Consider the following 288,358-nt stretch of genomic DNA (forward strand, 5'->3'; position numbering starts at 1 on the left):
CACTGCTTGGATCCAAATCTTCCTTCATGCTTTTTTGTTTGTTGGTGTGTGTCCATACATCAATTAAAATTATAAAACCTAAATGCAAAGGTACAAAAAAGGCACATTCTCCTAACCGCAAACTGGTCCGGCAAAAATAAAGAGCACAGAAGATATGACGCTGAGAGAAGGTGGAGCTACTGGTTACTGGCTCTTCGGTCTTTGGTGAAGTTACCTTTAAAAGTGCCAAGTAATTTTGATTTCTCAAATTTATGTAATAGAGAGAGCTAGTAGCCAATTGTTTTGCTTCTATTCCTACCTCAGCTTATGTTTAAAGATAAAATCCTTACTTTTAGCTTTTGCCATTTAGTTGCAATAGCAACGTTTTTCGGTTTGCCAGATCTCAGGCGTAATTCTCAGTCTAAAGCACTATCATTAGTATAAAGGAAGGACAAAACATTCGGTGACTCCCCGCCCCCACCCCCCTCCCCACCCCCAACCCCAACGCTACCTACACTAAATCTAGAACATCGAGTTAGTTTTTTTTTTTCCTGAAAAAAGGCAAAAAAGACTTTACATTGCATCATACAGCAGATACCCTAAATCAGTCAAACTATCAGAGGAAACTGTTGGCGAACAGCCTTACAAACAAGTTACCCTATTAAAAGTTCCCCAGTCAGAAAATGTGTTTCACACAAAACATTTTTCCCTTCTTGCATTTCACTACCTTACACATTATGTGAAAAATCATTAAAAACACCCACTACATATTTAAAAAAGCCAAATTTTCAGCAACTTTTATTGACTACCTTTTAAAAGCCCTATGCTGCTGTTTTACAAGGCATAATAGACCAGCTCATTTGGTCAAAGCGTTCTACATCATTAGTTTGAACTAACTTTTACTGAAACAGCTACAGCATCAAAGGAGTTAAGGCAAATTGGAATTCATAGAAAAGGAGAAGACACTTCACACTACGTTGAAAGAAAAACGGAAAAGCTAAGAAGAGAGACGTGGAGGGCAACACTGGATACAGCGACACTCACACTCGCAAGCATGGAACACCATGGGGGAAGTCGGACTACTTAAACGTCAGAGCCCACTGCATACAGCTGAAGAAAACGCAAATTAAACACAAAATGGACAAAAACCACAAAAATCCGGTCATGCACTTGGATAAGTCTTCATGGTCTTTGTGCATACCCAGAAAATTGAAGTTTTCTTTTTTTTTTCTTTTTTTCTTATTTTTTTTTCTCTTTTTTCCTTTTTTTTTTTTTTTTTGCATCGTAACATTTGATAAAAATCTTTTGTTTTGTTTTTGTTTTTTTGTTTTTTTTTGTTTTTTTTTTTTTACTAAAATAAACCTGTTCAGGGGAACAGCTACTAGATGAATTTAAGGGTTTTATGCACCTTATAGAACTTATAGCAAAAATAGTTTTAGTTGATTTCATTATAAATAACGTTTTCAAGAACCTGTGCAAAACTGTCAATAATTTCCTAAAGCACAATTGATCAGAAAAATCCATGATTGTTCAGCCTTCACACCCTTCTTCATGTAAGAACGCCGTTCTGTACATCTGGAAGAGAAAAATAAAAGACAAATGCTTTTGTACATCTGGTATAATCTACCACAGAATTCTGTAACCTCCTTCTCGTTTCAGTGGTATACAGGTTTGAGAAAGGCAAGATGGTGCTGGTCACTGGTGGCAGGCCAACAAACGCTGGGACAGATGGTAGTTTCTAGAACCTGACTCCACCTTTCAAACCTGGGGCCTGCAGCGTACTTTAGACCAGAGCAACCAGAGCTCTGGATCGAAGGATATGGACATTAAATTCATAGTCAAGATATTGCTCCTCTTTAATACCAGATGAAGCAAAATCTTTCGCAGTATTTCCTTCAACTTGTGAGCATGAAAGCAATATAAATCTGGATGCATGCACTGCAGGACAAATTTGACACCTGGTGTACTGACTTGTTACAAATTTCTAAGGTGGGAGGGGTACGGATAATGAGAAAGTAGCTATACACATTTGACTTCAATACAAGGCACTGTTCTTTTGAGCTAATCTGCAAATCCACAAGATATTAATATTTCAATAATACTGGATTTTTTGGCCATACTAAGGCAGTGTGACCAAACCTGAGCTATTCTAAGTACCATTATGATAACAGAATCATAGACTTTCCTTGAACTGAGCCCTATGGTTACAAAGATGTTTCCCTCATACCTCACAGTTACTTATTAGGTTGAAAGGAATATGGTGAATGGTCATTAGACGTCTCGACAGCCACCTGCTGCTGTCCACTTGCTTCCTACAACAAAGCAGGGCAGATAAAACATGAGCAATGACATCCAAACTCTGCTCCTCTCATCTAAGTTTTACATCTGAAAACACAAGTGCTCCTTAAAAGTGATTTTCTTAATATTATGTGGGATTTTCAAGGTCAGTGATTTCCCTGAGGAGTTAAGATGTCTTACAGACCCAAAGAACCTCCCACCTGAACATTTTATGAGTTGTCTCTTCAGGTCAAACTACAATTTATCAAACAAATATCTGATCTCTTGGAGCCAGATGTAACTTGGAATTCAATACATTCAGATTTTAGAATCTGAAAAATGGTAGGCATATGCCCTTCATCACAGAATATACCCTGTGGGGCCTAGAGCTACAACTCATCACCAAACACGCAGGCAGGTCTACACAGGAAGATATAAATATGCACAGAAAGTGGGCTAAGATTTTGTCTTGTATTAGTTCCCACTGGGTTTTGCCACAGGTCAGGTTTTTGCTAAAACAGTTATAAAGAGAATTTTTATTTTCAGATTTTGCTGTGTGTTTCAGAACTGCAGATAAGGGATTATGGGTTCTGATAATGGTGGTTGTCAGTAAGTACACAAATTTAAATCAATCAGTACAACACAAAACATAACAAGAATGCCCCAAAATAAACCAACCACAGTCCTAGGGATGTTTCTGCAATTGGAAGCTACGGGATCTGTCTAGTGAGTAGGATTGACTGCGATGATGAATTTCCTTGGAATTTTAAGGGTACTTTGCAGACAAATGCTATGCTTTTTGTTCAATCTTTTTTAAAAAATTATTTTAATTTCAATTCAATTTAGTTAACATATATTGTACTATTAGTTTTAGGGGTAGAATTTAGTGATTCATCAGTTGCATAGAACACCCTGTGCTCATTATATCGAGTGCCTGCCTTCATGTCCATCACCCAATTATCCTACCCCCCACCCACCTTCCCTCCAACAACCCTCAGTTTGTTTCCCATAGTTAAAAGTCTCTTACGGTTTGTCTGCCTCTCTGTTCTTATCTTATTTTTCCTTCCCTTCCCCTATGTTCATCTGTTTTGTTTCTTAAATTCCACACATGACTGAAATCACATGATCTTTGTCTTTCTCTGCTTTCTGTCCAATCTTAATTCAAGTGTCAGTGTTCTTCCATTAGCTATCCTAGCAGCCTCTATAAAAAAAAAAGGTATGGTTTGGTCCTCATTCCTGTTAACAATTCTGAAACATCAGTATTTTTTCAACTATTTTAATTACAATTAATTTCTTCTTATAGTTATTATTATTAACATAATCTTTGGTACTAGGATTGCAAACTCCAGCTTTATTTTAATTTGTGTGTAAGTATCCCTTTGCAGGAGACAAGATAGATTCTTGAAGGGTGTGAAACATGCTACAAGCTTGGAAAATAGTTCTGGGAGTCTGGGGGGTATGGCCAGGACACCGCTACACTAAACTGTATGCAGAGAATGATATTCCATGGTTGAAAATAACCCGAGCTCTAGATGCCCTCTAAACTCAATTCTTTATGCAAATATTTGACTTCTGATTGATTTTTCTTTCTGTTCTATCTAATCTACCCACTTCTGAAGCTACTCGTTGCCAGAACGGCCATCGCGTGGGTCTGTACCAACCTCAACGGGAACGGCTGTCGTCTGCACGTGTGTGTACTGCGGCAAATAAGCCCCTTGCATAGCTGATGTCGCAGGCATGTACTGAAAAGAAGAACATGGTCAGCATGGGAAATGATAAGCCATGCAAACATTCTGAGTGCTTGGAGAATTTTGAGATGGGAATGTCAAATTTTTGGAGCTCTCAAAGAAGAAATGTAAACAAGCTATCTCAAAGTTTAATTATCACGTGGAAAGCAAAGTAACTATTTCTACTTTTTGAATGTCGAACTAAAACTCCCACCTTTCTTTGGATTTCCCAACAAACAAATACATGCGTGAAGATCTTTAAGACTTCTCATTCTCAATACTCAGTATCACTAATGTGCTACTTTAGAAGATCTCATTTCAAAGCACCTCATTATTTTCCAGCAGCCCCCTGAACTAGTATTTAGGATTATTTTCACAGGTGGAGACCTAAGGAGTAAAGGACTTGTTGGATCTTTATCAGGTGACCGCAGAATAGGAAATGAACCCTTGCTTTCCTGATGCGGACGGCTATCCTTTCCCAAAGGCGGCAAAGCCTCCTTGCTGATCTCAAGGACCTGCCTGAGCCATCACAAGAAGCTGCTGCTGGGGTTTTGAACATAAGAGAGAAAAACACACTTCCCTTAGTTCTTTTTAGCACAAAGGATACGGTCTGAATTACAAGCCTTCGGCCATCTTACCATCTAAATGTTACGCTGATATATATCAACGCTGGAAGTTCCTCTGGTGTAGGCTCAACCTCAATCCCCAACCGAGTCTCCTGAACGCTAGAGAAGGAAGTCATCCTAAGACTGTGAGACAGCGCCCCCACCCAGTTCCGTAAAAGAAGTGAGGTGAGGAAAAATTCCCTGCCTTTACCACCATGTATCACTTTCAGTCTTTTGTTTCCTGACACCAAGTCTGCAGTGTGAATGAACGGCACTCGTTACTGGGGCTAGATGTGGTCATGTGGCTGCTAGATTCTGGGAGAGAGATACCCGAAGGACAGACATTTAGTTCATCAGTTAATCCCGTGGAAGGCGATGTGGGGGGTGAGAGGGGCTCGGACATAATCTTTGACATCATGGAGCCTGTAATTGATGGGGAAGACGCAGGCTGCATTAATTCACCCTCCTCTATTCGCTCAGACACAAGGTATGAATTGGCCACCTACTGTTCCGGTGCTGCCTAGTGACAGATGACTCATCTGCTGGGCCAGAGGGCTGATCATAGACGCGGGCTGTAGTGACATGGTGTGCTCCATCGAGGGAGTTAACACGGCCCCCTGCGGAGTTGGGAGACAAGCACAGTGTAAGATAAACTCACGGAGGGAGTTCAGAGTCTGTCATTCCTTCTGCAAAGGAAAATGCCTTAGTTGAGAAATGTGAAACCAAGATAACCTCCTCTCAAACTTGATTATGGTATCATAAACAATTTCCCAAAAACCTTCTAGGTAATGCTTCCTAAAACCTTTTTAAGAGCATTCATTTCAGGGCAATGACTGCATTAAACATCCTGCCTTTCCTTTCACTCACGTGTAAAGCAAGCTAGTCCAGCAGGAGGAGCTGCAGGAGGAAATGCAAACCATTTTCGGCTGGCTGCGGTTACCAAAATGCTTTCTTGATTTTTAAAAAAATAAATGACGGTTGATGTTTTATGCAGCCACAAAACAACAGGCCATCTTGAATATTTATAAATATCGTGTCTCATTTAAACATGTTCTGTACAGACAGTCATTTGACTCAAGATCAGGCTCTTAGGATCAAGATCCCATTCTCCATTCACTGTTTCTCAGAACCTCCAGGTATCATTTGGTGCCAAGGGAGGGAAGGAGATATGATTAATAATCCGACTTCAGATTCTTTGATTTCGTCTGAAAAAACCTCTGGTCATTAAAAATAAAATTAAATATAATTGAACAAAATGGGGTCAGGGGGAGATGAAAAAACAACAACAAAAAATCACCCACAACCCAGCCTAGCCTCTCCCTGATACAGGGCTGCTACTGGCACCATCAGGGTACGATCTCCCAGACTCTAGCCTTGGCACGTCTGCAGAGTCGCAACCAGGGTATGTAAACAATTTCATATCCTGGGTTTTTTGCTCTGAACATTCTGTTACAAATATTTACCTCGCTTGGTGCACAGCCATCATTATCATCATTTTTAATGACTGCATAATGGTACATTGACTGTCTCAACCGAAATTAAATTAATTCTATTTCCGTATTTTTGCATTTCCTCTAATTTATCCTATATAATATTCTTACGGACTGAATTATTCCTCTCACTTTTGCAATCACCCCATTACCTGAGAGTGCAATTATTCTGATACATCCTATCAATATTAATGTTACGTTTTTGATATTACTGCAACTGATCTATCTCTTCCACACACTGTCTTATTGCTAATCAGAACACAGCTGAGGTCTGAGACTGGAGCGCAGGCACTTTAATTCTGGGGGAGGGCAGTCTAAACTGGGTGGGGAAGGGGACCGAGTCCTCAGCTAGGAACGGTCTGCACATACTACCAGTCTCCTCAAAGATGTGAAACTGGGATATGCACAGGCTTTGTCTCTAGAAGTTGCCAAAAAAGACAGAGATATGTGTCAGAAACTGTTTGTTGTTCATGCAGTTCATAGAAAATTTGTTCCTTTTAAATTTTTAGTGTGCATCATCAGAAACTGTGTGGTAACATGGAAATGATTCAGAAGCCCAGAATATGCTGAAGGAATTTCCTGCTTCTTTTTTTCATTCATATATAGGAGCTACTGTCCAAGACTGTGCGTATGGAGACAGATAATGTGCACGTGTTTACAGAGACACACTCATCTGTCATCCGAGAGCTCGTCTCCTGTGTTATCAACTAAATGTGTTTTATCTGCTGCTTCAAAGTCATCTCAGCAACTTCCTGCTCAGAACTTGTCCCTGGAGTAGTTTCAGACATATGGTCTTATACTGCATGGTATCCTCCTTGGAGGTGTCCTGAGAGAAACTCCTGTCTCAACTTCAGGCCAACAGTGGTGTGCTTTCTCCCCTAAGCAACTGACCTGTTTTTCTCTTAAAAGCACCGGGAACTATTTTGCTTACTAGAATTCCCATTTTGCCTTAGTTATTAGAAAGCTTAGGGCCAAATCTGTGGCCTTCTCATGCCAATCATATAGGTCATTGTGTTGGGCACTGCTAGCTTTTTTTGTGACTTTGTACTCCGCCTTTATTTTTCACCTTTTAAAATGCATACTTTAACAAACTAGATTTTATGTATCTCTGAAAAACACATTAAATACACTATTAATGTGAAGTGTAACTCAATTAAAAAATATAATATGTACATATAAATACAACAAATGCTCAAGTCACTAAAGAAATCACAGTTACCAAAGAAAGTGTTACTGATTTAGTATTTATAATTTAGTATTTATAATTACCACAGAGGTTAAGTAAACTGATAAAAATCTCTAGCTTCCTTTTGAACACTTCATATTTGCATTAAACAGAATACAATTAAAATATGTCAGCTGTTTCATACCAACTACTGTTAAAAATACAGCAATTTAAAAACTTTAAAACTTCAAAAACTCAATTGAATGGCCTTCTACAAAACCGGTATGAAGAAGAAAATGGCACCCGGCTTCAAATATGAGAAATTTTCAGTTCTGACAACTGCACATTTGATTTAATGTCAACTACCAATATGTTTTATGACAAGTGTAGGAGGAAGTTTTATAACTAACTTATACATTCTTATATTCCATGCTTAAAATTTCCCAAAGCCTATACCACCTTTGGCAAAAGGTTTTAATCCAGAAAACTGGCTTCCAAATGTATACACAGCTTAGCTGCAAACCACAAAGCCATTAAGTTGAAAAACTTACGGGGTGCTGTAGGATATAGGGTTGAGGTTGCATCCAAGAAGGACTTTGCACCTGGAAAAGGGAGGATTTTGAAAAAAACATTGATTTCCACTGGAACATGCTACCTTTCTCTAGAGCTCTTTTAATCATGTTAAAATCTACAGAAGGAAAATAAGGAAGCAATACTATCAATGATTAAAAAGATTAAGGCAGTTAGAGTTCTTGGCAAGCTGGTCACTCTGAATAAGGATGAAACGATTATTTAAAACCAAGTTCCACTTGCCCATTCAAGAAGTATGTACTGAGTACCAGGCATCAAAGAGAAAAAGGCAAGTAAGACATGGGCCCCACCCTCAAGAAATTTACTAAGAATGGAGATAAACGAGCTAACAACGCAAATAGTGGAGTATAATCAAGGTATGAACTAGGCACTTTAGGAATACAGATGAATGAGAATTAATTCCAGCACATCTTATCACAAACTAATCCTTAAAGTATGTGCTTATTTAGAAAGAATAGCAAAATTCAATCCCTCTTTGATACCAGGATATTAGGTTTCAGAAATCTTGTTTGGTGGTCAACGATTTCTAGAGTGTGGAAAATACAAATCTAAATCAGATTTAGAAAATGAAAAACTTTCAAAATTTGGTACTGACATGTACAGTCAAAACGGCACCTGCACAGAAGACCCTCCACATCAAGGAGTAAGACGTGAGAGTCAGGGTCCACGGCAGGAAAGCAAGCCTGTGCAGCCTGCCACTCAAGAGAAAAAGTATCAGTCCATTTCTTGAGGCCCAGAGCTCTCCCAAGACTACGTAATTTTTAAAAAATTAGAATCCGTCTCTAACTCTTTAACCACAAAACCCTCCTGTAGCTTATCCCCTATGGTTAACTTCAGAGGTTCTATAGAAAGGATATGGGGAAAAGTCATGGGGGAAGAATGTATTGTGATTTACCTTGATAGCAGAGCCCCGATACTTGTTTTCTCTGGTTTCCTTTGCCACCTAAGGCAGACCAAAGTTAAGTGCTTCTGCCTTGTTAACATTTCAGTTATCTGGACTGCAGCCTTTCCCCGTTGGGGCACTGGTGGTTTCTCGCAGATGCCAATTTCTCAGATCCCATTGTATAAGCATATGGTGCTTTAGTGGAGAAAGGCCCACTCCAACGCGAGTGCAAGGCCTTCACTGAATAAATCATAGGGAGGAGAGCAGCTCCCTGGAGACCCCAACTGGGGCCAGATGCTCTCATTTTTGTTTGCTTTCAGTGGTCTTAATAATCTAATAGCTTATAGCATTTTGGGGTTAGGGAGCTAGAACACCTAATCCAATTTTCTTTCTTATGCAGCAAATCAGCTGCTCTCAATCTCTATTCCTCAATTTTCCCTAAGTGTAAAATGGGAATAATAATCTCTGTTCTTTGAGTTCTTTACCACTGGTTCTCTACCCAACTTTGGGTCATGGATCCGTTTGAAAACCTGATGAAAGAAATAGAATTTACTGCCAGCCCCCCGCCCCCACTGCAACAGCTAACTGCATATACACGAGTAACATTTTGCAGACGATGTAAGAGAATCTCAACTACTTAAAGCTCATCTGCTGACCCTGCTGTGTCCCTGGACTTAGGGGGTTAAGAACCTCAGTCACGGTGAGGGTCGGGCAAATGGAATAAAATTCTATATGGATCTTATCAGGGACACACAGAATGCCAGGAGAAGAAATGAGGACTTTGAAATGAAATGTTGTTCCCAGTTAGGTGTATCAACTCTACTGTGAATACTGGCCTCCGAATTTTTCTTAACGCTATGAAACAATTCTATGGCCCAAATGCTTACTGACAGTAAAGAGGGGAAACAGAGGTGGTGGGGAGAGGCACTGACCGCTCTAAGAGCCACAGTGGCACACATCTGACTTAGTCTGCACAACTGTCCGCCTAAGAATGAGCTCACTACGTGTCCCTCTTTCCAGTGATCTACATAAATGGCAGAGGTTTCGAAGGTCAGAGAGTTAAACAAGACTACCTTTCTCTGGGGTATTGTTGGGGAAAGCGAACCAGCACAGAGCTCATGGGGTCTTATATAGTCAGGGAAGACAGAGAAATTTTAAGTCCAAAACAACGAAAGAGGCATTAAATGAGTGAATACTGTGGCCGGCTGACTGAAGTGCCAGCCCAAGTAACACTTAGTAAAGCCCTGAGAGACTGAAGAAAACACAATGGAGGGACAACTCGGGGGGAGACAGAGAAAAGACCCAAAAAGCGAGGGAGCTGGGAAGGCTCCCGTACAGCTTCAGTTTTCGCGCGTTGAACCATGAAGCTACATTATGACTTCGTATTCGAAGCTACTTTTAAGTTTTCGGACAGAACCACCTCCATGGTATTGCTTGTGTTGACCAATTCCTCATTTTAAAAAGGATGATGAGTATCCTCTCACCAGCCCGCTAGTCCTGCATAGATACTGATGATGACCGCGATCACAGCTAACATTTATTGACTGCTACTGCTAAGCTGGGGGCTGTGCTGAGCTCTACATAAACAGTCTCAGTTAGTTTTTATAACAAGCCTTTGAGAAAGATACTATTATTATCCCCATTTTAAAGATGAGGAAACTGAGGCTTACAGAAGTCACATAACACAGTTATTAGATATTGTAGTCCCCTAACCCCAGAAATCAGGGCTACAACATCTAATTCAAATGTTTTAAAAACAAGAATATACAAGAGTTTATTTTCATCACACAGGATCTCAACAGTCAACCAAAGAGAACTCTATTCCCACATGTCTGTGACTGAACTCTGTTGTCATGCTTCCGTGTGGGCCAAGGCAGCAGCCCTGTTACAGGTACTCAGACACAGGAGGTGAGATGCGTCTGTGCACACATTGCATACCACTGTGTTCGTTGTATGTGCACAAATTGTACACCACTGGGTTCGTGGAGAATAGGAGCTAAATCTATAGTAAAAACAAATTCATCTTATAACAAGGTGCTTAAGGAGATCTTGGTTCTAAGTTGGAAATTTATTTGAACATAAAAAGCCTCCTCAAAATAACTTGTTTAAACAGGGAGTTACCCCCCCACCACACACACTTTTTGCCTCAAATCTCACTGTATTGCTCATTTAATGTTACCTGAGAGAGACATGTCTTTATTTATTAGCATCTTCACTTGCTCTTTTCTTAGTTTCTGCTGATGAATAAACAATGGCAACAGTGCACACTCTTCTGTATTTTACCTAACGTCACTTCTTTTTAAGTTTCAGCTTCTGGGACATGTGATGTCCAACAGCAGAGCCTGCTGTGGAGGAAGCATTCTGGGTTCACCCCAGTTCTAGAATGCTATGACTTCAAGGACTGACAACCAATAACCATTTTCCCTTGTTTTATATTGTCCTATATATAAAAGCAAGGCACTCTGTCAAATAAAAAGCGGCTTCTTCTAAAGTAGGCATCGAAGCTGCATAACGTTTGACTTAGGTTTCCTTATAAATGTTCAAAATGTTGAGACACATAAAAACGCAGCAGCGATTCACGGCCGACAAGTTGTCATACTCTTGAATCCTAAAGGTACAAACCTGGTAGGCAGATACAGGAGATGCAATATAGGGTGTAAGAGAAGTTTGAGTGATCATTCGGTTTGTAGCAATACTGTATGGTGAAGGATAAAATCTAGAACAAACACAAAAGCCTTTATTAAGTCATCCTTTAAAAAGAATAATTCCCGGGACAAATGTCTGATATTTTCCACCTTCACATTTTCCCTCAAGCCACCATGCATTTATCTTAATGACATACCCGTTCTGTATAGCAGCTGTGGTTGGGTCATAAGTAAGTGTCATTCCAGCCTATGGGAAAGCAAAAGAAACAGAATCACTTATCCACAAGGGCACGGTTTAAAAATTCCATTTCTTAGAGTCATGGCAACACAAAATAGAGATAGTTCAGTAGCATTTGATGAAATCTGACGTTTCTTTTAGACAAACATACCCTCAATGTAAGAATTAAGCTCTTTGCACTGATCCATTCGGTAGTCATTAGCTGTGTGCAGCTATTTAAAATTAAAGGAAAAATGGAGTCCCCCCAGCTCACTGGCTATATCCCAAGTGGTCAAAGAACCACATGTGGCTCGTGGTTATCACCGGACAGCGCAGACTCTAGAACGTTTCCACTGGATGGCACTTCCCTAGACATTCTTGAACCAGTAAGAATTTTACTTTAAAAAAAATTCATTGAAAATACAGAGAAATGGCCATCCAATATTTTTAAGCAATTGTTTTTTTTAAGAACCTTATTCAAAAGAATTAGACAAAACAAAAACTCAACAGCAAATACGTTATTTGTTTTAATAACATTTCAGGATAATTTCCGAGTAATTATAAATGTAAACCTTTAAGAAACCATGACATTAGGAAAATACAAAACAGTTGTGCATTTCTTACAGCAATTCAAAATGCTCTTTCACTTTACATGCAGCTAACTGGTAAACCTCACTCTACCTACCACCTATCTGCCCGTCTGGAAGGTCATCCCCCTCTTAGCACTGTATCTGTTGGGAAGAGTTTTAAAGTGACAATATCTGGACTCTAAAGTCCTATTTCAGAAGTCTGGCAGCCAGGACGCGGCTGGAGTAACTATTCACGTAGGCTCTCATCATCATACACCCGCACGGAAGTCTCAAGAAGGGACTTACAAGTCTCACCTCTCCTTCTCGATGCCACGGTCTTCCGTTAGGGATGTATTTGTTTGGGTTCTGCCTCTTCTTCTGTCCTCCGTCCGCAAACTTACACAACAAAGGTTCTGTAGGAGCTGAATAAATGGGGACAAATTATAAAAAACCAGAATTATATGTGTATGTAGGACAAAATGTAATGGACTCTTTTTCAACAGGAGCAGTGTCCGTGCTGGAAGGGAATGGATAGAACACGTCAAAGCCAAAGTTTTCTCTTTCTTATCTACTGTTTTTTTCTAAAGTTTTTTTCTTTCTTATCTACTGGTGAAGAAGATGGTGCAGAAAATATATTAGTTACTATTTTCAAACAGGAGTCTAATGAACACATTTGAAGAGCTATTCAGAGGAATCAAAAGAATCCCTCGATTCATTTTTGTACTTCCTTCTTTAAGAAAGATTTTATTTATGTATGTACTTGAGAGAGCGTGCATGAGTACGAGCAGCGGAGTGAGGCAGAGGAGGAAGCAGACTTCCTGCTGAACAGGCAACTTGAGCCCTGGACCCTGGGGTCACAACCCCAGCAGGAGGCAGACGCCCAACCAACTGAACCACCCAGACCCTCGCCTCTGTACTTCTTTATGTGCAGACACACTTGTTTTCAGTTCTGCTGATTCATCTCCAAATGTAAATAAGATTTTGTTACCCTTCCCTCCTCCAACTTTAAAATGCTCCCTTAGCCTCCCATCATCATTCTTCAAAGAGGTCTTCACTTACCCCAGGACAAAACAATTTCCCCTTTACACTGATCACACCATATTTCAAAAAAATTTTTTTTAATTTTTATTTGTATTTTTATTCAGAGCCACGAGAGCCTGGAGTGTGGTGATTTGTTTGGAGTCTGTCTCCCCTCTGGTGTGTAAGCTCCATGGGGGCAGTGACATTTGCTTCGTCTGTCACTTGTGTCCCCAGTGCATGTTGTAGGTGCTCATTGATCTAGGCTGAATGAATGAATACCAATAGGTCTCATTTCCTTATCTGTGGGGAACAGCCTTGAAGACAGCTGTTGTAAGAAAGGCAAAACACCTGTCCACGCTATTTAAAGTTTTTTTCTGTGCCGTTAATCATTCCTCTTGGGGCTGCTTTACTATATACCCACATTATAAAATGATCTGAAGAACAACTCAAGAAACTCACACGGAAAAGCAAAAGATGCAGAGACTCTCACAGAGGGATACACACTCATTAGTTAAGAAGAAAAAAAGGTGGGGAGGGGGGAGGGGGGAGAGGGGATGGTATGGTAGTTCACCCCGGACTTTTCATTTTCTTTGCTTTTCCATAATGGAAATAGCAGTATATTTCTGAAGGTGGTGCGGATTTCTGTAGGTTTCCAGTTAATGTAATAAAGGCAATCACACCTTCCTGTCTGGTTCTCACATTCTGTCCTTTGTCTTCTGCTGGAACTGTGATTACTACTTTCAAGCTCTGTTTCAAAGTTAAATAACCAGGAAGAGAAAAATATTACTTGTGGAAAATTTACTCCTTTCTCCTTTGCCTCTTATTATCCTAATTCATCTCTTATTTTATATCACTGTTACCCACCCACTAATGACAGGGTGGAAGCAACAGTGCCTCTCAACACTTCTCTGCCAAAAAACAAAACACAACAAAAAACCCAACTGTAATTCCTTCTCTGCGAGCTGTCTAGGCTGTTGCTTTGGCATGCCTTCCTCCTGTCCCCAGTGTGAACCAGGCCAGAGGGATGGGCTGGAATGTGAGCTCACTTCCGAAAGGCAGCTATACTATTGGAACCAGGAGGTGAGAGCAGAAATGTCAGGCGTCTGGTGTGAATACCAGGGAGCCTTGGCCCCTACCTCTGTTTACCTTCTGACTCCCACCACCCCCAGCCCCCAGGCCTTCCTGAACAGGGAATTTCCATTTAAGGCAAATGGGTGGGAAGGAAGATACATTGGGGCCGAGTCCTAGCCTGAAGACGAATTACTCCGTCTTTTCAGAGTAATTCAGAGTAATACCTTTTTCCGAGTAACAAGGTACCAACTTTTGGAAATCCCTGCATCCACCAACAATGTCCAAGGTAAAGGAAGTGGATGCAATGAAGCAAGAGGGCTTTCTCATCAGTGAACGATGCTTTTAATTCTACGACTGGGCTGTCTGGAAACAGGTGGAAATGAGGGCCAGGAGAACACAGCTTTCAGGTAGAAGGGAGGGATAACGGGCAAACCGCCGGAGCGTTGGGAGCATTCTTCTGCCAGGCTTGAGGATGTCCCACCTTGGTATCTAAGGACAAACAGAGAACTCAGAGAGAAGCCAAGAGCTCACTCTTCACGGATCCATAGGTGCTTAGGGTACTGAATATTTTCTCCAGTGACACGTTTTATAATTTGTAGCCCCCACAATCTTGGAGGGCAAGAGAATATAGTAAATTCTTCAGCATTAGCACTTCACGGGACTTCACTTTAAGGAGACAGCTTTATCTAGAGGCATTGTGAAGACCCGCTCGTCGACGGAAATTAAACACTTTTCAAAGAGTCTCCTTGACAAGTGAGTAATGCAAATGCAAACCACTTTCCTCCCTTAGCATCATTTCTTCCAGAGAAAGAAGGCAACCAGGTTGGACAAATTCTGTGAGTTCACTACAGGCTGCTGAAACGCCCCATTCGCTCAAAGGCCACGTGTCCCCATCTGTGGTAAGGAGCTACCACAACACTGTCATTTTTCTAGACCATGCTCTGTCCAAAAAAAAAGAAAAAAGCCATCTTATGAAACCATAAAGCCTGCTAAAAACATGCAATGATGAGGTAAACAGTGAGGAGGCAAATCAAGTGAACGATGACACATTTGCAGACACATCACTCAAATCCAACAAATGGAGCAGGATGTAGGTGAATCAATCAAAAACGAATTATATTTACTACATGATTTTGTGCTATCGTTAAGATAGTTTCCTCCCTCTAAGAGCAAAAAGGTACCGAGTTAAAACAGTAGGATATTGCAGCTTAGGAAAGCAAATTTCTCTTTTTAAAGAATTACTGCCAGGGGCACCTGGGTGATGCAGTAGGTTGGGTGTCCGACTCTTGGTTTCAGCTCAGGTCATCATCTCAGGGTCATGGGGTCGAGCCCCACATCAGGATCCATGCTCAGCAGGGAGTCTGTTTGTGATTTTTTTCTCCCTCTCCCTCTGCCCCGCCCACTGGTACATTTTTCTCTTTCTAAAATAAATCTCAAAAAATTTTTTTAAAAAAAGGATTATAAACAATTGAAATTAGAGGGTTTTTTTTTTAAGATTTTGTTTTATTTGTCAGAGAGAGAGAGAGACAGAGTATGTGCACAAGCAGAGGGAGAGCAGCAGGCAGAGGGAGAAGCAGGCTCCCTGCTGAGAAAGGAGCCCAACACAGACTCAATCCCAGGACTCTGGATCATGACCTGAGCCAAGGCAGACATTTAACTGACTGAGCCACCCAGGCGTCCTGAAATGAGAGATTTTTTACATAGTTGTTGGCTCCCCGTTTTAGGGAAATAGTAGTGCCCCAGTATTCCATGCGAGGCAAAACAAAATTCAAATAGCTTCTTCCCTCCGTTAAAATTCTCTTTGGTCTACTTAGCAGCTGAAACTTGTATTGAGTGCCTACTATGTGCAAGGTATAGTGTTAAGAACTAGGGTTATAGTTGTGGATAAAATATGGTCTTATTTCGTAGGAGCTTCTGCAATATAATGAGGAGAGTGTACAAAATCTTATGAAACCACATTTAGCCATTTATGGGATAGAGCACTGTTTTGAGACATGCCTGTTGTTAATAAAAATGCCTTCCAGAACCAAAATACTTTTGATACTGAGACAGCTGTTTCTTTTACAGTTTACCTGGTACTTCATGTACCTGAAAGGCATTATGAGAAACATTTTATCCTTGTAAATTCTTGATACCTGATTTACTACATGAATTGTACCACCATGTGCTCTAGGGAAACAACTATGTCAAGATTTCTTTAAGATACTTATATTACCATTAAGCTGAGCAAGGGTTAGAAGATTTCAGTTAGATTTCTGAATTGAAGGGCGCCTGGGTGGTTCAGTCAGTTAAGCATCTGCCTTCAGCTTGGGCTGTGATCCCAGGATGCTTGGATCAGCGGAGACCCTGCTTCTCCCTCTCCCTGACTCCTGCTCATGCTCTCTCTTGCTCTCCCCCTCTCTCAAATGAATAAACAGAATCTTAAAAAAAAAAAATTTTTTTTTCTGAATTGAAAACAAACAAATACACCCAGATCTGTGTCATGGCTCACCTATTTTTAAGTATGTGGGAGATGGTTAGAAAATAAGACTTGCTTATTTGATTACCATATTCTGTGGCTTACTTCAAAGCAGACCAAAAGTCTCTAGAGTTTATGTTTTGAAGCCTAACACACAGGTTCCAGGTTTTAGACGGAGATGCATGGGATGCCATTTTGTTCTACATATTAGATCCTTTAGGTGCCCTCCTTGCTGTTCTTTTTAGAAGGAACATACCAAAGAGGACTGACGTACAGAAAAGGAAGCGCTGTGAATATTAGTAATACGACTATGATCAATAGGTAAATCTGGGCATATTAACTTCAAAAAATTAACATACAACAGACAACCCTTATCTTCCATAGGGTCAGTTTTCTAGATTAGCAATTCTTCATCTTATTGTGCAAACAGTAATTGCTAAGAGTCCTAACAAGTGATCTGTGACTCAAGATATATTCCTGGATTAAAGGGTTATAAAAATTTTTATCAAACTACGCATAATCAATTGATTTTGTCAAATGTACAGAATATTCGAAGTTGAAATCCCCCTTAATTAATCACCATCTTCTGGGCTTGTAAAGGGTAGGCCTCAGATGTCTTGTGACATCTTTCAGGTCAAATTCTCTTCTTTATTACCCAAGACAGAAAAGTTCCCTTCTTGTTCATCACAACCAACAGGAACGTGAAATTCTGAAAGCTTAAGCGCTTAGTATAACCTTCAGCAGACAGTGCCACAAATGCAAACGCTGATCTGGTATTTGTTGGCACCTCTTGAGAGCCAACTAACATGATGGCATTGTAGGATTCTCCAACACGCCCTCAATAGGGCTTCGTGAGGTGGGTGATCTTTTACTAATGCCTGACTTTGTGGCCCTAACAATCCCTTGTAAGGGACTGGGAGCTTATATGGGTGATGCCCATGCTGAGTCACTTCCCATCTCTGCCATCAAGTTGGCTTCTCATCTTCTGAAGCTCCAACTCTGTAATTATTTAGGCTCAAATGTCTTCCCTTGATACCCACACTAGAACTTCTAGCCTGCTTTGACTACCCACCGTAGCTCGTAATTTGCCCTTGTGGAAGCCTTCCTCACCATCTAATCAAACAGCTCAGAGGATGACAGTTCTCTGTAGCTTGTAACCAAGTGGACCTTTTCCTTCCTGTATTCTAACAGCTGGAGAAATTGCTACTTCCAAACTCCCATTTTTCTAGTTAAGCAGTGTTTATCCTAATCAACGTTCTGTAAAACGTGAACTGCCCTCGATAGAAGCTTTCCCGTCAGTTGTGGAAAACCAGCCACTCAGCAACTGTAATTAGCTTTCTTTCTGATAATGCTGCCTACTTTCAAAATTCTTCAACTAACAACATGCAAGGGACTATATGGGGCTCTTTAAAAATTTTGATGTAGGGATCCAATACATTCTATCCGTTTTTTGCGTGCACGACATCACTTCCTTTTTAGCCTCCTTTGTTTTTAACCCAATCTCGCACCAGCGAGAGCTACAGCTTCTCTCCATGGATGCCTGTGCCCTCCTCCTTCCTCTCTGGATCCTTACAGAGCGGTTCCATCTCCCGCTCAGCTATACCTCCCAGTAAAATAATGATTTAACAACCATAAAATCAGGTTAAATAAAAAACAAAAATATAATCCTTCCCCATCACTCCAACTTAAATATTTTAATGTTCTCTATTTACTGCTTTTCTCAGTCTTTATTTTTCATATTTGCAACAATAGGTCTTCTTCTCCCAGTTTACATTGTGGACTTTCCCTAGGTTATAGAATCTTTTTTTTTTTTTTAAGTGGTTACATAAGGTTCTGTTTGAACTGGGATTATGGATAGTTTCTTTGTTATTATAAACAACACTGTATGAACATATGTGTGTATATCTTATTTATCTCTTTAATCCCAGTGCCAACTGCTAAATTGGTGGTCAGACTGTATGGTAATTAGAACAGTGGCTCTGGACTAGTCTCCCTGGTTTGAAATTTGGCTTTGCCCTTTATTACTTCATGACTCCAGGCGAATTATTTAATGTCTGAGGTTTCATATCTGTGGGATGGGGATAGTAATTGTACTTATTTCAGAGGTTGTTACAATTAACATGTAAAGTATTTGGAACAGCCGAATGCACATTAGCTGTTGCTACTATCCTATGACAGCAGAAAAAACCCTCAAATTTTTGATTTATGGTTCTTCCTCTTGTCTTTGAATTATTAAGATAAATTCTCAGGAGAGGGACCTCTGGTTTATAAGAGTTATAGACATTTTTAGAGCCTGGCCTGTTTTTCATGGAATTTGATTTTGTGAGATTTTAACAAGCTGGCTAGGGTTACCGCCCTGGCTTCACACACAATGAAGAAATGTTCAAGCTGTAGTTAGGATGAAGTTACTGGCAAACGCCTTTGAGAAAACGGTTTCATAGTATGCTTACAACTCCCACCCAAGGTCCTCATGCTTTCATAAAATTTTATTCTGCTCGTTACTGTTCCTCCCTGGCAGAACCCGATAGTGACAAGGTGTCAAACCGATCTGAGGAACCTGCCGCAGGCTGGGTGTGATGGGTGGGGACAAGAACTGCCCCAGGGCGGCCCCAGCACAGGGCTGGCTGGGCACTCCAAGTGTCTGAGGCTGAAACACTGGCACATTTCCAGTTGCGATTCCCTTGTGACTTTTTTAAAAAAGTAGACTTACCCTCCTTGGTAGATAATGAGTTTGTGTTTGAGATCTACAGGACAGCCCTCCCCCACTGGCCACACGCTAGCGCTTTCCACCGCAGCCATTGCTCCTAGGAGTGCAGCCCCTGGAGTGTCTGTCTCAACACGATGCATGTTTAGACTCTGCTCCATGTACACACTGGGTAAGGGAGACAGGACCACACTGTAGTCCCAAAGGTGTGAATCATATCGTCCTAAAGGTACCAGGAGCATCACACATGTCTTCAAGCGTTTCTTTTATCCTAGAGCTGCCATTTTTTTTTTTTTTTTTAAAAACAGAGGAACCATGCTTTAAGAGAAATGTTCAAGGAACAACATGGCCAATAAACACCCTTGAAAGATTTCCAGTTTTTTTGCTAGAGTCAATTTTTCCTCTAAACATGACCTTTTCTGCTTCCTGGCTTTGGACAATGCCCTAATAATATCACCTATGGACAGAGAGTTAGAAAACAGGGGCAAGAGTAGTTTTCAAGCCTTGCTGGGCATATACCCAGTCTGCAAAGTCCGAGTAACACAGAAAACAGATGTCAAACAAGCGGAGGTCTTTGGCCAGAGCTTGCTAGCAGTTACGTGCTTCACTGGTGGTCCTCCACGACAGACGAAGCTTTGGGCTCTGGCAGAATGGTACCAGCGCAATACTGAGAATCTAACGACTCACAGATCGCTGATGAGACACATTTTCTTTTAAAAATTGTCTGTCCTTAGCACATAGGAACTTATTCGAGCTCTACGAATGTCAGAGGTATAGAAAGATGGGTAATCCCACTGCCTCCTGTAACACTGAACACACATGTGCACTTTGTCTACGTGTATGTGTGTGTGCGTGCGCGTGCATGCACACGCGTGTGTCCACCCATGCCTGTCTCCTGCATAGGCAAAAACAGCAGGCACAGGGCAAGCAGCTCTAGGACAGTTCCAGCTAACATGCCAATGTGATTAACTAGTCTTCTCAGAGATTGTTCTCTCTTTCAGGCAGGTATAGGAAGAGTCATTTTTTTAGAAGAAACCCTGAATCATGACCATGAGTTAGAACATCTGTTCTAACGAACTATAACTTCCCATCCCTTGTTACTATCATTCACTGTGTGGGAAACCACCACTCTACTATTTCTCCATAACAGAATTTCTATCAAGCAAATATTAAGTTATTTTAAACCTCTATGGAATTCACCTAGATTGTCTTACGGAGTAGTCACTGGTTCTTTTACCCTGACTGGGGACCTTCCAAGCAAATCTGATTTACTGCAAACCAGCTGGCACTCAAAACCAAGACAAAAGGGGTGCCTGGGTGGCTCAGTTGTTAAATGTCTGCCTTCAGGTCAGGTCATGATCCTGGGGTCCTGGGATCAAGCCCCACGTTGGGCTCTGTGCTCAGGAAAAAGCCTGCTTCTACCTCTCCTACTCCTCCTGCTTGTGTTCCCTCTCTCGCTCTCTGTAAAATAAATAAATAAAATCTTAAAAAAAAAAAAAGCAAGATAAAGACCCAGATAAATCCAAATAAAGGACAATACATCCACATTTTCATGGAAAAAAATGAGAGGTTAGATGGGAAAAGATACAAGGAATGGCCTCATGGGTAGTTTTTTTCCCAACACAACCCATTATGTATATTTAAGGAAGATCCTGCTTAGAAGAACAGCCTCTTTGAAGACATGGTAACATCAGGCACAAAAGCACAAGATTTTTTAAAAAAGCAATTTCAGAAAACAGATTCGATGAGAAACTGATGTGGATTTTCAGAGAGCTTTTATAAGCACCTATGACATTACGTACTGGGCCCCAGGACACGATGGGTGTGTTTGGCAGCGGGGGAAACCCAGCTGCTCTGCTCTGGAATGAAAAGAGCATGTTGGCAAGAGGGTGGGTGGCCCACGAGATGTGACATCTCCTGCTCAGCCACTGAGAGGCTTTCTTAAGATTATTCCAGTGAAGATGAGTTCACCGTTCAGTATGTTAAATTTCATAAAGTATCTTTTTGGGGAGTTGTTTCTAATGTGGGTTTCTCTTCTGTTCTCGGCTTCAATGTCACAGGCAAATTGCCAGTCCTGCAAGAATCTGAGCACTCTGACGGAAACCATCCTGGATGATTCTGATTAGGCCAGCTACACAGCGCACCTTGTTGACAAGACCATCCTCTGACTGCATTTATGAAACGTTACGTCTGCTTGGAAACGAACCTACATATTTAAAGTGGAGGTTCATTCAAGTGACCCTGGCCTGACGGTACTTTTTTCATCTGGTTCTACTGAAAATACTATTATACACATTCCATGAAGAAACCTATGGTGTGGAGTCACCAGTCAGGTAATTGGAGAGCGCGGCATCTCATCAGCAGGCTGGTTAAAGAAAATTATCCTATTAGGTGTACACAAAAAGGGGAGGGGGACATCCAGAGAAGCTGAAGACCATTTCAAATTCTGTTTTGGTTCCCAAATCCGCTTGGGACTTATCCTGGGGAAAAGTGGAGTTCTCTGCAACAGCGTGCTTCCAAGGCCTGCATTATACATTTCAAACCCCGGCCGAAAGGTGGTCCAAACTTGCTTATATGCAAGGAAGTATCCAGAAAAACTCTCAAAATAGCCATGATTATTGTGACGAGCCTCCATGAAAAATGCTCTTTGGTAACCTCTGTTGTTCTGGGGTGAAGCACGAGCTTTCTGTGCCTAGCACAAAATGAAAAATCAAACAGTCTGCACTGCCAAAGAACTTGCAGTCTAGCTGGGAACAAGACTAATACACAGACGAAATCATGAAACATTAGAAAACGGCACAAAATTAAGTTCTGGTTCAGAACAAAGAGAACGGCCCGACTGCACGGCCCCAAGCAGAGATTCTCGAGGCAGAAGGACTCTTTCTTATAGCCGTCACTTGGCACAACTTGGAAGAAACTGTTCTCTACTAGTTGCAAAGGTACAGAGAATCCTACAGTCCTTTACGTGGGGTTTGGAAACCAACGTCTTCTTTCCCTTGAATAGGTATGACCAACAGTCTTTCCACCTACTTCAAAGCAAACAGTTACATGAATCAACCATGAAAGCCTTTGGAGAAAAAAGGAAACTGTTCGACTCGATCTGTGACACCCTGAGATCTACTTCATTCAGGAAACGGGCAGATCTTATTGCATCTCAGACTGACACAATCAAAACGACTGTGTGTGGGGATGTTTCTCCTCCTTGAACTTTCCCCGCTGTCCACAAAAATGAGCTGAGAAAGCCAAGGGACAAAAGTTCTCTAAACACATAAATATTTCCTTTCAGGTGACAGTTTTTCACTTGGGCTGCGGTGGCCGAGCAGCCCTTCTGAGGGACTAACACCACGGGGTCCCGACACGGATGACACGGGGAAGTGAGGAGGACACCAGGAGTCAGGTGTGCACATGTGTTAACTGCAGAAGGCCCCACAGTGTCGGTCTGACAGAAAGCTCCCACGTAGTAAATTTCTCTCTTGTCTTTACTTGGTTGGAGAGTAAAGACATCGCTATTTTCCTTCAACTCAAGTGCTGTTGACAGGAAAACAAAACCAACTTAAGAAACAAAAAGAAAGCTCTCGCACAAGGTTGGCTTCCATGGAACAGTGCACTTCCCGGTCTTGGATGGGATGATCCAGACTCACGCCTGCAGGCAGTTCATGGTCACATGCAGCCTGGCAAATCCTGCGTGGGCTTAGCAGTCCGAGATGAAGCGTGGGCTGTGGAGTTGGATATACTTACAAACGGGTTCCTCTATGCCATGAGTCTCAGCTGGGTACAGAGAATTACAGTAAGTCTCCGATCATAACCCCCAGCCATCCAGTGAAGGATGAAACCCTGGAACTACAGTAGAACAAATACCGAACACCAGTCACCCACGCGCAGCCTGGCGCATGGGGGAAAACGGAAATGTCTTCTGGTCTGTGGTCAGCCGCTAGCCTGCTAGCGTGTGAACATGTAGTACTGTCTGGGGGAATAGTGGAGTAAAGTTTATACAAAACCCAAAAACGTTTATCATTGCTTAGTACGGCTGACGTATTGCACTAGGATGAAAACAGCAAGATGGGAAACAATTTCTGCCTTTAAGGAGCCCCCGGTTGAGTTAAGTGACCCACGTGGCCATAGGTGCTGGGACACAGGCTAGAGTCCTCAGGGTGCTGTGCGCACAGACCGACTGGGCCAGGGGAGGCTCTGGCAGGGGAGCAAGCCTGGAACCCAGTCTTGGAGGTCGAGGACTGGAGAGCTGGGTTAAAGGGAACTGAAGGGCACTAAGCTGGAAACCAAAGGAGAGAAATCAGGGAGGAATGGAGAGCACGGTGTGCTTGGAATATATTTGTAGTTTGATCCTGGAGGAGGACACACCATGAGGCAGAGAACAGAAGGAAACAGGACTGAAGAAGGAGGCAAGAGGCCTTTCGCTTCTGGCCTTCAATATCATTTCCAGGAGCCTGGGCTTTTTCCTTTATGGGAGGAGGGGACTTGGAGCAGGAAAGTGACACAGACGTCTACATTTCATCAAACTCTCTGGCCACAGTCAGGGCAAGTATCTGGAGAGGAAAGGCTAGTGATCAGGCAGGCAATTATGAGCCGGCCGTAATGGCCTCAGTGAGAGATCTGGGGCTAAGCTAGGCTGTGGTAGGAGGAATGGTGGGGAGACGGGTTGGTCTACAAATTATCAAGAGGAAAAAATGTAAGGACTTGCATGATGGAGGGAGGGAGGGGAAGAGGGAGCCCAGGGTGATCTGGCCTGCACTTCCAGTTTGAGTGCTTGGTTGGGTACTGGTCCCACTAACTAAGAAAAGGACAACTGGAAGAGGAGCAGGATTAGATGCGGTGGAGCGGGGGGGCGCTAGTTTTGCTTTGGAGACGATGGACGTATGGTGACTGAGACCAGGCAGCCTGATGCTCAGGGCAAAACCAGGTTGGGAGACGGTATCTCTGAGTTGTACATACTACTGGAAACCTTAGAATATACATCTATACTAGAACTGTGAGCCAGAAGTGGGATTCAGGGAAATAGCAACAGTTAAGGAGTAGATAGAAGAAACAAGCCAATAGAGGAGAAGAAATTAACGCAGGACGGGAAGAAAACAGGTGACGCAGAGGTCAAAGGAGGACATGTTTCAGAGATGGGTAAGGGGCCGGCAGTATCTAGTACACCAGACAGTATCCGAAAGAAAGGGAAGCCTCCAAATTGGGATAACCAGGAGGTAAGTGTTAGTTGAATTGTGTCCCCACTATCCCCACACCTCCCCAAAACAGCTGAGATCCTAACTCTCAGTAACTCATAATGACAGAAGAGGACCTTATTTACAAATAGGGTCTTTAAAGTTAAAAAGAGGTCATTAGTGTGGGCCCCAATCAAACAATGGGTGTCCTTGTAAAAAAAGGGAAAGATGGATATGGAGACAGACATGTGCAGACGGAAGATGGCGTGAAGAAACACAGGGAGATGATGCTCATCTACAAGCCAAGGACGGAGGGAGGCCTGGAACAGTCTCTCTCCATCCTGCCAACACCATAATCTTAGACTTCGAGTGTCCAGAACTGAGACAACGGTATTTCCATGGTCTAAGCCCCCCAGTTTGATACTTTGTCACAACAGCTCAGCAGACTAATACGGTTTACCACGTGAGACACAACGAGGAGAAGTCATGCAGGGGAGGGTGAGGTGTGAACGGAAAACAGAAATGGGGATAACGCTTTTAAAAGGGTTACATGAGAAGGGGCTAGAGAGGAACACAGGGTTTTAGTTTTAGTTTCAAGATCAAAGAGACCTGAATGGTCTCAAACACAAATGGATAGATTTTTCTAGTAAATTATTGAAATTTAAAATGTACTGGCATAAAGTAGTTCATAGTTTTGTTCACTGTGTTCTGTGACTTAAAAAAAAAAGTCTATTATAGTCACAGTCACAATTTTTGTTCCTAGTATTGTTTATTTGTGCATTTTCTTGCATTTGTCTACCAATTAGTAATGCCAGAGATCTGTTATTGCTGAAAATAAAGGTTTTCAGCTTTGTTGGGGGAAAAAAATAATAAAAGCAAAAGACATCTGAAATTGTAGGAGAGGGAGGGGATACCTGGCAGAGCAAGGTCCTGAGGGTATGTGATCAAGACCACAGCTTGGGACCCCTTGACCTTGAGACTTTAGGGAAGGAGGACGGCAAGAATGGGGTTGGGTTGATCTCTCTCCTTGTTGGAAGGAAACAGGAAATTGATGGTGTTTCCACCTGGTGATCTCAATTTTATTCATCAAGTGAGAAGTGAAGTCATTTGCTTAGAGTTGAGAGGGGGTTAAGGGTAAACTGAGCAGGCTGAGAGGGGAGACTGCAGCTGGGGAAGGATGAGAAAGCTGAGTGAGGACCAGTGATGTTGGGTCTGGTCAAGCTGGAAACATTTACAGCCTGGATGTAACAGGAGCTGAGAAGGTGGCCTGCTGCAGAATTAATCCAGGCTTAGCATTCTGTGAGGCAGGTGTGACCAAGGGTTGGGGTATAAGACAAGTGAGGATACTGCTAAAATGGAGACCAGATTTGGTGGGGATAGAAAGTAAAGAAGTACCCCCTTTGAATTTCGGATCAGGTTTAGTAGGAGCCAGTGTGATCTGGGAATGAAAAGCTCCTGAGGTGTGGTATTCTTGGGCATGAGAACACAGGCAGGGCCATGGCAGGAAGTGGTTACCATGGCGGGGGAGAGAAGGGCCGTAGGGACTGAGGTTCAGGTTCTGTAAGGGGTGCAGGGTAACACATGCTGAACTCTTCCACAAGAAAGGCAGGAGCCAGGGGGCGCCTGGGTGGCTCAGTGGGTTAGGGCCTCTGCTTTAGGCTTGGGACATGGTCTCAGGGTCCTGGGATCCGGCCCGCATCCAGCGCTCTGCGCAGCAGGGAGCCTGCTTCCTCCTCTCTCTCTGCCTGCCTCTCTGCCTACTTCTGATCTCTGTCTAACAAATAAATAAATAAAATCTTAAAAAAAAAAAAAAGAAAAAAAAGAAAGGCAGGAGCTGGGGTGGAGAGGAGCATGGCCCTCAAGGGACAAGACTGCAGGCCAGATTCATTGAGGCTGGTGGGTGGTGGGAGAAGCAGGTCTGGGGATGGGCCCCTGCATCAGAGAAGGAAGGGCTTCCAAGTGCCTGAGAGGACACACCCTCCCTCCCACTGGCATGGCTCCCATTCATATTTAAACACTCGATGTCTGGGAGAAGTGCATCTTGAAGTCTTATTTGTAGAACCAAGGAAATAAATTTTAAGAGCTAGATGAAGGGTTTTTGGCTCTTGATACATCACAAGGGCTAAAATATATTACATAAAAGATTACTGATAAAATTTTAAACAACATACCAGAAACTCCAGGTGGTGTCTTAATGAATTTTCCATTAAAATGACCAATAACGGCTTCACACTTCTCTGTTGATTCCATCCTATTCATCCATCAAAATAAAACACATATTTAGAGATCTCTTAATTTCAGATTTTGTTTTGTGCATGTGAATACATTCTTATAGGCTACGGGAGACAAATGAAACCTAGCAAAAACGTGAATCAGAAAAAGTGGGCTTATCCTATCTTTTCTCTGTTTTATGTGTACTTCTATAATGAAATGAAAACTGATATTCTGAATCATACAAGAAATAAATCATATCCAGAGTGTTTAATATCAAGCATATCAAATGTGTAACTTTTTTCTCCTTGTTGGAGAACTGGCGATCCATACACAATAGCTCTGCTGGTCGTGATACGGAATTGAAACAGAAATGCCAGTTCAAAATACAAGTGGATTTACCGTTGCCAGAATATTTTAAAGATGGCCTTTCCTTTCACACATTCACAAAAGGAGAGACTCAGAAGTCATGGTAAGAAGGAATGAGAATCTCAGGATACTCCTTATATGGTTTTTACATTAGCTCTAGGTATAAAATTGAATTAGGGAAGTTGGCTATGTACTACTCTCTTTGTCTTCTTGGCTTCAGAGGAGTACTTAAAGGATTGAGCCTAACTTTACAATTTATTCTACACCTGCAGGTGGCTAAAAACCCTTGAGAATCATTTCAAGGGAATTACATTATTTTGACTTGTTATTATTATTTTTTTTAATGGAAGAAACACTGAATAATCTTTTCAAAATGCACCTCACTCCTGGACAACCTGGAGAGTTACATCTTGGTTTTAATGGGTAGTAATAGTTTTAAAAAGCAACAGAATATAATTGGGTTCCATCTTTGGATACAAAACTGAAACTACTTGATCTGCTTCAGAACACCCACAGAGGCGATGACTTTTAGTGGGTGCTGAGCTTTCATTGTTTCCCTGGATCCTTTTAAACAATTAAGTGTACACTGGAAATGCAAGTTGTGGGGGACTTTCCACTTGTAGAAATTTTAGTTTTGTCTTAAAATTATCTGGGCTAACAAGAAAGAGCGATCAACTAAAAGCCAGAAGAACCCAAGTACTAGACCTTGCTTCATTACTTGGCAGTCTGGTGACAACGGAAACATCTCTTCTTTGACTTGACTTTCTTATGCATAAAATAGTGAACAAAGCTGCCTTTGTTGATCTCCCAGGTCTCTGGGAGATGTGCTTGTCATCATATCAGATGTTGTATATGAAAGTAAAATACCAGCAATTTTTCTTCCAAAATCAAAGTCAACATATAGACATTATCTGTTCCTGCACAGTCCAAACAGGTCCCTGAATAATGGTAAGTCAGTTTTTATATATGGGCTTATAGATTAGAACTATGTCAAAACTCAAAGCACTTGGTGTTTGAGATTTTTCTTTTAGAAACAAAATTAACCATTATATTGAAGTATCCTTTCCAGAGAGGAAGGGATAAAATTAAGTTGGAAGAAGTGAGGACACTCTAGATAGATCTGTCACATTCTGCTTCTTAACAAAGAAAAAAAAAGTCTGAAGCAAATTATAAAATGTTACAACTGGTGTAGCAATTGGTGGTTAGAGAGGTGTCCTATCATTGTCTTACTTTCTGAATGTTTGATATAATCTAACTCATTGACTTTATGATGAATCAAATTTCCATCAAATGAGAAAAGCCATACTGATTTATTTATGAAATTCAGGAGCCTGTGATGGTTATTTTTAGGAAGTTACAGGCATCCTGATTTAATTCATCAAAACATTAAGGACACATATTTTCAAAACTATTGCTCATATGATATTTTCTTGCCCTGAGTCACCAAATATTTAGTGTATTCAGGTTCAAGAAGCCTAATGAACTTCCAAAAGATCTGGAAAAAAAAAAATACAAACCAATATTTACACATTTAAATTCATGGTGCAACTGGTTCCCATAACCCTGGCTTAAATTCTCTCTTCTTGCTCAACTTTAGTTTTACAGGAAACTTGGCCAAGCTCTCATCATTGCCATAGTAAAGCTAAAGCAGCATGCTTACCTAGCAAAGCCAACACCTCGACTTGTGCCACTGGAATCCCGTAGTATCCTTGTAGAAATAACTTGTCCAAATGGTTTGAGCATATTTTCAAGTTCTTGCTCATCCATGGACAGTGGCAGATTAGAAATATATAGGTTAGTAGGATCTTGTTCCTGTTGCTAAAACAGAACAGAGAATTAGCCATTAATTTCCAACTAAGTTGAAATACGGATGTTAACACACCTACTTTGAGCCACTCTCTTGGCTCAGGTCCCTTCAGAGTGCTACCAGAGCAAGCGTGGCAGCTACAGAACACCCAAGTCACCTTGCACACTTGAAAACAGCGTCCGAAGCTTGGGCAATCTGTGCAGGTCGGGCATGATTCTGCCAAGCCCTTCTCAGCCGATTTGGAGGTGCCACTGCTGGCCCGTGCCGGGGAGCTGGAGAGAGTGCCCTCATGAAGCCACACTCTCAGCTGTTTGCAGCACTCCCAAAATAACCAATCTCTCCTCTGCGACTATTTTTAGGAGTCCATTTCAGGCACACGATTACACAGAAGGCTATTACTGTCAATAGTTCAATCCAGAGACACACAACGGATTCTGGACCAAGTCATCTCAAGTCCAGCGGGGCTCTGTCCCAGTTCCCCTCTGCTCCATGGCAGGTCCTTACTACTCACTTCAGAGCTCTGATCACCCATGCGGAGAGGAGAACCCCGAAATGAACAAAAACAAGTGAACTCAAAGCCATATAAAATGATAAACTCTAGGCAGAGCAAACTTTAGAATCAGCAGAAGGGTGAACTCAGGAGTAGGTGGGGGAGGGTAGTAAATCCTTGCTACTCAAAGAATGATCCAGGGCCAGCAGTGCCAGACCAACCGACCCAGTCAGAAGCTGCATTTTAATCAGATTTCCAGGTAAGTCATACGCATATAAAAGTTCCAGAAGCAATAATTAATTAGATCACTCCCAGTCACCTTTCCTTTGGGGAGACAGAATCAGCTGAAACCAAAGATATGCAACTGAATTCTCTGAGAACCAGTAACTGCTATGCACATTTACTGAGAGTACAGTGTTAAAGCATCAGAGAAAAAACATATATGACAAGTGGAATATTTTCTGACCAAGTCAAAATTCACTTCTGCAATTGTGAAGATTAGAATAGTCTTAAATCAGGCTTTCTTTTCATCTTATTAACCATCTATACCTTTACATATTGAGCTACGCAGGCTTATGATTTTTAATAAGCACTATTAGTAAAGTCATTAACTGAGGTTTCAGCATTAGGCAACAGAACAGCACACTCATTATATTTTAGATTTTCAAAATGCACAGTACTTTAAAAATATATGAGAGGCATATGCGTATTTGAATTGTACAAAGTCTCTACTTTCAAATTTATCCTGTTGTTAATTAAACCTGAGATGAAATCTGTCCTTTTATATAATCTGCAAGTAAAAGTGCATATTGACCTTTCATACTATACTTACCTGGTAAGATTTAAAATAACAGCCTGGTATCCTAGGAAATGACAAATGCCTTGGTATTTCCAAGCATTCGAGATATCAAACCCAGAGAAACTATGGGCAAAAAGTACTGTCCCTCTGACCTCCTGCTTCTGACTTCTGACAGAGGGCAGCAGCACATCACCAGGCCAATACCAAAGGGGTACAGCAGAGGCTCCAGGCCCAGGTGTCCTGGGTGTGGCAGGGGAGGGGGATACCCAAGAAAATAATTTTTCAAATGTTCAATAGTAAGCCAGATACTTAACCTCATTAACCCTTCACAGACTAAACAAAATGGTAACCATCTTTGCTTTTAGCTGAAATGAGATCTGTTCAATGTGGAACAGCTGATTACCTTATGCTGAACAAAACCCATCTTTATACCTTTAATGTATAAAAATTGGAAACTGATTTAATAAATCAAAACAGTAACAGATAACGTGTTTGAAAATATAAAGAAAAGCAAAATGGTCTGAGGTATTAAAGTTTTCAAGTGCTCCTGATGTAGGGTGAGAGATAAAATCTCTCCTTATCTCCATTTCACTCACTACCTCTACCAAATTAGCCTGATTAATGGCACAGCTCCTTGATTAGTCATCTCATGTCAGCTCTACCCTCCCAAGTCCCCAACGATTTCCTACAGTACGGAAGACTCTATTTGTTCCTGTGGAAGTCTGGTCCTTGACTGGCCAGTACACACGGAGTCCTTTCCCTCTGAGAGTAGGCGTGGAGGAGCCCTGTAGCCTCATAAGGTCAAATGAGATTTACAGGGCATCTCACACATCCCAGACTCGCATAAAATCCCCTGGACTCCAGTACGTCCTGCAGCGGCTTAGTTAAATAGGGGAGATAGAAACACATGCAGTAAGTGCTTAGGACAGAGGAGGGTACAAGTCACAATGGGAGGAGAGATGGGGGAGCTTGTCTTGAGAAGGGCAGGGAAGAGTTTTCAGAGGGCATGGCATGGAGTTCAGACTTTAGAAACAAACAGAAGTCATGAGGCTGAAACCAGATTGTGAAAGGGTATCTCTCAGGAGTTGGATTCTATTTTGTCAGTCCCTGCTGCTAAACTTTTCCACTGAAGCCTTGCTAACAGCAAGTAGGACCATGAATACTGAGGAGTTGGCAGGCAAAGGCCAAAGTAGCTTTACAGAGTGCAGTTTTTTTGGGAAGTCTTGTGCTTTATCTTAAAAAAAAGAAAAAAAGAAAAAGAAAAAAAAATCATGTAAATTTTGCAATGTACTTGCTATTTAGGTTTGTTTTAATATGGAAGCGCTGTTTCTGACCACAGACTTCCAAGTAATAATGATAACTTGAGGGAGAGAAGCCAGGCATATCCTGTGATTTCATGTACTCTGGTGGGTGAGGGGGAGCTGGAGGAAGAACTGTTGTCCACCGACTGTAGTTAGAAAGCCACAGCCTGGCGAACGAGGGGAGCTTTCAGAGGCATGGAAGCAAGGAAATGATATCATCAAGCCTATCTTATGAGAAAAATCTCTGAATCATGCTTAGTCAGATTCAGAATAAAGCTGGGAACCCCCTAATTAAAAAGTGTTAAAACCCTCCTTGGACAAAGATACGGCATAAAAAATGTCACGGAAGAAACATATACCATAAATATTGTGGGGTTTTAAGTTACAACTATAACCATTAAATGACTAATATTCAAGAACGTTCAGAGGAAATTTGTCATATGTGAAGTATTTTTACAAGGGTTAACAATGTAGGTACAAACTACTTTTTAAATCTGTGTTTTAGTTGCTTGTATAATTAAAATATTAATAAAATGTTACATTCTTTAAAGTCCCGATTCAGCTTGAAAGTTTACTGATGAAGAAAAAAATAAGTACTAAAATCAGAATCCAGAAAGAAATTGAGATCTTAACCCATTCTTTGATAGCCAAAGTGGACTAAACATGAGTAAATATTTCCTGTGACTTTCATGCATTTTTTTTCAACAGCAACAACTCAGTCAATGAGGGTTTTTCACTTGGGATGACCTTTAAAGTTAATGCTATTTATTCTTCTTATCAAATGGTCAACTTATCCTGCAAACATCGACCACAAAGCTGTAATAATTAAAAAAGAAAAAAGAAAGAAAGGAGAAGAAACTCCAAGCTGGCAGCACTGGCCACAAAAATATCTCATCCCCAAAGTGTCTGTGTCATCTAATTGCCATACATTCATAGAGAATGGATTATATAATAGTTGTAGTAAGTGGGGGGTGGTTCTCGAAGGAGGGTAATTTAGTTTCTTTAAAATCAGTGACAACCATAACTCTGTTTTATTACACACAATGTTATGTCTCAAAAAACAATTATTCTGTAAATTATAGGTGGCCAAACATAAAATGGGGCCAACAGCCCTCTTTATATCCATCCTTAGGCATGGAAAAGGTTCAATGGCTTCTCTAACAAGTGGAAAACTAGCTCCCACATTGGCCGTGAGATGGATAAATGGCCACTAACGTTCACTTGAGTAGAAAAGCAGGGCTCAGAGGTCCCGCGTGGTGTAAAGCACTCAGTCATCATCTGAAAGAAATTAACAAAAACCTCCCTGTGCATGTGGAATGGTTCCTAAAATGCAAGAAAGGGACTTGGCAGGAAGACCAGACATCTGTTTTCTCTTGTACTGAATAGGTTCACCACGCAGCCGATAGCTGCTTACAGGCATGTGAATGCAAACGGCCTAAATCGCGGCAGACTCTGTGTGGAAGGGGGATTAAAGTCCTGCTCGTCTGACTGCCTATTTACCGGAAAGAAATGTGTGGGGCTTACCACCAGGCAAATAGCATACGACGATCCGCTGACTCCCAGCAGGCCTTAAGAGGCACTGCTGAAAGGCCTATAGAAGTCATTCTATTAACAGGTATTACCAGTGTTGACTTGTGTTTTAAGTCCTTTTAGCTTAATATCTGAGTTTTGCTCTTTTTATAGATTCTGAGTCTTGTGCTCTAAAAACAAACAATGTGAAACGAGGCCAAGTTAACATCAAGAGGCATGGCCTTGAGCCTTTAGGAAAACATTTTGGTAAGTATCTTCAGGGTATTCTACGGACAGAGCTCAATAAATACAACTTCTAAATGTCCCATTCTTAATTCTCACTATCTGCTCAAGCTGGGAAGAAAGTTTTTCTCTCGCTGAGTTGGGCTTCTCTGGTCATTCACAAAATAAAGATTTAGTAACTACCCTATGCCAGGTACCAAGAAAGGTACTGAAAGTGAAAACATAAATAAGAAACAATCACTGTTGCTGAATGCAAGTGAGAACACTTGCAAATTCTCAGTTTAGAGTATCTGTGGATCCTTTTCCAACCCAGGACAGCCAATGTGTCACACAATATTGTATTCTCCTTCACCCAAACCCCAATCCACCCCCCCACCCTGCTGACTTCCTTAGTAGAATACCCGTTCATTTTTTTTTCTAATTCACAAGAAAGCAGGCCTTTAATGTGTGGCAGTGTGAATGCTCAGACCTGTATGCAGTATCCTGTTTAATTCACTAAGCAAAAAAGTGGATAGCAATGGATCCCTTATCACTCAACATGGGGGCCAGACCTGAACTTCTTTTAAAAACTGTCTCCACAGGGGCGCCTGGGTGGCTCAGTGGGTTGAGGCCTCTGCCTTCAGCTCAGGTCATGATCCTGGGGTCCTGGGGTCGAGCCCCGCATAGGGCTCTCTGCTCAGCAGGGAGCCTGCTTCCCTACCTCTCTCTCTGCCTGCCTCTCTGTCTGCTTGTGATCTCTGTCAAATGGATAAATAAGGTCTTTAAAAAAAAAAAAAAGATAATTAAAAACCGTCTCCACAGAAAGTACGGGCCAGGCACTCCTTTATCTGGATAGTATGAAGAGGTTAAGTCCATTCCAGAGCCTCAAACCCACGGTGTCATGGTATAGAACAACGGACCCTCTAGCATTTAAAATAGCTTTTGTAACTTTAATGATATAATAAAAAAGAAATCACACCCGGGAAACTCAGTTGTTCTACAGCGACCTAAAGAAATTCACCGAGTGCAGGACATTGGCACACTGCCAGCATCTCTGAACATGGGCACCGCTCCTGCCCTACTGACCATGTAGAAAGGGGATCGTTTTTCCTAGCCAATTTACCGTCCCAAGTCTCCTCAGGAAGTCTCTGCACAGTGCTCGTGGTCAGGCCACAGGAAGGTGGCTTTCAGAGCACACGCGGACACGTCGGGGAGGGCCCGAGTCCACCCAGTCTAGCACTGACCAAACGCTGTGTAAAGGGTTCTTCAGAACGGGGGACGTTTACTAGACTGAGCTGCACGTGGAGGATGCCTCGGTAAGTGCTCTCACGACCGCTTTAAGTAAGACCTCTGCATTTGTAACAGGTTGTTAAACAGCCCTCTTTCTAACCTTGTTTCAGCAGAGGCCACAAAACAATGGCTGACACACCCCCATTCCAGACCACCTCAAGAGAGGCGGCTGAGACCTGGTTTGGGACGCTATGCTGACCACCCATCTCCCGCTGTCTACGAGAGCCTGGAGAGGCTGCGAATGGACATGCATGTGGAGAGGAATGCCGGTGTGTTCTGCGTCTCTCCCTATGGGCTGCTTCCCTATCACCACCAGGCAAGCGAGAAGGGCTTGAACAGACCACTCAGGAGGCTTGCACTGGGTCCCGAGCAGCTGGGTGGGTACAATGACCGATGTCTGACTTCAGCCTGAGAAGTCTAACAGGGGAAAGGCTGGTTGAAGGGGCCTCTAAGTGTGGCCGGTAAGTACCTACTTCTCCCAGACATTTGCCAAATGTAGATTGTAGGTGGGCCATGCAAGGGGGAACTGGCCAGGGCTGTGTTGTATCCTTCCAGAGAGGCTGCCTTGAAGGGCAACGAGGTCCCAGCAGAAAGGGCCTGAGGACAGACCCTCAGACTATGTGGAGCTGAGGCATATGCTCACTAGTTTCAAGGAAACACAGGAAAAAGATCAATTGGGGTGGTGGTATAACAGATCTCTGAAAAGAGGAAGAGCATCACCTCTGTGGCCAGAGAAATCAATATCAGATTATGTCACTGTCAGGTCAACAAACTTTCCCATCCCCCCATACCGTTTCCAGGGGGGAGTGTAAGAAATCATAGCTACCCAGCGGACAGCAGAGCAAGAAAAACATAACTTTGGGAAGTAGGAAAGAAACTAATGAAGCTCCCATCCTCCTACAGGCTCATTATGACTGACAGCAGACCTGAGCTGGAAGAAAGGGGAAGCTTCAACGTGATACTCAAAACTTTAGCAAAAATACAGGTGTCTGGGTGGCTCAGTCAGTTAAAGTGGTTGACTCTCGACTGCAGCTCAGGTCATGATCTCTGGGTCCTGGGATGGAGCCCTGCACTGGGCTTCGTATTCAGCAGGGAGTCTGCTTGAGATTCTCTAGCTCCCTCTGCCCCCCACCCTAAAGATAAACCTATCAAGCCTGGACATTTAAATTACAGGCATCACGCATTTAACATCAGTGATGTGTTCTTAAAAAGGAGACATCCAGCATCCAAATGTTAACCCGGATCCTATTCTAGCTTATTTCAAATACAAAAACACCATAACGTATTACACATGAATCACCACCCCCAATTTCCTAAAATGTAATTAAATCCTTCTTTTCCTATTTTTCTACAATTTCCTAAAACGTGACTTGTTATACTGGGATCTAAACCTTGAAAACATTGCTTCCTGATCACCAAGTAATCAATACAATTGCTAGCAGATAACTGCTGTGTAAGCTGATTTCTTTCAGCACCAGTGACATCCAAGACACATATCTCTTCTGCTGACTCTCAGCAGTTTTCAAAACCTCTACATGTGATTCTGACATTTTACAAACTTATTTAGACTGTAACTTGAGATTCCCTATACAACATCTTGTTTAAAATCCTGTATTTGGGTTGGGATGAATACATATAGAAACAGCTAAAAATGTATTGAAAGATAATTACATTCTGTGAAGTCTGGATATGAAAAATGAAGAAGGATTCTATTGGGAAAAAAAAAATTAATCAGAAAGATAGGAAGAGAAGGGACTTTTTAAGATAATGAGAGTGGCCAGAAAAGTCATGGGACCCACCCTGGAGTTTATCCATGAGAGGAAGAAGCAGCAACTTCAGAGAATAGAGGAAATGGACAAAGTAGGGGGGAAATAGGGCTGTTTTTTGATTGTGCCTTGAAAGTCCTGCTTATAAAATGGATGGGGACCCACTGTTTACAGAGGCAGGTTAAACACCCTGCAAATCATTATGCAACACCAGTACTGCACAGTTACAATTAAATATATTTAAAACTCTCATGATCATAACAATGCCACAGGGAATTACTCTATATTATGGACAGATAATCAGAAAATCATGGTGCTTAATATTTACATAGTTTTTATTTGTCTTAACTTCTTACTCTGGAGTTCAAGAAAATCTAAAATATGTCCAGCTCAATTCAAAGCTTTAAAAACAGTTAAAATCAAAGACTACTTTTAGAAAGGTGATCCTTTCACTAATTCCTAAAATCATTATTTGTGTTGATTTGAGTCAAGGTAAATCTCTGGTGTGGTAGCTACATACGCATCCTTCAGCAGACTCAAGGTCTTAGCAGGTAGCAAGTAACCTATCTCTTCACCAGAGCCCTTGAACTTCCATAAAGTCTCCTTCCTTATGGAACTGTGAATGCTCCTGAGGGAATGATCACATGTTACTATTCAGAAGCAGCAGAAGTAACAAAATTACTTTCCTCTGTGCTTCAAGAAGACAGAGAATATAAAACTATTGATCTTTTGAAAAGAATACACAAAATATCAAGCTGCTGAGTTTCAGGCTTAAAAATATTTTCCATAGCAATTCAAGGACCACAAATGGAAAAAAAAATGCACAGAATTATATGAGTCTCTTTAGAAGTGCACTATTGGTACTAGGTGTGACATAACCCAAGTTCACATTTGAGCAGTAAGAAGACGAAGGGCATAAACCCCGCTTCAACAACATTCCTCTTCCAGAATCCTAAAAGTTCATCAGAAACAAGCCTTGAAGAAAGCCATTATAGAACTACTAAAGGGTAGATTCATATCCCATAATAACCAGTGTCTAAACATGTCTGACTTCCTGTACAGATTCGAAATGGCATCTGTAGCTTCCTCTGCCCTAAACTATGACTGAGGATGTGGAGGCCAGGACAGGCGTCCAAAAGCACACAAGGTTAGTGGGGACGCAGGGAGAATGCCAACGCCGGCGGGCGGAGCACTGTGCCAGGCTTCAGGACCAAAGCTAGGGCCCAGAGAAGTAGGTGACTACTGGATCTCGACTCACCTTTGCCATTTGAGCTTGAACCCCACTAGCCTTCAGGGCAGACACAGCTTTCTGGGCTGCTGCAGGACTGTCAAAGTCGACAAAACCATAACCTGAAATGCAAAACATACTTGCTATTAAGCCATTATTTTGTGACAATGAAAAGAGCAAAAGAAGGACTCTCTGGTTCCCGATGTGGGGGCAGCAGAAACGGAACCCCTGACGTCCTGACACACCACTGGCATTACCAGCTGCCATGCTGTCTCCTTTGCAGGCTGTCTGTCCCTGGCTCTCTCATGAGCTAGGCGGATTTCCTTCCACGTCAAAAACAAACCAACCAAAACAAAACCGCCAAAACCCCAGTTTTCCCCTTTCTTCAGGTGTCCTGCTTACTGAAGCAAATGACATCTAAGTTAACCAACCAAAGTTGAAAAAAGAAAAAAACAACTTCAGAGAAATAGCATTTTTATGGAACTTAACAAGTAACAGGAAAAAAAAAAAATTATGTTTATTCCAAGGACTAAATTTATTTTTCAAAGAAGTATAACCATGAAATACCCTAAACATAAAATAATTGAAAGTTTAGTATGTCATTAAAAATGATTACTTATTTACTTAAAATATACCTCATGATCCCCCTTCATATAGAGAAAGGAGTAAAAATGCCTCCAGATAGCCAAAAAAGCTGTTTCAGCAGTTCATGCCCTAATGGCTAAAAACAAAACATAATACAAACAAACAAATAACCTTCTAAAAGAGGCTCTGGCTCAAAGCTTATTTATTCATAGCATTATAAACATTTTTAACAAGCTGGTCAGGTAATCCCCAGCCACACTAAATCAAAAGTAGGGGAAAAGGGTGTCAGGGTAAGGGCAGGGCAGCTACAAAATGAGCGTATGGATGGTACCTAGCAGCAAAAACTAGCAACAAGCAATGAAGGAGGAAAACTATAAAATGAAGAGGACTTAAGCAGTCTAAAAGCAACAGCCCCATGAATTTTACACAATCCAGTGAGCCACTGGTCATTTTTTGCTGTGATCACTCTTAAGTTATTGAGAAAAGGTTAAATCATACTTAACACACTGTTTAAAAGATCAGAGTAGCAGGCAAAAATACTGACAGAGATTTTATTGGAACACAAGCCTATTACTATGAAATAAAGTTTAAATGAGTAGGAATATTTTGAAAAACAAAAGCACTGTTTGGAGACTGTAGGGAAGGGCCAGTCCTATCACTGATTTCTTGACAGGGTAAAGATAGAGTATCTTTCATGGAAAAGTACTAGTGTCCATTCAAACGGACAAACATACCTATCAACAAGGCCAAACACAGAGCTTGGCAAGGGTTCAAAGGTCAGTTGGCAATATTAGTACCAAAAGTAACTGTCTGGTAACTAAACGGGTTGTAACGAAACAGAGTAAACCATCAATTACAGAAATAGAGGTTTCAGCAGAGATGCGTTAAAGCTGAAATAAGCAGCAGCTTCCTTCTATTACTTGGAATTGGACGGAAATAAAGCCTGATTTGATTTTGACAGTAGAGAAACAGCCAGGTTGGAATGAAAAAGAAGAGCTGGCTCAGGTAAAAACAGAGAATGGTGCTCAATAGCCACATCAGCAATTAGAGTCAACGCAGTTGGAGCGTTTTTAGAAACCTGTAAGTTAATGCTAATACGCATCCTCTGTGGGGACACACACACACTCTGTCACCCTCGCACCTACTTTATCACCCACAACTTGAGCAGGCCCTAAACGACAAGCCAGCTTCAATGAAATGGTGTCACTCCCACTGATGGATATTTGAGTGTGGTTACCCCCTGGAACACAATGTTCCTGTTGTCAGTAAATCACAAGAAACAGAAAGATCTCAACTTTGATGTAACTGGGGTTGAACTTATTATCAGTCAAGTACGATTAGTATTATTTTACCTGTTATTTTATTAGGAAAAATCTATAATGGTTGCATTTTAGTTGTTTATGTTCTTTTCTGGCCTTCTCTAAGCACATAAATATTTCAGTAAATATTTTCAATAAATATCTTTGCTGTAAACAAATCTAATGGGTAGGCATGCAACCGTGTGCTCTTTCATTTTGTCTGCTGCATTACTTTCAAGTAAATACAAGAGTGTATCAACTTGAGTTATAGGTTCTGTGGGTTTCATTGCATAAATGGGTATAAAGATACTTCTAAAGGTGGGATTTGCTAAATAACACAGCAGCCTCTCACGAACCCTAGAAAGACTCTCCTTGGGTCTCAGGACCAGGAATAGTTATGGTACTCCTGCTTCTTGAATTTTCCTCCACATTATAGTCACTAAGCCACGGGAAAAGATATGTTTTTTTTTTAATTTTTGTTTTGGCCATTAGCAAACTCAGGCCATTTTTGTAGTAAGCTGAGAATTCCTGCTCTTACCTCTATCTTCCCATTAGTCAGATTTATTCCCACCCATTTTTAACTTCGTGTATGTGTGTGTGTGTGGCATTTGCGTGCATGTGTTCTAGTTTTGTATGTAACTCTGTAAGCATTAATAAATTATTCAATGAGTGCCACAACTGATACTCTGTAAACTTTTTTTGGCTTGGAACTGCCATCTATACTGGTGTTGGAAAGTGTTTAAACACCTTCAGTTGGGTAAAACCTGACAAAAATTGAAATGCAGAAGAGCAACTGTCTCAAAAATTTTCAGATTTAATAGCTAAGGTACATGTTATTCAGAGCAATGTTTCCTTCAGTGTAATTTTCTTTCTTGGATAGAGACTCCAAAATATGCTTTGTGGGGGAAAAAAAAAATGTTCTGTGACCTCTAAGGTCTCGAACTTTCAGGTATAAAATTCTTTGGTATGGTCAACCTCAAAAAATTAGTATGTAACATGTGAATTTTCTATTTATGTGAATACTCTGTAATCCCTTATGCATTATCTATATTTATACATCTATTCATCCATTCACTTACCTGCCTTCTCATGTTATCAATGGCTACCATGCTGTCTTTTTTATGAGGTACGCTGTGTTATTTCGTCTCATTTGTCCTTTTTTTTTTTTTTTTTTTTTTTTTCCCCCCCCGGGAGCTCTCTCATTCTGCTTCTAGGATTTTATAAACCCATTTTGCTCCCTTGGTCCCCTCACTCACCCGCCCACCGCATGTGCCGACATGTCTATTCCTGAGAGCCTGGGTGTTACAAAGAGCCCTAAAAGGTTCCTACCATTGCCCTCACGGAAGGCACTATCTCCTGAGACTCACTTTAATAGAAGGTCTCCAAGAGATGTGCTGTTTGGACAATCTGAATTATTCTTTCCCTTATTTTAAAAGCCCCACAAATCTCTCCACTTCTCTTGGAATATTTTCCAACCGTGAAGGCTTCGTATCATAAAATGTCCGATTTCACATGAGTCTATTTTACTTACACCTTTTCTACATTGTGTTGAGCATTTTATGGAATTTTGGTGTCTAAGGAACAAGCTCTCATTGGAGAAAAGTGTACTACAGGTAGGCGTGTTCAGTGCAGGGGAGTGGGAAGAATTCAGCTGGGGAGTCCTCTGAGTCCTCTCCCTCACCTAACTGGGCAGCTGTGCTAATTTTTAAAACACACTGATCTGCCATGTAAGATTCTTCTCTGCTGGGGGCGGGGTGGGAGGAAAGGTAGGGTCAAGCCATAAAACCATTTGTCTACTGTGATTTTCTCTCTCAGTTTGAAACAAATGTTTGAGATCAGCCTCCTGTTTTATGCCTGCAAGAGTCCACTTTTCTTTATAAAACTGAAAGTTTTTTTTCCCCATGTCCCTGTTTTCTCAAATCGTTTACAAATACGTGAAATAACACTAACCTTGGCAACTAAATAGAAACATTTCAGTCTACAATTTGACTCTCTAGTTTAATTCATTTAAAATATTTATTGAGTACCTCTCTACATAAAGCACTGCTTTATTCACTGTCCCTAGGCAAAACTGTCTTCATGTGCCATGTGGCTTAAACAGGGGCTTAGATATTGGCCACAAAAGCTCCTTTAAATGCAGGAACTTTGAAGAAGACACAAATACAATGAACCACTTCAAGTCTAGATTAAAGGAAATGGCTGGCTTCGATGGCGAGGCTTCCCATTCGGTTCATTTCCATTCTTTGACTTTCTCAGACAGCGCTAAGCCAAAGCTATCGCCACTCCTTTAAAAAACTGGGGTCTAATTAATGAGGAGATTTGCCTTCTCTGCCTATTCCTGTCAACCTTATTTCAATTCATGGGGTCAGTGGTCGGACTCAAAGTCAGCTGACTCTATTCTTCCCCTTTCCTCAAAATCACATGCCCATTGTTAAGATGCTGGATCATTACAAGTCAGAACCGCCGGGCATCAGCGCTGCCTACTGTAGACGCCTCCTCTTCCAGCTCACGGAGCCGGATGAGCTCATCCTAATTACATGGAAAACTGAAGGTCAGTGCATCAAATTAATGCAGCAGCATATTTCAAAGGGGCGTATGACCTCCCCTCCCTATTACAATTTGGTCAGTGAAAATGGTTCTCTCCTCCCCGCTGCCAATATTGTCAACAGGCATTCAGCACAGAACAATTGGGAGTATTGAAACATGTAATTAAGTACTGCTTAAAACTACTCTATTCTAATTAATAGAGCCAATTTGCACAATATGTAATCTTTTCAGTTCTTTAGTACAGTCCAATGGTCTTCAGTAAGCAGCTCTAATCTCCTCAGGCTCAGGAAAGAAAAGCTATTTTCTAACTCTACTTCCCTTTTAAAGTAGGGGCTAAATGCCAACCAGTATCCTGCCTGTTAGCTCCACTGGAGTCAGATCTGCGACTCTGGCAAAGTGTAGCTGCTGGAGGGTTTCCAGCCAACCTCAGCCAGGGACAAACGTAAAGGAATATGCTGACACGGCGCAAGGCCGGAACTGGGGGGCACAGAAGACTCGGTTTATAATAAAATGGAGGTAGTAGTTTTGAAACCAAAGATCAGGTTTACAATGGCGTCAGTTTCCTAGAGCTAGGATGTAGTAAATTATCATCCAAGCGAATATACCTTTGCATTTGTTTGTTGTCTTATCCAAAATTGCCTTCGTGGAGACTATCTTCCCATATCTGAAAGATAAAAAGGAAAAAAAAAAAAAAAAAAGAACAGGAGAAGTTAAAATCAAGGAACCCTTAGGAATGTCAAAGTCCAGAGAACACGGATACTTTTCAAGCACCTGCAAAATTTAAAGGACAAAACGTCCTATACTTAGGGGACAGACAATGAGAATTTTAGACTCAAAACTAAACTAAAAGAAGGGACTGGCTAGGCCTCCTATTTGAATCCTCAGATTACGGTCTGATGTTGGCCGTTGAGGAAATCAGGTACTTACCTGACACTCTTCAGACCAAAAAAAGAAAAATGTCGGGGGGGCCGGGGAGGGAATGAACTCCATAAGAAGTTACTTCTAGCAACACTACGTGAATATAAAGCCAAACGCAAGGCTATAAAATTTACCTAACACTTTGATAACTATTAATGTTTATATAAATCTATAAAGACATATAACTAATATATTATTAACACCTCTTTCAACTCAGTAATAATAGCTCCACATATATTTGTGAAATGATAGGAACAATCAAGAATATAAAGCCATGAACCAGGGATTAAGCATTAATTCGATGAGGGTCTGTATAAATGTGATGGAATTCTTTAAGGTACAACAGATGTTGGGGGAAGAAGGAAAAAATCCAGAATATTAACCTCTTAATGATCCGCTGCTGAAGATGAAGTAGAAGTGTAGCTTAATAAGTCCATGTCCCAACCCGAACCCTTTCAGAGTGGCCACACCACAAGGTAAAGCACAGCCATGTGTGCTTGTCTTCAAAAAGCAAAGGAAAAACCTTTGAAATTAATTCTTAAAAATTGTGGGGACTTTGAGAAATGCATGTAACTCATCACGGATCTGTGACCTGTGCCCTCATTTATACATGTTTAATTTTACTTTCCTGTGTATTACTTCTAAAATTTCCTATTTTCTCTAATAATACTTTCTCATGATTGACCCCAAGGTCTAAAAAGTCTTGAAAGCTTAGTAAATGAAGCATCTGTGTAGCACTTTAAAGCATTTCTGAATACTGTAGGTTTCTGGTTTATGCATTGAACAAGCTGAAATATATTTATCTAGAAGAAACAAATGGCTTGAACCACCTCTTTTCCCCGGTTCATTTTCACTCTGTGTAATCACATAATCAAATGATTACTAACCAGGCATGAAAGTAAAGATAATTTAAGGTTCAAATGACAATTACATCCAAGAGGCATAATATTGCACAAACACCTTCAATTCCCTGTAGAGATTCTGAGTATTTACAATATTAACACAGGTCACCATGCTTAGCAAAAAAGGGTACTAATTTTTGAAAAACCTGAAAACCAGAGAAAATAAGTGATTTTAAAACCACCTTTTCAGCAACCATTTCTCTGTAGGTTACTTTCATGCTGGATTCATTTATCAGCACGCTCCTTTGCAAAAGTTTTGGCTGGAAATGCTTTTAGACTGCATTCCAGCCTCAAACCTTTCCAACAGTATGGAAGAGAGTTAAGTATGACTCCAGTTCAGGAAAAGGGGATTGACAGTCACAGAGATTAAGAGACTGTGCTTGAGGTCACAGAGTTCAGAGTCTTTTGTAAACCAAAAAGAAGAAAGGAAATTTAGGGAAGGTCAGGGGCTGGCCTTCTACCTTTCTGGTCCTGCTCACCCCACTAACGATGGGAGAGAAAGGGAAATGTGGGAGGTAGGAAAAGAGAAAAGTCTCCTGAGAGTACTGGCACTCAGTCCATGCCAGTTTTTCTGGGTTTCTGTTTTCTTTGATCTCTCTGCTGTTGTGACATTACTCCTCACCGCCACATCTAAGTACCCCACTCCTCCCCTGCTCTGAACTTGCTCCCCAGATCTCATCCTACCTTTCTGGGTGCTCTTTCCAGGCTTCTTCGCCCATTCAGCCTCCTTTTCTCCCTCCTTAGCCAAGTACTCTCATCTCAACCCTTCCTTTTCCTAGGAAATCCATCCAATGCTATGGCGTTATTTAAAGCATGTTCTCTGACTGGTGCTTGTTTCTCCTTCCTGAGTTGGTTTCTATTTTTTTTTAAGAGGTTATTTATTTATATGAGAGAGAGAGAGACAGAGAGAGAGCAAGCACGTGCTATGTGACTTGTGGTGGGGGGCAGGGAGAGGCAGACTCCCTGCTGAGTGGGAAGCCCAATTTAGGGCTCAATCCCAGGACTGTAGGATCATGACCTGATCGAAAGGCAGCTGCTTAACCAATTGAGCCACCCAGGTGCCCCCTGAGTTGATTTTTTGTTATTTCCCCAATGTCAGTTTTTTTGTCTCTCTTTCAACTCAAATATCTTTTTATGTTAAGATACTTTAATATCTCATTCAATGTCACCTCATGCCCACTATTTTCTAAATCCCATCCTTAAGGAGCCCAAACCCATCTTCTCTCTTTTCCTTCAGTAGCAGTGTCCCACTCTGATCTCCCACCAGGCTCGAGGTCCTCAAGACACCATGGACTCAGCCATCCTGAGTCCAGGCAGTCAGGAACCCTTCTGAGTTGTCTCTGACATGTTTCTAATATTCACCCCTCCCCTTCACTACCTCTAGACCCAAGCAAAAAACACACAATACTTCTTGCCTTGCTTTCAGCTTCTGGTGCTTCCAACCATGTCTGCTGCTTTAATTTACTTTAAACATCACTTTAAACATGTCTCTCTCATCCCATCATTATCCCATTCTAGCCCTGTTTGAACTTGAAGAACCTGTTCAAACATTATCTCTTCCATGAAACCATCCCTAATCTCCTCATCCAAATCCATTGTGATTTTATAAGAAACCAAAAAAGGGATTACATTTACTCAGTTCCTACTTATGTTCTAGGCGCTGTGCCAGGGGCTTTGTATGCCTGATCTTATTTAATTAACTTTGCAACATTCTTACGAGGTAGGTGCTATTATTCCCATTTTTTACAAATGGGAAAGTAAAAGCTCATATAGATTTTAAGCCAAAATCTCTCCTAAAACCCCAAAGCTTAAACAAATTTTGTTTAAATTCTCACTGCAATTTATTCATGAAATAATTCCGAGAAATAATGTTTCCTTTATACACTGAAGGTACGAAAGCGAAAGAAATCAATTGGGAGACCTCTTCTTATCAAGGTATGGGAGATTTACTTTTCAAGCCAAAGTAAAGCTTTTGTTTGTGTTAAACATAAGAAATAAACATGTGGTTCATGGTTGAAAGAGGGATGTGGAGGAGGTGTGTGGGAGAAGAGATTTCTGAAATTTATTCAGTTTTACTTTCTACTGCGGTTTTCACCATGATTTGTGGGTTAAGCCTAAAAGACCGTGACTTCTCAGAAAGGTACTGTCTCTGGAGCTATTCCATACCAGCCTCCCTGTAACTCCCTACCTGGAGTTACCTGAGGGGTACAGAAGGGTTTACCTCTGGTGACTTATCTTCTTTCTTGGGCTGTCCACTCAGTGACACCTCCCGTGGCACCAGAGGTATCTTATTCAAATAACTGAAATGGAAGATGCCCCACGTTCAGTCGCTCAGGCCCTGGCTCTGGTAGCTTCTCCGTGATGATGTGGTCACCATATGTGGGACTGGAGGGCAGAACAAGTAGTTCTAATCACGGGAGACAGGATCTAGGAACACGGGCCGGGCCGTCTATCAAATGGTGCCTCAAAGAACAGGAAAAGGCACAGCGGGGTTCAGAGCACGCACCCTTTCCCACTTACTAGTTCTCTCTGCAGTAAGATTTAATGATGTGGGGCAAGGGGTGCGGGGGTGGGGGATAAAGATGGTTCGCATTTAGTCTGATTCTATTGTTGATCATCCATGTCTACGAGAGTAACAGACATTTGAGTAAAACATCATAAATCAACCAGATATTCACTGGCCCTCAGTGTAGTTTGTTTTAAAAAATCATTAAGTAAGAGAGACAGGTTTGGGAGAAAAAGGCCTCTTGACTGACAGGATTCACACTCTGACAACACCAGAGAGGAGAGCAAGCCGTAGAATTTTAAAGGAAAAAAAATGTGACTAGGAAGATTCTGAGGGTTTTCCCTATCTTCAAAGTAATGAGGCTCAGATCTTAGCCCTGGCTACCAGAAAATAATATTCTTTGCTAAAAGCAGATAATCCACTCCAGAGGAAGCAAAAGGATAAAGAGTAATTAAGAGATGTGACTACAGAATCATTAGAATTTCAAAGGGAGCGGATAACAAGTCAAGTCTCATATTTAAACCTATTGGCCCAAGTGAACCTGGCTGACAAAACCTTCTGCTTAGAATCTACCAGAATTTCTTCTGTTTTTATCACAGCTTGTCATTTCTGCCCCATTTGCATTGAGATTTCTTTCATCTGCTGAACTATAAAGTCAAAGTAAAGTTTAGTCTGTCCTAAGTAAATAAAACTTAATTTTCTTCTCCGGCCCCTTCACGTACTCCCTCCTAAACTCTATCTTTTTATTAATTTGCCTTAATTACAAAAGAAATGCACCCTTGTAATTGGAAGACACAGAAAAGTAAGTTGAGATATTTTTTAAAAGATTTTTATTTATTTATTTGAGAGTGAGTGAGTGAGAGAAAGAGAGAGAATGAGTGGTAGGGGCAGAGGGAGAGAGAGAAGCAGGCTCCCCACTGAGCCTGATGCAGGGCTCGATGCCAGGACCCTGGGATCATGACCTGAGCTGAAGGCAGACGCTTAACCAATGAGCCACGCAGGCACCCCAAACAAAGTTGGAATATTAAAATCACCACAAGTCCCGGATAGGAATGTTAAGACACAGTGGTGCCAATCCTTAAGACTTTGTCCAGTGGGCATGTACACAAGGAACACACATGTGTACAACCTGTGTATGTGTACACACACACACACACACACACACTCCTGTACTAGGGAACTGGCAGCTTTGGAAGACTCCCAGTTCTGCGCCCACGCTCTGGAAGGTGAAGTCCAATCCACCCACCACCAACAGATGGCGACAATGGTAGCTCTGTTATTTTAACATTGGTCATTCCAGTTGTAAATTCATTTAAGGCACCATGGGGTAATTTGCAGTGTCGGTGTTAGTTTTGAAAGGTTTTATGAACATCATTAAACCTGAAAAAGCAAGGAGAGTGTAGAAAACAAAAATAAGAAAAAGTATATACTTATGACGTAAACAAAAAAAAGAGATTTTCTGTTTGACAAAGGGCGGGATATTGCTCATGCCTAGAGGATGACTGGTTTTGTTTTAATAGCTGAGGTGCCTGTGAAGGACAAGTAGGGACTCAGGAATCCTTTGAGATTCTGTGCCTGTGCAGAGGACCATCATCAGCAAGAAAGACGGACAGAGAACTGAAATGACTTCTGAGTATTTGGCTATCAGTTCAGCATCAATACGGGACAATATGACCCAGAGAGTTAATGCAGGAGAATAATGAAAGGAATAGCTTACATCTCTACAGCTTTCACTTTATGCCTGGCACAATTTTAAGTGATTTAAGTCAATTATTTTAATCCCAACCACCTTTGCAGTAGGTTAGGTATTATTCCCATTTTACAGATGTGAAACCAGGGAGCGCAGCCTGGGCCCTTGTCAAGTTGCACAGACAGTAAGTGGCAGAGATGGGAGGCAGGTATTTTGATCTGGACACCATGCTGACAGCTGCAGAAACTGGTCCCCAACCACAGGCTGTTCCGTAAGTTCAAAGCAATTCCTATCTTGACTCTTCACAGGTCCAAATGAGTGAGGGGATGAGGGCAGACTCAAACTGCAAAGGTTTCCAGGACTGATGCTGAGAACATTCCAAAGGGAGTTTCCCGGACTTCCTGGGTAGAGACAACATGGGTCTATTTGGAATAAAGTGCCCAACAGAGCATGTATATTAGTGGGGAGGAGGTACAACCTGCTCTAAAGCTTAAAAGGATCTACTGGGTGGGAATGGATTCAGGGATGATAAGCCAAAACTTCTCTTGTTATTTTGGATTTGGTGGGGGAAAAGGAAAAAATAAAAATAAAAAAGGCACACACAAACACACGCACACAGAGACAATACTGTGTATGTTGTTTTCCCCCTAGCTCTTTTTGCTGTTTTATCTTTTTCAGTGGCCTCCCAGGAAATAAGGATTTCCTAAAATTTGCTTTAGCTCTCCCAACAATGGGCTGAAGAGGGGAAGGTAAAAGAAAGCATTAAATTACACCCATTTTGCTAATAGAAAAGTTTGTCGGAGAATACAGTAAAAAAGTAGGAGTTGCCTGTCCATGTTATTGTGTACCCTCACCACGTTGAGTAATTCACCCGGCTGGTTTTCTTTATTTACTTGGTATAGAAAGTGGTCAGCATTTGAAGATGAGACACGAGACACGGGACATTTTAAAATGAGGCAATCAATACCAAACAAATTTTTTATGACTTTGCCTGGTTAGTACTGAAGATTTTAAATGTTACTGTAAGACTCTTCTAAGATATACAAATATTAGAGGTATAGAAAGTCACTCCACTTTTCCTTACAGCTGTTTCGGCTTAACTCTTAACATTCGTTAGCAGTCTGTCCCTCCCAACTGTGTGGTAGAGTGAGGGGTGCCCTTGTGAGTACAGTGATTCCTGGTACATGCGACAGAACAGAAAGCTTCATCTAATGCAGCTGAAACTGGAGCCAGGCTCTGAGGGTTAAATGCTTGGCAGGAAAAGTTGCTACAGCCCTAAAGGTCAGGAACAAACCTGGTGCTGAAGGTGAATGGAGCACAGGAAAGACAAAGACAGTCGAGAAAGAGATCAGACCAAGAAATCAACCCACAAATATTTACAGCATGTCTCTGGCATGCCCTTCACCAGACAGGGCCTACAAAAAATACACATGATGTCATTCTTGTTATCAAAGGTTGGCGGGGGAGATAATCTTTGAAGCAATGTAAGGAATTTTTAATACTAAAAAAATAAGAATACTGACAAATACTGACTTCTCTGATGAATGCTAAATAAAGGAGGCATAAACACAGGAGGAAGGTCAAGTCCACCAGGAAAGACTTTGGGGAAAGCAGAAATTTAGGTGGGCTACGGAAGACAAAAAACAGAGGAACCCATCTAATTAGCAACCCATGTTGGGGGAGTAAAGGAAGCTAAGTTTGAAAAGGTCTGATAGGGCCTTGAGTCCCAGGAAAAGGAGTCAAGGAACAGAATGTGGCTGGAAGTTTTTTAACAGCATAGTGATATGATGAAAGCAAGACTTTAGTAAGACTAATGAAAATCTTATGGCTAGGATTAGCAGAGCGAGAGGTGCCACATTTTATTTTACTAAATTTATTTTGCTCCTGGTACTCAAGCAGTACCTGTCAAGTTCAAGAAATTACGACAGAGGGATGAGGACAGGTAGGAGGTGACTAGAAAGGTTCTAAGGGACAGAAACGTTTGAAGACAGAGGACATCTCTGAACCAGCCTTAAATGCTTAACCTGACATCTGAGAAAGAGAGTCCATGGTGTCCAGGCTATGGAAAGCCAGTGGCTTACGTATGTCTGTGAGTGCACAGAAGCTGGAGAGAAGGAGCCACCGCAGCTCCCTTTCCCACACAGTCCTGGAAGGCACGAGGAGTTTCAGACCCAGTCCTAGAGCCTGAGGATGAGAAACGATTTAGCAGAAGCTCAGAACATCCTCAAGGAGTCTATCCCTCCACTGGACTGGTTCTCCCACAGCACCTGAGCTGCTGGAGAACCAATTAGAGAAGCTTTGGGACAAGGTATCACATTCTTCAAGAGAAAAGAGATGCATCTACATATCTGAATTTTAAGACAAACGCACCCCTTCAGACTACAAATAACATTGATAATTCGCACCCAGATTTCAAGATTTTTATCCTCTTCTGACTAAATTTAGAGCCATGCCTGCTCGTCTGCCTGTTCAACATTCCTGGGTGGCTTAACTAATCTATTCTAACTGCTACAAAAGTAACAACTGATGCTATTTATGGCATATATGGCTTGAACTAAATAATTCACACAGAATGAACATTAAAACTACCTCATTAGAAATGGCTAAAACGCTTTTTTGCCATATTTGATGAAAACATTATACCTCTCTTTTAAATAAAAAGTGCACTATAAAGCATCTGATTTATTACACAGATTTGCTATTACAGTCGAGTATCAAATCTATTATGATCTGCAATCAAGGTAAAGTAGCTTTACACTATTTTATGGTCTTTTAAGAACACACAGCACAGAGTCACTTACATGACTGTATGACAATATTTTTGCCACAAGTCACGGTACCACAGCACTTAGGGATGCAGTCACAGATGGCCAGGCCCCAGTGAGTGCTCCCAAGTACTAACACATCAGAGGAAAATAATACTCGCTGAAAAGGGAACCCAGAATTTTGCAAGTGAAATGTAGATTATTTATCATAAAAAAGAATCCTTCAAAGTCTCGAGCTGTGATTAATGTCTAACTTTTAAAACAAAGGCACCTTGATTACAGAAAGTGGTCTTTATTTCTGAATTGAATTTATGAACTGACAAGGAGAGAACATTTTAAAAATTTTCTTCCTCTCCCACCCAAACCTGCAATATATTTGCTTTGCTTTGACAACTCACCTTCATGTCTACATTGAGTTTCACTTTACTGTATCACAAGGAAGACAATGTTATAGTAGAAAGAACCCCGAGTGGCAGCCAGCAAGGCCTATGCTCAAGCGCTCCTTCGGCCAATGACCAGCTCTGCGATCCTGGTGTAGCTGTCTGGCCTCAGTATCCCCACTCACACAGTGTCATGGTAACACCTAAGCTCACAGGACCACTGGTAAGGGGCTGACACAGTGTTTAACACATGACAGCTACTCAAAAATTAATACCTGTCATCCTTTCTCTCCCAACCCCCTCCAAATAATGGCACTTCTAATTCTTACCATTTGAAGGCACTAAGCTAGACTGCCTTCTTATTTAACTTCGACATGGTCCTAAGGTTGCAAAGGATTGAGAAAATGTAGACCTACCATTTTTATGGTTACTGTTCAGCATGGTTATTGGCATAATGTAATCACTCGATATATACTGGCTGAATAAATGAAATATAAACATGTAACAATAACAAGAATTTTTTTCACCTTGAAGTGTTTGGTGTGGGAAATGGAGGGAAGTTGGCAGGAGTGGGGAGAAGGGAAATACTACATTTTGCCTTGGAAATGAACATGGCCTTATAGTTTATCCCAATTTAGCTTATAAAAACACCAAGGAGGGAACCGAGGCAATTTAACAGTTTAACATGGAAGTAAATATTAGTACCAGAAAGAAAACTATAAAATGTTAGGGGGGAGACCCAAAAAGCTAATAGAGTTTTGTTACTAGACTGTTTTTCATGTATCTTTAAATTTGTTGGTTTAAAAAAACAAAAAAACAAAAAACAAACTAGAAATCTTTTAGACACACACACAATGTACCAAAAAACTATGTCAGAGTCTACAGAAACTGAGTTGTATTAAACTCCAACATTGCAAACCATTAATGACTGCTTCATTCAAAACAAGAACAGCGTGACAGAGAGTAAACATGCTCTCTGAAGCAAAACAGAGTTATCTGAAACTATTAAAACAGAGTGTGCAAATTACCTAGAAATTTCTTCTGATTCTGACACAAGCAAAAACAGGCCAGAGTCAAACTGGATATTTCCTAGAATGAACACTAATGTTGGCTTTGATCCAAAACACAGCACCCATGTATTGATTTCCAAATGCAGTCAGTCCCTCCTTTTCTAAAGTAATAAATCCTGACTGCCCCATGACCTTGAAAAGCCAGTCTGAAGAATAGACTGAAAAGGAAAATGACATCTCTTTTACTCATTTTACCTCTCAGAAATCTGGGGGTACAATATAAGTGCATCACTAATTAAAAAAACAAAACAAAACAAAAAACACTTGGACCATATAAGCAAGAGAATGTTAACATAGCCTGCCAGCCCAGCCCATGCTTCTAAACTTAGATATTTCATTCAAAGGTCACTTGTGACCATGGTCACAGCTCTGAGAGTGGAGCTGATGGAAAGGCACAATGGTTTCTCCTATATTGGTCTTCCTACTGGTTTGCTTCTGAAAGACTCTCCTTGGACTGTAGATGAAGATAAGCAATCATTCCAGAGACAGACTAGTATGGCACCGAAAGTTTTTAATCTTAAAATTTAAGAAAATCAGAGAGGAATCCTCTGTCTGTGAAAGAATGGAACTAAAGAGAACTTTGGTATCAGTTTCACAAAATTGCCAAATCCCCAACGAATATACCTCACTCTCAAGACTGCTAGAATTCATGCATTTTCCCGAAGACATTCTTTTTCATTCTCCTTTGCAAGTAAGGGGGCTGTGAATGAAGACGGGGACTGTTCACATGACTTAGTAAGAATTTTCCAGTCTTGGTTGCTTTGAGAAATCTTGCACAATAGGAGAGGTGCTAATGGAAAGGGAAAATATTATTCAGATTCTCTAAAAGAACAAAAAACCAGGCTCAAGAAATGTAAGCTACTGCTGATCTGAAGCAAAATTCCAGAGTGGATTAGTAAATAGAAGGTTAGAGAGACTTGTGAAAAGAACAAGTACCAGAATCAAGTCCTTAAGAGAAAGTCATGCACATTCAAGCTTTGCTCTTTCTTTTTGCGGGGGTGGGGGGGTGGTACTAGGAAGACAGGGCTACTTGGGATGCTACAAAATGTATTTTGATTTGAGCTAAATAAAAACCATTATTTGCTCATGGACTGGATGAGGACATCTGGGAAGAGAAATTCGGTTGGGATGCGTGGGTAACTGGTTAAACGCGTGTGAGCTGACGTCTGTTGGTCAGTGCTCACGGCATGGAGGGAAGACTCTAGAGTTGTGCCACAAAGCCCTGTTCTTGGCAGCCTTTTTTCAGTACTTAAACAATTGCATAAATCACACATATTACACATACACATGTTCCAAAGCTGGAGAGTGGGGGTGGGGGGGTTGATGTAAGATGTCAAAATTAGTACTAGGAAACTATTTCAATAGTCTAGAATGAATTCTTGACCAAAGCCAACACTATAATATTTAACAGGGAAAAATAAGGCATATATAAATTCGGGGGGAGGGGGAATCATCTATAAATTTAGGTAAAGCTTCAGCTTTTTCACATGAAAATCTGTGGGTTTAGGAACACATTCAAGTTCTTGGAATAAAACAGACCTTAGGTTGTACTAAGAAAAATAAATGAAAATAAAACAAAACAAATAAAACAAAATAAAATAAAACAACCTTAGGTTGTACTAAGAAAAATAAATGATCTGATCCTAGTAAGAATTATGCTTTGGGGCCCCTTTGGTTACCATTCCCCAACACCCACCATTCTGGGTTGAATGGTGTCCCCCAGAAGATGTCAAAGTCCTAAGCTCCAGTACCTGTGAATGTGATCTTATTTGGAAATAGGGTCTTTGCAGATATAATTAAGTCAAGAGGAGGTCATTATTAGGGCAGGCCCCGTCCAATGTGACAGGTGTGTTTATAAGAGGGAAATCTGGATAGAGACACAGAGGATGCTGTATGATGACCTGAGGGACAAAGCTACAAGTCAGGAACACTAAGGACTGGTGGCAAAGCACCAGAAGCTAGGAAGAGGCAAGGAGGGGCTCCCCCCTACAGGTTTCAGAGGGAGCATGGCTCTGCTGACACCTTAATTTTGGACTTTTAGCCTCTAAAACTAGCTATCCAGGGTGGGGGTACCTGGGTGGCTCAGTCAGTTGAGCATCTCAGTTTCGTCCCAGGTCATTATCTCAGGGATGGGGCACCGAGTCCCCGCTGACTGACTCTCCCTCTTGCTCTACCCCTCCTCTCCTGCCTGGGCTCCTGCTCTCTCTCAAATAAAGAAATCTTTAAAAAAAAGAGAGAGAGAGAGAAGAGAAAAGCTGCCCCGTGTGAGGTCTTTGTAACAACAGCCTAAGCCAACTCCTACAACTCAAGCTTGCCTGACCCTATACAAGTCTCTGTGCCTGCCCTGCTCCATCATAAGTTCTTGACCTCTCCCAACCTTCGCTTGGGAAGTTCAGTGTCATTCTGCAAGAATGACCCCACCCCCCAAACCCCCAGCTGAGTGCTGCGTCTGCGCTACCTGGACTCTGGGCGGCCGGGAGGATGCTGTGGCATCGCCTGCACTGCTGCGTCCCTGTCTGATGCGCACCTCTGCATGGCTTTCCTTTGCCCATCAGGCCCCAGGACTGTTAACAGTTCAAATTCAGAAGAAAGCAATAGAGGAATAAATAGATGAATAACAGTGGCCTGCTTTCGTTGAGTGCTTTCTCCACTGACCATACCATACCATTGGACACATCTCCTCTGAGCACTTCCAGAAGACAGTGAGAATGCTGCAGACAACCATCCAGAAACCACACACCCCCCACCCCCGCCGGGGGCAGGAAGAGCAGAGGGCCTTACAGATGCTTACCTGGAAAAGGAAGCTATACATAAACACCCGCAGTGTTTAAGCAGAGCTAGGGGACAGCCTGGCTTAGGGATGTTGTCGCAAGAAGGATTTCACAAAGACGGACCTAGGAGGATGTGATCACCGGCAGGAAACATAAAAGAAAGTGCCACTGAGTTTTTGCACAAGTTTAATTTATTCTAAGATTATGGACTTGTCATATTTTTAGTTTTAAAATGGCCCTTCTTTTTATGAAATAGCAGTGAAAGTGGTGGTTGTTTCAATTCGTGTCCTTTTTGACAAAATACAGTCTTAACTCTATACTGGATCTCTCACCCCAGTGATTTTTGTTTACTGTACTGGTTCTTAAAACCCCAAAATCTGGAGAACCACTAAAACATGGCAGGTTGGTGATGGAAGGTTAGCATCCCTGCTTTGAAAAGGGGACCACTCTGGATGATTAAGAAGATTAATGTCGATAAGGGGAGCCTGGGTGGCTCTGTCCTGGGTGGCTCTGTCCTTAAGCATCTGCCTTCAGCTCAGGTCATGATTCTGGAATCTCAGGATCAAGAGCCTCCCCCATTGTGTGGGGATCCCTGCTCAGCTGGGAGCCTGCTTCTCCCTCTGCTCCGCCCCTCTGGTCCAATTGACCATGCCCCCAATAAAATATACCTGAGGAAAAAATGAGACAATAGGGAGAAAGGCTGTAGTTAGCTTCCCTGCCTCCAGTTTTCTCCAGGAAAGTGGGTGCCATTACCAGCAATGATACCTCCTGAATTATGCTGCTGAATCAGCAGAGCACAGCCCTCAGCTCCCCAGACTTCCTGACTTCCTGCTCAGGGCTTATTTAACCCTGAATGCTTAAACTTAGTCAAGGTAAAACAGGTCCTAAATGTAAATGTTGTATTTCATACTTTATCTTTAGAAAGGTCTTGTAGACTCTGCCAAGGAGAGGATCCTCAAAAGATAGCCCAGATCCTAGTGATACTAGAAAATCACTGAAGATAGGATGTCCAAGGAAGTAACTACAAAGTCTCACTACATAACACAGTTTTATATATCTAAACACACACATACATACACACACACACACACACACACACACACACACAGAGTTCTTTTCAGCTGACTGTAAAGTTCATTTTTCCCAGATGCCATCCCAGACACTAGTGGGTGGAGATGGGGGTGGGGAAGGATTGGTGAGCTTTCTTTGAGCTTGAGTTCAAAGTAAAAAGTAGGGATATGACATGATTACCTCTCCTGTGCTTATTTGAAAAATACATATTATATATAATCTATATGATCCTAATAATATTAATTCCCACTCTCATGTAAGGTGATAACTGTCCCCTTAACACCCAGGCCAGCACCAGGCACACTAACTGCTCCATGCCTCTGACTGTTTCCACTACAAACATCCTAACTCCTGAAGAAATCAGGGAATTGGCTTTAAGCTGCAGCGCACTTCCTAGACCTGACTCCAAGCCCTTCCCAACTGTGCACTTCATTTTCAGAAGCAACAAGAGAGGAATGAAGGGCAAGTGTAATAGGGGATGTGTGATCGAAAGGAAGTAAGTGCTCCTCGGTCCAGTAAATGTAAAATTACATTTTCCTTCTTGCGGCTGGCCGTATAACACAAGAGGTACCCAAATACAGAACAATTAGAGAAAAGCTGCAATGGAAATTCAGAAGATAGTAACAAGCCAGGATCTTTTAAAACCAACAAATACTTTGGGACGTGGGAAACCATGCAACTCTTAGGCATGAACCTGGAATAGCGAACCTTCAGGGAAACAGAGACACAGACAGCATTCATTTTCAACAGGTGAAAACGTGAATGATACAGCACGTACTCCAGCACCAGGGGTCATGAGATACCCACATCTGCCAATCCATTCTGGCCATGATGAGAATTCCGAGCATTCAGTTCTAGAAATATGTTCCTCCTCTTCAATGAGAACTACTTCTTTGAATCACTACTCATAGAGTATTTATCTATAGTACCTGAAGATTTCCATTTCTCTGATATCGTATTACCTAGGAAGATTCTGCAGAAAAGGAGAATAAGATGTGGCAAGGCCCTTTAGAGGCTCGACAAGTTACTCTTGAGTAAACAAATGAGCTAATAAATTGGGAATCTGTAGGTCTACCAAGTGTATGATGAACAAGTGGGCAGTTAAGAACTAGGAGAGAAGCAGGAACAGGAGTTTGATTTCTGTGATAAACTTTGCAAAGAACTGCCACATTTGATATGCTATAAAGGCTTTCACACGCATGTCTTGTCCAAGCCTCATGACAAACTGGCAAAGGAGATCAGTCCCGTCCTACAGAGGAAAGGCACAAAGACTGGGGAGGAAAGGTGGTCATCTTTCCACCGCACTGCAGCAGAAACTTGAAAAGAGGTCAGGTGATTTGGTAGGTACTCAGCAAAACAATGAGTGAATCAGGTTCTTCCTGAAGCTCACTGAATAGCCACTTCCAGTGACAATGTGCTTTACGGAAACTGTTGGCTAAATGGAGGAGATCGTCACTACAGCCAAGATTGGGCCTGTGCCACGAAGAGTGTGTTGGGCCAAGGAGAAAACGCAACACAACCCTCTTCTTTAGGAAAATGAAACCAAAACATTCAAAGCCAAGAGTCCATCTCTTTAAAAGTCACCATTTTAGGCTAAATTTAAAGCACAAGTTTTAAGTTTATACTACTAAAAGTAGACACTAGAGACAACTTGGGGAAAACAAAAAAAGCTCTTGTGTACACTTAAGACTTTATCCTGAAATGGGGGAACAAAGGGGAAAAAAGGCCAAAGCCCTTCAGCGAATCACATAACAAAAAAAGCAAAATGATGAGAATTAAAATCCATCCTAACCCACCGTGCAGAAGACAGAAAGAAAAAGATGTTTAGAACTTAAGAGTATGTTTTACAGGTATGTGTTTATTCTTAGCAAAGAGAACTAAACAGTTTCTGGAGAAATGGCATCTGACCTATCCATCACCCGAAAAGGGAATGAAAGAATGCAGAGGACATTATTTTTGGGGGGGAAATGTTTTTTTAAACTATCTTTCCTTAATAAATGATCAAACCAATCAATATGTGAAAACTTGCAAAGGCATAAGGATTTGCAGAACCCTCAAGCTCTGTTCAGATTACGGAGGAGCAAGGAGAATGTTGGTGGCACTGATGCCTAGAAGCATCCAGTCCCTCACTGGCTGTCTCTTACTGTTACGACTGCGGAGCAAACCTGAGACGTGACAATTTCAGGACAGCAACCTCCTCTGGAACAGATAAAACTGTTGTGTGTGAGAAATGTTAATGACAACAGTGACCATCAATGTCTTGATATAAACCAGCTCCTACTCTCACTCAACAAAGAGAAGGAAAGCGAGAGGCTGTTCAGTGTTTCCTGTGTTCTCCCCCACTGCAGAGGGCACAGAAGGGATTTTCATCAACTGTTGGCTAATTGGACTTGCAATCCTGATGTAACCGCATCCCACGTAGTCATGCCAATTAAAAACTTCCCACTCGACAAGTACTCTTCTCTCCAGGATCTTCATTATGTACTTCTAAACCTACAAGCAATGTTAACTGTTCTTGGTTTCTTTTCATTCATAGGGCACATGTATGGATTGGTTCCCGTAAGACTCATCCCGCAGGTATTCCATGCATTTTAAATTAGTTATTTCTTAGGGTCTTTGTTGCTGGCAAAGAGGACCAGACATTCATTAAAAATATAATTTGGAATGGTCACTGAGTCTGATGTACTTCTGCATAGACAACCAATTAATTCAAACCTCTATCCCAAGTGGTTTAGATAAGCTGTCCATCACTCTTCCCTCTTAGTTTACACTGAGCAGCTTGGGTCAGAGTACAAAATGTTGTTGTCTTCCCTTTTCTGATAGAGAGAACACACGCACTCTATCAAACCGGGAAGATGATGACAACAACAAAGTGAAAGATTCCCAGATTGCAGAGAAAATGGCAAAAGAGGCGCATGCCTCCTACGAAGAGCAAACCTACTCAAGCCCTACTCAGAGGCAACCCGTAATTTGGAGCAGAAGTTTAAAACCACTCCTCCTAAGATTAACATTGTGCATGAGGAGTCTGTGATGAAGATTATATAGCAGTATTGTAAACAGTCCAAATATTAAGCAAACTGCAGAACAGCCACAGGATCGATAGCCACTGATCATATAACCAATGACACTGGATAACCTTGTTAGAATGGGGAGACAGCCCAAGCCCCAGCAAAACGGGAACAAGACACTGTATTTTGTGCAGTACAGACGATAAAGGAAATCATATACACATCTCCCTCCCTCGTTTTTTCTTGAAATAGCTAAACTGGCTCTGTCCCATAGGGACAGAATTCAAACCACGAATGTGACCTACAAATGTAATTTCAAATTTTGTAGTAACCCCATTAAAAAGTAAAGAGAAACATGAAAATAATATTAATATTTCATTTAACTTAACATTTCCAAATATGATTTCAACATGTAGTCTATATTAAAAACCAGAAGGAGATACCCGACCCATTTCTCCTCCATCCAAAATCCAGGGTGTGTCACACCTCCAGCCCATCTCAGTGCGGACCAGCCACACGGCAAGCACTCGACAGCAGCGCGTGGCTGATGGCTCTCCCGCTGTCTGCGCAGCTCGGGATGTTTATGGGTTGTTGCTTCTTCTGCAGTTCAGCATTTCCCCTGCCATGGGAAATAACAGCCTGACACCGTTTAGATCATGGCTACAGCTGCCAGCGGCTACTACTTCAGGTTGCTTATGGCAGTTGCTTAGAGTAGGCACAAATTAGGGCAATAATCCCATTTTTGCACTTTGAAGTGATTTTTCTAGTCTTGGCTGTAAGGACGATACTAATCATTTACTTTTGGGGGCCAATCTTTGAGAATGTCTGAACAAGGCATACTTGAAAAGTCCTGACAGAATTTTTCTTTTAACTTATTTTGAAGGCGCCTGAGTGGTTCAGATGATTAAGCCTCTGCCTTCAGCTCAAGTTATGATCCCAGGGTTCCTGGACCACGCCCCCCAGGCTCTCTGCTCATCGAGGAGTCTTCTCTCTCTCCCTCTGCCTCTCCCTCCCCCTGGCTCATTCTCTGTCATATAAATAAATAAAATCTTAAAAAAATTAAAAAAAATAACTTATTTGGCAAGAGCTTATGGTTACTCTCACAGTATAAATCATGTCTTGTGGCATATAATGGCAGAACATTCTGCAATTCTTCCCTCATCGTCCCCAACTCTTGGGGCTTTGGATGAGCATTAATCATATACTTTAAATGGAATGAATAACACATATGAAACAGGACTGCAGGTCAGAATGATACATTTGTTTGAGGAGCCTCATTTAAAAAAACTGGGGGGGCGGCAACCACAGGTTTAATCACGGTTTAAAAACGAGGAACTGACTCAATCAGAAACCAGCTGGCCCTGCAGATCCGAAACCTGTACTTGTCTCAGGTGTCCTATTTTAACTCTATGCTACCACGTGATGTTCGAGGACTAACCAGGGCAGGTAGAGTCTCTAAAGCACCTTCCTTGCAAATCATACAAAAAAAAAAAAAAAAAGAAAAGTGTCCTCTCTTGGAGGAGGAAATCTGTCAGGACAGGACCTGGTGCACTGAGTGTAAGGCACAGCTCAGCCCCACACACCCCCCGGCCAGGCATTTCTTGCATAGGTAACAATGTTCCCAGTTGTACACTAGGTCCTGGGAACCACATCCCACCTGGCACACCACAGCAGACACGGGTAGCAAGCTCTGGAGAGAGCAATGAACTCAACATGTAGCTTACAGATTTCCTCCAGGCACATCAAAACCAAGAACGCTGTCCTTATTACATACTGCAAAATGGTGGTAACCCCTCCTTAAATATAGGTGAGGCAGAAGATGCATAGAGATCCAGATTTTTCAAGAAGGAAATTTGCTGATAAACATATATGCTAGAAATTAAAGTTTCCGAAGCCAAGGGAATTCTTCGTATGGATAACTACACGATGAACTTCATAAAAATGTTTTCCATAAATCTTTATAAGGTACATAACAGATGTTCTGAAATAGTCCATCTAATGCTATAACTGGGAAAACTGGAGCTTGTTGATCACACACTTTTTCAGTCTTCCTTTGCTATAGTAATTTGTAACAGAATACGGAACATTCAATTTAATTTTACCTATGTGCTAGGGAAAAAATGTTACTGTACACTCTATAGTCTATCTAAATAGGGTTTAAATGAAAATGTGCTGTAACTACAAGCCAAACTCGTCTCCCAACCAGACCCATCATTCCACCTACATTGGAAAAGCAGGCATCACATCTTGCTGTCTGTCTACTGACTGACCTTTTTCCCCTCCTATGTACTGTGATCTTTTTAAAGACAGAAACCGGGCCTTATTCATTCCTGTATCTACCACAGTGCCTGTCACATAACAGGTGCTCAATAAATGGTGGTTGAATTAATGTGAACAACATTAAGCTATGAAAAGGTAAGGTAGTGGCCATAGGGCATAGGGCAACAGGATGAGCACAGAGAACTAGCCAGTAAACACACGCAACAGTGAGAAGAGGGCAGGTGGGGGAAGGAAAGAAAGAAGCCTACTTATTCCCCGTCCTATCCACAGGTGGAGGAACTTGACACAATGTCACGCACTCAATCCCCCCACTTTACGGCAGAGACCACTGAGGCCAGAAAGGAAAAACAATCTGCCCAGAATCAGCCACCGATTACACACGGAGCCAGGGCTGAACTAGGCCTGTTGTGCCAAATCGTATCCCTTTCCCCCATGCCCTCAGCTCCAGGGGAGGAGCAGGGAAAGAAAAAGCCAAGGCGCCAGCCGAACAGACTCTGGAGAAAAATTCCGTGCTGCATGATCCAAGGAGCTATCTTTCTCCTCTTTCCTCTCCTTCTCACACATCTCATTCTGTTCTACTAAATCAAGTTTATTTTCATTACGAATAACGTTACAATCTGAGCATAAATTCTCAGTTAACGATCAAGTTACTCTAATAATACTCAACATAAAATTCCAGGAAAACAAATTACTTAGAGCCTTTATTTTATTTTTTAATGATTTTATTTATTCGACAAAGAGAGAAAGAGTGTGCACAGAGAGGGAGAGGCAGAGGGGGAGGAGGAAACAGGATCCCTGCTGAGCAAGGAGCCTGATGCCGGGCTCTCCATCCCAGGACCTTGAGATCATGACCTGAGCTGAGGCGTATGCTTAACCCACTGAGCCACCCAGGCATCATTACTCTGAGCCTTTAAAGTTCACGGTAACAATGGTTTTGTTCCCTGTTATTTTTCTTGTTCCTGATGTAGTCGAAAACAAACAGATGTCAAAGCTATGCTGATGCTCTAAAATCATTTGTGAGGATTGAAAAGTTCTGGGAATAGCATTCAAAAATTAATTTTTCCCACAGGGCTGGGAACTGAAACACAAGGATATATTTATTATACACTGCAGACTGTCCTAAAATAAGATTCTCAGCAAAATGTCCAAAATAGTAAAATGACTATAGGTATATGAAATAGCCTATGTCACTACAGTAAACTCTAATAAGGTATAATTAGTAAAAGACTAGTTCTTAGTTGATGGGTTTTATCTTATTACACAGAAATATATTTTAAAGGTTATATCACTGGTTTTATCCTTGATTTGGTGCTGTTTGGACCATGATTAGTGCTCAAGTGTTCACAATATTCAGAATGCTCTATAACTCCGCGTCCCTGCCCTTCAGAAGCCTATACTGCTTAGGCTCCCGTGACTCAAACCATATTCCTCTGCCTCGCCCCCCCCCACATAAATTTGGTGTTCTGTTGTGTAGACCTTAATGAATCAGTTTAGGTGAACGAAATATACGTATTTTAAATATTAATCAGTAAACTGTGGAGAGAGGTTCTTTGGCAATGAGATTACTTTGGATTCTTAGGTTCTTCAAACTTGTGTATATGTGTTTTTCATTTTTTACAAACGTATTATTTTTGAGAGAAAATATTAAAACATTTTTACCTTTGCTATAATTTATTAATAGGCCAACATCAAAGAATATTAGGCAAATATTAAAATAGTCATGAGACAACTGGTTAGAAACATCTTTAATTCTGCTGGACCCTACTGATGAAGTTAAAAAGAAACATCTTTGGTATCATGTCCTTAGGTGAATGTGAGACTCTGGAACATACTGGAAGCAAGAATTTCTAAAAACATACTTGCAAGAAGATGGACACTGGCTTCTGGGTCCCCAAGGAGTAATCTAGTAACAGAAGAAACACACCAGCTGACCTGGGGTACTTCGGGAATAAGGAAGAAAGAAAGGTAATCTCAAAGGAAACAATGAGAAATTATAGGGATCTGGAGACTGTGAAGAACCAACAACTCTTGGAAAAGATGTAAAGCAGGTACAAATTCAACAATGAAGAAATGTAGATAACCAGAATTTTCCAACACACAAGTTACAAAAGATGATGAAACTATTCACCACTATCTAGGAAAAAAACAAAAACAGAAACACAACAAACTTTAAAGTCAGTACAATAGAAATCACTAGTATGTGTCTATCCCTTGATGAACCGGTAAAACTTCCAATTTAATCTTTTAGAAAGCTGGGATACTCATGTCAGTGGATACGTAGGATGTTTAGATCTTTAAAAAAAAAATTGCTATGTTAAAACCACATGTACGTCTTGGAGGAGGAATCAAGACCCTGAGGCTGACTTAAACACCCAACTATTATAGAGTGTGAAATCCCAAATCATGACCCTTAATCGAACTGACTGAGAACATAAGAACATTTTCACAGCCACTCTCATTTTTCCTATTATTTCTCCCTGTTTGTGAAATGTTCATTTTTGAAGATTATAACTTTGGCAGATGCTCTTAAAAGTAAGAAAAATTAATTTTCTTAGAGTTAAGAAGAACATGTATTTGAGTGAGTAGACAGACAACTAAAAATTTTTAACAAAATTGGGATCATGTTGAACACATTATTAAATCTTTCCCACTTAATATAGAGACATTTTTGCATATCATTAAGTATTTTTCAAAAACAAGATCTGTAATGATAATAACATGTTTTCATGGACACACTATGAATTCATTATTTCTGAACTTTTAGTTTGTTTCCAGTTTTTTGATGTTATTAATAGCACTGTGATAAACATCTTTTTTACTGATTTCTTCAGCCCCATGATTACTGACCTCTTTCCAGCACAGAGCCCTGAGAATAGTTCTCTGACAAGGAAGCTCAGAATCTGGTACCACTGTCAAGAACAGAACATCTCCCTTCTGACACCTACAAAGTGGCAGGGAAATCCCACATTCACCATGAGGTGAGGAGGGTTAAGAGTCTAGAAAGAAATCGGATCACAAACCACAAGTCAACTTATACTGCCACAAAAAGAGACATAGTAATTAGATAACACCTGAGAACACTCTTCCTGGTCTTGGGGATACCTACCAATGGCTATCCCTAAATGAAGAGGGGATAGGACAACTGAACTAGATAGAGCACCACCTGTTTTAAAATGAATCAGCAGAGTGCATTAAATTGTTCAAATAATTTTATCTCACACCTCAATTTCCCTTCCATTCCAAATCTCACAATAAATATGAGTGGATAAATGAATGTGAGCAAGACCTAAAGTTTAAATTTTACCTCTAATATAGTTTTATCTTTTCCAAACATTTACAACCTAATTAAAATACTTAATGTGGTCCCCTCATAATACTGAGAAAACGCAATAAAAAAACTATTCTCTAAGAAAAAAGTTTACTAAAGCTGGTAGGAACTTTCTTTCTTTCTTCCTTTCTTTCTTTTTAAGATTTTATTTATTTATTTGACAGACAGAGATCACAAGTAGGCAGAGACACAGGCAGAGGGAGAGGGGGAAGCAGGCTTCCTGCTGAGCAGAGAGCCTGATGGGGGGCTAGATCCCAGGACTCTGGGATTATGACCTGAGCCAAAGGCAAAGGCTTTAACCCACTGAGCCTCCCAGGCGCCCCTGGTAGGAACTTTCTTAAACCATTTGTTCTACTTAGCAATGATACAGAAGTTTCATTTCACAGGTCTTGTGTTTCATCTCAAAACCTGGTAAAATTACCTGTGAAATCAAGTGATAGCAACATGTTGATCAAAGGGCTAATTAAGATGCCCTGAGTTCTGGGCAGTTATGTTATTGCTGTCATTTACAGAAATTTGTCTAAAGTATCTAACCCCTTTCTCCTTGAAGAAGATGACTTCTATTCAAGTTTGGCATGGTATCCTACCTTGGTTTTCTGTGGGAGGCAAAATCGTCTTCTGAGAGTGGTTGAAATGTATGAACTTCCAGTTTTAAGGTAAATAAGTCCCGGGGGTATAAGGTACAGTGGGGTGATTCTCATTAATAACATTGTATTCTAGGGGCACCTGGGTGGCTCAGTGGGTTAAAGCCCCTGCCTTCGGCTCAGGTCATGATCTCAGGGTCCTGGGATCGAGCCCCGCATCGGGCTCTCTGCTCAGTGGGGAGCCTGCTTCCTCCTCTCTCTGCCTGCCTTTCTGCCTACTGGTGATCTCTGTCAAATAAATAAATAAAATCTTTTTAAAAAAAAATAACATTGTATTATATATTTGGAAGTTGCTAAGAAAGTAGATCTTAAAAATTCCCATCACAAGGGGAAAAATGAACTATGTGTGGTGATAGAGGTTCGCTAGACTGATTGTGATCAGTGAGTGTAACTGTGATGTGACTATTCCCCCATATATACATATATTGAATCACTACGTTATACACCTGAAACTAACAATTATCCCTCAATTAAAAAAATCATCCAAGAGGTATGTTCCTAGATATGTTTCAACATCTGAATAGACATTGCTAGTGTCCCTTACTGCTACTAAAAGATGCAAAACGTGTAAGTATGATGCGAAATGTGTAAATGCAAAGAAAACCCAACCAGAGATTATTTTTAAAGCTGTCAAACTCATTTCTTAATGATGCCGGCTGCCTATTTATTTAAATGTCCACACAGTAGTAAAGTCTCCTCTTGAGACTGTTAAGTCAGCATTACATGAGAAATAGAGCATATATCTGGGGCTCAGACCCTCCTTGCACCCTGCAGCCTCCACATCATTTGTTTGTATCAGAAACCTAAAGAGGCATTTATCAAGTCAGCAGTAAAGAAGGGATTTTTTTTTTCTTTAGGAAAAATTTTACATTGTCATCACCCCATTACAAGACCAACCAGGGCTCTTAAAGTCATTTATGAAAAAGTGATTATGTCCTAAGAACTGGAAAAAGGAGCCTAAAAAGCCATCAAGGCATGAAACACATGTCATAGAAACTTACTGATGAAACCAAATTATGGTCATGACTTTGTCATTACGGCCCAGATCAGGAGGAGGGCTATTGCTTGGGTTAAAAATGCTCACTTCAGTCAAATGCTATATCCAAGGAAGGACTGCAATTCCCCTTTCTGTGCAACCCAGGCAAGATGGACCCTGATTGCCAATGAATACTTTTTTTTTTTTTTAAGATTTTATGTATTTATTTGAGAGACAGAGAGAGAATGTGTACATGAGTAGGGGGAGGGGCAGAGGGAGAAGGAGAAGCCATGAGCAGGGAGCCCAGCGATGCAGGACTGGATCCCAGGACCTTGGGATCATGACCTGAGTCAAACACAGACGCTTAACTGACTAAGCCACCCAGGACATCCCTGCAGTGACTATTCCTAAAGTAAAATCAAAAGTGTCCATTACTCATATCTTCAAAAATGGCTGTTTAGCATTTCAGAAATTCTCCTTGAGTGTCATAAAATTAAGAAAAACAAAACATAAAATCCACAAGAAAACGACAAACCGACATTAGTTGGCAGTGTAACATCAGCCACATTTTGTTGTCGTGCTGTAGCTGAATCATAGCAGGGTCTGTCCCAAGCTGCATGCGGAACTGGAATGAGTTCTGTGGGGCCTCCTGTCTCATTATTAAACCTATCGGATTACTGGTTCTAATTACGGGCTGTGTTACTGGCTATCACACAGTGATATTAATGTGTATTATTACCATTTATAGCAAATTGTGACCTCTGCTATGAGTCACCTGCAGTAAAATTTAATAATCAACCAGAGAAAACTGGTGGATGATAAAAGACGGGCTCCTGGGAAGCATCTGTGATGGTAAAATACGATCTTATAGGTTTTGCTTTGACATTAGGAGAATAATGACAACTCACCTCCTTTCTGGAAACTAAAAATAACACATCCTAAAGATGAGACCACAGCATAGCTATTCTAATTTTCCTGTGTGTTATTAATTCAACAAATTCTTTAGATAGTATCTTTTCAAAGTTCAAGAACACAAGAAAGTGGATTTACTGACTGAAATTAGACTGATGTTAAAAACAATACTGTAGAACCTGCCAGTATATGTTTTATTTCATAGCCTATCTTTTGTTGGTCAAATGCTACGAACAACTTGAATGGACATTTTCTTCTTCTTTTTTAACTTGTTACATTTTTAAAAAGTCAATACTGGAAATCAGTAAAACTGACCTATTTCTGTTATTTTTAATAACTAATTGCTCACGTGGTCCTCACAACAGCTAGTAAAGTAGGTAAAATAGGTAACCAGTAAGCAGTAATACTCAGTGGGCCAACAGGTATTATTAAAAAGGCAACAGTTCCTCCTCTATGAATTTTAAACTATGATCACTTACCTTTCTGAAATACTTTCAAAGTCCTACTCAGAGAGAGAACATGGACAAATACAGTTTTCTACTACTTTCCACATCTATGATGTTTTGCCTGCCTTAGTGAGCGTTTTATTTTTAAAAGATTTTATATATTTTGAGAGAGAGGGAGTGCAGAGTGCATACATGTGAGCCAGGGGAGGGGCAAAGGGAGAAAAAGAAGGAGAGAAGCAGACTCCCTCCCCTGAGCAGAGAGCCTAGTGTGGGGCTCTCAGGACCATGAGATCATGACCTGAGCTGAAATCAGGGGCCAGATGCTTAAAGGAATAAGCCACCCAGGTGCCCTTTGATGAGCATTTTAATTCGGGACTCTAACAATATACGGAAACACCAATGTGTTCTATGAAAATACTAGTATATGCTACTCAAAACGAAGAGATTAGAATTTAATTTTCAAAAGGCATGGGCACGGGGATGGCAAACAACTTCACAACAATGACATCTCGTTTACCTGAGTACTTACTACTTGCTAGCACTCAGGCTAGATGCCAGACTAGAGAGGAGAGAAAGGAAAACCCAGTGTGTAATACAGACAGGTGTCAGGTACAGTGGGCTCCAAGCGTGTCCACTTGTTCTACTTACCATCATCTTAGTGACACCAGTTAGCACAGTGCCTGACCCATAGTAGATGTTCAAATAAGAGTTTATTAAACTGAGTCTAGTGTACAATGGCTCCCCAGACTGAACTGGTGATGCACCATTAATCCTTAACTTAAAATATGATGACAAGAGTCATATGATAGAAGCCTCTTTCGGGGGGTGCCCCTGGGTTAGGGGGTTTATACGACAACTAGGCTATCTCTCTCTCTCTCTCTCTCCTAAAAGTAACACTGGGATTTTTGCATTCTACCCCTATATTACAAAAAAGGAGACTAAGTTTCAGGCAAATTTGTCCAAGATTACACAATAATTTTAGTAGAATACCACAGAAAGTAGAGCCCTTTCTCTTCCCATTGAAAAACCCACAATGCTAAGGTGAGTAACCTGTAGGGCATTCAGGTTCTACTGACTAGCAGACAAAAACATCAGACAGCTTGCTACTCAGCAGAGAACTATACCAGACACTGTCACACCAGAAATAATCCGTTTATAAAGAGCACCTGAAAATATGGGAGAGGGAAGAAAGAGTGAGTTTATTATCATTTTCAAGCAGGAAGAAGCAGCCTTATGGAGACACCAACAGTAAGGGGGTATGGGGAAGTTCTCAATGGAGACCTGAGACAGCTCGCTCCTGAGACAGCCTACAGCACAGGTTAGAAAGCCACAGTCCATACAACATGATTTCCATATTAACAATGAAGAAAATGAAACTTAAATATTTAGTACATTCCTGGGGTGGGCTTGTAACCAACCTTTGTTTGTAACTGGTAGGTCCAGGGCCTGAGATCAGGTCTTCTGTTTCTAAAATGTTACACATTTCTAAACTCCAAATCATATGTTTTTTCTCTTATTTTTTGAGAAGACAGACCAGGTAAACTGCATTCCTTTATATCCCACCACAAAATGAGGGAAATGCCCAGTGGGTGGGCAGAATGGGAATAAATCAGGTGGCCAGTGTTTGTTTGACTGGTTAGAGTCTGTTCCAATTGTTAAATAATTGTTAAATATAATTCAATCAATTATGGCTGTCAGTCTAGAAGGGGATGCTGAGTGGTAGAAATTCTTTTCCCTCATGATGCCATGGGTGAAAGTTTCAGAAGGGTGGACGTCACTTTAGCATTCATTCCAGGCTAGGGCACGCGTGGTGTCATAATTAGTACCCTAAGCAGATAGTGACTGTTCAGAGTGAAGGTCTGTAGTATTAACTTCACCCTGGATTTCCCGGAACACAGCATAGTAAGCACTCTCAATACATATTTGCTGAATTACTTGAGAAACACATTTTCTCTCAATCTGAGAAGCCTTCTCTAGTCTCCAGGGTCTTAACACCTCCCATGCCTGCCCATTTAAAAACAACAGCAACAGGGGGCGCCTGGGTGGCTCAGTGGATTAAGCCTTGGCTCAGGTCATGATCCAGGATCCAGCCCGCATAGCACTGGACTCTCTGCTCAATGGGGAGCCTGCTTCCCCCTCTCTCTCTGCCTGCCTCTCTGCCGACTTGTGATCTCTCTCTGTCAAATAAATAAAATCTTGACAAAAAAGAAAAACAACAACAACAACAACATTTAGTTAGAGCTTCAGCTCTTTGACCTCTTTTGGTACGGGTCTTTACAATTCTTATCGGAGAGGGGCTACAACATTATTCACCATCAGAATGTACTTTGTAACTGAGATATGCCAGCCCAGATGTGAATAAAAATATTTAAATAACATTTTTAAATGAAATTTTAAATAAACACTTTAAATAAAATTTAATGAAAATATTTAACTGCTGATACGACACAGTCACCAACCAATCAAAACGTGTAGCAGCCAGGGGACTTTCCCAGTGGTGAATGTGGCACTGAGCCAATCTCCTTCCTTCAGACTAGTAACCCACTTTCCTGTTTTCCTAAATGGAGATTCTGTGTAGCAAAATTATATGAAATACGAATCATCATATCCTTAAGACACAGAAAAGTCACAGGAAATATCCAAATCTCCTTTGTATCTATTTCTAAATTTAATCTAAATTGACCCGAGTTATCAGATCTGACTTGAGCTTGAGGTGATAAGTTACCATGTCATAAACAGACTTAAGCTTCCATTCTCTAACCTGGACTCCTAACTAAAGACATATAAACCAACAAAGAAATGGGGTTTAAGTGAGACAGCCAGCAAGCCAGAGATGTTACACATTAACTCTCTCAAAAAGTAAGGCTCCAACTGAGCCTTTCATTTGTTTTAAGCCATTCTTAAAAGCTAAGACTTCAAAGGCAATACAATCCAATGGAAGAACCAAAAACAGAGCCTACTGGTCTCGGGTCCAATAACAAAAGCCTCTGAACACTGCAGAATTCTGAACATTTCTTAAAGCTTCCAAAATAACACCATAGAGAACTTTTATTTTTCATTTGGGTTCCTTAATCTATTTAAACTACATGTAATTATTATGCAAACATTCCTTTTCAGAAAAACAGCTAACTTTGCAAAGGAATGACTACAAAAGAAAACTCAATGCTTGCTTTTCCAGAAGTACTATGAAAAAAGAGATCCTTTCTTATTACCAGTGGAAGAAAAAGAAGTGCAAAACCATTGTCAAAGAACGAGTCTTTGTACTTTAACTTAAATCATGTAAGAAATGATTATCAGAGAAAGAATGAATGACTTTTAGCTAAAAACATAAATCACCGTTAGTATTAACGCAGAGGTAGAACCATGGATGTCTTTTCCTTTCTAAGTAAGGGCCAGCAAATGCTTAAAAGACTAAGCAATATTCTACCCTCTGTAGCTATAATAATTCAAACAGTTTCGTTTCAATAAAAAAAAAAAAACAGCATATTGCTCACAAGACATTTCAAACCATATAACCACGAAAGTGAACACAACCCTACAAAAACACATTCTTGAACAATAATTTTTCATGTAATGGTTCTAATAATATGCTGTGCTTGCTGAAACATCATTTTTTACCTTATTTTTAATCCCACTGATAGTAACCAAGTAATATCCAGTGACACAGAGGACAGTCACAGAATGGATTTCACTGATGTAAGAAACCAAGTAGGACTGGAGTACTGGACAATTATTTGATGTGGAATGGTGGTGAACACAAGGCAGGAGGGAGACTAATGAGTTTCCTCACTGGAGGTCATCAAGTATGGGTATAAACAACCAAATCTGAATACGACGGCTGAAACCAACTCAAAGGTCTGCCTGGCCACCACCTTCAACCATGGAATGTGCAATTTTTGAGAGTTACAGTTATACCAATCTCTAATACCATGTAAGATTATCACAGGAATCACAACATTTCTCAATTGAGGAATTTTGCTGCATTTCATGGGTAATATCTCCAATCTAGCCTAGCAGCAAACCAAGAGAGGCTCTGATAGCCGTGATTTTCTATTTGAATAGACTGTTTATACTTACAAAGTGCTTTCCCATGATCTCAGTCTTAATTTAGTGTTCATGCTTGAGAAAGGAGGCTAAAATAAAGGGTAACAAATTAGACACTGTCCATTGCATGGCAAATGGTCAGGGGCAATATTTCTGAACTTTGACCACTCTAGAATAGAACAATGGCCTGCACGGTCATTATCTCGAATTTTATTACCTGAAGCAAGTTTTTCTTATTTTGATCCAACTAAAGAATGCTAACTACTGCCCTTCAAACACAAAGTGAAAGGAAATTATTAAATAAATCCACCCAAAAAGAATATTGGATATTTCTTTAAGTGGGGGGGAGTGTATGCATCTGACACTTCAAACGGTCCCTACAGACATTCTGTAAGGTAACTCATTCAAAATATCCTCTTTACCAGAGGAATGAAAAGATTATCTAGTTGATGTTTTTTCATTGTTTACTTATAAAAGTAAATACAACATTATCCATCTACTTATGCATTCAAACACAGAAGTTGTATGCATGTATGTGTACGTACATATGTTTGTGTATCTGTGCATGTATGGACAACCTGTCCTGCTATAGAAAGGACATAACGTGGGTCATAAAAAGACATAACCTATCGGATAAAATAAAGGTAAAAATCAATGGCAAGGAAGACAAGACAAAGGGAAAGTGAGGCAGGAAGGAAATGGCTTATTGACAAAGGTCAATTGTTTCAAGTGCCCCACTTGTCATCAGTGGCTGAGCCCGAAGAGCCTCTCTAATGACTGTCACCAGGGCTGATCAAACACAGTGAATGACCTGGAGATCAAGCACCTGATTGGCAAGAAATCCATCGTAAGCAGCTCTTCAGCTCAAGCACAGTTCGATGATAATCGGCCCTGATGACGACTCTGAAACGTAAGTGTTAAGTGTAACCTGAATCATGACAGAAAAATGTATTTCCTTGCATCCTATTTTTTGAAAATTGACAATTCATATAAAACATAGAAGGTAAAACTCCACATGGTCAGAAAATCTGATACATTAACCTATTTCTTGACTAAACGGAAGACAGCCCAGTTACTGATTACTTGAGAGATACAAATCCCTGGCCTGTTAATGCATTTTTATGCAGAGATATTAAGTATCAAAAAACACAGAAGCAAGCAAAGTTCTAGGTCCCCAATAAGACAAAAAGGAACCCTATAATTCTCCCTCTTCTACACCACAGGGCTGAAAGGAACGCGCCAAGGGTTTTAAATAGCCTTCATTTCACATGCCAACTCTGACGGTTATGTTGTGTAGGGAAGGATTCTGAAGCCCAGCCAGGCCTAGCAGGAATGAATGTTCTCATCAATTTATTAGCAATTCTGACAGGAAAGAGGAAATGAGGCGGTTTGTTGCCACTTACTTGTTTGTTCCTTATCTCAGTTCAATTTGCTGATGTTACCAATGACCACCTGGAGGCTTACAGTGGAGGGTGATTTATTTACCATTTCTTTTTAGATTTATTAATTTGTAGCCTGCCTTATTACAAAAACTATCTGGTATGTTACAGAAACATACACATAATAAGATAATAATAAATAGATAAGAAAAACAGGGTAAGAGAGAAAAAAATACATATCCTGGGGGAAAACAAACTTTGTCCCCATGGCAAATTCTAAATCCTTCATTTTCACTATGGGCTTTTCTGGCGTGGAGTAATCCACTTTCACTGACAGATTAGTTGCTCATGTCAGTGAGTGTTTGTGCACATGCGTGTGTTGTGTGTGACATATGTGCCTCAGAAACAGGTCCCAGGTTTGGCTATCAAGGAAAGAATGCTTCTCCAGTTAGAGATTTACACTCATATTTTGGACTTTGTGCCACATAAAGAAGCATCTTATTCATACATTTATGGTATTTGCTTATAATAATAAAAGCAAAAATAAGCAAATCACACAGTATGTTAGAGGGCAGTATTATGACGAATAACACAAGGGAAAAAAGGGGATTGAGATTAACAATGTCAAGGTCAAGTGGCCATAGATTAGTTTTTAAAAAGGTAGCCAAGGTGTCGGCTGGCTGAGAAGGTGACATGTGAACAAACTCTTGAAAGAGGGGAGGGAGTGAGGCAGGAGAGGACTGGGGAGGAGCAAAGCAGGGAGGGGAGGAAAAAGCAACACAGGGCTGGAAGGCAAAGCAGGCCTGGTGGGCTGGAGAAATCCTCAGGAGTCCTCCACAGCTGGAGTGAAGAAATAGAGAGTGAGGGGAGACAAGGTCAGAAAAATACGGGGGAGCAACAGCAGATGATATAGGATTTTGCAGCCATCCTCATGTAAACTAGTTACATGACATGTAAACAAACCGTTTGGGGTCAATGAGCTAGGGCATGTGAGTTTACCTGTCTTTGGAGACAGGGCCTACCTGTACATTTTGTGCAGATGAAGGCAGCATCAGGGTACACAGATGTTAGGCACACATCCAAAGATGTTTATCTTTATGGCTCATATTGGCCCACAACATGAAAGGACAGGCTCAGATTGTGACACATCCTGGCAACTGTGTCCATGGGACAGCAATACTCCTAAGATCTTGCTACTGGGGAGGTTTAGAAGTTAACAGCAATATGAGGGGAGAATGAGGGTTGCCTAATTTGCTGCCATCTGAGATCATTTATAAAGTGTCACCTCCTCATTTCTCTTCAATGTGTTATTAAAATTCTTCCTCCTGGACATTTGTGAGCGTTGGACACGCTGGAGGGGACACTGCTCTATAGTGTAACTGTCTGCACAAGCTCCGGAAAGGCTGGTACTGTGAGAACAGACAGCCAAAAGGAAAGGAAAGCAGAGGACAGTAGGAGAGGAAACGCACAGAAACTCTACTATGGTGACCTACTTCCAGAAGAATGTTCCTTCAAGCTCGAATCTGGAAACTTATCAGTCACTCATAGTAGATAGAGAATGAAACAGATGCATAGCCCACAGGGGGTTTAGAAGCTAGAACCAAATATTTTAAATTGTGAATTATAAGGCCACCAAAAAGCAAATGAAATAAACTCCTACGGCTAAAACACATATCCAGGCAACTTACTGAATGTTTTCAGTCTTCAAACATTAAAAAGAGGGACAATAAATTCAAGGCAATTGATTCAAGTCAATTCCAAGTGAGAATGAGTATCAGGAAAGCACATTAAAAAAATAAACAACTTCCTTTTACAAAAGACGTCAATCTAGCTAAGAGTTGCTGGAAATCATGATTTTGCGTATTTGCTGATTTTTGTTGTTCAATGACAGTCAAGGAACAGTTGTGCATTCACTTGTGTCTTTATAGGGGCATGAAGAGAAGAGAGCCGATTTTCCTTTACAATGGAAATGCCATTAGATATTTTAAAATACCAGCAACCTCCAGCAGGTCACTTTGACAAGAAGGATTGCCTTACAAACTGACAAAAGTGGACCAAGCAACGTTCCACCTGCTGTGATTTTTAAAAGGGGTAGTCGAAGACAGAGCATGGGAAGCATTAATTTCTGCCTCTTTCCAAAAAAGTTTGAGACTGCTGGCAAAAAATATACGCCAACACCCCAAGACAGAAATGGATATGGAGAGTTCAAGGTGAAGGGAAAAATAAACCCAGGAGTAGAGCGTTACAAAGAGAGGCGAATTAGAAAGGGAGTTCCTGCCAACAGCCAACAGGGGATGCAAATTTGGCTCACAACATCCTAGTTGTCAAAATTAAGAAGGAAATTATGAAACTGAATGTTCAGTAGAACAAAAGCAAGCCCAGAGCTTAGGGGAAGTTCATCTGGCCCAGCTTGAAGGCCAGAAGGAACTTCCTCCTGGGGGTCTCCCTAAGAGCCACCCCCAAGGTACAATATGTCAGATGACCACCTGGGGCCCGAGATTCCCCGGTGCCAAGGTCGGGGGGAGATTCCACAAGGGCAAACAGCTATGTGGTTCTCGTACTCTGTTCCTTGAGAACTGTGCTGCATCCAGGGATAAAATCCATATTCCCCAGGACAGCAGTTATCAAGTTAGGTTCTTGAAGAGATGCCTTAGGAGTTTCACCATTTTCTGTTTGAATTTTATTTCTTAGTCTTGAAATAAAATACCAACAGGAAATGCAAGCAAACCTTCGGCACAACATTAACACACTGACAAACCATCCCATTAAGTCACTTCAAATGCCGACGCCGGGCAAATGTGTCCTCTGCCATCTCTCTGTGTACATTTCAACTTCTTAAAAATGAGTCACAGATTAGGAAAGTTAGAACTCTGCGTCGGCATTTTGGAGATTCAAGTTTGCGCGTGCCCATTCCTATAAAACCGTACAAACGGCCTACACACGCATCACGCTCAAACAAATGACAGGAGCAGGTACAACGAGTTGGCGTCCACCCTCAACCACGGTCCTACAGCTGGTTGGTACGACAATAAGCTGCCTACCATGGTGACTCATGATAGCATGACTTCACGAAGACTGGTAGTGACTGGAAGGGTTAGGTGCTCCTGGTCGGACTTCAGTAGTTCTCCCTAGCTTCTGGATCTGATTACTTCAGGAAGGTACTGAGAGAGATCAGACCCTGAGCCGAAACCAAGAGCCAGCAGCTTAACAGAATGCACCACGCAGAAGATGTCTCCCTGGTTAGTTTTAAAATGTTCTTTGTATTTATAAAATACATACTAAAAAAAAAAAAAACCCAAAAAACAAAAAAAACACATTCATTCGAAACATTTTTACTATGAAAGATTCCGTTAACGATTTCATTTTGCTAAGGGCTTTCCTACTAAAACAGTGTCTATACCGCCCTGCTGGGGTAGCTCTATCATGGATGTGGGGATATGGACCCAGCAGCCGCTGCAGACTGGAGGGGTTGAGGGAGGCTCTCATTCCAACACTGAGCAGCCTCACCACGGGTGGACATACGAATCGAATCTAATACTAATCTCATCGAATATAAACATTCCCCTTTTCTGTGTTGCCATGACAAGGCTAGGAAGCTCGGTGATAAAAAAAAAGAACTACAAATCCTTTAGGCCATTTTTCATAAACCTAATTTCTTCCAACAGCTTTTGACCAGAGGTGGCAGTGGAGAGGTTAAAGTTACGTTCTTTGGCAGGAAACTGAAGTACAGATATTTCCCACTCCTGAGTAAGGAAGGGCAGAGTTTATGATTACTATGAAAGAGGCAAATCAGGGTGGGGTAGGGGGGGTGTTGCCAGAGACAATGGGATTTATTCCTAGGACTGCCACCTCCTAATTTTGACTCAAAGAAGGTCATTTAATCCTCTCTGAGCCTTCTCTGAGTTTTATCAATTTTAATATGAAGGGACTGAATCAGAACCTCTTAACTGGGATGGAACACCAGAAACTTCTGGGAGGCTTAAACAATGCATAATGGTAGCAGTAACATTAATACATACCAGGAAGTGCGGTGAGCACTCCACACCCATTGGCCCTTTAGTCCCCCCACAAGAACCTTGTCTTGTAGGTACTCTTAGTACCTTGATCCTACAGGTGAGGAAACTATAGCACAAAGAGGTTGAGAAATTTGCCTCAGGAAGTGGCAGAGCCAGATGAAAGGCTCCACGGACTGTGCTCGTTAGTACAACTCTATGTCAACACCACCACTCTCCGTAGCTGGCTCTCCGAATCTTCTGACTCAGAAACCGAAGGGCCCAGACCGCCATGCAATTTTTAATTCTGGTGAGCACTCCTCGTCAACAGCCATTTGACTAGAAGAGATGTAAAATTCTGTGATTCAGACTGGAGAGGGGAAAAAAAAATACAATAAACTTTTTAATTAAATAAATGCTCAAATTCTTTTGTCTCAAAAACCTGAATCAAAATTAAATGGCTTTTTATCAGCTAACTGCATGGTATCAAACAAAAAAAGATAGTGAATAAAGGGACAGTAGGAAAAATTGAAGAAATGAAATGTTATCTAGCCAGCTAAGTAAAACGACTACACAGGGCCATTTAAGTAGAGTAAGTACTGGAGCAAAAGCTATGCCTATAAAGAGGGAATAACAATAATATTTTCATAATTCATGGCTTAGATTTAAGGGTGACAATGCAACATTTCGGAAAAAACCTGGAAAGGATCTGTGCTCCTGTCCAAACGGGCTGGCAGCCTAATTTGTTTCTAGGATCACAAACGACTGCATCTTTGTTTCATCGTTAAAGAAACAGGCCTGATGCTGTCAGAAACCGGCCTTTGCAAAGCTGAAACTCTCAAACTATGCATGTAAGCGTGGATATTCAAAAAAGGCTGGTTTTTCATAAAGGTTCCCTCTTGACATTTGACACTTAACAGAGGCAGGAGGCAGGAAAAAGCCATGGGACAAAGAGAAGAATAAAGAAGACAAGTGACCCTGGCCCCACAGACAATGTGCACAAGCTTAAACCTGGGACAGCCAAGTCAACAAGGAAGAAAGAGCCCACATCCCCGGGGAAAGCCATGAACTTGGTCAGGTTTGTCTGTGTTATGAGTGTACTTCCTCACTAATTCTAGATCTCCATTTAGGGAAACTCATCCTCCTCTCCTCCCACTCCGTCCCACATCTCTGTTACAAAATCTCTTCTTAAAAGTCTCCCAATATGAAACCACGTGATCCTATCAAGGGAGTTGCAAAGCACTTTATCAAACAAAAAGCAACCTTTAAAAAGTTTTAAGCCCCAAATACTGAACTATAAAAATTTAAGAAGATAATTACATGTTGGAGGAATATATAGATATTATTGTTGACCATGAGGACTGTATTGACTGCAAGTTTCTAATATACACGATTCCACTGGTGAATAAACATGGGTAATCACTAGTCTCTCTCCTACACTGAAGATTCCCTAGTCTGGAACTGATGCACTTTTTCCATTTAATCAGCACACCAACTCATAAAGCAAATAGGTACTCAATTTGAAAAGTTTCCTGAGTGGATGAGAATTTCCAGGCAAGAAGAAAAATAAGCTCTTCCTCCTGATCCCCTTCATCTGTAATGGTATCAAATTCTTGGTTTCCTAGACTCAAAATCTTACACTCATGTTTGAATCATCTTCGTCCTTGGACCCACTCCCTTCTTCCCATTCCATCAAGGGCAAACCCCGAGGCAGTAAGCATCATCTACTGTCCTACTCCCAGTGTAGTACAAGCCTTCCTCTGGCATTAAAATCCCTCATGGTATGGTCTTAGTGAAAACGGCAGGTGGCCAGACTAGTCCTGGCTTTACAGGGAGCTGAAGCTACTCATCCCACTCTGAAGACTTAGTCAAAGGCCAAGCTTTTCCTGATGCCCCTCAATCACATGCAATTACTCCCCATTTTGTAACTTCTGTAGCATCTTCTGCACTCTCCTATGACCCATCACATTCTGGCCTATGTGATGTGTGACGTTTATTTTCTATGTAAGACAAGAACCTCCTTGGGAGCCAGAAATGTGTCTGGGGCAACATCTAGCCCGATCAAAGGCAGGGTACTTAATAAAGAATGGAATTTCCCCACTCACTTCTGTTCAATTTCTCCTCAAAAGGGGCTTGACCTTATTTATGCTAATAGCAAACTATAATGCTCTTTTGAGTCCATTATTATCTAAAGCAGTGCTGTCTGATTTTGTCAGACAGTGATCCCTGCAAGATGTTTCTTTCCGTAGAGGCACTAACCCCAGGCACCAAGCAGATGCCACATTAGGTCCCCTCTGTGTGCTGTGTGATCTGGGGGCGCTGTACATGCTTCAGCTAACCAGGAGTTGAGTTTCATAGAGCCAGCTACATGGAAACAGATTACTTGGTTAGATGTCGAGAGAAACGAGTTCCTCCTCTGTCCTCCTGCCTTTACTCTGAAATTTGATCCTATTGGCTATTTAAGCGCACTTAAGGAAAGCTGATTTTTCTAACAAAATCTTACCGTGACTATCACAGCTGTGTGTCTCCTCTAGGGTTCTGGAGAAATGAGTCTTCTTGTATCTTGTGGTCAACAGAGGAGCATGGATGCTGGCAAGGGGAGGATGGAGGTGGTGAGCTGGCATTTGGGGTGTACTTAGGAGGGAGAACACACAGGGGTTCAGGGGATGGTCTCTGGAGTCAGACCGTCCGAGTACAAGTCCCAGCCCCACCATTATCAGCTGTATTTTCCTGAGTCATCAGAGAAAGAACCCTCTCTCCACTTCATCTTTAAAACAAGGATAATACCATGGCTCAGAAAGTTGTTCTTGGAATTAAATAATAAATTGACAGAGATATTGGCACACAGTAAACATGTGACAAAGCTTAGCTGCTGGCACTACACGGGTATTTACACATTATACAGGTTTTTTCTCTCACATGCATTCATTTTGAAATGAAGATGAGGAAAGGTGAAGAAAGAGACTGCAAATTTCTAAGGTACGTGATCACCCAATAAAGAAATTCTAAGTCTAACCAAGCACAAAGGCCAAATCAAGATTTTAAAGGCTTTTATTCCTGATGACACGACCTTTACTCTCATATAAGGGTTAAATAGCCCCAGCCATTGCTACAGAAATCTAAGGCTCCTCTTAAGGAAAATGGAATGAGCATAAAGTAAATTCCAACTGCTCACAGAGAGAAAGAGTGGTTGCTCTTTTAAAAATTCTTGTGGATATGGCCATTACCTTCAGTGCTGGCCTCCAATGAGATCCTGCTAAAGCTAGTATGAACACTGGTGTGCCAAAAGCTTGTGCAGTATTTGGGCGAGACGGGGGAGAATGGCTCTAATCACATACAAGAATAACAAAAAGGAATCCTAAAGAAAAATGCCAACTCACAATAAGGAGGATGGGTTAAATTTCTAAATATGCATGCTTACCAGCCAATTTTACACTGAGGATAAATCAGACAACAGACATCACTGAAATTTCAAAATATCAAATATTGGCAATAATTAATATCTGCAGTTTCATATACTTATGACAAAGACACTGGAAATCTCTTAACTATAATTAGTTTTAATTTGGCTGCAATATATATTTGACTTGTGGAGGGATTAGGCAGAGGGAAGTGAGTCATGCAGCCCATCACCTACAGTCAGTATTTCAAGAAGGTTTTTGTTTTAATTGTATAGCAGTAACTCTCAAGGAGGGTTTAAGTATTGGGTTAATTTTTGAAAACAGTCCACCATTTAATAAAAACCAACTGGTAGTTCAGATGATCAAAGTGAAGGAAGAGCTGAGAGAGGTCTAAGAAAGAGATGGTTCTCTACTGGAAAGGAGTATTTGTGTGGCTTTTTTTTTTTTTTTTTTTTCTAAATGCTAAAATTACTTTTCTGAAATTCTGGGATTTCCAAAGTCTTTAGACTGTATCTTGGCATGTCAAAGATCTACCGTACAGGCCAGAATTCATTCTTACCATGAATGGAAATGAAACAACATGAACAAGAAAATGGTTCTTTATGGCACAGTCAAGAGATGAATGAGTAAGAAAAAGATGAAGTTAAATATACTGTTGGTCTTAAAATCCACAAATGTTTTGACTCTTTTTTTTTAAAGATTTTATTTATTTATTTGACAGAGATCACAAGCAGGCAGAGAAGCAGGTAGAGAGAGAGAGAGAGAGAGAGAAGCAGGCTCCCCGCTGAGCAGAGAGCCCCATGCGGGGCTCGATCCCAGGACCCTGAGATCATGACCTGAGCTGAAGGCAGAGGCTTTAACCCACTGAGCTACCCAGGCGCCCCTTGACTTGTTTTCAGAAAAAAATCACAAATATGAATTCTGGCTTAGTCTCCAATACATCATGTTTTGATCTTTGAGTATAGAACTTTACTGGAATGTTGTCCATTAAGAGAGACTTAATTACAATTAGTAATACAATATTTGTACTCAGAAGATTAGGCTGCCTTTTTAAATGAAAGAGACAAAGTCTGAAAACTTCACATCTTAGACCACACTTTTCACCAAAATGCCCAAGTTCCTTTGCCTAAACCCCCAGTGAGTTATTTATTATGTGATATCCTACTACACTAGCAATAACAGGAAAAAAAACAAGTCCCAGAAACTATTCATATTAGTATTTTAAGAATCTTCTAGATCAAGAAAGAACTCTCAAGAAGCTAAAAATTAGCTGCTTTATGGAACAAAAACATTTAAAACTTTATTAAAAGAAATCCTGTTATTCATAAGATAAATGGTATCTGTACATGGGCAAGAAGCTATAAATAGTAATAAAAACAAAAGTGGCATGAATTTTCCATGATTAACTCTATAAAACTCATTATAACTCAATTTCACTTATTGAGAAGATTTTTTTTTAAGTACATCAGTCAACAAAGAAAAGTACCATTTTTTAAGAGACACACTTAGTGAGAGAACAACTATCTTTCTGCACTCTGTTTCTGTCGACTTAACTTTCTCTTTCCCTGACTTTCAAAGGAATCTAAGAGATGAAAATTTGCTAGATACAGTTTTCAGTAGTCTTATAAAATACAATTTTTAAAAAACCTAAAATTTCAGATGGGTTTGGAATACAACAGAGCTCAACATGTACACGGTTCAATTATCTGAGATAGTCAATGCCAAAGAAAAAAATGGTCTGTCGGTCTTTCATTATTTGGTGTGTCTGAGTAAAATAAAACACAATCAACCACCAACACCATCAGTAAGACACGACTACAACTTGCCTGGAAAACAACGCTTGAAGAGTGAATTATAACTTAAGGAGAGATCACTTCCTTGTATCAGCTTCTAATTTAACCCTACACCAAGAGCGTCAGGTCAGTAAAACTCATACTCCTGACTTTGGAATGATGCCTCATGTAGGCAATAAAACCTTTGGTTTGTGTCTTTCATGTCTGTATAGCTATCTGAATACACGGTATAGAATTCATGGAGAGAGAAAGAGAGTGTGTGTGTGTGTGTGTGTGTGTGTGTGTATGTGTGTTTCTTTTCTTAAAAAATGCAATATCTCAGGGTATGTTCAGACTTCTGGGACTGAGTCATCTGGAAATACGTGAATGACCTTGGATCACCTAGCTCTACAATTTCTCTTCAATATGGAAGTTAGAACCAGTTCTCTCTTGGGTGGAATGATTTTTCTTCACCACAGTATCACTGTTTTGAACTTTTATCCTTCTCATGTTATATAATTTCCATAAATTGCAAAGATTTACCTAGGATTTCAGGATATTGGATCAAGCAGGCTCACTGTTACTTTCAGAGTAAACACTGAAGGTAACCTCATAATTGGGTAAACGTTTTTAATATTCATCTTACTAGAACCTTTTATCTTGCTGAAAGTAGTCTAATCATTTTGGATTACAGGGATGATCATTTTATTTCATTTGTAGAGGAAAAACAACTTTTAAGATTTTATTTTTTATATTATTATTATTTATTTGAGAGAGAAGATAAGAGAGCACAAGAGAGGGGAGGGTCAGAGTAGAAGCGGACTCACCACTGAGTGGGGAGCCTGATACAGGACTCCATCCTGGGACTCCCGGATCATGACCTGAGTGCCAAAGGCAATCACTTAATCAACTGATCCACCCCGACACCTGAGGAAAAACAACTTCCGGCAAATAGATTTCTAAAAGAAATTTTAGAGTTAGAGAGATAAATAAAGATATATAGAGAAAGAATATAATCATTTCAAATTATCCATTTTCCTGATAGTTGCCCTAATTTCTTTTCCTGTGCTTTCTCTCTCAGTTAATGCAACTCAAGTTTTCCCTTTATTTAGAGCTAAAACCTTACAGTCATTTTTAATCATGCTCAAGTCCCGATGTTCTATCTCCAAAACACCCTCGTGCAGCCCCAGCACCTTCTCCTCTTCCTACTTCCTATCACTGTCCTAGCTCAGGGCTCCATCTCCTCTCACCTATGAGAGTCTCCTCCAACCCAATCTTCCTACTTGGGGTAAAATTATCATTCTGAAAGAGGAAGAAAAACAAACAAACATTGGATTATGCTTCTCTTCCACTATAAGCGCTAACTCCTCTGCAACTGAAGAAAAAACTCTGAACATTTCAGCTTATTATGCAAGGTGCTAATGCTATGCCTCCAACCTCTACCTCCAGCCCCATTTTGCCCCATAACCACATTCTTCACTCTGGTCACCAGAAGCCTTCCTAATTAATAATTGCTGAATGACAGCTATCCACCAAGAACTGTTCGGTGCGCTTTCTTAAACAGCCAAGCACTGTCCCACCACATGGGCACTTTCTGAGGCCTGGAGGACACTATTATTTTCACCCTGCGAGAAATCGTCCCTGCCCTTCAAAGTCGAGATGCCCTCTCCTACTGAGAGTGACCCCAGTGCCTTGGAGTCAAGGTTAACAAAGTCTTCCTCTGACTTCTCACAGAACACTGCACTGATTAGGTTTGGTTGTTTAAGTCTACCTCTGCTGACCATATTGTTTTTCTGTTCTGCCTTTTTTAAAGAGTTGTATTATATTCAAAAGAATAAGGCAGACTTGCAGAAAACAGAAAACAAAAGACAGGAAATGAAATGTATTGGGTATTACAACCAGGGAAATGAATGACATTCAAAAAACATTTCCTTTTAATTAGTACCAGGCTAAAATACTGTTAAGCTAGATTTAATTTCACATTTACACTGAAATCATGTTTTATTGCGCTTTGAAATGAATTAGATATCTATTTGAATGAAAGAACAAAAAATGGTTGACCACGATTGGTTTGGGAATGAGAGAAAGGATATAGAAGGTAGGAGGAGCAGAAACACCTTCTTTTGTTTTAATATCAATAGACTCTCTCTGCTTCAAAATAAGTTGTTGATAAATGGAGTAATCTAGACTTTTCCATGAGATTTCAATACCATAGTAACCTCTAAGCTACTTCGCCATAGCCAACAGAGACACATAATCTGCTCCTACTGCAAACCAGGAAAAACGATGAACCAAACCTTACATACAGATATTGCTTTTAAATCTTCAGAAAGGACAATTTGGACACAATGGAAAACTTACATGCTATAGTCATTATTATGACAAAAAAAATAAATCATGAAGCTAAAACCAGTCTTTTCCAAGTGCAAGAAAAAAGCCTCAAGAAGACGGTGGACAGTTATGTAGCTATGTTAACATAACCCACTTCCCTGGCTGTCCCAGCTTTCAGAATCAGAATCTGGTCCCCCCACCCTTCCCATAGTTTTAAATGTAGGATTACATATAATTTAAGTTTACTGTAGTAGTTAGGGTTTTGAGAAGCAAAGACACGGGCACAAAGGAGACTAATATTTGTTCAATGACGACTGTGTTCTAGGCAGCAGACCAGCTCCATTCCTCAAATAACTTGATTTAATCCTAATCACAACTTCATGATTTAAACCTTCTTTGACCCATTTCACAGGCTCCTGAGAATTAGTACACAAGGAGCCTTAACTACCACCGTGGTTGGTAAGTCTAGGGTACCAAACATTTACCATGCTGACCACCGTGATCTCATAAAGTAGGTAAGAAATCTATGAAAACGAAACATGGTGGCGCCTGGCTGGCTCAGTCGGTAAAGCATGGGACTCTGGATCTCAGCATCATGAGTTCGAGTCCCACATTGGCTGCAGAGTTCACTTAAAGAAATAGCCTTAAAACAAAAAAGATGATGCACTGCCAGCATTATATACCATCACAGACACACCATGGGACAGTGGAACAAGCACCTGGAGAGCAGAACTGTATGAAAATAAGATGCTGACTGTGAGGTGGTGACACAGAAAAGGAAACTAGGAGAATTTAGTGTGGTCCAAGCATGGAGGAGGCAGGATGAGTTTGGCCTTGGCACTGGCCTTGAAGAATCGAGAGGGAAATGGGGAGGCGCCTGGGTGAGGCAGCTGCGGGAGCAAATCGTTCTCACTTCTCACAATGTGGGGAGGAATGGAGAAAACATCCAATTCTTCTGGCAGTGAGAAGGAAGAAGAAAGGCCACAGAATCTGCAGGACTTGGGGACTAAGAGGGTGACAGGAAATACTCAACCACTGCTCCAAAGCTTCAAGGTGAGGTGAGAGTTAAATTTAGAAACACCATCTTTTGGAGAGGAAGGTGGCAATGTTGAATTTGAGGTGATAAAAGGAGACTAGGAAATGTGTAGAAAATGGGGGACAGTAGAGAAGAGTCTTACAGGAAAATGAGGCTATAGAAGAAGGAGCCCAGTACTGGAATCCAAAGAGCAAAGAGTTGAGGAGAATGGGTAAGAGTAGGAAAGAGCCAGAGAAAAGACTGCTGTATGTCCCACTTTCGCATAACACGTCAGAAACATTATCATCAACGTTAAGGACCAAATAAGGTAAGATGGATGGAAGATGCCAGCGCAGTTTCAGGTGAGAACTTGAAGGCAAAATGCCAAGGGTTAAGGTGGCAAAGGAAGTGGAAACAACAAGAGCCCTCGGCTCATCTGTCCAGCAAATTTACCTGAGAAGTTTGAAAGAGAGAAATAAAATGGTACCAAAGTCAAGCAAAGTCATCTGTTTGGCTGGAGATTAGAGAAGGGAGAAAATTCAAACTGTCTGAGGTCCTGGGGTAATAGATCAATCCTTCCTGTTACCCAGATCATTCCATTCCCTAAACTTGCTAGTAACTGTGCTGATGGACTTTCTGAGCAGGAAACTCCTCAGAAACAGAAGCCAAGGTACAGCAGCCTCCAACAGTCATGAGGCTCCAACCTCATTTCCTACACACACCCACCACAGTTTAGAAGTTTCCCAGAGCTCGTCCGCTTCTCTCATTAAATCCTCCTAGAGAATGCATCTACTTTCAACCCCTATCAGCTTACCATTGCGGCCACTATCCCATCTCCACCTGGTTCTTGACCAGCCTAGACTCTGTGGGTAGCCAGGAACGCAACTGGTCCCTCCAACCGGAGCCTTGTCCTGGGACCTTAACCACGGTGATCTGTACTTCCAGGGTCAGGAGTCTCTATCTGACTTGGGGTGAGGATGCTTTCTCACTCACCACCATTTCTTCTAACACAGCATGTGAATATTCAACTCCAAACATAGCTTTTTAAAAATATTTTTTGCTTTCCTCTCCAGTTTTCACAACCCTTTTATCATTCTTGCCTTAGACTCATGCACTGTTTGTATGGAAGTAGGTCACTACTACGAACATTCTTAGGAATCTTTTCCCATCTTTCTTTTGGACAAGCCTCTGAAATAACCAAGACCCCCCCAGGGTGGGGGGTACCCAAGTTATCTGTTTCCATTGTTGCTCCTCCTGCCATTCATCCCACTGGGTCGATTTGAAATTATAGCGCTAAATTTGTAATTCAAAAACATTTTTTTTCTTTTTCAGATTTCTGAATTTACACCTATCTTTTCTGAGCAGTTTTGATACCGATTTTTCTAAAAAATCTCTAATTATGTCCACTGGGTTTTTTAGGCTGTAGGATGAGTCATTTTTCCCATAGGATGAGTCACGTACATATCACCAACTAGTAGTCTTTATTGGAAACAATTAAGCCCAGAACAGGAATGCCCTTTTTTCCTCTCCCTCTCTCTATATTCTAAGACACAGAATTCCAGCAAGTCAAAACTGGTCCTTACTAGAGGCTCTGTGGTAAATGGAATGAAGCTTTCAACAGATATGGCTGCGGTCCCCTCTCTACATAACGCAGATCAGGAGCACCACCTTCAGAGTTATCAAACCCGGGGTTTTGCCGATACTGGGAAAGTGATAGTGCCAAACGTTTATCGCTGCTATTGATAACAGCAACACACGGAGACATAGTAAGATAATCCACATACGTTCAAGAGACTGAGAACCAAAAAAGCGGTAAATTTTCTAGGAAAAGTGATGAAATGCTCTTCGACTTCCTTTGGAATATGATTTCACTCAATAATGAAAATTATCAGTTTCACTTTTCAAGTACACATTTACTAAACCTGGAACATGGCATTACTCTTATTATTTTATGGTTACTGAACTCTGTTCTCCTTGATGTTCAAACTCACCTTACATGCTTCAAAACCAGCTGAGGAACTCTTTGTCTTTTGAAATCCTCTCTCCTTTCTCTTACACCTCAAGAACTTGAGGGTTAGCTTCACTCTTTTGTGTCCTACAGTTTTATTTTTAGCTCCTTAGACTTTATGGCGTTCTATCTACCTGTAATTATGCTGCAAAGGCATAAGAAGACACCAGTCAAGACCAGCAGCAGACAAGATAGCAGAAGGCCTATTTGTGGTCTTGAACAGCTGCAAGAGGGCAGGGCACGGCTGGCCCAGTTCCCTCTGCCTCTGGTCATGCATGACAAACCCCGAGGGCTAGACTTGCTTTCAGCTATAGTCCCTAGCACCCGACTGCCTGATGGCAAAGGGCTTCGGTCAAAGTCTGAGAAGGCTGGGGCACCTGGGTGGCTCAGTGGGTTAAAGCCTCTGCCTTCGGCTCAGGTCATGATCCCAGAGTCCTGGGATCGAGCCCTACATCGGGCTCTCTGCTCAGCGGGGAGCCTGCTTCCTCCTCTCTCTCTGCCTGCTTCTCTGCCTACTTGTGATCTCCATCTGTCAAATAAATAAATTAAAAAATCTTAAAAAAAAAAAAAAAAGTCTGAGAAGGCTGATCAAAAGGGGAACCCAGGAAAGGCACAGGGAGAGTGCTAAGAGCAGCGGCCTTAGAAGAACTCTCCGGACCCTAAAGAACACCACCCACCACCCCACCCTTCCCTCTACAAACAAAACAAAGGAAAACCACCGCCACCTCCTTATGGAAGGCCAGATGTTCCTTTTAGTTCCAATTTGGAAATACCGCCCAAGTTCTCAAACATTCTTTTTCCTAAAATATAAGTAACAAATCTGTATTTTTACCCAGGACAACAGAAAGGAGATGCCATTCATCAGATGTTGGCAAAGGGGAATATTTTTCAGGGACTAGGAAACATTCTTGAGTGGACATCTTCTTCCACGGTTATGTAAAACTTTTTTTTTTTTTTTGTAGGGGCCATTACTGTCTTTGGATGCATAAAAGCTGTTGTTAGATGTGGAGGCCTTTAGGGCTCAGAGTGATTAATCTTTACACAATGGTCCCTGCCATGTACAGTTAGTGCTTCTGGCGCCTTGATTTACATTAGTGCTTTTTTACTTGGTGAGTTAACGTCATTTGCCAAGTAACATATTTATAGCCCGTTCTTCAACAACATTAGCATATAATGCATATTTACTTTGGAACCTTATGCACATGCACACACTTCTTCACAAGACTCAGAGAGGGTGGAGGTGAGAAAAGAAAGAGGAATTTTGGAAATTAGAATTCCCCAACAGAGGGGGGTTAACAAACCAGACCACAAAGCTGTTGGCGCTAGTGAAGACAATATTACTTCCCGGCTAACATTAAGAGGCTTACACACGTCTGAGATTCAGTCGGATGGTAACTACCTTTCAGACAAATGGTAACAGCCAAAGTTTCTCTTATTATGGGACAGACTGGCCCCCAGAGGCACTACCACAGAAAAAAAAAATGAGCAGTCCTAAAAAGGATCCAGCCGTTAAGTTCTGCAAAAATTCTCGTTTTACCTCTTCTATGCCAATACAGTCAAATTCTGCCAAGATGTTCCCATATTTATTTTGTCATACAAGCATTCTGTTGATGCTAATGCTGGGTCCGAGGACTGAAAACGTGGACCGTCATCCTCATCCTGTCGGCAATGAGAGTTCACACTTGCACTAACTGCCTGTTGTACGACAACTGATATCCCTTTAGACTACGACAGAGGATAAAAGAACTATATGTTGACTGAAAACAACCAAGGAGAATAGCTACTTACGGCTGACACAGCTTCACCAGGTCCTGGTCTGTGGTGTTGGGAGGCAGCCCTCGGATATAGAGGTTCGTTTTGCTCAGCTGGTCCCATCCTGAGTTGCTACTGCTGCTGCTGTTGTTATTACTGCTGGTGGTGCTGGGGCTGGGAGGGGCCATGGGGTGGGCTGGGACCAGAGACTGCTGAGAGACAAAGACGGGGAGCATTAGAACACCAGCTGCAAGAAGCGTGGCACCATTCACAGACCGTATGACCTCCACCACAGAACAGAAACACAGATCCCCCTCAGCGACTTTCATAGACACATTTTCATTTAAACCTAAAAGGGCGCCTGGGTGGCTCAGTCGGTTGAGTGACTTTCTTCAGCTCAGGCTGTGATCCCGGAGTCCCCGGATGGAGCCCCGTGTAGGGCTGACTCCCTGCTCGGCGGGAAGCCTGCTTCCCCCACTCCCACTCGACTTGCTTGTACTCCCTCTCTTGCTGTCACTCTCTCTGTCAAATAAATAAAATCTTAAAAAAAAAAAAAAAGACTTGCTCATTCTACAGAAAAAGCCCTCTCCTTCAACATGCAATTAATAATGGGATTTTATTCAGTAAAGTATTCTCTCCATGCAACCTTAAATCGGGCTAATTTATGTGAGATTAACGTATTCACACCTTTTAAGGAACACATCTACTGAGACTCAAAATTAACTTGCATGAAGTTAGGTGATAATATCATTTTACGATACAGTCATTTAGAAATCACTAGACTTTTGAAAAGGTTTTCAAATTCTGAATAACATTTGATTGAAAGTTGCTGATAATTTTATTGAGACTCCTGAGGAAGGAAAGAAGATTACTCTTCGAGTGTAACAAAGTTTGAGTTCCATCACAATGCTCAAATAAGGCAGACTTCACCTCGTTCTAAGTCTGGCCCATGGCTCCATTGAGACTTCTGGATAAGATTCACAGGCTTGCTGCCTTTTGCGCTGGCCAACCTTGTGAAATTTAACCCCTGTGAGAATAGTGTGGGAGTTGGAGAGCTTCCCGGGCCTTGCAGCAAGGAACATAACTTTTCTAAAGCTTGAACCTAGGGCTCTGTGTGGTTTCACCGTCAGCAGCCACCTAGGAAGAATGTCTGAAATTGTACTCACACCAGATAATTCCCTGTTAACCGATCGAAAGAAACCACAGTCCTGTGCCCTTCGCCACACACATGACTTTTGAGGAAGTTAAATGGTTCGGTCTGAGATGGAAGTGAGTACACCCTGAACTGCTCTCAAAGCAAATGCTCAGCAGTTTCATACCGGGAGAGAAATCTTTTTCACCTCGCATCTAAATAATAAATACACTAACCTAAGGACTTCACTTATATTAAGTAACAGTTTGAAAATATGAGAGTATAAAATTTGTCCCTTAACATTAAAAAAAATTTTTGCAAGCCTAACAGCTTGATTTTAACAACCACAAATAAAACTCTTAGACACATTTAAGGGGCAGTTCAATTCCACTCTGGAAAGTTCAAAAAGCAGAAGACTCCTTACAATAAATGTAACCCTGCCTACATCGCCAGCAAGCTCAGCTACTCACTGTGGAGACCTGACTCTGTGCCCAGGCTCTGCCGCGACCATCCCAGCTCCACAGGATCCCCGACTACACTGGGATCCTCACTAATCTACATGCGTAACCATTACTTCTTTTCTGTACTATGTATTTTTTATTTAATGTAGCACTGTTCACAGGCCATATGATCTCTACCACAGAACAGAAATACAGATCCTCTGAAGGGCCCAGTGTGCGGCTTGAACTCATAACCCTGAGATCAAGACCTGAGCTGAGACCCAAGAGCAGACCGTTCAACCTACTGAGCCACAGAGGGGCCCCTACTACGTATTTTATTCTTCTCACCGCCCATGATCCTTGCTAAGCTTACTGAGCCCAAACATCACTTTATCTCAAGTGATTCTCTCTTAGAAGGAGAGTAGCAAAAAGAGTTAACAATAATCAATGTATAAATGAAGACTGAACTGAACTGGGAATAACCGTATTGCTTAATCCAAGAAAAAACTTAGCTGAGATCATATCCTATCAAATCTATTTGAGTTATGCCCTTAATAAGCTTTTGAACTCATATCCTTTGGTCTCATCACCAGTTTTTCTCTAGGGGATAAAGACTCTGCTTTCTAGAAGTAAAAGGAAGAGTAAGCATTGTTCCTTCCTCCGCCACAGGTAGCCCCTCAGATCCCCCAGCCATACCACACAAAGGCCTGTGTTCCTTCTCCAGAATCACTCCACACCAACTGTGCTAGCTGCTCCTTGCAATTAAGCCAGGCATCCCATTTGTCACTTCAGCTTAGAACAGAGGTGCTGGAAAGTAACACACACATCTGATCCCCCATCCCAAGCCTTTGATTTACACAAAGAACTTATATCTAGGCAAGGATGAATTTTTTCTTAAATAAATCTTTGATTAATGTTAGAGAACCTGTCTTTGCTACAAACCACAGTTCCTCAAAGTAGGACCCCATATGTTCAGTGCAGCTGTTGGGGGATGGAACAGGGTCACCTCCAGGGATAAGCCCTGGAGAAGCCTGAAAGAAGCCGGGGACCCCCTCCATCCCCTCCTCTAAGTAGCATTAGACCAACAATGTGAAGCAAATGAACCATCAGATGGTTTAAAGACTGCATTCCAAGTTTGCACAGCTCTCTAACCTCTTCTCTGGAGTAAAAAGTGGATGCCAGGTGTGGACTTGTAGGATTAAAAGAAACATTTGGGGGTATGATTTATTGAGAGATTATTTGGACATGAAAGGAGTAGGTTTTTATTTATGTATTTATTTTTGGCAAAAGCAGAACCATGATTTACATCTCAGAATTTACATAGCTGATTTAATATATCTTTGACAGGCCTCTATATTTATTACAGTAATATTTTCTCACTCTGGGAAGTAGGTGTGGGGCATATACAGCCTTTCCCTGCTTCCCCTCTATTCTGCCCTATGGTGGAAAAAAGTCTCCCAACGTTCTAATCCCAGGTGGGAAATGAGGAGGGGCGCTGAATGTGCCCTGAGGAGGAAGACTGGCCTCTGCTGAATTCTATACAGAATAAATTCAAATAAAAATGTTATCCAAGCATCAACTATTTCTCAGAGCTAGCTAAAGACAGCTTATTCTAGGTTGCCTAGTTCCTGCTGTAGAAAATTTTAGATCAAACACTAGGTTTGTAAAACTCATTGAAATAAACAATTTAATTCCTAATAAAAGAATGAACACGTGTTTAAAGAAGAAAACTCAAACATAATTAAGCTGTTTATTTCTACATGTTCAGAGTGGATGAATGATAATCACAATGATTTGAGTATTATTACTGCCATATACTCCATGTTTACTATATGCCACGGGGCTAAGTGCGTTACGTGCGTTATCCTTCCTAATCCAATGAGGTAGATAGATCATTGTTTTCCCATTCTGCAGAGGAAGAAACTGAATCTCAAAAGAGGCTCAGTAATATGCCACGGTCACACATTCAAGAGGACAGAGCTGGAATCAAACCCAGGTCTGTTGGACACCAAAGCCAGAGCCCTCAGACAGTACTCCACATCGTACGCCTGAACTATCCATGTCCTAAATGTGTTATTTGTATTATTTCATTTAGCTGTGCTCATCCTTCCCACAATCTCAATATTAAATTCGATTTCTCTGAAATGGGACACTTAATACCATTGGTGACTATATATATATATATATATATATATATATATATTTTTTTTTTTTTTTAGAAAGACAAAGGTGCCCTTAATTTAAAGAGCACACAGTCAGCTTGTGTGTGTATTTAACAAAGTCAGCTTTTAAAAGGTTAGTTTGAAATTCCACCTTATATTTTTACTAAAAAAAGAATTCTGAGGCAAAAAAAATTTTTGAAAGCAACAGCACATTACAGCTGAACACCAGAGTCAGCATTTTAAACTTTTTTTTTTAAGATTCTATTTATTTATTTGACAGACAGAGATCACAAGCAGGCAGAGATGAGGAAGCAGGCTCCCTGCTGAGCAGAGAGCCTGATGCAGGGCTGGATCCCAGGACCCTGAGACCATGACCTGAGCCAAAGGCAGAGGCTTTAACCCACTGAGCCATCCAGGCGCCCCAGAGTCAGTCAGCATTTTAGAACAGCTAGATTTAACCAGTGAAGACTTAAACTCTTATTCCCAGATTAAAATGCAACTGAAATGTAAACACTGACAAGACTTTAACTCCAACTTCACAGCACTGACCAATTCAAAACAGTAACACTTTGTAGCTATGTACTCAAGAGCACAAAAGGTAAACTTTAAAAAATTAAAAAAAATTAAAAAAAAAAAAAGCTTACCAGCAGAAAATATTTCACCAAACTCCATTTTCATCACTGGTTGTCTTTTTGTATCTCCCCTCTCAAAATCCCTAAAGCTTCCCTGGAGTTTGAAAAGGACCCCTATCCCCTTTCCCATCCCTTGTCCCCTTGGATGAAGTATGTAGCTCATTTACACCAATTCAACCTAATTAAGGACCTTGGTGGCCGGCTGACCTCACGTGAGTGCTGACCCATCCCACAAGAGCCTAACAGTCCACCTCAGCCTTCTCTGGCCTAATTTCACCACTTCAGACCAGGTAAGCAAGCTACCCATCAAGCTCTCTATCCACGGGCAGGGCAAACAAGCTAATTGCTTTCACAATTAACAGTACCTGGGCTTAATTTGCACAAAAGTGATAGAAATTGATAGAAAAACAAGGTTGGTGGCAATTGAATGGAATGGCCATACTTGCAGACCCTCTCTGCACCCCCTGCAGGAGTGGGTGTGGGCACCAGCAGGAAGTGTGCTTGTCAGCAATCAGGGAGAACTTCCTGTGTGGACGGCCCTGAGGCCTCAATCCCGCCAGGAAGGCCCACGGGCCTCCTACACTCAGACAGGATGATCAACAACAGGCACGCGGCAACTACACACGCAGCAGACCTATTCCCCTCTCCATCACATCACCCCCCACTCCGACACCACACTAAGTAGACTCTTGTATATAAATACAAGTCTAAACGTTCACAAAAAAGGCAAAACTAAGCACTGGTGAACTAAAATATATTAGTAATCATGCATTGTTGTAGATTTCTTTTCAGCAAAGACAAAGAATAAAAATGAAATCTGACGTTATAAATTCTATGGTCTCATTTCCTCCCTCCTACTAACAGGCTACAAGAACTGGGCTCCAACCAGTCTTAGAGCTGCAGCTCTCCTCCTTTCCCCCTTAGTCATCAACGTCCCTGGGGACTCCAAAACATTTTGAAGGGAAACCTAGAATCTGCCTTTTAATCACCCTCAAGTCCTCTTTAAGGCTATCAACCTTATAGTTTAAGAAGGTTATGATCCAAAATCCATAATCTCCATCTACATCTTGCCCCATGGCAGGTGTGTACATGTACGCGCATACACACACACACACACACACACACACACACCCACCGCCACCATACCACCCCTGCCCCAACAACAGAGAGGTTTAACGCATTCCTTAATCCAGAAACAAAATAACCACTCTATTTGCTCAGAAGTTATGGAACATTGTCATCTTTCACCAGAAAATATTACATTATCAAACCTAACATGAACTGAGTACTGCGTAAAGATACTACATACCAAAAAAAAACCCAAAACAAAACAAAACAAAACAAAAAAAGATACTACATACCACACTTATTCCACACACTGGTTCCTCTCCATGAAGCCTTAAGATGTAAAAGGAATTTAACAATTTAAGGGAATTATTGAACGGAGAGGGGGATCATCCAAATGGGCCAGTTTAACCAGTTAGGATATTTTCTTTGTTTTCTTTTAGACATCTGAATGGCTCAAAGAGGGTCAGGAACAGCAGGTATGAAAGATAAAAGTTCCTGGCACAGGGAACTGGGAAAGTACGCACAGCTGAGAAGTGGGAGGTGAATTAGTGAGCGATGAGAAACTGGCCAGGAAGCAGATGCTCTTCCGGGTAGGCCAGGATGGAAGAGATCACATATATTAATGAAGAACAACAGTGCCCCTTCGCACATGCAGACACTTACTTATCCATCATGTGGGAGAGAGGCCCAAAGGGCAAATATCAATCAGTCCCATTGGATGCTAGGATATCAGAGCTTAAAATCACATGGCTCATTAGTTTGCAAAACCGGTTTTCATAGAGCCACTATCCCTTCTTTGAAAATAAGACTATGGAACTGAGTAACAGATTATTCAATATTTTTTCTTGGGTTATGTTTATCAAAGGAGAGGGCCATGTTGTTATGTTAGCTATTCAAATAAAACAAGAATAAAAATTTCCAATATACCTCACAATTAGGATTCTTCAAGATACTTATCAAGCTGATCCTTGCATGTAAAGCTATATTCTCTACATAGAAACCTCTTTACCTAAGCCCATGAATAAAGCATCATTTTCTTAGGCATCAGATAAAAGAAATTTAAAACTCACATTGAATAAGATAAATATCTGTTGTATACAACATGACTGAATGAATGGACAGAGACCATGTTGCAGAAGTAAAAATAAACAACAAGGAAAAGTCCTTAGAAATGAAAACAGCTTAGGAAAGCTTTTTGGGGCGGACGGAGTGGTTGCAGGTGTTGAAAATCCACAGTAGAAAACATACCTTAGACACAGTATGAGATTTCTGAGGTCAAATTCTCTTTCAAGGCCCCATAAAAGTAGTAGATGCCTTGTCATCCAAATCTCTTTTAAAGATCTGGTTTGTGCTCAGGCATGGAAATCAGCTCCACTGTTTGGTTCTCTCCAAAGTTTCCGCCAAGAATCCCACAGATGCCCCAAGTTGCCTGCTGAGAACTCCAGGCCAAGGCACACACCAGAGTTCTTGTGCTATTTGTTCCTTCTAGTATTTGTAACAGTATTTATGAAGGGGGAGAAAGGTAAAAACCAACAGGAAAACCCAATAAATATAGTCAACTCCTCTTTGACAAGGGAACAAAAGCAATACAATGGGGCAAGGCCAGTCTCTTCAACAAACGGTGCTGGAACAACTGGACATCGGCTTGTAAAAACGGGAATCTAGACATAGACCTTATACCCTCCTCCAAAATTAATTCAAAGAGAATCACAGACCTAAATTTAAAATGCACACCTGTAAAACTCCTAGAAAATAACACAGGAAAAAACTCAGATGACCTCAAGTACAGTGATTACTCTCCAGGTACAATACCAAAGACCTACTCTGTAAGTAATTGCTAGGGTAGACTTTATTAAAATCAAAAACTTCTGTGCTGCAGAAGAAAAATCCAAGAAAATGAGAAGACAAGCCACAGAATGGGAGAAAATGTTTGCAAAAGACAGATCTGATAAAGGGCCATTATCCAAAATATACAAAGAACTCTTAAAATTCAACAATAAGAAAACAACCCAATTTAAAAATGGGCTGAAAGCCTTAACAGAAACCTTACCAAGGAAATTTCATATACCAAGCATATGAAAAGATGCTCCACATCATAGGTCAACAGGGAACTGCAAATTAAAACACTATAAAGATATGATTGTACACCTATTAGGATGGCAAAAATCTGGAACACTGACAATAGCAAATGCTGGAAAGCACATGGAGCAACAGGAATCCTCGCACACTGCTGGCAAAATGGTAGAGCCACTTTGGAGACAGACTGGCGTTTCTTACAAGACAGAACATACTCTCATTATACCACCTAGCAATTGTGCTCTTTGCTATTTACCTAAAGGAGTTGAAAACTTAGGCCCACACGAAAACCTGTACCAGACAAATACAGCAGCCTTATTCATAACTGTCAAAACTTGGAAGCAACAAAGATGCCCTTGAAAGAATCAATAACCTATGATACATTCAGGCGATGGAATATCATGCAGTGCTAGAGAGATGTGAGTTACCAATCCACGAAAGACATGGAGGAACCTTAAATGCATATTACTAAGTGAAAGGAGCCAATCTGAAAGGCTGTATGTTATGTGGTTCCCACTTACATGAGATTCTGGAAAAGGGAAAACTATGGAGACAGTAAAAAGACCAGTGGTTGGTAGCCAGGGGCTAGGGGGAGGAAGAAGGGATAAACAGGCAGAGGTGATTTTTTGGTTAATGAAACGATGCTACACACTACCGTAAGAGTGGATACATATCATTATATACTTGTCTAAACGCAGAGTATGTACAACACCAAGAATGAACCATAAGGTGAACTTCGAACACTCCGGGTCATTTTGACGTGTCTATGTACAATCAGCTTTGGGGTGGGGGGGATGTGCCATTCTGTGAGTGATAGTGATAACAGGAGAGGCTGGACATGTTGGGGTGAGGGCAGGGGTATGTGGGAAAGCTATGTACCTCCCTCTCAATTTCACTGTAAACCTAAAACTGCTCTAAAAAATAGTTTTTTAAAAAATGACATGAAGAGGGGCGCCTGGGTGGCTCAGTCAGTTAAGAGTCTGCCTTGGCTCCGGCCATGATCCTGGGGTCCTGGGATGGAGCTCCCCATGGGGCTTCCTACTCAGTGGGGCGTCTCCTCTCTCTCCCTCTGCTCGTGCTCTCTCTCCCTCTCTCTCAAATAAATAAATAAATAAAATCTTTAAAAAAGGGACAGAAGAAAATAACATAAAGACAGACTGGAGACATTAGCTGTAATTTATTCACTGAAAACTGTAGGGCCAAGAAAGTAAGGGAGGAGCTTAAGGCAATGGGCTCCAAACTTTCTTACACCAGAAAGAATATTCCTTAGGGAGGGAAAACATTATTTTTGATAATATATATTTTTAAATTTTATTATTGAAGTGTAGTTGACATACAATGTTGTATCAGTTTCAGATATACAACACAGTGATTTGACAATTCTACACACTATGCAATGCTCACCATGACAAGTGGAGTTATTACGGTATTATTGGCTATATTCCCTATGCCGTATTTGTCATCACCATGATCTATTTATTTTATAACGGAAAGTCTGTACTTAAATCCCCGTCACCTATTCAACCCATCCCCCACCTGCCTCTGCTCTGACAACTACCACTTAGTTCTCTGTATTTATGAGCCTCCTTCCTTCTGTTTTTTTGTCTGTCTGTTCATTTGTTTTGTTTTTTAGATTCCACATATAAGTGAAATCATATGGTATTTGTCTCTCTGTCTGACTTATTTCACTTAGCGTAATACTAAGTCCATCGATACTGTCACAAATGCCAAAGTTTTGTTCTCTTTTATGGCTAACTAATATTCCATTGTGTATGTGTATCACATCTTCTTCCATTCATTTATTGATGGACACTTAGGTCACTACCATATCTTGGCTACTGTAAAAATTGGAACAATAAACACAGACACGCATCTATCTTGTCAAATTAGCAGTTTTGTTTTCTTCAGGTAAATATCCAGAAGTAAGTAACATTACTGGATCCTATGGTAGTTCTATTTTTAGTATTTTGAGAAGCCTCCATACCGTTGTCCCCAGTGGTTGTAGCAAGTTATATCCCCACCAACAGTGCACGAGGGTTCCCTTTTCTCCACATCCTCACCAACACTTGTTGTTTCTTATCTTTTTGATACTAGTCATTCCCACTGATACAAGGTGCTGTCTCGTGGTTTTTTTTTTTTTATTATTATTTTATTTATTTATTTGACAGAGAGAGAGATCACAAGTAGGCAGAGAGGCAGACGGGGGTGGGGGGAAGCAGGCTTCTTGCTGAGCAGAGAGCCCGATGTGGGGCTCGATCCCAGAACCCCGAGATCATAACCCTGGCCAAAGGCAGAGGCTTAACCTACTGAGCCACCCAGGTGCCCCTGTCTCATGGTTTTGATTGGTACTGCTCTGATGACTAGTGATATTGAGCATCTTTTAGTGTGTCGAGGAAGAAAATGCCTCTAACAGTGACCTTCAGGCCTTATATCCTGCATCACATATAATGGTGTGGTATGGCACGATTTCTAAAAAAAGGAAGAGTTCAAAAAAGGGACGATCACGGATGAAAGGGCCTTGGACAGGAAGGATGAGGTAGGTTCACAGAGGGGTATATATGGCTGAGTGAACTGAATATTGACGGCGAGTCCTTAAGTGTTAGATAAATGGCAGTCTTGAAAGTGGTGGGTATGTGGGGAGAGGGGACAAGAGCCAACAAAGACACACACAGGAAGAATCATTGCTCATGAATGTCAGTGGAAAGACCGATCGTCTTCACTTGGGACAAGCTGATGTTCGAGGAAGGGGAGGGACGGGAGGACGGGACTAGAAAGGTTGGAGGATAACCTAGAAATCAAGCGAGAATATGGGTATGATGGCACAGATTATTATACAGATGTCTCCCTGGTAGAAAATAAAATTTAAAGATGGTGAATGATAGAGGATAATCTGTGGGGAAGTAAAATGAGGGAAATTCTTCCCTCTCTTCTCTATAAAAAGGTATACAGAAGGGGCGCCTGGGTGGCTCAGTGGGCTAAAGCCTCTGCCTTCATCTCAGGTCATGATCCCAGGGTCCTGGGATCAAGCCCTGCATTGGGCTCTCTGCTCAGCAGGGAGCCTGCTTTTCCCCTCTCTCTGCCTACTTGTGATCTCTGTCAAATAAATAAAAAAAATTAAAAAAAAAAAAGTATACAGGAAAGAAAATTTAGGGGATGGAGTAATCGGAGTATCTGGATGCAAATCCTGCCTTGGCCAGTAACTGGAACATCATCGGCGGGCAGCTCAGTTCCTCATCTGGGAAACAAGCAGGTCAGACTACATGATTTCTCCGTTCCCTTCCAGTCTTCAAATTCTAAGGCCGGAGCATGTTTCTCCAGCTAAGACATATCAAAACAGAACACAGCCAGGCCCTCGGGTCCTCTTACCTGCCTGCCAAATAGGCAGGGAAATGGAGTAGGAGGCTAAACGGGGAGCCCCAAGAAAGAAACTCCCACTTTGCATCATGCAGCCGGAAGACACGGTCATCACACTGCTGTCACGTTTCCCTACCCCTCGGAGGCCACGCACAGACTCCCTATTTAGTCACAGATGATTATGAGAAAGTATTATAAATGTATAAGCTATACTAATATTACAACTAAAGCTCAAAGGAACAAACTGTTTGAATCACATAATATTCAGAGTTCCCCAAACCAGGATCTTCTTAAGGTAAAAATACTATAGCTGAAATCACTCGAATAACAGATCTGCCAAGACTTCATGTTGGTTAACAGTCCAGCATCTTTTTGTTTCAACATGTGATCTGTACAAAAAGTTGCATTTCACATTCTGTCTAATCTCTTATATAGAAAAGGACCAGGTAATAGCTTCCAAGATCATCTTAAAAGAAAATTCAGAACAATAAGCAAATTACACCCCAAACCACCAGCGACCAGAACTCGGTAAACATAAAATTCTCCCCAACTTCAGGTGTGACATTAATTACTCTTCTGGATCCTGAGCGCAGGTGGGCGGAGTGTGTTTTTTTCCTCCTCCTGAGCTCCCAGTGAGGCATTTTCAGAGCTATATCAATTTTCTTCCTTACCACAGAGCCTTGTGAAAGACAGCAGAACAAACTTTTCTTTTCCTTTTTACTCAAAATAACTTGAAAAAGGAAAACTTCCTGAGGGAAGTGTGGCATTGCCTTTATCGTGACAGTTCAGCACACCTCGGCAATGTTCTGATTTCCTGCCTCACCCCGATGCACTTAGGATGCCAGCGCTGACAACTTCCTTCCAGCTGTTTTTTAAAGTCTATGTACAGTACAATTTGTATATCTTGTAAGTAAAGAATTACTGCTGAGATTGCAAAGTCCTCAGGGTGGAAATTACCTATTTTAAAATATTTTTTCTGCACATTAAACAATACTTATTGAAAGTACTGTCAAGTGGCTAACTAAACGTTAAACGGAGAAAAATTATACGAGTCAGCTTACCCCTAAAACCCCAAATGAATTTATTCACTTTTTTTTCTTTTAAAGACATAAAGGGCCATGTGAATGAGCCTGTAGTATCATGGGTTTCATAAACTAACCCCTAGAGGAAAAAAAGCATTATCTGTACTTTCAGGAAACTAAATAATTACTTAAAATCTCCCCATAAGAATTTAAAAAATGAAATCTTATCTAACACTGTTGTGATCTGCACATAGCCAAAGTAAAACATCATCACAGGAAAATTTCCTGAGTTTATACAACTCAAAAAAATTAATGAATATATTCATTTCTTTCTCATGAAAAAATCCAACAGTTTACACCTGATATATGGCAGAGAATTAGTATAGAACAGCTCTTTATTATGTTTCTCTGTGTATCTCTATGTAAATGTGTGTGTGTGTGACACACACACACACACACACACACACACCCCAATGTGTGGGGGTAAAAAGAAGGGAGGAGATGACTGCCTCTAAGATACATTGTCTCTGATGTATCTGAGATACATTGTCTCACTGTGTCTGAGATACACTGTCTCTAATACAAAGCATAGTGGCTTTTTATTTTAATTTTTTTTCCCCGAAATCCACCTCAAAAATTAAGTTTTTCCCTCAGCTCAGAACCCTGTATACACTTGCAGGCAAAACTATATAAAACTGAAACAAAAGTTTTGTGAAACAGTTATTTTCCTTAACTATATTCAATGGACCATAATATTATCTTTTCTCCTCTATTTCCCTAAAAAAAAAGAAATGCTGGTAGTGACCCATTAAATTGATTTGAGACCCCACTAATATTGCCACTCACAGGTTAAAAACCAAAGATCTGCTGCATTTCTCAAAACCTGATGTACTACATATGAACCACTACTCAGTCATTTTGGGTGGGGCCAGGACTATGCATTTCTACCAGCTTCTGGGTGATGCCCATGCATTAGGGCAGGACTCAAGGCAGTGTTCTTGGTGTGTGAGGATGAATTTCAGAAAGGTTCCCTTTACACTCTAAGAAGGAAAAAGCTGCAACTATTCAGAAAATGAGATAAAGACCTTTGTTCATCTGATTTCCAATCCAGTATCTGCTCAGAATCACAAAATGTTAGCAATGAGAGAAGACATGAGAGATAATGCAATCTAATAATTCTCAACTGGCGGTGTAACAGAATCTTGAAAGATGGTTTTGGCGGGGGGACAGGGGGAGGTTGTAGTATTTTAATTTTTATCAAAGGGAGCTTGGCTTTAATGATACTGAGAAACAATGACCTAATCTAACCCCTCAACCCAGAGAAGTCAGAAAGTATATCCAAGGTCATACAGCTAATGCAAGGCAGAACTAGGTCTCCATTTCCACCACTGCTGTCAAAAGGCAGCAGCCCTTGTTTGCTATAAGGATTGTAGCAAAAGTGGTGGTACATGCCCAGTTTTCTTAATATTAAAAAGGAGAACTGATAGGCTAGTTCTGTTAAGGCATCCACAGAAAAACTATATATTTCATAAAGCCTCTCCCAAACCTCATATTTCGTCTACTGTCAACTTCTAGATGACTTACTTGGATGTCTATGTCTGTGCTAGACATTAGTTTCTTGCTTAAAAAAAAAAGAAAGAAAAAGAAAACTCACACCATCCATACCATCTATTAAATGTGTAATTCAAAACTCCTAAAAATTGTTCAGAATGGCACCATTTCTATCTCTGTATATATTAAAAATTTGTGAATAGCATGCACAATCATTATCTGCACCGTCTATCTCCAAGAAGATGCAAAAATCAAACAGATTAATTACAGCAGTTCGCTGCCCTTCTGTCAGAAGAAGCATATTCAGGGTCAACTGGCAATTTAACAGGCTGAGATTACAAACCTTTGAAGAATCACCAGAACTGTCCACCCACTGTTTGATTTCCCTACATATTGTCACAAATTCATACACTTAAAACGAGTAACTTCAACTTCTCAATTTCTGTACCAAAAAAAAAGAGAGATGTGTACGACTTCTCCTTTTGGGTGGTCCAGCATTGGCTTTTATCCCAAAGCTTCACAATGATTATGCTCAGATTAATTCTCTAGGACGAGCTGATTTTCCTCCAAAAATCCAAAAATGTCAGTCAGCCTTGCTCCCCATAGCTTACCGGTATACTCTGGAAAACTTACTCTCTTGATCTGACTAAACGCTTCCGCATTTTTGCAGATACAAGCTCTCTGACATGTCGGATCTCTCCTCATCGATGCTGCCTATTTGGACGGAATGTCTCTGGTACTAAATAGCTTGAGACTTGCCCTTCTTGTACGGAGTCAGCCCGTGCACTACTGTGTAGTCATTTCAGGAGAGATGCTATCAACCTTGGAGCACGAGGATGCCTTCGAATCTAACCAGCTCAGAGGCCGGCAAGGTTCATCCCTCTCTTGGTCTTTCCTCAAGCACACGAACCGAAGCAGGACTGCATCCTGTGGGAAGCAGAAGCTGGGAAACGGTTTCAGTATTTACGTAAACCAGATGCAATTTTATTTTCTTTTAGTCTTAAAATTATTTCACAATACTCTTTGCTTAGAGTGAGGAGTTATTGCTCAAGAAGAGAAACAGTGAAGCTATTCATCTTCCCGAACACCTTATTTTCTGCTGCTAAAGTTAATCAAAATGCATCAGCGCCATCACCTTTACCGAAATGAGCTAAAGGTACACATTGCTCGTGATTAAAACTTCAGAGGGAGTTTCCTCTCCTAGGAACGTGGGGCAATAAAATTCTGGCGCTCTAGGAGGGAGGACCAGAACCTCCGTGTGTGTGGGGTCAGATACGAGGCCCCCATACCCCACAGCATCATGACACCTGGGGACTACACGGGAGTTGTACAATCCCTCTCTCTTCTCAGTATGTTTAGTTTCATTATAACGGCGAGTGAAATATCCTTTACCTCAGTTGCACATAATCAAACCTTCGATCTTTCACTGTCAATCACAATCCTAGATTAACCTAATTAGTGACAAGTATCCAAACTGGGTTTCATAAATCTCTGTCCTAAATAAACACACAAAACAAGAACACAACACCATCCCTTCCCACAGACCACAAAGAAACGTTTATGAAGAAAATCGTGTCTACGTGGAAACTGGCTTAAGAGACTCTACACACAATGACCAGTGACAGACCAGCTCCCCCTGCCCCCAGCACCCCACCTAATCCAAAGCAGCCAGTGAGCATTACCAGCACAGGAAAGGGAAAAACATGGAGCCCAAACACTGCTGTGGCCCCCTGCCCAGACGGAGCAGATAGGAACAAAGATCCAGGTGTGGCCTGCAGCTGTGCCAGGTCTCTGAAGTTGGTGAACACAAAGCAGTGGAATCAAAACTACAGAGCACGCCTACCTTATTGAATCATTCTGCCAAAAAAAAAAAAAAAAAAAAGCAGAGGGAAACACAACTTTTACATTTCTGTTTCTCCATACAGAGAACATCACAGATCCTAAAATTCAAGTTCTCTGGATCTTTTTATTTATTTTTTTTTCATTTTGGAATAGATTTAGACTAGAGTACTCAAAACAGTACTCTCTAACCAATTTAAAAATCAGATTGTAGACGGGCGCCTGGGTGGCTCAGTCAGTTAAGCATCTACCTTTGGCTCCAGTCATGATCTCAGGGTCTTGGGATTGAGCCCGCACTGGGTTCCCTGCTCAGCAGGGAGTCTGCTTCTCCCTCTACCTTTGTGTCCCCACCTCCCCCTGCTTGCGTACGTGCTTGTTCCCTTTCACTCACTCAAATAAATAAAATCTTAAAAAAAAAAAGATGAGAGTATAGAGCACAAGAATGAACTAAGAACGGTGGATTTTATTTTAAAAGATCTGCATCAGGCACTATGACTTCTCACATGGAAAAAAAAGTTAGGAATGAAGAGGTAAGCTGCCTTTTCTACACCATGGCCAGGAAGCGGAAGCGGCAGGTCCACACCACATGGCACAGGACAGCAGCAGCTAACTTCGTGCTCCTCCCGGCAACCAATTTCAGTTGCTCCCAGTTACATAATATCTGTTCAAAGTAAAATGTCACCCTACTTTTAGAAGAACTTCCATCACCAAGCAAACTGAGAAGATATAATCTAAAGGACAGTTTAATCCTACCTGGATATATTTTTTAGAAGGCAATATGTAAGATGTAAATATTGGGGTCAGAATTTGTCCACAAAATCTTGACAGTAAGCTCACTTTGCTGTCCCGGGAAATACATGTGGGAACTCTGCCTCATCTCCATTCTTCCTTACTGCAAAATCCAATTCTTTTTTTTTTTTTTTTAAGATTTTATTTATTTATTTGACAGAGAGAGAGAGAGGAAACACAAGAGGGGTAGCTGCAGAGGGAGGGAGAAGCTGGCTCCCTACTGAGTGGAGAGTCCGACACGGGGCTCGATCCCAGGACCCTGGGATCATGACCTGAGCCAAAGGCAGATGTTTAACGACTGAGCCACCCAGGCATCCCTGAAAAATCCAATTCTTACCCTGCAATCTTAGTGGATTTACAAATCCTTGCTAGCAGTTCTCTTTCCAGAAATAAATAAAAAGCCAAGACCATTGTTCTCCCCTTAACTGAAAGGGGTAGGTTTTAGCCATTTGTTTAACTCATTTTTGTTGGAGCTATAATATTTTATCTTTTTCTACTCTCAAAGTAATCTAGGTAGTCTTTAAACATAGCTAGATGAGCAAAAACCAAAGGGGAGGGGAAAACATTTTAAGCCAAGACTACTTACTGAAAACATTTCTTCCCCCTAGAGAACTGAATGTTATTCATAGTCCTAATCATGAATGTTGTTGAGCATTTACAATGTTTCTAGTACCAAGCTAAGTGCTTTGTATATATTCTTTCATTTTACCAAAACAGGGGAGGTATGATTATCACCATTATATGGTTAAGAAAACAGAAGATAAAATATTTTCCCAAGGTTACTAAGGAGGTAGCAGTCTGGTAGAGAAATGAGGTCTGACAAGCTGTTTAGGAGCTAAGCAGAAGAGAAAGTGGGAGTAAGGGAGGCGGGGGATACGCTGGTAAATTTCTCCATTTCAGCCACCTTGTTGATACACAATTGCTCTAATGAAGGTTTTTAGTCATGGTTACTGCTCTGGTTACTAAAAATCTCCCTGATACCCATCAATGAAACAAAACCAAAGTTTGGCTCAAGAAACTGGTTACCAAACAGTGAAACTCAGTGACATGTTACTTCCGTACTCCCAAACCAACAGTACAACATTACTGTGAAGGAATATTAGTGCAGAACACTGAAGCAACTTGCCTTCCTTCGGATCTCAACACATGATATGTCATCTCAACAGAAGTTTAACACTTTCTAATATGGTATTTCTACATGTGAACTAAAGAATAAGTCCCCCACTAAAAAAGGACATGGGACCCCATCCTGTCTGATAATCCCATTCTGTGCATGAACCCAGAGCTCTATGTGTTTGGCAAGGTAATACAGACTGGCGTTAGGGCAGAAAGCATGTTGCAGTCGCAGTGATGAAAATACCTTCTGTTGAACAGCTCTGTGGTACCAGGAGGGAAGAGAAGTCAGCAAGAGTTAGATGGTGGTGGGACCTAAGTATCTCAGAAAGGAGTTTGACAATCTACTGAGAAATACATCAATCATATCATTTTCTTAGCTGAAACAGCTCTCCTTCCCCTGGAAATCCATTCTATTCCCTCTCTAGAGGAGAGCATCTCTGGAACAATGTCCCAACTCTACGACAGGTGGACTTTAAAAATTCCTAGTTTAGACTTCAAAACACCAGGGACACTAGACAAATTATGATTGATAGTGAGAATTATAATTCATGGAAAAATATGAGTCCTAATAATCTTAATCTTATTGCCTCTGGATACATGAGATGGGGGGGGAATCTGTCTTTTCAAAACAGATTAATCAGAATTACTCTAAACCTTCAAGAAGACGTAATCACTTTGGGACTCTACTGCCTTTGGTAATGGCCACATCTGGTCAGGCAGTTGTTACTCATTCTTGCCAGGATTCGCTTTATTAGACTCTCAATTGAAAAATGACACCTTCACTCCAATCCTTTTAATTGATTTTTAACCTTAGAGAAGTGTAAGAGTGAGAGTTATTTAGGAGACTAACTTCTTAATGGAGTCATCTGAGTGGGGTGATACAATTCTTTTGGCTGAATGACACCCCTCCCCCCACCCCAGTAGGACTTGGGGGGGGGAGGGAGAGAGAGAGAGAGAGAGAGAGAGAGAGAAAAGCTACTCCTTGAGATGTACCTCGCCTCTCTAGAAAGTTAATTCAGTTTCAGTGTAGCCATGCTAATACGATTTAATGTAATTCATTTCTGTCAGGAATTTAAAACTCACAGTTTGTACAGTAACTACAACATTAGATATGTGCATTAAGCTCTTCAAAAGTTAAAGATAAAATATAAATGGAGAGAAAATGAAAATGGTTGCACTCGTTTTCCGAGGGCTGGTGTGGCTTACAATAGCAGACATTTATTCTCTGGCAGTTCAGGGAGCCAGGAGTCTGAAAATCAAGGTGTCAATTTCTCCCTCGGAGAGCTCTAGGGGAGAACCCTTCTTTGCCTTCTCTGGCTTCCGGCAACTCCCCATGTTCTTTGCTTCTTGGTGGCATAATCCCAAACTCTGCCTCAACTTCCCCTGGCCATTTCTTTCGTGTCTCTCTGTGTCTGATCTTCTTTTCATAAGATCAGTAGTCACTGGATTTAGGGCCCACGTTAAATCCACCTCAATTTCGTATCAAGATCCTTAACAAATGACATTGCAAAGATCTTATTTTAAAAGAATTCACATTCTGAAGTTCTTGTTGATAGGAATTTTGGGGAGACACTATTCAATCTACTACAGCAGCTTTCTCTAAAGGTCCATTTTGACTATCTCAACCTTACTTTTAAAAACCTGAGGTATGTGATCAAAACATGTATGGAGTGGGGTGCCTGGCTGGCTCAGCTGGCAGGGCCTGCAACTCTTTGATCTCAGGGTCGTGAGTTCAAGCCTCATGTTGGGTACAGAGATTACCTAAATAAATAAAACTTACAAGAAGAGTATAGAGATGTATTTTATATAAGCTCCCACTTAAGTTATTTAACCAATGAATTCTTTAACCATAATTAGATTCACTGTCATCTTGTCCATCCTCATACCCAAAGTAAGATATTTCTCTATGGCACAGAATTTGGGGATGAAGGTGGGGGGGGGGGGTCACTACAGACCAGCAGGTGCCCTAGCAGGACATTTCTCATTGCTACCACATGCAAGTCTTGTCTCCTCCTCTTTTATTCAAATCTAAATCTTTAATGATAACTGTTACCCCTCCAGTGGTATTCCTTTAAGGCTCCAAGACAAACACCACTAACCAACAACTTCTTTAGCCAAGACAACTTCTAAGGAGGCAGTACAGCGGTTAGGGTCGAAAGAATAGCTTCTGAAATCAGACCACTGCCATTCACACACTGTGACTTTGGGCAAATTATTTCACATCCCCATTTTTCGTCTCTTCCTCTCTTAAGTGAGGATGATACTATCTATCTAGCTCGCAGGATGATTGTGAAGATTGCACAAGCTCATCACATTAAGACGCCCAGCCTGTAAGAAGTGCTCAGTAACTGTTGGCTGTACTGGAGTTCATCTTTCTCAATGTCCGCCTCTAAACTTGGCATCCAGATGGCCCTGAGGGCTCTCTGCTCAGTGCAGGCACCACCAGTCCAAATTTTAAAACTGACTTCTACGTACTTTCTCAATCTTCTCCTATTACTCTGAGGCTCTTTTGTATAGCCACAGTAAGGGGGGAAAATGGAGAAAATGGAAAACAAACAAAAATGATGCTGTGGGTTCAAAGTAGAAGTTGCTGCATAAGGCAGGTAAAATGGGGGTGGGGAGCTACAGGGGTGAGCGGGGAATTCCCAGGAAAGTCTTCCTGAAAAGCTGGCCTGATCAAACCTGATCAGTCCTGGACTTTTTCACTTGGGTTAGTTTTATCACTTGAAATTCTAACTAGAGATGCCTTTTGGTTAGGGCCTCTCTCTGAAATCCTAAAACTTCCAAGCTATGATATGGGGAAATAGTCATCACGTAAGACAGTTGAGAAAACCATCAGCAAAAGACTTCAAAGATTGAACCTAGATCCCACTGGAGGGACCTCGCTTTTGTTACTCTCATTCTTCAGAGAGAGAAGAGGAAGAGTGCAAAAGGCCATCCAATTTACATTTTTCGTTAAGATTATCAGAAGTGAGAAAGCGATTTTTTTTCCTTCTACCTAAGGTACCATGTGACAACCCTCTGTTCACAGGAGACTCAGAGCTGGAGCTGTTACTACCAGTTCCAAAATTCCATTAGAAGACCGTGGGGGCAACTTCAGCTGGTTAAGTGTCTGCCTTCAGCTCAGGTCATGATCCTGGCGTCCTGGGATCAGTCCTGCATTGTGCTCCCTGCTCAGTGAGGAGTCTGCTTCTCCTCTGCCCCTCCCCCTGCTTGTGTGCTCTCTCTTTAAAAAAAAAAAGAAGGGAAAAAAAGACTGTTGTCCTTGAGGCTAATGTGGGGTTCTAACTACTATTATAATAACATTTCAGCAGGAAAACCTGAGTGTACACTACCAAAAGCAATGTTGCTGTGGGGTGGGGAGGGGGAAGTGTCCAGATTCTAAAAAACTCAGTGTAGAGTTGCACTTTAGTATTAGAATTTTAATGTCTATGCAGCAGGATGATCTCATTTCTTTCTTGAAATATTGCAATTTTATTTATGTAGGTTAAGCTATGTGAATGGTCTAAGCAGCGAGCTCAGTTTATTGGCTAATACTCATTTATGGTCAAACCAACCACAGGCCTTTTTGCACACTTAGTTATACCTCCATTTCCCTCCATATTTTTCGCCAAACTGCAAGACTTTGATCACTTATTCCTATCAACCCTCCTTTGGTTAGCTTGGGCCCGTTTTCCAGTGTGCTGGTATCTGGGCTAACTGTTCCTCAACACAGATCACAAGTCCTCTGAGCCGGACATCATCTGAAGAATGGAGAAGCAGGTTTCCAACATGGGGTACAAGTAGCTACTTTCAACAAATTTTATTACAGGGAATTCACTGGCTTATCAAAGCCTGAGAATGCCCTCATCTCCTGATCTTCCTAGCAGCTCTTCCCTTCTAGCTACTCAATAAACCTCTATATGGCGGCCCATACAGAAGTTCCAATGTTCACGATCCTGACACTCGCTACAGTGAGTGGGGCTTGGGAGGTGTTGAGGATGGAGAAAAGGCCGTGGCAAGTGACACTGCATCACAGCAACCATCCTTTTTTACCAGACTGTTTCTTTCTGTATTCTTCCCTCAGGAGGGATGAGTAAGAATTGAGTAAACCTCAAATTTTAGCAAGAGCTTTTCATCAGTAAATGCTATTTCCTAAAATGAACAGTAACTGGTAAGTTCTGTGGCCTGTGGCTAAGTAAGTACAAGGAGCAGGGTGCCACTATCTGATGAGGGAGTCCTTCATCTGCCTCTGTACATCCGTCCAGCTGGGGCGGGGGACGGTGAGTAGGGGGCTGTCTCTGCAGTGATGTCGAGCCCTGGACCTTTCCCGTCTCCACTGTGAATGGCAGTCTTGCCCACTCTGGAGATACAGCAGAGAGGGTGAGGGAAAGGGTCAATGAAAGACAGAAAATGGAAACAGACTCTCATCACTCACTGTATTTTGGGCTCTGAGATATCTGAAATCTCTCCTCCCTGCCATGTCCTCCCCCAAAACAAGATAACATAGAGCCAGTCAAGGATCTACTTCCCCCAAACCCTCAATACACATACATACCACAGGGATTTACTTAAAAAAAAAAAAAAAGGGGTTATGGACATTGGGTAGGGTATGTGCTATGGTGAGTGCTGTGAAGTTTGTAAACGTGGAGATTCACAGACCTGTACCCCTGGGGGAAAAAAAATATATATATATATGTTTATAAAAAATAAAATTAAAAAAAAAAAAAAAAAGTCCATGGCAAAAACTTGACAGGAGCAAAAGAAAAAGCTTTTCTGTATCCTGGATTTCAAAGATTTTTATCTGGTCTTTAAGATTTATGGCTGGCCCTGGAAATTTAAGTTGGCTCAGCACAGTAACAGACGCCTCCGAAACCATCTCCAGTTTCTTACAGAAATCCAGAATGGCTCAAATGCATCAGCCCAGCTAGTCCAGTACTCTGGCCAACCAAGTTTCCAAGGGACACGCGTGGTTAGCTTTTCTGACGTCAGTCTTAAGACACAGATCCCAGTTTTTCTTTGGACCCAATTTTGACTTGGTTACTCATAAATTTGTCATTCTCTACTTGGCACGCATTTGCATTTCCTGCCTGCATCATCCCTGGACTTAAAAGATCACTGCTCTGTACGACAGCTCACTCTTCATCACTGAAAGATTCAAAAAAAAATCTGAGGAATATTTCACTCAGGGATCCTTAGACTTCAGGGAGCTTCTAAACCACCTGGAGACCTTAAAATGACCCCACAGTGTTGGAGTACGCCTGAGGCAGTGGGACCCCAAAATTTACATTTTCAATGAGCACCCCAGGAGTTTCTGATGCAGGTAGCCTTAGAACCTCTGAAAAGGGCAGAACCAAAGCAGTGTGTCTTTGAAATTCAGAGTCCTGGTGTTCTTCCTACCCAGGAAAGTCTACTCTATGGTCTCTGGAGGTGACCTGAACCTTCAGGGCACGGGGGCTCCCCTAGTGTCTTCCGTGTCAGCACCCTGACTCTGCAACTCTGCCACTCCCAGAGGAGCCACCATCTTGTCCCTTGCTCATCCAAATGACACTTCATCCCTTCCCTTGCCAACAGGAAACATCTCCTCCTTCTCAAACTGCACACCCTCTGGCCACACCCTTCAGATCCTCTTTTGTATCAGCTGATCTGAGCAATTTCCGGTTCCTTGATCTGACAGTTCTTACCAACCCTCCCTCAGAGAGCAGAGGGTTTCCTGGTTCCTCACTAATCGAGAGTTCTGTGTTCAGTTCGAGGTTAACAACTCCACATACCTCATTGGGTACAAACAAACACAAATCCTCTCCCTCGATGATTCCCCCGAGGAGGCCCTCCATGGTGCGGCCCCTACACAACACGCCAAGACCTTCCTATCTGGTCCTGAAGTCAACGCCCCACGTGTTCATTTGCCAGGTTATCTCAATCCTTACTTCTAGCGTTTGTGACTATTTGTGGCAAAAATAAAAACAAAACAAAAAAAACACTTCAGAAACCAGCTGTTTTTGTAAACTCAACAACCTCATTTTGGGCAGAAAGGCATAATCCCTGGCACACAGCACTGTAGTCACTGATAAACTCTTGCTCAAATAATGACTAATAAGTGTGCTCGACTTCACACACTGGATGTGTTTCTGAAAAATCCTGCATGAGCCATTCCATCCTTTAAATGCAGCAAGGAAACAGGACTTTTAAAGAAAACCTGAGAATAAAACCAGCAAATATTGTGCCCCAAACATATGTGTAAAACACTATGCTACATAAATCAAATGCCAGAAAGAAATGCAGGTTCCAGTGCTCAAAAAAATGACACAATCTAGTTGGTAACAAGAAACAAGCCCAAACAAAAGAACAACTCATCGATTAAGCAAAATTCATATATAGTGAGGAATTCTTTTGGAAAAAGAAATAACTAATTTATTGCTTTTTTTAAAAAGTGCTACCAACCAAGATGTGTCCTAAGTCTCAAAGAGAGAGAGGCAGGGGGTGAGTGGAAGAAAAGAGAAGGTTGAGAATAAAAGAAATGAGGTATCTCTAATGCAAGAGATGAACATCTTTGAAATTTTGTGTAAGACTCCAGAGGTTTTAATACCACTTCCCATTCCTACAGAATGACAGCTCTGTAACAGCTTTCAAAACAACACTTCAAATGACCAGAACCTCGCTGTTATGGAGGACTTACCTAATAACTACAGAAACTAACTTCTATTCCAAGTCCCTAGAGGTAACCTGATGCCTTAATGGGTAATGGGGCAGCTCATCCTCTCCTCCATAGAAAGGGCATTATTGCTTCTCCACTCCACCTACACACAAACCCCAAGTGAGATGTGGTTGATGGAAAACCATCATATTACAATTCTCTTTTAGTGTAAAAGCAAGAACTGAAAAAAGGGAGAGCACAGTGATCATCTTCCTGTAAGAGGTAGACCTTAAATTTCAATTTAAAGAACAGAGGAATGTGAACTTGAAGACGAGAGAATAGAATTCTGTGGCCATTTGTGACAGCTTAACAAAGCTTGGAGGAGAGGAAGGAAAAGCAGACTTCAACGAACAAGAAAGTAACCTTTGGCTAGAATGATAGGTATGGACTGGGGCAAACCTGAGCAGAGGAAGATGCAGTCAGTTACTCAAGCTCCTTGAGGCCTATGGTTGGTAATGGACACTTCCAGAACCATTTTACATGGTTAAGCTATTTCTGTAAATAAGTATCTTTTATCCTGTAGGTTAAACACAACACTACCACAAAACATAACATTTCCTTATATGTTGTGCACAACAGGGCTACCAGTATAATACATCTGTTCAAAGGTAATGTGATCATGGGTGAGTCATGAAGCATTTTGGCTTTATTCTAGGCCAACCATGGTGCCCATGAATGAATGTCTGATACTAGGTTGTGTGTGTTTTTGTTTGTTCGTTTTAAAGACTTTATTTATCTATTTGCCAGTGTGTGTGAGAGAGAGAGAGAGCGCACAAGCATGGGGAGCAGCAGGCAGAGGGAGAGGGAGAAGAAGGCTCTCTGCTGAGCGGGGAACCCAATGTGGGGCTCGATCCCAGGACCTTGGGATCATGATCTGAGCCGAAGGCAGACACTTGACAACTGAGCCACCCAGGTACCCCATGATACCAGGTTGATATGTGTTGAATTGTGTCCACCCAAAAAGATACACTGGAGTCCTAATCCACAGTACCTTAGAATATGACCTTATTTGGAGATAGGGTCCTTATAGAGAAAATCAAGTTAGGATGAGGTTATGAAGGGGGTCCCTAATCCAATGTGACTAGAGTCCTTAAAAAAGGGAAAATCTGGGCATAGAAACAGACACATACACAGGAGACGGTCATGTAAATTTTGGGGTTAGGAGAGATCTGGGATAGATTCTTCCCCAGCACTTCCACAGTGAGCATGCATCTGCCAACACCTTGGTCTTGCACTTCTCTTCCAGACCTGTGAGAAATAAGGTTCTGTTGTTTAAGAACTCAGTTTATGAAATTTTGTTATGGCAGCTCTAGCAAACTCATTACAAGGTACATCAGTAGTTTGCTTGGACCAGGATGTTCTGATAATAACCAGTAAAATGCAAATAAAGCCAAAAAATATTTTTAAAGAAAAAAATTAACATTTTACTACCAGGATGCTATTTCTGTTTTACCATAGCTCTCTGTCTCACCACTTCAGAAGTATGGCCAAGCCTGAGGAATTCAAAATACAAAAAATGGCTAAGGTAGTGTTGATCACATAGATACATGAAGGATGCCTCCCCATATAGAACCAAATAAGATACCTAGTCAAGACTGAGTCTTTCATCCAAAACCTTTGGGTCAAGGCAATGAATTAGACCTCCACTCACTTCGTTTTATTCTGTGTCTAACCTGTTTTGAGGGTGCCAATGCTAACAATTATCATCATCATCTGGTTTGAGTTTCATTTTCTTGCAATTCCTTTTGTGCACCTTTTGGTAAAAGAGCCAATGAAGGGGGCACCTGGGTGGTTCAGTTGATTAGACGACTGGGGTCATGATCCCAGGGTCCTGGGATCAAGCCCCGCATCGGGCTCCCTGTTCAGTGGGGAGCCTCCTTCTCCCTCTCCCTCTGCTGTTCTGCCTGCTTGTGCTCTCTTGCTCTCTCTGTCAAGTGAATGGATAAAATATTTAAAAAAAAAAAAAAAAAAAAAAAAAGAGCCAACGAAGGATTCTACAGATCAGAGGTCTGCAACTACTATCCACAGGCCAAATCCCGTCTGCCACTTGCTTTAGTAAATAAAGTTTACTGGAACACGGCCATGACCATTTGTTTGTGCATTATCTCTGGCTGTTTCTGAGCTAGAGGAGCAGTGCTGAGTAACTCTGAGAGAGACCTTATAGACTGCAAAGACTAAAATATTTACAATCTGGCTGGTCACAGAAAAAAACACCTGCCAAGCCCAGCTATCGACAGTGTATGCAATGCAGGAGCAATTCCTCTGTAAACCTTTATGGATTGATCACCTTGATGGTCAACAATCCCAACTCCACAAGTACAATTTTCCAACCTCGTTTCACACATTCAACTAGAGAACAATGAAAAGAAGAGCCTCTGAGGAGCTGAAATAGCCTCTTTTTTGCTTGAATTTCTCTTAATGCTCTCCAGTTTTCCACATCCCTTTTGAAGAACTAAAACCAAACCCGTCAATGAGCTGATGCCAAGAAAGTGGACGACATACTTCCTTTTCTTCTACTCGGCTTTAGGACCCTGGTAAGCAGCTCAATATGGCCCGTTAATGCACCGAGTAACTCTAAGGTGACAAGAGACATGATGGCAAAACTGATCGGCCAACTGAGAATCTCGTTTCTATCCTGGACTCAAATCAAATGCACCTGGAAATTAAAGAGTCTAAATCCAGGTCAGTTGGAGCATGACGGCTGTAAGTTAGACTGGTTCTTCCTACGAATTTCTTAAATAACTGCCCTTCTTGATAGCGTTAATTTCTACTTATATGGTTATTTATATACCTGCTCTATAGCCCCTGTTAAGACTGCACAGTTGAGAATAGGATCGTCAATTTGTCCTTTTCACGGCCGGACATAGTGGCTGAGCCAGAATGGCTCTAAAACATTGAATGAATGACTGATGATCCAAGCCGAATTTGTCTGGTAAGTCCAAATGGCACCATCAGGATATATGGGTTCTGGCCCTGGTTTTGTTACAAATAAGCTGTGTGATATTAAAACATCCTGATTTCTAAAATAAGGACTTGGAAAAGCTGATCTCTTAAGATGCTTTCAGCACAAAGAGTCTCTGCTTCTTCTGTGATACACATGACACACTAGACAGCATGTCACACCACTTCATCTGAAACCCTAGAATCACACCGCTGGGTGAATTTAGGGGTAAGTCTTCTGTTGCAGACGTGGGAAAGAATCAGTGGGGGTCTCTGACAGATACCCACCTACTTTTCTTTAGGCAACCAAGAGCCTTAAAATACATAAAAAGAGATGCTCTATGTGAACTCCCGTGCCTGAAATATCTTAATTATAAAAAGCAGCAATAAACTGGTCATTCAACTTTTTCAAGAACACAGAGCAGCAAGTGCTAGTGGGGCCCTGAGTAGAGCAGGGTTGTAAAGCCTTCACTGTGGTTTCTTCTATACGGGAACTTAACCTAGAAACCACAGAGCAAATTTTGCATGCTGTAATAAGTCAGGCAGGAAGGGGCAAAAAATATGTAAATTTGTCTACCCACAGCCAATTATACCAAGAAAAAAAAAAAAAAAGGACAAGACAAATTTAGAGGGCAAAAGAGGGCATTAATAATTAGAATATGTGGGTTTTCTAGATCACTGATATCCTAAACTAGGTTGATTTCCCAAGTCAGTAATCATGACTTTCATAAATGCTTTAAGAAGCAATAAAATAGGTGGAAAAATTAAACTTGAGAGAAGAAATTAAAAACAAAAGAGATGATAGTTGGCAGATACCCGTTTTTGTCTGAAAATAACATGCAACATACCATCCCCAAGAGCCTACTTATTCAGAAAATGATTTTTTAAAAGAACAAAAAACCAAAAAAACAAAACAAAGCAAACAAAAAAAAAACTCCTCATCTGAAAACACTAGTACAAGAATGTGCCATACTTAGAAAAGCCAAGACATTCACGGCGAGGTGACAGAGAACTAAGAGTCCGAAGATGGAGGCTCTTCAAGCTTTAAGACTTTGGACAAATCACTCAGCATCTCTGGATTTTCGTTTCCTTGTGGGAGGGTCAAAGAAGTTGTACTAGATAATGTCTAAGATCTTTCCCAACTCCAAATGCAAAAGGCTCCTTAAATAAGTGTCTCTCAAACATCCCCACAGAATACAGATGATACATATTCTAGGACTAAGTAGTTCTATGATGAAATAATCCTAGGAAACAATGAAATGCACAAAGTTGGACAAATGTCTCACTGCAGGATTCTCAGACTTTTTCAGGCTAATTCATACTGTTACTCTCCAAGGCAATACTACATAGTATGTAGTGTTCCCCAAGTTTCTTTGAACACCAAATATTTTCATTCCTGGAACACTTTCAACACTTAATAGGATCCTAGTATCTCAGCGTACACAATTTGGGTAAAGCAGCTTTAAACAATAAACTTCATGAATTTAAAATCAGATGCTGAAAGAAGCAAAATGATCACATAATAGTTGAGAGCATCCATTTCAGGAACTGTAATAACATCTCTGTAGTGTTGACATGTCACAGAGCACTTTATCTTACGTTAACTCATTGACCCTCCACTCTAGAAGCCAGGGACGGAAATAAGCATCATTTCCATTTTACCAATGAGAATGGAGTTTCACTTCTAGATATTTCTCATCACAAACTGTTTTCTGCTAATGAACAGAATGACCAATCCTCCACCACTATCATCATTTCAGGCTTTGCCTGAACCATCCTCTAAGGTCCTCTTGTGCAAATGGACTTAGAGGGCACTCCAAGGAAGGAGGGAAGCAGACAGAGCCCCTGTGCCAAGTACTGTGTCAAGTGCTGTCACATGTGTGACTTCACCTGATCATCTCAGTAACATGATGTAACTATTATATCTAGTTTTGCCATTGAGGAAATTAAGACCAAGAGTGTTTACGAAATGCATTCACTGGGGAGCCTGGGTGGCTCAGTCGGTTAAGTGGCTGCCTTCCGCTCAGGTCATGATCTCAGGGTCCTGGGATTGAGCCCCACATCAGGCTCCCTGCTCAGCGGAGAGCCTGTTTCTCCCTCTCCCTCTGTCTGCCTCTCTGCCTACTTGTGTTCTGTCTGTCAAATAAATCAGTAAAATCTTGGCGGGGGGGTGGGGGGAGAAATGCATTCATTATTACTGTGAACTAAGGAGCGAGGAAGTTGGGATCCATACCCACGTCCACCTTTTTTTTTCTGTAAAAGCAACATATGAGCTCCTTCCTGCTGGAGGAGTGGAGAGAGAAGCCCTGGAAGCTGGTAAAAACCCCCGCTTCTCTATCATTCTCTCTGGGATTTGGGTTGAACAACTTATACCATCCAGATCTGTGAAAGACGGATAAGAGGAAATACCTCACAGAGGTGTTGCAGAAGAATGACAATGTAATGTAAAAGGACCCAGCCTTATGCCCAGAGCATACACAGTGCTCAGCAAACGTTACACCCTTCCCTTCAGAAAGGGTGAGAAGTAATTAGAAAAGATAGTTCAGATGCTAAGGTACTAAATAGAACCAAAGGCAGAGAGAGACAAATAGGTATCTCTGAAACGGTGTGTAAAGGTTTCTGGAGGAGGGGTCTTACCAAAGTGGTGATAGTAAGGAAGAGAGCTCTGATAAAGCCAGAAATCCATCCCATATTCTGCTCTGAGGTGGAAGAAGAAACTGGGGACTAGTACTTCCTAAAGAGGAGAAGAAAAGGAAGGAAGGAAGGAAGGAAGGAAGGAAGGAAGGAAGGAAGGAAGGAGTGATAGATTTGGGATCTGCACAAACTGGCACTTTTTTTTTCTTTAAAGGCAACTAAAGATGTTTTGAAGTAGTTTGACAGTGTATTTTAAAACTTAAGTTGGGCTTGTGGTTCAGTTAAAAAAATTAGTGTTTTATTTTGGTTTGTGGTTCACGGTTCGTTGAAGTCTGTTTGAAATATGATTTGATTTACACAAATATTGTAATAGTAGAGACAGGGAGGTATAAATTCTACAAGAGTCACATCTTCCTAAGAGTGTAAGCACCTGAGCATTTACTCCAGACATACACACATGGTCTGAGTTCTCCCAACAGCTGCACAAGGTAACATCCCAGAAATATTCTACCTTCAAGATCGTGAACCCAGAATCTCCTCTCACATTTCTCCTTCCCTCACTCCCAGAGATTTCTCTTTATCACAACCTGCATGCCCCTCTGCGTTCTCACAGTTCATTATCTCTATTTCACGGGGCTCCTTAATCATAACAAGGCTCTCAATTTTTACACCTATTCACCTTGGCAATGCCAAACCCTCTTTACCCAGATTCTCTCCCTCCATTTATTGCTGGAAAAGGGTCAAAATATCTTGCCAGTTGAGACCATTGAACTCCCGGGGGGGCCCTCACCTTAGCTCAGTCATCTTTTTACTCATCTCAATTTGAATATTCACCAAATTCCCAAAAGCAATTATTCCCAATCTTTTGTCATGTTCTTTAAGCCTAGAATTACACTCCCCCCACCCCCATGTTGTTGCTTTTTTTTTTCCTTTTCCAGTCTTTACAGATGACCAACCTTCTTACTTCTTCTTTTTTTTTTTTTTTTTTTAATTAATTTGACAGAGAGAGAGAGATCACAAGCAGGCAGAGAGGCAGGCAGAGAAAGGATGGAAGCAGGCAACCCACCAAGCAGACAGCCTGATGCGGGGCTCGATCCCAGGACCCTGAGATCACGACCTAAGCTGAAGGCAGAGGCTTTTACTGAGCCACCCAGGTGCCAACCCTCTTACTGAAATGGAAGTTTTTAAAAGGCTGGGCGTCACTGCTCAACTAACCTCCTCCTTCCAGTATCACTGCCGGAAACTCACTCAGATCCCCTTCCTTTAAGACTAACCCGGCCTCAAACTTTATCTTAAAGACCTAGTTCCAACTATTCCTTCTGTTTTCTACTACCTTGCTCTACCCTCCCCATCCACAGTCAGCTACTAAGATAATCTTGCCTCAAGGCTGTCTGAAGAGACTCTTTCCTCTGGATACCAGATTTCTCTAAAGACACACCCTCCTCACTCATTCACTCCTTAAACCCTCTGGAATGTGCTTTCTACATCCCCCATCCCCACCTGCCCTTCCTGGCCCCACCACACACAGACTACTCTACTGAAACTTCCGTTTCAAAGGCTTTCAAAGACCTCCCAATGGATATTTCCAATAGCCTTTTACTCAGCCTTTGTCTTCCCTGATCTCCAGGAAACATGGAACAGAGCTGACCATCATTTCTTGAAGCTTTGTTCTTCTCAGGCTTCTGTGACACTGGGTTCCCCCAACATTTTGCCATTTCTTTCCCCCTCCCTTTACCAAAGGCTCATCTTCCTCCTTCCCACTACAGAATCTGTTTCCCTAGGTCTGTCTGGCCTCTTCTGGGCATGTTCTCTCCCTGGAGCGCTACTTATTCCCAGCGCGCCACCTCTTAAGTTTCAGGATACTCCCTGAGCTTGGGGCCTGCAGCTCCAGCTCTGCCTGGGAAGGGTAGTGATGTGCGACTCATATAGCCAAATTAAAGTGGCCAAACCAAGCTCACTGCCTTTCCTCAGAAATGTTCAGGGTGGTGGAATGAATACTCTAACCTCTTAAGCACCCTATCCACCCATCTTCCATAGTGGACGTGGGAGATCTTTTAACAAAAGGAATGTACTTGCTACATTACAGGTGTACAGATACATGTACTAGCCAGAAAAAGATGTGCTAAGTGCTCCACTTCAAAGAATGTGGGAATCCAGGCCAAACGTGAAAATCCATGCACCCATATGACACAGCCTCTATACTGACTTCAGTGCAATCCCAGGGGAGCAGTTAAAAAAAAAAATGTTTATAACGATCTCCGGGATGCAAAATGAGTTCTTATAGTGCTTCACACTGTGGGCGCTCCTAGCCCCTTAGGCTGGACAATTCTCCCTTAATGAGTCTGAGTTGCACATGGAAGGGCCTTTTGCGTCTCTGGTGTCTGAACACTGAGTATCAGTAGAATTTAAGCACTTGCCCTGCCCTGATTTAACACATTAAAAAAAAGTAGGAAATCCCTGTATCAGAATGACTGGGTTCTTTCTTATGTGAGCCCAGAACCAGCAAGGCTGTGCTAACTTTTCATTTTCCTAATCATCTAAAACTGGAAAGCTAGGACCCTCTTTTACTAAGCACCCTCCACATCTAGTCACCAGCCAAATCTTGTCAATTCTTTGTGTATAATCTTAAATCTGTCTCATCCAATACTTCCACATTACCACTATTCTTTTTCACAGCTTTATTTCAACTGGGCACTACCTTCTAAACTCAGGCTCTCTCATCCAGCCATTCTAGCAAGCAAGCTGTAACCTATACCCCCCTCCCCGCCTTCCAGCCTCTACCCTGAAGTTTGGCTACCTTGAATTACTCACTCTTCACCTAATATATTAAGCCCATGCTTTCTATCTTCAAATCTTTGTTGTCCCGTCCCTTTCGCCTGAAACGTCACTTTCCATGATGTAACCCACAATCCCATGCCTTGAGTTAGAAATTTGACATCATCTTTAAGTTCTTTGTTTCCTTGCATATGTGGTCATAAACTATTTTGGAGGACACAGATCCCTTTGGCACACTGATGAAAGCTAGGAACCTCTCCTCAGGTAAGAGCTAATACGTGCAACATTTTATACACAATTTACATATTCAAATGTCTATAAAATTTAGTCATCCCTCTTTTCCACAATTTAACTGCCTTCTTCTGGGTCCTATCTCACAGGTGTTTTAACAGCTAGCTAACTAATTTCCCTGCTCAGCCTCTCTGCTGAGGAGCAACAGTGTATCCCCTGAATGCCACCAGCTAACTTCCTACAGAAGGATGGCTGTCCCCAAAATGACTTAATTTATGTTACACACTCAATATTACTTAACTCAGTGTTTTGGAGTCAAACTTCCAGTCAAACCAAAAAAACATACCCTTTCCCTTGGAATTGGTCTGATGCATTTGACCTATAAAACTGAGAATAGAGAGAGAGAAAGTAGAGGCAAAGTCATTTCTAGAATCCTTCATGAGGTAGGACTGATTTGATCATAAATGGTCTTCCAAAAGGGCCATTTTTAGGCAGTTCCCTGAGCAGGGAGAGAGATCTTGTCTTAGGAACAGGGATGAAAGGAAATTCTGCGCAATGGGAATGACACGAAGAAAAAAATGCGATGTAATAACCTGAGATCATACAAAACATGAAGGTCCATATTTGCACCCAACCTACACACACAGCACCAAAACAATGAGACTTCAACAGATTCTGTAAAGTGATGCATCAGCTAACACAGTAAAAACCCAACAAGGCAACACAGCTTTCCTTTCTCTCTCTCCCTCAGCCTCCACCTCTTCCTTCCTCCCTCAGGCTCTCTCCTCCTCTCACTGCGAAGCCTTGCAGTCTCCACTGTACACATCTAAAACTCCCCTGATGTACTAAAAATCCCCCTGGGTTACACAGCAACAACAGCCTGTGAGGTGCTGACATTATCTGTTACGGCGTCTCTCTTACAGAAACCTCATGTTCCAGGATAAATTAAAGACGCCTGTAAAGAAGCCACCACCTCCCACACCGCTGCCCTTTCAGAAAGCGGCACTAAACAGGAAGTATGGGATGAAGAGAGTCAGGAGTATTCGTAACAAAACGAATCCAAAGGATTCTGATATAAGGAGCACGACAAGGTCGGCTCTTCACATTCAATATGGAAATGAAACACAGGGGACCTTATCTGTCCACAAACCAGCTATATTTAAGTGCAGCTGGAAGTCAAATGAAAACAGAGACAACACTGGTCAATTTCTCAGTATTTAGGATAGTCACTTCCTGAAAAGTAATCTAGAATATGAAATTTCATATATGTAAGTCCATTTTCCCCTTACTGACTCATGAAGATTAACCGGTGTCCCCCAAAATATCTTAAAAACAGTTTTAAAACATCAAAATATAGAAGGCCTGTTTGGTCTATATAAAATAGGAAAGTAATAAGTTCATAAATATAAAAACTATCCATCAGTAAATAAGTGACTTCCAAAAACATGGTATTAAGAGTTTGCAGTAAAAAGAAGAATGGAAATTCATAAAGAATAGGAAAGGACATCTCAAAGCTCAGGCACAGAACCCAGGAGTGCCTAAGTGCTACTGGCCAAAATTCTCAATGACGTGAATGTCTTGGATGTGACAATTTGTAGACATTAAAATAATATGATTTTCTAAATTTTTTTCTTCACTTTTTTTCTAGAAAACCGAAGAACTATGTATTTATTGTGGGAATAAAGAAACACTGGAAGGTCGAAAAAATGTAAACAATCCCTAAAAATAAGTCACTTGTGATCCTACCTACCAACAGAGGAAAATATTTGTTAATATTTTGGCAATTTTCCTCCAGTCCTTTTTTTTTTAATGTACTTTTGAGACTGTAGTGTATGCATGATTAACAAATACGAATATATCTCTCTGTCAAATAAATAAAGAAAATCTTAAAAAAAATATGAATATAATCTTTCCTAGCTTACACTTTATTGTTTGAAATTCCATATGTTTAAATAAGCAAAGCGGAACCAAAATACAACTCTATTTATTAGGGTAGCTCACTCTGATCTCACACCAGGTTTTGTTATCACTGCTGCCACTCACTACGCACTAAATAAGAATAGCCATATTGATTCATTTCTTGAACATAGTTTCAAGAACTTAGTTTGTCCCATTTAATTTTTTCACCTGTCTTTATTCCAGAAAAAGCTTGCCTCCTTACCTCATGGCCTGTCTATCCTATTTTAAAATTTATTAAGCTTTTAGAATGTGTTAAGCAAAGCATTCTCTACAGATGAGATTAAAAACAAACACCCACCAAACACCTACAGATGTGCAAGGACAAAAAAAAAAAAAAATGTTTATTTTTTTCTGAGTAATGCAAAGACGGCATCTTTGAAAACCAAATATACAAACAAGACAAAGGAAAGAATTCAGGAAATCATCATGCATATACTAATAATCGTATCTGTTTTCAAGAAAATTAAAAGGTAAAAATTCTCATTGGTAAGAGTCACCAGTGCTCTTTTTCTTCGTTCTCCAATCATATATTTGCATAAAGCAGAGCGGAGTAAGAGGCTTTCTTTCCCCAAAGAGAAAGAAAGCACTCTCCGCTAATAAGAGCAGGACATGGGAATATGGTTTTAAAATACGGTGGAGTGCACTTTTCTCCTTTGTGGTTCTTTCTTTCTCTCTCTCCTTCCAACGGTGGAGGAGTCTCATCTTCAAGCTCCAGGTCCTTACCTATCTGGAGGCTGCCCCCCACTTTCTAAACATAGTCCATTCTTAGAGGCTGTGTCAAGGTCTCCCAGGATCACACAGAGCCTCCCAGGACCATCCGCCGTTGTTTGCTCTATGGGGACATTAACAATAACAGCACCTCAGAAGGACTGAGGGCAACAACCCTGCGAAATGGGCACTACCATCCTTCCTTAACGGAAAGGGAGGCTTAGTGAAAACAGCATGCAAGTGACAGAGCCAGAACTTAAGCCAGTGTCTTTCAATTAGGTTGAAGGACCTGTAAAGAAGGTACAGTGTGAAATCTGCATCATCATCAGGGTTCAAAGTATACGTTAAGAGGCAAAATATTTGTGGAAAAAGAAGGGGAAATATGGTTTATAATTATGATTTTTTTATAACTAGTTTTAAAAAGTGAACTGGGTTCCTGGGAGATGGGCTTGCTGGACTGAGCGAATAAAAATACACAGTACCATGCAATACTCAGGACACACGGATATAAGAAATTATTCACTGTTTACTGGAAATTCAAATCGAACTTGGCATCCTGGATGTTACCTGACAACACTAGAGTAAAGACCTTTATGAAACAGACAAACAAAAACACTAATAAATTACAGAGCTACACTTCTCAGAGCTAAAATCTGGGACGCTCTGTGTGCCACATGTTTTTGGGAGGCCAAGGAAAGGGAAGTGTAGTCGGTCTCCAGCTGTTCTTAGCTGGGCTTCCTTCTCTTTTTCCTGGTAGCAGACCCAGCCCTTGATGCCAGAGACTTAGCTTTCGCCAACTAGGCCATTTAATAAATTCATGGTCTCACAATTCCTGACCCCCTCTCCTTTATATGAATGTTGTGAAGATTAAACATAATTGAGGTTGAGAGGGAATATCATCCATAGAGCTTCACATACTTATTTTTGGTGGAGTGCTTTGGAAATATATTATCAGAAACCTGGGCAAGACAGACTACCTGCCCCCACCCTCACACTCCCCCCCCCCACGCCCTCCCACCAAGAACAGGCTTGAAAAGTATTGCCAATATGTGGTGAGCCCAGCTGACATCAGTCCCTAAATGGAAGAAAGAACAAAAACAAGAAATATGTTCAAAATTTGAAGTGAACTACAGAAAATGTAGTGAACTGCCAAAAGGGGTACCCAGCAGAGAAAGGGGGTAATCACAGATGGAGAAGTCTATACTTTTCAAATGGCTATGGATACATACTGAAAGCACAGCTCCTTGATTCATAAACACTAGTGAATCACCAACACACTGAGATAGCCTAATGTAAAAGAAAGGGAAGACCCTACCTGTGCATTCTGATTTAGTTTTCTGCTATCTTCCCCTCAACTGCCAGTCTCTGTGGCCTGAGCATGTTTACCTTTTTCCCAAACGTTTACCTTACCTTCTTGTCAAAACGACAAACTGGGAGCAGCCCAGACTGTTCATTTAAATATTTCTATGCAAAACTTTAATCTTCAAACTTAACAAAACCCCAATCTACCACACATCGATGGCTGTGAGCAGAAAGTGCTTGAAGAGGATTAATCAACAGCTCTGTATGTCATCCTGCAACAAGGCCAAACACTGAATCACTGCTGGATTCTTCACGTGCAGCTACACCCAGTTAATCTTGAAGAAAGCAGCAAACTATGTAAATCTACTTAAACTGGGGAGGATAAGTACTTCACTTGTCAAAAGTTAGCAACATTTAACAAGTACGGCTATTAGCTGGCCCTGTCATTTGTAAAGAGAGAGAAAGACATACACACACACACACACACACTCTCACTCACACACACACGAAAATTCTTGCACCTACTCCTCTACCTCAAAAGCCCCATGGCAAACCAGGACGGCATACAGCAAGAAAGGAATTGCTACATGCCACAATTTGTAAAAACTAATTTCTATGACATAACTGAGTCAACTACTCCAAGAAAGTCGTTCTAAAACTGACGTCAGAAAATGTGGAGAAGTGGCTTGTAAAAGAAGTCAAAGCAAAATGGAAATATGTTTTCTGTATTTAAAGCCTTTAACATAAAGCTATTTTTTTTCTTTTGAAACACAATAAAGTATGTTCGTAACTACAGAAGTCCTGATAAGTGGCTTTTGTTTAGGTTGCGGGGCATTTTCCTACAAGCAGATTGGATATGCTTAAGGAATATCATGTGTCTGAAAGGCTCAGTCAACAATCCTAGGATGTATACACACTTCTCTACCAAGGCTTGAACAAGCCATCTTTGTCTAGATACTGCCTACTCGGTTATCAGTTCACTCACAAGTGTCTCACTTTGACCTGAGCCAAGCAGGTGTATTTCTAATGTGCTCAGAGGCCTGTGATGCAGGAAAATCCTGTTTATCCGAGATGATGCCAGAGATCAGTGCTCTTTGATGCCCTCCATATACTACACGGGGCAGGAGGGGGACAAGCACCACCTATCTCTGCTTGAACTGAAACTAGCTGACTCCAATACATGTCAAATATAAAGTTTTTTAAAAAGAGGTTCTATAGTCATTCACTGAAGCAATACTTGGGCTTTCAAACAAGTATCATGAACCCATCATGCGTATCATCCATTTACTTTACCCTTCACTTTCAACCTCACAACCTCCACCCTCCCCTAAAAAATAAAAAAAAAATAAAAAAAAAAAAAAAGAAGCAGCTAGGAGGAATCCCTAAACTGGACTTTTGACATGAAAAAGGCAATGGGCAGTGATGCGGATGAGCTCTGTACGAGTTTCTATTGAGATGTGCACGTAAGCAGGCAATTGCAATGTGATGGTTTTAAGAGCTTGACTGCCAGGGTCCAAATCCCGGCTCTGCCCTTTGGGTTGTACAGACTGGACAGTTACTTAATCTATGCCTCAGTTTCCTCTGCTGTAAAGCAGATAGTCCTGTTTCATAGAACTGTCAAGATGACCAAAATTAGTTAATCCACCTAAAGCACTTAGAACATCAACCAGCAGGCAGCAAGGTGCTCAGTGATGGTAGGCTACTGCTAACACACACATATAAAACCCCAAAAAACTATCATTTCCCCATCTTTTTCCAAAGGTGATTTTTAGGTATTCCTCACATTCCATTTTTTCCTCAGGCAAATTATCTGAAATCAGCTCCAAAGAGCTGCTTATATATTTGCAGATTAAAATCAAACCACATTGTACACCTAAAATTCACCTATTCTTTCATCAAAATGAACAATGCAAACCCAAAGGTGCAAGCTTAACATCACAAAATCTTATAAAAAGCATTAATGAGACTTCCCGTTTAGACTAAGCCAGGATGAGATCACAAAGTCACTCATGGTAACCAGGTCCCCACGCTGGAAGTGTGCTTTCCCAGTGAATGGCTAAATACTAACAAAAGAAGCCTTTGACTCAAATACCACGGTACCCGGGGTCTTGTGTCTGTATAATGCCTACACATTCATTTCTTTCTTTGCCTATAGAAAAAAGAAAGTCTGTTTGTTTTTCTGATTCAGTCAGCCCTTTTAGTCTCTGAATCTAAGGAGAGCCCAGTGAAAAGAAGAGCATCTTATCAGCGTGCTCCAGACCAGCAGGCTGTCCCCCTCCACACACAAAACCTCCAGCCCCTCACAGCAAAAGGGCCTCGCCCTCAGAGCCTTTTCCCCATTTCAGAGCTAACACCCCGCAGGGTTTTGACAACAAATAAACGAGTACACAAGGCCTTTAACATAATTAGCCATCTTTTCAGGTACAGAGGGGTGGGTGGAGGAGGAGGGTTCAGGAGAAGAATATTTATTGAAAACTGGCCTCACTGATGAAGTTGATGGAAGTGTGCTGGGTCCGAGCGCTTTATTTTAAATGAGGCTACGTTTAGTGAGTTTACAGATGCCTGGTTTTCAATCTAGACAATTTTAGCATATACTTCAGACAAGTCAGAAATGCAGATTTTTTCTTCATGGAAAAAAGAAAAGAAAAAAAGCTCTTTTTATGCCAGGTAAAAGTTGCATTGACTTGGACAGCAAAGGCACACAGACCAGGGTGTTTACTGCCTTTCCGAGGGAAAGCTAACAAGTAAAAGAACCAAAGACCAGAAAACAATACTTTTTGACACCGTCACTGTTAGACCAAATTAGCCCTACTCTCAGATATATGTATGCTAAGACAGAACCCCCACCAAATGACTTTGAGAACAAAAAGGACTACCTATGATCAATAATCCTATGAATGTCTTTAGGAAAGCCACCAGGCATCCCTGTCATCTGTCATGATCTGAACAGCTACGGTCTGCATGGAAGGATGGAGTTCGCTTGTATCATCATTGGGATAGTAACTTAATTGATTTGTCTCCGTGGCTAAGGATGTAGACAAGAGATTTATTATGGAAGAAAAATATCTGCAATCGTGTTTTTGTTTTCTCAACAAGCATCTTGCCGCTGACCTCTAAATCAGTTTAACCTTTTCTAAACAGACCTGCACATTTTTTACATAATTTAAAGCTAGGTTTTGTTGTTGCTGCTGCTTAAAGGCTCTGTGAAATTTATCACAACATGGCTTCAGTAACCTTCTTTTAAAAACAAAGATGAAAAACAAAACAAAAGGCCGAAACTATAAGCTCCCAGCTCCACTCCTTTTCCCGGCAGGGGATTTCGATCTAACCACTAAAGTGCCTTTGGAGTTCAATCTGTTAAAAAATGTATGAAACGGTATTAAAATAGGAAAAGGCATGTGTATGACTCAGGCTTATCCAAGTATCTCTGCAACTAGGGTGTCACAGGATTTCCCTGTGCTTCTGAAAACTGAAAACCCTGAGAAAGTGACAGAAGTTCCTGTTTCGTCTCTCTTTCTTAAATATATATATATGTATATATATATATGGGGGGGGCGCGCGCGAACAGACACACACAGAAACACACACACAAATTGGTCTTCCGGGTTTGCTATGAATCAGGCAGGTTCTTTCAGGTTCTGAGTGAAGATTGTTGCAAACCGATGTTACGACGTATTATCGTACTCTCTACACACAAAGGTTTCGGGGCGGGGGGAGAAAAAAAACAAACTTGTTGCAGAGCTGGGAGAAGCCCCTGGCCCCGCGCGCTGCGCTCTCGCCGCCTCTCCGCCCCTTCCCCTTCCTCCACATCCCACCCGGCGCGGCCGGCGGAGACGAGGGCATCTCCCCTGCTAAGGTCACCGGCCCGAGCCGTCCCCGAGAGCCGCCTCCTTCGGAAACAAGGTCACCGCCCAGTCCGGTCCCTCCGAGGAGGAGAGCGGTGCCCGGCCGAGCGCTGGCGCCCTTTGTAAAGCTGGGCGGCCGGCTTCGGCGCGGCATCCCGGCCGCCGCCTCACCTGCTTGCGATAGGGCGTCCTGCAGTTGCTGCTGCCCCCGGGGTTGCCGCTGCTGCTGGGGAAGATCATCGCGGCGGGCGCAGGCGGCGGGCGCGGGTGCAGGGCAGCCTCGCCGCGAGGGGGAGGGCGCAGGAGGGGCCGGCCCTGGCCGCGGCGCTCTGGGAACTCCCTCTCGCCGCGAGGCGGCAGCCGGCGGGGGCTGCAGCTCGGGCTGACTTCTCCTCCGCCCTCGACCTCCGGACTCGCCTAAAAGTGCGGCGCGACGGCGGCGGCGGCGGCGGGCGAGACTCGGACAGCTCGGGCGGCCGCCGCCCTGCGTGCCATGGACGAGAGTTCGCGCGCGGAGCTGGCGCCGCCGCGGACTCTCCCGGCGGCAGCGGAGGAGCAGCGCCGCTGCGTCCCCACCTACCGCGGCCTCAACCACCGCCCCGAGAGCGCGCCGGCCGGGGGCGGGGAGGCGGCAGCGCACCGCCTCGCGCCGCGCCCAGGCCCACCCGCGCCTCCCCGCCCGCCCTCTGGGCGTCGCGCCCGCAGCCCAGCCAGCCGATCGGCCCCCGCTCGCTCCCTCCCGGGCTTGGGGCCGGGGCCGGGGCTGCGCCGCGGAGGGAGCCGCCGGCGCCCCCGCTCCGTGCAATGGTTGGGTCTGGCTCCCCGCGTGCCGCACATTCCTTGGAGTAGCCACCCCCCTCCTCTTTTCTTTTTTCCACCTCGGCTCTTTGCCTAAGCACCAGCCGGAGCTTTGCACCCCTGCTCGAAGCCCCCTTTAAGGGTATGGCTTCGGGGAGCACCCAGACACCTGGCTAGCAACTGAACCAGTCCCGGGTCTTCTTTCTTTTCTTTCATCCTGGCTAACTCCCCACCACCCCCGACCCCAGTCTCCCCCAAAAGGTGCCAGCAACCACTTCTACTTCAACCAACAAACCAGCCTTCCGTCAAACCTCTGCAACTCGGCGTTCCCCCAAATCACAACGCTAAAATTTTAGCATTGGAAAACAGGTGTACACTACCCACCCTCTCACAGCAAGTACGGATGGTAAAGTTCTGTACTTCACTCCCATGCCAGAGTTTACCAGTTTACCTTCAAATTAACAATATCAAATAGCGAAAATCACTTACGGCCATTGGGTTGGTAAGACTTCCTTTAAACCGAATAGCGGAATCCTGCTATACGTTAAACTACAGATGCCACCGAATGTGTTCTATTGAAGGGACACAGAAACTGCAAAAAGGAGACAAAGGGAGGAGGTTGTTTCCTTTGTTTCCCAGTTGAAATTATCCAAGGCGGCTCAAGATGCCCCCTTTCTTGATCACTTTCAAGTCGGGTGTATGAAGCCTCGAACATGTGCATTGCGGAAGGCCTCTACAGCAAGTCCTACAGGCAGACCCCACAGGGTCTGGTAGGCTTGCCATCTTTCACGTTGGCCTGTTCAGCAGTATTACAGGGTAGTATCACAGCGGTATTACAAAGTTCCTCCCCTGGCCTCTGGCCTCTAACACCTTGGAAAGAGCCATCTGCCATGATAATGAAAAATCCTAACTCCTCTAAGAAGTGAAGACACTTAACGTCTGGCTGCCATAAGGAAAACAAAAAGTGTCCCCTAGAGTCTTTTAGTCTTTAGCTGGGGCTATTTGATCTCAGGGTTCTGAGTTTGAGCCCCATGTTGTGTGTAGAGATTACAAAACAAATAAAAAAATAAACTTAAAAAAAAAAAAAAGGTGTGGCTATTCAAAGGTTTTTCCAGCAGCAAGGAACTGAAACATCTTAGATAACCTGCTGGTGACTTCGCCACCATATTCCACCTCCATATTCCAAGATGCACCTAACATTCTCCAGCAAAAATGATGAGAACTAGCAAGTCTCGCCTAATTAAAAACAACTATATACACAAAACATGCATATATGTAATTCCTAATTCTTTCCATTAAAAATAAAAAGCACCAACAAATGAAATTATTCTAGGCACAGTACTAGGTACACCATGGTCAAGTAAAAACTTGCTAGATAAAATTCACAGAAACATATCTGTCCTTTAAAGTGATTTAAATAAACACAGCACAACTAACATTCAGTTGCATGTTAATATTATATATATGCCAGAACTATTTCCTATAACTCAATGGGTTTACGATTGTTTCAGCTGCTGCTTTGCTGCCTCGCATCATAGGATGCTTTACTGCAAGTTATCAACCACGGGTATAAACCATAAAGTGTTAGGTAGAACTGTTCAAGTTATAGGTACCTTTTCCTGAGAACTTAATGCCCAGGACCCCAGAAGTTCAGACCTATCATCTATGGAAAAAAAATTCCATGTACAACCTCAGTTGCCATGACTGGTCTCTTAGGAAACCACAATCTAAACCACAAAGAACAGCATAGATTAATTTTTCTATGGCTCTGCTCTAAGTTCACAATACTTTTGATGTTGTGCTATTCTAGAATGCTAAGATGTGATTTGATATCCTGCAACAGTTTTATAAGGACAAGGCAAAATTTCAAGTAATAACAAAATTTAAATTAGAATACTAAAATATACTAACAATACTTTATACAAAGTATACTAAGAATACATTAGTATTCTTATTAAATGTAAATAGTATTTAAGACTCTTTTGAAGAATAAAAAAGATATCAAAATACCAAAAAAAATATATATATAGTGTCCTATAAAGATGAATGACAAGAAAAGAACACAAGGCATATATTTTTAAAAACAATGTCTACCAGTCAGGGTCCAAAAGTTCCAGACTTAGGTAGGTGCCATACTCTTAACTAAGTAAAGCATTATAAAGAAAAGAGAAGACAGCCTCAAAGACTATAAAATGTAATGAAATCACTAAAGCCCAAATGATTCCAACCTAAGAGAAATAACAGAAATATGAAATAATGTGTGTATATATAATCCATTATAGATAGTCACAAGCACTTAGTTGTAAATGATTACAGGGATATAGCTTAGTGAGATTCATCTGGGAATATTTATTAACCTTTGAAACAAATACGTTTTAAGACACACAAAGCAAGGAAACATTCCAGAGAAACTGCAAGTTATCATGGGAAGAATAAGGGCTTTGGAATCTGTCCTGTAAATGCTCCTTCTCCCGAAAGGGAAACTGAGACTTAGCCGTCTGGGCAGACCTACAACACCCTCCACCCCCAGCTCAGCTGGTGGGTAAAGTTATGGGAATCTGACCCAAGAGCAGCCAATCCAGAGAAAGGCCAGTGACCTGTGACATTGATCGGATAGAAAAAATGAACAGAGCCAATCAGATTCTCACCCTTGGGAATCTGATTCAGAAAACTCCAAGAGCTGAACTAGTTAGGAAAGGGGCAGAAACTGCAACAGTGCCAGGGGGTAGAGTTGAGGCCATGAAAAGCCAAAACCATATGCAAGCCAAGGTTATGAAGAAGCAGAAACTATGAGTAAACAGGAAGCTGCCTGGCAGCAAGCAGAGAGTAAAGCAGATGCCAGGAGCGGGTGAGCACTTGGCCGTGAGATGGTGAAGGGAGCAGCAGTCCCCAGAGCTGCTTTGGCTTCCAACAGCCCCTCCATGTGTATACTTAACCCCACACCCTCCTTCTTCAGATGGCTTAAGTGACTCTGGATTTCGCAATCCAAGGAACAAAATTTAAATAGCCGAATAGATCTGGCTCCACATTTCAGCTTCTCACTTACTAGGCACATGGCTTGGGGCAAGTGAATTAACCTCTCCCAGTCCCAGACTCCTCACAGATTGTCTTAAGTATACATACGGTATAACAACAAAAGCGCCAAACTCAATAAATGCAAACTGTTACTACTGTTTTTCCAGGTTTTATAGCGATGGTTTGTAGATTTAAGTGGGGGTACCGTATATATAACTGATACCTAGGACGTCTGGCTGACCATCAAAGAGCGGGAGCAAGGGTATAGATGGAATTGACAACAAGTGAAAGGGGATTTCTGAGTCTGTGTACACCACAGACTTAACTTTCAGAGGTTAAAAAAAAAAAAAAAGTGTGGCAAAAGGTCTGTTTCAATAGCCTAGGTGCCTTGGAGTTTTTCTCCCGCATTTGTTTTTGTCCCATTTCCTTTAAGGAAGTTCTGTGTTGGACCGGGACCATTTCGGTATGAATGGGAAGACCGTGGGCAGCATGAGAGAATACACTTCTGTAAGGCAGGAGGAGTCTGCGAAGGAGGCTAATAAGGACTGAGCCAGTGGGTACAGGCAGAAGCCTGCAATCTCGGTGGAGGAGAGGAGACCCCTGACCTCTAAGCATTTGTAGACCTGGAATTTGAGCACCTGAACTTAGGAGACACTTGTCCCAAGAAACAATCTGAAAATGTGACTCTCATTTATAAATCATTGACAACAACCCTGTGAAGTGGGAAGGGAGAAAAGGCTCCATTTATGGATGACAGGGAAGAAAGCAGGACTGGCTGACCTACCCATCGCTAGTTAAGTAGCAAGCAAGCGTTAACACTGAGACCCAGCTCGGGTTAAAAGACTTCACCTTGTGCTCCTTTAACTCTATAATGCTGTCTCCCCACAAAGCCTTATAAATAATGCTTCAGTTCCTAGGTGAGTACTGTAACCCCTACAGCACTCGAGTTACTATACAGTAATAACACAACGCATTAAGTGGTAAGTCCCAGCCAAGTGGTCTGGATAAGTACATGCTATGGGAGTCTACCAGAGAGAAAGATAATACGGGATATATGACATGGGTGTGCGAAGCTCTGATGAACACATGTTTTGTTTGAGAGACATTTAGAAAGAAGCATTATGCAGATGACCAGAAAGATAGACTTTAAGATAGAGGGCTTGGATGAGACAGCTAGTGGATTTGGGGCGATAGCTGCTGAAATCATGGCTAATTGATGAACTCCCAGAAGGGAACAGATGACAAAAAGTCAACAGGCTAGGAAAACCCCTCATTCCAACACACACATTACTGAGCCACGCCGAAGAGAGGAGCCTTCGAATGAAATTACTACAAAGAAAGTACAGTGAGGAAGCTCAGCTTTGAAAGAAGAAAAAAAAAAATGGGGGCAAAGATGTCCAAGGAGGTAAGAATAGAACATCTCTTATCAACAAAAGAACAAATCTATAGCAGGTTTCTAGCCCTCTATCACTGCTAAAGCACTTCAGGAGTCTTATTTTATTTGGATCACATTAAAAACAGAAAGGACTTGAGGAAAAACTCCTCCAACAGTATTTCAAATTACAATCTTTAATGAATAAAATATAATCACATGGTATTGGTTAGTATAAGCAGTTCACACTAAAAAATTGTTTACATTTGAGAGTCTCTATGTTTAAAAGCTCACAAAGCCTCCGGCTCCCAACAAAAAGAGAGAGAGGGGAAAAAAAAAGGAAAGAAAAAATATGAGGTCAGCAGATTCTTTAAATTTCTATTCTTTCCTGGTACAAAATAAGAGTTGATAAAGCACCCAATTTCAAAAGTAGCAGCAATATTTTCTATTATTTACTATCTTGCTTTTTAAAAAATCTACGATCCTTATTCCAGACTTAAAGCCTCCCTAGGCACACATAAAATCATATGATAGAAAAATGAAACCACTATAATAAAACTATAGCTCTATAGCTAAAATCCTAGAATGCATACAGAACATAAACATACCCCTATTCTGTAGAGTCTGACCACAAGCAATAATCCAATGATTCTTAAATCTATTTTGGGGAACCAAACCCAACAGGTTTTGCCCTACTACTGCTTCCCTGCATGGACTAATAAATAACAGGTGTCATTTATTGAGTAACTACTATACTCCAGGCACTATCTCAGCATGTCCCCTGCCCTGCCTCCCTCTCTCTTTTGCACACACACGCGCACAACAAAAGAACACTTATCCCACTTTACTGAAAATAAAACTGAAGTACTGAAGCTTGGAGGCTGAAGGAACTTTCCCAAGGCCATAGGTCTAATACATGATGAAACTAGGGAGCTTGAACTCAGGTCTCTCTGACTCCAAAGTCCCCTGCCTCCAATAACACTAAAAATGGTTATTATAACTCTTAGCTAAGGGTCAAGTCCAAACCCCATGGGGGGAAACTTAAGAGACTAAGACTAAGCATGTGTCTTCCCCAGTCACCATCTATGTGACCTCAGACCTCCTCACTTAAAAAAGGATACGGGGGTGTTTTTCTCTGTCTCAAATGAATGAATAAAAAAAAATCTTTGAAAAAAAAAAAAGGATACAGACAATGTTGAATTTTCATTCAGTTGAATATGAAGGCAAGCTTTTTAAAATTAGAATATACAGTTAATAGTACAGATATATATTCTCACCTAACCTAGTTCCTAAATCTCTTTTAACTGATGGTTACTAAGATATAACTCTTTTCTTGAACCAGTTTCATTTTCTGGGCTAGTTGGTAGGATGGAGTTGGGAGAGATACAGAAAGAACTACCTTCTAGAAGCTGGGATGGTGACAATGTGGAAGGTACTTCCAGAAACATGCACTGGAACTGAAAACACATTTTCCCTTGAAAGTAGCAGGAGACCATATTACTGATCAGTTTCATTGTGGGATTTATAGATGCTTATAAGTCAACTAAGATCCTAATCATTATTTAGGACACTTCTCTCTATGGCAAAACATCCTCCAAATCTGAAGCAAATCACTTACACTAAAAAACATTTACACTAAAAAACTAAAAAACTTTTAGTATAAAAAAACACTAAAATAATCTGTTCATAAATTAGTTATCACCCTGCTGTTATAGAATAGCTAATAAGGGGCGCCTGGGCGGATCAGTTAGTTTAAGCATCTGCCTTCGGCTCAGTCATGAACCCAGGGTCCAGGGGTGGAGCCCCATACTGGGCTCCCTGCACCGTAGGGAGCCTGCTTCTCCCTCTCCCTCTGCCTACCACTCCCCCTGCTTGTGTGCGCTTGCTCTCTCTCTCTCTGTCAAATAAATAAATAAAATCTTAAATAAAAAAAAAAGAATAGTTAATAAAATTCAAAGCTATCTCATATTTCTGGAACCATGGCTCTCTATAAGTTAAATTTCTTCTCCAAAGTTTTTCTATAAAAAGAGCTATATGGTGGGACATCTGGGTGGCTAAGTCAGTTAAGCAGCTGTCTTTGACTCAGATCATGATCCCAGGGTCCTGGAATTGAGGACTGCATCAGGCTCCCTGCTCAGTAGAGAGCCTGCTTCCCCCTCTCCCTCTGCCTGCCGCTCTACCTACTCGTGCTCTCTACTGCTGTCAAATAAATAAATAAATAAAATATTTTAAAAATAATAGCTATATAGGTTCTTATTCTTATAAAAAAAATCTGGGACAGGGTAAGGCTATAGGAATTAAAAATTCAAGATTTTTGTCTTTATTTTATACCACATTGAATTTACATCAAATTCTATAAAATAAAAGAGTGTCAATTATTTAGAAAACTAGGACAAAGAGCTCCAGTTTTCATTTATTGTGGATTACGGTTTTTCTAAATTACCTGGATGGATGCCTCAATCCTCTATCTTCTTTAACTGTGGAAATCTATTTTTGGAACTGTTATTCTCCATTCCTATAGCAAGCCTATAAGAAAACAAGTGCTTATTTTCAGAATACTTTGAGATAATTCAATGAACTGTCCATGAATTAGAGTCAACTGTACAAATTATGGAAGATATGAGATGATCTTTGAAATTACAGTTTCCCTAAAAGATGGAAATAATCATCCACTGTGTGAGAGCAAGGAAAAGGGCTGAGGTGAGCAAGGGAGGGGCTGCTGTGCCATGGAAAGAGCCATCACATCTGTCTCTTGTTACCTGGGAAGAGACAGAAAGGACTTAGGGAATCAAGAGAATTTGTAGAAAACTAGAGACCCCCCTTCCCAAAAATCTTGAAATCATGAAAAACAAAACTAGAACCTGGAATGACCGTCTCCTTCTCATGAGTAAAAATCAGCTGCTGAATGACAACTTCGAAGAGTACACAGTAAACAGCTGTCCATGGGACACAAAAAACCCCTCCTGTAAGCTCACACTGTCAAAAGGTTATTCTAAGACTCTCCTAAATGTCTGGGGGACATAACCAATGTTTACTCAAAACCTGGGATCCACAGCACAAATGAGGTTTTAAAAGCATTTAAAACCACAGGAGGAAAAAACCCCAATGAAACCATTTCCTTTCTCTTCTGTTGCTACGATTACCATTAAACGATGCCTATTTCACCTGAACAGGAGGGTGACAGGACAGTTAATGATGTCCTTTAAGAAAAGAGGAATGCTGAGAAGGTTTTCATTCTCCACTGAATTAAAAATGTAAAGGTTAAAACAAGAGAATAAAGTATTAGAAATGAATTTCTATTCAGTTGGGTATGTACAATGGCAAATTTTCCAACATCAGAATATTTAGTTTAAAATTCTGGAATGGGCTAAATACAGAGTTTATTATAAAAATTCCCCACCCAATGTGTCCTTAAGAATGACTAGTTCTGGGTTATCTAATACACTTAACTCATGGGGCAAACAGATGACAAACCTGTCGCAAATTGATACTCCCCAAGCGAAGACAAGGCGAATGAGGAAATTCTGATGTTGTCAGGACAATATGACTGATCATGACATCAGCAATTCCTAATTCCAAACTATAAAGAACACTCCCAGAATGCTGACAACATATTAAATAGATCCTCCCAGAACCACCCTCCTTTCAGCTTCCTACCTAATACTTGATCTAATAGCAAATATGATAATGTTTCAACTAAAGGATTATGAAGTGTTAAAATCCTGTTAAATTCTTATGATACGTAACTGTGTTAAAGTCTCAGGGAAGGAGGCAGGACCACTTTTTTTTGAACAGGTAAGACAGCCTCGGGTAGGTTAAACAACAAGCCCAAGGTCATGAAGCCGGGAAATAGAGAATCTCAGGGTTGGAAAGGATTATTAAGGGTCAGGCCCTGTGCCTGATATATAATAATCATTCACTAAGTATTGCAATAATGGAAAGACTGCTACTGTCTCTCTTCGGACACCCTGACCAAAAATGAGTGCATTCTATCTATCCATATTTAGCCATATCTATTACAAATTTCTCAGTTAAATGGTCTCCAACTCTAACCCTATGTATCACAGTCCTACCCCAGAACTAGTCTATGTCTTCTATAGATTGTATAGTGTTTTTTTCTTGGTGATTCCACACTTCCTTACTCATAAAAGTGAGGGAAGAATCCTCTTATTTTGAGCCTTAACAATCTTATAAGGTTGCTTTAGAAGTCTGTAAATCTCTCATGAGTTTCTTAATCCACTGTCCTGTGTAGAATAGGTTTTGTTAGAGTCACGAATGGATGAAGCAAGCCAGCCTTCTTATACACACACACTCACACACACACACACACACACACACACACACACGAGTCGCTGAAATGATTTTCACGCATTTTTCAAAACCATGACCGTCTGAAGTTAGAAAGGGAGTGATCAAATCTTAAAGGATAAGTTTTATAGAATACAGTAAACATGATGAGTTTTCATCTTAATTTTTAAATCACTTGGGATCCCTTATAAGAGGGAGTGTAAGAAATGAATCATTCTGCATTTGCGTGTGTCTTATTAAGGAAATAGGAGTCCGCAACCAAATGGTTTCTCTTGACCTAAAGTATTACTGTCAGAATAAATCTTCTTGTTTTACTTTTTGGGGAAAAGAGAAATGTTCTACTCCTCTCTCTGAGATCAGCATCCTATAAATATTTGGATATAAATGGTGTGTCGTGAATCTAAGACGCCACTAATTAGAAGATGTGTGACAACTCCTGACACATTCCCATTTGAAAAAAATGGACAACAGTAATTATCAGACATCATAAATTAGAAGATGGATTCTGATTTCAGAGATGCTGAAATGTGAAAAAGGTGAGTCTTAGACTCTGTCTACATGGCATACAGGTGCGTGAGCACCATGAATACAAAGGCACACACATGTCTTTTCATTCACAGCCTAGGCTGGAGACATACTTTTTTTACTCGTTTTCCACCTTCCTAAGAACTAGGAGCTACTAAGAGGTTACAAGTAAACGACTCACAGACTGAGTTTTTCCAAGGAGATCTGACCGTGTGTCTTAAGACTAGTGGGGAACAGTCTCTACAAGTCCAAATGAGAAACTTTACCCTCATTTAACAAAGGCATCCATCCCAGAGGAACAAGCTGAACTATCTACCTCCCTCCTCAGCCATTTCCCCACAATCATATCGAATTACACCCACAGTGTTTTATCCAGTGCATTTATGTAATAAGAAAGCATAAAGGGGGATGAACCTAAATCTGTAGATACTGATCAGACTTCTCCATTCTGCACTTCTTGCTATTAGTACTTTAAAGTTGTCAGTTGCAAAGAGAACTTGAGAACATTCATCCTGTACTGCTACTTCTTTAGCAGGTTGTAGTCACACGGATGCCTGAACACACACGTGCACACACATTCCAAAGAACGGGCGTCCGTGCCATTTTGGTGCTCAGCGTCAATTCAAACCTATGAGGCTCTCAAACAGATTTCCATCTTTTGGCAGGAAATGGAATGCGAGCTCTCAGTCTTCCTCTGGCTTTAGATTGGAAAGCAATTTTCCATGAATCGGAGAAATCAGACATTAAAAAAAAAAAACATTTAAAATGTTATCATAATCCTTAAAATTGATACAAAATTACAAAGTGAATCAAAAACAATAACTTAGCAGATAAAATGACCCCACTATTGAGAAGAAGCGTAAATGGTTTACTTGGAGCAAGGACTATCCGTAGATGCTACTATCTGATATTTCATATTTGTTCAGTAAGTGACCAGCCCCTTGTATTTCCTCCTTCTCCTTTATACAGCTTTCCTTTTAGTCATTTCCCTGTTGGTGTGAAGATAAAGCCAATATGAAAAACCGAAGCAAAATGGTCAATCCATTAAGTGATGATAGGCTGAACTAACTTATAGTCTGGACCAACCGAAAGTCTCCATAAACTTGGAGATTATCTATAAACTTCATTTATCTGTAATGTTTCCCTTGTAAGAAGAGAAAACTCTAATTGGTTTCATAATGAAAATTACCTTATAGGAATTATTAACACATCAAACTGCTAATAGATCCCAAGCACCTAACTCAGAGACTGGAACATATCAGGCATTCAAATATTGCCTCAATGAATGTGTGAATGAATGAATGAATGAATGAACGACGTCTTCAAAACGCAGGCAAGTCCCACTTGAACAGATACTACTATTCCATCAAAGTCAAACAAGCTTCTAATTTTGAGACATGTTAATTCAGTGACAAATTATAAATTCCAATTTATTAGCCAGAAGTCTTCAGTATTAGAAAATATCATCCCAGGATCTGTAATTCATGATCTCTTGAGTGATTTGAAAATATATACTAGTTTAGGGGCTCTTTTAAGGAGTCTTGGAATTAGCTCAAGCTATTTACCATGAACATCACTAAGTATATCAGGCTACAAAAATACTGCAAATCACTGTCAAAACTGTTTTTCCCATTTCTGTATCTCTCTACCCCTTTATTTAAAAAAATCATAATTTAAGTTTTTGATGATTACCAAATTTTTTTAAAAGTAGGTGTACAAGCTCTTGAAATGGAAAATCATGTAGTTTGTTTCATTCTGTCACACAGTATTTTTAAAAGTTCTATCTGTAAATAAGAATGAACAAATTTTTGATAATTGCTGAAGCTCATCTTTCTGTTCTAATGTATGTTTGAAAATTCGTACAACCAAAGTAGTTTTAGATGATACCAGTGTATTAAAAGGCTTGTGAGGTTAATTTCCAGAGTCCAGAAACCAAGGCGAATGGATTCTTGGTGCTCCAATACCTAGAAAGGACTACATAGCTGGTTATAAGTTTTCTTTTAAACAACTACTTTATCTGCCCATTTTACCCTTTTCTCTATGAATCTCTCATTAAACACACACACACACACACACACACCCAACCAAACATTTAAAAAGTAGAGATACAAGATGGCAGTCTAGATAGTAAAAAGGGAATGTGATTCTGTTAGAAAATGCCACAAATCCAAGTAATTAAACAGGATTCGGCCAGTTTCTACATCTGACCGTGAAAACACATGATTTCTAAATCAGCATTTCTTTGGTCCTCACTGACTCTCTCCTTTGTCCGTATCTATTATCTAATAGTTTCCTCAAACTAGAACTGCTAGAGTTTCCTCTATTTCTCCCTCTGACAGGTCCTTATTAATTCCAAATTTCTATGTACGCTGCTTCCAAAGAATTTTATGACCTCTTTGGTCCTATCATTCTACTTCCTAAAATCTCCACATCAAATGCAAATCTGTGCACATGACTTGTAAAGCATTCCACTTCTATCCCTTTCCCCCCTTCACCTCTCTTCCAATGACTGCTTGTGTTTTGGCTGCTCATGAACTCACTCTTTTCTGGCTCTGAGTTTTGCCAGGAAACAGCCTCTGTTTTTCCATCAGCCAAACCACATTCATCCCTCCCTATTTGCTCTGTTGAAATCACAGCTTATGGGCCACCCCCTCTGAGTTTTTCCCACTCATCTATTTTCCAAGAGCTTGCACTATATTTTCTAAGGACTGTATTAATGCCTAAATTAGGTCAACTTAGTCTCTTTACATCATAAACTCCTCTGCTGATGAAACTATGGCCAAGGTTTGCCAAGTACTCTCCACTATTTACTACACTGAAAGGTGTCCTGGGAGAGCTTGCCAAGTCCTTACGGACCTGGCTTCTCCGTAAGGTGATGGTTCTCAACCATCTGTTGAGGTCCAGCACACCTGAAGAATGCTATATACTCCCATCGGTCACCGAGTCTTACGCTGCACCATTCAGGATCAGAGATGATGAGGACACACACTCCCATCCTTATCTGAACATTGTTGTTATAAAGAATGAAACAGAGAGTGGTTAAAAGAACCCAGAAAAGATTAGCATTGAACTTCAGCTCTCCTGTCCTCACGTGCGCACATTCTCTCTCTTCCTCTTCCCTCCCATCCTTCTTCTCTGCCTCTTGTCTGTCTCCCCTAGCTTTCTCTCTCTCCCTTCCTCCCTCCCTACATACATATATATGCAATGTGTAATAGATATAATACGTAGCTATCAATATGATAGATACATCTATAACCTATTATACATATATCAAGCTCTGCTATAAAAAAGAGAAAGAAGCCTTGCTAAAAAGTATATGAAATTTGGGGCATCTTGACCTAAAATGATTTAGGAATGATTGTTTTCTCAAATGAGCATATATTTATTAAAACCCAAGATGGTACCAAAATGTATTTTAGAATGATTAAAGCAGCTGAGGACTTTCCCCTGATGACACAACTCCCCTTGAAACTCCAGTGGCTGATTCTGCTGTCTTCCCCACACCAATAGGCACCTATCCGCCTCTTCCTTGGTTCTTCAGTGCAAAACAGCACAGCCCTGGAAACGCACTCCATCTCCGTCTATCACCTATAAACCACCATTTCCACTGAAAGCCCATGCCTGTCCACCATATGGAGTAGTGCACAGGCACGGGCTTTCAACAGAAATTGTGTGTTCAAACGATGATTCTACCACTTGCTAGTTTAGCAATCTTCACCTAAATCTGTTTAACTGTAAAAAGGGAAAAGAGACAATATTTCCTTTACAGTTTCAGGGAGAAGCAGATTAGACACATCAGTTGGTTAAATTATAGAGATTACTTATCATTTACTTACCTTCAGATAATCTAGCACATAGCTAAGAGCTTTTCCTAGTTGATATCATGTCATCTAAAACCCCAACCTTGCAGATCCTTGAACTCCATTGCAACAAAACTTGCCTATTCACCTGACTTCAAGGACTAACATCACTGCATGACATCAAGTTCCAAATTTACCATTCTTCCATCTAGTCTGCACTCTTAATAAAAAATAATACTATTATATAACATTTTTTTGAGTGCATAACGTGCCAGACACTGTTATAAGTATTTTGTAGGCGTTATTTCATTACTTTTCATACCACCATTCTTCTTCCCATCCCAGATGTAGAAATGTCTTTGGGCTCCCACTCCTCTATCACGTCAATGCCATCACCGACAGCAGGCCCTTCCATTTTTAAGCTCCTATTCCTTCTCTCCTTCATTGCCAGTGTTCCCGGAAGACGTTCATCAGTGGATGTTTGCTCATCTTCGCTTCCCATTCTAGACATAGACTACTGCATGGTGGCTTGTGCCCTTACCACGCAATCACAAGCACCTCTTCATCCCCTCATCCAACACGATTGAGTTCTGTCACTCCTCTTCATGGAATTCCAAGATGCCTACTCTTTTGGTCATCTTCCTTTACCCTCTTTATTCCCTATTCTAGATTTTTTTCCATATTGGAATTCACCCGCAACTAGCACTCCACATCTAGAGATCCAAGTTCAGCTCTTCTGAAGGGATCCAGACCCATGGTTTAGACCGCTTTGGGCCTGTATTTCCCCTAGTCAGCATTCACCGCTGGCCTCTGATGTCGCCATTGAAATCAATATGCTCCCTACCATGGCCACTCATATTGTACTTTGGTTCTATCTGTGTGTTCCATGGAAATGGAAGCTTGTCAAGAGCTAGGGGTCTACCTTAATGCCTTGCACACAGTTGCAACTCTAGAAATGAGTTATTTTAAATGTACTGACTTTAAATGTACTGAATCCAAGAAAAAAGTGCCATTTTCATAAAATTAAAGAGAATATTTTCCTCATACTCATGTTGCCCTTCTGTGTTCTGTGTTTTTTTTGTTCTGTTTTCACACAGAAAATCTTCAGAATCTGAGAGGCACTTTTTCCCTAATGAGGGAAAATACTCTCAAATGCATTTGAGAATGCTGATCACTTCCAAAGTGCAGTGGGAATGGAAGCCCCATTAACTGGCAACTTTGGATATTCCTGCTCTTGGAGGGATAGCTGAGCGACTGAATTTTAAAATGCTTTTCAGAGTCCTGAACCCAATTTTTAGTTGAAAACTTTTAAACGAAAAGAAAAATTACACATTTGGGTCTAATTATATCTACCATCTACTTACCAACTATTATACAAATGCAGAAACTAGCAGAGATTTTACTGCACAGAACAAGCTTCAGAACCTTTCTTTCGTAGTTAAAAAGAAAAAAAGCAAGCAAAGGAGTGAAGAATTGAGAACACCTGGGTGTTGACCATTATACCCTAAACAACCAAAAGCTAAAAGATGAGCAGCTATGGGAAGGCATGGGAGTTTTAAAACAGTCATAAAAGGGATGGTTGTGTTAGGCCAACCAGGAGTGGAGAAGCTGTTCTCAGACAAATAATTAAGATTAAGATCTGAAGCCCCCAATTACCTCCATTCCTAACAGTATGGATGTACAGCTGCCTAAATGCAGCAGCACAAAGCGGGAGAATTTAAAGTATCCTTTAATGTGAGAGTCGGGACTCTCAAGTTCGAACATACACCATTCTTTGGTGCCTCTGTAAACAAGTGATTTTTTACTATTATTAGTGAATTCTTTTTAGGCTAAAGGTCTCTTAAAATTTTCAGAATACCTTTTCTCTCCCAGCTGCCTTTTAGTTATTTTGTATAATATTAGCTCCTTTAAAGTTTGATGAGAAGAGAAGAGAACTTGCTCTTCGAATCCCTTAACGATGTTCTTCATCCGTTCGTTCAACCGGGATTTACAGAGAGCCTACCGGAGTCACATTGCTGGGCACTGGGCCTCACTCGGGAGGCCACGGAGGAGCCGGGGCCGTGACTAAGCTGAAGTTGGCAGGATGCAGAAACAATGAGACAGAGGAATCATCACGTGTAATACTGACTCACAGGGCAGGGGTTTTCAACAACATTGAGACTCACAGGAGTGGGGGAATGAGATGCTGGCGAGAAGAAAAGCAGCCAGACGCAGACACCAGGTAAACAAAGAGCAAATGGGTGACAGAAAGGAGGGGGCGGATTTCAAGAAGAAAAATTCAAACCTCCTGTTCCTGAATTTGTGCCTCGGACTGAGAGCGGCCATCCAGTTGGTCTCTATGAGGCCACCACCACTACGCTTCATGCCTATCCTAAAGGCCTGGGAAGGCAGCCTTCCTGGGTTCCCTTGAGGTCTGGTCTCATAGCTGAGATTCTGATGCTTTTATACATTCTCCGAACCATCACACCCTTATTCCTTAACATAAACAGTAGTGGGTCTCTATTACTTGCAATCAAAAGCATCTTACTGAACAAATATGAACATAGTTGTAGAAGAAATTGCTTCTTGGAAGTTAGCACTTAGCATTATCAAGTTACTTCAAGAGGGAAATAAGATGATGTCAGGCAGTACCACCTGCTTATTAAGATAAACTACTAAATTATTTCTATTTTCTTTCAAATCATTTATTATTAACAAAATTGCCCCCACTTTACCTATACAATCAGCAAGTACTGCATTCATCTTTCTTATCATTCCAGTTAAAGGGGTGCCTGGTGTCCAAAAAACAAACAAAAAAACACAAGCTTCTCATATGTAATCTGAGCCGTTCTCAAACTCTGTAAAAGGTGTGACAAGATCAGCCTCCCCTCCCTGAATCCCTTCAAAACTCACATGCAAATTGGACTGTCCTTCATCGAACTTAAACATTATATATTTCAATGTCTCTAAAATAAACTAACATTTGATGCATAAGAAATCATGTTATTTGCTACGAATTCTTCTAAAAAGTATATATACGATGTATTGTTTAAGTAAGTCTAAGAGATTCTAGTTTGGTTTTATGTGTATGTGTTTTAAATCAAAGGAGGCATCTTTTTGCTATTAGAAGCCAATAGATTTTTGATAAGATGGTCTTTAGGGTTGTGTTATATTTTGGGAATGAGCACTTCCTTTCCAGATTTGCGCTCCACCTCATTCCCTGGCGACTTCTAAACAACCTAGGGGTCACAGTGGCCTCTCTTTAATTAGTATCTCACTAGAGGGAGGGGAACATGTCCAGAGGAAAAGAATGCACAAAAACATTATAAACAAAAGTCTTCCAGGCAACTCAGTGATTTCATCAAGGAATGAAGAAAGCCTAGCTCCTCCTCTGTTACCAAAGTAAAGCGTGAAAGGGTGTTGATATCTACAAACTGAGGAGGCTGGAATTTTTATGTATGTTTGTTAATCCTAGCTTAATGTGTTAGATTTTATCTCTATTTCAATTTGATGGCCTTGATTGAAATCTATACATTCACTGTTTGGACAGCAAAAGAGTGACCTGTAATGTAAACAATGTATTCAAGTAAAAATTTTTCCGTCCAAAGCATGCTTCTATTAGGGTTTAGCAATATCCAAGTTACAAGTTACAAACGTCATACAACATTTTCTTTTTTAAAATAAAAAAGTATTACAAACAATTAAAAAAAAAGAACATTATTTAAGAGACTAAAAGTCAGTAATATCCACCCAAAAGATAATTTTAAATAAATATCAAATAGCTAAAGCTGTACCTCTAATATTGGTCTATAATTAGCCAATCTTATAAGCCAAGAACAAAGATTCTATTTAAATTAGGCTCCACGAAACAAATGAATGAATGAATGAATGAATGGAATGGACTAAAAATAAATTTTGCCTGAAACTCAAGAAAACAGTTTAAAACTTCCGAAAAGCCTATATGTACGTATATATGAATACGTATATATTTTTAGATCTTTATCAGTCTATATGAGTGTGTTTAGACAGATAGAGATTCCATATAAATACCATTCTACAAGGGAATTATATTTTCAAAATACCAAAGGGTAAAATTTTTTTTTAAAGATTGTATTTATTTGACACAGAGAGATCACAACGAGGCAGGGAGGCAGGCACAGAGAAAGGGGCAAGCAGGCTCTCTGCTGAGCAGGGAGCCCGATGCAGGGCTTGATCCCAGGACCGTGAGATCAGGACCTGAGTCAAAGACAGAGGCTTAACCCACTGAGCCACCCAGGTGCCCCCAAAGGGTAAAATTTTTGAAAATTATCATGGTTATGTATATGAATAGGCAATGCTTCCAGATTATGAAATTTTCAGTTAAAAACACTGACCCTGATGAATGGTTTCTATGGGGTACCATTTACAAGAAATCCCCTTAGCAGGGTGCCCGGGTCCAGTTTCATAATCACATAGTACACTCGCCCTACAGGATTATGTTCCAGGCAAGTTCGCATGTTAAGTTGAATTTCATTCTCTTCAGGAAGTGACTTTTACTCAAGATTGAATACAGCTGTTAGCACAGACCACTGTTCCAAAAACATTTCTATGAGAACTGGGAGAAAACACCATTTTAAGAATTGCAAATTCACTTTCATTATTCCAAATCCGTGCAACTAAATGGGAGGGGAATCTTTGGTCTCTGTTAGTTAAATCAGGTTTTCATAAATATTCAAAAGAAAACCTTCAGGGTGGTTGGAAGATGGCTAGAGAACTTTCCATGTACTTTACAGCCTGTATGTTTTAATAACCAGACGACCAGTTTGTTTACGACGAATCTAGGGCTTCATTTTTTTGTTTCAAAAATCAATGCTATCCCGGGCACTGAACTTTTTCTTAAGTTTCGCTCTCTAATACAACTTGGTTTTCTCTCTTTATATTCACAGAAGTGAAGCCTGGCAAATAAAGTGGGGCCTCAACAGAGGAAACGCTGCCAGCTAAAAACACCGGATGTAATCGAGACCACAAGAGACACATACTGGGTTATAAATGTCGAACTAAAAAGAGGTATTGGAAAGAAACAAAGTCTAACTTTTCATTGGATAGTTTAATTGTTTTTTTAAATCTTACTAGTTCACAGTTTACTCCCAAACTAAACAAAATCTCTGGGAATTATTATGATAATCTTGGGTTCCACCTTTTGGAGTTTTAAAAGGCGGGAAAAAAAAATCTGTGGATTTTTTTTTTTTTTAGATTTTATCTTTAAGTAATCTCTACACCCAGTGTGGGGCTCAAACCCACAACCCCGTGATCTACCCACCGAACCAGCCAGGCACCCCAAAAGCTCTGGATTCTTACCTACCACTCTCCTATCTTTTGGGGAAGACAAGAGGAATGAGAGTCTCTGCCTGCCAGGCAGGACAGTGCAGGGCAAGTAACTTGGATCAGCCTCAGCAAATAGTTGAGAAAACAGCATTTTCTAAGATGTCTTTGATGACATTACAGAAAATGTCCTTTTCAAATGAAATTGGAATGAGTCTGCCTGTAAATGGACAGATAACAGAGTAAGTTAATGAGTATTATTAACTCCCTTTGATGGTGGGTGGGGATAGGAAAACTTCACGTACAAAGTCCACAGTAGCTATTTTTCTATTCCCACCCTTTGACGTGCTTCCTTTTTGTAGAGTGATGGTGATAACTATGATGAATATTATTTCCCAACCGGCTCTGAAAATCTACATGTAAACTTTTTTAAAGAGGAAACATACAGTTTGGGCACCCTTATTTATTTTTTTTTTTTAATTTGGCTATTAGCGCTTTCTAAGCTTCACATTTCAATAATTCTCTACTGTTCTCTTCCTAAAGATTTTTGCAGTAAGTACATGTATCTGTTTAAAAAATATTTTTCAGGGGTGCCTGGGTGGCTTAGTGGGTTAAAGCCTCTGCCTTCGGCTCAGGTCATGATCCGAGGGTCCTGGGATTGAGCCCCGCATCTCATTGGGCTCTCTGCTCAGCGGGGAGCCTGCTTCCTCCTCTCTCTCTGCCTGCCTCTCTGCCTACTTATGATCTCTGTCAAAAAAAAAAATTATTAAAAAAAATAAGTAAATAAAAAATATTTTTCAGACAAAAATTAAAACCTCAATTTATTTTTTAATCATGGATCAGGTTAGTTTAGTTGTCAAAATATAATAATTTTTACTTAAGACTTTGATTGATGAGAATAGTTAACAGTTTTTACAACTTTAAAAGTTAAGAGGAAGTCTCTTTTCAATTTTTTTCAAAAAATATGATTAAAGTTTCTTACGAAAGTGAACATTTCTCATCAGGGATGAAGGGATCCTATTATAACTCACTCAGGAGAAAGCATACCTCTCAGTAAGAACCAGTCATTTCTGAAACTGTGTTCCGTTATATAGGTCAGCCATCTTACTATTTCAAGCAAGCACTTTGGGAAATTAAAAAAAAAAAAAAAGAAAGAAAGAAAGAAAAAGAAATCTTTTGCCACTAGAGGGAGTTCAAAATTCCCTTTGCATCAATAAACATCTAGAGAGAATTTAACTTCTGAAACAATAAAAAGTATGATTGTAGTACATTTCTTTTCTACTAAACAATAAGACTAAATCAGGAATTAGGGTTTTTAGGAGATATATTTTCCCCTTCAACTAGAATAACTACAATGGATATAGTGGATAAGAACTATGCACAGCACATTTATATTAAAAACAACTCTGAAACGTTCTTCTCCAGAAGTAGTATAGGTCAAGAGTTGCATTCTGACTGCTTATCCACTGAGTATGGAATCTTTTAATCTATGAAGTTTTCGTTAAGAATGACTATGACGAATTTTCCAAAGATGGCTGCCATAATCCCTCCGTTCTGCATATGCTTTCCCAATCTGAATTTGCCCTCCTCAGTCAAGATTGGAGCCCATTTTTAATCCCCGTGAATGTGGGATGGCCCTGTGACCAAGCCGGAAGAATTCAAAAGTATTGCTGAGTGCCTGACAGGTCTAGGCCTTAAGAGGCCTTGAGACAACTGTCACGTGAAGAAGTCTGGGCTGGTCTGCCATCCAGGCAGTGAGATTCCATGGCAAGAGAGGCCCTGCAGAAAGGGAAGCCAGAGAGAGGAGAATGGAGGCACTCAGGTTAAGAGCCAGACGACTGTAATATATAGGACTGTGGCCATCTTGGACATTCCATCTGCATCCAGGCTCTCAAGTACATACAGCTGCAGGAGTGGCCAAAAGCAGGAGCAGAAGAGGCACCCCGCTGATCCCAGCTGACCCAGGGAATTATGCAAAATAATTAATCATCATTTTAAATTTGAGATGGTTTTGCTTCTCAGTAACGGAGGACTGAAACAGTAACACGAATGAATATATTTGTATGGTGCTCTATTGTTTTGTGGGGTATTTTTAAGATTTTATTTATTTATTTGAGTGAGAGAAAGCATGAGTGAGAGAGCACAAACAGGGAGAGCAGCAGAGGGAGACAGAGAAGCAGACTCCCCACAGAGCCTGACCCGGGGCTCAATCCCAGGTCCCTGAGATCATGACCTGAGCGAGGGCAGACACTTAACTGACTGAGCCACTCAGGGCCTCTGGTCCTCTATAGTTTTTAAAAGCCCTTTCAAATGCATGGTCTTCTATGAGCCCTACCAGGGCCCCAGTTTCCCAGTAGGAGACTGGGTCAGAAATTAAATACCGTGTCCAAGAGCTGAGAGGGCTTGAAGGCAAATGTAGTTTACATTTTTAAAAGAATGATATTTTCCTGAACTCACTGTGTGTCAATTATACTTCAATAAAATTAAAAAATTTTTTGAACTAAATTAAATATGAGAAGCCGTGAGGCACACCCAAGTGAAGGAGAAAGTAAAAAGATCTTTCTCATAAGAAAATATCACACGTCTAGTTTTCTGTTTTATATCTAAGATAATAATAATCGAACAATCAAGCACTGCCTTAAAACTATTCTTTCCAGCACTTCTTTTTAGTAAGAACTGACTATCCTAAACAATGTATGTAGTTCTACTAGTCCTAAAGATTCAAAACACAGAAATAACCTTTCTGGACCAGGGTCACTTCATGCATACTTCTTCTTTGGTTCCATGTTTAAGAAATGTTAATCATTTAAAAGTGCTATGCACAAAGCACTGGCATCTCCAAGCAGTATTTATTACACACTGGATTTTTAAATTTGAAAAGACCCTTTAAGAATTCTTGTCTTCCTTGTTCTCATTGCATTTACAAATTTTACAGCTCTCTTCTCTGCTTGAGTTCCAGTTCAACAAAATAATCACTGGACACCAAACCCACGTTTTGCATTTTGGTCCCCCGGCCCCTTCCTTTCTCTCCTCCAGACTTACCAGGAAGACTGCTTATATGATTGTTATGGCCACACAGCTCCAGCAAGAGAAAAATGCTGGAATTTGCCCTTTGATGGCTAAGTGTTGGGGGAGAGAGGGCTGTGTGTGGCAAGGGGAAGGAATGGTTTTGGAATTCAAGAAAGGCCTAGTTCATCTAGGCAAAAATCCAAGAATAAACTGATGATCGCTAGAAATCAGGTTTGTTTTTTATCCCCCCCTCCCAGAATAAACTGAGCGGCCCATATCTAAGACAGAATAAAATTCAAATTTTGAAAGCCTTGGATCCACACTGGTAGTCCTTCAACCTACCAGTCAGTTTCATTTCCAAAGACGCATCTCCTTCATCTTCCCGTAAAGAGGTCCCAAGTACCTGTATAAGTCACACACCTTTGTCTTTTTCCCCAACAGTCAGTGCAAAGGTGAACAGAGAGTGTAACATTTTGTAACAATGTAAGTTACAGAAGCTGGAAGCTGGATGCTGTTGGGACTTAACTGAATAAATGTGGATGAAGCATCTTCTACTTTATACCTTTTCAGTGGCAATTTCTTGGTCTTACACTCAAAAATCAAATCCTTCACACAGTCCCCAAATCCCTGCGGGATCTGGTGCCTACCTACTCTTCCAGCACCATCTCGTATCACTCTCTCCCTCACCCACTTAGCTCCAGGTACTCTGGTTTCTCAGCTCTTCGTAACTGTAAGCCAATCTACCCAGCCACATACTTCACTCATGCTCTTCCCGCTCCTACTGATCCTTCACATCTCGGTTTACAACCACTCCCACTGGAAAATCTTCCCCCTTATACCCCAGAATAGGATAGGCCCTCCCATTACATAATTTGACACAGAGCACAGTGTGCATCTCTTTTCAAGTTGCTTTTTAAATTCTTTTTTTTTAAGGCTCCCCGCTGAGCAGAGAGCCCAATGCGGGGCTCGATCCCAGGACCCTGAGATCGTGACCTGAGCCAAGGCAGAGGCTTTAACCCACTGAGCCACCCAGGCGCCCTGTAATTTAAATTCTTATTTAACATCCATCCTCTAATGAACGCTCCTTGAGATAAGGAGTCATATCTGTTTTCTTCATTGCTCTTTTCACCAGTGTCATGTACAAATGCAGAGGAGGTACGCAACCCTATTTATTAAATATGAATCTATTATATTTAAGGAACTAAAAATATACATGTCTACATATAAACTCATATATTATATGATTATATCACAGGTGTTTCTAAAGGTACAAAGAAGAACCTGATGGTTTCCAGAAGACAGAGACATGCACAGATGGCCAAGTACCCCAAAGAAGAGCCTGATCAGTGACATGATAGGGATCTAAAGGACAGACAGCGGGAAAACAGGGTCTCTAACAGAGACTGACTTCCAATGGTGACGATGGAAAGCTGAGGCAAAGGTTTGGAAAGGACCTGCGAGAATGGTAAGATTTGCACACATTTTTCTGGCCCACTAGAAACAGTAAAATTCACAAGCCTGTATCCTCTCTACAAACACTTTTCTGTTTTTCACTTTTCCTTACCACCTGGTGTCTCAAATGCCTTCTAAACTCCAGGAAACAAATAAAATGGTGGTTTCATAGAACACTGCCATGATTAACTCGAAGAAATGTCACCTTAATGGTATGCTATCAGACCTACATGTAGAGACTGATTTAACCCCTGGCAACAATGATGCTGGGACATCTATGGAGGAATTCAGGTTAGGATCTGCAAACCAGTCCTGACCAAGAAAAGTCCTTAGCTAAATCCGGATATCAGGGAAGTAAAGTGTTCCATGTGTGGAGACAGCAGGTAGCCTAATAGCAGTGTGTCAAAGAAAGAGCCCGAGCTCTGGGAGAAGCTAGGCCCGCCTGCAACTCTGCAACGAAATCTTTGGGACTCCTGGATGCGTCATTACAGTTATTGGGAAACACTGATGACTGGCACTGCATTTAATGGTTTGGAATTCTGGACAGATACGCTAAGCAGCCTGCCCAACTCCCTAGAAAAAAGGAGATTTCAACCTGGGACATCACCCTCTTTGCTCAACCCTCAAGCAATTCACATCATGTAGGAAATCTAATGAGGGAAGCTATGAGCTATTCTTCCCTTCTAAGATTGGAGGCTCCTGGCTAACTGGTTGGATCTCCCGGGTGACTACCTATTCTCACTGGTTTTGATTTAAGAAGAAAACAAACAAACAACAAAAGGAAAATATGCTTTCAACAACTCTGTTCATGGAATTCAAGTTCTCAGCAGCAAAACTTCATTTTTAGTTTTACAACTAAAATTTGGTCCATGTAACAAATATTAAGTGATAGTGAGGCATAATTCGTTTCCTGGTTTTACATAAATTATGTCAATGTTACATAAAAAGCAGGCTTCCAGTATGGAAGACCTGTTTGGCAAACCAGACTACTTCACAAATTTTTCTGGTTCTGAATCTGAAGAAATGTGGCTTGGCTTTGAAGACTGTTCTTTTTTATACCACATCTCTGCAGTGCTATCTTAAAGCCTTTTTAGCAACTATTCATCATAACTGAATTTTAATTCCCAGTGTATTTCAATATCAATCTCTCAACATGAAGCACTGTAATTTAAAAGCAGTTTGGAATACCCAGGAGCATGTCTGTGCAACTGAACCGTGTTTGTTCTACACAGAATTGTGCAATCCTTGTTTAATTTGCATTTGGTGATAAGGACTCAGCTCCTAATCATTTTAATCTCACATTTTTTATGACCCCTCTGTTTAAGTCAATATTTTAATTGGCATATACCAAGATCCGAACGTATCTTGGGTTAGAAATTTTGTTTAAACGGAGAAAAGGGCTCGTATTACATCGAATGTCTTAGATAGGAGCAGAGTGGCCCAATTTTCACCTAGTAAAGAAGTTTGCAAGGAAAGTGAAACTTTTAAAAGTAATGAAACAATATTCAATAAGAAAAATGCTGTCACTAGCTCATGAGAAGTGTTTGGCTAAAACGTGATTCTAGTTCACTTAAAAACCATATATAGCCTGGGGCGCCTGGGTGGCTCAGTGGGTTAAAGCCTTTGCCTTCAGCTCAGGTCATGGTCCCAGGACCCTGGGATGGAGCCCCACATGGGGCTCTCTGCTCAGCAGGGAGCCTGCTTCCTCCTCTCTCTCTCTGCCTACTTGTGATCTCTGTCTATCAAATAAATAAAAATCTTTAAAAAAACAAACAAACAAACAAACAAACATACATAGCCACCTTTACAACTACTGCTTCAGGCAATAGATATAAATTAAGTTCAAAGGTGCTTCAAATAACCTTACTCTAGTCAATCTTTTAGTCCATCCAGTTATCAATCATTTCATCAACACTACTGAAAACGAGACATATTGGACATGAGTTTGATCTCTTTTTCCCCACTGCTTACCCAAAACAAACAAAAGTGAAAGGGCCTTTGAAGGAGACACCAGGAGAAAAAAACCAGCAACATATGAGTTAGACAAATCTCAAATAGTGTTATCCATTAGAATTTTCCATGATAAAAACATTCTACCTGTTCATTGCCCAATATGGTGGCCACCAGCCACATGTGGCTGTTTAGCACCTGGGATACGGCTACAGTGAACTGAGAAACTGAATTTTGTATTTTAATTAAATTTAAAATGTTACACATAGCTAGGGGTGTCCATATTAGACAGCACAGGCTATAATTTACTAAATCCCTGAAAAATGAAGAAGCAAATTCATCAGATAAATGTGGCAATTACTTATGGCCAGCTGGAGTCTAGAATTATTTTTATCTGATGATTAACTGATGACCTCTCAAAATCTTTATTAATTCAGTCATGAAAAGGATCTTTGACCACAAGTAAGTAAAAGTATTGTCAAGGAAGGCCAGAAATGACAGAATCAGGGCAGAAAGGACAAGTTCAATCCCGAGTCCTGTGGTTACTGAGCTGCCAAGTCACCCACCTTTTCCAGGGAATTAGGTATTTAAAGGGGTCTGGTATTTTGGCCAGGGCAGTTCAGCCTGACCAAAACTTTCGACATAACCAGCAGAACCAAACAAAACTGGAAACAAAAATTCTTACTAATTCTTTCTGGAAATGATTAGGGTTATTTTAAACTATCCCTATGCCTAAACTAGATATGATACTAGAAATATTCTAAGGAGACATGAGACCCTTGGGGGGAATACATATATATATGAGTTCTTCCTCACTTTTTTTGGAATCTCAACTCTACTTTTATTATCATATCTTATATACAGCCCTGAAATGCTTTCATCCATCTAAATTTCACAAACATTCTCTGAGGTAGGTAGGCGGAGTACACAGTATTCTCCAAACGGCCATCACCAATTCCTTCCCTTCCTGAAGTCACCTGCCACTCCACCCGTCAAGTGGTAGAATCTATCTTGTTTCATCATGAATCTGGGCTGGCATGCAACTTGCTTTGACCAATAAAATATGGTTTAACTGATGCTATACCTGGCAGCTTCCATTTTTCTTCTTGGAAGCCAGCCACCATTAAGAAGTCCAACTACCGGGGTGCCTGGGTGATTCAGTTGGTTAAGAGTCTGACTCTTGATTTCAGCTCAGGTCATGATCTCAGGATCCTGAGATTCAGCCCTGTGTTGGGCTCTGTAGAGCGTGGAGTCTGCTTAAGATTCTCTTTCCCTCTCCCTCTGCCCCATGCTGTGCACACGCATGTGCTCTCTCTCTCTAAAAAGAAAAAAAAAATTTAAGTCCGACTATCTTGAGACTACTGTCCTGTGAGAAAAGGCCAAGCTACCAAGATGGAGAGAGAAAGGATAAGTGCAAAGCAAGAGACACTAGCTATTCCAAGTGAAACGTCCATAACTTTCCAGCTCATCCAAACCACCAGCTGAATGCCACTGAGTGAGTGAACCCAGCTGAATATGGCCCAGTGCCCAACGCTAGGTGATGACATGTAGAATGGCCAACCCTGAGCCTGTCCAAATTTCCTGTGCTGCAGAATCATGAGAAAGAATAAATTCTTGTTTGAAGCTCTAAAGTTTTGGGTTGATTTGTTATCTACTCCACACTTGAGTACCAAACTCGTACTTCTACTTTTAATTCCAAATAAAAGAAATAACTTCGAAATTGTCCTCATCTGCCTTCACCCGTGCTTCAGTACGGCTTACCTATGAGGGTGTTACTGCCGCCACTAAGTAAAAAGAAAGTAACATTAAAAAGGAGCCAAAAGAGTAATAATGGGTTCTTGGACAACTGTAGCATACATGTTTACACTGTTAGGAAAGAAAGTACTTAGCAAAGGATTCCTCAGCTAAGACCTTTAAACTGAAATGTGAAGGGTGAAAAACCAAAAAAGATTAACTGAAATCAAGCAGCCAGGCTGTCTGTCTCTGGAGTACATCCTAGAGTCTCACCCCTGTCCCCACCTTATTTCTTGTCTTTTCATTTTTACCATGAATATTTAATTCAATGATGGGATTGGAACTTGTAAATCATTAAAAGATGTAAGTAGGTAAGTGCTAAGTTTGCACATTAATCTTGTTTGCCTGTTGGACGAGAAGACTACGTTTCCCTACAATGAAATGGTGCTGGGAAAATACTTTTAATAGACAAAATAAGTATGGATGGTATGAAAAAAAAATAGCCGGAGAAGTCTAAAATGCTAAAAGGAATACTCGCCAAGGTAAAACCTAATTGAGAGTCCCCAGCTCACTTAGACTGAACCCTGAAAGGATGTTAAAGGGGGGAAACTTGCATAAAAATAGAATAATAAATTGGCATCTACTATCCTGAAGGCCATCATCCCAGATTTTTAGAATTATTCTTTACAACAATGATTTAACTTCACCACAGCCACCTTCTTAGTTTTTTGTCTAAGTTTGTGGATCCCACCTAAGCTCTTCTAAGGGCATTCTGGAAAGGCAGCTATAGACTGATCTATGTCTCTTGCAGCCTCTCCAAGTTTAGGACAATTAGCAAGAATGGTATATAATCCATAATAAAGTGATATATAATCCAGAAAGCAAAGTCTACCTAATGCCTCCCTCAATTCGAAAAATTGCCAGTTCTGTCAGAAAATGCCAACACTCCAACCCACTATTCACTGCACAGAATCTTTATCTTTCCATCAGTATGTGCCACAGTAACAGATTTTGAAATATGACAATTTTGTGGCTGACAAATGAATCTTGCAATGTATATAACCATATGAACAAAGGCATCCCATGAACATGACGCTTCCTCTGGGTCAAACTCCCAAGAGTTCTGTGGACAGGGTCTCATGACATTTTTGCATCTTATGATATATAACATAGGAAATGTTCAAATTGTGAGGGCGACAGGTACAAAGAAGCAGTCCATATCATACGCAATACACACTGCTGTCATTCAGGGGAAAAATGAGAGGCACTGATTATTAATGGATGCAAGTGATACTTCATGGTTTTTCTAAAACCCAGTTCCAAACCAAAACCAAGTTCCAAACCAAGCCCTATTAGATTCCCCATTTAAGGGATTAAGGACATACAAGCAAATTTCTCTGACAGAGTTTTCAAGAGCCTGACTCCAAAAATTCAGGGGAATCACCCTATTCATACCACTTTCCCTGCTGTGATGGCTGAGATTTTTGACAGGACCTGGATAAGAAGTAAGAAATGCCTTAGGGTCCTGCTGTTCCTACCACTGCAGGAAGGGAATAAGCTACTTTGATGTTGATGCCCTCTCTGACTTCCTATCAAGTCCTTTTGCTTCTCAGCAGCACTGAAAGCATTCAGAAATCAAGATACATTGAGATCATTATAAGGAACTCTGTAGGGGAATTAAGTTGTATAAAGTCCATTGTTTATGCAGATGAAAGGCAATCTTTGGAGGATCAATGTTTTCTGGTAACTGGGAACATAAAGGAATTCTTCTCCATCAGAAAGGCTGATCACACGGATCCAGCCTCAAGTCTGAGGCAGAACCCAACATCTCCGACCTTAGGAAACTGGGTCCAAAGTATAATTCTGATACCAAAAACCAATCCAGCATCCCTGACTTCTGGATGCTTCTACCTCAGCTCTGAGGCTGAACCCAACATCTCTGACCTTAAGAAACTGGGTCCAAAGTATAATTCTGATACCAAAAACCAATCCAGCATCCCTGACTTCTGGATGCTTCTACCTCAGCTCCACCTTCAACATATACTGACTAATTGGTCTGTTGGTAAGTCAACTCTCAAGCCAAGGAACACCAGAGGTATCTTCAGAAGGATCTCCATACACCACATGCTACCCTGGGTGAAGCATGAGAGTCGCCATCTTGACTGTTAGCAAAGCCCACTCCTGCTCCCCACCATCCCCCACCAAAATCTGTTTACTCTAAAATAGCTTATTCAGTGATGTCCCTAGATCTGCTAGTTTAACAGCAGTGCTTTCCATTTGCATTTCCTTAGTAGGTTGTTGGCTCCAGGTCCTCCTCTCTAAGATTCTTCTGAAGGGTTCTCATAGAGTAGACATACATATGCACATTGGAGGCAGCCAATTTCTTCTTTTTCCAAGAAATCGCACATAAAACAATTTCTCACATTCTCTAGGCTCCCATCTTGGATTATTCATCAATCTGCAATCATTTTGGTAGAAGAAGACAGATTCTTATTTTTTTAATTGAGATATAATTAACATAGAATAAAATACACAGATCTTAAATGTCTAGTCCATGAATACTGACAGCTGCATGCAGTTGTGTAACCACTACTCAAAAAAAGACAGAGATCATTTCTGTCCTTAAGAGAGTTACATCATGCCCCTTTCCTGTCAATCTCCCTCTCCAACCACTATGTGACATCACTATATAGTCTTGCCTGTGTTTGGAATTCATGAAAAATGAAATAATAGAATAAGGCCCCCCTTTTTTTTGCAATAGGCTTCTTTCACTCTGCATATATCTGAGATTCATCAATGTTACTTGAATTATACTTTTTTACTGTTTTACTTTTAAAAAAGTCTATACTTTTTTACTGCTGAGTGTTACTCCATTATAAAGAAATTTGCTTATTCATTCCTCTGTTAATGGACATTTGGATTATTTCCAATTTGGGGCTTTATGAATAAGACTACTATAGACATTTTTATGCAAGCCTTTTTGTGGGCCTGTATTTTTATTCCTCATCTGAAGAGTCAAACTGCTGGGTCATCTGGTAGATATATGTTTATCTTTACAAGAAATTGTGGAATAGTTCTCTAATGTGATTAGACCATTTTATACTCCCAGCAATGACTGAGAATTCCAGGTGCTCCGCATCCTGCCCAATATTCAGAGTTGGCAGTCTTTATTTTAGCTATTCTAGGGGATGTGAAATGACATCTCATTGTGCTATAATTCGCATCTTCCTGATGTCCAATGATGTTGAGCACCTTTTATGAGCTTAATGGCCATTCATAGGTCTTCTTTTGTGCGGTATCTGCTCAAGTCTTTAGTTGGGTTGTCTTTTTCTTGTACATTTGTAATTCTTATGTATTCTGGATTCAAGTCCTTAGTCATGTGAATACGTGCTATGAATACTGTCCCAGTTGGTAGCTGTCCATTCACTTTCTTAAAGACAGATATTTGGGTGTTCAATACAGATGATGTCCAATATAACAGATTTTTTTTAGTTTATGATTTGTCTTATTGTGTGGTGTCCAAAAAATCTTTGCCTACTATGATTACAAAGACAACCTCTTTTGTCTTCTTGAAGACTTATGGTTCTGAGTCTATACTTGGGTCTATGATTCCATTAAAACCAATTTTTAATATTTTTTTAAATTTTTTAAAAAGATTTTAATTATTTATTTAGCAAGCGAGCAAGCAGGGGAAAGGAAGAAGAGAGAGAAAGAGAGAATCTAAAGCAGACTCCACACGGAGTATGGAGCCTGACACAGGGCTCAATTTTACAACCTTGTGATCATGACCTGAGCCAAAATCAAAAGTCAGACACTAAACTGAATGAGCCACTCAAGTGTCCCGAAACCAATTTTTTAGTATGAAGATAGGTGTCAATGTTTTTCTTTCCAGAATAAAAATACTATACTATTATGTATATATGTATGTATGTATGCATGTATATATTTATTTGCTTACATTATTCAATACTATTTCTCAATAAATAGTTGTATCCCAGTACATTTAAATATAATTTATGTACATTTTAGTTTATATGCAAGTTGTGCATGCCCATATCATGCTGATTTTATTTTCTATTGCATTCAATATTTTAGTAGAACTGGCTATCCCAACACTATAAGTATTATAGGGATAAATCACTTAAATTGTATATCCCACAGCAGTTAGACACTGTACTATATAAATATTTCATTTTTTTTTTCTAACAGAAGTTCAGAAATAACGATTCTTAGGTTTCTAATTTTAGTGAAAGTCTTATAATCCCACTCAGAGGTACAACTATTTAAAATGAAATGTTTATAAGATATCCATGATTTGTCATGTACTTAAAATGGGATAGGGAAGTAAGCAATGGGCCCAACTCCTACAACATGAATTCAGAAGGCAGGAAAAAACTGTTGGCTATGAAGAGGGCTAAGAGAATTCATAAGCATTTTCTAGCTTGCTTTCCTCTCTTCTTCCTGCCCTTATCCCCACCCTTTTTAACCCTGTCTACCAAAGAGAAACAACCTTGATTGATGTTTATAGAAAGTTCAGCTCCTCCTTTAGACTTAGAAAGAGCCACAAAGGAATGGAGACCATGTGATAGTATGTGCTACAAATCTTGAAAAAATAATTATTTGAGAATCTGTTAAAGTGTACTTTCTCCACCTTTTTAATTCAATTCAAATTCCAGTCGGTGTTCAATTGAACATAGGAAATAGAATATTGGCCAATGAGTTGGGCAACTGTACCTTATCTGCAAAGCTACTGGTAAGTTGTCCACTGTTTTCTACTTAACTTTCCAACTCTAACTTTGACCCCAAACTCCCTATAAGTAGAACTGAAAGACTACTGAGTTTCTAAAATGGATGAAGTACCTTGATATCCACATCAATAAGTTATACAACAATGTGTTTTATTTTTAATTGTACATGAAGGAAAGTGTGTGGGGGTGTGTGTGTGTGTGCATGCACATGTGTCAGGGCTAAGTAAAATAATGGGACATGCAGAGAATTCCTTATTCTGTTGCTAGAAAAGTTACTGCCCTTGCTTTTTGGTAGAATGCACACAATATCATCCTGAAAACCTTAAGTAATAAACAGTAAAAGGTCCTAAGTCTTTTGGGAGAGCAGACATTCTGTAATGCTGGACAGAATGGGGAGGAGTAGGGAAGCCAGATCAACACTGACGGGAAAAACTTCATTATAAGAACTTTGTAAGTAAAAAACATTCTATTCTCCTATATTCAAGCATCTCTCAAGATTCAGGGAGGATATTTTAAAGGCATGCTGTGTGTTCCCAACACCAGTAATCACTGATATCCATAAAGATGAAGTACTTGAGTATCACATATATAGTCACAAAACTCTTAGCTAAAGGTACAAACATCTAATCCAGTATTCACTAATAGCTAACATTTATTGAACACTTACTAAATGCCATACACTAAGTTCTTTGCATGTCTTAACTCATTTATTCTACATGCTGAAGCCATGAAATAATTACTATCTTCATTCCAATTTTATATAAAACCAAGAAACAGAGAGGCTAAGTAACTTTCCCCAGGTCACATTCAAATTCAAGCAGTCTGACTCCAGAACCCACACATATGTGCTGTGGACTGTATTGTATCTCCCCAAATTGCATTATGTTGAGGTCCCAACTTCCAAGGGAGCCATATTTGGAGACAGGGCTTTGGGGAGGAAATTAAAGTTAAATGAGGTTATAGGGTGGGATCCTAATCTAGTTGGGCTGGTACATTTTCTCTAAGCGCGTGCACCAGGGAGAGACCACGTGAGCAGTCATCTGCGAGCCAGGAAAAAAGCTCTCTTTAGAACTTGACCATGCTGGCACACTGACCTCATACTAACAGCCTCCAAAAACTGTGAGAAAATAAATTTTTCAGTTTTTAAGCCACCCCGTTTATGGTATTTTGTTATGGCAACCTGGGCAGACTAAGAGACTATGGAAATCGCTCTCCCCAGACACTTCCAAATAAGGAGAGAATCAAAGAGAACAAAAGATCTAATTTTTGCTTCACCTATAATTTCTTTGCATACTAGTAAACTTGCCCCTCTTTCCTAGGGTACTAAAAGCATCTAAGAACCTGAAATCTTATTGGATTTTATCACTATAAATATTCATAGATTTTTAAATTATATGCATCAATACACGCAGGTTGGACATGTTTACTGTATTGATCTTTGTAAAAGAAACATAAAAGCTTCTGATCAATATAAATGTAAAAGTTTTTGGTCAGATTTTTAGCATAACTAGATTTTCAGGCTATGACTCTGGGAATAAAATGGAAATAAGAATGAAGACCTTAAATGGCTGCTGTTATAGTGCTCCTGATTTATTAAAAATAATCACAGAGCACTACTGGTAATGTTAAATCTCCAGCATTCCAATCCAGTGCAGGGAATTATCAGTGTCTAAAAGGTCTTTGTCAACTTGAACATCTATAAACATTTAAGCGGTATTGAGCAGATTCCATAATCTGATCTGCTTTTAACGGTGGCAATCAATGCAATTATTAAGAACCTATTTAAATAATTCATGTTGTAAGAGAAAGCCTTCAGAGCAGCCATAATGTGTTTGCATCTTAATGGTATTTTAAATAAAGTTGTTTCTTGCTATACTGCACATTGGTAAGCAAGACCAATCAATCCCCATCCATCAGTTTGGAGGCAGCGATGAGAGAAATTCTGATGGTTTAGAGAATAGTTGGCTGTCTGGTCTTGATAAATAAGAGAGTCAAGAGAAAGTTCCTTCCCCCAATATCCCAGAGGAAGATAGTATCTGCCTTTTCATTCACCCTACCGCCTTCTTGTTGGAGTTTGACACTGCTGGAGATACCATTCAGGAATATCATTGCAAGGTCATTTAGCCATTAACCAGACTAAATGCGTATTCATCAGCCCCAGCAAAAAGTATGCAGGAAGTGCCAAATGGTTAGCTCTGGGTAAAGACATTTTTGTGCATGAACAGTTTTTTCTCCAGAAGTTTTTTAACCTTATATGCTTCCTTGACTTTGAAATTAGGATGAATGTACGTAAAGTTAGCCTTCATAAAAGTTTAAATTTCAGATAACTATCAAAGAATATGAGACTATTTTTAGCAAAAACAACAAAAGTTTTCTAATCCTAGCCTCATCCAATACCTGCACGACTTCCATCACAGTATCTCCAAGTTGTGGTGCTAGTTTGTTTCAACGCTTCTTGTCCTTAAAATTCATCTTCATCTGCTCTAGGACTGAACAACTGCTATTCAGGCAATTATGACAGAAAGCTCCTCCTTACACTGAACCCAAATCTGTCTCACTACCCTTCTACTTACTGTTTAACTCGCCCTTTGGGACCATTCAGTCAAGTATATTCTTCTTCCACCTACTACCCACACTTGAAGATATTGACTATAGTCTTTTCAAGTTCCCTCTTCTTCAAGTGGAACATTGCCAACTCCTTCACTTTTCTCATGTTCCATCAATGTCCATATCCATGTTAGCACAATGGAGGGTTCTATGATCACAAACTTTTGAAGGCCATGTAGGTGGGAAACCCCACTAAAAGCACGGCCATTACTAAAAATTACCTCAATTATGAGGAACTATTTCTAGTATTAAACCATTTGCCAAATCTGGGATAGCTCCTATTCTTTACTGTTTGAACATTACCCATTACACACTCTATCCTTTACACGGCTTTCCTCTCACATCTAGGTGGTTTTCCCTTAGCGTGGCCCACAAAGCTTTCCGTGATCTGCCCTTGACTTTACCCTCCAGCCCTATCACTTTAAATCTGCCCTCCACTCCCACTACACCTGGCCACACCAAACTTCTACTGTTTCCTGAAAGTGGCAGGCTTTCTCCCTCCCCTATGTTGTTAGCCACCTGGAACAGTCTTCCCCTGCCTTCCTCACATAACTAATGCTTACTAGAGGCAGATATCCTTAAAGTGGACAGAGAGTACATTAATCAGTACACTTAACTGCTATAAAAAAAATAGACTCAAATCTAAGGACTTAACATAATAAAAGTTTATTTCTCATTCATTTTATAATTCAATATTGTTTGGAGGGTCAGTGTTTATAGGTGGGTGAGTGAACTGCACACAATCTTTTAGGAAGCCAGGCTGCTCCTTCTATCTGATAATGCTGCCATCTTCTATATCTGGCCTCCAAGGTCCTCTTAGAAAGGGAAGAAAGAGAGCGAAGGATTTTATGTCCGGTCCAAAATGTGGTGTGCATCACTTCTGCCCACATTCCACTCACCACAGCCCATTCACATGGCTCCACCCGAACTGCAAAGAAGCCGGGAAACGCAGCTGCCTGAGGAAACTTGAACAGGGCTGCTAACTAAATTCACAGCCCTGTCTCTGGATGATTCTACTACATTGTTCACGAAAGTCTCTGGTTACTGATCTCATTGCACTTAGGGCTCTGGCTGGGGAAATTATATACATTGACTTGATTTTTTCCCCCCAACTGAACTGTGAGCTTCTTGAAGACATCGATGAGCTTTCACCTTTATAGTGTTTGAATGTGGCAAAGGACATCTCTGCCACAAATGGCAGCTTATACTTATGAGTGAATGGATTAATGAAGGAGTCTTGCCCCCTCTTTCTAATATTCCTAACTAACTTGCTGAAATTCTGAAGACCTAAAAATCATGGCAGACCGGAACATGGCTTCTCTGAGCACTGGGGTTCAAGAGAGGCTACAGTGGCTCTTGTAGTAGATTGGCTGATGCCCTTGATGACCACAGAGAAGATTAGGTCATCTCCTTTTCCCCTAGACTATGGGCTCTCCAAAAGCCCAGGATAGGTCTTACTCATCTACAAATTCTTGGCACTCTGTACTCTTAGGAAGTGTTGACTGAATGAATGCAAAATATTGTAATAAATAGGGGTAAATCAGATCATAGGCTCTACTAACTTTAATCTCATGCCAAAGGTAACAAAATTACCAGGACCAGCCATGAAATGATAAAAGAGTTAGTTTTACTATGGCTTGCAACAATTGTCTTTATATCCTTTTATAATACTGTCTATTCTCATATTCTTTTTATAATACCAGCTTGAATATATTTTAAGGCTAAGAAATTTTTGAAAAAGTTGTATTAATTTTTAAGTAAAGTGAAATGGTGAAAATCACTTAACCACTTGAACCTAACAACCCTGACCCCCAGGCTTTGTAAGAGTGGTGGTTTCTTCTGCAGATGTATAAAGAACGCCTTCTTCCTTTGGATTTATTCATTACAAATTGAGATATCATCATTAGGAAACTGCAAAAGCAGGAAAGGCTGTCTTCCTTTTCCAGTCTATAAATAAACAGGAAGACAAAGATAAAGACTGAAGCAGCTCCCAAGCCAGGATTTTGAAACTCATGCTGACCTGCCTTAACTGTCTTACTTCCCGCGACCAGTTTTCAAGGGAAAAACAATCAAAAAACAAACAATTAATATCTAAACTAGAAAGAAAATTCACAGCATGTTTCTTTTCTTGACATGTAATATTAACTTAAAAGAAATAGTGAGGATCCTTAAATGTATTCATTTATGTCAAAATTAATTTAAATGCTTGCTCTATGGATGTTGGTTGTTGTGCTCAAGATACCTGAGATTTATCTGCTGAAACGAGCGTTCATTTTCCAATGCCTCTGTAGCTCTTATCTCTCAATAAATAAAATAAAAAGCAACAGGTCCAAAACTAATCCAAAAATATACAGTAGTCCCCCTTTACCCACAGGGTAAAAGACCCCCAGTGGAAGCCTGAAACTGCGGATAGTACCAGACCAAATATTATGTTTTTTCATATACACCTGTGAAAAAGTTTAACTTATAAATCAGACTCAGTAAGAGAAAAACAATAACTAATCATAAAATAGATCGATTATAACGATATACTATAATAAAAGTTATGTGAATATAGTCTCTCTCTCAAGATATCTTATTGCACTGTACTCACTTTTCTTGTGATGAAGTGAGATGATAAGAATGCCTACGTGATAAGAAGTGCAGTGAATGTCATAGGCATTGTGACATAGTGTTTGGCTACTAATGACCTTCTGAAATGCTACTAATGACCTTCTGACAATATGTCAGGGGGAGGAGCATCAGATTCCAGAGCATGGTGGATCGTGGGTAACTGACAGTGCAGAAAGTGAAGCCGTAGATAAAGGGAGGACTCCCGTATTTACTTTAAAATGTACAATGCAACCCACGTTTAAGCTAAAATGTAAAAATTAAGAATTTATTTTTCTGTGCTAAAGAAATCCATTTATTGGTAATTTTCAAATCTACTTAAATCTGATCCATTAGACAAAATATGAAAAGCAAACTTTTAATGCAGCATTACCTTAAAAAATCATCATCTACAATATCTCATTTTTTTCTTTCAACTTACAAAGCCTTAAAAGTTCAATGAAAATCAGATGGATAAAACCCAAATAAAAGCAAACTTGAACCCTTAAAATAAGCTGCTCAGAGAATTTGAACATTAACCTTGGCAGGCCTGGAGTCCCTGCTGTCTAGACTTGCGTGAGGATATGACTAGTTCGAGGCCTGGAAAATCAAATCAATTATGAAATGGCACCACAGAATACAGGGAAGCGAAAGGAGATGGAAAAGAATGTACACAGTTTGATCTAGAGGCATTTAAGCCCCAGAAAGTCCCAAAGCCCTCATTACCTCAAGGCTCCAGGGCTATCACGGAGCTCAGCCAACAAGCATCCTCTTCCAAGGTGGGTGCTTTTACCAGGTTGGTGCATTACAGGCTTAGATTAATCTTGTCCCAAGAGCAGCAGTCTTTAGTGTCAATCAGTTGGCTAACTGAATACCCTATTGTGTGCCGTGTGAGCACAAAGCTAACCCACTGGAGGGTATGGCCAGGAACAAGACAGACCTAGAACATGTCCTCACGGGGCTTACAGTAACTGGGAAATGCGACCTTTAGCAAATTAATTCTAGTGCAACATACTTCTTCCCAGAGAATTTAGGGGCTATGAGAACACATTACAGGGGTTCCTAAATAGATCAGGGATATGAGCTATTAGAAAAGGCTTCCCTGAGGGAATCATAAGCAGTGATATTTATACCTGCTGACATCACTTAATGTTGCAGTGTCTTAGAATCTTCATCTATAGAATGAGATCATCGTGGGGCACCTGGCTGACTCAGTCGGAGAGCATCTGACTCTTGATTTTGGCTCAGGTCATGATCTCAGGGTTGTGGGATTGAGCCCTGTATTGGGCTCTATGCTCAGTGTGGAGTCTGCTTGAGATTCTCTGCCTCTTGCTCTCTTCCCCTCCTTCTATTGTGCTCGTGCTCACTCTCAAAATAAAAAAATAAAATCTTAAAAAAAAAAAAAGAATGAGATCCCATACGTACCTTATAGAAATCTCATAAGGATTAAACTAGATAAGAATGGAAGCACTAATCACAGTGACTAGCATCTGGCAAGTGATCAACATATGTTTCTGCAATTATTGTTATTATTATGATGCTGATTATTATTACTACTATTTGCCTGAAAGAGTAAAAATTAGCCAGGTAAAAGGAGGAGAGGAAGAACAGCAAGAGGAACTACTCCAGACACAAGAAAAAATAAAAGCAAAAGCCCTGAGACCAAGAAGGTTGTGGCCTCTCTAGATGGATAAAATTAGGACCTGCAAACAAACAAAGAGATCTCTAGAAAGGAAGATCCTTTTGGATCTTTCCCCAAAGCTGAAGAGACCATCCCTTGACTCTGCCTTCCCTTCCAATATCATACAGCAATCTTCATTTTCTTGTTTATATTTTGCTGCATTTAAAAAATTCTATTAAGCACATATTACTGTCATAATTTTTTTTTAAAAAGAAAGATTTTAAAAAGAGATCCCATCATTCTTTCTCTTCCCATAACAACCTAACTTCTGCAAAGGTGGGCTATTATTCCGTGCCTTCTTCTGTCCCACTCTATTGGCAACTCATTGCCACCACTCCGTTGAACTATCTTGGTAAGGTCTTTAGATGGAACTCCACCATTCTGTCTCTAAAACACAGATCTCCTCTCTCACTCACATGCTTAAAATATTTCATGGCCTCTGTGGCCTATAAAATAGCATCGAAACCTGTTAGCAAAATCACCTAAATGATCTAGAACCCAAGTCCAATCTGTCCTTCCAGTATCATTTCCTGCCCTTGGGTACTATCCTCTGGCTGCCTTCCAAAGAGTTAAATGTTCATCTCTCTGCTTATGAGTTCCATTAAGGGAGAAGCTGCATCTAATGTACTTTCATGTGTACAACCACCCAGCTCATAACTCAGTATCATTGCTACTCGAACTAAAATAATATTATAATGTTTTTTATTGAGGAAATCAGATGAGAGTGGAATATTTACAGCAAACTAGAGAGAGAAAAGAAACAAAGACTCATGCAAACCATCTCAATTATGTATCCTTCTCTTGCAATCTTACGAGTATTCACCAATTTGGCACAGAGTTATTGAGAGCTTGCTATTTGCCAGGCACTGTGCCCAACAATATGTATAGTTGTGACCAAGTCAGAATCCTTGTCTTCATGGGGCTCACTATCTCACTATCTGTGAGATGGATCCTAAAGAAACACACAAATAAATATACAGTTACAGACTGCGGTAAACGTCATACAGTTAAAGAACAAGAGACCGTGAAAAACAGCAACTTTGAGGCTCCCAATTCAATCAGGGGAAGGGGAAAGCCCTTTCAGAAAGTAACTGTGACAACGACCTACAGGCTGAGGAGGAATTAACCATGTAAAGAATGGGGAGAAAAAGCATTCTGAAAGAGGAGAAATGTCCCGGCAGGTCCTGAGGTGGGGCAGACATGGAGCATGAGGAAGTGAAGGATGGCCAGTGTGCTGGGAAGCTGCTAGAAGAAGTTCAATGGGCCAGTTCCTCGAAAGCATCCTGGTTCTTTTCTTTCTTTCTTTTTTTTTTTTTAAGATTTTATTTATTTATTTGACTCAGAGAGAGGGAGGGAGAGAGCAAGCACAAGTGGGGGGGTGGCGGGCAAGGGGAAAGCAGGCTCCCTGCTGAGCAAGGAGCCTGATGTGGGGATTGATCCCATCACCCTGGAATCAGGACCTGAGCTGAAGGCAGCAGCTTAACGACTTAGCCACCCAGATGCCCCAGGCATCCTGGTTCTATGAAAGAGATTCACTTTTTCTCAGGGTACCCATCAGCCACTGAAGATTTCAGGGAGTGTTGTCTGTTTGGGAGTGGGGGTGACAACGGGATCAGATTTACATTTTTTAAAACATCACTCTGAAATGAGGAATTAAAATTACTTTTAGGAAGTATTACTAGCAAGATGGAAAAGTTCTCCATTTATTTGATTTTTCAGTACATTTAAGATAATCATTATTTGAATATCCATCAGTCAAATATTATATTCATCAGTCAAATATTTGTCTCTGATGATTCTCAAAAGTTAAACCTGACCCACCCCTGTAGCTCTTGTTTCTCTGAATAGGACAGTGTACAAAGTTACAGTACAGATAGATCTTGGTTCCTAGAATGCCACATGGTACGTGCCAACAAATCTTTAATCAGAGCTATGGTCCAAAGTGTGTAAATCCTCTTGTCAAGATAAAGACTAGGATCTGATGTTGATTGAAACTCAGATTTTTCATTTTAACTTCAGTGGAAGCCTTGGCCTTTTCTACCTGAGCTGACACTTTATGAATGGCATATAAGAAACAGCGAAAGCTGTGTTTTTGGTTGTGCAGAAATGGCACAATCCTTCCCTCCGTTGAAAACAAATTCACTTCTGTTATAATTATGTCACGAAAAGGAGTTGAAGCGCAGTTCTCATTGTAAGAATGTTTTCGTGACAATTTGTTAAATCAAAAGAAATATTACAAGCAAGAAGAAGGAGAGGAAAGGAGAAAAGGAATGTGGTTGCAGATTGAACAAAGACTAACAGGAACATACTTCAGCATATGGACTGTGGCTGGCAAGCAGCAGTGACGCATGGGCACTACTTAGAGCTTGGGAAGGAAAACTGTGAACACACATGGTGAGGACATATCCAACACCCAGCCAAGAAAGAAGAGAAAGAGAGCACACACGATGGAATATAAACTCCTTTCCCAAGCTTTTAATGTGCAGCAATTTCTCCAATATAAAAACAATGTTTGGAAACTGAATGAAAGACGAGGACATCTAGACCAAACAAAGGAGTCCAGAACAAGGACTTCCAGGTGATATAAAAGGACTGGAATTTAATGGTTTCAGAAAAATCATCTGGAAAAGGTAAAATCGTAGTTGTAACATCCATAGTACGAACAGACCTGTAATGAAAGCTAACCTTTATGTGGCAGGTACTGCTAGGTACTGTGCTAAGACTTTCCAGGGATTATTCCAAACCTCTTTTTTTCCATTGGAAAGATGAGGAAACTTGCTAACTGCACTATCTAGAAGCCAAGAGTCAGCTCCCTCTGACTGGGGCTTTTGCAAATGAGTTTCACATTAAGTTCCGTTATTGTTTTTAATCTAGATAACTGAGGCTTAAATAAAATACAATACAGATTCCTGGGTGCCTGGGTGGCTCAGTCATTATGCACCTGCCTTGGCTCAAGTCATGATCCCAGGGTCCTGGGATGAAGCCCCACATTGGGCTCCTTGCTCAGCGGAAAGCCTGCTTCTCCCTCTCTTGCTCTCCCTGCTTGTGTTCCCTCTCTCACTGTGTCTGTCTCTGTAAAATAAATAAATGAAATCTTAAAAAAAAAAAAATACAATACAGATTTCTACCTTACGTCTTTTCATGATAAGCTTTCTAAGTCCTATTTTAGATTTTCCTGCTTTCTTAAGCACAATATCCTGAATGTAAGTTCTCCTAATGATTCACAACATTCTGAGCATAACTTCAACATTAGCTATCATGTTCTGCCTATTACTAATAACAACCCCAAGAGATACTAATATATGTGGGACTATTTGTTCCTCCACCAAATGGGAGCCAAAATTCTTCAAGTTTTTCCTATTCTTCGTCTTCGGATGGTCCAGTCTAGCCCCGCACTGCCAGGTCGGACCCGGAGCTCTAGCAGCCATCTACCTGTGTACCCCTTCCCCCCAACTTGGCTGCTTCTTGCTTCTCCGACCTCCTCTTGCAGCATCTGCTATCTTCTGAATTCCAACCTGGTCCATTCAACACATTTTCCTAAAGTCTACTTTGCCCTGTATCTGTTCTCTGTGGGCCATTTCATCAACAGGAATAGTAGAGCCGCTGTGCCAAACCCAGAAAATACTCATTTCCTTCCCAGCAAACCTCAGCTAGCCAGTTCAAACGGACTCTGTGTAGCTTAACAGAGGCTGAGAAGACTAATGATCCTGTGCATTAGTAGTAAGGTCCTCACTTTCCAGAGAGGTAAACTGAGGCTACAAGAGGTAGAGCAGCTCCATTAGGCTTTCCCACCTAATAAGCAGCAGAGCTTGCATTTGGCCACGGTCCGAGTCCTAAGCTTTGCTGCTGTAGCCAGGGTGGCAGAAAAAAACCAGCACAATTTCTTGTAGTACTAACGGCTTCAAAACACAGCCACAATGTGCTTTATGTCTTTAAAGTAAGTAAGGGTAAGTATTGAAATATCACAAACTCACGTTGAAACTGGAAAACAGGATTCAAAGCACAGACCAGAGGTTTGCTAAAGAGGCAACATACAACATTTGAGTTGTGTGTGAATCAGCGCCAGCCTGAATGTCACACTTTTCACGTACCGTGTGACGTCCTCAGTGACTTCCTGGCTCTGTTGGGTGCAGCCCTCCCCTTTGGAGGCAGATGATTGCAGAAGAGTACAGCAATTATACAAAGATACAAAGATATATCGAGTACATATGTTCAATATCTTTTAGAGTAAAGATACTGCTGGCTTCAATTTTTGCGTATCATCACACTCGAGCTTTACTGAACACCTTATTCAGAAGCCCATTTACCTCTCCTATGTAAACCTAATTCTATTACAGCCTGGTTGACCAAATTCATTTACTTATTTAACCGATATCTGTTAAGTAGCTACTCCACTACAGATACTCTGTGCCGTGTATTACGTGAGACAGCAGACAGGCGGTAACTCTTTTATGGTGTGTAACCCTGGATATTTACTCTGGTACAGTGATTATAACTGGATTAACATGCGCCTTCATTTATTCTCAGAAATCCTTGAAATTGTCAATATTTAAAAACCGAATCAAGAAACTTGCTACAGGGCGCCTGGGTGGCTCAGTGGTTAAAGCCTCTGCCTTCGGCTCAGGTCATGATCCCACGGTCCTGGGATCGAGCCTCACATCGGGCTCTCTGCTCAGCAGGGAGCCTGCCTCCTCCTCCTCTCTCTTTCTCTGCCTGCCTCTCTGCCTACTTGTGATCCTGTCTGTCAAATAGATAAAAATCTTAAAAAAAAAAAAATTAAATGATTTAAAAAAAAAAAGAAACTTGCTACAGAAGTTGTTTCGTACATGATATTACATTTTAACAAGTTTTCTCCCCAGTTTACTAATATTTAAAAAGTTACTGAAGTCTTTACCCTAAGAAAGTGCTTAGACCTGTTGTAAGCACTGTGGGTTATGCCTTGGGATTCTGGGTCTCAGAAGGAAATCTCCAGGGAAACCTTTCAACACAAAGGCCAATAATATATACCATGCACACACAAGTGCTGAGAATGGCTTCTTGGATGGGGCAGGTCCCTACGTTTCACTATGTTCACTTCATTCGCTTTATTTTCTGCTTGGACTCTTAAACCACGAATCAGAGCACCCTGGCAAAAATTGCATCAGCATAAATAACTCCTTAGAAATTCGGGCAGCACCTTCTTGGCTCTGCTGGAGACAAGACCTAATGCCCACCGCGTGGTCTAACTGTCCTGGTGATGCAACGACATTTGGAAATCGTCTGGTCTTCACCTGATCTGCATTTTTGTTCCACATAACCCTACGGACAGTCTATCTCTGCCATTTTAGATCATTTTCATTCATGTGGATTCGAGAGCTTTCTTGGTCTCTTTTCTAACACTGGCATATGTATTTCTATTTCCTGTAAGTATCCACCCTTTTTTAGGGCAACTAAGCTGCCACCACCCTTCCAGAAAAACCCTAGTAGGCTTCCGAAGTACACGCCATTTAGTTTCATCTTAGAAAAATAAACGGGACACCACAACAGAGTGCCGCCATTCTTCCTGCTCACAAGATTTACATTTAAAATGCTTTTACTTGATCCTCCATGATCTTTTTAATAGCACAAATGCTTAAAAGATTAAATGCATTTGGGGGAGACTCTGAATCCATAATTCTTAATGGCATATTTCAAAAAACTGAAAATGATACATATGTTTAGCTTTAAAATTTTCTACAGAAATACAAGCCAACAGAAACATTACATTTCTAACCCTGTTTTTAAAAGTTTTCCTCTTTCTTCCACTCGTTAATCATTATTAACTGTTGACCAAATCGTATATTATCTTCCCTTATACAGTTAATCTTATTGCCTCAGGCGATCAGTGAGCATTTTACTACGGAAGTTCTCAGTAAATAATTTATTCCACTTTCCCATTACTTGGAAAGTAAAGTTGCAGAATTGTCCCTGACACTAATCATTGAAGCACAGCACCTGACAGAACTAGACAGATGAGATAAGGGTTAATGCACTTATCTTCTTTCTAGAAGATCAGTTCGTCGATATTGATTGAACCCAATGTGCACAAAAATATACATTAGGAGAGAGGAACTTCATCTAAACACTATTTTATTTCAAGTTTAAGCTAACTGAGACATGGGAGAATTTATGGCTTTTCCTACACCAGCATCATTAATCGGGAAGAATCCTTAATTACAATCTAACACATAATTAAATCCATTAACCTTGTAGATAAGTTAAAACAAGAAGGCTCACAGAAAGTAGAGACTCCCCGAAACAGGAGATGACCCCACCCGGCCCCAAACTGTTCCATCTTCATCGTAAGCAAGGCAATCAAGGTGAATGTCCTGTTTCTGGTCATAAATTCTGAGATGCATCTGCATTCTGTGGATTACTAGGAAGTTGAGGGCTTTAATGACTCTGAAAGGTACCAAGCGAGAGGAGCAGAGGGAAAGGAGGTGGCGACCACTTCTGGGCACCTTTATCACTCAGAATGTCACCACGGGGTAAGGGGATCAACAACCTGGGGCCCCACAAGCCACAACTTGCTGATACAGACACTGCAGTTCAGAGAGACTGAGTCTCGATTAAGATTACTGTACAATTAACTGCTGGGGTCTGGCCACAGGTCAGACAGCCGGAAGCTCTCAGGAGAAGAAAGTTCCAGAAGCTGCTGCTGCAACAGTACTCATTCTCTTTTCAACCAGAGACAACCCATTACTTTTTTTAAAAATTTTTCTCTTTGGCTGTTTTGCCAAAATCCTGGTATGGACTCAGTTTATTCTAATTTCACTAACATATCAACCACACAGAGTAGACACGTGAGGTAGGGAGGAAGGAGGTGCGTTTCCCTAAGTTCCCTGAGAAATGACCTTGCCCCAACCTCCCTTTCTGGTGACCTTGTTGGTGCCCTTCTGAAGACATACAGCACCCTCTTGTCTCTGTTCTTTATCCAGTCTACTACAGTTAAGAGCTAAATGCACAACGAAGCTTAATGTTATCCTCTTAGAAACTGTGCTTTACAACAAAAACAAAAACAGGGATAATGCTCTGATGAAAGCAAGAAAATGGTGGCATTACAAACATCACAGGTAGGCAGGGGGGCCATGGCTGTGTCTGGAGTTCGAGAACTTCATTCAAACCAGTTCAAGCAAGTGGAGGGATGGAGTGTGACTTCCGATCCCTTCCCTTTTGCCTTTTTAAAGTCACCACAGGAGTCAGTCACTGAAGGGCAGGAGAGCCCTGCTGGCGGGTCTGGCTCTCTGAGAGCTCCGGGCTGTGGTGAGCCCACAGGGCTACCAGGACTGAGGAAGACACTCTCCTCCCTAGCTCACACCCACCGCTGCCACTCACTGCCTTCCTCCTGAGTTATAACCTCCCTTTTCACTGCTCTAGGTACTCCATTAGGCCCACACGAGTATTTGCCTATAGTAAAGGACTCAAATTCTTCACAAATACAAATTTCCAGTAGGATGGAATAGAAAGGTGGGGTGGGGGTGTCCAGAGAAAGGAGCGAGAGTTTAATTTCCCATGGGCCTGCTACTTCTTTTTTTCTTTTTTTTAAAGATTGTATTTATTTATTTGACAGAGAGAGAGAGCGCTTAAGTAGGCAGAATGGCAGGCAGAGGGAGAGGGAGAAGCAGGCTCTCCACTGAGCAGGAGCCCGAAGTGGGGCTCGAACCCAGGATCCTGGGATCATGACCAAGCCAAAGGCAACCACTTAACCGACTGAGCCACCCAGGCACCCCGACCTGCTGCTTCTTTTAGGCATTAGCCATGTGGCCTTCTACTTATCTAAAACAACTCCTTGGGCTAATAGGCAGCTGAATGGCATCACCATTGTCACCTTCTTGATTTATAATTTCTTTCAATATTCAGTTTTCTATGACAGTGGAAGGCAAGGAGGAGAGCCAATGACCCAGAACAACAGATAACAGAAGGTATTATTATGTTTTAGCTATTGTTGCTTTATATGCTCTGCCCCCACTGATTTCCTTTCCAAACTCTCTTCTGCTTAGCCGTAGGGGCCCCAAACTTGAACAGGCACCAAGCATCTGAGAAAGGGTATTCAAGTGGCCTGAATGCATATTGTGTGTTGAAGAAAACCAATCTGTTCTGTGCCATTTATCACAGATAACTGGCAAGTGGACACTTAAGAGTTTGTGCTTAGTATTTACTGAGTTCACAAATGTGCTAAGTACTATACTGAAATGACAAAGACATGATGATCCTTGCCCTTTGCTCCCATATATGTCTTTCGCCCCGGGGGGGTTTCAGGGTAGCAGCCCTGAGAAAACCTTCTCCGATCCTATAAGATCCTATAATCTACTTATCACACTGGTCAGATTAGAGCAGGAAAGGGAAGGCTGACTGCAAAGGCAGTGAGGAGACTCTTGAGAACTTGACAACCACATGCTATCTTCGAGTCTAGTACTGAGTAGATAGAAATGATACTCTCAACAATAAAAGCCTCTGGCAAGAAGAATGGAGAACTTAAAAGGTAAAGAGCATCACATTACCCATGGTCATCTGCTCGATTTATATAGACATTTCAGTTCAAGAATGAGTATCTGAGAAGAATGGAAGAGATTTGGGGCTAAAAAGGGAGTCTAACACTTGCTATTTATACATGAAAGGAAAAGCACGTCAAGGAAATGGGCTTTTCCTGCAGACCTGAGAGGAAAACAGAACCCACTGTCAGAAGAGAGAGAGGAAATAACAACAACAAGATAAAGATAACATAAAAGTAGTCATAATGCTTTTTTTTTTCCTTCTGACAAAACTAGGGAGGGTTTCATTTCTGCTAATAGTAACTTCCACATAAAAGAGGGATCTTTTCTAAAAAAAGAGAAGTTCATGAAGATGTTCAGAGTGGTCAGGATGGTTAATCCAATGACTGTGAAAGCCACTTAAGCTATTTGATCCAGAACCTTTCATTAGCTATCTTTCACTTCCTAATATGCCTCTCAAACAGCATCAGTTGAGGCTGCTACAAGACTGGGTCTCGTCAGTGGGGAATGTTCCGCCACCACCCTTTCTGAATGAGATGCGCTGCGGTGTAGTCCAAAGCAACCCGGGTGGAGGGCAACAAAAGGGCTTTTAACCTAATACCTTCTAGTTCATTCCATGACTTAATTCGCAAGTGTTTTGTGTAATATGTTGTCTTCCTACTTCCTCTACGGTTATGAAAAAGAATTTGAATTTTGTGAAATTAAATAGCAATTAACCCATCTACTATAAACTTAAAAAAAAAAAAACACAAAACCAGTTTACTTGACTAGATACAAAAGCCTCTTTGAAAGAATATGGAGGAGCGATCCTTTCCTGCATGCTGTTGGAAGGATAAAGACCGCCCTCTCAGGGAGCGCACAACACACCAAGACTCTCCGCTTTACTTCCAGAATCATCCCCAGAGAAGCTTCCGTACATGCGTACAAAGAGATCCAGATAGGGATATTCAAGGACACGTTCCCGTAACAATGAAAAAATGTGCAACAATTCAATTATGCATCAAAAATTGAATAGATCATGGCATAAAACAGAAAACTACTAAGGAATGAAACAGATAAAACAGACATACAATATGTAAACAACATGGACATTCCTCAAAAACGTTTTAAGTCTGCATGGACCAAATTTCAGAATGATACTCTATCATAGAGTATGATATCCTAAATGTAAAGTTAAAAACACAAAATAGGGGTGCATGGGTGGCTCAGTGGGTTGGGCCTCTGCCTTTGGCTCAGGTCATGGTCTGAGGGTCCTGGGATCGAGCCCTGCATCAGGCTCTCTGCTCGGCAGGGAGCCTGCTTCCCCCCTCTCTGCCTGCCTCTCTACCTACTTGTGATCTGTCTCTCTCTGTCAAATAAATAAATAAATAAATAAAATCTTTAAAACACACACACACACAAAATAATCCACTACTGTATGTTATTAATAGACATAAATGTAGGAAAACTATGTGGACATGAACAGTAGTCTCAAAATTCACAATGACAGGCTCCTGTGAGGAAGTAGGGAAGTCAATATTTTATGTCTTTTATTTAAAAAGAAGAAAGGAAGTAAAGCATATGTGGCAAACATTAATGGCTATTAATACTTTCAGGTAGATATATAGGTTCTTATGTTATTTCCCTGCAGCTCTCTGGATGTTACATTGATTTTTTAAAATAGTTTACCTTTGTGTACCATTTATTTAAAAATCCTATATTTTCTTAAATTCATTTAACTGCCCATCTACTCAACAAATATTTGTTGAACGTGTCATTAACCTGGGATATGAAGAACAGATCCTTGCCCTTGCAAGGCCCAGATGAGTGGACTAATTCCTATTTAGGAATCTTGTCACGTCACGTTCTGCAACGTAGTTTTCTGTATACAGTAAGGAAGGATTTCCGTTAGGTTCAAAATTGCCCAAGAGTAACTGCAGTGTGCTTATTTACAGGATGGCGTATTACTACAGTTCCAAAAATATAACTGTCAATATTTGCCTTTAACCATCTTCTCGCCAAGTTTTTGAAAGGGCATTAAAGCAACTGAGTTTTGAAGAAGTTCCAAAGTGAGTTATTATCAATCAGACTATTATAAAGACAAAAAGTCAAATAAGGTAATCTCTCTTTGAAAGTTTTCCAAAAGACAGATTAATTAGCTAACCTGTCACTGCTAGTGACAACAGTAGGTGACAGAGTGAAACTTGAATTTGGCATAGACACAACACCACCATAGCACTCCCAACGTCTCATGGCTCTATGCTATAGAAATCCAAGACTAGAAGTATTTTCTATTCTCTTTTTCTCTAAGGTAGCTGTATATTGTTTCTGCACAACAAATATACATTGCCACCTGTCTTGAAAAAAATCAGGCCTCAATATTGTTGGCTAACTTCCAATGTTACTGCAAGTGACAGACTCAATCCTACATTTTTCATTCAACTTTTTTATTTGATAAAGATAAGAAAGGCACCACTCTCAGTCATCTCCTGTCAGTCCCCAGGCCCGCAGTCCGGCTACCCTGGCTACTATTTACCTTCAAAGAGAGGCCAGGTTTAAGGGTGTGAAAAAGTCAGACACTAACCAGATCACAGCCGTATCAGGAAGAAGGAATCCTGATGTGGAATCATTAAAACAGTCTTGGCTCAGAAACCAAGAATGAGGACTGTGGGACAGAATTCTCTCCTCTCTCTAATGCCCTCTCCTGAGAGTACTTAATAATCATTAAAGTTCATGGTACAGCCTGTAAGATTAGGAAAATGGCTCAGATTACCCAAGCTTGTGCAGCGTTGGTGGTACAGTGGTGAGCATAGCTGCCTTCCGGATTACCCAAGCTTATTATGACTAGGTCTGACCAACCAGTAGAGACCAAGAAGCCAGTAAATAAATTAGTCTTAGTAGGGCTACGGGTATGTGTACAACCCCCCCACACACTTACATTTCTGAATTTCAATCTGTATCTAGTAATTATGAATGTCACCTACCTTCCATAAAGCCTCTCTCTCTGGGTTCTAACACTGATCAGTAAAGCTTTTTTTAGCTTAACATGTATTCATATATTATCATATGGTATATATACACTCAAAATGTCTTATTATAATTTTATTGCAATTATTCCTGTCCCAAGTGGTTTAGATGTCTGTCAATCATACCTATAAAAACAAAAGTTTCTAAAATTGTTTTCTTTTAGGACATTAAAGGTATTCAATAAATTATATCCTAAGTTCTAGGGTTTCTCAGAATGTAGCTAAATGTAAATAAAAAATAGTGTTTGCTTTCAACAGATGCTTTACCAAATCCTAAAGAGGAGAAGCTCAAAAGTAGTCCTCCATGTAAAAATGAGACACCAAAGCAGATACCAGGCTCATTTTAAGATTTTTATGTTTCAGAATCAGATCAGCAAGGCCTCAGCTTTTGTTTTTAACTCAGGTAGAAGTACGCATTTCTCAAATGTTAACACAGTAACCCAAACCAACAAGTACACACACACACACCGCCCATCGAATGAAAGCCCAAATTTCATTTGACTATACCTATGATGGAGTCAGAGGCAGCATCTGCTTTAGCTCAAATCTGTATGTGTGTTCAATCTTTACTGTAGATAAGTCATCTAAGAGAAGCTAAAACAAACAAAAACTCAGTGAGGCTCAGACCTCAGATGGAGCACTGAGATCAAATAAAATGGTCTGACTTCTTACAGTCTGACACAGATTTCTTTTGTTTTTTAAGTTTTTATTTATTTATTTGACAGACAGAGGTCACAAGTAGGCAGAGAGGCAGGCAGAGAGAGAGAGGAGGAGGAAGCAGGCTCCCTGCTGAGCAGAGAGCCAGACTCGGGGCTCAGATCCCAGGACCCTGGGATCATGACCTGAGGCTTTAACCCCCTGAGCCACCCAGGCGCCCCACTGACACAGGTTTCAAAGACTGGTTCAACTCCTTACCTGCTTTATGGCCTTGGGCAGCTCCTTGGCCTCCATGAACCTCAGTCCCCGCTTACATAAAATAGGATAATAGTAATTATCTGGCACAGGTCATCACGAGATTATATAAAATAATTTCATAAAGCACCTGATGGTAGCAGGCAATGAATACATGTTAATTCTCTTCCTCCTCTTTTCCCAAAGAAGAAGAGAATCACCTGGGGACAGATGCATTAAGAGAATGTCCGCAACACTCATGAAGGAGAGAAATAAATAGTCTGTTAACAAGAGAAGACTGTGATTCAGGAGGGCATTCTAGGATGGCCACATGAGAACAAAGAAACAGGCGAGGACTAATTGCTATGAGAAATGCGGAGGGATGCAGCTGACCAGCAAGTTCGTAAAGTAGGAGTGTAGCCGTTAAGGAAAAGACGGGGTATTCAGTGAGAACTAATGAAAAGAATACGGACTTGTGACGAAATGTGTCACCTGAGTGCCATCTCCCAGTGAAACTTAGGCAGAGTGAAGAACCATGAACTATAGTGGGCCCTTGTTTCCTCAACCCCAAACAGGCTTAGCAGAATGAACACTGCTAAGACCCGCTGTCATCTAGATTGGCTCACACCTTCAGACCCACAAGGGCATCATAACTATCTTCTATACAAAAGAAGGGTTCTGGCCCCACGGGCAGCCCAATCCGTAGCACTGCACTCTGGGCTTTCAAATGCCACGGTTAGCCGGATAACTGCATCCTCGAAGTACTACTTTCATCACATTTAAGATGCCATCAACAACAGAGGACGATATTATGTCATGATCCACTTAAAAATCAGAGATGCTCCATCTAAGGAATCAGGTAGAAGAGCGCATGGACAACTGGGACACCAGAAGGTCACATTCTCTGGGGAAGGGCAAACAAGAAACCAGCCTACCAGGCTGAAGGAGTCAGCGAGGAGACGTGCACATCTGCGGCTCGTGACTGGGTGAAGGAGGAAACGGGGTGATGAGGAAACAAATCTCTGCTGAGAGTCGGAACCATCAGCTGGTACTGCACCCAACCAACCAGTGTGGCACAAGGAAACCTCCAGCAGACAACATGAACTCAAGGGCTTTCAGACTGAGAGTGTCCCCAGGTGGCTAACACACGTAAACACAAACCCAGAAATCCCCTCCGGAAGAAGTGGACTTGAATCCAGGCTGACAAGCCCTCAAACATGCCATCAACGATACAATGCACTCTGACTTCAGCGAAGGAGGCAAGGACTGGGTGGATGGGGAGAGAAATGTGTGCATCTGGAATTTTTAAAATGCAGTAGCTATTTTCCTAAAAAGAGTAAGATGATGTTACACACGGTTCTGGGTCACTCCTCAAGTATTTATTAGTATATATCCACTACATGCATAACAGAGATTTCAAAGCAATTGAAGGCATGACCCTTGCTCACAAGCGGCTTGTTTCTATCTGATTTACTTTTGGATTATTATGTTTATAGTGTGGTCACAAAATGGTTAGAGGGGTAAATGCACACACCCCTCATCTTGGGTCTGCTTTTTTATGGTCTAGCATTGGAAAGGTGTCTGTACGAAATCAGTTATAATGGAAGTAAACTTATTTTCATTCCTCCAATTTCAGCAAAATTTGATAAACAGCAAAGTACTTTATGATTACTTTGGTTAGCTTTTGCTCGAAATAACAGTATTATGCCCAGCATGTGGGATATGCAATTTTGATCATTTGGTTAAAATCTGCAGCATAAGTAAATATGATTAACTTCTATATTGGGCAGCAAATTTTGAAGGAACTTCATCCTTATGGCTTTTTTTTTTTTTTAAGATTTCATTTATTTATTTCACAGAAAGAGAGGAAGAAAGAAATAGCGAGAGAGAAAGAGCACCAGCAAAGGGAGCAGAAGGCAGAGGGAGAAGCAGGCTCCCTACAAAGCAGAGAGCCCGAAGATGCAAGACTCGATCCCAGGACCCTGGGACCATGACCTAAACCGAAGGCAGATGCTTAACTGAGTCACCCACGTGCTCCAAGGCTTTTTTTTTTTTTTTTAACTATAATATTAGAAATCACTACAGCAACTTTTTTTCTTTAATCAGCTTTGAAAGGGAACATCTAATTTCCTGGGCAAGAGAGATCCAAACTCTTGCATACAAGGAGGTAGCAGGGCTAACTTAGTAACAACTCACTGAAAAACTGTTAGCATTAGTTGCATCCTTACCCAGGACAGAGTCAGTATTTACTAGTGCTGGGATTATTACACGTACATATGCCAAAACCCAGCCCCAAGGGACCCTTGCACAAAAAGTCTCTTGTTACCTGATGCTACTTCTTGGGAAATGGTCTATTGTCACCACCTGAAGGAATACAGATTTCTCCTCCAAAGACAGTGGCTTGGTTTCCTGCTTTGGTACTTCTCTTACAATGCCCTCAATCCCCACTCTGAGTCCTCAGCACTGCATGTTCAGGAAATCATTTAAAACAGACAAAATGCTTGACTTGGTAACTGCTCACAAGCAAACATGAAGACCGTCAGAGAATAAGCTATATACAAATTATACACATTCCAGATACAGATTCTCCCCTTGCACCTGGACTAGCTCACACTGGATCATTCTTTCATGGCTCTTCTCCAAGTGTACCCTATTCTCAACCTTAGCTGGAACAGAGACCTCTGTCTGCCTCCTGGGACATGAAAGACCCAAAAGTTCTTGCCTGGGTCTCGTCCTGATCCCCTGGATCCTTGCTGCCGCCACAGCCCTGATTCCCAACTCTCCTCAGACTCTGCCCATACAGGTGACATGGCCCCTGATGGCAACTCAGGGCTGCAGGGTTTTGAAGGCTTCAGGTGTATTCTACACTTGTCATTCTGCTAGTAGGTTCTAGTTTCTTCACTGTTTGACAACCCTCTGCCAGAATCACTACCTAAAAGTTTCTAGTTGCCCACCTTGGTACCTCCCACCCACCCAGAAGACCAATTTTCTTCAGGGAGTCAGTAATCTCAGCATTTAAATCCTGACCTGTGTTCTCTCAGGTCTTACTGGTATCCCTATAACTGTCTCTTAAGCCAGACTTATGCAAACAACTTGAAAATGGTTCTGGGGAAGCACTTAGAAAATTGTCACAAGACAACAACATATATAATTATAGGAGATAGACATTCTGGAATGTAACTCCATAAGTGGGTAAAAAAAAGAGATTTCAAAAAATGAAGTTAAGGAAACGAAAAGCTGACCTCATAGTGAATACATAAAACAATGAAAAGCAGGGAGGAGGTGGGGTTATTAATTTCTGAAAGGAAGAATGAAAAAAAAAGATTTTTTAAAAAAGATTTTATTTGTTTGAGAGAGACAGAGAAAGAGAGCGTGCCTGAACAGAAGCAGGGGGAGAGGCAGAAGGAGAGGAAGAAGCAGACTCCCCACTGAGCAGGGAGCCCAATGTGGAGCTCTATCCCAGGACCCAGGGATCATAACCTGAGCCAAAATCAAATGTTTAACCGACTGAGCCACCCAGGTGCTCCAAGAAGATCCTTAGTAAAGAGGCTCGACCAGCACTGGCAACACCTGAAGCCTAATGCAGAGAACTATCATTTTCATTGAATGTGGGACTCTTGAACCAAGATGGTAAAACTGCACAGATATATTTTTAAATCCATGAGGTTGCTGGGCAGCTCTAGATGGAAAAGAAAAACAAATCCAAGCTGGTGTTCTGCTTGGGATAGCTTCACAACCCACTCCCCAAATATTATTCTGTACACCCAATTTATTTTTACTTTCTAGCATATGTTAATTACATTATAGTTTTTTTCAATTGTCAATATAAAACAGTGCCATTATTCATTTCCTACAGTGCCCTGTACACAGGTATTTTCTTGATTATATGAAAAGGGACAATATTTATAGATTAAATTTGCTCTATTTATCAACCACATTAATATGTTGTTCTCTTCCCTTTTTTATTGTTTAGCATAAGATAAATTATACCTAACTACTATATGTTATATTTTAACAGTAGTGATTTGCGTGTGTGTGTGTGTGTGTGTACATACACTTCTTGGAACAGTGCCTGGCACACAGCAAATATTCAATAAATGTTAGCTGTAATCATTATCATTATTATTTTTGTTATTATTGTTAAAAACAATTTACCTTACTATAATGAATTCTAATTGTATCATAGCTTATACCTGCCAGGAAATTCCTACACTTTGCAGAATGGATTTACACAGTACTCGAGTTTATAAAGTGGATTTCAAATTCAAATAATTAACAGAAAAATGTAGAATCACTTTGACTAGATATATTTTGTACACACTGCAGACATATTTGATTTTATATTTAAATAATTTTGTGATCAGTAGTGAAAAGAGTTGTTCAACTGTAATTTTCTTTGAAGAATATAGACGGTACCTCAGTCAGGGGTTTTCAAGAAATCTTTGACAAGATTCCCAGAGAATCAACTTTAAAATACTTACAAACTTTATTATGCTTAGAGTTACCCTCACCTTCAACCCATTCTTCATACACCTGCTAAATTAATCTCCCTAAAATGTTGTCATTCTTCAGCTTAAAAATGTTAATGGCTCCCATTGCCCAAAGGATAAGAGTAAGAACTTTTCACTTGCCACATCTTCCTACATGGTTTGCCAGGCTGAATGCACACTGCTCCTCCCGTCCCCTCAAACATAACAAGGCTTTTCTGCCACCAACAACACTCGTCCTGATCATTATTTCTTTCAAGGCTGGCACAAATGTTTCCCCTTCCACAGAACCTTTTTGATCTCCCCTAGAGAGAAGTGAGCTCTGTTTCTCCAGTTTTCCACAGACCATTCTCCTCAAACCATCCAGGACCCTCATCTTGGGTTGTTAAGGGCCATTAATTAGGTAGTACTTCCTCTAGTTATGCTGTACTCTCTCCAAGATGGGGGTTATGTCCAACCTCTGAATCCTCCATATGTCTAGTTAAGAATATGTGTGCAGGGATGCCTGGGGGGCTCAATCAGTGAAGCATCTGCCTCTGGCTCTTGTCATGATCTCGGGGGCCTGGGATCGAGTCCGCATCAGGATCCCTACTCAGTGGAGAGCCTGCTTCTCCCTCTGCCTGTTACTTCCCCCACTTGTGTCCCACCTTCTCTGACAAATAAATAAAATAAAATAAAATTTAAAAAAATACATGTGCAAAGTGCATTATTATGGAAGGATATGTAACAAGAACCCAACATAAAAATCATGACCTAAGTCCCTTAAGTTCCTTGAAGTTACTGTGAGTTCTAAGAATGATCTCTATTGGACTAATGTCTAGTTTAACTTAACATTTTTATACAGCATTTAAAAGAAGCAGTATACATTGAAACACCCACATCTACATACAACTCTCTTTCATCACGCTGACATACTGAGCTAATGAGGATGAGCTGTGGGAAAATGGGTCCAAGAGGTAACAGATGATCCTCAATACTTGTAAGAATGAGACTAAAGTAAAGTAGACATCCCTCTAAACTACGAGTTACAAATGAAACAAAGTTTGGAAGCCATTTTGGACCACCTGAAAAGTAGCTGCCCAACATGAACCATAACCCAAAAGAGCAATTAACATTGGGCATGGAGAATTATTTCTTGGAAATAAAGTAAAAAACCCAATGTTAGTATGTACAAAACTCAAGTGCATCTTGGATGCTACAGGAAATTAGAATTATTGCCCTTCCAACAAAATGAAAAACAACTAAAATGATTAGAAGAATAGAGATATTTCCACGCAAGTATAATTTTAAAATTAGGACTCTTCAGTCTAGAAAAATATAAATTTAAAGGAGATATTTTTAAAGTTTATAAAATCATAACCAAACTTCTTCCTCAAGTCATGGAAAATCAGGAGTGGAGAAAATTTTTGAAATGTTATTTTCTTAGTGAAAAAAGAATGCCAATAGTACTTCACAATGTGTGTGGATCACATTGTTTTCAGTGTCCCAAACACATAAACAGGTCCAAGAATGGTCTAGCCACACTCACAAATGATAGATCCTTTGGTTATTCAAGGGATATTCGGGGCATTTGGTTGACTTCGTCCAACTGTCAACTAATGCTCCCCAAAGTTCCTCCCTTATTTCCAAAAGTAGGTCAAAATCGTGTTTGGAAAATCCTTGGTCTAACTCAATATAACCTTTCATATATTCTAATTGTAAATGGAAGCTCACCAAGTATTTTGAGAAGTTGTAGGATCTATACTACAAGAGAAAGTAAAGGACTATAAAGAAAGTTGTCTGTATTGAGGGCTCCAAACTCAGTTTAGCTTTAGGCCAGGAGTAAGAGGAGACAACCACTTAATTTTTTACTGAAAAATCATACTTCAGATAACCTTTTAATTTTCTGAGGTGCTCTAACTCAGCCATTCAAATACTATGATCCAAAACTTTCATAGATCAGGTTGACAGTCTTTTTCTCAAAAACACCTTTTGGCCTTATAACAGGCCAACTTTCTGTCAAGCAGTTCAAACTCTCTAGAAATGTGCTTGACGGATCCTCAAATTTTAGACAAGAGACTTGAAAGAGGAAGAAAAAACAGCTGGAACCACTGGCCTGAAATGAATTCAAACCTTCCTCTCAGTATGGAGTTATGTGATCTTGCTATGCTTTATTTTCATGTTGTTGTAAACTAATTTTCATGATTATAAAAGCCAAACATCCCTGGGAAACTGACAGGAAAAAAATATTACAGAGAAAACCCAGTATGTATATTAAATATACATAGTTATATTACTAAAGCACAGAACTATAAATCAGTCTCTTAAATATTTTCCCTTTCAAAAAAAAAAAAAAAAAAAAGATCACTCTGGTTACGTATCCTTGCCTCTTGTTGCCATCAATACTGAAGGATTAACCTTTCAGATACTGGGTATAACTACTAGATTAGCCTAATTGAACTTTTATAAACACGATGTGGATTTAACAGCTAGTCTGTGTTTGGTTTCATTTTAATCTATGATATTCTGTTACCTCTTTGCATTTGCTATTTTAGTCAATGCCTGAAAGAGGGTACCAGGAAGTGTATTTTTGTATTGATTTCTCATGTAAAGTTATTTTCAAACAAATAAAATTCACTCTGTAATAAATTTAAACACCATCTCCCTTGTTTATATAAGCTTACATTAAAGTCCAAAGAGCTGAATGCTTAACGCTCAGTCACAAACAAAATAAAAGTATTAAATTCTTTGACAGTCAAAGAAATAATTCTCATTCAGTGATCCCTTTATTATTGCTATCTTTAGTTTCCATTGGGGTTTGTGTGAATCAAATCAAATCAAATCCCACATGCACTTAGACAGAATTACAAATGAATGTTCTCCATTCCTGTTTAGGTTAAGAGTCCCAAGAATGACTATCATGTGAGTATAATGGCTGTCTTTTAGCAGTACTGACATAAAAGGGCTGTTCAACTGTGTTGTTTAATTGTATATATTCCAGTGCTAGGCAACTCTCCAAACCTTATTGTAAACATTGTATAAGGCCTGGAAGTTCAGGAAAATAATGGAGAGTTCAGGCTTTCTACAGTTAACTCCAAGTGACAGTTGACTTCTCCTTAGGATTTTATATATTGTTTACCATGATTAGTGTACATTGCTCTGTCACATAAAACAAGCTGACATTTGGAAACTCAGACTCATGCTATGCTCTAAGGCTGTCATTTTTTTCTCCATGAACACTGCCTTGGTGCTGTGTTTTGTTTCTTGTAATCTATTACAAACTGATGTACAGTTATGTTAAGGTTACTAATACAAAAGAATATAATAGAAATATATAATCAGTAGCTATATTGAGCAGGTATTAAGTATTCTGGTTATTATGTTACAGCAACAGAGAAATTTTAATTTGATGGAAATTATACTTTAAAAGTATTTCTAGGCAAAAATTCATGTTTTTGTATACTCTTGCAGGAGTCACTAGTTTCTAGTCACTAGGCCGGTGATTAAGGAAGAAAAAAAGGCAGAGAACCATAGGATAAAAGGTAGTACATTCCTACCCTTTAGTTTTATAAGAATGAGGCTCATTTACTGTTCAAAGGACATTGTTTATACATTCCAGACTTCCATCTTATAATTGCTCCAGGATTTGTAAAAAGGAAATCTCAGCAGGGCAGCAAAATTTATTCAAAGCAATAGCTGCACATAATTGGTATAAAATACCAGAACAGTCTGCTCTGAAAACTCTCTTCTCAGCAACACAGATTTCTACTCCCTCAACTCTCTTTCTATATTCAAATAAAGTTTGCCTTCTCTTCCACTGCTTGAACCTTTCCCTCCCCTACCCGGCTAACACATTTTTTTAAAATGGAGAATTTTCAACACAAATTACATGGGAAATTTTGACGCCCATTTAGTTTTATTAGTGTTTACCTGGTTACCACGGCAACAGGTAAGAAGGATAACTCTACTGTGGAAGGAAAGTTGGTTTTACCTTGAGTATTTTCACAGAACGTTGTTAGGCATGTGTTTTGCCACACACAAAAATGAGTAAAAATTTCATTGTTGTTTTAGTGTCCTCTCAAGAAATCAATGAAATAGAACAAAAGAAAGGATGCGAACTTAAGAAATAAAGGAAGGAGAGTCACAAAATGTGACAGACCCCATACATTATAATCACAAATCTTTTGCTAGCACACTGTGTCACTGTTCCAGAATCTTAGTTGGGCTTCTGATAAAACTCCTTCAGAAGTGATATGGAAAGAAGCAAAATAACTGCTTCTTCCTATTTAAAGTGCCATTTTCATTTTAAAAGTTATTTCAACAAGTTCTTTTTGTGTGTTAACAAACAAGCTTACAAGAGCTTTGCTAATTTAATACCACTCTAAAAATGCCATTAGATAGGATTTTAGACATTTCTCTACAGACATGAAGGGGGATTTGTGGATGATTTTCTCGTTGTTCTTTTTGGAAAAGAAACAAATCTCCATGAAACTGGAAACATCACCTCCCAATATTAAGGATTAAAAAATGTTCTTGAGTGGCGATGGCTGCACAACAAGGTAAATGTACTTAATGCCACAGAACCATACACCGAAAAACAGTTAAAACAGGAAATGCTATGTTATATGTATGTTACCACAGTAAACAAAACAAAAACATTCTTGAACCGTTTTCAAAATCTGTCGTATTGAACTTAGAATCTGTTCCTGATAAAAGGCACAGTCTAAGATGGGTCAAATGAAGTATAATGTGGAAAACGGTAGGCAAGAGGTAGGCTTGAGTAGTATGAGAAATAATAAGAAAACAAATATCCGTGAACTTAATGCCCTGAGAAGCATTTTCAGCTGTATTACAGGTAATATATTACACTATGATGTGCTAATCTGCTTTTCCTTATGAAATAAGGCTTATGGCTTTAAGTGAGTCTTATTTTTTTTTTCCAGATAAACCTTCAAAGGAACTCTCAGATCAAATTGAGGCATTTTATTATAAAGCTGAATAAACACACACATACACACACAGAAACATACATATATGTAATACATATACACATACACACATCCTATGAACTCAATAAAATTTAAAAAAAATGAATGAAGAACAGTTATATGTTCTTCTGGCTGTGTACATATTAATTTTCTATCTTTATTCTTTGAATATCTTCTTTGTAACCAATTCCCTTTGCATGGAAGCAACTAGTGTGGTGATTAAGGATCTAATATCCAGAATAACTACATCATGGAAATAAATGTATTATTTTTTTAGTTGAAGTAGACACCTTAATGATAAGAAACCTGGATATAGTGGTCATTTCAAAATAGAACTCAGTCTAAATAAATATAACCTACATTTGTAAAGCATATAGTACGAAACAGGAAGGATTCTTGTATTTTTTGCTTTGCTTTTACTATCTAAAGCCTTAGGACCTGCTCTGCGTTAGTTGCTTTCAATTTCTTTCCTTTACATTCTGGTGACCAGTATTTATAAGGTTCCTATATATGGAGGACAGTAATCTGAAAATCTAAAAATGCTATACCCAACTTCTAACTTCAAAATGGATTTCATTCAAGAATTAAATTGGGTCCTGCATATCTACTTAACAATCCGTTATAGTTACAGTATCCAATATGAGAGTCACTAGCCACATGCAGCTAAAAATGTTAAATTCAGTTCCTCTAATGCACTAGCCCAATTTCAAGTGCCTAGTAGCCCCCGGCCAGTGGCCACTGTATCACAGCGTAGATCCTGAACATTTCTACCATCTCTGGAAGTTGTACGGGACAGGGATGCCCCTTCAGGATTGCTCTAGAAAGTAAGCTTCCCAAATTTACTTGAAAGGAGGTATTTTGTATTACCTTATAATGTCACTTCAAACTATTTAATATCAACAGTTGTTTTACTCCTTTCAGCATCGGTCTGTTATGTAAAGCAAGGTACAACTGCATTAGCAGCTAGTTTCATAGAAAGTTATCCACTGTTGATAGCAGCAGGCCTGGCAAAATGCTTTCCACACAGCAGGCACTCCACTAAGTAATCCTTATCTTATTTGAGTAATAATACAGATTTTTAAGAAGGCAAGAAGTAGCACTGTTAATTAAAAGAAACAAAACTGGGGCACCTGAGTGGCTCAGTCGGTTAAGCAAGGTCCTGATAAGCTTAGGTCCTGATCTCAAGGTCCTGAGACCAAGCGCTTAGGGCTCCACGCTCAGCAGGGAGTCTGCTTAAGAGATTCCCTACCCCACTCAACACACACCCACTCTCTCTAAAAATAAAATAAATAAATCTTAAAAAAGGGAAAAGAAAAGAAACAAAACCATCCATTAAGAAAAGTAGTAAGCAGCCATTCATCTATCCAACAAATAGTTAAGGAACCCCAAACCTCCCTTTGTCTTTCTGCGCTCTTCTACACCCTGGGAGGCTGACCTATAATGACCTATGCATTGAAGAAATCCTCCTTCCTCCAAGTTCCTATTGGTTCCAAAAGAAGGCACAGTCGGGAGATCCCTCTGTGGGAAGACAGTGAGGGATATCTGCCTAACATGGGTTGGCCTTTGTCCTTGGCTGAAGGTCACTGCTCCTCTCTGGCAGTCCTCTGCGCAGGGCCACCCTTCTAAGTTCTAATAATGGCTCCCAATCTAGCCCCTCCTACCCTGCTTAGCAAAGGTAGGTGCCCATCTTTTGCAGGACTCAGAATATCTCATTATCCCTTTCTGGCTTCCCTAATTTCTGCCAACACATTTGTAAATACTCTTGTTTATTAAATATCCTTTAAATACCCAATTTAAGTATATGTTAAGTACATACAGTATGTTTCTGGCCAGAACCTTGATAAATATAATCATACATACTTCCACACAGTTCTAGGCCCTTAGAGACCTCCAACAAATCCTAAGAAAATATATTTCTTAGAAATGACACTTATAAAAAATTTAAATGCTTTTCAATAATAAAGCCCCAACCGTATGTTACTTAAGAAATTACACTGATCAAGTAGAGACTGTATTTTAACGGGCCTCCCATTTTTGTACACATGATATTCACTGTATTTAAATTAAGGCAGTCATTGAATATTTTGTTTCTCTACTTCATTAAGTGCTTATGTGACAATGACAGACTAGCTTGATAGTAGGGATGGGGTCTAGGCATGAACAAGGAATTCAGTAGTAAAGCTAGAGACTGAGAAAATTATATAGGTAATTTAGACTAACAGCCCATTTGTAGCCTAATCATGTGTGTATTTTAAGCAGAAGCATTTCATCCCTAAAGAATTCTGCCTGTGGTTCATATTTCTCTTTATCATGTTAGTAAACAAAAGATACGGACTCCCTTTAATCAACATCTATTAAGTACCTACCATACACAAAGCATTTAGTAGGCACAAAAAGGAACAAGATGTATTTCTTGTCTTAGAATCTTACATTCTTAAAAAGGAGACCACAGCTATATAAATTACTGTTAACAAAGTGTTATTTTAAACTATTACTATATAGAGAGAGTAATAGTAATATATAAATAGTAATATATATAAAACACTTATTATATATATATAATTTTATGCCATACTTTTTCTTTCCTGATATCTTCTGACTTTTTCAATCTTTTCCCCAACGTGTAAACTATATTATAATGTAAATTTATTATACAGTATAGTCTAAATGAAATTCCACTTGATAGGAGGTAAAATATAATAAGAAAAGGAAAAATCGAGTTAGTAAACTTTCACGTCTCATTTTCAACATCCTAAAAATGGGATTTTATAAACTGTCTATGAGTGAATACAATAAGACTGAGTACATAACCAATAGAGAATTTGATATGTCTGCCTCAATTTGCCTGTATATTCTTAACAATGTGGGTAAAAAAATTGCTCGAAAGCTTCCTCATATGTTGAGGAGTTACATGAAAGCTACTTTAGGTAGAGGTTCAGAGCAATTCATGCACAAACATTAACAGTAAAATGTGCTGGATCCACATGTTTTAAAAGTATGATCTGCTGGATCCTCCTGAGAGAACTTTTTAGCTCAAGCAGTCAATTAATTGCTCAGTAAAAACCCAAACAAAAACAAAACACCTAAAACATCTAAAAAGGCATGTCTCTCCCCAACCTTTAACATAGCACCCTGGAGACCTTCCTGTGACACGTGTCAATGACCAATGGTCCCCAAACAACTCCGTCTTCTTACAGATAATACAGAGGCCTTAACAGTATTTTCCATCGCTCACAGCCCTTTCTGCCATTTCCCTTTGTGCATCCCGTGCCTTTCAGACATTACAGTTATGGTTAACACTTCCAGGAAGAAGAACAAAAAAGGCTTGAACCAATCAGTACAGAGGATTCCTGAGACAGTGAGGAAAAAACAAAAGTAGCTACAGTTGTACCTTGCTTCTTCTCAACGACACATTCCCAAGAATGCTGGGTGTAAGTCAAATATAACAAAATATCCTCATCCTCTCCAAATGACTGAAATTATTTCACAAACTCTTTTTCTTAATATCTAGTTAATCTTTAATAGGCCACGGTTCCTGACGGCTTTAACTTTAAATTATACTTTCCATCAAAGATATAATGATCTACAATAACCTTTGAAATACGTAAATGAACTAAGGATACATTTTTACCGGCAAATCTTTTAGTAAAGTGTGGAAAAATTACTCTCTCTTATTTGTTTAATATATCCTAATTTCTCCTGTATTTGATTTCCCTAATGGATGGCATAAAGCCAGGCATGATATTTTCAGCTAGTGTACTTAATGAGTATAAGATAAAACAGCATGAGGGAAAAGCTATGTCCAAGTGGTATAATGGGCTTGTTGATGCCACCTACCGTGCATTTTGTTTTTCCAAGGTTCCCTTCGTAATTGACTAAAACAGAGTTCCTGAAGCCTGATCATATGATGAGTGCTGAAGTCCTCCAACTATGTTCAAATATCTCATGAAAAAACAAGAGATGCTAGAGACTAGTATGGTGTGCTTGGCATTAGGAAGAAGGTGGTTTCCATCAGAGTGGTTGGCGTCAACAAATAAAGGAGGTGTTTAATCAGAATCTCTCCCGGTTTTTTCCTCTGGCGACCAAACACATTACAGCAGGATGGGAAAAGGTTAGCAAGAGTGAAGTAGTTTGGACTCTATCCTGCTTGTGTGGGAAAGCTCCAGGCGCGTCGCAAAAGTGAGAGGGTTTTGGCTCCAGACCCAGGGCTGCAAAAACAAAGACCCTTAGGAATGTGGTAAAGGAAGAATCCAAAAGCAGAACAAGGTCATGAACGGGCCAAAAGCCATGGAGGATGAACAGAGTCAGCTATGGGCTTCCCAGCTTAACGTGCAAGGTTAGAAGCAAGAGAACAAAGCAGATTCCACTCTGGAGACTGGCGAACCAGGAGAAGCAACCAGGCCAGTGGAAGGGAAGTGCAGAAATCTCCCTGGCCCCATCTGTGGGGGTGACCTCAGACACAGCACACCACTACTGGCTTCTGATCAGATACCGGCTGGTGACACAGCCATTCACACCCCTACACCTCTGTGAAAATCCTGGAATGACTGCCAGAACTGTGTGTGGCCCCTCTTTCCTCTTCCTTGTCTCCAGGCCACTGCACTGACCAGTCATATGAGATCAGGCCTGCGCCTCCCCCAACCACCACCCCCACCCCACGCTGCACACCACCCCCACCACCACTCTGTCCCTCAGAGTCAGCCCAGCTCCTGTCTCTCCACTTTGGGTAGCTTTCCTCACCAGCACAATGAGGGGCTTGAACCCGATTATCTTAAAACTTCCTCCCAGGTCTAACATTCTCTGATTCCTGGATGTTACCAATTCCCAGAACCATAAAATTTAGAGATGAAAGGAATTCAGAAGTTGTCTATTCTACCTCCTGCTTAACCTAAGCTAACCTAGCCAGAGCTCAGAAGCTCTGAAAGTTCTCTGCAGTTGTTTCTGGCTGGCCGGATACAGCAATAATCAGAGCTTAAACACCTTAACTATAAAGCATGAAAAAAAATAGATGTAAGATCTTTTAAACATCTAAGAAAAAGTTTGAAGGAGCCAACGCTCGTGGAGCGGCATGTTCTATTGCTTGGAAGGTCATACCGAGCAGCACTTCCCAATCTCTGTTTGCACAACCTTCAGACCATCGTGAAAAATCACAAGGGGTGTCAGAAAATTCTCCAAACAAAACTAATTTTCAATTTCTCATTAGGCTTCTACATTTATAGGCCAGGATGATGGGATGGCACGTCAAATAAAGTCTCAGAAAGGAGAATAAAAAGTATTAAGGGGAAATACAGTGATACTTTGAAATGCATTCAAGAAAAATCAAAAAGAATGTCATCTGTTCTTTAATAGTGTGGTTTAGTTAGTCAGCTGCTTTTCAAAACTACTTTTGTTCTCTGATAATAAATATTCTGTCTCCCTCTTCAAAAACACTATTTTCTTAACAGGGTCTATGCCAACTATCAAACTACAGAGCTTGAAGAAATCACTGGTTGTATTTAAGAAACAAGCATTTAAAACAATAACATTTTCCATTATGTCTTATTATTAATTACTTTTAAGTCCTAAGTTTGCGAATCAGAACAAAATGAAACGAATAAAATAAGTCATAAGTTCATCAATAAATAAAGAGAGCTATATTTACAGTTTGGAAGACATCAAATTCTCCCAAAATTAACATACAGATTTCATTAAGCCCATTCCAATAAAAATCCTGTTATTTCTTTTTCATGGAAACTGACAAGCTGATTCTCAAATTTATTAAGACCTAGAATAGTTAGGACCACTTTGAAGAACAGACACTTAACATACTGTAATAGTAATTATGACCCTATAGTACTGACACATGATCCACATAGAATCACACAGAAAGTCTGGAAAAAAAAAACATGTAAATGTGGTCACTTGAGTTACAATCAAGGCCACACTGAAATCCAAAGGGGAAAATGAAAATGTCTTCTTAATAAATGGTGCTGGATCAACTAGATTACTAGATATTCATGGGGGAAACAGACTAAAAATGAACTTGACTCTGTCCACACCAATGGATGTAAGGCTACTGGTTACTGTTGGGGAGTACAAACTGGGGCAGTACATGAGGGTGCTTTCCGGTGCTGGAATGTTACATAGAGACCTGGGGGGCCATCCCATGAGTGCATTAATCTCTATATTTAAAATCTGTGTCCTATACACATGCTCTACCTCAATAAAAATTTAAATAAACACACAAGTCAAAGAAATTATCCCACTGTGCTCCATGATGGCCCAAATCATGTCTTATTTACATGTTTGCACCTTCCAGGGCACCCTCCACAAGGCCTACTCAGTGTTTGTTGGATTTAATTAAATTTGCCAGGTAGCTCCAACTCTGTGATCTTAAGGAGATGATTTTGCTACAATATGTCTGAGTTGTGATAGCAGAACTATAGCTGTGTGCTTTCTGCAGGGTAGACTCCTTTTAAATTCCCAATGTATTCATATTTAAAATATCTGGCTCCTTCCCCCAAAAGAGGGAGATAGGAACATTTGCATATTGAAAATCAGCCCCATTTTCAGGGTTTAACAAGATTCAAATCAAAAAGGCGAAGGAAGAAAAACAAAGAAAGGTGCTGCCATGTGGCACCCTAGCAAGCAGATGTTCATTCGGGCCCAGACACACAGATTACTATCACAATGTACTTATCTGAACATGCTATCGTCAGACCACACAGCCAAATCAAATTTTGAAGGCTCAAAGGATGTGCACTGGGAGAACATCCTGTACTCTGCAACATGAACTTAAATTCTGTGACAGAGACAGAAGGGTACAGAAGAACACCGCAGATCACCCACTGTCATTTTAAATCCTATTTATACAGTAAGAGAATCTGTTCTTTAAGAAAGCAATCAAAATCAACATATAAGATTTCGGCTATTAAAATGAAAACTTGCGGAACAATGACCAAAAAAGAAACATACTTTCTCCCCCTAGTCTTCAGCAAATTAGATAACACACAATACTCTTGTGATTATTTTTAGATAAAGAACCATTTCGTGAAATATTCATGAAACAGAAGAGGTTAGTTATATGTGATTTTAAATATTAGTTTGGGTGAAGAAAAAGGTAAACAGCTTACCATTTCACTATATCATATTTAAATTCTAATCTCATTAGGAGTACGCATTTGTCATCAAAATACTTTCTATTATGCTAATTATGTTCTCTTTTGTTCAAAGTATTACATCATGTCTGCACTTCTCTAACTACATTTATACATTGCCAAATAAAATTTTATTTTAAATTTCCGTATAAAATTGGATAAGGAATCAGAAAGAAAATCTGATTCAAAGAGGCAATTGTAGTTAGCAAATTCTTAATTATAATCTATAGCATTAAGAGGTATTAAAGTTTTGTTTTGTTTTGTGTTTTTTAGTCAAATTAAGTCAGACACACTTGGTCCCTGATTTGGGCTGACTGCAGGGGGAAGAGCTTGTAGGCAACAGTCACCCCAGCAGATGGACCACTAGCACGGCACACACACCTGTAGCTGGTCAGCAGTCAGTCCAGAACCGACATGGCTCTTCCAGTGCAGGAAGAAAAATTGGGGGCAGGAGTTGGGGAGAAGGGAAAAGAAGGAGGGAGGAGGGGAAAAGGAGAAGAGAGTGGGAACACACTCTGAGACTGCCCAAACCCATGCACTTAATCCTCACCCATTTTCATTTTGCACACCCTTGGGTCTTGTCTAGCTCTTCACTCAAGAGTCAAGCCACAATCCAGAAACAAAATACAGGGGGGTCCATGGTCTGCCTCCTTCTCTTAAGCGCCGACTGGTTCTGTTTTGACTTCCTCTTAGGGTAGAATTCTTAACATCTTCACATGTGCTCCACAGGCGGCCTTGGTAAAGTTTGAGGTGAAGGGGAATGTGCCGCCATCAGATTCCTAAGGTCTGGAGTTCCCCTATGAGTTATGAGCCACTGCTGGACCAGGACTAGATGAAAATAAGAGAAGTGCTGGAACTGGACAGTTTGTTCTTTGTAGCTTTGTTTCACTGTTATGTCCAGCCTTAGAGGCTGTTTGCTTGATTTGATGTTCAACAAGAGCAAGGAAAGCTGGAATGCTCTAATAACCGAGCCAGTGATGAACAAGGGACGAAAAGCACTACTAGAAAGCTTTGGACAGCATTTTTTAAAGTGAAATTATTGGCTGGGGCTGGGGCTGGAGGGCCATTACAGGAAAACAGGTGAGCAGGAAGCTAGTCTGCTCACAGCTCCAACTCTGTGAAGGCTCCCGGCGCGTCACTGGACATCACCAGCCACACCTCCCAACTCTTCTGGAAACCCAGTCTCCAGTCCTAGAAGCTTATAAAGCCCTACTGAAGGGCTGCCTCTCAGGTGAGTTAGGAAAACCTACCCACTTCCCTGAAGGGGGCAAAAATGGGTTCCTGGAACCTGGAATTCCAACTCTGATACTCACACTCTCCCCTCACCCAAACATTGCCCAGCACAGTGCTCTGTGCTACGATGTGATTAGCATGGAACAACTATCTATGAATTCTAAAATGGGCTACTTTTACAGGCTCTTAAAGGTTGGCTGGGAACTCTATCATAAAGAGTAATAATTTATGGGGGCACCTGGGTGGCTTGGTTGTTAAAGCCTCTGCCTTCCGCTTAGGTCAGGGTCCCAGGGTCCTGGGATCCAGCCCAGCATCAGGCTGCCTGCTCAGCAGGGAGCCTGCTTCTCCCTCCCCACTCCCCCTGCTTGTGTTCCCTCTCAAGGTCTCTCTCTCTGTCAAATAAATAAGTAAATAAATAAAAATCTTCAAGAATAACAATTTATGTATGAAATATATTAGATGAGTTTCAAGTTCTAGAAAACTGATGAGTGAACTTTTGAGAACAAACTTGAAAACAATTCACTTGTAAGTTAAGTTATTCCCAACCACTGAACAAATCACATAGACCTCTAAAAAATATCATCTGCCAGCTATAGAATTTTTGCTGTAGAATATTTTCTGGTAGGGGCGCCTGGGTGGCTCAGTTGGTTAAGCAGCTGTCTTCGGCTCAGGTCATGATCCCAGGGTCCTGGGCTAGAGCCCCACATGGGGCTCCCTGCTCAGTGGGGAGCTTGCTTCTCCCTCTCCCTGCCGCTCTGCCTACTTGTGCTCCCTCTCTCTTTTCAAATAAATGAATAAAATCTTTAAAGAAAAAAAAAGAAAATTTCCTGGTAGACACTCTTTTAGGGTTGTTTAAATAAAAGTGTGCAAATAATCAGGTGGAATGAAACCTAAGAAGAGGCTGAGATTAGGAACTTTTTTTTTCTTAAGGCTTCCATTTTTAAAACAATGAAATTCATCAAAGTTGCACTTTGAAGGAGGCAAAGAAGGTTTTGGGAACAAATCAGTTAGTGACCTGAAAATAAAAACGAGCACTTTTTTTTTTTTTAAACTAATGTCTATATTGGTCAAAAGTCCGTTTAGTGACAAATCTAAAAGCTATTGAGAAGACAAAGGTAAAGTTGATGATATTACAAATTTCTAATATAATTTACTTTTGCCTACAACCAAATATTTTATCTGAGTCTTTATTTTATAAGCTGTTATTGTTAGGGCACCTGGGTAGCTCACTTGGTTAAGTGACTGACTCTTGATTTCAGCTCAAGATCCTGAGATCAAGCTCCACATCAGGATAGCTCAGCCAGGAGTGTGCTTCTCTCCCTCTCCCTTTGCCACTCCCCATGGGCATGTGCGAACACTGGCTCTCCTGTGTTCTCTCTCTTGCTCTCCTAAATAAATAAATATATCTTAAAAAAAAAAAAAAAAGTATAAGCTGCTATTGTTACTCTATAGACAGGGAAGGGCTGAGAAGTTCTCCAGTACAAATACACTACCAATCCCAACTCTCAAAAACACCGTGTTTAAAAAAGTGTTAAATAGGGGAAATAGTAGAGTGTTATTTGAGGAGCTCAAGTGTAACCAAAATACAAGTTTAAAATCTGAAATTCATTTTTGGCAACTTTTATCCTCCTCCCCCCCACCAACCCACGAAGAAACTTAAGAGCAGTATTTCATGACGTATACATCCAATTCTGCCCATTTTAATTAGTAAATTTTTCAACTGATTAAAAAAAAACAAACACAAAACTAGTTATCACCTAAAATGGGGACACACACTTGCAGGGCTGGGAAAATGATGCAGTTTTCCTACAAGATCAGTAAAAATTACTCGTGATATCTATGAAATGATTGAGTTTTGCTGCACAAAACCTTTCCCTGAAATCACTCCTCATCTGGGATGAAGCCCGGTAGCACCTGCTGTTCAATGAGCAGCCAAAAGGGTGGGTTCCCCGTCCCCCCATGAGGCAAACAGAGGACAATGTGATTCTTGAAGGACTCAGTTTCATTTGCAGAGACGAAGAAAGCTTTTTTCTGAAACAAAGCTAGAGAATGACCAAATAAAAAGAATAAATAGTTATATCTATGAAAGATCATGAATAATAAAAAATCTGCCATCATCTGAAGAAATAACAGGTCGCACTGGACACATGATCAACACGTATATGGCAAGCACACGATGATGTAATTAGCAGCATAACAAAACTCTAGACGTTTTCTCCCTTTGCCCTGAGCAAGCCTAATAAATTAGGAGAAACAAACATCATTTCAAATGGTTTAAAACAGTAAGAGTAACAATTCTGTATAACCATTATGTCATCAATTAAGCATTATATTTTCAGCCTGTCATAACCTGAATAGGTTGGCTTAGTAGCACATATATAAGCATAAAACTTGAAAAATAATAATGTAAAACAAGGTAAATGAATATGAAACTCTGACGTGAAGGAATTAAGGTTAAATACCAAAACAAAAAAAGTGTTATTCTGTAAAAGTCTAAGTACTCATAAGAGGATTAAAAGGGGCAAAAAAATACAAAACAATGCTGATTATAAATTCAAGAAATTTTCACTAATTAATCTAAAGCCCCAATTTCTTTCTAAAATTCCCAGGTTTATTGTGGCCTTTATTTGCCCTTTGCTTTTTCTCATAAAACACATGGCAGAGTTTTTAACCCCACCGATGCCAATTTTCGTGATTTCTTTGTCACTCAGACCCTTGGTGTGCTGTCTTCCTGGGTGTATGATTTTGTAAATATTTTTCTTCACTTATGTCTTGTATTGTGTCTATTTTGTCTTTCCTGGTAGCTGGTGAGATGCTGGAGAGCAAGGACCAGATACACACTCCATAACCTTTTCCAATGTCAAGTGCAAAGAACGGTTCTCTGGGATCACTCAGGAAATACAAGCAATTAGTTAGTATTTCAGTCCTTCCTGAACTTTCATGAACCTCAGCAATTTTTCAACAAGCTTAAAACTTAACCTAATTCTAGAATACAGAATACAGATGTTACATCCAACGTTGGAAATCATCCACCAGACATCGTGTTTACGGTACCAGAGTTAAAAACAAGTTAACTGTTCATATTAGCATCTGATCTCACTTTTAGGATTTTTAGGTTTTCATATTTGTCATCTAGAAAACTGTTCTCCATCCTCTAAAATGACAAATGCATCCATTTAAGAATTAGCTAAAAGCAACGTATGGAGAAGGACAGTGTTCAGCTCTGCATGTTTTCTTTCCCAGGAGATCTAGGTGTTGATTTTTTCCCCTCCCCTTTTTGTCTCTCTCTCTTTCACCATCTTTGACACACTTCTTTTCCAGTGCTTATTTGAAAAATTAAAATATTCATATAATTAAGTTAAGGGTACAAAAATACATTAAGAGAAAGTAAGGAATTCAGCTAAGGAAGATAAATACTCAGTTTATTTTCAGCCTAGCCATCACCACCCCTTTTACATTTTCCCTTCATATTAAGAAATGTTTAGGGGCAGGGCACCTGGGTGGCTCAGTGGGTTAAAGCCTCTGCCTTCGGCTCAGGTCATGATTCCAGAGTCCTGGGATGGATCCCCTCATCATCGGGCTCTCTGCTCGGTGGGGAGCCTGCTCCCCTTCCCCTCTCTCTGCCTGCCTCTCTGCCTACCTGTGATCTCTGTCTGTCAAATAAATAAATAAAATCTTAAAAAAAAAAAAAAAAAAAAAAGAAATGTTCAGGGGCACCTGGGTAGCTCAGTCGATTAAGCCCCTGACTCTTGGTTTCAGCTCAAGTCACGATCTCAAGATCCTCAGATCGAGCCCCCCATCAGGCTCCAGACTCCAGCTCTGCACTCCACACTCAGCAGGGAGTCTCCTTCTCTGACTCTCTCTTCCTCACCCTCCGCCTGTCCCCCACCCCCGCTCGTGTGCTCGTTCCTGTGCTCTCTCTCTCTCTCAAATATTTTTTTTAAAAAAGAAAGAAATGTTTAGTTTCTATTACCAAATTTGTTTGTGTGTGCTCAAATTTGCATGTATGTTTCACACACCTGATTCTAAGGAGACCTTTTGCTGTGTATCATCATCTGGCCAAGCTCCCACTGTTAAGTCTGTAGCATCCAAGTGCTGCCTCTCCTGAGGCATGGACAGTTTCCATCAGGTCTTACTATTTATCTTTAAAATAACAGAACAGAGAAACCACAACATTTAAAATAATTCTACATAAAATCTCCAAGTCCAATGTTCAATTTTGAATATATATGGTTTGATTTTACACCAAATATATGGCACTGCATTTAAATCACTCACGTATCATTACTACATTTTCTTGACTAAAGCTATGGCACATTGAATACAGTACTTCCACTTAAGAGCAACTTGATATGGTTCTGCTTATTCCTCTAATGCCAACAGATGTCATCTTTAGGGTTATGCAACAGCCAGTAATTGAGAGATAACTAATTTTGAACACCTCAGTGCTAGTTTAATTTTTTTTTTAAAGGTTTTATGTATTCGTTTGACAGAGACACAGCCAGAGAGGGAACACAAGCAGGGGGAGTGGGAGAAACGGGCTTTCCACCGAGCAGGGAGCCCGATGTGGGGCTCGATCCTAGAACCCCAGGATCAGGACCTGAGGCAAAGGCAGATGCTCAACCGACTGAGCCACACAGGTGCCCCTCAGTGCTAGTTTATATTTTAGTTGTTATCCATCAAATGAATAAATATTTTCATTGAAATACACTTTTTTAAAAAAGCCATTTTCTTGAAAACTGAGCAGGAAAAAGTTTGAATTGTGTTGGTGGGGGCCATTGACAGGAAACAAGGACCAGGCTGAGTCACCGGTTCATCACATGCAACGGTTCCCCCATCAGTGTAATACTATGAGATTTTTTTCTGGCACCATATGCTTTAATGAAGAGTATACAAAAAGGTACTTCTTGTAAATTAAGCACTGACGCATTAATATGTGATTCTTCTTAGGGATCTTGTTCAATTCATAAAACAGCTTAAAGTTGTCACAATAGGGGCAAAATAAATCAAAACACAAATCAAATTACAGTAAGATTTCCATAGAAAATTAAACTGGATCATTACACTTATCAATTTTGGTCTACAATTTTTTCCCCGGCCTAAAAAGATTTTGCATGTACTTATTCTGAATAATAATAGTCACTAACAAGCATTTATTTAGCACCTACTATTCTGTGGATCAGACAAGAAACCAGGAAAGTGTTGCTATCCCTTGCAGAGAGATACACAGTGGGATAGGAGACCATGCTTGGGGAGAATAAATGTTAGTGAACTGAGCATCCAATAAAAAACAAACTAGACAAAAAATTCTTCATCCTCAAAAAGAATGAACAATATTTAAGTATCCATATGATTTTACTAAGCACCTATTCTTCCATTCTATATGTCCCTCAGGTGACTTTTATTGATTAAGTAGACATGGGGAAAATATTTTATTTTCTGAAAACCCTCTTTTTAATAAAAAGAAAAGGAAGAAAGACTCCTTTGTCTTTAACTAGGACCCATAACTTAAAATTTCAGTACTCATTAAATAAGCTGGGGTAATTTTAAAGTTCCAATAAACCATTAAGCAAAATACAAAGTCTGAGCAATATATCAGTAAAGTTTATTTTTTTTTCTTGAAACTGTATTACATGGAAATTGCCTATATTTGAACTTAAATTTAAAACCAAGATTGCCAACCACATAGGTCTATCTAGTTATACTAATACTAAATGATTGAAAATTCTCCTACTTCTCTTCACTTATCTTTTCCTACTTTTTTCTAGTAGCTCAAGATTTAGCTTCCAACATATAAAAATATAATAGATGCTATGGGAAATCCAAAAGAAAGAGCTATTTGAAGGGAAGAATGCTACAATATTGCATTATAATGCATCTTCATTTTAACCATCCAATGACCTTGAGTCTTCCAATACCACTTCTAGATAGCCACGCTAATCCACTCACTGAAGGAATTAAGGTATATTCAAGGTGTAAAATATTGCATGGCTGTTTTGATATATTTAAGCAAACTTTATTCACTGTATAAATGTGTTCACTCTATCCTAAGTCTTAAAGTCATGTCTCTGTATAACCCAACCATCTTAATATACTCAGCTATGTACCAAATCATAACCTCTAATTCCTACAGACACTGATAGACACAATATTCCTATGGTCACTAAAGTAAAAGTTAAGGAATTCCACAAAATGTTAATGCACACAAAAATTCAATTCAGAAAAACTACTTTGTTCTAGTAGCCTTCATCAATACAATCCCAAATTATACCACTCATTATTTTTCACATTTTGAAACTTAGGTTCAAATTCGTTCTTTAGTATACACTTATACAAAAATAGCTTTTAAAAGAAACTTTTGTTTTAGAACATTTCATAAATTCTGTTTATGCATAAAAATTTTTACAGCAAGCTTTGAATATGGTATATTTTATAGAAATATCTTTTGATAACTATGAAGAAAGATCACAAATGTGTCAAATTGCATCAGTTAGTACAAAATATTAGCTAAACATGTAAAGAACATTTTGTACTTCCTTTCTTCAAAAGAAATAGAATAAGTATTTCAATTCCCATCTGTATTTGCATATATGCATTGGCAGTGATGTATATTGTAGTATCTTTGAAATAAACAGATCATAAGGGGTGCCATTATACTAAGTGAAATTGATACAGCCAATGTTTGAAAATATGCACATACAGCTCTTTAGGTTAAAATACGTTAAATTATCAGATTTTTTTTTTCTGTGTCGCTGAAAAGTGGATACCAAATTTAATTTTTCATAATATAGCACAGGTCATTTATAATCAGAAAACCCTTTAGAATAATATGTGCTTATATTTACAAAGCTACATCAAACCCCCTCTTAGAATGAACGTGTCAGGTGATAAAGGGAACCTGCTGTGATAAGACCACCCTGACAGAGGAACACAAAAACACCCAACAAGCATGTAAAATCGGGTTACTTGCAGTCTGTGTCACTCTACACTAAGATACTATGACAATTTCACAATCTCCTTTACTTCCCCTCATGTCCTGCCCTTCCACAGCATCCTGAGATTTACTTTATGTTTATAAATGCTTTTCTCTTTCTGTCGAAGTACAAAACATACTGATACAGTCACACAATGTACCGGGACTCCATAGATTGTTGTTGTTGTTTGTTAATAAGTGTAGAAGCAACTAACATGTTTTTAATGGGGGAAAAGCACTAAATAAAATTTCCAAAACAGACACCAATTGGATGATTAACTCAAGAAGAATTACTTGACAGAAGTTAGTTTTGTAAACTATGGTAACAAAACTCATTTCAAGTGCCATTTTAATTGGTATGTATTCCTTCTGATGAAAAGAAATCCAATCCAGGCATTCTTTCTTGATTCAAAACCATCATTTCCATCTCTCCATTACAGGTTTCCGTCAGGTATCACTTTGTAAACAACCACACCATTCCTCAGTTTTTGATATAGTTTCCAAACAGAAGTTTCAAAACAACTCTGACTAGCAAACACATCACTGTACTTTAAACAGTTTAGACTGATGTTTTCTATCCCACGTATCAGGAAGTTTAAAAGACACAGCACGGAGGCAAGGATCATCACCACAGACACCAGTTTCTAAGTGAGACCATTAACTCTTGAGGTAGATTAGGCAACACTTGTTTCTAAAAACTAACTACAAATCAAACAAATTCTCTCTTTTTTAAAAAATGACTCACACTATCCTGTTAGCAACAAATATGTCAGGGAGATAAAACAGAGCTAGGTGTTTCAAACTATGCTTACCTAAAATCTGTATCTAGTCACTTTACATTTTAGGAGATGCCCCTTTCTGAGATAATGAAGATTCTTTACAATAGGGAATTTAGGCTTAATTGTCGAACCTGAATACCATGTTATATAGGTCAAGTCAGTGTGTGTGTCTTTCTCCTGAAACAAAGAAATTCAAGAGTAATAGGATTTCAAATTTCATAGTAGAAACAGCAAGATATGTTTTGAGAATGTCATTTACTGTAACACAAATCAATATTAAATGCTTTATGCAGGAAGCACACTTTCAGAAAATGGGCCCTAAAGCTTTCTGGGCTCCGACCCTAATTACTGGAGCAGGCTCTTGCCGTTTGTCTCTCTCTTCAATTATTTACGGGGCAAAAAGAGCCAAATGGCATTGCATTAGCTATATTAAATGCTACGTACTTGGTTTCTAACTTACTAATGGTACATAAAAATTACTAAGGTGAATGTGCCTGTAGAAACATGGCCCTTTTTCTTCTTCACCTGAGTGTACGTATTTATTATTCATACAGTTAAGTGTTGAATAGGCTGTCCTTGAGGCACACAATGCTGCATAATTTAAACAAGTGCATTAAACATATATGATATCTAAAAGGTAATGCATTGATTATACCTCAAAATTTCTTTGAACAACCTGTATTTACAATGTAGCTCACAAAAAAATCAGCACCTACCTTGGGTCCCTGAAAACAGTACATGGGGACCACACAGAAGTGAATACTGGGTATCCTCACTTCTACCATCGTGCTGCTTTCTGGCCACCCAAAGTAAGAAGAGAACTGGGAAGAGTGAAAAGGAGGTCCTTGATTGCTAGAAAATTTCTGGTCTGGGTGCTGACAAGTGTCCTTTTTTACGTGAGCAAATACAGAGCTATGCTGTAAGTACATCACACGGACCACACACACTGTAAGAAAGGAAAGCTTATCAAGATTGAATCAGAGATCCTTTGCACCAGGCCAGCAATGTCCTCTGCCAGCAAGGAGGACACGATTACAGCCTACCAAAGAAAGTTCAGGCGCTGCATCCGTACTTGATTCTTTTGTGATCTAGAAGGGCACCCGGAGTATAGAAGATGCAAATCACTGAAGAAAGCTGGTACATCCAACTCCAACCCTCCCAGATTATGAACGAAGCTTCCAAAGCAGTGAGACCCTCAGTCTTCATGGGCCCAATACATTTTATATACATATATGTGTGTGTGTGTTTAATGCATTCGGAATGCCTCAGATCTATCTGTAAAAATAACGTAGGCCCACTAACAAGGTACCCAGGGTCCCTAGAAAGTCAGTTGCAGTTTGTAAGGCTACATGCCATCAGCTGTGTTACTTAAGAGTACGCCAAGGCCACTTTTGAGAAGCACCACTGGAAATGGATCTGTGGTCAAAATACAGGGTAGTATTCTTCTAAAGTCACTTCTTTCTCTGCACTGAAATCTGCCCATTGTCCCTCCTTTGCAAAAGCTACCGGGAAGATTAAAAAGGACATCAATGAAGGGTGAGTGAACTTTGGCCACTTTTCCACCCAAAACACCGGCGTAAAAGTAGAAATCAGTAACCAGGTGAAGTGCCACACCGCACAAAGATCAAGGCGAGGGGCGGGCGCGCAAGCAAGGCCGGAGGCGGGGAAGAAAATGTTCCGTCCCCCCCCACCCACCCACCCAACGCCCCAGTCATCGCGCGCGCGAGAGGTAGAGGGGCGTCCCTGGGGGGCGGGAGGCCGCGCACCACTCCGAGGGAAGGCAAGAGTTAGGGCTCGCGGGGCGAGGCCCAGAAGAAGCGGTAGAAAAGCCGCGCCGCCCGCGGGTCCTGCCGCGGGGCCCCAAGCGTCCGCGGCCGAACCGCCAACGCTCGGCGAGGGGCGCCGCTCGGCCCAGCGACCCTCCCCGCCTCCCCGGCCAGGAAGGGGCCGGCGGCTCTTTCCTGTCTAGTCTCTCCCCCCACGGCTTTCTGTAACCCGATCCCCACACTCCGCTCCCCCGGCAGCCGCCGCCCCGCGCGCCTCCCCGCGCCACCCAGGCCAGCGCTATAGTTAGCAACCCTCCATCAACTCCGCCGGGGGTGGCGGGGGCTCGCCGCGCGCGCCCCTGCCCAGGCCAGACCCGCGCACGCCCCCGGCGCCCCCCGCCCTCCCGATTCCCCTTTACCTTCGCTTGAAGATACTGGGGGTAGTAGTAGGTGGCGTACTGAGGGTACATCTGCTGTTTCCACACTTTGCCCATGAAGCTGGAAGGGAGCCTGCCGTGAGCCTGCCGTGCAGGGTCGCGGGCACTTTGGGGTTTCCAAGTCTCGATCTCTCCTGCCTCTCCCTTTCCGGCGGCGGCGGCGGCGGCGGCTGCCGCTGCTCCACCTCCCAGCCCGGACCAGACGTCGTCGTCGTCGTCCTCCTCCTCTTTCTTCTCCTCCTCCTCCCAGGCAGAGAGAAAGACACTGCAGAGCGCAGAGGGCACCCCGGACAGGGCGCTCCCAAGGAGTTGCCTCCCGGAGCCCGACTGCTGCGAGGCTGCCAAGGGCTGGCGCGCGGACCGCGCTCCGCTCCGGCGAGCAGGCAGAGCGGGGCTCGGAGGTGATCAGTGCAAGTGGAAAGTGCTGCGGCGGCGGCGGCGGCGGCTACGCTCGGTGCCAGGCGGCATCTGGGGTGGGTGCGCCCGATTGGGAGAGGGGAGAGGGGCTGGCGCGCCGAGGCGGTGGGGGGAAGGGCGCGCGGGGCGGGGCTTGGGCGCCGCGGAGCCCGGGACCCGCTGGAGGTGAGGGCTGAGTTTTAACCACTCCTCACCTCCAGGGCTCGGGGTTGGACGGGCGGAAACCCTGGGAGCCCGGATCGCTTTGTGTCGCGGGTGGGGGCTGGGGGAGTGGGGGTGACTTGGGGGACCCAGCTTAAGAGCTGCAAAGCGGACGGACACCCCGTTGTCTTTCCTGAGTTTTTTTTTTTTTTTTTTCTTCGTAAGGGGAAGGGGAAGTAAGGGGAAAGTGGAGGAAATCTGATCAATTTCTCACTTCCCCCGCCCAATGATTTTTTTTTTTTTTAAACAAGAGATCGAAAATGATTTAGTGCCCAACCACAAAGCTGGAGTCGGGACACTTGGGTTCTGTTCCCCCCACCCCCAGGCCACAACACTAATTTTCTAGGTGACCTTGGGAGGTTAGTGTCCTTCAGTTTGGGTTTCCCAGATGTGAGAGGTGAAATCTTGCCCCCTGCGCAAGGGGAGGCAAGCTCTGTGAAACACACACACACACACACACACACACACACACTCTCACGCCTCACAACAAACAGACGGATCCTTCTAAGGGGAGATGTCGCAAAGAGGCAGAATGTTATTATTAGAGGACACAATATAGACATCAGCTTTTCCCTGCCTCTTTCTAATGCTGCCAGACAGTCTGTCAACTCCCACTCAGGAGCAAGGAAACTCCCTGAGTTTAGAATATTTTAAGGCCATTTTGAAAGTCAGGCTGGCATATTGTTGCAGTGTGCTTCAGTGACATATAAAATCAATCTCTCTTTCTGCCTCTCTCCATTTCCTAATTGTCACAGTTCTAGACAGCCCCAGACAGCCGTGGTCCAGTTCACTACCTAACTGGATATAATTTAATGGACTTAATTGGTCCCTGAAGCTGCCTGTAGAAGACTTTTATATTCTAGCTCCAAAAGAGATAATACCAAAATGTACAACAGAATAAGTAAGAAATCACCTCCAAATTCGAGTTCTTGCACATCTAATAAAATGTAATAAAAAATTCACTTGTTATTAAATAGACCTTGATTACTTTGTTTTGTCATTTTGGTTTTCAAAGAGTCTATTTTCCTAAGAGCACAAAAGGTGAATCAGACTGAAATCAAATGCCTGATTTTGTTAAACAGTTATATTTTTATACGGCTACATTTCAAATTCAAAGCAGGTTAATAAGATACTTTAAGACAAAGAAACGGTGATGTGAGACTCTAATAATCTTATATGATTTAGACAAATTTTAAGGTTATACATTTTAACAAAACAAAATAAATAAGTTCATATGAGAACATTTTGGATATGTCAGGAGACAAATCATGTACTCTTAAAAAAAAATTAACAGTTAGCCTATGTAAAATCCTATACAGAAACTCGTATTTACTGAGCTTCTGCTATATGGTGGGCATTGTTGAGGTTGATGTAAATCTGAAGGTCAGCATGCTTCACTGTCTAGTGAGGGGAGCTTTAAAGTTCCTCACATTGTTTCAAAGTAGGACCCTTTCATGTTTTTTGAGCAGAGAACTGACATGAACTAACTTGTGTTTTAGGAACCTGTGTTTGAAAGGCTTGAGGTGATAAGGGAAATTACCAAACTTAGACTGCTCTACTTTTTTCTGGATGATGAAAATCCAGCCTGTGTTAAAGAGCCCAGAAGCACACACACAATTATGTAGACACTTGATTTATGACTGAATTGGTATTGCAGAGGAGTGGAGAAAGAATGAAGTTTTCCATAAATGATTCTTGGTCATTTGGCTATCCATATGGAAAAAATGAAATTGGAGCCCTGCCTCACAAAAGGGAAACAAAAAAGTTCAAGTGAATTAAAGACCTAAATTAGAAAACAAAATGATAAAGGTGTTAGAAGATAATGTAGTGGGGGGCACCTGGGTGGCTCAGTGGGTTAAGCCTCTGCCTTTGGCTCAGGTCATGATCTCAGGGTCCTGGGCTAGAGCCCTGAGCCCCGCATCGGGGCTTTCTGTTCAACTGGGAGCCTGCTTCCCCCTCCCCCTCTACCTGACTCTCTGCTTACTTGAGATCTCTCTCTCTCTCTCTCTCTCTGTCACATAAATAAATAAATAATCTTAAAAAAAAAAAAAAAGAAGATAACGTAGGGAAATATCTTTATACCTTGAGGTAGGGAGAAATTCCTTTAATAAGGTGACCAAGAGTGCAAGATTGATCAATTTGACTATAAGAAAAATGAGAACACTTGTTCATCAAAGGATTCTATTAGGTGAAAGAGCAAGTGACAAAATAGTTATGTCTAATCCATAAAACTACAAAAAGTTAATATACAGAATATACAAAGTACTCCTTGGAGTCAATAAGAAAGAGAGAAACAGCTTTTCAGAACATGAACAAAAGACCAATGCATATTTCACAGAGGAGGAAGCTCAAATGTTCCTATAACTTGTGAAAAGATGCCCACCCTTATTAATAACAAAGAAATGCAGGTTAAAATAATAATAAAACACCAATTCACGCTTACCAGATTGACAAAAAATAAGACCGAACATATTAAATGTTAGGTGAAGATGTGGAAGAGGGGAAAATCTTGAAAACTGCTTTCCAAAGAAAGCGTGAATTGGTACAACCACCACTTTAGAAAACAGTTTGGCATTGCCCAACATCATTTGCGTGTTTACTATGACACAGTAATTCTACATGTAGGTACATACCTCAAAGAAAGTATTTATAAATGCACCAAGAGAAATATACTGAAATGTTCACAATATACTAAAAATTAAAATGTCTCTCAACCGTTGAATGGATAGAGAGGTTATAGTACATGCACACAATGGAACACTTTGCAGCAGTGAAAACGAATAAACTATAATTAAAAGCATCAACACATATCTTTGAAAAATTGATGTTGAGGGGCACCTGGGTGGCTCAGTGGGTTAAAGCCTCTGCCTTTGGCTTAGGTCGTGATCCCAGGGTCCGGGGATAGAGCCCCGCATGGGGGGGGGGGTCTCTGCTCAGTGGGGAGCCTGCTTCCCTTCCTCTCTCTCTGCCAGCCTCTCTGCCTACTTGTGATCTCTATCTGTCAAATAAATAAATAAAATCTTAAAAAAAAAAAAGAAAAATTGATGTTGAAGAAGCAAGTCAACATAAAGCATCATTCCATTTGTATCAAATTCTGAAACAGAAAAAAAAAAACTAAATAGTATATTGTGTAAGAATGGTGCATGAATAGTAAAACAAAAATTATATAAAGAAAAATAAGTAGATATCAGAAAATTCAGAATGGTGGGTATTTCTGAGGTAGAAGAGTGAGATATTCAGGGAGGGTCCACAGGGGACTAATAGAGGTGGTAATATTTCATGTTTTGCACTGAGTGGTGGATACATAGGAATCTATTTCAATGCTTTTCTTTAAATGGTTCATAAACTTTTTTATACATTTGTCATATTTTATACTAAAACATTTCAAAAACAAAACTCAACTTCTAATTTTAATCCCGATTGTTTTCAAACAAATACAAAAGCAGAGAGAACAATGAACCAGCTTCAACACTTACAACTTTTGTCAATCTTGTTACACCCACTCACCCGCACACACCAACACCCACACAAACATGCTTTCATTTTTCTGTAGTATTTTAAAGCAAATCCCAAACATCATGTCATTTCATCTGCAGCTATTTTAATACCTACTTCAAACAAACAAGAACTTTTTTTAACACAATATCATGATCACATCTAACGAAATTCATAATAATTTATTAAGATCAACTCACCTGTTCTTGTTCATTTTTCCCTGGTTATCTAAAAATGGATTTTGTAGTTCATTTAAATCAGACTAAAACAATGTTCACATCTTAAATTTGGTTGACGTGTCAGATATATCAATATATAGAAGTTTGCTCCCACTCACTTTTTAATTTGATATTTATTTGTTAAAGAAATCAGGGTGTTTGTTTTATAAAATGTCCCACATGGCTGATTTCAACCTCCTGATGTCACTTAAAGTGATATTTAGTTCTAGAGGTTTCATTACATTTAGGTTCACTTCTTTTTTTTTGGCAAGGAATGCTTCTTAGATGGTACTAAACATGCACAGGTGATGGGATGTGCATCATATCACATCAGGAGACACATCGTGACTGATTGTCTCATTTTTAGTAATAAATTGATAGATTGATCAGAAGTTCTGGTATTATCGGGCTGATTATCCACTAAAAAGTTCCATGGTTTTAATAGTCATTCATGAGTGCTACCTCAACCCATTATTTCATTTAGTGTGACAAAATTATGGTTTTAAAATTTTATCATTTCTTCTGCACTTATTAGTCGGAAATTGTCTATGGAGAAAATTTTTCTTCAAATTCTTTGGTTAACTTGAAATACAATTAGCACAGGGAAAGCAGGATAAATTTCTCCCTATTTACTAATTTTCAGAATAATGAGCTGATGCCGTAGGACATTCCAAAGCTAACCAGTTTTAAATAATATTTGGAACTTACAGGTTTTTATATATTTTATTTGTTTCAAACCATGACAGTCCTTATTCTTTTGGTGCTCAAATTGTCCCATCTTTGGCCAATACGAGACTCTTAGACTTGGCTCCTATGTCCATCCTATGTCCATCCTAGTCTGATGGATTTTTTGCTTTCTAGTTTGATAAAATTGTCCCAGGTTTTTGTAGAGTTCATGCCCAAGGCCAGATCAGCTATTTCTCTAACAAACTTAATCGGCTTGCTCTTAAAAAAAATTGTTTAAATAGCAAATTTAATAGCAAATTCTTTGAAATGTTTTCTTCATACTTAGCATGTTTGAGAGAAGGAGGTCATGAAAGATTCTTAATGAACTTTGTGCCAAGATGACCCTAGGAGAGCATGAGCCACTAAGTGATGTTCCCCCAAGAGATGTCAATCTCTGCCGACATTGAAGAAGCATCCTCTTCAAGCAGGACACACACAGACACCATTGGGGAGGCAGTTGACTTGGTGTTTGCCATCATGGAGCTTACCATCTAGAGAAAGAGGCAGATATGAAACAACAGTAAACTGTGGTAAACTCTATGAAGAAAGTGACAGTATGATGGGAGGATATCAACTTTGTGAGAGTTGGGTAAGAAATTTTAAGTAGAGTTGTCAGGGAAAACCTCTTTGAGGTGACCGTCTGGAAGAGAATGGTCAGCTATGAGAAGGTTGTGTGAGGGAAAGGTGGAGAGCTCTGTCCATGCAGAAGCAGCAACAAGTTAAAGACGTTGAAGCACAAATTTTGCCATCTGAGATCTTCAATCTGGTTTCACTTAAAACCAAAGGTAAACTTTTTGTTTTTTTTTTTGAACTATAGGTAATCGGAAGTGGACCAAACTAATTAACATTGATTAATTTGTTCTAATGCCATCTACCAAAGAGTATTGAAATAATTGAAGGATTAGTTTAGATATTTTGCTGCAAAACCCCCTGTACTAGAACATCGGCAAATTGGAAATGGGATTTAGATTTATTAGAAAGACTGCACACAAAAGGTGGAGAATTACTGGTTATGGGTACTCTTGCTTCCACTCCAGGTAACTAGCTGATATCTGTAATACATTTACCAAACACTTAAAATAGAAAGGCCAAGTTTTGCAAGATAAAAGTGTGACTGACATAAATGTTAGAAGTCTCAGAGGCTTAAACAAATAAGAATGTAGATAAAAGGGAACCAGTGGTTTTACTCCACAATAAAGTTTTGTCATGAACAGGAGACTGTTTTACAGTTTTCAAGAAGGTTCTGTATTAATCTTCTAGCTTGATGTTTCTTAGATATTTATCTGTAGCCCCTATTTTGTAGACCCCTGCCTTAAGAAATGAAAATTGTATTATCATTGTAAGTGGAATATTCTTTAAAACTGTTTTTTCATCAAAATAAAACACAAATTTTAAAATTCTCAGAATGTCTCCCCTATCTCTCACTAGAGTTTGGGAAGCACTGTTTAGTTCATGCTTTTTATCACAACTCACAACTCCCTTCTTGACCAGATTCTTCCCATTTTTCCAGATTCATCCTCTTCCTCTATTACCTCTTGGCTTGTGGTTTTTCAAACTTCCTTCCACGCCTGTTCCATAACAGGGTTCCATAAGTTTCGTAAAGGGACTTCCATTACAGTGAATATTTACTACCATAGATAATGATGGACCCGTAAGTCCTAAATTTAGCAAGTAATGCATGCAGTTGGGTGCTGCTATCTAACAATGTGGTGGAACTAAGGACTCAGTTTACTATCAAGGACATACATTCCCCCCAAACAACTCTGTTTGGAAAGGGTGATCCATAAAGGAGATTTTACTTGATCATTTTAACTGACCTACCCAGATGATCATCTCCACCAAGGGACAAATGAAATAACTTAGTAACTAACTAATTCACCCAGTGAGCATACAGTAAGCACGAGACTATTTGTTGATGGGCTCTAAAAGCAAATAAAGATATGGACCTGCCCTCAAGGAACCATGGTTCTATTATATGCAGTCATTAGTTCATCTTAGGAATCTGTAAACAGGTGGCTGATAGGTATTATTATAACCTTTGATGACATCAAAATCCCAAATAATTTAAAATTTGGGGGAGTCAAGGGAGTAAGCCAGTGGAATAGGAAGAAAACATTTCTCTCACCTTATGAGCTGATTTCTTTTCTATAGGCCAGCAGTCCTCAAGCCACCTTTTGTTCAAAATTTGGATTTTGTGGAGGTCACTGTTTCCTAGAGATAGATTTAAAATGTTGTGCCCTTGCTTTCCAGGTTTTTAAAGTGCTTTTGATAAAAATCATTTAAAGACATGACTTTTAAAAAAAAAATGTTTTAGTAGGACTAACAAAATCATGTTATTAAACATGGGTCTACTGAGGGTTATTTCTTTCAACTGTAATTTCACTTTTTAAAATAGCCTTCCCCATGCAGCAATATGTTTAGGTACCTGTGCGAGGTAGGCTGTGATTTTGTGACTTCATAGAAGAGGTCAAGAAAAGGTGCTTGTGCTCCCAATATTTTAAGGCTTTTTTAATGAGGATGTTTCCAGCGTGCTCTGCAATAACAGAACTTCTACAGAAATTCTCCAAAGAGGGGCCCCTGAGTGGCTCAGTCAGTTAAGTGTCTGCCTTTCAGTTCAGGTCATGATCTCAGCCTCCTGGGACCAAACCACACACTGGGCTCCCTGCTCCATGGGGAGCCTGCTTCTCCCTCTGCCTGCAGGTCCCCGTGCTTGTGCTCTCTCTCTCCCTGATCGATCAATCAGTCAATCAATCTAGAAAGAAAGAAAGATTCCAAAGAGATAGAGAGAGGGGAATTTTTGCCTTTCCCCATTTCTTTCCTTAAAAAAAAAAAAAAAAAAAAAATTTAACCCCTCACCCAGATTAAAGGCAACCATTTAGTCATTTCCATTCTCAGATGTTAGAGATTTTTTTTAAGTATTTAAAAATGGGATAGAACAAAGAATGTCTTAAAAGCTGAGATTTAATCAGCAGGCATGCAGACATGATGTTTATATGTATGTATATGTGTACACACACACAAGCATACTCTTCAATGCAGTTCTGAAATGAAAAGTTATAACATGCTCCAAGATCACATAGAAATATTCAATAAAAATAAAAACCCAAGGGGCACCTGGGTGGCTCAGTGGGTTAAAGCCTCTGCTTTCGGCTCGGGTCATGATCCCAGGGTCCTGGGATCAAGCCCCACGTCAGACTCTCTGCTCATCAAGGAGCCTGCTTCTCTGTCTCTGCCTGCCTCTCTGCCTACTTGTGGCCTCTGTCTGTCACATAAATAAATTAAAAAATCTAAAAAAAAATAAAAAATAAAAAATAAATAAAAACCCAAGACTAGAAATTCTGTCAGTTTTTATCTTCTAGGGTATGGGTTCTCTGGCATGTAGATTATTAGCCAAGTCAAGGTAGAAGGCATTGGTGATTCTCTTCACCAGATGCTGCTATGGAATTAGAAAGCTAGGGAAGAAGGAAAGAACACATAAAGGAAACATCAACTTCAGCTTCCTTAATGCTTGTACATTTCCCAGATTTAAAATTATAGTTAATTCTCAACAACACTTTGTTTTTGTTCCCAGGATTTCCTGTAGTCTTACCTGGACTTTATCACCACCATTTGCCATCATCATTATCTTGAAATTATTTTAACATCGTCATTACTTTTTAGTTTGTGAACCCTCTCACATGAGTTACCTCCTTTGATCTTCCCTGAAATCCTTCCAGGTAGATATTTTTACTAAGGGCACAGACTCTCGAGCCAGACTGCCTAGGTTTAAAGCTGGCTCTTCCACTCCCCAGCTGGGAAACGGTAAAATGAGGTTGTTGAGAGAGTAAATGAATTCATATAGAAATGGTGCTTAGAATAGTGCCTGGCACAGTTAAAACACTATGAAAGTATTAATTATTATTAGTGATTTTATGTATGGTAAAAGACCAAAGCTCAGAGATATTCAATGATTGGCCTCACTAATGTAGTTCTCTACGGTAAGGTAAAATCTAGGGCAAAACCCCAGGACTTAATCATACTGAAGGTCCTATTGCTTCATATTGTTCAGTACTACCGTCCCACTTTGATTGAATTTCCTTTCAGATGTCTTTCCTCTTTCTCTTCTTTCTCCCTTTCATCACTTCTTTTCCCTCATCTTTTTCTCCCTCTTACTCTCCTCCTTTCTCTCCTCTCCCTTTTCCTTCTCCAAGCCTGCCATCACCCTCACCACCTCTTCTACCATTCTTGCCCCCAACATCAATACCAGAAACACCAGCATGATGAGCTAAGTTGCCGCAAATTTGAAAGAAACTTATATTGATAAATTTCTTTTCAATGGGTTGATGAAGAAGGAAGAAGGTTGGAAAGAAAGAAGGTAGGACTGATGAAAGAAAGGAAAGATGATTTATGTATTATAGACTGAAGGGGAATATCCTAGCAGACAACCATACTAGAAGGTATATTTAACTTGCAGTTATGATCTCTACTTATTCATAAAAAAGCAATGCCTGAGATGAAAGGTGTACTTGAAAAGATTAATAGCAACTTAGACACTGCAGGAGAAAAGATTAGTGAGCTTGAACAGATAGCAGTAAAAACGGTCTGAAACAAAACCAATCCAGACTGTTAAACCATGTTAATACTATGAATATAAATTGATAAATTTATGTAAAAATATGGAAATGCTTGTGTAAAATAGTATGTGAGCTAGGATGTTGTGAGAGTGGATAGTTTTTGTTGCTGTTGTTGCTGTAATTTTCAATATTTATTCATTCCATTGTTTAGCACCGGTATACGGGATGGGCTGACACTGTTAACCAACAGGGCACTAAGGACAAATTAAATATCATTCCTGTCCTTGAGCGGTTCTCAGTCTAGTAGAGAAAACAGACATATGAATGCATGATCGCTATAGAATATGGTGAGCTGGATAAGCGGGAGGCACTTTATTTGTCTGAAGTAGTCCAACGAAACCTGTCTAAGAAAAGACATTTTTAGCTATAGTTTATGGGTGGAGAAAATGAATTTACTGAGTAAATAGACAGACAATTAGAATGGAGTAGGGGTAGAGGAGAACTGGAGAATTCCAGGCATAAGATCAGTCTGTGCAAAAGAGTACGTGTATAGTTATTGAACTACAGATCTTTGATTACGACTTACAATGACAAGTACGTGCAGAGGTGAGTAGGGATTGAGGCAGGAAAGGCTTCAGTGGGGGGCCAGATCGTGACAATCTTATTAGAATACTATTGTGCAATAAGTGAGATTTTTCTGCAAAGACAGAAATGAAGAGTTCTGTAAATCACTTGAGCTTTAATCTGTATGCACAAGGGAGTTGTTAAGGGGTTTTGTACAATCTGAATTGTAATCTGAGTTACAAGGTCAGATTTATGATTAGAAAGATTACATTGCTATCGCTGTGGTAGATACATTCAGTGTTGATGAGCGAGACTAGAATCAGAAACTCCAGCTATTCCAGGGAAGGAATAGACGATGGCTGAACTAAGCCACGATATATGAGAGCAGTGGGAGCATTTCATTCTGGATACAGACAATAACGGGGTGCATTATCTGTGGAGAATTTCAAAGCAATAAGAAAGCTAACTAAAGTCAGTATGTTTTATATTCTCACTATGCACCCTTTTATCACTAAACAACGTTAGTGGTAAAACACACCTCCCAGAAAAAAATCGTTTGTTGTTCTAAGTCCCAAATAACCATGGTTTCTGTTGAGTTTTAATAATTGTATTAGTTATTTATTGCTGCGCAACAAATTAGTGCAAAATTTGCAACTTAAATAATAAACATTCATTATCTCACATGGTTTCCGAGGGTGGGGAATTTGGGAGTGACTTAGCTGGTTGATTCTGGCTCAGGGTCTCTCATAAGACTTAGCTATCAAGTGAAACTGTAGTCACCTAAAGGTTTGACTGGGGCTGGAGGATCCACTTCTAATCTCACTCATGTGGCTATTGGCTGCATCCTCCGTTTCTCTCCATGTGAGCCTCTCTATAGGAGAGGAAGAGAGAGAAAGAGAATGCCTGAGTCAGAGACAACCAAGACAGAAGCTATAGTGTCTTTCATATCTTAACCTCAGAAGTGACATACTATCAATCCTGCCATATTTTAGTAGTTACAGTGTGGCAAGGGACTGACTATAAAAGAATGTGAGTACCAAGAATGGAGATTGTTGGAGGCCATCTTGGAGTGTAACTACCTCATACCACATACATTATATATCATGGTGTATATTGAAAATTTAAATGAGCACATTCTTATTACTTACTGTTTTACTTTCTATACTTGCTTATATTATAAAGACTATATATAAGCTACATGAAGTCAATTCAGAAAATTGCCCAGTAAGCAATCACTCCTACTCTCCATTCTCTTCCCAGCCTCTGGCAACTAGCAATCTGCTTTCTCTTTCTGTGGATTTGCCACTTCTGTACATTTCATATAAATGGAATCATACAACATGTGGCCTTTTTTTGGTTTGGCTTCCTTCACTAAGTATGTTTTTGAACACACTGTAGAATGCATGAATCAGTACTTCGTTCTTTTTCATGGCCCAGTAATATTCCATTGCATATTTATACCACAATTTGTTTATCCATTCATCTATTGATGGATACTTGGGTTGTTTCCATCTTTTGGCTATCTTGAATAGTGCTATTATAAATATTTGTATAAAAGTGTTTGTTGGGAGAGATGCCAGTGAATACGTGAGTGAATGTGTCTGGCAAGTACTTATATCCATGGATATGAAGTTAAGAGGAGAGGCCGGAGACCAGCACTCTATGCGTTAGTTGTCAAAACCAAGGGAGAGGATGAGATCACCTGAGGAGTGCATGTACAGCAAAGAGGGCAACAGATTGAAAGTAGGAGACAAGACAAAATGTTAACGACATATAAGACTTGGCTAAGACCTCTAGACATGCTCTGGTCTGACAGCTGGTCTCATAAGCATCAAACTAGCTCACATTAGGCAGAGCTTCTTATCTGTCACTGACCTATGACTTTGTAGGGTCACATAACTTCCTTCAATAACCTACTCAAGAATCCAGCCATTTTTATTATCAAGAAATCAGTTCCTTCTAGGTGTTTAAATTCCAAGTTTTGACAATAAGAAATCATATCCTGCCCTGTGGAAGATGGATAATGTTTAGCTGGTGCTCTGTGATAACTCAGGCATCTTTTCTATTGACTAATAATCTTGGGCCTTTCATCTTCTTTTTAAGTATTTTCTAATATTTAGATGTATTTTCTAGATCTCCCATAATTTACTACATGATGATTCAATTGGATGGTCTAATAAAGCAGTGTCTCATGCTTAATAAAGTATGCTCTCTACCAAGATCTTACAATCCACCCTTCTTTTAAGATAGTATCGTGTTCTATTATTATAAAAAGGAACAAGACAAATCCACTATTGATTTATCAGCATCTTTAACATGTGTTCCACTGTAATCTTTAGCCCATTTATGGATGTTTATGTCTAGATACTAATTTCTTTTATTACATTAGTAGAGAATATTTTAATTTCAGGGCATGGGTTAATGTCCCCAATTTTTCTAGAAAAATTCTTTGTTTACACATATCTCCGATTTATAAAGAACACTTTCAATTTTCTTCTTGTGTATTTTTAAGTGTTAATAATCTTGTCATATTTGATGTCATGCCAGAATTGAGAATTTTCCCAATTCCATTTCATCATTAGTAAGGAATATTGAACAACATTAGGGGCCTAAAATTCACCCCAGTGTAGTAGTTTTCAGGTTGACACTAACTTGTTCACCTACACTTTGAGGGAACATTGCTTTCCATCAAATCATGCCTCTAGAATTGCATGAACCCTCTTATGTTTGCAACCTCCCCACTTGAATTGGTATTGGAACATAAGCAAGGTTGTAAATCTGTCTGGTGGACTAACTTCCAGCTCACATGAAACCCAGTCATTTCCATTTCCTATATGTTCATTGCAGAATGCATTGATTGTAAGCTGTGCGATCTTTGTCAGGACTTTCTGGGTTTGGTACATATTGTGACTGACAGAGCCGCGATAATGAAATGCGAGTGATCCTGCCCTGTCAAGATGCTTTAGATGGATTTCCTTGTCTTTGGGAGATGTCTGGCCTGAAGGGAGGAGGAAATCTAATCTAACAGTCAGAAGACTAGTACCTGCTCCCTGATGTCTAGAAGGAAGTTAGATTCCTGGATAATGCGATTATAGGGCCTCGTGTTTACTGCTGTGGAATCATCAGGCTATTCCAACTCTTTGAAAGATGGGTCTCTTATGTGCTCAAAGGGTGGAGCTAACACTCCTTTCTCAGCACTGTGCAGGGAGACTAGATTGCCTAGTGGGTAATTAGTGTTGCTGGGACGTGGGCAAAGTATAGTTGGGTCAGGGCACTCCTTTCCCGCCAGGATCCAGCCTGCTAGACATCCACTTTCTAGTTGGCTTGCTAGAGGTCCTGCTTACATTTGATTTCCATGAATCTTGTACATTTGAAAGTTCTTGCATAATGCCACTTACTAAATGTTATCTCACTTAATCCTCTCAATCACCCTGCTTTGTAGGTGACTATCTTTTGGTGAGAATGAGAAGGCTGTGTGAAGTTACATCTTGCCCACGTCTTCAGAGAGACAGAATCAGGATTTGAACTGAGTTCTTACTCAGTGAAGTATGCCTCATTATTTCACTTCAAGCAAAGAGCCAACAGAAAACATGAATGGTTCAGTTAATTAAATTTAAATTGATTTTGAAATCGGTTGGCACATTTATGTAAATTTTCTGTACTCTTATCTTATAAAAGGGGCTTCTGATCTTCATTCTGATATAATTAAGATTTTTATGTTTTGGTAACCAGCAATTGCACAATTTCAAATTCTACCTTTCTCATGGAATATTTCATTTTTACTTTCCTATGTTGTCTATTTTTTATAGCTTTAATTTTAATAGCTACACAATATGGTCAATAAACAGTCATTTAAACAATTCTTAATGTAGTGGTGAAAATTAAGATAATACTCTACAAGTACGTCTCACTTTAGGAAAACCAGAATTGTGGACAAACAAAAAAAGGAAAACCAAGGGTGAATATTTTCTTAATGAAAGGATTCAATATAGAATTCCTTTAAATAGTACACTTCCCCAAATTCCTAGGGGATTCAGTTTCTTAAAATTAAGAGTCACACACTTCTGTGAAGGTCTGCTAAGGCTGGCTAATTTCAGGGATCCTTTCTAGCACCACCATGTCTAATATATTGATTGGGTAAAAAGAGGCTGCCCATATATTCTAGGTGTTTTTCAGTTACAGGAATGAAGGATATGTTTACTTCTCAGGCCCTCGTTGTTCAATATAAACTCAGAAGAGTTTTTCACTCATTTACTCTTACCGGACCAAGTCTAAGCATTTCTAGAATCGTAGAGTCCCCAGGATGTCAGGGACAGTGTGCGGTCATCTATTCTAGTCCATCCTCTTGCCTCCAGTCGGACCACACCCAACTAGCCCAGACGGATGAGACTCTGTCCTATTTTTAACATGACCAGGGACTGGGAGCGTTCCTCATTTCTTCAATAACTTCATTTCAAATCCTATCAGATCCTGAGTTTAATTTTCATACATTTAGCAGAGAGCCCCCATGTATTTCTTACAACTTTAGATCTAATATGAAACATTTTTCATGAGTTTAAAATTAAGGAAGTAATAAATATGGACCAAATAGAAAACAAAATGTATTTTAGGTTGTTGGTGACTTTAGATATACTAGTAGAATGTCACATAAGGTGATAACATTAGGATATGTAATAACAAATATTATTTCCTAAAAATCCTAAATTTTACTCAATAAGAATAAATATATATCTTAAATATCTTAAGACATTTGACTGGGAATATATGATCTTTATTTTAAGATTTTATCTATTTATTTGACCAAGAGAGAAACTGAGTGAGCATAAGCAGGGTGGGTGGCAGGCAAAGGGAGAGGGAGAATCAGGTTCCTCGCTCTCCCAGGATCCTGGGATCAGGACCAGAGCAGAAGGCAGATGCCCAGCCAGCTGAGCCACTGAGGCACCCCTATAGGATCATATTTAAAAGAGAAGATAATGATACACCTTTCACTCATCCTCCAAAAAAGATTTAATTCTTGCTTAGTAAGGTTAGATTATATTTGAATGGATTATATCTGAGAGAGGTTATATTTTAGATACATAATAATGAAAACCACTCTACCTCCTTTCACTCACAAAATACGGTTTCATTTTTGTTCAATGGGTTAGATTGCTTTGGGGGAAAAAGAGTCTCTATTTACCATTCTGCTGGTGTTTTGCTAATTGCCTCCCATCAGCTTTTATTTAGTTCTTTTAAAGAATGGGAAGCTGGAAATTTTGAGGAGACTTAAAAGGACAAAGCTGAATCAAGAACAGAAATGACTACTTTAAGTTACAGCAGATCAACCTCTCTGCTTTTATGTTTTCCCCCTAGCTCAAGGGGCTTCTTGTTTGGTGGTCCGTGGTGTTGCATGAGCATCCTTCTGAGGTAAAGGACAAGCTTTCCTAAAGCATCATGCATTACTGCTGTGGTCTTAGCTAGTTTATTGAATGAGTGTGTTCTTTACAAGTAGATCAATCGTTTTCCTCTGATACTTACATTCAGACAGGCCCGGTTTCCTCACTTTCTTCTGAGAAGATTTCTATATTGAAGAGTGTAAACAATAGCGCCTACGCCTCCCTGCTCCCCGTGTCCTTTCTGTCTTTTGGGCTCGGAGGCTGATATGCAGCCACAAGTGCTAGATAAGAAATTCCTATCAGATTCAGCCGTTCTGCACGTGATTAATTTGGTTATGGGCAAAACAGATAGGTTTTCAAGGTTGCTGTGGCAGTCACTGTATAAAGCTACTCTTGCCTCTGAATCATCTCAGTTGGTGTGTAGTGAAATATACTCAAGTCTCAGTTGAAACAATTGTTTTCTTCCACTCGTGCTATAGGACCTCCTGGTCTTTCTAGGCTCCTACCTTCGTACCTATGAAAATGGTCTAACATCACTTTGACAGGATGTCTTGATCTTCCTCCATGAATTACAAAATCCCCATGACAGAGACATGATTTTATTGTTCATATTATGCCTAATTTTGAGGCAAGTTACATTAATAAAAAAGAGAAAAGGAAGATAACGGTCTGAATTAGAGGAGGAAAGAAAACAGAAACAAAGCAGAAAACAAGGTACCTCATTTAAGCTCCAGGGAAAATTTACAAACTCAAGTGCATTGAAATTTTGTATTTGACTACTGTTCGCTAGATGCATGTTCAACAAATATTATTGAGTGATTAATATGTCTGCAGACTCAGAAAGTGTAGCCATAGATCATATCAAACTACGGTGTAGTCTCTACGTCTGCAGATGGCATGACAGGTGGGAGTCAGAAGGTAAACTTAGATCTGAAGATTTGCTTTCTCACTTAATTGCTGTTTGATCCTGGGCAAGTTACTTAACTCTGAGTACCTCTGTTTCCTCCTTATAAAATGGAGAAGGTAATAACTGTTCTTAATCCTAAATTATTGTGACAAATTTATTGTGAATAAGTACATGTTTATTCATAGTATATGAATATTATGAATTATACATATTCTGTTATTCCATATGCAAGTATCACAGGGAATTGTACCGGATAAATAATAAGCACTATATATGGTAGCTATTGTGCTAATTTTAAAATCTAAGATCTCACTGCTGAGGTTATTATACTGATCTTGGACATTAGTAAAAATTGTGGCATTTGCAAATGATTGCCAAGAGAACAGGAATTCCTTTGTAGAAATCCCAGACAACACAGGAACTCCATCCATACATGAGGAAAATAATTTACTCTTTACTGAACAAAACTTACAGTTCAGTTGTTAACTGTCACGAAAAGTCACAGAGGCAACCATGACTTCCTTGAGACATCCAGAACTGGAGTAAGCTGATCCAGGCAACAGAAGTCAGGAGGAGGCCACCCTGGTGGCTCAATGTGTTAAGCGTCTGACTCTTGATCTCAGCTCAGATCTTGATCGCTGGGTGGTGAGTTCAAACCCCACAATGGGCTCCACACTGGACGTGGAGACTACTTAAAAACAAAACAAAACAAAAAACAAACAAAAACCCAACAGCAGCCAGAAGTCAGGATGGTTGGGGATCCATGTTCCCAAACTTCCTTTAGCTGAAGGGGACCTGCCAACTACCTTAGCTTCATACTTGTCAGCCTCTCTACTTATTCCATGGTCCTTTCTCCAAGTTTCATCTGTGTCCTCCACATTTGGGTTAACCAGTTGACAAGTTTCAAACTTCTTCAGATGGCACTGAACAGTCAATAAAAATCACTAGACTGTTTGTAAATTCTCCCTATTCTTCACATTATATGTAAGAATTGCTTAATTAAAAAAAAAAACCCTACAAGCAGATTAGAATGCTTTTTGTTTCTAGTATTCATTGATTCAATAGATGAATATGTATTGAACATTAGTTTGTGTTAAGCTCTTGACATATAAGGATAAATAAACCATGGTCCTCATCCATACTGGATTTATTTTCTGGTAGTTTAGTGTTGATCTCTCATAAGATTCTCAGTATTATTTAGTCTACTCACTAAAATTTATTGGTAATTTCACAATCAATGCTTGTCGTGCTTTTGGGGTCATTTGTGGACATGCACAGAGAGGCCAAAAGTTCGAGTCCCCTGTCACATGCACTTCTACTGGAGGCAGAATAAGGCAGTGCTCTGCCTTCTTGTTTTGGCTCTCATACTGTAAACAGTGTCCTTTTTGTAGTCTATTTGTTGCCACATTTTCTGCATTTTTAGGCTTTTTGTTGGTGATTTTGCTGTTTAAAATGTCTCTAGGTGTGGTGTTGAAATGCCGTCTAGTGTTGCTAAGCACAAAACTCTATTGTGCCTTTATGGAGAAAACACATGCATTAGATAAGCTTTGTTTGGGCATGAGTTGCAGTGCTGCTGGCTGTGAGCTCAGTGTTAATGAATTAACAGTATTGTATGTCCAGAAGAAGGAAGAGGGAATTCACCAATCAGTACATGAGACTGCTCCAGAAAGGGCTACCTTACCACCCACAGTGCATGACAAAGCTATGAAAAAGTTGAAAAAGTGGCTGAATTGGTGGGTTCATGAGATGATGGATGGTTGTGAGGCTGAAAACCAAAGAAATCTATAGTCACATGACTCAGAGTCAGGAAAGTGTTAAAGCTCTCTTGACTACTGTTTTATTATGAAGAAACACTGCATATAATTATTTGTGAGAAATATATCTTAAACATGCTGCTTTTAAACATAAACATACAAAAAACAAGATTATGTATTGGTCTTATTGTGACCGGAAGCTTACAGGAACCTAACCTTGGATTTCCCCTAGAAGCAATGGCTCAGTATTTGGCAATTCAGTGTTTCTGGTGACTTTATAGAACCTAACCGCTGTGGATAATAAGAACAAGCCATATATTCTCTGATACTCCACAGCAGTGGTTCTCAACATCCAGATTTTGCACCCCATGGGACATTTAATAATGTGTGGAGGCATTTTGATGGGTGGAGGATGGGAGTTGGGGGGAGGTGTTATTGGCATCTGGTGGATAAAGGCCAAGGATGTTGTTAAACCTCCTAAATGCATAGAATAATCTCTCACAATGAAGAATTACCTCATTAAAAAAGTCAATAGTGCCAAGGCTAGAAACCATCCTCTGTACTAAGGGTCAGCAAACTTTCTATAAGGACAAAATAGTTCATATTTGTGGTCTCCACCCCAACTACTCAACTCTGCCATTGTCACATGAAAGCAGCCACTGACAATATTCCAGCTGACTATGGATACAGCTGTTTTCCAATAAACTTTATTTATAGAATCAGTCAGCAGGCTGGATTTGGACCTGGGCTGTAGTTTGTAGATCCCTCCACAGCAGGGATTTTCAATCTTGGATGCTCATTAGAAGAACCCAGAAGCTCCTAAACGGTGGTATTGCCTGAACTTCCCTCCCCCAAATTCTGATTTGATTGGTCTGGAGGGGCCCCCAGTGTTGGTATTGTTTAAAAGCTCCCCAGGGAGTAGAATGTACAGCCAATGTGGAGAGCCACAGCTCTGAAATATTTGCTGTTTGTGTATTTAAAAGTGGCCAGAGCACAGTAGACCCTTATCAGTGATCAGCAGACCCTTCTTTTGCGATCTGGCTTTTGTCCCAGGCACTCTCTTTTAACTCCCCAAATTAATGGCCTTTGATCAGTACTCATTCCTCTGAACCTTTGAGGTTCAGATTTAGAAACATTCCATGTTTTCAGGTACCTTGAAACTCCTCACTCTCCTGCATCTCCCCCTGCGCTTCTAACTACTCTTTTGCTTCTTCTTCAACCTTTCACAGCTTAAACATAGGTACTCCCCAAAGAGCTGTTCTAAGGTTCCGTTGCTCATTAATTTTCTCAGCACTGTGTCATGGCTTTATCGCTGATAAACAACATTCACACAACTCTCTGTTGGCCTGGTGTCTCCCACAGGGGTTGTTTTTTAGTAGGGCCACCTGGTGACTCTATTCTTGGTTGGATCACAGTTTTGGAAATAGATATGAAAATTCTTATTCATAAAACTAAGTTACAGTCTCTTCTTCCAGATATCAACTCCCACTGCTCAGGATGTTTCATAGAACATTTTAAACACTAGAATCCCTTCTGTGGAACTAGCTTACAGGAGAAACAACCCAACAATAAGGTCATTCGGGGACTTTGTCATGTATCTTATGTATCTAGACCTCCCTCATGCTGAATAGAAACTTACCAGTATATACAAATTTAAATACTATTGAATAAGGATAAGTACCAATAACACAGAGGACATTGGGAGATGGAGAGAAGTGAGCTGGGGGAAATTGGAGGGGGAGATGAGCCATGAGAGACTGTGGACTCTGAGAAACAAATTGAGGATTTTGGAGCGGGGGGGGTGGGAGCTTGGGTGAGCCTGGTGGTGGATATTATGGAGGGCATGTATTGCATGGAGCACTGGGTGTGGTGCATAAACAATGAATTTTGGAACACTGAAAAGAAATAAAATAAAATAAAATGAAAAAAAAAAAACAGATTTTGTTAAAAAAAAAAAAAAGGATAAGTACCAATGTTGCATGTATGTTACCAAAACACTCCTAGAGTTCAGAGTTATAATAGTAAGGTCTGAACTCTTTGTCAGATATACCTGGAAGATCTTGGCAGAAGACATGTGGCACACACAAACTGTGTAATTAGCAAGAGTTTTAAGAGGGTCTGTTTACAAAGGTATGGGCAGGTGTATTGGTTTCCTAGGGCTGCCATAACAAATTTCTAAAACCCTGGTTGCTTAAAGCAAAAGGAATTTATTCTCTCACCATTTTGGAAGGCAGATGTCCAAAATCAAGGTGTTAGCAGGGCTGCACTCTCTCTGGAGGCTCCAGAGGAAAATCTCTCTGCACCTCTTTCAGCTTCTGGTAGCTGTTGGCACTCCTTGGCTTCCTTGACTTGTGTCCACATCACTCCAATCCCTGCCTTCCTTTATAGCACCTCCTCCTCTTCTTTGCTTCACATTGCCTTCTCTTCTCTGTCTGTCTTCCCTTTCTTTTATAAGAAGACGTCATTGGATTTAGAACCACCCAAATAGTCCAGGATCATCTCCTCATCTCAAGATCCTCAGCTTAATTACATCTGCAAAGATCATTTTTCCAAATAAAAGATTAAGACGTGGTCATATCTTTTCAGCTGTCACCATTCAACCTCTTACAGCAGGGTTGGGAGAAACCAACAAGGGACAGTGAAACCCTATAGGATTGGTCTTTATGAAGGCTGCAGGAGAAAAGGGAGGAAGAACTCAATGAAGTCCAGAGCCAGTAGCTGTAACTGTAGGGTGAGAAGAGAGCACCTGACAGCTATGTGGCTTTTATAAGAGAATTTTACTTAATGTGTGAACTGACATAAAGCAGGCTGGGAGAAGAAATACTTTATTCTCTTCCCACCCTTCTGTTGGTGCCTCTCATTGGCAAAACCACAGTGGATGTCAGTCAAAAAGATGCCCAAAAGCAGTCCCTAAAAAAAGAAGACTGGAGAGGCACCTGGGTGGCTCAGTTGATTGAGCATCTGCCTTTGGCTCAGGTCATGATCCCAGGGTCCTGGGATTGAGCCCTGCATGGGGCTCTATGCTCAGTGGGGAGTCTGCTTCTCCCTCTGACCTTCACCCCCTCGTGCATGCGCTTTCTCTATGAAAAATAAATAAATAAATAAAACCTCCCTCCCCCCCCAAAAAAAACAAAGGAGTAGAGAGTGAACCTGGAGGGGCAAACAGAAAGCATCTGGACATTACCACTCCCAAGAAGGAGCAAAAATTCTCAAGTTAGACATTCAAATGAAGGTATTTTCACAAGTGCAGCAGTACATTTAACTTTTTCTATATGTAAAAAACAAATGAGAGTGTATTTCACTTTTTTCCCCCCTGTAATTTAAGATCATCACACACTGGTACTGGGAAATATTAATTACCTTTGTGATTTGGGAAAAGAACTATAAACAGAGTACAAACCACCACAGTCCTTTCCATATACAGAAATAATACCATTATTATAAGCATCATCATCATTATTGTAATTTTGCTCCCCTTACTTATGTTCCTTTTCTTTTCTGACAAAGAATTTAGATGGCTCATGAAGACGAGATATATTGCAAAGATGATGAAATTGAAATACAAAATTCAAGATAATAGAAAGGAATAGAAGGCAAATATGTCAATCTTAAGGGCTAATAGGGATGCGTAATTGAGAATTCCATTTGGCCCTACCTTTCTGACAGCCAGCATTATAATAATACAGCTATGCCCACCTCCCACTCTAGCAGAGTTTTGCTTACTTAGTCATGAGAAAGTCTGCAACACATGATGCCGCAAAACCTGTCTCCTTCTCCTGTTCGTGTAATAGTCACTTTCTAGATAATTTGTACAACTAATCATTTATTGTGGAAATAAAAATCTGAGAGATGGGAAAAAGACTATAGAAGAATACAGAGAGAAAGAAGGAAAGAAAGAAAAAGAAGAGAAGAAGGCACATAGTTAAGAACAATGTAGCTTTCCTAATTACTAATTACTTTCAAACTTCCCTTCCCTTGCTTTTATATTTTTTATTTGGTTTTTGAGGTATAATTAAAAATTTATTTTAAAGTTTTATTATTTTATTTTTACCTATTTTAGTATATTTTTACTAAAAATATATATATATTTTGTTATAACGTATGTATTATAAATACACCAGCTTTATATGAATTGTTGATGACTTTTGATAAATGTTAAGAGCTGTGAAATAACCACCATGATCACAATATAGAACATTTTCATTACCACCCAGGATTCCCTCATACCCTTTTACACTCAGTCCTCTCCTTCATTGCTGGTCTCCAGCAGTGGCTGACCTGCTTCTTATCAATATAATCGTGGCTTTGCTAGAATTTTCTAGAATCTCACAGATACAGTATTTTCTACCTGGCTTCTTTCACTTAGCAGAATGTGTTCCAGATTCATCCATGCTGTTGCAGGTATCATAGCTCATCCCTGTTTATTATTGAGTAGTTATCCATTTTGTTAATACACCACAATTTATTTATCTATTTACCAATTGAAAGGAGTCTGAATTGTTTTCAGCTTTGAGCAGTTATGAATACAATTGTCATGTGAATAGAATACAAGTCTCTATGTGAACACATGTCTTCATTTTTCTTGGGTAAATACCTTGCAGTGGAATTGGTGGATTATACAGTAGATATACATTTAACTTCGTAGGAAACCGCCAAAACCATTTCAAAAGTACCACTTCAGCTTCCCACCAGCCACGTATACTATTATTTCACATCTTTGTGAACACTTAGTATTGTCAGTTGTCTCAATTTTGGCTGTTCAAGTGTGTGTAGGTGGTATCTTTTTAATTTGCTGTTTCCTGATGATTAATAATGTTAAATATCTTTTTGTTATTCATTTAGCACTCTTTGGTGAAGTGTCTTTTTAAATCTTGTGCTCATTAAAATTCGTTTTTGTATCACTGAGTCCTAAGAGGTTCTTTTTGTTTTAAAATAAGGTCTGCTCTGATTTAGACAAATCCTTTGGTGTGTTTTGTAATTTTTTTTTCTTTCTCAGCTATGTAAAAGAAATATATTACTTTTACCACAGAGCTGTAGTAAGAATTAAATTAGACTAGATAATAGGCAAAGCTTCTGTTACCTAATAACTGCTTAATAGATGTGTGTTCTCTTCCCATATCCTTTTCCCTATCAATAGATTCAAATCCTGTAGAAAAGCTGAGAATGAGGCAAACAAGAAAAGTCTTTTGATGAGGGCATCTTGGAAAAAATATCCTTCAGGACACTAATGGGGTCATAAAGGAAATTGTACAGGATTAAAGAATAAGTGGTAAGGATTTAATGAAGGACTAAGATTATTATTTTATTCTTTTTTGAAAATTAGGAGATGGAGGAAGGAGAGAGAAGGCAGTAGCATCAGAGAGGGGCAGGAGAGCACAGTGGTTAAGCGCATGAGTCTGCAGCCAGGTTGCTTGGGTTTGAAGTCCAGCTCTGCTGCTTACAAGCTATGTGACCTCGCGCATGCTATTTAACCTCTTGGTGGAAGAAGAGTTAAGTGAGGAGGGCAAGGTCCCGAGGGCAGTTATGAGGCATGAGCCCCGGGGAGAAAAAGCTCAGATTTGCATTTACTAAAGGATAAAAGGAGAAAAAGCCACGAAGAATTCTGAGGGACACATCAAGTCCATTGGCCTTTATTTTTTCAGTAAAGTATGATGTTAAGTCTTCTTCCCAGAAAAAGGCAAATCAAGGGCACAGTTGGGAATTATGGAAAGTGAAGAAGTTGAGGAAACAGTAGTTGTTGAGATTCAAATAGTGAAATGGAAAAAAAAAAAAAACAAACATTAAAAGAGTGCCAAAAATTAAGAAGGATCCAGGTGAACTTGGGAGAACATGAACTAAAAATGGATTTTAAAAAAAAAGATTTTCATTTATTTATTTGAGAGAGAGAGAGAGTTTGAGAGAATGAGTGGGAAGAGGGGCAGAGGGAGAAGCAGACTCCTCGCTGAACAGGGAGCCCGATACGGGACTCAATCCCAGGACCCTGGGGTTTATGACGTGAGCTAAAGACAGACACTGGCCCGACGGAGCCACCCAGGTGCCTCTAGAAATGGATTTTATCAATAGTTCTTGTGACTGGTCCTAACGATATTTTATCAGTCTGGAAGTAGGAAAGGGAAAACAGAATAAAACCTACTGAGAGAAGATAGGGGGTGACAAAATAGCAAATATTTAAAGGCTTCCAGATGAACATGTTGTTGAAATGGCCAAGCATCTTACGGATACATCTACACTATGGAATAGTGTGAAGCTAAAGAATAAGGTGTTCCTGAGTGTATTTTATTTCTGTAAGTAGAAAAAAGAAAAGATAATTTTTGAAAGTAGCGAACTTTAAATGGTTTCCCAGATGGACCAGACAGTGTAAGATGGGGAGAAAACCTGAAAATATATTGGCTCACATATTTCAAATTCAATGATAACCAGCGTCAGCTGGAGTTGAATTGAAGAATGGAAAGATGTCAATGGGGGGCTCTTTTGTCACTGGGAATTTTAAAGAGGAGATTTTCAAGGTAGAAAACTTTGGAGGTTGAGGGACATAGTCTCATGAGTGTCAGAGCAAGAGTGGGGATGGGAGAAATAGCCAATTCATTGGTTAAGAGAATGTGGAGTCAGTATTCGGAAGGGTAATGCTGCCGGTGTTATGAGAAGGGGGCTCACGCACGCTGAGGAAGACTGAAGTCCCCACAAAACAACGAGGAGTGCTTTGTGGAGATCAGGAAGTTATTGTAGAGATTTCTCAACTACCTTATTTTGCCCTTCAGTTCTAATAACAGGTGGTAGATCTGTGTCCAGCTGAGTGTTTGCTTGGCCTTGCCTTGTCCCCAGTATCAGGTGAGTCTCTCTGTTATCTTTTTTTTTTTTTAGGATTTTATTAAATTTTTTTGACAGAGAAAGAGAGAGAGAGCGAGCACAAGTAGGCAGAGTGGCAGGCAGAGGGAGAGGGAAAAGCAGGCTCTCCGCTGAGCAGCGAACTCCATACGGGATTCAATCCCAGCATCCTGGGATCATAACCTGAGCCGAAGGCAGATGCTTAACTGACTGAGCCACCCAGGCGCCCCTCTCTGTTATCTTTTATAATTGATGTCATCTCAGTACTCATAGCACCCCCAAGCCCTGCTCCAGAAAAATAGAAGTTGTCAAGGCCCAGGTCTCGGCTGCTTTCTCCTCACTCTCAGGGGTAATAAGCCTGCCCAGAATAACTCCAGTGAGCTGCCTTTGCCTGGTACCGAACTGCGGAACTTGAGAGAGTGGAAAACAAAGCACTCTTCCCTTCTGCTTGCTGTGGGGCTAACCTCAAGGAGGCAGAAGTGTGGGAGGGAGAGTTTATTTCAGTGCTATTTAAAAAACATACCTTGGCCTTTGACTTATGGTGCTAATTTACATATTTGACCCCTTTGCGCTCTGAGCACCAGAATTCTTACCTACAAGTACACAAGCATGTGGGAGACCATTTAAGGTGAGCCACGGAAGTCTGTAGAGGAATCTATCTCTTTCCTCTTCCACTTCCAGTGTGCTGCTAGGTAAAGTTGTATTTGAAGGCATCCACAGGAAGAGAAACAACCTTTATAAGTCAGCTAAAGCATATGAGGTAAAGCGTTTACTGCACTGAAAAAAATTAAACTTGCCAATGTCTACCTAAAAAATTTTAAGGTTTATTTAAACAGGGTCAGCTTCTTCGTCTGTGAAATAGGCAAAAGATTGCCATTTAACATCCCTATTCCAAGTTCTTTGCCACACGTGCAAAAATACCTGAGGGGTTGAGGAGCCTGTATTGATAATTCAAATTTCCAAAAGTGATTCTGACAAAAATGCCTTACTGCTTATGTGGTCCAGACTGACTGTCTCCATTAAATACATTCATTAGGTAATTGCTTAACTTTCCATTTTCCTTTCCTGGTGAAGTCACATATAATATCTCCAAAATGGCTAGAAGGAATCATGGGATTTATGCATATAACTACAGCATTGCTTTTCAAAAAGGACAGAATACATTCAAGAACTATTTATATTCTGGATAAGCCTTGAATTATATATATTACATACGCAGAAAACAATTCATTATGGCATTTCGCACGTTGTGTGGCACACTAAATGACCCTTTGGTACTGATGTCATGCCCATTCATTTGGAAGGAGTTATAGATACCAAGAGGACCAAAAACTAATGCCAAGAATGCATGGAATGGTTTCCATGGAGCATAATGGCACAATTGTCTGATGGAACAAAATTGAAAAGAGCTAGAGGACCGGAAAAGGGTGTGGTGTCTGCAAAAATGAAAAACTTTATTCATGGATTCAAATTTATGCTTAAAATGAATTGGATGTGATATATCATTCTCAGTTTTCAGGCAAAAGTTAGAAACTAGTAAAATAGTGATGGAACTTTTAGAGTAATCTGACAAATTCTCCTGGAACTTTCTTTCCTTCCACCTCAAATATATTAATTATGATCAGTCCTATCTTTCTTCCCTAAAGGATGACAGAATAGCCTCCTTTTTAAAAATCTTCTAAAATTTTTGAAAAGTTTCCTTCTGTATCCTTTTTAGGACCTCATGCACCAATCTTCACACTGCCTTATAAACTTGACATTTCTTTCCATATAGCTGGAAGGACCTGTTGGTAGAGTCCATTACCAGAAAGAACCCCAACCTGACTTAGAGACAGTTGGGAAAAATTCTTGAACAGGGGATAATCCGAAACATTTCTTTTATTTTTTTTTCATTAGACAGTTGGCTATATTTTTATTCTGTTCTAGAACCATAATTAAACCTTCCTTTGATTTCCTTTAAGAGCACTGACAGTCAATAAACAGCTTGAACATTATCACAAATATGCAAATAGTGGTCACTGAAAAGCTTCCGGATGGTACCATTTCATGACTTTGGTGCCATTCCAAAGATAGTTGCTTGTGTTAAATTCAAATGAAGGTGCTTTTCTTACGTCACCTATTGTTTAAAATTATTCCACAGTTTAGTTTCATAATGTTTAGTTCAAATAGTTTTGTCATGGTGCCTTCACCACTAAATAGTCCCTTTCTTACTGTTACTTGAAATCCATTTCATTCTTCCTTAAGGTTCCTGACTTTCTGTTTTATTTTTATTTATTTATTTGACAGAGAGAGAGAGCACATGCAGGTAGAGTAGCAGGCAAAGGGAGCAAGAAGCCCAATGTGGGGTTCGATCCCAGGACCCTGGGATCATGACCTGAGCTGAAGGAAGCCAGTTAACCCACTGAGGCTCCTGGGTGCCCCCAGACTTTCTGTTTTAATTTGATGAATTTCTATATTTGTTAGCTAATACTTTCATACCTACCCTCATTCCTAACTCTTACCATAGAACTTTTTATTGAGGTCCTTTCATTTTAATAGTATCAAAATTTGGTGTTTGCTTTCTAGACTTGAGGTCATACTACAGCTTCCTTTTATTGTACTCTGATTGGTAGGATATACTATGTTTTTGGATCCTATATACTCCTTTTGACTACTTTGCCCTTTGTTTTGCTGTAGTAGATTTTCAAGTAACTGTCCATGAAAAGCTGAATGAGATGCAAATGTTCTGAGATTTTACCAGTTTGAAAATGTCTTTTATCTGCTCTTACCCCCAGTGAGAATTTGGCTGAATGTAGAATTCTAGGTTGCAAAAAGCATTCTCTTAGAGGGGTGTCTGGGTGGCTCAGTGGGTTAAAGCCTCTGCCTTCTGCTCAGGTCATGATCCCAGGGTCCTGGGATCGAGCCCCGCATCGGGCTCTCTGCTCAGCAGGGAGCCTGATTACCCCTCCCCTCTCTCTCTTCCTGCCTCTCTGCCTACTTGTGATCTCTGTCTGTCAAATAAATAAATAAAATTAAAAAAAAAAACCCATTGTCTTAGAACTTCTCAATATGATAAAAGAATTTGTGAAAAACCCACAACTGACTATCATACTCAATGGTAAAAGACTAAAGTCTGGGAATAAAACAAGGTCTTCTGTTTTCACCACTTCTATTCAACTTTGTACTGGAAATTTTAGCTAGAGCAATTAGACAAGAAGATGAAATAAAAAGCATCCAGATGGCAAAGGAAGAAGTAAAACTATCTGTTCACAGATGACATGATCTTATATATAGAAAATCCCAGAGCATCCTTCAAAACTACTAGTGCTAATAAATGAATTCAACAAAGTTGCAAATAGAAGATCAACACACAAAATTCAGTTGTCCTTAACATCTACAGTTGGTTAACGTTAAGATTTCCCTTGATAATGTGGATGGGTTTCATCCAATCAGCTGAATGGCCTTAAGAACAAAAAAAGAAAATTCTGTCTCAAGACTGCTGTGTCAACTTCTCACTGATTTTACAGCCTGTTGTCCTGCCCTGCAAATTTCAGACTTACCACCCTATAATTACAGGTGCCAATTTCTTCAAATAAACCCCCTCTCATATAAATAAGAAGAAAAGATTCTCTTAAAAGTTTGAATAATTCTTCCAATGTCTTCATTTTAGTTGCTGAAGAGAATTCTGATACTAATCTGATAATCATTCTTTTGTAGATGATTCATTCCTTCCTTCCTTCCTTCCTCCCTTCCTTCCTTCCTTCCTCCTCCCACCCTCAGCAACAGGACACCACAATGGTGACACTGAGAATGATCTGACTCCTATGCTTCTGCACTTGAGATAATCTTGAACACTCTTAAAATAATTTTATTCCTGATGCAGCATTTAAAGTTCAAGAAGTCAGTCATGTAACCATCTTCTAGCTGTGATGGGGATGGGGAGAGGGAATCTGGATCATTTGGCTTCTGAAATATGAAGTATCTATAGAAAAATTAGGCTGATAAGAGAGGTGGATACCAAATAGAGATGATCAATGTCTACTGTACATACTATCTTCAATGACATTTTAAAGTTCAACATATACTGTTAAATAAATGCTTATTATAATACATTATGGACTTACAGGGTGGTGGGGTTAAGTGACTTGCTTAATTATGTAATTACTTGCTCATTTGTTTATTGATCTCTCTTGTGTGTCTACAATTAAACAAGAGCCTTTGGTTAAGTTATCCAAGATGTGCTCCTTGGATTTCATTTCTGTCAACCCAGGAGTATACTAATGTTCAAGTAAAGCAATTATACACATGACAAGAAGTTCAGAATTTTATGAATCAGATTCACACCTAAATATGCTCTCATCAGCCGTTTCCAAGAAACAATATTGTCAGAAGTTGCTGATAACCCTCATAAATGAATTTGTTCTCGGTTATCAGGACATGAAGCCCATATTGAAAATCAATGTTAATTCAAGAATTCTCGGCTCAACATGTAGCTTGTTCTGAGCTCTAGGAATTGTGCAGGAAAAGGAAAAAGGAATGATTTGTGATCTGAGGAATATGTTTTGACAGCCCAAACCCAAAACACATTCAAAAATTTTCACAGGGGCTTTAAAGGTGACCTTGGTTAGGAAGGGAAAACAATCTTCATCCGGTGAAGATAGGGTGAGAAATATTGCCTAGAAAGATATACAGACTAAATTTTAAATGAAAACAATTTTGAATTTTACCAGTTGAGTGCTTTGGGCTTTTGGAAATATAGTTTGAAATGCTGGCATCTCAGCAATAAGTATTGGAATCTGGAGGTTGGGAATCTGTTGGTGGCACCTGCCAGTCACCCTTCAACAGCAATGAAAAGATTCATCTATTGTAACAGGGAGCATTGGCTCCCACTGCCTGCAAATGACTCTTCAACAGCCCCCCTGGAAGCTGGTTCTGGAGTTGGTCCACAGGGAATAATTATAAGATTCCTAAACTCCCATGCCACTTTCAGCTGGAAATAAAGGTCATCTCATTTACAGTTCAGCTAGAAATCTCTGTCTTGAGTTAAGTATGAAGAGACAGGAATAGAAAGGCTTTGTGCTTCAACTCACAAATGTTTAAAAGGAAACAGTGATAGAAATCATTCTATTTCTTCTTCATTGTTTAATAAATAAATATAGAAATCAAATGCTAGATGTTTAGATGTACAAAAAAAAATCCTTCAAGTATGTTTAGAGTAGATCACATAGGTTCTACACTATAAAGTCATAATAAACTGTGATGTGCATGTTTAAATGAAACTTTAAAAAGTAATATTTTCTACTTGTATCTTCATTAGTCTAGTGGTACTATGAGACAAAATGGGACACAACGCTACTGAATTAGAAATTTTAAAAGCCTTGTTTCATTCCAAAATGAAAGATTGTTTGCAACAACATGGACATGGATGGAGCTAGAAAGTAAAATGGTAAGTGAAATAAGTCAGTCAGAGAAAAGCGAAGTGACTTTATTCATATGTGAAATTGAAGAAACAAAACAAGCAAAGGAAAAGAGAGAGAGGGAGTGAGGGAGAGAGAAAGAGAGAAAGAGAGAGAGAGAGAAGCTAAGAAACACTCTTTTTTAAAAAAAATTTTATTTATTTATTTGACAGAGAGAGATCACAAGTAGGCTGAGAGTCAGGCAGAGAGAGAGGAAGGGAAGCAGGCTCCCTGCTGAGCAGAGAGCCGATGTGGGGGCTCCATCCCAGGACCGAAGGCAGAGGCTTAACCCACTGAGCCACCCAGGTGCCCCAAGAAACACTCTTAACTATAGAGAACAAACTGATGGTTACCAGAGGGGAGGTGGGAGGGGAATGGGTGACACAGGTGATAGGGATTAAGGAGGACACTTGTGATGAGCACCAGGTGATGTATGGAATTGATGAATCACTAATTTGTACACTTAAAATGAATATAGCACTGTTATGTTAGCTATGCTAGAATTAAAATTGAAAAAAAATGAAAGATTACTTTTTTAGTCTTTAAAAAGAAAGTGTTATATTGAACATAAGAGAGACTGATCTTGGGAGTATTTCTTTCTTTTTTTTTTTTTAAGATTTTATTTATTTATTTGACAGAGACAGCGAGACAGTGAGCATGCAAGCAGTGGGAGAAGCAGGCAAAGGGAGAGGGAGAAGCAGGCTCCCTGATGAGTAAGGAGCCTGATAAGTGACTTGATCCAAGGATCCTGGGATCATGACCTGAGCCAAAGGCAGACGCTTAACTGACTGAGCCAGCCAGGCGTCCTGGGAGTATTACTAATTAAAAAAAAAAAAAAAAAAAAAAAAAAAAAATCCATTCTCTCTCAAAACTAATGTGAATTTCAAAGATTACTTCTTGTTCAAAGACCCTTTTACATATTTTGGGCCTATCAGAAATATTTTAAATGATTGTAAATGGATGTCTATTTGTATCACATTGTGTATCACATTGTATGTGTATCACATTGTTCTAAGCCATTAAACTGGAAAACGTGACCCCTGTCCTCACAGGACTCACAATTTAGATATCACAGACTACAGACAACCCAACCTCAGTGGTGGAGGACAAAGGGGACCTGGCCAGGAAGATGAGGTCCCGGCCTTACCAACAGTTTATTTGAACCTTGTTGAAATTCACTAAATGTTTAGTATTTTGGGTTCTTCCTCCTTCAGTGGTAAGGTTATAATACCTACCCTCCTTATCTCATTCATTCCTATATGGAGAGCACACATACCAGCTGTAAACATTCCTAAAAATTCGAATGCATTCTTGTTATCTATATTAGGCACAAAAAGACTGCAAAGAGGTGTCCATTTCCTTTTAAATAGCTTTAAGAAACATCAGTGAAATGTGTACCATCCTGAAAATCTCCTTTCAGCCCCAAATTGCAGAACAGTGTTTTTAGCTACATCTTGGGCTGTGGCTTCAGAGGAAGATGTACATTATACCTCCTCCATCCAGAAGCAAAATGTTGATACTTTGAAGAATTTTACTTTCCAGTCTTATTGAGAAATACCTGACATACACCACTGTGTAAGTTTAGGACGTACAGCATGATGGTTTGATTTACATTTATTGGGAAATGATGATCACAATAGGTTTGGTTAACATCCATCATCTCATGTAGATACAATAAAAAGAAAAAATATTCTACTTTTTATGAGAACTCCTAGGGTCTACTCCATTAATAACTGTTCCATGTGTCATACATAATGTTAGCTGTAGTCCTCGTGTTGTACATTACATCCCCAGACTTATTTATCTTATAGCTGGAAGTTTGTGCCTCTAATTATCCCTCCCTCCATGACTGGTAACTGCAAATCTGATCTCCTTTTCTGTGAGTTTGGTGTGGGTTGTTTTATATTGAAGAACTCTTTTACTGATACTCACAGAAATGTGGGAAGAAGCAAACTATAAGAGGAAGGGGAAGATTAAGTCCTGAAATATGTAAAAAAAAAAAAAAAGTGGCTTAGGACTTTTTGGGGTAAGTGACAAAACACCAGGGTAACCTACTTTATTGAATCTTTAGAATTTAGAGAATAAAAATTTTTAGGGATATTATGATATCTGAATAACATTTAAAATTTGCAGAAGATACTGACTTACAGAAAAGAAAATGTAGACAGTTGAGTTAATATGCTGAAGGAGGAAGATATTTGTTTTAATTCTAGGTTCCTTTACAATAAAATGAAAACTTGAATGCCAAAACTTCATTCTGGTAAGAGTTGAGATATTTTGTGTCATTCCCTCTTATCTTGCTACCCAACTGTTGGTCTCTGAGTTTCTGCTGCCATGATGAACTCTGTCCACAAGTATTTCACATTTGAACATCTCAAGAGAGGGTTGGTTGGGTTCTTCAGTCTATTCAGTATTCAGTGCCCCTCTAGGTCTCAAAACAGGTCACTTCTGAGGTCACTGGCCAACCAAGTGCTGTTCCAATTAGTTGTGGATTTGCTTATGGGGTCAAATGATGCCAATACCCTAAGGATTCCAAACCACACAGTTTATGTGGGGAGAGCAGGAAACACTAATTGGGTCTCCTAATTTTCTGCCATCTTGCCCAGGGGGAGATGAAGCATGAGAGACTGTGGACTCTGAGAAAGAAACTGAGGGTTTTGGAAGGGAGAGGGGTGGAGGGATGGGTGAGCCCGCTGGTGGATATTAAGGAGGGCAGGCATTGTATGGAGCACTGGCTGTGGTGCATAAACAATGAATCTTGGAACACTGGAAAAAAACAAACACTAATTGGGGAGTAGAGAAGTAAAACAGGGAAGGAAAGGCAGCCAATTAAGGGGCATTATCAGGTACTATGGGTGACCAGGACTTTAATCTCACAGGGAAATCAAGTTATAAATCACCCCTCCTAGGGCCATCCCAATGAAGTGCCAGGGAGAGGGGTATTTATATACCAACTCCCCTCGGTCAGTGGTTGAGAGCTGCTGGGAGGAGGGAAGTGGAGGGAGGGTGTTCATTCTTCCATACAGCAGTGTTCGCACCCTTAGGCCAAGAGATTGTGTTGAACCAGCAATTAAATGTGTCGTTCAGTGAAGTGGTTAGGCCTGAGGGACCTGGGTGGGGTGTTCACTGCACTCAGTATCTGTCTGGCGAGAAGTCGAGAAATCACTCTTCGCCACTTTCTACCAGAAGGCTTTTCATGTACAGGCTTCAAAGCTTGGCCGATACCATTTTTATTAAGGCAGTAATTCAATTTAAACTTTAAGTCCAAATTAATATAGGTATTATTAGATTTTTGTGTTTGAATTTTTGGGCAAGCTTTATTTTAAAATTTGACTTTAAGTGCCTAAAATCCTTCTTTACTTTGCATTTAGATTTTTGTACATTTGCTGATAAATATTAAGCTTCTCTGTGGGAATGCTGGACACTAATCAGTAGTTCAGTTTTGGCAGCATTGAAATTTTTGTCAATTAGTTGAATTGGGCAATTGCTTGACTATTTTATTTTTATAAAATGTTAATGAATGTGGAAGTCTTAATATCAATCATAGGACTTTCATATGATTATAAAATCGAGACAGAGATGCAAACCACAAAGCATGCCAAAAAATGGAAATCTTCAGTCATATTTGAATTTAAACTTTATTTTTTATTTCAAGAATAAAGTTAATAAGAACAAAGCACAAGATTATGATTCAAGTGTAAGGTGAGGTTAGAATTTTTATATTTTCGATTTTTGAGGACCAGCATCCTTTAAAAAAATGGAAGTTTATTGCTTGACTTCTGCTCTTCAACTTTGGTGAGTGTTGTTTCAGAAATGTACAGAATAAGAAACGGGAGACTGCAAAGTAAAACTGCTTTAGGAAAAAATAGAAAGGATTAAAAATGTCATCTTCATAAGGGAAAATGGAGCCCTGGTAGAGAGAGAGTGCCTCACCAAGAGACTATGCATTTGGAACCATCCCTTGGAATCTGAGTTCGGTCAGTCCCACAAGTATAAGGTCAGACAGGCACAGCGGCCATCCCACATGCCACAGTGGCATGAGGTGGGAGTGGTACATCTGGAGTTGAAACAAGCTGTGTGAGCAGAAGGCCCAGACCCCCATGCCTGGACAAGTACCTTAGCTGACACCCATGATATATTGGAGCTCATTTTACACAGCCGATGGAAAAAGAAATAACTAATTTGACTTATGGGTGGATCCGGCTGATTTGTGGATACAAATCAAGAACTTAGGATAAAAGTCGAAAGACTGCTGTGCAAAAAACCCTTCAAGGAAGCCAGCTGCTTGTAGGTGATGCAGGATATGCTACAAGCAGTGGATCCCATAGACTTAGAAGACTCTGGCAATTTCTCGGCTGTGAAGTGGATCCAGGTCTTTGTGGGATCCTATGCTCATGGGCCAAACACTGTTAGCCCTCAGATAGTGATATGGCTGGGAGTTCTGCAGGAGGGAAAGGCAGACCTATACCTGGAAGGTGTGTCTACTCCTGGTTGGACAGATCTCGGGCCCTTCTAGGATGGAAGGGTCATGTAGTGCCGAAGTGAGGTTGCTGATGCCAGCTGTCCATGCCATTTTGTCTGCTTGCTTGGTTGATGTTTCTTTTACGTGCCTGCTGTCTGGTAGATGCTGACATATGATACACAGATCTTCATACTCAGTACCCACTCCCTTACGTGTATCCACATGCCTCTACCTTAGACCTCATTGTGCTTCATCTTCCAATTTTTTGTTTTCCAGACCTCAGAAAATTTGACCAGTTGTTGGCTTCTGGTCAAAACACTAGGCTATTTGCTAATGTTTCTGAATCACACATAGTCTGACCTTGGGCCACTCCTTCCACTGAAGTGGATAGATCCAGGTGCTAGGAGCATTTATATAGGCTTTCATTCCTATGTTTTCATTTCTCTTCAGTAAATATCTAGAAGTGCTGGGTCATATGGTAAGTGTGTGTTTAACTCTATAGGAGATGGACAAAGTGTTTGTCAAGTAGCTATAGTATGGAATCCCAGCAAAGTATGGGGATTGCATGCTAACTAACACTTAGTTTTTTCTGTCTTTAATTTTAGCTATTTTAATCTTAATGTGTCATCACATTTCATTGTGATTCTAATTTGCATTTCCTTTAGATTACTTCTTAAGTTATTGAGCAATAAGATTTCTTCATCTATTTGAGATTTGAGAAATATTTTTTTCGCCTGTCGGGGGCTAGACTTTTTCTCTCTTAAAGGTACCTTTTGAAGAGTGAAAGTTTTCATTTTGATTCATTTTCAGTTAATCAAATCCTCTTTTTTACGGTTTATGATTTTTGTGTCTTAGCCAAGAAATCTTTGCCTACTACAAGGTTGCAAACATTTTCTCTTGTATTTATCTTAAGTTTCATAATTTTAGCTTTCACATAGGTCTATGATCCATCTAGAGATTTTTCTTTGCATGTGTGTACAGAATGAAGGAAAGATCAAGATTGATTTTTCCTAATATGAATGTTCCAGTGCCATTTGTTGAAAAGACTGCTTTTCACATTGAGTTACCTTGGCACTTCTGTCAAAAATCAATTTGCCATATCTATGTGGGTCTAATTCTAGACTCTCTACTCTGTTCCTTTTATTTATATGTTCCTTCTTATGCCAGTATCACACTGTCTTTTGACTTGTTGTAAGTCTTAATTACTTTAGCTTTATAATGTCTTGAGATCAGATATAGAAGTTCTTCAACTCCATTCTTCTTTTTCAAAATTGTTTTGTGTATTTTAGGTCTTTGCTAAAAGCCTCCTGGTATTTTGATTGGAATTGCACTGAATCTGTAAATCAACTTGAGTAGAAATGACATCCTAACCATATTGAGTCTTTCAATCCAAAAGCATGTATATTTCCATTTATTTAGATACTGAATTTATTTTTTTTTCATTTTTCAGTGCAAAGACATTACACATGCTTTTTAAAAATGCATCTTTAAGTGTTTCATGCTTTTGGATGCTAATGTGAATGGCATTTTATCTTCCAATTGTTTATTGATTATATATTGCAATGCACTTGATTTTTTATATATTTTCTTTGTATTTATCAACCTTGCTAAATTCACTTATTGGTTCTAGAAGCTCCTTTGCAGGATTTTTGGGATCATGTTATTTTACTTCTTTCCTTTAAACCTTTACTTTAGGTATGCATGCACTTATTTATTCATTTGTTATTTGGCCTATGGCACTGGCTGGGACCTCCAGTTTACGGTTAAAAAGAAGTGGTTTGAGCAGACATCATTTTTTTGTTGTTGTTCCCCATCATAAAGGGGAACACAGTCAGTCTTTCATTATTAAACATGATGTTATCTGAGGTTCTTACAGATATCCCTTATCAGGCTGAGAAAGTTCCCTTTTATTTAAAAAGTATTTATTGAGATATAATGCATATATCATATCACAAAGTTGTACAACCATCGCCACAATTTAAGTATAGAATATTTTCATTACCCAGAAAAGAAACCTTGTACTTACTAGCAGTCTCTGCCCATTCTCCCATTCCCCACCCCTCCCAATGGCAAACACTAACGTACTTTCTATTTCTATAAATTTGCCTATTCTGGACATTTTACATAAATAAAATCATGCAATTATATGTGGTCTTTTGTGACTGATTTCTTTCACATGGCCTAATTTTTTCAAGGTACATCTAAATTGTAGCATGCAACAATACTTCACTCTTCTTTATTGCTTAAAAATGGTGATGGTGATGATGATTATGATAATCTCCTATGGTACATTTTATTTATTCACTCACTGGTAGATTGTTTCCACTTTTTGGCTACTTGGAGCAATACTGTTATGAATATATTGTACAAGTTTTTGTGTGAATGTATGCTGTCATCCCTCTTGTGTATACACCTAGTAATAGAATTGCTAGGTCATATGGTAAATTTATATTAAACATCTGAAGAACTGTGAGACTGTTCTGCAAAGAGACTGAAACATTTTAAATTTTTACAAGCTGTGTTTGAGGATTCCACTTTCTCCATATCCTAGTCAACACTTACACTATCTGTCTTTTTGGTTATAGCCATTCAAGTGGGTATGAAATGGCATCTTGTAGCTTTGATTTACATTTCTCTAATGACATTCTCCATGTGATATTCTAAAAACAAATAGAACTGCAAAGAAATTGAAATTTACTCAGTAGTTTTTTGTTAATAGTAACATTATTATTATTATTATTATTATTATTTTAAAGATTTTACTTATTTATTTGAGAGAGAGAGCATGAGAGGGGAGAGGTCAGAGGGAGAAGCAGACTCCCTGCTGAGCAGGGAGCCCAATGTGGGACTTGATCCCAGGACTCCAGGATCATGACCTGAGCCGAAGGCAGTTGCTTAACCAACTGAGCCACCCAGGTGCCCCAATAGTAACATTATTACTATTATAGTTTTGAAACTATGCATAGTAGGATATAAATCAAAAAAGATAATTTGTTAATTTTATTAGGAACTCAGATTTTTATGTAAGCAATAAGAGATAAAAATAGAAAATTAAAGTAGTTAAGGACACACGCCTCTGATACAGAAATCTAAATTTAAAATATCAATATAAAACCCCTCATATTATATTAAACTTGGAATTGTCTAGAATCATTGACACTCTAGTAGCAACAGTTATAGTTAACATCCTGATCTTGGTTGGAGCTGAAAGAAGTCCTCTTCTTTGAGAAATGCCTGAATCTCAGGCACATGACAGGGTAGGTTCAAAGTAAGCCTGGTTTGTCTTATCATCATAGAAAGCAGGAAGGTGCTCAAAGACCAATGGGCATGTGACAAAAATATATTAGAATCAGGTTGAAAGCCTCCATTGGCCAAATGTGGGACTTCTGAGCATTAAGAAGAGTATCAAGTGTAACTGATTATAATTCATAAATCCATAGTGAGAGAGAGAAAGAAGAATGTATGCCTCCTCTGTCACATGGAAGGTGACTTTTACATCAAATCCTCACTCTGAACATCTGTAATTAAACGGGAAGAATAGTCATTTGCCCTGTCATTTTAGAAGATAAGGGAAAGCTCTTCTTTATAGAAGGATGTCAGCTAATACATGTAGAAGAAATGAGAAAATTAGAAAATTGTCATTTTGCAATTCCCAATAAATCATTGATTTTTGCCAGGATGATCCGTAAAATGTTAAGGCTAATACTATTTGGTGAATGGTAGTTGTAGAGAAGGACTAACTCATGGTGCTTAATATTCCTTTATTGTTAATCGCTAAGGGAAAAATAAGACTGTTTTTATATAGATGGATCTGGTTGTCAGCTCTTAACTAAATCAAGTTCAAATAATGTCCTTTTCCAGTAAGAGGATCCATTCCAGAATTGTGTGTTGTACCCAAATGTCATATCTTTCTAGGCTCCCTCAATCTGGAACTTGTTCTCTGTCTATCCTTGAGTTCCATGCCATTGATGTTCTTGATTACAAGGTATCCTTTTTTAAGTTTTTTTGGGGGTAAGACTCAGGTTATGCATCTTTTGCTGAAGTCATACTGTGTTCTCCTCCCTTCATGTTATCTGGTGTTGCACAAAGCCCATTTATACCATTGCTCATGATCTTAACTTTGAGTACTTAATTAAGAGGTGTCTGCTAGATATCTCTACTATTAAGTTTCTTTTCTTTCCCTTTGTAATTAGTCTTTTCTGAACAGGTACTTTAAAAAAAAGATTTTCTTTATTTATTTGATAAGGAGAGAGAAAGCTCACAAGCAGGAGGAAAGGGCAGAGGGAGAGGGAGAAGCAGTCTCCCAGCTGAGTGTAGAGCCTGACGTGGGACTTGATCCCAGGACCCTGGGATCATGACCTGAGTTGAAGGCAGCCGCTTAACTGATGAGCCTCCCAGACGCCCCCTGAGCAGACAGAGAATACATATGTATTTAAGAATACATAAATATTCCATTTCTTATTCTACTTTCACCCACTAGTTTTAGCACTCATTCATATTTCTTATGTGCATTAGTATTGATGATTGCCAAATGATTTTCTAATTCCATCATTTCTTCTGCATTTATTTTCTGGCTTTCTGTGAGAAAGAGAAAGCTCTTTCTCTCCTCCTTATTTGTTTACTTACTTATGCCAGTGTGGATTCAGGGCTTCCTATTTTATTCAATTGCTTGTAATTCACCGTTATATGTGTTAGGGTCTGTGATCAAAGGAACAAGACTGACACAAAGTGAAAATCAAACAAAGCTTTATTTCGCGCCAAGCATCGAAAATCAAACCGACCAGTTGGGGCCATCTCTTACAAAGAGGCTACGACAAGGAGGACACCACTCCTGATGACGAAGAGACGATGACGACGAGGACAATAACGCCGCTCCAGCGAGGCTGCTCCCCAGCGAGGCTGCTCCCGACGACGAAGAGGCGACGACAGCGACGATGACAACGAGGATGACAACCCCGATGACACAGACTCTGCTCCCCATGATGCCACTCTGACAAGGCCACTCCCCAGAGGAGGCCATCGCTCCGGAGGAGGCCACTCGACGACGAGGCCACTCCCAAGACGAGGCCGCTCTGGACGAAGTCCCTCCACGGCGAGGCTGCTTGACGACGAGGCCGCACGCCCATGAGGCTACTTCCTGGAATGATGCCGCTCGGGCGAGGCCGCTTCCAGTGCAGCCAGGGCTCCGGGCAGAGAGGCCCCTCATGGTGGGGCCGCAGTTCCGGGTGGCGAGGCCACTGGCGGCGGGGCTGCGGCGAGGCTGCTCCCCGGCGGTAGGGGCAGGGCGGCTCCCAATAACTATCACTACCCGGCTATCCTGACGGCTATCCTAAGGGCTCTCCCAACTAACGGCTCTAACGGCTCGCCCTAACGGCTCTAAGGGCTCTCCTTAATGGCTCTAACTCCTCCTCCTACTCCTACTATTCTCCCCCGCCCACCCTCACAGACTAACCTTTATAGAGGTGGTTGAGCCTGGCCCACACACAGGTGGCCAATGGGATTTCAACTCACCTCAGTAATTATATGCACGCTCCACTGATTGGATGTCTCCATCCGGCCTGGCCCGCCCCTATACCCGGGTTTACAAGTAATAAGTTCCTCTGGGAGGGGCAGGCCCTTATATTCCCTTACATTTTCTTTGGAATTTAGTCAAATCCTTGACTTTTCAGCCAGTTCTACGTTCTCTTGTTTTAAGGGGTTATATTGAGCATTTAAGACTAACATTTTTATGGCTCTAATTTTCTTTGGTACAAATGACATTAGGGTGTTTATAATATAGGGCCAAAAAGTAACAGTAGTGCACAGTTGGCTGATGAGTTAGCCATTCAATGCTTTGTATAACCTTTTCCATTTTTCCTAATTCTGCTCATCTAAATTAGGACATATGGTTCATACTTTACATAAACAGGTAACTTTACTTTACTTTACTTTACATAAACAGGTAACAATAGGAGCAACAATAAACTCATAGTTTTTTAGTCTTAGCTTTAGTCCATGGTCAGCAGGGTCCATCGGCTGCAGCTTCCATCTCTGGGTGGCGTCCTTGTTCTTGACTCATTTGACGTGACCCGTGTGAACCCAGGCCCTAATGCCTTCTACTTTTACTGCTGTGGGGGTGGTCAGGATAACAGTAAACGGTCCCTTCCAGTGAGGCTCCAAGTTCGCCACTTGATAGCGACGTATCCAAACCCGGGTTGGTAAGGATGTGGTTCCACCTCCGTCTCCGTCCCACTGTGGGCAGTCCGGATCCCTGTCTGGGCTTTTTTTAAGACAGACTGTAATACCTGCAGTGACTGGAGTACAGACTGATCAGTCATTTCTGCTAGGGCAACCTCTTGTAGCCGAGGACAGAGCAGGGTGGGGGGGGTCTCCCAAACATTATTTCAAATGGGGTCACCTTGTTTAAATAGGGTGTACATTGTGCCCTGAGGAGGGCGAAAGGAAGGAGATCTACCCATCCACCACCAGTCTCCAGAATTAGTTTTGTCAAGGTCTCTTTAAGAGTCCGGTTCATTCTCTCTACTTGCCCGGAACTCTGGGGCTGATAGGCACATTGTAGTTTCCAATTAGTGCCCACGGCCTTGGCCAATGCCTGTGAGACTGAACTCACAAATGCAGGGCCATTGTCTGACCCAATCGTGAGAGGCAGCCCAAACCTAGAAATTATTTCTTCTAGTAGCTTTTTGGCTACCACTCCTGCCATCTCATGTTTGGCGGAAAAAGTCTCTACCCAGCCTGAAAAGGTATCTACAAAAACTAACATATACTTGTGCCCATATTTTCCGGGTTTCATTTCTGTAAAATCTATTTCCCAATAAATTCCTGGTTCCTTACCTCTTTCTCTTTTCCCTCTTCCCATTTTAGTTCTTCCCACATTAACTGCCTGGCATTGAGCACATCTATCAACTACATCCTGAACCATATGTCCTAATTTAGAAACCTGGAATTGCTTGCCTATAAGCTCCTTGAGTTTGCGTATCTGCAAATGAGTACCCTGATGTATCTGGTCTACTAACTTCTTACCTAGTCTTCGAGGAAGAATTATTTTTCCTGCTTTAGTCTTAGCCCAGTCCCCTTCATAGTCCAATTTAACCCATTTCTGTAAATACTTTAAATCTTCTTCTGAATAGTTCAGTTTTTCTGGTAGGGCTGGAGCCGGGAGTGTAATCAGTTCTTGCACTGTTTCTTGGGTTGCTTGCTTTGTGGCTTGATCTGCTAAGTGGTTTCCTTTTGAAATCAGATCAGTCCCCTTTTGGTGTCCTGGGCAATGCATAACAGCCACCTCTTTTGGGTCCCAAATAGCCTGGAGGGGAGCCAATATTTCTCCTCTGTTTTAATTCCTTTTCCTTCTGCTTTTAATAGGCCCCTTTCATTATAAATAGCCCCATGTATATGGAGAGTAGCAAAGGCATACCTGCTGTCCGTATAGATGTTGGCGGTTTTACCTTTGGCCATCTGCAGTGCCTTAGTGAGTGCAATCAGTTCTGCTTTTTGTGCCGAAGTTCCATGTGGCAGGGTTGCTGTCCAAAGTTCCTGCTCAGGAGAAATCACCTCAGCCCCCGCATACTTCTTTCCATTGACCATGTAGCTACTCCCATCTGTGAACCGAGTCATCTCGGCATCCAGGAGGGGAATGTCTCTGAGATCCGGCCTTATTCCTGCGACTTGAGTTAGGACCTCCCTGCAGGCATGTGGATGGTCAGCTAGCTCCTCTGGCAGCAGCGTGGCTGGATTTAGCACCACCAGGGGCCAGAAGGTCACTCTTGGTTCGTTGAGGAGGAGGGCCTGATACCCCGTCACTCAGGCGTTTGTCATCCATCGGTCTGGTGGAGTCCAGAGAAGGCCCTTGATAGTGTGAGTGGCGGTCATGACCCAAATTCAATTTACTTGCATCCTTGACCAGGAGGGCCGTGGCAGCAATTATGCGGAGGCAAGGGGGAAACCCAGCCGCTACTGGATCTAGTTTCTTGCTAAGATAGGCTACTGGCCTTTGCCAAGGCCCCAGAGTCTGAGTCAAAACTCCTTTGGCCACCCCTGCTTTTTCATCCACATACAAGTGGAAGGGATCCCAGCATCTGGGATGGCCAATACTGGGGCACTCAGTACGGCTGTTTGTAATTCCCGAAATGCTCCTTCTGCCTCAGCTGTCCACTCTATCATAGTGAGCCCCCCTTTTGCCAGTTTGTAGAGAGGTCGGGCAATCTCTGCAAACCGTGGTATCCATAGTCAAGAATAGCCCACCGTCCCAAGAAACTCCCTCACTTATTGGGACATGGTGGGGCAGGGTATCAGGTGATCACCTGTTTCCTGGTCTCAGACAGTGGAGAGCACTCCCTTGTGGAGATCAAAGCCTAGATAAGTGGCATGGCTCTAACAGAGCTGTGCTTTCTTTGCTGACACCCAATGCCCTTTTTCCTGCAGAGTCTGTAAGAGAGGTCTCATCCCCCCACAACATGACTCATAGTCCTCAGAGGCTACTAGCAAGTCATCAACATACTGTAACAGAGTGACTCCTGGTTTGGAGGTTCTGTACTCACACAAATCCTTGTGTAGGGCCTCGTCGAAAATGGTGGGTGAATTCTTGAATCCTTGGGGAAGTCTTGTCCAGGTGAGCTGGCCTTGAAACCCTTTCTGTGGGTCGGACCATTCAAAAGCAAAAAGGGGTTGAGATTCCCTTGCTAAAGATATGCAGGAAAATGCATCCTTGAGATCTAAGATGGTATACACAGTTCTTTTGGGGCCCGGAGGGAGAGTAGCGTATAGGGGTAAGGCACTGTCGGGTGGATATCTTCAACCCATTTATTAACTTCCTGCAAGTCCTGGACGGGTCGGTACTCCCCAGTCTCAGCTTTTTTGATGGTCAGCAAAAGTGTGTTCCATGGAGATTTGCAAGGAACTAGGATCCCGTCTCCTCAGAGGCGGTTAATGTGTTCTCTGATCCCTTCTTTTGCTTCCCGGGGAAGGGGGTACTGCCGAACGCGAACAGCCATAGCCATCGCCTTTAATTGTACCACCACTGGAGGTTGTTCCTTGGCCAAGCCAGGGGGCTTCCCTTCTGCCCAGACCTCGGGAAACTCGACCTGTAGGATTTAGAGAAGGCTCCCCTCCTTTGTCTCCTCTGGTTTTGAGACTGGCTTATTAGGAGGTATTCATCTACTGCTGCCATAAGCACCTGTACAGTGGGTTGTCTCAAGGTTACAGTCATGTCTCCTTCTGAGAACTGAATGCAAGCTTGTAACTTGTGGAGGAGATCTCTTCCCATCAAGTTATATGGGACATTAGGGAGGACCAAAAATCGATGTTTAACTATTCCTGAGGCCAGATTTAAAGTCCTTTCTGTTGTCCATTTATGTCTCTCTGTGCCATTTACTCCTTGTACCCAGACTTCCTCTCCAGATAGTTTTCCCATAGGTTTAAGTAATGATGAAAATTAGGCTCCCGTGTCCACCAAAAAATCAATTCATTTACCCTCCACTTCAATTTTTACTCTGGTGGCCAACATTGCCGTCTTCCTTTTGGGGCACTCTCTGGCCCAATGTCCTTTTTCCTTACAGTAAGTGCACTGATCTGAATCTAAGTCTTCCCGCCTGCCTTCTCTGTGCTTAGGCTCTTCCTTCCATTTACCATCCCCTGCTGTTAAACACCTTTTCTGCTATTCCCACTAACTCAATCAGATTCTTCCCTTCAAATCCTTCAATTTCCTGAAGTTTCCCCCAGGGCTGACTGACTGGCAAAAGCAAGATTCATTGCCCTCTGATTTTCAGGTGCCTCAGGTTCGATCGGGCTATACATTTTATAGGTTTCAATTAGCCTTTCTAGGAAAGCTCCTGGAGACTCATTCTTATCTTGAGTCACCGTACTAATTCTGGCTTCATCCGGGTGCAACTTTTACTTCTGGAAATTCAGTTCCAGGATTTCAACATATCAAAGACCTCTATTTGTTCTGAAAGTCTCCCATATGAATTTCCTTTAAGGCGGAATTCATCTTACAAGAGAATTAAAATAATTACAAATGACCAAAAATTCAGAATAGATATGGTTAAATATCAAATGATGACCCTTATCAAAACATTAAAACTTTAGGAAATGTATAGAGCCTCTGGAGTAGTTACAGCATTTACCCAAATGTAACCCAAGGTTTATCATTGATTTAGCAGTACTTCCTAAGTAACTTTGCATATCAGGGAAAAGCCTTATGAGTTAAAAAGATCTTATTTACAATTCTGGGTAGACAAAGAAAACCATTTACATTTTCTTAGAAACAACTCAATCTCTAGTGAAGACTAAATATTAACCAATTGTGAACAGTTGTAATAGCAGTTAAGCTCAAAACATGTTTACCAACAGATTTCAAAAGCACAAATCTAGTTCCAGCAACCAGCGCCCTAGCATTTCATCTCATTTGTCATCCAAACAAAACTTCAAAGCTTCAGGTTATCAAAGACTCCGAAAGCTACTTTAACAATTACCCATTAAAACCCTGAGACAGACAGTTAACCATCAGCCCAGCCATGATTCCTCCAACAGACCTCATGTCCCACCTGGGCCCATTCCACTTCAGATGCCATGCTTTCCCCGCCAGCAAGGGGGAGGGGCTAGGCAGTCCACGTCGGGCCAGAGAAGGCAAGGAATTCCCTGAAACAAAGGGAGTTTCGGCAGCTGCTTGGGAATATTCCTTAAAGTCTCTGTCTCAAGGTCGGTTCATCCCGCAGTGCCAGTTCTGCTTACCAAAAGTGGCCCACTAGGCACTCATATTCCACGCCCGGCTCCAATGAGCATCAGCATTGGGCACCTTAACCCGGCATTAGCCTAACCCCCAGTTGGCTCCAGTTATAGCCCTTAACACACGAAATGAGTGAGGGAGAAGCCCCACATCTATTATGAGGAAAGGAGAGATGAAAGTCAGCGTCTCCTTACTCTCTGCTTGCCCCATTCCTTCAATCACAACAAACAACACAACAGACAACAAAAAGACAGCACAAAGACAACCTCAGACCCAGCTGGCCTGCCGCCGGTGGGGATTTTCTCAGTCCCCGGAGACACCCTAAGGGGACTCTAACCCCTGGCCACCCAGGGGGACTCGAACCCCCCGGCAGGCCCCTGACCGCCGGGGGTACTCAAACCCCCTGGTGATTCCCTGACTGCCTAGGGGGACACGAACCCCCCAGAGACAGCCCAGGGGGACTTGAACCCCCTGACCACCCAGGGGGACTCAAACCCCCTGTCGATCTACCAGCAGAGGGATGGGGCATCCCTGCATCCACTCCAGCCCTGGGGAGCATGGCTGCGTCCAGCTTCTCCCTGGTGGGCCATGTCCTGGAGCGCCAACCAGACAGATAGACAAGATCCCAATACCCAAGATCCCAATACCTCTGGAGGCTTTTCCCAAAAATTCCGATGCTGGCTCAGTTCTCGTCGTTTGATCCCGGACGAGCCCCCAATGTTAGGGTCCGTGATCAAAGGAACGAGACTGACACAAAGCGAAAATCAAACAAAGCTTTATTTCACTCCAAGCATCGAAAATCAAACCGACCGGTCGGGGCCATCTCTTACAAAGAGGCTACGACAACGAGGACGCCACTACAGACGACGAAGAGACGATGATGACGAGGACAATAACACCGCTCCAGTGAGGCCACTCCCCAGCGAGGCTGCTCCCCGGACGAGGCCGCTCCCAATGACGAAGAGGCGATGACAGCGAAGACGACAACGAGGACAACAACCCCGATGACACAGACTCTGCTCCCCATGATGCCACTCTGACAAGGCCGCTCCCCAGAGGAGGCCACCGCTCTGGATGAGGCTGCTCCGGACGAGGTCCCTCCATAGCGAGGCTACTCGATGATGAGGCCACTCGACGACAAGGCCGCACGTCCACAAGGCTGCTTCCCAGAATGACACCGCTCCGGCGAGGCCGCTCCCAGCAGGGCCGTGGCTCTGGGCAGCGAGGACCCTCTCAGGGCCGAGGTTCTGGCTGGCGAGGCCACTCGCTGCGGGGCTGCAGTTCCACTCACAAGGCCCCTCGCAGCTGGGCTGCGGCTCCGGGTGGCGAGGCCGCTTGTGGCTCAGGATGGTGAGGCCGTTGGTGGTGGGGCCGTGGCTCAGTGGTGGCGAGGCCGCTCCCTGGCTACAGGTGTGGTGCGGCTCCCAACAACTATCACTACCACAGCTATCCTGATGGCTATCCTGAGGGTTCTCCCAACTAATGGCTCTAACGGCTCTCCTTAATGGCTCTAACTCCTCCTACTACTCCTACTATTCTCCCCCGCCCAGCCTCACAGACTAACCTTTATAGAAGTGGTTGAGCCCGGCCCACACACAGGTGGCCAATGGGATTTCAACTCACCTCAGTAAATATATGCGCACCCCACTGATTGGATGTCTCCATCTGGCCTAGCCTGCCCCTATATCTGGGGTTTACAAATAAGTTCCTCTGGGAGGGGCAGGACCTTACAATATGTTAATGCTCTGGTTGTTTCATATTTGGATAATTGGAAGCTCCCTTAAGCGGCTTTCTGTCTTTTTACTCTTTGAGCATTCTTTTACTTTCTGGCATCTTGCACCTTGCCTGCCCACTCCTGAAATCAGTGATTTTCCCAAGAAGTCTTCTTTCCTTTCAGTGGAGAGTGCGATTCGGAAACTAAGATTTGGGTGGGAACTGTGCTCTTGGTGAGTGGGGTGTTACTGTTGCCCAAACTCCTCACTCAGAGCAGCAGGAGACATACAGACAAGTCTTTGTACATCTCTATCTCGCTGAGTTCACAGAGCTTCAATTCCAATTCCGTAAGGCAGGATCCACTCTGCTTTCTTTTTTCCCTCTCATATTTGTATTCCCTCTTCCAACAGTGAGAGCCCCATCTCCCATTATTCTTAGAATATTTACTGATTTGTTTTGTCACCTGTATGTAGCTAATTTCCTGATCCTGCCAAGCTGTTCTGCCACCCATTATGACACTGCCCTTGTGTGGGACACAGGTACTGGCTGGCACAGCAACGTCCTCCTTCCTAGTCCAATGCTCTTTGTATTATTACCAGCTGCCACTGGGCTTCCCCCGACAGCTCACTCCAATACTTCTCATGCAAGCTGTCATTATCCATCTTGTTTCTTATGGTAATGGAAATAATTCTAATGATTCTTCCTTGTGTATGATGCCAGATTTGGGTCATGTATATATGTATGTAATATATGTATATGGACGCATATACAATACATACATATATATATATATACACACACATATGTATGAACTCATATATACATATATATGACTATATCCGTGACTTTTAAATCAGAGAAGGACATTCAATTTTGCAAAATACAGTTTATCATTTATTGAAATGATTAAATAGGATTTCTCCTTTTAACTTATTAGTGTGATAATAGTAAGTTAGCAGATATTCTAATTTTGAACTATCTCTTGAACCCCCAAACTGAACCCTGTTTGATCATCAAGTATTAATCTATTTATTTTCTTATATTTTATGACATTCCTGTATTGTTATTAATTATATATTGGTATGTAGTTGCCCCTCTTGTGCTTTATTGTCAGATGCAATGTCAGTCTCATTTTTTTCTGTCTCCAAGCTTAGGGACCACTTAGGATTGAAATACTATGTTCCGAGATGTTTTGAATGAAGTCATTCATGAGACTGATTGAGCCTAGTGCTTTTGTAAAGGGTTTTTCTTTGTTACCTTCTCAATTTCCGTACTGGCAATTGGTTTGCTTGTGGTGAAATCTTTCCTAGGGTCAGTTTTGGCAATTTGTATTTCCTCAGAACCTGGTTTATTTTATCTAGATTTTCAAGTGTATTTGCATAATTTCATGCAAAGTGTTTTCTTATGATTATTTTGGTTTCCTTTTAACCCATCTAAATGCCAATTTTGTGTTGTTTATGATTCTCTTACACATCCTTCAAAAAATGAGAGAAGGTACCATTTTGTTCATTTGGTTGATTTGTTTCAAGTAATCAGTTATGCCTCTTTCACTTTTATTTTTTGTTTCAAAATCATTAATTTATCATTTTTTCTTTAATTTCTTTTTTTGCTTCCCCTTGATTTATTTTCTTATTCTTTTTTTTTTTTTTTACCTCTTGTTTTAAATATGAACTCATTTATTTCTTTTTTCTTGTTTGTTAACTTGCACAAGACTCTGGATTGTTCTTCAAAGCATTTCTTTTATCCATACACATGGATTTTGATGTGTAGCATTGTCATTAATATTATTCTAAAAATAATCTTTCAATTTCAGTTTCTATTACCTTTAAGTCAACTTTTTAAATAGTCTTAATTTTTAGGCAGTTGGGAATTTTTTGTTTTCCATCAAAAAATCAATTCTACTTTGTATTAAAATTTGACAATAAGCTCTGTACTATTTTTGTTCATTGTAATATATTGGGAGTATTTTGTGGTCCTACATAAGCCAAAGTTTTTGTGAATATTTTTTGGGTATTTAAAGATGGAGTATTATTTGTTTGCAGGGTGAAGGGTGTGATATATTTTAGAGAGATTAAAATTTTAGAGAGACTGAATGAATTGTAGAATTTGATCCTATATCTTTACTTTTTTACTGTTTTTTGATCTGTCATGGGTCAAGAGACTATGTGAACTTTCCCCATTACTTCTGTATTTTTCTTTATTTCTCTTTGTATATTACACAGTATTTGCTTGGGGAATTTTCAAGCTAGGGTTTTGGCATTAATGATCCATAACAGACCTTCATTATGATTGACTCATCATTATAAAGTGAAGTTATTTGTCTTATTTCATACTTTTTGCTATGAGTTCAATTTTGTTTGATATTAGTAATGTAATCATTCTATTAGCCCTTTAAAATTAATTACCTCATATATATGCCCATTACTTAACCTTGCTTTAAATGTATCTCTTGCATGCAACAAATTAGTTGAGTTTGATTTCCTAAGCCTACCCAAAAATATTTTTCTTTTAATATGTGGCTTTATTCCATTTACATATATTGTTATGCAGACGTGGTTAGGTGTTAGTTCTCTTTCATCTTTTATGATTTCTACTGTTAACTGCTTTATTTTTATTTTGCTAAATTATCTAAACTTTTAAAATCAAATGTGTATGTGTGTTTTCCTTCTGCTAGTTCAGAAAAATTTATAAATTATAGTTCAGAAAATGTGTTTTTAAGCCATTTGGTGATTACCTAAGCTTGTATTTTTAATTTTTTTTACTTTTGACACTACTTATTGCTTCCTTATTATATATAAAAAATAAATAAAAACCTAATTAGTGTCTATTTCCATACACCTGTTTGCCAAGTCCTAATTTTAATTAACTACAATTCCTTCAATTCTTCTTCATAACTATAATTTACATGATTTATAAATTAGTGTCTTTTTGAACATCAGATTTATGGAGGTATAATTTACTCTTTTGGATATATAGCAAAATTCACCCTTTTAAAGTGTATAGTTCTATGAGTTTTGACACATATATACAGCAGTATAAAGGTCACCATCATTAACATACAGTAGAATATTCCTTTCACACCATAAAGCCTCCCTGTAGGCCTTTGTAATCAACCGCTTAACCGACTCCCGACCTCTGGCAACCACTGATTTTGATTCCTACAGTTTTGCTCTTCAGAAATGTCATGTAAATTGAGTAATTCATTATGTAATCATTAGTGTCTGCCTTCTTTCACTTAGTATGATTTTGAGGTTCATCTATGTTGTTGAATGTGTCAGTAGTTTTTCTCTTCATCCTTTCATCTAAGGATGGATATGTCACAAGTTGTTTATCCATTCCCAGGTCAACAGACATGTGGGACATTTCCAGATTTTAGGGATTATGAATAAAGCTGCTTTAAACATTTGTGTAGAGGTGTTTGTGTGGACATATGTTTTCATTTCTCTTGGATAAATACCTAGTAGTGGATTGCTGAGTTTGTTTAACCTTATAAGAAACTGTCAAGCTGTTTTCCAAAGTAGCCATACCACTTTACATTTCCAAAAGAAACATACAGGAGATTCGGTTGCTTTGATTCATTGTCAACTCCTAGTATTGTCACCTTTGAAAATTTTAGCCATTCTAGTAGGTGTTTGGTAGTATATCACTGAGGCTTTAATTTGAATTTCCTTAATGTCTAATAAGTTGAACATATATATGTTCATGTATTTGTTTGCCATTTGACTCTTTTCTTTGCCAAAGTGTCTATTCAAATCTTGTACTCAATTTTTTAAAAATTGGCTTCTTTGTTTTTTTATCTCTGTGTTTTGGGAATCTTTATATATTCTGGCTACTAGTCCAGTTTATCATTTTTTATTTATGGTTTGTACTTTTTGTGTCTTATTTAAGTTATTTTTGGTAACCCAGTGTCATAAAGATTTTCTTTTCTTTTCTTTTCTTTTCTTTTCTTTTCTTTTCTTTTCTTTTCTTTCCTTTCCTTTCTTTTCTTTTCTTTTCTTTTTTTTCCCCCTAAAATCTTTGTAGTGTCAAAGAAAAAAACCTAGCTTGGATGGTAAAGTGGTAAAAATAGATTTTATTCTTACTTTCTTTCTTTGAGAGAGAAAGAGAGCAGACGTAGGGGGAGCAGCAGGCAGAGGGAGAAGCAGGTCCCTCGCTGAGCAGGGAGCCCTACGTGGGACTCCATCCCAGGACCCCAGGATCATGACCTGAGCCGAAGGCAGATGCTTAACTGACTGAGCCACGCAGCTGTCCCAAAACAGATTTTATTCTGACAATTGGAATAGTCCTCAGTATAGAACAGGGCTCAGTACTGAATATATAGGCAAGTGATGATTTATAGTGAAGGAGCAAGGTGGGATTCAGTGAGTGGAAAATTACTATGAGGGAACATTAGAGGTAAGGGGAATTCTGGCTAAACTCATCTAACAGAGTTCTTGCTTAAGACAAATCAGCATGATCACATCATGGGGAACTTGATCAGACCAAGAGTGATCAAATATGGAGGGTGGGAGGTTCTGATTAGACTGATGTGGTGGGATTCTGGCTAAAACTGGATTTTATAAAGAAATGGATAGATGGGCTTGAAAAAGGTGCCTGACTGAAGTTTGGTCAAGCAAAGAGTCTTTGTCAATAATTTTAATTTTCATTTAGGTTAAAGATTCAAGTTAATTTTTGTATATGGTGTGAGGTATGTATCCAACCTACCAACTTTTTTCTTTTATAGTTTGTCCTTTTTGTATGTTATCTAGAAGTGTTTGTTAGCCCAAGTTTCCAGAGATTCATATTTTCTTCCAGAAGTTTTGTGGTTTTAAGTTTTCCATTTAGATCTATAATTGGTTTTGAATTAATTTCTGCAAATGATTGAAGATGTGAATCAAGGGTCACTTTTTTTTTTTAACATATAGATGCCCAAGTGTTCTAACATCATTTGTTGAAAAGACTATCTTTTGTCCATTGAATGACTGTGCTAAAATTTAATGATAGATACATGGGTCTATTTCTGAACTTTCTGTCCCGTTCTATTATCTATATGTCTATCCTTTGGCCAATATAAAGCTTTTCTGGGTAATGGCTTTTTAATAAGCTTTAGAATCAAAATGTATGAATCCTATAAATTTTTATTTTTCAAAATCATTTTGGTTATTCTAAAACCTTTGGTTCTTTTCATATAAATTTTAGAATCAACTTGTTAGTTTCTACAAAAATGTCTTCTGCCATTTTGATTGGGAGTTGTATTGAATCTGCAGATGAATTTCAGTAGGATTGGGATCATAATGATACTGAATTTACCAATCCATGAAGATACAATATCTAACCATTTATTATATCTTTGATTTCTCTCATCAATGTGTAATAGTTTTGAGTTGATTTGCTGATTATAGGGGGTTATACAGACTGGGAATAAAAATATTTTCACTTCTTCCTTTCCAGTCTATATGTCTTATAATTGTTTCCCTTACTTTGTTGCTTTGACTAGAACCATTAACAGAATATTGCATAGGAGTGATGTAAGTGGAATTCCTTGTTTTATTCACAATTTTAGGGGGAAAGCATTCAATCTTTCATCACTAAGTACAGTGTTGGGGTAAACTTCACTGGTTTTTATTATCTTATTTTATTTTTTCGTATTGGTTCATTGGTTTTTAAATGGTGTAATTGCCATGCCCCCTTTTCACAAAAACTGATCACATCTTTACCTACCAACTTACAGATTTTCTGAGTAATAGTATTATTTCTACATTGCTTTGATTCATAACATTTACATTTTATTTTGTAACCCCATTGTTTAGTTTTAGTTCTACATCAAAGTTAATTTAAAGAGCATGGCCAGGATTTTTGTCACATTTTCTCTATTTGTCTCTTGGTTAGTGTAGTTCTTCTTCAAATATATTTAAAAAGATTCAGATTAACTATAAATTCATTCATGTTTGAAAGTAGTTGTTGTTTTTATACTTGAGTGAATGTTTGATTGGCTTTTTTTCCTATGATCTTTGCAGACATTCTTCTGGTATTCTCTAGAGTTGAGTACTGTATTGGGGAAATCAAAAGCTATTCTTCCTTACTAGAGGGGAAGTGGGGTGAAGGGGTGGGGATGGGTAAAGTAGGTGATGGATATGGAGGAGGACATTTGTTGTGCTGAGTACTGGGTATTGTATGTAAGTGATGAATCACTAAATTCTGTACCTGAGACTAATATTACACTGTGTGTTAATTAACTGGAATTTAAATAAAAATTTGGAGGAAAATAGTGTTTTTAATCCTTTTAGGTGATTTTATTATTAAATTTCTTGGCCCTCACAGAAATATATTTATGTTTAAAGAGTTCATTTAGTGCCCAGGACTTAATTACTTAGTAAATATTAGCTCTCTGCTTTGACTTTTGCTGCATAAAGACCATTGTTTTGTTCTAAGTTCTCTTATTTAATGGAGAACTTTTTGGCTTATTCTACAGCAAAAATTCATGTGTGGTTCTTCATCTGTTTTGTGTTAGTTCTTTTACTTGAATTATTTCTGTATAGATTCTATGTTGATTCTGTTTTTGAAAATTACTCATTTCTAAATATGGGGCATTCTTCCTGAATAAACTATTTTGGAGAGAAATATGAGGAAAGAAGAGCCCAGCGAGTAAGCTGAAGTAGGAGTAATTTGAGAACTCTTAGAATTTTGGGGAGCTCTTTTCTTAACACACTGGCCAATGGGCATTAATTGTCTCTGGGATAGTGTAATTTCTCCATGGCTCACAGTCAAGTCCTGTATGGTATAGGACATATGTGTGCATGTGCGTGTGTGTGATTTGGATTTCCTTTTCCTCCATATCTTTGACTCCACTTTAAGTACTAAGTCTACTTTTTTTCCCATTTGTTTTCTGTACTGGTTTTATTTTCTTTCAGCTACTCATCTACATGTCTTTCTGCAGGCTAATTGCCTTTGTTTTGTTCCTTTCCTCCTCATTGGCTGCACAGTTCCGTTCCTGATTATTTCTCCTCTCTGAAGGAGGGGAGTCTGGTCACAACTTGCTATGACCTCAATAATTTGGAGGAAAGGGGCCCAGACAGCGAACTGAAGCAGCGGGTGGTTTCACTTTAGCAGACTAAGCTGAAGTAAGAGCAATGTGAGAAATCATAGTTTATGAAACCTCTGAAAGTCTCAGAGCACTTTCCAGCACATTCTGTTCAGGCTCTGTCTGTGGGCATGTCTGTTCCCTGGGTTTTTAGTATTCTTAGTACCCTCCTTGGTAAGCAGGTTGGCTTCCTTTTTAATGATGATGAAGTTTTTGTGCGTGAAGATGTTTCCTTCCTTCATTTTTTCCATTCATTCCTTTTTCCCTTCAAAGACGCGCTCTAACTTGGTGGTTACAACCATGAACTCTGGAGACCTTTTGCTTAAATTTGAATTCAGGCTCTGTTACTCACGAGCTGCAGTCCTGGGCAAGACACTTCACCTTGCAGTGCCTAGTGTCCTTACCTGTAACAGAGGGCTAGTGATGGTAATAGGACTTACCTCACAGAACCATCAGGATTAAGAGAGGCATCAGGATCAAAATTTGTGACATAGCTTAGCAGTTCTTTTTTTTTTTTTTTTTACATTTTTTTTTTTTTTTAAGATTTTCTTTATTTGAGAGAGAGAAAGGGAAAGCATGAGAGGAGAGATGGTCAGACGGAGAAGCAGACTCCCCATGGAGCTTGGAGTCTGACGTGGGACTTGATCCCAGGACTCTGGGATCATGGCCTGACCTGAAGGCAGTTACTTAACCAACTGAGCCACCCAGGAGACCACCTTGAGCAGTTCTTGGCAAAGTGTAAGAACTAAATATTTGTACAAATAAGCAGGTCTGTGATTATCTCCTACGAAATCTGCTTGCTTATTATCCTGTATTATCCATGTGGCCACACAAGCAGACTTCTTGTCTAAGTGTCATGTCTCAGTGTATCTCACTCAGCTCCACATCTTGTACTGTTCACAGGTTAGAGAAGGCTTCAGGGATATTCCTGGGCACACTCCAAGAACAGACTGTTCTAACCTAGGGATCACTGATTGAGCACTTTGGGGCCTCATGCTGCTTTTGGGGAATTTGGCCTATACTGCAAAAGATCTGTCAGCTTGATGTCTTTCCTTCCAGCCTCTTTCTTTCATTTTGGTCCAGAATCTACTGTCTTTTGGCAGCTGGTTTTCATAGTTTGTGGTTTGAGGTTGTGATTATTTTCCAGCTTCATTGGAGATGAAGTTTTCATCCCTGTTTTTATCATTGTTTTGTTGTTTAGATTGGTTTCAGGGAGGAGAACAGCAGTAGTAATGTTTTTACTAGGTCATCTAGAGCTAGAGGTTGAGTCAGCTTTACTTAAATCACTTTTATTAAATCAAATTTTAAATTTTATTCAGAAACTAAAAAACCTATATAGTTGTGTTTTATAAATTAAGCTCTATTACTCACAACTCAAAAGGACACATTCCATTTTAAGTTTGTACATTTTAGGGCAGTAATTAAAAGTCCTTTATTAAATTAACAATTCGCCTAGTTATAAATCGAATAAGCAAAGAAATCTAAATAAAAATTCCTCTACCCCTTCCCTATTTCCAATTCCCTCCATCCCACTTCTCAAGAGCAATCATTTGTACCTATTTCTTTTTAAATTTTTTTTCTGGCAGTTAGCTTGATATATTTAAATTATCAAGAATGTAGTTATATACAGGTGGGATTTTTTTCTGGTTAATTTCATAATACATAAAAAACCCAAATAGCAAATTGGTATGTTAGAGCATGTTCCACAGATTGCTGTCATGATTTCTCTGATGGAGTTCCACTGTCTGAATTTTACATGAAACTTCATTAACCCAGTCTTAAATATAAATTCCTTAATGATTGGCTGTCAGACTAGATTTTCCCTTCTGCCAGAGAACTGATTCACTAACTCTCAGGTAAATGGGGGCAATTTTTCTGAAGACTACTGCAGTAGCCTGTTCAAAGCTTTCCCTCTTGTTTCTGCTTATGTTTAAGTCAGATATTACTTCTCTACTTAGATTTACTCAGAGTTTTCCTGAAAACACTTTAATGCAATCTTAGATTAAAAAAAAATATTGGACTTTTGATTAGTTCTTTGGTAGTGTTTCCTGATACAAGTTCAAATTACTTTATTACAGTTCAAAATTAAAAAGTTCTGAAAACCAGAAGTTGTGTGTATATATTTAACTCATTTGTTGGCAAAATTTGACCTGAACTGATTCGAAGAAATATTTATTCCCTCAACTGTTTAATGATGAAGTATTATCCCATACCCCACTGGAGCTATTACACAATTTAATGTATATACACTATTTACTTCCTAAAGTCTGAACTCTGAAATATTTCTGGCTCTGAAGACTTTGAATGAGGACATTGTGGATCCCTGTTATGAAAGTGGAATGTTATTACTACAGGAATTCTCAGCCTAATTAGATATGCGAATGCTGTGTGCTAAATGCCATCTTAGGCCAGTAGTGCTGTTTATATTTGCTTCTTTTAGTGTCTAGTCAGGAAAAAGAGACCACAGCAGTTATTTTAACAAGGAGAATTGAATCTAGGACCTTGGTTAAATGGCAGCTAAAGAATCAAAGAGCAAAAATGAGACACTGCATTTATATATATATATACACACACACACACACACACACACACATTTTAAAAATATTTTATTTATTTATTTGACAGAGAGCACCAGTAGGCAGAGAGGCAGGCAGAGAGAGAGGGGGAAAGCAGGCTCCCCGCTGAGCAGAGAGCCGGACGTGGGGTTCGATCCCAGGACCCTGGGATCACGACCTGAGCCAAAGGCAGATGCCTAACCATCTGAGCCACCCAAGGGCCTGAGACATTGCATTTAGATAGAGGTGGCAGTGGTAGGAAGAGCTACTACTCCAGGGCTGCAAGCATAGAAGGAAGAGTTTAGAATTACTAAAAATTAAAAAGAAAAATGAATAGAGACCCTGGGGGTTGGAATTCAAACCTCTAAAAAGATGGCACTAGAGCTGTTTAGAGCTGATGTGTTTGAGGGGGCGTTATGAAGTTGGTTCTGAGAGTGCCAGAAAAAAACCAGAGTAGCGCCAACTGCTGCTCCAGGACGAGGGGCAGTTGTTGGAGTATCATGGACAAGAACAGGAGGCAAACAGGAGGAAATCCATCCTCTCCTTCCTCTGGCCTTCCTGTCTCCCACTTGTGCCCTCTCTCAATAAAGCCTCTCAACCAGCTGGTGAAGGAGGAATACAGTTTGCAGGTTTTTATTGACAGAATTCCAAAGCAGAGTATAGAAGGATGGGTTTGGAGGTGAGGGCCAGCTGAAAAATGGGGACAGTCCAAATTTGGGGTTACTTGGTGTCCATGTGTCCCTTCTAAACATATTTGAAATTCTGCACAGCAACAATGACAAATGTATGCAGCTACTCTCCTACAAAAGAAGTTGTTTTCATCTTTTCCTCAGAAAGGGGAAAACAAAAGCATAAGATAAAATTAAGTAATATCCTAACATATAATATGTAATACAGGGAGATCATGGCATCCATCTCTGGGTGATATTAATTAGTCCTGGGGTTTATACCCAGTCCCATATAAATATTCTGCAATATGATGACTAAATTTTAATGTTAATCACTACCAGCAGTCTTTTCAAAATAATAAGGGAAAAAGAGAAAGGAAAAAAAGATCAATATATGCAAATATATATTATAATACATACTATCTTATATAATACATGGTATACAAGGTAATAAAATAATGTAACATTATAATAATATATTATGTACTATATGATACATTTATTTATATTTATATTTATATTTATATTTATATTTATATTTATATGTAACAAGCAAGGAAGAAAATATACATAGTTGCTACAGTTCTAGTTTCAGGTGGCTATAGTGATATTTATACCTTCCTTCTTCCACTAAACATTCCATGTTTTCTTTGCCCTCAGCCAGCACCTCAACTCACCTAAATCCTTTAACTGTTGAGGTGACTCAAATCTTTATTATTAAAGGGCTGAATCTTTAGTGGTCATGCCTTTCTTTAGTTATTATAATTTTCCAATAATTTTGCTATCAGAAGTGGAAATACTGGGAAGCACTTGACAGAATCCCTGGGTCCCATGCATTATCCTTCCCACTCCCATTTTGTTGCTACAAACTGGCTCCCTCTTTGGCAATCAAGATCGATCACTCCAGTGAGTAAGTGTCCCCTTTCTTTCACTGCTGACACAAAAGCATAAGGAACTCAAAATAGCCACATAGTAGTCTCAGACTTCCAATTCAGTGACATAATTGTTGTGTCTGTTGGTGAAGCATTCCTCTAAGACCTCCAAATCTGTAGAATACAAAATTGGGAAGAACAGGAATCAAATAATCAAATAATCTGGGTTTAACACTGTAAGGAGCCACTCCTGCTATCCTGCTTATGGTAGAAATAGCACCCTACTTGTCGCTGATTCAAAGTTTGTACTATAACCTGTAAGGGAGAAACCAAACATTTCAGAATATGGTCTCAAACTGTTCTTGTAACTGAATTTTCAGTAAGTCGTGCTACTGTTCTATCAGACCAGTCATTTCTTGGTGACGGGGTGCTTGGTTGTATCCTCTTAGCCACAGATCATCAGAAACACAAAGGTAAGTTTATTAGCTTGTTCCTGCAAGGGAGAACACACACTGGGGAGCCATGGGGGTGTGTTACAAATGGGTGAATCGAGGAGGTTTTATAAGATTTGAAGGGGAGTTAGCCATTGAGTGGTCTTGTCAAGGATTAGTAAGAATTTGTAAACTATTTAAATTGCTGGGACAATCAGTGGTCTTATCTTTAACACAGGAATCCATTGGTCTCCTGGTCTTATCTTGGAACCCCAGGGACCTAAATGAGATATGTTAAAATGGCATGAGTTTAAATTACTTGTCTTCCATGTTATGGTTTAGGATAGTTTATCTGTTTTGTAAGCCTTGGTACGTTTTGCAAATTGTATTCTCTGCTTCAATTTTCAGATATCCCCTCACAGCTACCATCTGGGCTTATTTTTTAAACTTCATCAGACTCCCTTTCAAAAAGATGAACTGATGGACTGTTATCTTCTGAGGATGTGACTGATCCAGATCGGCACAATTCTTTGAGATGTCACTATTGTGTATTGAGTTTAGAACGGTAGTTGTTTTTTATCTCTTTCATTGTCAGGTCTTCTTGTTCTCCTTGTTGGAGGATCACTGGTTGACTTACATTCCATGGCAGCAACTGTACAGCAACAATTAAGACCTTGGAGGTCACGTGTTTGGTTTCTGCAATACAAATACTAAGAAAAAGATTATTATTAAGGCTCACATGATACTTCAGAAACAAAATACTAGACTTCCACATCTGAGCCATGAAGACATGTCTCATAATAATTTGTAATCAAGTGATATTTCCCCTTTGCTTGGTTATGGATTACTCAACTTTGCCAATGTTTGAATAAACAGTCCTATACCAATTAAACTGACATGGTTGAGGACCTTAAGAGTATCTTGATTGAAGGCCAGGGATGCCTACAAACTATTTAGGACCTTAAACCAACTAAGAGGGAAGAAAATAACCCAATAGTTAAAGACTAAAAATATGTAAAGGAGTAAGAGGCAACCAGAGGCAGCTGGAGGGTCTTGGTCTGATGGTCTTGGGTGAAATGATTCTATTTCTACTAGTATTTTCTTCTAAAGTTCAAGAGACAGAGCAGTTTGCACTGTAGACTGTACTTACTTGATTTTTCTTACTCTGAGCCCACTCAAAATTTGCAGGCTTAGAGATTATTTGGTAAATGGGTCAGAGAGGCACATACAAATGTGGTGTATATTTTCCTCTAACTCGACATTCGCAGGTTTAATACCAAGAGACAAAAGCTTAAAAAAGCGCAGTATTTAACCTTCTTGGACCTTAACATTTTTAGCGAGAGAAGAACATTTCAGAAAGCTGGACTCTGAATATGCCAAGATGAAGAAGTCTGTTGTCTTTTAATTCCATTATAATAAGCATGTTAAAAATGATTGCTCTCAGCACATGTTAACGATATGAACGATGAAATCCTTTATATGCATTATGTCATTCCATGCTGACCAGACTACAAGGAAGTAAAATTCGGCAAAATTTCAAGTTTATCCTTAATGATCCTTGACTTTCTTGGAGATACAGATCCACAATTTACAAGCTCAAACTAACATCTTTGCTGAAGCCCAGTGAGAATTTCAAGAATTCCTCAAGGCTGGTGGTCTGAAACTACTTACATCAGAATCACTTCAAGAGCTTAGTGAAGATATAGACTTTCAGATTCCAGGCTCTGATTTCCCTAGGGGTATTTTTGAGGATGGGAGCCTGGAATATTCAATTCATCAATTTTCCTACACAATTCTTATGCCCGGTAAAATTTCGGGGCCACTATTTTACCTACACCCATTAATTTCAGATTTCCATTGGGTATGTTAATTTTTTAAAAGAAATCTCCCAAATAATCTAGTGCAACGCTTAGGGAATTTTGTAATATTAAGTTCTTAACAAAGTCTTTGACCTCTTGTGCTAATTTATGACACTTAATAAAACAGCTGTTTGAGGAAATAGCTAATATGCCAGATAATGATCTACCAGATTTGTGAAGTGTGGGCTCCTAAAAAAAAAACATGGAAGGAGAATTTGCAGGAAAGAAATTTTAGAACTTAAAGAAATACAGAGGTTGGAAGGTTAAAATCCTCTGTGAAACTACTCTTTTATGCATTCTGTCTGTGAACACAAATTAAAAAAATAAAGATATATGACTAAGTAAAGAGACTATCATTGGGCATTTTACATGTCTCATATTAATAGTTCAGTCTGGGTTCTCCCTGCTATAAGAGGCAGATAGCCAATCAAGCTGTCTTGACTTAAAACACTTTTTTCAGTTGGCCCATATAATTGCAAAGTCAAGTTGGTAGGCTCAGTTGGATCCAGGTGCACACAAGAGGACTTCAGGAATCTGTGTCCCTCCCCTATGTCTCGTGCATTATCATTATTTGAACAAAACATGCCCAGTAGTGCAAAAAGATGGTAACCACCAAAGCCAGGCTTAGAACACATTGGCTTGGCAATTTCTGGGAAGAATCGTTCTCTTTCTCAGTAATCCCAATAAAAATCTTATGGTTGGTAGACTTCCCACACACATTGATCAGAGGGATGCAGAACTTTTAATGGCCAGATCTGTCTGGGTCATGGGTCTAGGCTGCAAGTGGTTTGCCCTGAGATGGTGGGGGAGGATAAACATCAGGGAGCTCTTTTCAAAAAAGAAATATCTATCATGGGCAGATGTGAACCACAGCAATAGTGTGTGAACTGAATAGTGTACAATTGGTTTCCATTGACGGTCTTAAGCAATTTTAAGAAAATCTCCAGAATCTTCTTTAAACTTTCAATAAGATGCTTGTTAAGTTTGTTAGCCTTTGCTATGGATAGTCTTTATACAAAGATATTTCTCCTTCCTCCCTCCCTCACTCCCTTCCTTCCTTCTCCCTCTTCCTTCCTTCCTTTCCTTTTTTTATTTCCTTCCTTCCTTTCCTGTTCTTTGACTTTAAAAAAAAAAAAAAACAATGCCTTTCTAATTAAAAAAAAAAAAAGATTTTCTGTATTTGTTTGAAAGAGGGAGAGAGAGAGAGCACAAGCAGGCAGAGTGGCAGGCTCTCCTTTGAACAGGGAACCTGACGTGGGGCTCAATCCCAGGACTCTGGGATCATGACCTGAGCCAAAGGCAGTCGCTTAACCAACTGAGCCACCCAGGCACCCCTGCCTGTCTAATTTTTGACTCAGTTTTAATTTTTCTCCTCATTCTGGGCCCAGAGATAAAGAATAACTAGAAATCTTAGCTTGCAAAAACTTTTACTTAGCTTTGATTGAACCTATTTGGCAAAACTGGTGAGGTATACCTCACACCCTATCTCTGTACAGAGAATCATATATATTTAATCATAAGGACAGTGTTGTACTATTTAAGCCCACAGTCCCTGGAGTCAGACTGCTTGGGTTCAAATTCTGTCTTTTCCATTTGCTAGGTGTGACCTCAGCACATTTTCAACCTTTCTATGACTCAGCATCTTCATCTCCAGAATGACGCTAACAGTGCCACTCCAATGGCATTGCAGGAAGAAGGATCATGTGATCTGAGCTCTTTGGTGCATGGGAAAGGCTCAGTGAGTGTTGGCAGAAGCCCAGATTCATGCTGAAGCTCAGGACGTCCGCCATCAAATTTACTAGTTTCCCATTTGCTTGCCTCTGTAGACATGCATGTGTAGCTCCAAGCATCAGGTCTTTCTCTCAAAATTCTTTTCTTCTTTGCGAAAGATCTTCCCTGCAAGACGTTCTACTCCAGTTCTGCCGTGTACTTTACCTTCCTCTTCTATTTCCAGCTCTCAGGTTCCCCTTTTCTCATGACTGCTCAGAAACCTGACTCAGCAGTCTCCTCTATGCAACTAAAATTCTTGACTTTGTTGAAAAAGGTGTATAAAAGTAAATCCACATGAGCAAAATTTCAGTGAGGTCAACGCCAGGCAGGGGAAGAATTTGTGCTACTGTGCATTGGTTCTTACATAACATTTCACAAATCTTGACTGCCATCAACCTGTGGCTGGAAGAGAGTTAGTTAATGCAGATGCAGTGGGAGGTGAAAGCTAAAAGCTGCAGGGACTCTGCTCTTAAGGAGAGGAAAATTTTGCATCCTATTATTGTATAGTTGAGTTTAACACAAATTAAAACCATTTTTATAAAAAGATCTGATTTTAAAGATTTTTTAAAAAATTTATTTATTTGATAGACAGATCACAAGTAGGCGGAGAGGCAGGCAGAGAGAGAGAGAGGAGGAAGCAGTCTCCCCACCAAGCAGAGAGCCCGATGTGGGGCTTGATCCCAGGACCCTGGGATCATGACCTCAGAGGAAGGCAGAGGCTTTAACCCACTGAGCCATCCAGGCACCCCCAAAAGATCTGATTTTAAAAGCCTTTAAAAATTTTATTTATGTGGGGTGCCTGGATGGCTCAGTGGGTTAAGCCGCTGCCTTCAGCTCAGGTCATGATCTCAGGGTCCCAGGATCGAGCCCCGCATCGGGCTCTCTGCTCAGCGGGGAGCCTGCTTCCTCCTCTCTCTCTGCCTGCCTCTCTGCTTGCTTGTGATCTCTGTCTGTCAAATAAATAAAATCTTTAAAAAAAAAATTTTATTTATGTGAGAGAAAGGGAGAGTGTGTGAGTGAGCCCGGGGGGTGGGGAGTGTAGAGGAAGAGAGAGAATCTCAAGCAGACTGTGGGCTGAGTACGGAGCCCAACACGGGGCTTCAGCCCAGGACGCTGAGATCACGACCTGAGCTGAAATCAAGAATCAGACACTTAACCAAGTGAGCCACCCAGGTGCCCCTCATTTTGAAAATCTTTCTACAAATAATTTATTGTTTTCTCTGCATCTAATGAATCTGCTGAAGAGGAGGAAGGTGATAATCATCATCTTAATGAATAATTATTGTATGCTTAACATGTGTCAGGCTCAGTTCCACCAGTTCCACAAATCATTTAACTTTGCCACACTACTGATTCACACTGTGCAGATGAAGAACAAGAGTTTTGGTGAGGGTTGGTTTCTTGTCTGAGGTCATGCAACTTCTAAGTGTGGATTTTGCATAATAACTATACAGAGGGGAGTATTTGCTTGTCAGGCATCTACTTAAAAGACAAATCAGAAAACTACCAAATAAAATGATGTGGTATTAGGATGGCTCTTCACTTTCATTAATCATTGTAGTCATCTTTAAGATCCCTCATTTTGGAAAATTCAGTTTTTTTAAGCCTCTCATAATGCGGCATTTCTACTTCTCTCCCATCTATCATTTCATTCTTTTGGGGTTTTTTTTCATTGATTTATTCCATAAACATATTATTGAGTATCCACTCTATTGGAAATCACATAAGACTGTGATAAATAAAAGATCCTTATTATCTCAGGAATAGTAGGTTACTTTAACTTTATGGATGGCCACCTGTGGGAATTTTAAGTTGTTCTTCATTAAATATAAATATATATATTTATATAAATAAATAAATAAATAATATTATATGTTATATATATTATAAATAAAATTATATATATGGGGGGCGGAGAGAGAGAGGTGAAGAAGGGCAGAGAGAGAGAATCTTAAGCAGGTTCCACACCCAGCGCAGAACCCAAGACAGAGCTCAATCTCAAGACCCTGAGATCATGACCTGAGCTGAAATCGAGTCAGACACTTAACAGAATGAGCCACCCAGGCATGCCTCATTAAATATATTTTTAAAAAGTTTTTTGGGTGACATTGACAGGGAAGCCTACGATAAAAAGCAGGCAAAATTTTTACCAGCACTTCATGACAAAGTGTTCTGGGCATAGGAAAATGTCTTTTGGGAGGAGCTTTCTCTTCATTCTGCCTTGTACTTTGTCTACTTTGTACACATTCATAATTTGCTGTCAAAGAAATCTGCTAATGCACTAATAGGTAAAGAAAAAGCTGAAGTTGTTAACCACCTGTTTTAGAATCATAAAACATTTTTCTCTCAGTGGTATTGCCTTTAAGTTTGAGCTGACTCTCAAAGAGATAAGAGTTTTCAAGTTGGCCTCTAAAATTTCCAATGTTATTAAATACACTTGGTAAAAATAATTTAGATGAGTGTCTTTATTGTTGTTCACTTACCTGTTTTCAAAATTTTCTCTATTAAAATAATGCAATAGGGAAATTATTCACTATAATAGATGTTGGCCAATACTTACTTCTTAGGATTGTGTACAACAGTATTCAGAAAGACAAAAATTCTAAAAAGTAGATTGACTTGATGATATAAACTATCTTATTTCTATTAATACTGTGCATTCTTATTTTTGACTGCACCTCACTTCTGATGGAATTCCTAGTAAAACCAAACCAAACCAAACAAAACAAAACAGAGCATCCCATATTCTTAATAAGATAGGAGAGGAAGTATTTCTCAGTTCCTTATGAAGGTACCTGGACCTGAAGGCATAGAAGCTTTCTAAGCAGGAAGCTGGAACATTTGGTCCAGGACGTGGTGAACTATAGAGTTTTGGCTCTAGAAGTGAAAATTGTGAACCCTGGAAAACAAAGAATCCAATTCTCACGGAAGAACATCATAGTTTAAACTACTACAAGATACAGGTTTGCTGGTTGTCAATTTCATTTATTACTGGTTTCGGGAAGCTATGTTAAATTTGTCCATGTTTTAAAATTTGGAAACAACAGTCAAATTAAACTTCAGGTTTAAAAATATCCCCTCCCCTCAAGATACTCCTTTAAAAAAATATATGACTTTGTCTTTTTTCCTGTGGGCAAAACATGAAAACCTAACACAGAGCAAAGCTAGAATACACGTCATTTAGATTTCATGCTGCTATCTTCATCTTTCACTAGAGGTTAGTGATTTGAATATATTTTTTGGTTATTTAATAAGACCCACAAACCTAGGTAAAGTTCTATGATATCAACTTGAAAAATTCAGATTGTATGGTGTAAATCACCTGATTGCACTGACCGAGTTGGAAAATGGTTCCCTTGGCCAAGCAGCAGAGCTAGTTACTGAGAAGGAAACAAGGCATTACTCCATAGAATGTGCTAACATGCTATTTCTCAGTCTTAAAAAGTATGTTTAGTGATTAAAAACTGAGGCCATGTGGGAGATGAGTGACCAGTGTGTTCACATAAAGGTGTCAGAACTCGCAGGATTTTTCTATTCTGGGTTTTGGTGTTTCTTCTCCCACTATGTATTCATGGTGTCAGTACTGTTCAGTAATTTGGACGTCTTCAAAATTCAAATTTCTATATTTCGATGGAGGATCCAGCAGAGAAAATATATATATATTTTTAATCTGCATGTCACTGGCTTTTAGCCCAACATATTTACACCTCAAATGCACAGAGGCATTTTAAAGATATCATCAAGGTTTTGACGACAGGAAGACTGAATGCCTTTTAGCATTAAAGATATCTTTAAGTTTCTCATTTCCTCTCCCTGATGCATTCACCTTCAATATTTCTTTAGTATCAACAGATTTCTGAACAACTCTCCAATAGCATTGCATTTGAAACAGAATTGATTTTGTTTTGAGGCAGCTGACATTAGGAGCTAAGTGCATATTTCCTGTTTAATCATTTTAAGTTCATTTCCTTAAAAAATGAACACACTGAGTATTTCACTTATTTGGCGGTGGGGAAAACAAATAAAGACCTTTGGCCCTAAGCTTAAAAAAAACCAATAAGAGCTCAAGAGGCAGCAGTTTGGGAAGCAGTTAAGAATGTAATTAAAAAACAACTCTAGAATCCTTAGATTGCATTGGATAATCTTGCAGGGTTTCTGAGGGCCAATGTCACAAGACTTCTAATCCAATCACCCATTTTGGATTTGAATCCCATTATATCTATGCCAGGTAGTCACCCTGATGTTCAATCCCTTATCATTTGGGGACAGGTAACTTAATACACTCCAAAGTACATCTCCTTCATTCTGATCACAAGGAAGATTTTCATTATGTGAACTCAGAATCTATGTCATGGTCATTTTTACTGATTGGTTCTGGAGCAATCAATGGGGGGTCACACAGAATAAGTTATAAATTTCATTTGACAGATCACTAAACTTCTAAAGACAGACTGACACTTCCGATTGGATCAACAGTTCCTGCGTCCTAGGTCTGTTGAACAGAATCCAATTTGTTTATGGCACCCAGTCTCAAACCCACGCTTCAGTTGCAGCCTGAGCAGAACAGAGCCGGTCAGGACTTTCATCAACCTCATTTCAGGCAGAGGGATTCTAATTAAATAAAGCCCTAAATGACATGAACTCCTTTGGTAAGTCTGTTCTACAACTGAACTCTGTTAAATGTTGTATCAACTACTAAATCTTTCTCATAACTATTTACTAGGTAACACTACTACTGGTACTCCCCCACACCCAACACTCATAACAACTCATATTGTTTCTGTTACTCTCTGCCAGGGATATTCAACTGCTTTACATATGTGAACTCATGTAAGCTACTATGAGTTAGCTGTTAGTATTATTCCCTTTTACTGATGCAGGAAGTGAGGGAGTTAAAAAGAGTTGAAGTAGCTTGCTGAAATTTATCAGGTAATTGATGGCAGAACTAGAGAATGAACTCAATGATCTTTAGTTACCTATACAGAACATCGCAGAATTAGTTGGCTTTTCTGGACTCAAGGAAAAGGCTAGTCACATATGTCCATTATATCAGTTTTTATTGGCTTATCACTCTGATTGATCCAGATTTTTGTGGACTCTGAGCTGGCATCTGATGCATTCATTCTCACCCTAGGGTTCAAGTCATCAACATTAGCTTGTTTTCTAAATCTTGTCCAAGATACTTTTAAAAATGTAATACTGGCCAGGGCCAAACTAAGACAAACCCTCTCATGCATCATGCAGAGCCATGTCTAGGTTGACACCTACCCATTAATCAACAACTTTGGATAGAAGTGTTCAACCATGTATATGGTCTTATAATTATACTATTTTTCTAGCTGAAGTTTTCTCAACTCTAATGTCACAACACACTGAATTGTTGTAATCAACTGTGAGGTGTTTCATAACTAATTTGTTTCTTCAAAAAATAGAGTAGATTAAAGATTACTACCAAATTAAAGCCACTTTCATTCACTGCCATTTTGTCAAACTTTCTTGAGTATGATAAATAAGGTAGGAGTTATAGCTGGCATGAGAATAAGAGAGGATATGTCCTTGGGAGAGTGACAAATAGAAAACTCAACTCTCAAATGTGTAGTGGTGGAAAATAAGATGATAAATGTTGCTCTGGTCCACATTTTCCCATCTTGGTTACAAGGATTTAATGAGAAACTTTGTCAAATTCATTTTGAGAATTTCCTCTCTCCATTCCTGTGACCATGACCTTGTAACAGGTTCTCATACCCTCCTTCAAAGAGTATTAGAATGGATTTTTCAACTTTTTATTCCAAAAATTTTCAAACACATAGAAAAATAGTTATAATGAACATCCACATACCAACCCAGATTTAACATTTCATCTTACTAGTTTCATCTGTATATATATATATGTATATATTTTGTTCTCTCAACTACTTGCAAATAAGTCGCAAGCACCATGACAATTTCCTCCTGGGATCAGTCATCTGCTTGCTTTATCCATTAATGCTCTTCCTCTGAATTGTTCTGTATCTTAGAGACCCAGTGTCTGCAAAGTAGGTTTCCCACACTCTCTGGTGACTGGGTTCTTCTTAGGTTTTGGCTAATGGAAGCATTGGCTGGAGATAAGATGGTAAGGAGAGAAAAGAAGACAGGATATTTCTACTGCTCTTGCTGTGTTTTGGGAAGGGTCTTTGGCACTGTTTGTCAAACAGTCCCTTTTTCCATGGTCCAAGCTTCCATTGGCAAGTCCCTGTCAATTCCCACTGGACAGCCCTGGCCCCTGGGCTCAGATAACACCACTTCCTCCCATTGTTCCTCCAACTCAAAAGGTAGCAGTGGCTTTCTGCTTTTGTTACTACCTGGATTCCCTCTTTTTCATCTTGTTTGCCCTTCCAACTCTGCCGACACCTTTTTAACCAGTCCCCTGTATTGAATTCCTTTTTTTGAACTCTTTCTTGCGACTGTCTTTCTTTCTTTCTTTCTTTCTTTCTTTCTTTCTTTCTTTCTTTCTTTCTTTCTTTCTTTCTTTCTCTCTTTCTCTCTTTCTCTCTTTCTCTCTTTCTCTCTTTCTCTCTTTTCTTCCTTCCTTTCCTCTTTCTTTTCTTTCCTTTAGGGTGTGCACTTTATTGAACTGGATTCAAGTCAGTGGACAGGTAAGCCCCAGCTGCCTCCATGCCTCAACTTCCCTCCCAGGGAGACCAAAAGCCTTCATCAGGCACCTCAAGTTGGGGAGATAGAGAGGACTGTGATGGCAGACCATTCAAAATAAAACAAAAAGAACAAGTGTTAAGGCGAAGATTAAAAAAATTGGACTACATAATTTACACAAAAGCAATGCCATCACCCTCTCCTGTGTAGACTCTGGGGAGGACTGGCCCTTCTCTTCATGGAGAAATGGGGCTGCTTTTGGGAAGGCAAGGGACTTCCTGTAACAATGCATCTCATGATATTTGGAAAGACTATTAAAAAAAAACAATGTACAATCAGTCCTCTGCCACATTGTAGAACTTTAGGGATACTTGCTCCAACCACCTGCTGTCACCTTTACTGTTCCAGCTTTTAAATCCTGAGTCAAATGCCAAAAAACAAAACAAACATGCCCCCCAATCCAAAATCAAAACCAAAACAAAACAAATTAAAATAAGCAAACGAACAAAGAAAGCCATGCCAATCTCATCTCGTTTTCTGCACAAGTTAAGTTTTGTGTAAGGGTGTAAGGGTGTAAGGTAATGAGTCCACCTAGAAGTACCTGCAGTGGATGATGGAGGGGTGGGACTCGTCGTACTCCTGTTTGCTTCCTGAGCCGCATCTGCTGGAAGGTGGACAGCGAGGCCGGGATGGAGCCACCAATCCACACAGGGTACTTGTACTCAGGCCGTGAGATGATCTTGATCTTCATGGTGTTGGGCGACAGGGTGGTGGTCTCTTGCATCTCATCAGCAATGCCGGGGGACACGGTGGTGCCCCCTGATAGCCCCATGTTGATTTTGAGGTCCTTGTGGTTGTCAACGTCACACTTCATGTTGGAGTTGAAGGTATTTTGAGGATGCCACAGGATTCCATGTCCAGGAAGGAAGACTGGAGGAGGACCTCGGGGCAGCAGAACCGATGGTGATGCCAATGGTGATGGCCTGTCCATCTGTCAGCTCACAGCTTCTCCAGGGAGGAGCTGGAGGCTGTGGTGGCCATCCCCTGCTCAAAGTCCTGGGCGATATAACACAGCTTCTTCTTGATGTCACACATGATTTCCTGCTCAGCAGTGATGGTGGTGAACCTGTAGCCACTCAGCAGCATGCGGGGTTTCTCAGAGGCTGCACGCAGCTTGTTGTAGGAGGTGTGGATCTTTTCCATGTCATGTTTGATGGGGTACTTCAGGGTCAGGATGCCCCTCTTGCTCTGGGTCTCGTTGCCCATGTGGGAGTCCTTCTGGCCCATGCCTACCATAACGTCCTGGGGCCAGGTTCGCCCCATGATAGAGGGGAAGGCTGCCTAGCGGGTGTTGTGATCGGCAAAGTCGGCCTTGCATGTGTGGGAGCTGTTGTTGACCCTGAGTGCAACATACCTTCATCCGTGGTGAAGTGGTGGTAGTGCAGACCCATGAGAGCAAGGGGGCCTTTGTTTGCAGGAAGGACGCAGTCTCTGGGGTGGTGAGCTCTGTTTCCTTGATTCTGAATAACATAGCCTTTAAATTTCATTGACATTTTTCTTCTAAAAGTAAATGTTCTCTATCAGCCTCAACACCATTATCACTCAGGGGAAGTAATAATATCTTCCTAATATCATCTAATACTCCAGTTCCTATTAATGTTTCCTCACTTGTTTCCAAAATGCTTTTTATAGTGATTTCTTCAAAGCAATGCAATCAATGTTAAATCATTTTTTGATTATTATGTCTTTTCTTTTCTTTTCTTTTCTTTTTTTTAAGCTTCTCTTAATCTGGAACAATTCCAGGATTTTTTTTTTTTTCCTCTATGACATCGGCTTTTTGAGGGCCCAAAGTTGTCTCCTAGAATTTTCCACATTCTAGATTTTTTCTGATTTTTTTCCTCTTGGTGCTACTGGACTTATTCCTAAACTTCTTACATTATTTCATAATCTGGAAGTTAGGTATTTAGTTGACTAAATTTAAATCAAAATTTTTTGGCAGGAATGCTTTTTAGATGTTATTTATTTCATATTGCGTCATACCAGGAAACAACATGAGTGAAATACTTAATCACTTAGGTAAGATTATGACTATTAGATCTTTTTATTTTTAATGACTGACTGCTAAATCTTATAAGCAGTCAATAATAAGGGCAGTTACCAGTTTTGCATTTGTTTTTGGCAATTTTGTAGCCCTGTATCATAACTAACTGAATGTTAGTATTATATTTCTATGACATTTCAAGCTTATGTTTTATATGTATAGCTTAGTGACCTATGTTATTTCTATAGAATGCTATCTTGCAAATTGTACATGTTCTGTGAGTATTTGTGAAATGAATGGCCAGCCATGAGATTTAGAGCAGTATGATTGCTTGCTCTTATATCTTAGTTCTTCTTTTACTGATCTTTTTTTTGCTAATCTCCTTTACTCTTAGCCTTTATATCCAGCAAAAACAAACAAACAAACAAAAAATGAAATAGGAATGGTTAGATCTAAAGTCAACTTTTTTCTGCCCATTCATATTTGTTGACTCAATATGTTTGAAAAGGAACTCATCATCTTCCCTACCAAACTTGCTCTTCTCCTTTTATTGCTTAATATGGTGGTTAGCATCATTCAATGGCACCATCTCCCAGCTAAGCATGCATCTTTGGCCCTGACTGTTACTCACACCCCTTATCCAATTATTCCTCAAGGTGTGTCCATTCTGCCTTCCTGCCTGTGTCTTTCTCAATAACTTGAATCTTAACCCCATTACTCAAGTCCAGTTTTTCACCAACCCTTAAGTAAACTACTTCAGAAACTGCCCTCCCCGCTTCCAGGCTCACACCCTCAAATCTTTCTTCTACATTACTTCCAGAAAGTTCATTCTGATATGCAGATTTTCTCATTTCATTTTCCTGCTTAAAGTATTTTAATTGCTCTCCATCACCTACAGGATGCAAGGCCCTCCATGTCAAGGCTCTGTTCAACTCTCCAGTGTCTCATCTCAAGGCTCTGCTTCTTGCACCCTGACCCCCTACACTAGCCCTCACATGTCACGACTCTACAACAGGCTATGCGTGTTTATCGACACACTTGTATCTGCGTTGTTTGCACCTGGTTACCTCTGCTGATGCTTCAATCTCAGCTAAAGATCTGTCTTTATGTGAATCCTTCTGTGATGCTTTCCGACAAAGTATTCTTGAATCCCAGTACCTAGCTCAGTGCTGGTACAAGGAAGTGAGCCATAATTTCCTCCAGCCCACTGAAGGGGGTACTCAGCCACACTTCTCCCTCCAACCCTCCAAAGGCTTTCCCTGATCCATCCTTCCTCCTAAATTAGCCTCCATCCCCATTAATTACTCTTTCAGCAAAATTTTCCTGATTTGTCTAGGCTCATGATGGCTACATGGAAATATAAAGATACTAAAAATATAAAAAAACATATCACAAAGGTGAAGACTCAAGGCTTGAAGCAGCATCAGGGCTCTGGCCTAGACCCATAGAGAAAGGCTGGGGACAGAAGTCTAATGAGGTCACAGAAATGATCAGGCCAGGTATGTCATCGCCAGGAGTCAAGTCAAGGGCCAAAATCCAAATCAGGACATAGTAACCACAGCAGGGCTAAAGCCTGGAAAAAGTAGCCTCAAGAATCTCACTGTGTTGTTCTTTTCATCTTATCTTTGGGACTGGGAGGTCAATGATGAATCTAGAAATTTGTAGTTTGTGTCATCACAAAATAGGCCTGATAATAGTTGTATAAGAAGGAAGAGGGGGCATCAGTCTTAAATTGTGGTACATAACCATTTCTTTTTCTTGAATGAATCACTCTGTGTTTTTCTGCATCATAGGCAAATGAAAAATAGGGACCTAAGAAAGAATAAAAATAAACCAATGTTGAATTTTAACAAGGCCAATTCAGAAGAATGCAAATACTATTGCATGAATCTGGGTAGGAGAAGGAAAAATGTCTTAAAAGATGATTATACAAAGAATGATAAAAATAGCAGTAGAATGTATGGGAAAATGTTACCCATGAAAAATGAAAAAAAAAAAAAAGCACTATCTCTTAACTTCTTTACTTGCTTGGTATTTGGTAATCATGTCATTCTTCTTCCTTAAATCTTCCAATGTTTTCCTAATGTATTTGGAACAAAACCCAAAATCCTTAGTATGACCTGCAAAGTCCTGGGCTCTGGCTCCTGCTGACATTTCCAGTTGCATCTCCCACCTCTCTTGTCTGTCACTGGGTTCGAAGCACATAGGCCTTTCTACTGGTTTCCAAAGACACCGAGGCCCTTCTTTCCTTAGGGCCTTTTGCAGATATTTCACTTTTTTCTGGAATGGTCCCCCTGCCCTTGATTTAGTGTCAGCTTCCCCTGGCTATACTTCTCCCCACAGCCCTCAAAAGACTTTCCCCAATCCCTCTTTCCATCTAAATTAGCCTCTATCCCCATTAATCTCTCTCCTAGCAAAATTTTCCTTTATTGCACTAATCAAAATTTGTAATCATTGGTTCATCTGGGAGGTCATTTATTTGATATTTGAGAGCTTCAGAAGTGTAGGAACCATGCCTTTTTTTGCTTACAGCTAGACAGTAGGAACTCAACAGTTAAGTATCAATTGAATGAAGACAGAAAGGGAAGATGAAAAAATGGACTGGTGCAATCATCTTTGCGGCACAGGCTCCTATTTATCCTTCAATCTCTCTCGCTATTATCTTTTCTTCATTAGTAATAGAGTCTCAATCTTGACTCAAAAACACTCTTGAACAGAAGAAGACTACATTTCCCCAGACTCTTATGCAGCATGTTATAGGTCTGTGACTAAGTACTGGTTAACAAGATCTAAGGGGAAGTAGCATTTGCAACTAATGAGAAAGATCTTTGGAGGGGAGTTGTATGTCTCATTCTTTGACCTCTCATCCTTTCTATTGGTTGGAGTAAAGACATGATGGTTGAAATGCCTTTGCAGCCATGAGGTGGCATGCAAAGAGTAACATAGCACGATGTAGAAGGACCCAGATCCCCAAGGATTTTGTGGAACAGAGCTGCCATATTAGGTTGGGACTATGGAACTGTGACAGCTGTACCTTATCCTAATGGGTAAGCACAGGTAAGGTGCTGTGGCATAGGGAATGGGGCTTAAGGAAATCTGAGTGGAGTTTTGACAACATTGACATTAAAAGGTGGAAGGACATTCCATGGATAACATGCTCCATTCATATATGCACTAAGTAATGAAGTAGCATGGTGTATTTAGTTAATGATAATTGGAACTGTAGGATCATCAATATACAAGAGCTAGAGCAAGAGCAGTTTATAAATAAACAGTTTACAAAACCAGATTTCAAACACATAGAAGATTGAAATTGTGGCAGAGACTACTTCCAAAATCCATGCTCTCCTTCCTTCCCAATTCTGGTGTGATTATTCATAATTATGAAATATTTCCACTTCTCCTCCTTTTGTTTTTGTTGTTGTTGTGTTTTTTTGTTTGTTTTGTTTTGTTTTGTTTTCTAGTGGGGGAAGGGAGGAGCAGAGGGAGAAGGAGAGAGAGAATCTTAAGCAGGCTCCATGCCTGCTCCAGTGTGGAGCCAGACTCATGGCTCAATCTTACAATCCTGAGATCATAACCCAAGCTGATGCTTAACCTACAGGGCCACCCTGGCCTCCCTCTCCTTTCGATAAATGATAAAATTGCACTTTTTCTGTCCCTTTGTAGGTAGATTCACTATGTGACTTGCTTTGGCCAATAAAATGTAAATTTTAAGAACTAGAGTAAGACTCATGCACTCTCTCTCTCTCTAGTATGATGACTGGAAATGTTTCTGGTAGTGGTTTTGGGTTCCAGAGTGAAAACACCATGGATCAGAGCCCTAACAATCCAGACTGGTTATGTCATGGGAGAAGAAAATAAGCCTTTGTTGTTTTAAGTCTTGAAGATTTTGATTTTTACTGCAGTTTTACTTAGAGTGGCAGTGTACTTAGATGAGATAAGCTTTCCCAGGCTCTTTTGCAGCTAGGCGTTGTCAGATAACTGTTTGCTGCAAGACCCAGTACAAGGATTGTCTTTAACTCCTGGGAAGACTGCATGAAGGAAGTCCCATAACCGTGAGGATCCTTTTTGCCCTTCTGCTCGTTCTTTTTTCTGTCATCTGGAATTCAGGCAACAATCTCTGACATTCAGAGAAGAGACCATGAAGCAATGCAATTTCTTATAAAATTAAACATGTGACTACTGTAGAACCCAGTAATTGTCCTCTTGGGCATTTATCCTAGAGAAATGAAAACTTATGTTCATGCGAACACCTGTCCATGAATGCTCAAAGGTGTTTTATTCATAATAGTAGAAAACTACAAACAACCTAGAATTTCAACAGGTGAATGGTTAACCAAATGGCACACACAGGTCTATACCGGTCTATACAGGTCTATAGTTAGCAATACAAAGCAAACAAGCTCTTGATACATGAGATATGCAACAACCTAGGTGACTCTCCAGAGAATTCTGCCAAGTGATAAGCCCCAAATGTAAACTACTACATGATTCCATTTATACAACATTCTCAAAGTGATAAAATTGTATATACAGGGAACAGATTAGCATTGCAACTTGTGCTGATGAAAATGTCTATCTTTACTATTATCACTGTCAATATCCTGGTGTGAGATTCTACTATAGATTTACAAGATGTCACCATTGGGGAGAACTGGGTAAAGGGCACATAAAATCTCTCTGTATTAGTTTTTACAATTGCATGTGAATCTAAAATTATCTCAAATTTTTTCATTAAAAAAACAAAAAGAGTTAAGAAAGAAAAAAGAAAAACCCACTGAAGTCAGATTTCTCACAGATGAGTTAAAAAAAGATGAGTTAGGCTGGAGTCTTTGGGCTATTGCTGGTTGGGGGATTCCTAACAGGAAGGGGGCGTGAAATGTTGGTGGTGAGAGCTGAGGAGAGATGAGGAAGGTCAGCAGGAGTGGGTCCTCAGAGCAGGGCAAGGGGGAAGCACTTACAGTCCTTTGAAGGGCTCACAAGGTTACCCTCTGATGGAGTCAGAGGATTTTGAGGTAAGTTCAGCCAGAAAAGGGGTGAGAGCCAGCAGACAGAGGATCTCACAAGCAGCTACTTGTAAGAGAGGCCCTCATCCCTTGTCAATTCCCACAGCAGAAGAGCTGGTGTAAGGTTCTCAATCTGGACTGCTCATTACTATCACCTGGGAGCTTTCGAAAGTATTGCTACCCAGACCTCACCCCCAGACACCTCATCTTGAGTCTGATGGACTCTAAGGCCCATGTTACACTACCTCCCAAAGACATGATACAGGGCATCTCCCTTACAACGTCCCCTCTCCCATTTGGGGTACCAGTCACCCATCAAAGATCAATGGTGAGCCAGAACCAAAGGTCTGCCTTCAAGACCAAGCCACTAGCCATGGGTTCCTGTGGCTTCTCTGCACTGAGTGGAGACATATGACAACACAGACAGAGGCTAAGAGATAGCAAGAAAAACATGATAAATGAAAGTCATACAGTGGGAAACGGGAGGATCGCCTGGAGGCTTGAAGGGCTTAGTTTGCATGCGCACAAGGAATGAGTTATTAGGGATAGCAACAATAGGGCTTTCAGAAATGGAAGATGCTTTTTACTAAACATTACTTAGAACAAATCTCATATCATACCTTAATGTTTACAAAGGAGACAGAGGGAGAGAGGGCAGGAAGGAACAGATTTCCCAGGGGAGGAAATTGCAACGAGAACAAGTAATCTGGATCAAGTCAGAGCATGTTTGAGCAAAAAGGATACCCGAGGACAGAGTAAACTCTAAGGATAAGATAGGATTTTACATAGCAGGAGCCCCAAACGAGATTGATTTTCGACTATTTTAAAGTGGGGACTGTCGTCTAGAGCAAGAAGTTCGGTAAATGAATACTATTTCCTACAGATTCTGATGCTCAAAGACTTTTCCCAAGTTCAGAATAAATATTTTTAAGTGAAAGACAGCTTCAACTCCCAACCATAGGGAAATGGTTGGGTAAATCCCAGTGCACAGCACAAGGAATAATATGCTACCTTTACAAATGACGCCCATGACAGGAACCAGGAAAACACAGACAGATCGGGTTAAGTAAAGAAAGCAAGACACAAACTGTGTGTGCTTTCAACTATGTGCGAAACATGTATTTTCTTTTATACTTCTTCACTTTACATTTCTAAATTTCCATCAAGGAGTATATATTATTTTAATAATAAGAACCAAAAACAAATGTTGTTTATAATCTGATAGCCTTCTTTCATGTTTTATATCCTTCTTTCCCCACCAACATGTTCAGAGAAGCACGTTGATAGCACTACAAAGTTCCTAGCTACTGATCTCTCCCTCAGCTATAGGCACAACTATTTACTTATTTATTTTATTTTTTTATTTCTTTAAAAGATTTATTTATTTATTTGGGAGAGAGAGGTATCGAGAGAAAGCACAAGCAGGGAGGAGAGGGGGAAGCAGTCTCCCCCAGGGAATAGGGAGCACGATGCGGGGCTCGATCCCAGGCTTATGGGATCATGACCTGAGCCGAAGGCAGAGGCTTAACCCACTGAGCCACCCAGGTGCCCTGACACTGGTATTTATTACTCAGGCTTCCTTCTCCCAGTGCTGCCCTTGCCAAGCATTTTATGCCTCCAGTGGCTTTTTTCTGAAGATACTCTATCGGCTTCGGGGAAGTCTCTGAGAATACCTCAACTGCTAGGTGGGCATCCTCCAACATTTAGCACATACTCTTTTCCATACAGTTTGTATTAGTTTTCTCCTGCTGAGTAACACATTAGTACCAACTTGGTGGTTGAGAATAATTCTTTTATCTCATGTTTGCTGTGGCTCAGGAATCCAGGTATGGATTAGCTGGGTCCTTGGCTCGGGGTCTCTCAAGGCTGATATTAAAGAATTGGCTAAGGCTGTGATCTCTTCTGAGGCTCAGGCTTCTTTTCAAGATCAATTTTTGTTGTTGCTGTTTTGTTGTTGTTTGTTTGTTTGATTGCTTTGCTAAAATTCAGTCTTTCTGAGATTTTGGGACTGACCCACATTTTCCTGTTTTTTATTGACTAGGAGTCACTTTTAGCTACCAGAGGCCACTTCTATGTGACCCTCTCACAGCATATCAGCTAACTTCTTCAAGGCCAGTAGAGAGTAGCAGTTGCTGCTTTGTGTCTCTTTTAGAGACACCTGATTAGGTCAGGCCCACCCAAACTAACCCTTTGGTTAGCTTGAAGTTGACTCAATAAGGTCCTTGTTCACACCTACAAAATCCTTTCACCTTTGCCACATAATTTAACCTAATTATGAAAGTACTATCCTATCATAATCACAGGCCCTTCCCACTCAAGAGTAAGAGATCGTATAGAGTGGGTATACCAGGGGTTATGTCTTGGGGCCCATGTTAGAATTTTACCTTCCACAAGTTTACAGAAGTAAATTAAGGGTACTGCAAATACTGGACTCAAATTAACTTAACATATATTCTAACTGAAATTCATTATAAAAATAACACATTCTTTTTTTTTTTACGATTTTTTTTTTAATTTATTTGACAGATCACAAGTAGGCAGAGAGGCAGGCAGAGAGAGACAGGAGGAGGAGGCAGGCGCCCTGCTGAGCAGAGAGCCCAATGTGGGACTCGATCCCAGGACCCTGGGATCATGACCTGAGCCGAAGGCAGAGGCTTTTAACCACTGAGCCACCCAGGCGCCCCCAAAATAACACATTCTTAATACATCATATGCCATTTTTTGGTGCACATTTCAGCATTGTCTTGCAATTTGTGTTTGTTTAAAGAATTTCCCAAGAATGTAACATAAGCTACTTTTAAAAAATGAAAGTACCATTTGCAATAGTTATCTCGGGTAATCTGGTTCTCTCGAGGCTATAAAACCAATGAAGGAATAAAAGAATCAACCAAAGAACCAAACACAGCCTGGAAATAAATCAGAGGCAGAGGAGAATAAAGGAATATTTACCATTTTTCACCTGGTGAGGGGAATACATTTCAGATTTCTGTTTAACACAAAAGTACTGCTGCTAGAAAATTGAAAAAATTTTCAGAAGTAAGTACTGAGATAGGGTGGGGTTATGTGATGTGATTGAAGCAGGAGGGGTGCGGCCCCGAAAAGGTGTAGTTGGTGCCCTCTGGGGTTAAGAGACAGTCTGCTCTCTTACCTCATGGCCAAGTAGCTCTCCAGTATTTCCAGCCCAGCTGGGATGATAACAGTAATGGCTAGCACTTTGATGACATTTACCATGTATCGGGCGTTGTTCAAAGCTCTTTTTACAGAGCAATTCATTGAGTCTTTGCAATAATTCTGTAAGGTATGTGTGCTATTCCTATTATTATTACAGGTTGAACCCATCCATTGTTTTTTATCTTCATCTTTTCTGCTTAGCAGCTCTATGCTATTTTTCTTTGCAACACTATAGCTCCTGCTCCTCATTGTCGTTTTTTGCATCAGCCGTTTTGTGC

General features: G+C 40.3%; 1 protein-coding gene and 1 pseudogene across 11 annotated transcripts; both read right to left on the minus strand.

The window, feature by feature from the left end:
- Nucleotides 1-1,292: 1,292 nt before the first annotated feature.
- On the minus strand, nt 1,293-208,828 carry RBMS1 (RNA binding motif single stranded interacting protein 1). Of its 11 annotated transcripts, none has more exons than XM_032857930.1 (15): nt 208,632-208,828; nt 89,386-89,558; nt 42,594-42,652; nt 37,589-37,680; nt 28,807-28,964; nt 26,738-26,817; nt 12,455-12,570; nt 11,560-11,609; nt 11,340-11,433; nt 8,730-8,777; nt 7,795-7,845; nt 5,095-5,205; nt 3,918-3,998; nt 2,207-2,291; nt 1,293-1,554 (listed from the first exon to the last, which is right to left on the minus strand). In XM_032857930.1, exons 1-14 carry the CDS (start codon nt 208,704-208,706, stop codon nt 2,214-2,216), a joined length of 1,266 nt encoding a protein of 421 aa, XP_032713821.1. In that variant the 5' UTR covers nt 208,707-208,828; the 3' UTR covers nt 1,293-1,554; nt 2,207-2,213. The 11 variants fall into 11 exon arrangements, with proteins under 11 accessions (XP_032713821.1, XP_032713823.1, XP_032713819.1 ...); XM_032857932.1 differs by having other exon boundaries at nt 12,464-12,570; nt 89,386-89,561; XM_032857928.1 differs by having other exon boundaries at nt 89,386-89,561.
- A 67,460-nt stretch (nt 208,829-276,288) lies between these two features.
- LOC116867619 lies at nt 276,289-279,149 on the minus strand (annotated as a pseudogene).
- Nucleotides 279,150-288,358: the final 9,209 nt, after the last annotated feature.

Source organism: Lontra canadensis, unplaced genomic scaffold (genome assembly GCF_010015895.1).
Source record: "Lontra canadensis isolate GAN:19392208 unplaced genomic scaffold, GSC_riverotter_1.0 scaffold13, whole genome shotgun sequence".
Lineage (NCBI taxonomy): Eukaryota > Metazoa > Chordata > Mammalia > Carnivora > Mustelidae > Lontra > Lontra canadensis.

Excerpts from the sequence above, each read along its gene's own strand:
- RBMS1 (XM_032857928.1), bottom strand. The coding sequence starts at position 208,706 with ATGGGCAAAGTGTGGAAACAGCAGATGTACCCTCAGTACGCCACCTAC. Across the intron at positions 11,610-12,454 it reads GAGAAGGAGAGGTGAGACTT|GCTGGAATGACACTTACTTA; the intron begins GTAAGTCCCTTC and ends GCTTTCCCATAG. Across the intron at positions 3,999-5,094 it reads CACTAGGCAGCACCGGAACA|TACATGCCTGCGACATCAGC; the intron begins GTAGGTGGCCAA and ends TCTTCTTTTCAG.